Source organism: Microplitis mediator, chromosome 7, assembly GCF_029852145.1.
Source record: "Microplitis mediator isolate UGA2020A chromosome 7, iyMicMedi2.1, whole genome shotgun sequence".
Classification (NCBI taxonomy): domain Eukaryota; kingdom Metazoa; phylum Arthropoda; class Insecta; order Hymenoptera; family Braconidae; genus Microplitis; species Microplitis mediator.
The window spans coordinates 13,120,860-13,372,450 of record NC_079975.1 but is presented as its reverse complement, the minus strand read 5'-3'; the positions used below and the strand labels follow the sequence as shown (position 1 = coordinate 13,372,450).

At 29.6% G+C, this 251,591-nt stretch overlaps 10 protein-coding genes and 1 long non-coding RNA gene across 32 annotated transcripts; 4 read left to right on the top strand and 7 right to left on the bottom strand.

Annotated features, from left to right (window-relative positions):
- The first annotated feature begins 2,707 nt into the window (after positions 1 to 2,707).
- Positions 2,708 to 4,924, top strand: LOC130672280 (uncharacterized). Its single transcript, XM_057476741.1, has 3 exons — positions 2,708 to 3,042; positions 3,140 to 3,333; positions 3,430 to 4,924. Exons 1-3 carry the CDS (start codon positions 2,873 to 2,875, stop codon positions 4,365 to 4,367), a joined length of 1,302 nt encoding a protein of 433 aa, XP_057332724.1. The 5' UTR covers positions 2,708 to 2,872; the 3' UTR covers positions 4,368 to 4,924.
- A 3,989-nt stretch (positions 4,925 to 8,913) lies between these two features.
- On the bottom strand, positions 8,914 to 64,062 carry LOC130672279 (probable phospholipid-transporting ATPase IA). Of its 10 annotated transcripts, none has more exons than XR_008990676.1 (13): positions 39,168 to 39,964; positions 37,246 to 37,594; positions 28,053 to 28,288; positions 27,644 to 27,742; positions 24,269 to 26,773; positions 23,100 to 23,240; positions 22,911 to 23,029; positions 22,703 to 22,837; positions 22,508 to 22,612; positions 19,994 to 20,037; positions 19,737 to 19,787; positions 19,489 to 19,672; positions 8,914 to 9,444 (listed from the first exon to the last, which is right to left on the bottom strand). XR_008990676.1 is itself a non-coding variant. In XM_057476737.1 (12 exons), exons 1-12 carry the CDS (start codon positions 39,207 to 39,209, stop codon positions 19,582 to 19,584), a joined length of 3,831 nt encoding a protein of 1,276 aa, XP_057332720.1. In that variant the 5' UTR covers positions 39,210 to 39,962; the 3' UTR covers positions 19,567 to 19,581. The 10 variants fall into 10 exon arrangements, 8 of the variants coding, with proteins under 8 accessions (XP_057332718.1, XP_057332721.1, XP_057332717.1 ...); XR_008990677.1 differs by having other exon boundaries at positions 19,489 to 19,669; XM_057476737.1 differs by lacking the exon at positions 8,914 to 9,444 and having other exon boundaries at positions 19,567 to 19,586; positions 39,168 to 39,962.
- Positions 64,063 to 76,786: 12,724 nt separating this feature from the next.
- Positions 76,787 to 152,019, bottom strand: LOC130670928 (protein kibra). 6 transcript variants are annotated; one of them, XM_057474564.1, is made up of 13 exons: positions 151,294 to 151,739; positions 150,559 to 150,934; positions 150,009 to 150,149; positions 115,538 to 115,647; positions 114,655 to 114,749; positions 88,908 to 89,016; positions 88,576 to 88,735; positions 87,016 to 88,497; positions 85,799 to 85,885; positions 84,425 to 84,614; positions 83,633 to 84,346; positions 82,988 to 83,463; positions 76,788 to 81,524 (listed from the first exon to the last, which is right to left on the bottom strand). In XM_057474564.1, exons 3-13 carry the CDS (start codon positions 150,134 to 150,136, stop codon positions 81,083 to 81,085), a joined length of 3,993 nt encoding a protein of 1,330 aa, XP_057330547.1. In that variant the 5' UTR covers positions 150,137 to 150,149; positions 150,559 to 150,934; positions 151,294 to 151,739; the 3' UTR covers positions 76,788 to 81,082. The 6 variants fall into 6 exon arrangements, with proteins under 6 accessions (XP_057330545.1, XP_057330547.1, XP_057330550.1 ...); XM_057474567.1 differs by lacking the exons at positions 150,559 to 150,934; positions 151,294 to 151,739 and adding an exon at positions 151,887 to 152,019; XM_057474563.1 differs by having other exon boundaries at positions 150,559 to 151,739.
- Positions 132,096 to 137,559, bottom strand: LOC130670939 (uncharacterized). 2 transcript variants are annotated; one of them, XR_008990458.1, is made up of 5 exons: positions 136,914 to 137,559; positions 133,463 to 133,675; positions 132,635 to 132,701; positions 132,370 to 132,538; positions 132,096 to 132,286 (listed from the first exon to the last, which is right to left on the bottom strand). It is a non-coding gene; the product is annotated as an uncharacterized LOC130670939 (long non-coding RNA). The 2 variants fall into 2 exon arrangements; XR_008990457.1 differs by lacking the exon at positions 136,914 to 137,559 and having other exon boundaries at positions 133,463 to 134,859.
- A 2,958-nt stretch (positions 152,020 to 154,977) lies between the features above and the next one.
- LOC130670929 (protein FAM114A2) lies at positions 154,978 to 159,846 on the top strand. The gene is made up of 5 exons (XM_057474568.1): positions 154,978 to 155,644; positions 155,966 to 157,558; positions 157,649 to 158,238; positions 158,969 to 159,295; positions 159,380 to 159,846. Exons 2-5 carry the CDS (start codon positions 156,400 to 156,402, stop codon positions 159,452 to 159,454), a joined length of 2,151 nt encoding a protein of 716 aa, XP_057330551.1. The 5' UTR covers positions 154,978 to 155,644; positions 155,966 to 156,399; the 3' UTR covers positions 159,455 to 159,846.
- LOC130670933 (nuclear pore complex protein Nup58) lies at positions 159,603 to 167,154 on the bottom strand. 3 transcript variants are annotated; one of them, XR_008990455.1, is made up of 9 exons: positions 166,964 to 167,154; positions 166,524 to 166,867; positions 166,233 to 166,449; positions 165,783 to 166,156; positions 165,473 to 165,697; positions 165,325 to 165,399; positions 165,134 to 165,209; positions 164,950 to 164,982; positions 159,984 to 160,113 (listed from the first exon to the last, which is right to left on the bottom strand). XR_008990455.1 is itself a non-coding variant. In XM_057474573.1 (8 exons), the coding sequence occupies exons 1-7, from the start codon at positions 167,035 to 167,037 to the stop codon at positions 164,975 to 164,977; spliced, it is 1,317 nt and encodes a 438-aa protein (XP_057330556.1). In that variant the 5' UTR covers positions 167,038 to 167,153; the 3' UTR covers positions 159,984 to 160,113; positions 164,950 to 164,974. The 3 variants fall into 3 exon arrangements, 2 of the variants coding, with proteins under 2 accessions (XP_057330555.1, XP_057330556.1); XM_057474573.1 differs by lacking the exon at positions 165,134 to 165,209 and having other exon boundaries at positions 166,964 to 167,153; XM_057474572.1 differs by lacking the exons at positions 164,950 to 164,982; positions 165,134 to 165,209 and having other exon boundaries at positions 159,603 to 160,113; positions 166,964 to 167,153.
- A 1,445-nt stretch (positions 167,155 to 168,599) lies between these two features.
- LOC130670938 (40S ribosomal protein S3a) lies at positions 168,600 to 170,394 on the bottom strand. The gene is made up of 4 exons (XM_057474580.1): positions 170,237 to 170,394; positions 169,849 to 169,952; positions 169,287 to 169,609; positions 168,600 to 168,965 (listed from the first exon to the last, which is right to left on the bottom strand). Exons 1-4 carry the CDS (start codon positions 170,296 to 170,298, stop codon positions 168,654 to 168,656), a joined length of 801 nt encoding a protein of 266 aa, XP_057330563.1. The 5' UTR covers positions 170,299 to 170,394; the 3' UTR covers positions 168,600 to 168,653.
- A 1,767-nt stretch (positions 170,395 to 172,161) lies between these two features.
- LOC130670935 (transmembrane protein 185A) lies at positions 172,162 to 193,185 on the top strand. Of its 3 annotated transcripts, none has more exons than XM_057474577.1 (6): positions 172,162 to 172,312; positions 172,410 to 172,613; positions 173,116 to 173,461; positions 173,551 to 173,850; positions 190,670 to 190,793; positions 192,067 to 193,185. In XM_057474577.1, exons 2-6 carry the CDS (start codon positions 172,576 to 172,578, stop codon positions 192,234 to 192,236), a joined length of 978 nt encoding a protein of 325 aa, XP_057330560.1. In that variant the 5' UTR covers positions 172,162 to 172,312; positions 172,410 to 172,575; the 3' UTR covers positions 192,237 to 193,185. The 3 variants fall into 3 exon arrangements, with proteins under 3 accessions (XP_057330560.1, XP_057330558.1, XP_057330559.1); XM_057474575.1 differs by having other exon boundaries at positions 192,025 to 193,185; XM_057474576.1 differs by lacking the exon at positions 172,162 to 172,312 and having other exon boundaries at positions 172,344 to 172,613; positions 192,025 to 193,185.
- A 5,166-nt stretch (positions 193,186 to 198,351) lies between these two features.
- Positions 198,352 to 203,455, bottom strand: LOC130670936 (F-box/LRR-repeat protein 21-like). 2 transcript variants are annotated; one of them, XM_057474579.1, is made up of 5 exons: positions 202,913 to 203,455; positions 202,028 to 202,250; positions 201,750 to 201,969; positions 200,978 to 201,223; positions 198,352 to 198,626 (listed from the first exon to the last, which is right to left on the bottom strand). In XM_057474579.1, exons 2-5 carry the CDS (start codon positions 202,248 to 202,250, stop codon positions 198,455 to 198,457), a joined length of 861 nt encoding a protein of 286 aa, XP_057330562.1. In that variant the 5' UTR covers positions 202,913 to 203,455; the 3' UTR covers positions 198,352 to 198,454. The 2 variants fall into 2 exon arrangements, with proteins under 2 accessions (XP_057330562.1, XP_057330561.1); XM_057474578.1 differs by lacking the exon at positions 202,913 to 203,455 and adding an exon at positions 202,336 to 202,850.
- Positions 203,456 to 206,238: 2,783 nt separating this feature from the next.
- Positions 206,239 to 211,842, top strand: LOC130670930 (nicastrin). The gene is made up of 7 exons (XM_057474569.1): positions 206,239 to 206,426; positions 206,495 to 206,593; positions 206,780 to 207,117; positions 209,556 to 209,940; positions 210,010 to 210,412; positions 210,485 to 210,912; positions 211,276 to 211,842. The coding sequence occupies exons 1-7, from the start codon at positions 206,246 to 206,248 to the stop codon at positions 211,488 to 211,490; spliced, it is 2,049 nt and encodes a 682-aa protein (XP_057330552.1). The 5' UTR covers positions 206,239 to 206,245; the 3' UTR covers positions 211,491 to 211,842.
- A 332-nt stretch (positions 211,843 to 212,174) lies between these two features.
- On the bottom strand, positions 212,175 to 222,749 carry LOC130670931 (homeobox protein PKNOX2-like). 2 transcript variants are annotated; one of them, XM_057474570.1, is made up of 7 exons: positions 222,339 to 222,749; positions 216,622 to 217,039; positions 216,303 to 216,503; positions 215,663 to 215,954; positions 215,383 to 215,556; positions 215,098 to 215,279; positions 212,175 to 215,004 (listed from the first exon to the last, which is right to left on the bottom strand). In XM_057474570.1, exons 2-7 carry the CDS (start codon positions 216,928 to 216,930, stop codon positions 214,666 to 214,668), a joined length of 1,497 nt encoding a protein of 498 aa, XP_057330553.1. In that variant the 5' UTR covers positions 216,931 to 217,039; positions 222,339 to 222,749; the 3' UTR covers positions 212,175 to 214,665. The 2 variants fall into 2 exon arrangements, with proteins under 2 accessions (XP_057330553.1, XP_057330554.1); XM_057474571.1 differs by lacking the exon at positions 215,383 to 215,556 and having other exon boundaries at positions 222,339 to 222,740.
- Between the last annotated feature and the right edge of the window lie 28,842 nt (positions 222,750 to 251,591).

The window sequence follows — 251,591 nt, the reverse complement described above, 5'->3', positions numbered from 1 at the left end:
TGCAAGTTAACTTCAAGCTACTGCCGTATTCTCAAGCCAACTTAAGGGTCGACAGTACTAAACGAATTTTCGAATTTTACTTTTCTAATTACGTTTTGAATAATTACGTCACTCGAATCATGAAAACTTTCCGAAAAAGTTTGTCATACATTTTTTCGGAAGCTATAAAAATTTCTGTAATAACAATTGATTAATAAATTAAAAGAAAAGTAAAATTCAAAAATTCGTTTAGTACGGCCCAGCCTTAAAAAGTTAAGTATTATCCAACCAAGATTTGCCAGAAACTTGTCAAGTTAGTCGAAAATGTTCCACTGCAGAACTTAGCTGAACAAGGTGTGGCTATCAGGGTCGAGCCAAGCAACCGCCAGAATAAACTAATAAATCATATAGGACTGAATCAGAATTTTCAATTATTTTTTTCCGCAACTTAATATTTTTGTTTAATAATTATTGTCTGTAAATTTAAAATAAATTTTATCGAGCAATTTTCGGTGTCGAATTTTATAAAAATATATTTTCATGGTTTCTCTAGCAAATTGATTAGTCAGAATAAATCTTTATACAACTACAAGAGTGTATCTAGTTGTACTTTTCATCTTAAGGCTGGGCCGCACCTAACGAAATCTCAAATTTAAGAATTCTAATTATTTATTATAGTAGTTTATCTTTTGAGTGCGATCATGTTTAAGACGCGAGGTGTGAAGATTGGTGCCCGAGCCGAAGGCGTTATTGGCAGGGAGTCTAGTATATGGCGGGGACAACTGAATCGATCGCAGCGCTTGCTGTGGGCACAATTTCGTTGAAAATAAACACGTGAAAATTAAGTTTAAAAATAGTTCATAATAGTTATTGTGTCGTTATTGTTTGCCTTTGCTCATCGTTTGAAGTTAAAATAATATTTTATAATTTATTGATTCAAATCCGGTTTGGACAATGATTTTTATCATTGCCTAAAAATTATTTCGTAATTCTTCGTTACTCGCACTATACGGTGATTCCCCGCACAACACTACTCAACCTAATAGAGTTAACGTGAATACGAGTGAGACACTAGAGAAAGCGCGTGTAACGGAATTTTTTGGTCGTTTGCTATCGCACATGTAACCAAAAGATATTTTACTCAACGCAGGCCTGATTTGCGCGCTTTATGACATCTGCGTTGCGAACCCTAAACGGCTGTTTACCGACCGGTGCAAAGAAGTTGAGTAAAATCAAAATAGATGTCCTCGGATTTCACCGGCGTTGTGAAAAGTGAGTGGTGAAATGATATTTGACCACGCGTCTCAAGATTTTTAACTGAGCTCCATCTATTAAACATTGTAAGAACTCGTTGAACGACTTAAAGTTTTTTGTCAAAATCCATGTTGAACGGCTAGTACACTAAATATGGTTACTTCAATTCATCATATGGGGAGTAGGTTATATTGCGTGTTTGTGTTGTATTTATTTGTTAATAAATATTAAAATTAATAATTAAAACATCCGAGTAAATTTAAAATCAATTAAATATACATTCTCAATTTTAAAGCCGATGGTTTGTTGGAATTTTGTTGGTGCACCGTGTCGCTAAACAGCCACAGACTTCGCTTCGCAGATTGTCATTAATCACGTAAATCAGGCAATTGTTGAATAAAATATAGTGCATAGTAGGATACTCAGATAGTCTTTATCCGACAAGCGCAATGATTTCAGCACACGTCTCCGAGTCACGTACACGGGCCTTCGGCGAATCTAATACACTTCTTAAGACAAGGTGATTTGTTGCCTTCATTTGCGGTTCGTACACTGCATTTATACCCTTGTACTTACATGAGATGTAATCTAAGCTGTCAACTAATACCATAACACTCGTTTGTCGGATATTTTAACCTTTTTTTATTTAATAAATTTTGTTTGGCGCTGAAGACTCAATTTCCCAAGGGCCATAATATCCGGAGACACGGTAGTATCTCGCGTCAAGTACACGTTCTAATTAACACACGCATGTGTGTGAGGGTATAGCGCGAGTCTATTGTGTCACGATCGTCTCTATACTGTACTCTGACCCGTATTTTGAGATTGTGTTGATATTTTAAAGTAAAAACAAATAATTTTGTTTAATCATCTCTTATGGTAATTACTTATAACGTGTTAGTTCATATCGTTTGTTATCAATAGACTGTTTTATGATTTACAGTCTAATAATTAAAAACTGTAACAGAAACTATAGTACCCCGATTTTTAGAGATTCTGAACTTTTTTCCGATGTATAGTGTATAGTCGTCCCTACCAAAAAGTCGTCGGCCCACTACCATAACCTAGCATGTATTTTCTATACCCCCACTATCCATTTTAGGACGACGTTTTTGTTGGGACCACTACAAAAGCGGACTGACAGAATTACAGAAATTTAAGAAGAATGCACGCAATGTTGATGGAATAATTTTTTGTAATTAGTATCTATTCCTAAAAATGGTAGGAGAAAAAATGTTTCTTTTGCGGACTCAACTATAGATGTACAGTACACTCTAGTTTTAAGCAATGTTTTTGTCTATACTCTTACTTACAGGAAAAAATGAAATTGACGTGAGAGTGAGTAGAGCGTCCGATGTAACTTATAACTAGAGTCTATTGTAGATCTCGGAAAATTCCCCCACTACCGAATATTTATGAACTGCGCATGCGCACAGAAAAGTGGGAGAACATTTAGGACCTAAAACATCCAGAGTGGGAGTAAAAACCGACGACACCCGAAGTCCAATTTCTTGTTGGGATGACAATACTAAAATATGCTTCTACAGTAGTACAGACAACTTCATAGAATATCAACTTGTTTTTTACATAAATTAAATATTATATATGTATATGAATTATATAAATATTTCTAGCAAAAATGCAGTCAGCAAAAGAAGTTGAAGTATTATTTGAATCTAAGTTTGTTTGTTTGACACCTGAAAATATGCCAAGCATTAGTTCTGAAATGTTTTTGCAATATGTGGTAGAAAATAAGTATGGTTATGACACAATATTGCAACTAGAAAAAAAATTTTCTTCTAAAGTAAAGTAAGTTAATTTTTTTATTTTTTAATGAAGAGTACATGAAATTATACCTTTTTTGTCTTCAATCTTTTATATAATTTTATTATTTATTTTGTTTAAGATTAATGGCTAATTACGACGAAGAGGTTAATTTCGTCGAAATTAAACGTAATGGGAATATATGTATTGTAGAGGCTACAATTCATCCAAAATGTAATGAATATTGTTTAGCAACTGTCAAAATTAATGAAAAAACTAATATAATTATAGCAGCGGAAGGCAATTGTCATGAAAATAGTACTAATCGAAAAACTGGTAATAAATGTGTCGAAAGTTATTTTAGATATTTTATTTTATTTTCTTCTTAAAAGTTAACAAATGATGAATTTTAATTTATTTTATTTCACTTAGGAGCAGGTCAATGTATCCATGTAGCCATTTTGATAAAATGGCTTAATTTTCAGACGGAAATTCGACTTTCTCGCAAATTATCAACTAAAAATATTGGAAGAGTTATAAATCCGTTTTTCAAAATTAATAAACCATCAAAATGTTCATCAAAAAAATTAGATTCTGAAAACAGTGTTTTCAATGAGGATAAAATGAATGATAAAAAATTATTTAAAGAATCAATCATTGGTTCGATATATTTTATGAAAGATCTTTATGATGGTGATAAAAAAAATGCTGTGGAATTTCTGGAGTATGCGTCTGAAAAATTAACTGATGAAATTTGTTATAAAATTCAAGAATATACACGATATGGTCAAATTTATCGATGCTGGAATAAACTACGCTATGGAAGATTTCTCGCATCTGATATTTATTATTCATCTCTATCATTAATGGTTGACAACCACAAAGATTTGTACAAAAGAGTTCTATTTCATCGAGATAATATGAACGAAAATTTATTAATGCGAGAAAAAACATTGAAAGATAAAATTTTAGCAACAATTGAGAGTCGTATTAATAGAAGAATTGAAAAATGTGGCATAGTTTTGAATGGTTCATATCCAGTTTTTATTGCATCTCCAGATGGTATCGGTGATGACTTTGTGGTTGAAGTTAAATGTCCGACCAATGCTACAAATATTATAAATTATTGTAGAGGTCGAAAAATTTTAGAACCTTATAAAACTGAAATCCATTTACAGATGTTATTATCCGGTAAATCTTATGGATATTATTGCATCGCACATCCCCACTACGAGAGTAACGACTTAATTATTATTATTAGAGAAGAGTTTGATGAAAACTTTATCATGTCTACGATTGAAAAATCAATAGTTTTTTGGAAATATATTATTTTTCCAAAAATAATTAATGATGTACATGATTACACATAAATTATCATAAGAAATTTTGTTATTGTTAATGAAGAGCGTTCGCTGGTTTTGTAAATTTTGTGTTGATTGATTCTTATTGATAAAAAACGCCAAAAAGTTTATAAATGATTTTTTTTTTTTATTTAACATATATTAGTATGTTTCAAATTATTACAAAAATTGAAATTAATTCAGGTATTATATATTCAATGATAAAAAAAAAAAATACTTATACATTATCTACACAAAAAAAAAGAAATTCTTGGCGCAAAAAAAATTGTATTTGCCCCAAGAAAATTTTCACTTGTCCCAAGAAATCGATTGCATTATGAATTGAGAACAAGAATTTTCTTGGGGCGAACAAAAATTTCTTGCACAAAGAAATTTTTTCTAGTCCTAAGGCAATTATTGGTTTGAATTCATAATGCAGAATATTTCTTGCGCCAAAAAATTATTTTTTTCTGTATCTTTTTGTTATTAAATGTTTAAGAATGATTTGTGAGAAGTAATATTATTTGCTACCTACTGTAATTTATATTTATTGTTAAAGGTAAAAAAATAAATAAACGAATTTACTACTTTTAGTCTTTTATTTTATGTTAAATTTGAGTCCTGTTAAAGTTTTAGAATATGAAAAAAATATATTTACAATAAATTTTCTGTTACACACATTTTTTAAATACTGAGAAAATTTCGAAGAATTCCAAATCAGACGTATTTTTCATTTTATTCTAAACATTTTCTTTTGTGTTCCGAAGTATAAAACATGAACGTTTTTTTTTTGGATAGGATTAAGTAAATAAATAAGACAAGGAATTTTCAAAATTGAATCAATGTTTATAATTTTTTTTTCTCATTCGAGATGATTCCAATTTAACTGATATTTAGGTGTAGCATTTAAATTCAATTTTTGGTTTATTATATTTATTATAAATTTTTATTTTTAGGAGTATCAATGATGACAATAAAAATATCGATGGTAAAAATATCAATTAAAATAAAATCTATCGTCTAAAGTATGTATTGGCAACAGGAAATTTGATTTTTGTACCTAGAACCTTATCAATGACGTATTAAACATAAGAATAACTCCATTGCGAATTTAATAAGATTAATTTTAACTAAATTAATTATTCTAAATTTTAATAAAATAAGTATTGTAAACTGACACAATTCTTAAATCTAAATTTTTATACTTTAGTTTTAATTCTGAATAGAATCTCCAAAAAAATTAAATTATAAATAAAAATTAAGGATATTTGATGGTAAATTATTATAAAAACATTGGTATTATTCTTACACGGTAACAAGAAAATATATTTTTTACGTTTTTAGTATTTGGTATACATCTTTTTCAAAAATTTATTTAAAGCTGTCTTTAAAAATATAGTCGATTAAAAAGAGATTAAGATTTAATTGCTTCCATGTTCATAAACAGAAAAAAAAATTCAACTTGAATAAAAATTTTTTTTTCTTCAAATTGAACTCTTGTTTTTAGTCATTCTGCGTTTTTAATTTGAAAAAATGGTTGCTTGCATCAAAAACGATCAAATTCTTCATTTAAGCATTTTTATCTCAGTTAAAGAAAATTTATTCTCTAATCAAAAGTTATAATTATTTTAACGAAATTATTTTATTCTTTGACCGATAGCGTGATATTCTTGTCTCAAGTATTTCCAGCCGTGGATTTACACTAGGGGCAGTCGGGGCAAGTGCCCAGGGCGGCAAATTTTTTAGGGCGGTAAAATTTTGAAAAATAAAATATATAAACTATAAGTTTAAGGAAAATTCCAGTATTGGGGCGGATTTTTTTTCCGGTGCCCAGGAGCGGCATTAAGTTTAAATTCGGCCCTGAGTATTTCATTCGCTTGGTTTGAAATACTAGTGATTTGATTTAAGGCGGCACTATATCATAGTAGTACATGTTTTTAAATTAAAAAACAAAGTCGATGTTACTCAATATTTGGGTGTTCTAACTTAATTTTTAAAAAACATTGCCCTCAGGTTAGATCAAATTCACGTCTTTTGAATTCGAAGTCTTGACTGCTATCCTATAGGCTGAAATACGTTCGAGACATTGAATCTTAGGGCCAGTTTTTCAAACCGAAATAAGAAAAAAAAAGTAATTGATTAAGTGAAATTCCCGATGAAAAAAGATTTTATACAATTGTATAAAAGTATATATAAATTGGATAGAAAAAATGGCCCGATCCAATCATATACAATCGTATACAAGTTGTATACATTTGTATCTAATCACATAATGTTTTCGTAAAGATTATATATAATTATATACAATTATATATAATTGTATACAAATATATACATTTGTATATAATTGTATTTAATTATATAAAAATTTTATATAACTATGCATCACCTCTATCCAATTATATATAATTCATATATAACTGTATACAGTTATATAAAATCTTTTTTCATCGGGTTGCTCATTAATAAATACTTTGAACGAGTATATTTAATTTTGAGAATGTGTGTTCTAACAAGTGTATTTTGAAAATAATATAAAATAGAATAACCTAGATTTAAAAAAAAAGTGTAAGTAATTCAAAAATATATTAATAATGAATAAATACAGTTAAATAATTAACAGTGAATTTTTTCACAATAATTTTATTGATGATTTTCTATTTTTTATAGAAAATCAATACAAAAAAATAATGTTAAATATTTTTAATTTTATAATTTTGTCTGATGATGATTCCGATGAGGAAGTTTTTAACAATCCAATAGAGGAGCAGCGACCTATCCAAATTTTCGATCAACGTCAAAATTATTTTAATATTTTAAATGAAGCCCAATTTAAGGATCGCTTTCGATTCAATAAAAAGTACTACTCTTGAATTCTTAAATAGGCTTACCAATCAATATAATTATTAGTCAATGAAGCTAAAATAAGTGTTTATACAAATAAATAACAATAATAATAATTTTACCTTTCAGTAAGTAATTCAAAAAGATTGATAAGCTTATTTAACAATTCAAGAGTAGTACTTTTTATTGAATCAAAAACGATCCTTAAATTGGGCTTCATTTAAAATATTAAAATAATTTTGGCGTTGATCGAAAATTTGGATAGGTCGCTGCTCCTCTATTGGATTGTTAAAAACTTCCTCATCGGAACCACCATCAAATAAAAATATAAAATTTTTCATATTTTCTATTATTTTTTTGTATTGATTTTCTGTAAAAACCGATTTTCTAACAAAAATTATCAATTAAATTATGGTGAAAAAATTCACTATTAATTATATAACTGTATTTATTCATTATTAATATCTTTTTGAATTAATTACACTTTTTTTTTAATTTAGGTTTTTAATTTCAAGAGAAACTTGAACACATACTTTCAAAATTAAATATCCATACTTATAGTATTTATTAATGAGCAATTCACTTCATTATATATTTATTTTTGCACACTTCAAGCGCGAAAGCGCTGAGGGTGCTTTATGGTCGCTCTAATTTTCTTTTGTCGGCTGTTGTTAAACTCAGCTTAAATATAAATATCTCGGTTTGAAAAACTAGCCCCAAACTAGGACAACGATATAGTCTCTATTCTCCATGGTTTGAAAAGTCAAAAAGGGGTATTTAAAAACCAAGAGACTGATTTTTTTGAACTGTGTTTTTACCATTCTTGCTTTCAGTGGGTAATACTTGGAGCAAAAATTTGAAGTTTCGTAAGCAAAAAAAATTTTTTTTCAATATACTAATAAGGTAAAAGACCTAGTACCCGATCCGGGAACTAGTAGGTACTCGATCACTCCATGAATGTGTATATCTATATTTAGTAAATTCAGATATACAAATATATGAGTGATCGGGTACTAGTTCCCTGATCGGGTACTGGGTCTCTTACCGTATTCTTGGGTCAAGTAAATTTTTCTTGATTCAAGTTAGTTTTTTTCAGTGTAGGAATTAAAAGTCGACTTTCACTTATTGAATTAATAATTGTTATTTATTGATAATGCTTCATACTACTTTTTTTTATGCTTAAGTTTTTCCATAAAAAAAAAATTTATGCAGCGAATTGATAATATGTGACGATGTTAAAAAAATTCAACAGCAAACAATAATTTGTAATGACATATAAAAAAATAATGCATCAGACTAGAGGTGTAAAAAGTTAAATGTATGTACAATCATTGACATACTTAAAAAATTATATCTTTAGAACAGTCTGTTGTGTTACTTATTTTGCTTTCATATTTAAAACAATGACTGTATTAATTATCATCACATTTATTTTTTTAAATTTAATCAGTTATTCTGGTTCATTTGAAAATTTAGTAATAAACCTATTTACTGATTTACAAATAAGTGGTTCAGAATAAAATATAGTTTCTTAATATCGTATTATACATTTATATTTTATTATTAATTATCATGTATCATTTTTTTGCCATAAATTAAATGATACTGTTTTTATATTTAGATATTAATACAAATATATGAGAATAAAAATTTTTTTTTATTTTTATATATATTTTGTAATTTAAAAATTAATTTCTATACCTTAGTTTAAACGATCCAAAGTGACATTTATGTAAATAGAAAAATAATTTAATAATTTTACGAAATTTAATTTAATTAAGTCAAGATAACTAGAACCTATATGATTTTTAATTTTATCAACAGTTTTTGAAAATTGGTTTTATCATAAGATCGTAAACTTTTATTCATTGAGTACTGAATAGATATTTTAATTAAAATATATCTATTTTTTTTTCAATCTTCATAACTGTTGTCTTATATTTATTATGCATTCTATCATTTTGACTCAATCTTAGACTAATAATATAAAAATTAAAATATGCCTTACTTGAATCATTGTTGATCAAGTTTAAACTCGAGTAATCATAATATTAAAGTTTTTTTTCCTTGTATAAATTATAATTTTAGATTAAAGAATAATGTATTTAGACGTTCATTGTTTTATATGTATATACATATAACGTGATCGTGATTTTGAAGTAAAATCACATACCACCAGGTTTCGGAAGGTTCGTATCATACGCTCTTATTACATCTGTTTGAGTTACTGAACCACCTTCTTCTTGAGAAAATGCGAATCCATCTGTCAATTAAACACAACAAATTATTTGTATTGTATAAAGTTTACAAAATAAATGATTATAACATGCAACGAAAAAAATTTTAAGTATAACATTCATTTAAATTTTTTTACGCACAAAAATTTCTAAATGAGATAAAATGTGAAAATGTATTAAAAAAAGCTAATTATTAATCATTTTTGACATTAACCAATAATATTTAAATATAAACTATAAGGCAGTTTGACCAATCAATGATACTCAATTAAGTATAATCAGGCGTAAAATAGAGCAAGGAGTTATTTATAATACGGAGTAAACAAGCTGATAGATTAAAAGATATCAATAGCTCAAATATTCATTTTTTTTACACTAAGGAAATATGATTATTTGTTTTCATATGCATTACTTTTTACTGTAATTAAATTGAAACCTTTTTCAATATTAATAAGAGAAAGGCATTTACCATTAACGTCCAAAAAGATAAATCTATTAATAAATATAATGATTAATTAAAATTAAATAAGAAAATACATGAAATTTATTGTATGACTTTACTGTTTATTTTTTGATAGTTGACGCTGTGTGGAATTTTACACCAATATTTTATTAATTTATATTTTATTCAATTTAAGTAATTGTTTTTTTTTAACGCATGATTATCCTGTTTTATCATATAGCTGTAAAGCGAACCCTAAGTGGCCGTTTATCGACCGGTATATTATAATAAATGACAAGGCAATTCACATTTCTAGATTTTCCACCAGCGTGACGTAACAAGCACATTATGATACTATCTTAAAGCCATTATTGAATATAATCGAATTCCATTTTTCCACTCACTCGGAACTTCCCCCTCAATCTTGACCCCTACTACGAGCTAACCTGTCTCCTACCCGATGCCATACATTCCCGATGAAAAAAGATTTTATACAATTGTATAAAATTAAATACAAAAAATGGCCCGATCCAATTGTATACAACTGTATAAAAATTGTATACAATTCTATACAAAATGTATACAAGTCTATATAATTATATACAATTCTATATAATTGCAATATATAGAATTGTATACAATTTCTGTAAAAATTGTATACAATTGGATCGGGCCATTTTTTTGTATCCGATTATATATAGTCTATAGATAATTATGTATAGTCTATATATAATGATATATAGTCTATATATAATTGTATAAAATCTTTTTTCATCGGGTTATGTATGTCTACACGGAGAGAAAAGAATAGATCTGATTCCAATGTAGAATGGTAATCATTCCTATGTTACATAGAAACGAGGATTTTTTAGCGATGAGAGTCAAGTGGCAAAGTAATCCCCCCCATTCTAAATGGTAACGTTGGCTATGCTAGCATAGGAATGATTACCATTCTACATTGACGAGCGGACTATGTAAATGGACGAGATTACATTTTTACCTAGCAATATTTGCTATGTTATTTATGTAAAATTTAGTGAATAAGGTTATGATAGAATCCGTAAATCAGGTTATTTAAAATACACATACATAAATTAAATTAATTCATTGAAATAATTAAATGAGCACTTATAATGAAATATAATTTCCTGATTGAAAATTAATAATAATTCAATTAATTAAAATGCTTTGTAATAAACAATCAAAATGTAATTTATTGGAATTTCAACTTGCTCAATAACTTAGATTAAGGCCATGCTTCGAGGGTGCCCCCCACTTTTTTCCAAAAAATGTGGCGCCGCCTGGTGGCCGCCAGCCGCTCTAAAAAAAGTACTAGAGCTGCAAAACTTTAAAATTAAATTAAAATTATTTAAAGTAATAAAATGCAACATATGTTAATTTTTAAATGCATGAAAAAATTTATATATTTTTTTAAAATCATTAGCTAATACTACAAAAATCTAAAACCCGAGATTGAAAAATAATATATTCATTGACCTTGACCTGTCAATATCACATTTATTTTCTATAAGTAAGTAAAAAAAAATTATAATATTTATCAAAAAAAGGGCTTCGTACAAGCAATTTTATAAACTCGTAGAATATTAAAAAAATTACTTACAGTAATTATAAATACCCAGTCGAGCGTAGTTTCTTTAATAAATTTCAACACAATATTCGCCATTTAGTAACTTTTTATTTTGACAGATGTAAACATCAGGTCTGTATAATTTTTTGGGTGCACGCGAAGGTGCTTGAATATAGTAGCGGGAAAAAATAAATTTAATAAATTTATTCCTTTCAATCAGAGCAATAATAGAGTTCTATATATCATTACTTTATTTAATTTTATTAATAAATAAAAATTTTTTTGATTCAAAGTATTAAATTAAAAAAAAGGTATATATATGTAATCGAATGTGATTACACCTGACTAATTGTCAGACCAGTGACCATACACTGTAAAATATTACGGTGTAAAAATTAGACCCGGAGGACTTTACACGGTCGTGTAGTGTAAAATATCGGTGTAAAACTTCTCTCGGTGTAAATTTTCCATCCGTGTAATCATAACCCGGTGTAATCTACTTCTTTTACACCGTTCCATGTTACTCGGTGTATTTTTGTTGAGTGATCATATACATTTATTTCAATTATACATATACATATATACATAGGGGAGGGGGGGGGGGGCAAAATGGGTCCCCTAAAATTTTGAAGATGAAAAGTATTTGGGTGGGGAGAGGGGCGAAATAAGCCACTGAGCCAAAAAGGGCCACTAAGGCAAAATGGGCCCCCCCCATAATTTTGAAGATGAAATGCGTTTGGGTGGGGGGCGGGGCAAAATGGGACATTGAGGCAAAAAGGACCACTGAGGTAAAATGGGCCACTGAGGCAAAATGGGCCCTACAAAATTTTGAAGACGAAATGTGTTTGGGTGGGGGGATGGGCAAAAATGGACATTGAGGCAAAAAGGGCTATTGAGGCAAAATGGGCTATTGAGGCAAAATGGTCCCCCAAAAATTTTAGCATGAAAAGTTTTGGGGGAAGGGGGGTAAAATGTGCTGACGGGCTTTAAAAACTGCATGGGCAGTTCATTTGAAACATTATATGTTATGGCGCGAAACATAAAACAAGCGAGAAACATACATTGAGTTTTGTTGGGGGCCCGTTTTACCCAACTTTTCAGGATTTTTTAATTTTGATAGACACAGCAAATTAACACCGAAAACTCAGCCGAAGAAAAAAAAGTGAAACAAGCTGAAAAACTCACATTATCAAAACTTTCTGAGGGGGGCCCATTTGCCCCACATTTTACGATTTTTTATTTTTAATAGACAGAACAAATTAAGGTCAAATACTTGGCAATGGAGTAAAAAAAGTAAAACAAGTAAAAAAAAACTGAGGATTTGAAAATTTTTTTCCTAAGGGGCCCATTTTGCCCCTCCTCTTCCCCTATATATATAATTCAAAGTCTTCCGGCCCATTTTACCCCCCGCCCCTAAAATTTTCATGCTAAAAATTTTTGGGGGACCATTTTGCCTCAGTGACCCATTTTGCCCCTACCCACGCCCCGAATACTTCTCATGTTAATAATTTTTTGGGGACCACTTTGCCTCAGTGGCTCATTTTACCTCAGTGTTCCATTTTGCCCCTACCCACGCTCTAAACACTTTTCGTGTTAATAATTTTTGGGGGACCATTTTGCCTCAAGGTCTCATTTTGCCCCGCCCCCCACCCAAACGCATTTCATCTTCAAAATTTTGTAGGGCCCATTTTGCCTCAGTGGCCCATTTTACCTCAGTGGTCCTTTTTGCCTCAATGTCCCATTTTGCCCCGCCCCCCACCCAAACGCATTTCATCTTCAAAATTATGGGGGGGGGGGGGGCATTTTGCCTCAGTGGCCCTTTTTGGCTCAGTGGCTTATTTCGCCCCTCTCCCCACCCAAATACTTTTCATCTTCAAAATTTTAGGGGACCCATTTTGCCCCCCCCCCTCCCCTATGTATATATGTATATGTATAATTGAAATAAATGTATATGATCACTCAACAAAAATACACCGAGTAACATGGAACGGTGTAAAAGAAGTAGATTACACCGGGTTATGATTACACGGATGGAAAATTTACACCGAGAGAAGTTTTACACCGATATTTTACACTACACGACCGTGTAAAGTCCTCCGGGTCTAATTTTTACACCGTAATATTTTACAGTGTATGGTCACTGGTCTGACAATTAGTCAGGTGTAATCACATTCGATTACATATATATACCTTTTTTTTAATTTAATACTTTGAATCAAAAAAATTTTTATTTATTAATAAAATTAAATAAAGTAATGATATATAGAACTCTATTATTGCTCTGATTGAAAGGAATAAATTTATTAAATTTATTTTTTCCCGCTACTATATTCAAGCACCTTCGCGTGCACCCAAAAAATTATACAGACCTGATGTTTACATCTGTCAAAATAAAAAGTTACTAAATGGCGAATATTGTGTTGAAATTTATTAAAGAAACTACGCTCGACTGGGTATTTATAATTACTGTAAGTAATTTTTTTAATATTCTACGAGTTTATAAAATTGCTTGTACGAAGCCCTTTTTTTGATAAATATTATAATTTTTTTTTACTTACTTATAGAAAATAAATGTGATATTGACAGGTCAAGGTCAATGAATATATTATTTTTCAATCTCGGGTTTTAGATTTTTGTAGTATTAGCTAATGATTTTAAAAAAATATATAAATTTTTTCATGCATTTAAAAATTAACATATGTTGCATTTTATTACTTTAAATAATTTTAATTTAATTTTAAAGTTTTGCAGCTCTAGTACTTTTTTTAGAGCGGCTGGCGGCCACCAGGCGGCGCCACATTTTTTGGAAAAAAGTGGGGGGCACCCTCGAAGCATGGCCTTAAAAGCAAATCAGAACATAAAAAACATATTTTTTTTAAAATTAGTAACTTTTAACAATAAAATTAGTTCAGTTTATTATAATAATATAGTACTATAATTAAAATACAAAAGAAATGATTAAAATCAATTTCTTAATTTAGTTTGTAGATTTAATAAATTTTTTACACAAAATAATAAAATTATTAACAAAGGAGATGACGCCAACTTTCGCACATACATAAACACATACACGCATGTTACTGCGCAACCTTTCGCGCATACTATAGCATGTATATTTATTAAACTGTAGGGACAGCTATTCTAGCATGGGACTCATTACCAGTCTACATAGCTCTGATTCCCGTGCAGACTAGCGATATTTACCATTTCACTCGTTTCAATGTAGCATAGTAATCATTACCAGAAAAATGGTAATGTATCCTATTCTACATAGCATCATTTACCATTTTACTGAAAATGAGCATGGTTACCATGTAGAATGGTAATAATTACTATTCTTTTCTCTCCGTGTATATACAATATACATTTGTAAATCTCTCTCTCTCTCTCTCTCTCTCTCTCTCTCTCTCTCTATATATATATATATATATATGCACTGAAAAAAAAAGTATTTTTTTTCAGTGTGCATCATTAATGTAGACGTAAGAGTGCATACGTTTTGTTTACTTTTTGAAGGAGAAGGGGCATTCGATTAGTCAGAATTTCCAGGAAATTTCTGCTACCGCGTAGACTAACTGTCCGAATCCGAATTGCAAACCTCAAGCGTGAAAGCAGCTTGAAAGAAGATTTTCATCATTCGAGTCCCATAAATATTTAAAACCTAATTAAAAATCTGAAATTCGAGAATTTGTTAGACACGGCCCAGCCTTAATGGAACTCGAGTGTCTCTTTCTTACATGTACTTTACGATTACCATTAGGGCCGACAAAGTGTTGACGCCAAATGTCTTAGAATGACATACACTAACTTATTTAATCTGCAATTGGTTGTTCATATTTTATATTAATTTGTAGTTTTCTCAAAATATTTTTACGGTAAAAGTTTTAGTATCTAATAAGCCCAAATTAGCAGCAGTATCGCTAAGCGTCCACTGTGCCTTCGATTTAAAGATGTGATAAATCAGCATAACCAAACACGCTTTGAACAAAGTACAGTGCGTAGCACATAAACCGAACCGCTATCCGTAAAACACAATGTCTTTAGAGCTCGTCTTCAGCGTGCACTTAGGAAAAAAAATATTGACAACGGGGCCAGTCTTGGCACAATACTGGGCTACCGAGGCTCGGCCTCCCAAGGTTGGTCCGAGATCCGACCAACGTTTAAGTGACGAGTCTTGGTTTGCCAGTCTTGGGCCAAGATTCAGCCAATGCTCAAGTGACAAGCCTTGGTTTGCCAGTCTTGGGACAAGGTTCAGCCAATGCTCAAGTGACAAGCCTTGGTTTGCCAGTCTTGGGACAAGGTTCAGCCAATAGTCAAGTGACAAGCATTCGTTTGCCAGTCTTGGGACAAGGTTCAGCCAATGCTCAAGTGACAAGCATTCGTTTGCCAGTCTTGGGACAAGGTTCAGCCAATGCTCAAGTGACAAGACTTGGTTTGCCAGTCTAAATAACAAATGGTACCTAAAAACCCCTGGCTTCTGTGAATAGCGTAACAGCCTAGTGGATAAGACGCTTGCCTAGCAGTCATGAAGGACCAGGTTCGAGACCCAGCAAATGCAAACAAAAAATTAGTTTCATCGATCCACCTGATTTCTCTGTGTACAAATTTATTTCCATATGTTACCATCCCGCACATATCTACTAATATTTTTTTTTTTTTAATTTATTTTTAATAAACATAGGTGCTTATTTAGCAACAGTCTTGGCACAATACTGGCTCTCGATATTGGGCCAATACTTAGATGCAGTCTTGGCACAACACTGTCACTCAAGCTTGGCTGGGTGTTATCATTTCAATGCTTAGACAGATTTGGGCCAAGCTTGGATTTCAAGCTTTCCCCAGAGTTAATAAGTCTTGCGCCAAGCCTCGGCCAAGCTTGGGCCTATTGTTTCTTCCTATAAGGGATAAGCATTTGTTTACGGCTCGTGCGTGGACGCCTCCGACTTCGTAAAGCCATTGTGCTTGACGAATAATAGCTGACTTAGTCTGCTCATTACGCAATGTAATAACAAACTACAAAACATTGTTTACACAGTATACTTTCATGATCATCTGTATCAATCGGTTTGTTTCTTTTCCTGAATTATCTTAATTATTATAAATAAATATTACTAGTTGATGTTTTTTTAATACATAAACTTATATTAGTAAAATAAATTTTATAATTTACTAAAATAATGAATTTAAATTACAAATAGCAGATTCATTTCTACTGAGAAAAATTATTCATGAATTCAAGTTAATTGTTTCATTTGTGTACAATTCTTGATTTAAGAACATATTTTTTAGATCAAATGCAAATTTATTTAATTCAAGTAAATATATTTAAGCAGAGATGGTAATTTACTTGATTTAAAAGAATATATGATTGGCGCTATAACAATAAAATTTTTTTTTAAATCTAGTAATTTTTACTTGCAACTGCGAATTATTTTTTGCAGTGTGTGATTATATTTTCGTAAAATAAAATTAATTTTTTTATCATAATTTTCTTTTTATAAAAGAAATAGGCAACATTTAATTATTTTATTTTTTATTGTTAAAGATACAAGAACAAAAGACCAAAATAAAAAAAAAATATGCTACAATTTAAGTTCAGTCGACTACTCGTCATAAGCTTGGTTCAGGGAACGTATAGTACAGGAGCCTTAGAGAAACGGTGAGGTGCAAAAAATTTAAAAAGTTTTTAAATTTTGTGAAGTTGTGTGAAACAATGTAAACAATGAGAAAAAAAATTCTTACCGGAAAAACCCTATTTGGGTATTTTTTTATAAACAAAAAACACTTTTTTCGTCGCGACCGCGTAAACAAACAGCTCTAAAATAAAAACTATTCATCGGATTAGATTATCCAAACTCTGATTTTGAAGGGGAAAAATCATAGAAACTGTGTACCAAAAATCAAACCAAAATATTTTTGTATGTACATACTTTTGTTCGGAATAAAAATACGCTTCTTTTGAGCTCTGGTCGAGCTCAATATCTCAACTTGCAACAACGTTATTGCCAAAAAAACTCTTTTTTTAACGAATTTTTTACCTAGGGAAAAAATCGTAGCGTAACAAAAAATCGGGCCGTATAGATATTTTATTGGAAAGGAAATTCTTTAGATATAGATATTGCGGCAAGGTACCATCGATTTGTCCTAAAAGCTAGTTACTTTCAGTCTTAAAAAATATCAGACACTTATTGTTTCCTATAGAGTAATAAAGCATGTAATTTTAAAAACGGACGAGTTTAGTTCGAATGATTGATCAAGATAGGTCGATATTCAGTCATTTGAATTTAGATACAGTTTTAATTTAATGCATATGACTGGTGAAACGGTGCAATAATAACACTGATCACTTTAATCTCTTATCAACTTAAAGCCACCTATCTTTGTAACCGGTATGTTATGTTACTATACCATAATGTCTTACGTACATAATGTTACATCAATTTAGATCTATTTCAATAAATAACCAGTTATTTGTAATTACAGAAAGACTTCAATGCAGTATCATAATTTAATGCATCTTTATAACGCCACGTTCATTATGAACGATTCATAGTTGATATCAAATTATAGTACTGTTACATATAGTAGAATATACTTTGCATATAATTTGAAATTACAAATAAAACTAAAGTAAGTTAAAATTTTTTTGTCTGTGGTATACATGCAAAATCAGGAAACATTGGAAATGCAAGTAAACTCTGACGTCGAATAAATAGAATTCATCTTAGATATCAACAACCATTTATGATATCATTGAAATCTAAAACGTTTTTGCAGTCGATTGGTTAGTCGTATCCCGATATCGATAATTTTAATTTTTATAATAACTTAATACAACTCAATGGAAGTAGACAGTAAAAAATACAGATTAAAAAAATTGTTATAAAAAAATTTCAATATTGACTGGATCGTGGCATTCCTTACAACTTTTTATTCTTTTTGAGTGTCCCTAACGCATGAAAAAATTTGTAAAAATATTAAAAATGAGGGTGCTATAGTTTATTCTGATGAATTCTAATTATTTAAATTAGTTCTTATTACTACAATGGGTAAACTTTCATAATTTTAAGCCGAAAAATCAATTACCTTTCGACTGAAATACGAATTTTGTAAAAAAATGTTTTTTTAGAAAAGCTAGAAAAAGTGAAAACTAACTATTACTCTGTCTACGGTAAAGATACACGGTAGGCTCGCGCTATACACACTCAACATATAGACGTGTGTAACGTGTACTTGGCGCGAAATACTACTGTGTCTCCTAATCATTTTTTTTTTTTTTTATTAAAATAATAATTGGAGTATATTATATCATTTGACTGTATAAAAGTAAAACCAAAGTAGTATAACCCGTATAAAAAAAATTGTTGAAAAAAAGTTTAAAAAGTGTTGACTTTTCTAAACATCAAAACGTGACACAACGACGAACTTTTTTTGAACGTTTTTTAAACTTCTGAAAATACACAAAAAAAAAATTGACTTAATACCTCAAATTAACATTTTTCAGTGCAAAGTATGTTGAGAAAAAACTAATTTTGAAGTATGCATAAACGTTTTTCGTATTAGCATATCTTAATAATTCAAGGATACTAATTGATTTTTCTCTTGAATTTTCAAATGTTTGAAAAACGTTCAAAAAAAGTTCGTCGTTGTGTCACGTTTTGAAGTTTAGAATAGTAAACACTTTTTTAATCTTTTTTTAACAATTTTTTTTTACACGGGAAATAATTAAGCAATTTTTCATTTTAACGTGAGTGTTCGAGGAGTGCACGTTTGGATTTTCCAACTTTTTTGATAATTTTAACGTAGGCTTATAACGGGCTGCCTGGTACGAAACTCAAAAGAATTGTTAAGTGGTGGAAACTGTTTGGACCAAATTATTGCTGATTGAGGAGAAGAGGCTTATTACGGGCAGATTTATGACAGGTAGTCGACTGTTTTTAAAAAATATAATTTAAAATTAAAAATAATTTAAATTACTTCTGGATAATACTTAATAATATCCATTAAAAGGTTATAAATTAGGTGCACTTAGCAACTTACGCGATAATTCCACTTCAACATTGACTCGGGTAGCTGCATTTGAACGTCGAGTGAAAACACTTTTAACGTTTTTTAGTAGCCTCGCTGTCTCCGTCAATCTGGAAGCCGTGCATTGTGATACGTTTGAACAATTTTGTGCATAAATATAATAATATATAAATAATTAACGATGTCATCTTCACTGCTGATCCAATAGTTATAAAATAAATAATTTTATACTGATGTAATTCTAACATTACATTACTTACGTTTTATACACTCGAAAAATCGTAACAATAGTTTAATAAAATATTGTGCAGCTATGCAATTCATCGAGCGTAAAACATGCAAAAAACAATTAACATTTATCATTACAATATATATATGATTAAAATAAAAACAAATTAAGCATAGTAAGCTGAATTATTTTTTAAATTAAAATTGTCTTCTACTTTTTTTATTTAAGCAGATGAAAAATTAAATTAAAGTTGATTTTACATCATCTACTTCTAAAAGAAGTACTTACACCTCGCGAGATCAGCGATTGCATGCACAGGCCTGTACGTATTACTGTTTTGAAAAGTATCAAAGAATAAAAATTTATTAAAATTTTGTCACTAATCACTCTGGAATTTTTTAAGCTTATTCAACTGTCTATGATTCTCAAATTTATTAAGCTTTTATCAAGTTATACTTCTTTGTAAAGCTAACTATGTATTTTTTATGATTTTAATCACTGTAATTTTGTTTTTTTGTTTTATGTGATCGTTTGGTATTAATATGACCAAAGTACTACACTAAAAATCGTAATGTGCTCTCTTAATTTGAATCAGAGGAATTCCACTGGTTCGCCAGTGAAACCTCACTGGTTTACTAGTAAAACTCACTGATTCGACCAGTGGTCGGCGGCCATTTAATCCCACTGGTTACTCAGTGAACTTCACTGGTAAACCAGTGAATTTTAATGACGGAGGTAATAGTCACTGATTTATCAGTGAGAATTCCCACTGACTCACTAGTGAGTTTTACTGATTGAACAGTGAACTGATATAACTTTTATCATAAACCAACTTATACATATAGGGCATGATTACTTACGTAAAATAAATGAATTAAAAACATATTTACGCAAATTTACTATATCCAACTTTCATTACATTAACTGTATTAAAATTATTCAAAGCAATGTGGAAGAAAGAAGCTGCACTTCGAACTTTCTTCGAAATTTTACAAATATAATAGTCGATTAAATTATTAAAATTATCAAGGCTTGGAGGATAGCTTAAATTAAAAACATAATATAATTTATGTAAAATAGAAAATGCAATAATAGGGTCACGATTTGGCTTGAAATTTATTAATTCATTTAATTGACATTAATAAACAAACATCAGGTTATGGATAACTTTCTATAACCGGTATAACTAATCTTACTAATCGTAGGTCGCTGTTGACGACGGACACTCGATACTTTAATTTCGCACTGGTTTGAATCAGTGAACCCAATATTCACTGATTCAAATTAGGAGAGTGCGGTGATAAGATCGAATAATTAGTTAATATTAGACAACTAATCTAAGAAATCTTAAAATATTTTATTTCCTATAAAATTATCATCTTTACGGTACTATCCGGCAACTTGAGCTACAAAATACTTGAACTTTTTTGGAATTTGCTTTTTTTTTTATTTTAATAAAAAGAAGTATAACTTCTAACGCGCGTACATAAGTAGATACACGCACTAACTTCTTATTTTTAATTTTTTTATTCCAATACAGTAATGTTCTGTTATTAAAGGTATAGGGTAGAACTGCCGGTTATGGTCATTTTAAAAGTTACAAAAATATATAAAAATAAAATATGAAGTTTTCACAAATGGTGTAGTGTCCAAAACCAGTACTTCTACTTTACTTAAAGTTAATTTCACTAAAAAAACTTTTAACTGAATCATAGACAGCTAGATTAGTAAACATAAAAAATTGATTAAATATTTTAATAATAAAATAATAATTAAATCTTAAATAAAAGTGATTAATAAAATTAATAGTGAAAAATAAACCATTAATTAAATTATTAAACAATGTAAATTTGGAAAAATAATAAATATATTTTTTGAATTATTAATCAAATTCAGATTATACAATACATATTTCGTTTAATTCTAAATTTGTTAAATTAAAAAAAAAACATTTATAGAAGTGAATATAATTTATCTTATAATATAAACTCCTTATTAGTTTAAAAGTAAAACAACCAAAAATTTGTAAAATTATAATAATATACGATAAAGAAAAATTAAATACAAATTTTTTTTCGAAAAATAAAATAAAAACCATCAACTTAATAAATTATGAATAACATATTAATAAAACTTTATTGAATTTTCATTAGCTCATTGTAACAAAGTTTATTCTTAGAAAAAATAAAATAATATTACTAGATTGTTTAAATAAAATATTATAGCAAATTAAAAAAAAAAAAATTTATTAAATTTCCAATTATTTAATTAATCAATCAATTCTTACAACGTAATGTGATCGGCATGCACAAGAGATAATTTTGTAATGAACATCATGTGAACGGGTTGAATAAAAAATGTGTTTAGTATAACAAGTACAAGTTCTTAAAGAGTGTGGGTGTGACTTGAACGAATGTTGAAACCATGAACGAGGTGATGCGACAATTGTAAACGGACAAATCTTCGCTCGTCTTCGTCGAGTTAATCGAAGTATACATAAACACCGATTCATATATCGCACCATCGTTCTTTGCTTCTTGTTGTGATATTTTTTTCTTACATAAATTTATTATAAATTTATTACAAATAAACACCATTTAAATATCGTACTAAATAAAAACTATTTTTATCATGCATTGAAAAAGAAATTATTTTTTTTTTAATTTATGAAAACAAAATCAAGCTTGCTGATAGTCAAAATTTGTTATTACACTAACGTTAAGTAATTTTCATGATAAACTACAGCTTTTTTTTTACTCGCGAAAAAAAAAACAAGAAAGAAGAAAAATCAAATAAACTTACGAGCTTCTGTAATCTTGATTGGTGAATAAATCGCTTGGATCGGATTTTTTAATTTCCTGCTCTCTCGCTGCTTCCGTAAGAGATTTGAACATTGTATTTGTCACACTAAGTTATCAACAAAAATACAGAATAACAAAAATAATTATAATAAAATTTTAAATTATCAATGAAAACAGAAGAAAAAAAAATACTTACGCCTTTACTGTCACATCGACAAGCAAAACTGCTGTAGGTATTAGAATAAGCCCCAGCCAGAAAACAGGCGAAGTAAAAAGCATTTTATCGTTACCTAACATAACAGCACCAACATTTAATACTGGCCAAAAGTTACTATAAATATAAAAAATAACGATATTTAAAAGCATCGTTTATTAATTAAATTATTAAAAATTATAAAATTTACCTGTATATTAAAATAAATAAAAACCATAGAATAATTGATCCCCATGTTGCTAAATGAGTTACCCATGTCCATGAATTCGTAATGAGGCCTGCTTTAACGCAGACCGTAACTACTACATACTAAAAATAAAAAATTACATTACTACTTGATAAGATAAAAAATTATTAATTATGAATATTTAAATCTTACAGTGTATACAAAATTTCCTAGAATAATATAACCACCATCTCGACCATTGGCCCATATGACATCTTGTTCTAAAGCCAAAAGTGATAACCAGTACAGTAGAGATGAATGGATTAAAGCGTTTATTATCCAAACCCAAAAGACCTGTATATTAATTTAAAATGTATGATTTAAAACGTAAATTGAACATCCGATTTTACGAAATTTTCAACCAAAAAAAAAAAAAAAAAAAAAAAAATCAACACACTGTAAAAAGTCGGGAGTGAATACGGATTTTATTTAAATTCGAATTCACTCTGTTACTCGGAGTTCTGGAGTTTAAAAATAAATCACTCGGCATGCGGAGTTAATATTTAATAGAAATACATTTTTTATGAGAAACATAATTATTTTAATAAATAATTGATTCAGGTATTATTATGTTTTTAATTTATAAAATCTTTTAGTAACTTACTAAATTTCAATTTCATATAATATATAGTAAAAACATAAAATTATTTAATAGTTAGTGACATAGTTTTTATGGGAATAATTTATATTTCGGTAAAATATCAAATGTTGTTTCGTGGTATGGTTGATATAATTCATATGACAGTTTGTGACTCAGTAAAATTATATTATTTATAGAAAATGAAAAGTTTATTTCCTTAACTTTATAAGCGTAAATGTTTTTATTATCAGCTGCTTATAATTTTTAAAAATTATTTCACGTGAATATATGTAACGGAATCTTGTAACTATTCCGTACTCAATATAAACGTTTAAATATTAAAGACCAAACCTGATTATGTATAATATAAGTGGTAATTTACTTTACTAGTTTTTACTACGATTTCATTCTACGGAGTTTTGTTATAATTAATATTTTTCAATACTTTCCTTCGAAGTAAATTCCACCACGAGGGGATTAAATGAATAAAAATCGTCTACTCCGCATTCATACCGCAAATTTTTTACAGTGTAATAATTTTATCTTCCAGTTTTTTTTTTTACTTTATTGACAGAAAAAATTTAAAACGATCTTTATCTTGTATACTTAAAGTATATTTTAATATTTGAAATAAAAAATGTTTCATTCCGAATAATTAAAACTGCAATTACAAATGCTGTAATATTCTATAAAATATAACATGCGTTTTTTTTAAATTTATATGAATAGATGGATGTAATACCTTAATATTAAACGTCGATTCGTTAGTATTTTTGGCAGCGTATAGTCTCGGATGCGCGAGATGAGTCTCAGCAGAACAAACTTTGTCAAAGAGGCCCATTGCTAGCGGTGGTGCCGCAGTAAATACAACATTATAAAGACCGATAGACCATCTTTCAAATAAAATTTGACCGGACCATCCCGAATAAATGGCAAACCACAGTTCAATAACATACAGACAAATATTTTTATAGAAAGAATATAAAATCAATTTACACATTCGACTATAATTCCATGATCCATGGACAAATAATAAACGTTTTAGATAACAAAATTGAGCTATTGAGTAGTCTGAAGCACACGCAGCTTGTAGGCCTTCAACGCCGGAAATACCAACACCAATATGAGCTTTTTGTATCATTGCGACATCATTAGCTCCATCACCAATTGCTAAAGTAACAGCTTTTGTATTACTTGTAACTAAGTCGACAACTTCAGCTTTTTGCATTGGTGATACCCGGCAACATATTACGACTTTGCATGAGGTACATAAATCTAAAAAATCTCTTCTCAAGTCACAAGACAACGCATACTTTAAGCTATTGCCATCTATTACAAGGCCAACGTCATTTTGACAACGTAAATCTTGTCCGAAATCAGCGCAATGTTGAATAATAACATCTCGCGTTTTGTCTAAAGAACTTTCGTTGACGATAATTAATGGCATTGATTGAGTTATTAAACGACAAGAGTATCCGATATTAATTGCAGTCTCTTGTTTGTCTCCAGTTAATACCCAGACGTTTATGTCTGCTTGAATAAGTGCTTGTAGTGTTTCTGGTACTTGGTCCTGCAAATGATCTTCTATAGCAGTTGCTCCAAGCAATGTTAATTTTGTTTCAATAAGATTTGCCGCTTCTTCTAATTTACTGTCACGAGTTGACATTGACATTTCTGCTTTGTGATAAATTTCACTCCACCATTCATAACGATTGTCTGGTATGTCTGCTGAAGCAAAACAAAGAGTTCTCAAACCTTCAGTAGCAAATGATTCCAAATGATCCAAAGTAGTTTGACGAAAATCATCGCCCATTTCCAACTCAACAACATCATTTATTTCAGTGGGCTTAGGTGCAAGTCTTTCATAAATAACCGAATCAGCACCTTTACAAAATATTTTTATTTTACCTTCAGGAGTTTTTACTATCACTGACATACGTTTTCGCGTAGAGGTAAATTCAATAACATTTAAAATTTCGTAACGTAGTCGTTCACCTAACGCAACTATTTCGACATACGAAGGAGTTCGTGTATCAAAAACATAACCAAATCTTCTTGCTCCATCAACAAGAGCTCGTTCATCCGGTGATGCAGCGTGATATATTATTTCATCATTTATTTTTTCTGGAATAACTGTATGACAAACTGACAGCATTATCATAAATTCATGTAATATTGCTGATGTAATTGCATTTTTAGTACTAATTACATTAGTAGAATCTGGTTTAATTCGCCATTCAGTAATATTTTTAACTAAATCACAATCATATGAACTACAACCAGGTTCTGTAGAGCTTGGTAAATCATAAATTTTACCAGCTATTGAACAACGTTTAAATTCCATAACATTTTTTGTAAGAGTTCCTGTCTTGTCAGTAAATATATAGTTAACCATACCCAATTCTTCATTTAGATTGCTTGTTCTTGCCATAGCAGGAGTATCAGTTTCTGCGTGATACATTTCAATGTCCATATTTATGAAAGTAGCTTGAACATATCGAACAACTTCAAGTGTTACTTGAAGTGATATTGGTATTAAGTTGTTAAATAAAATAATAAAAGTAAGAAGATTGAATGCAAATTTTTTTACAATTGCTTCATGTTTAAGGTTAAAATCTAAGTACCAAAGACCTTCTTCATTCATTTCTGTCCAGAAAACATTAAATACAGCAGAAAAAAGGCACAATAGTACAAGAATGAAGAAAAGCATAAGCACTTGGGTGTTTGTCAAACGATCTAATGTTGAACGTTTTAATGGTGCTGTTGCTGTATTATTTTGCATCAATTTAGTGTCATGTCCAGTATAAATTACAGCACCAAATACCCATTTAGTATTTCGTAATATAGCACCACGTAACAGCAATTGATCAGGTCCTAATGATACACTTTGTTTGTTTGTTTCTCGAAGTACACCATTAAATTCATATAGATGTCTATTTGGTGGTTCACATTGAATATTTGAACGAAAATTCATCAATTCTACCGTGTCAATAAGCATTGCTGTTTCTGGATGTGCTTGACGAATTTTTAAATTTGTCTCACCATCTAAATTTGCAGTCTCGATAAATGACATCCCTTGTGGCTCTGAAGATGACAGTAGAATCAAATCGGCTGGGAAGAAATTGTTATTGTGCACTTTTACTACATCACCAACAGCTACATTCCGCCACTGTATCCATTGCCATCTTCCATCTCTAAGTACTTCCACTTCTCTCATATTTATTTCATCATCTGCTCTATGTCTTTTCTACAATAACATTAAAATTATTAATAACTTAATAATTAACAAAAATTATTACCACATTGTAAAAAATTTACGGAGTATACGCGGAGTGAATGCGGAGTAGATGATTTTTTACTTATTCACTCTCCTTCGGAATTAAATTTACTCCGAAAGAAAGTTTTGAAAAATATTAATTATAACAAAACTCCGTGGAATGAAATCGTAATAAAAACTAGTGGAGTAAATTATTTATACATAGTGAGGTTTGGTTTTTTATATTTAGACATTTATATTGAGTACATAAATAATTACAAGATTCCGTTACATATGTATATTCACGCGAAATAATTTAAAAAAATTAAAGCAGCTGATAATGAAAACATTCAAGCTTATGAAGTTAAAAAAAAAAGACTTTCCATTTTCCATACATAATATAATTTTACTGAGTCACAAACTGTCATATGACGTACATCAAACATACCACGAAATAACATTTTATATTGTGCCGAAATATAAAATATTCCTATAAAAACTGTCACTATAACTATTAAATAATTTAATGCTTTTACTATGTATTATATGAAATTAAAATTTAGTGAGTTACTAAAAGATTTTATGCATTAAAAACATAATATATTAATACCTGAATCAATTATTCATCAAAATAATTATATTTCTCATAAAAAAGTTATTTAAAGTTAAGATTGAAATAAGATCCGCATCACTCCACTCAAAAAAAAAAATACCTATTCACTCCGCATGCCGAGTGATTTTTGTTTTTAACTCCCGAATTTCAATCGACAGAGTAAATTCGGATATAAATGAAATCCGTATTCACTTCCAATTTTTTACAGTGCATATAATATTAATAATATAAATTATATATAAACTTACAAAATCTTCAACTATTTCTTTTAAAGCAGATACACTCAGGATAAAAATCAATGGCACAAGTGTGGTGTAACGACCAGTAGGGGAAACATCAGGTATTTGCTGAAACATATATGCATATATGTATTATTATAAAAACAATTAAATTTAACTGATAATGATACACGCAGAAAATTTTTGAGTAAAAATTACCCATAAAATTTGGTAATGTAAGGACATCTATCTATAAAACTAAATTTTGACTATGTTGTTAGTAAAAATTGCACTTCATTTACATGCTATCGAGTAGTATATTTTACAATGTGCATGGGAAAAATTTAGATATTTACCACATGTCCTCACAGTATCAAACTTTCTGAGTAATTTTTACTAAAAATTTATCTGCGTGTATTGATACTCAATAATTATTAACCTGCATAAGTGCAATAAATAGGAAGAAACAATTACTATATCGTCGAAATTGTTCGAAGAGAAAGGAAGGTATGAAGGAAAGTAGCGAATATTTCGCTGTGGTTATGTGATTATTTTTATACTTTGCTGGTTGATGAGGGGCATTTACAAATACTATCCTTTCTTCATGATCCTCTTGTACCACAACCGGCCGGTCTTCGCTTGATGAAGTTCCATTTTCCGTTCTATTTCCTCCTACTGTAAAATAAATCAATTCATAAGCTAAATAACTTTTTATTTAACACTAGTTTAATACTATAAACTGCAATCAAATCATTTTTTAATAAAATCAATTTGATGAAATGACTACATCGATTTATTTTATATTATAATTGTCAAGTATTATTAACCAACAAAAAATTAATTCATACTAATTTATATAGTTAAAATAATAAATTTTATAACTAGCATAATTACTTTGTCATAAAAATACGTAATATTAGCAATTGATAATAAATTATTAAAAGTTGTTTTTCTAACGATCCGTGAGAAATTACCAGTTGTATTAGTGACCTATGAGATATTTTTAAACCTTACATTAATATATAATAATTGTATCGATTAATTTAGACCTTTAAAGTTCAATCAATTATAATTTTTAATTTTATTTATCAACATAACGTCAAAATAAATAAAATTTATGAATGAATATTATTTACACTAAATATAGTATATTAATTATTATAAATATTGTAAATTAAGAAAGTAAATTAGGTCTATAAAGCTTATCTACTTAAAATCTTCATTTATATGGAGGATTAAATTTAATATAAAATATAAAATAAAAAAAATTAATTTGTTTTTATAAACTTACAATTTTGTCCATGTAAGTAGAGACTGCATCGTGATCTTATATCATTGAACCAACGTATAAACCGTAGGCTTAATAAATCCATATTTAAAACATTTATTTTATTAATAATATTCAATTATCATAATTAATACATTTTTTAAATTTTAAACTTATTTATTTTTGTTATTAACATAGTAAATTTTCTACGCAAATCACATTAGTTATTTTACTATCAGCATATACTCGATAAACTGATGATAACACGGTTATTAATGTGTGTAGATAAATTTTTCACTTATAAAAAATAATCTGTCACGTATATATATTCTGATACATTCACATTAACACACTTGTATTATTTATTTAATACCACGTGTTTGTTTATAAATAAATTAAAAAATTACTAAAAATTTAACGATATTTGGAAATAATATTTATAAATTTTGAAAGCTTTTGTGTTGAAAAAATTTACGAAACTGAATGTCAATTATATTTCAATGACAACTGGTGTCAAAAATTTATAAAATTATAAATAGAAATTCATGGAGTCGATTTTTTAAAAATCAATATAATCTCAATGCGAAACTTTTCAAGTTAAATAATTATCACTTAGATAACTAATATCAAGAAATCATGAATACATCAATAAATTATAAGTATCAAGTGACATCTGATAACAATTATCAAATACAATATTGGCATTTTTTGGTCTTCAAGTAAAAGGATTTAAATTTATACACTTTAATTGGAAGAAATCTTACTAAATTGTGATTTTACAAAGTAAGTGACATGACTAGGAAGACTTTAATGTAGACGATAACGGAAAAAACTTATTACAATAATAAAATAAAATACTTTTATGTGAGAAAAAAAAAATCTTATTAGTCACACCAATTATTGATAAAATTATTTTAAACTTGTTAATTAAATTATTTAAAACTGTTATTATTTATTTTGATATCTTGGCAATATAAATTTAATTTTAATAAATTATTGAAGGTGATTGACTAATTTAAATAAAATGTTTCAAATAGGTTTATAATATTTAAGTAAAACAGCTGCAGTTTGTTGCGCGTTTTAACTTCACACTATCATGTCAATCAAACTGTTTTGATAACGATCGCTACGAACATAATTTAGCAATCGTCGTCATCATTGTAACCCTGGGAAATTACATCCTACTTTTTAATTTTAGGATGTTCTTGCTGTCTCTGTCGTGTATTGACGCCACACCCCGACTGTTCTGACTTTACTAATGACGTCGTGAAGTTTGTGCACGTGTAACAGAAAATATTGAGACTGCGCACAAAATAATACTTTTATTTTTTATTATACATTTGTTTTTCTAATAGACTGTATTTCTACTATTGTTATGATTGGAGTATAATTGAAGGCACATCAGATACATATCGAATACAATTAATTTATTGGTATTATTTTGCTGGTTCCATGTACCAGCATTTTCAAAGCAAGTTCTACAAGATATTAAAAAATAAACTACATTATATTTTATTAAGATATGTTTTTATTATTCAATTGATATAACCTCTTTGTTTGTTTATTTATGATCTTTAAAATAATTCATTCAATTTTTCATGGGTTGTATTCAAATTTAAATTTAACAAAAACAATGTTTTTATTTAAAATTTTTTTTTTTTATTTTTTCTTTTGAATGAAAAATTGTAAGTAGAGTATCTATAACTGTCAAATTATTTAAACTAATTGCTTTAATACTATTGTTAAAACCGTAATTATGTAAAAAATTGACTTTATATTATATGTATTGTTATGTACTGTATAATTTTGTCATAAAATTCTGGTACATGGAACCAACAAAATATTACCAATAAATTAATTTTTACTCGGTGTGGATTGGATGTGCCTTTAATGAAACTCAAATCATAATTATATTTAAACACATTTTAGATTAATTAAATCACAATACGATGACCATTTTTTAAATAATTTTATTAATTAATAAAACCAATAAAATTTTTGAATGACGTTAAAGATAAATCACTTGATTGAAATTAAATTTTGATTCATAGATCGTATAAATATAAATATTTATAGAGTAAATTTTAATTACATCTGTCAAACACCATTGTAACCGTCACATTGTCAGTGGTTTTACCATTTTCCTCTTTTATTTAACGGCCAAAGTTTGAGAGTGTAAATAATATAAGCGTCTGTATAATAGAGAAAAAGATATAAACTAAAATAAAACAATACATTGTACTGATGTTCTGCGCACGTGCAAAATTTAGTAAAGATTAGTAAGTGTGCAGGAATTAAACTGGATTTATTATCATTCGCATGCGCATCGGCAACAAGTTGGACAGCAAATATGTACTGATGAGCGTGAATGTAACAGATATGAGACAATTTATAAATTTTGAATAAATAAATAAATAAATAAATTGAGTAAAATAATGAAATTAAAATTTAAAAAAATGCGCGTACTGATTTTCCATTGATCTAAATACGCATTTTTTAATTTTATTCTACTTACATTTTATTCATTTATTTAAAAATTTACAATTGTCAGCTACATTCATACTCATAAGGTGCTGAACTCTGTTGAGGTTTTATGATAACGTAATGCAAAAAGCATTGTCGATAACTAAAATAGGTAGTAAATTTCAAATTTTAAATTGCCCTGGTAGCCACACTTTCTTTTCAAAACGCTGATGCTGATCAGTGTTTTCGGTCAGGTTAACGTAAAATTCTGCTGTTACAAGTTTTAACCGTAATATGAGTACAGCATGAACTACAAGTTGACGTACAATATCGGTCATTAATTCTTGCGCGGTAGCATAACATCGGGAAAAAAAAAACTTCTCTAAAGGAAAATATGTATCACTTTTTTATACAAATATTATCTATAAAAAAAAAAAATTGTAAAAAAAAAATACAATATTTAAAAATATATCTATATTAATTAATTGTAAAATTATAAATATGTATTGTAAAATAAGTGAATAAAAAAAAGTCCCTATAAAAAAAATCTCTAGATTTATAAATCACTAAAAAAAAATTACAATAAAAAAAAAATTCCTACAAAGAAACATTTGCATATCTAAACATCTACTTAAAAAAAATATATAAAAATGAAAATCTCTACAAATAAAATATCTATAAAAAATCGGCTGTTTTGGAAAATCTCTATAAATCATCACATGTACAAATAAATATCTGAATAAAGTATAACCTCGAGAACTGGAAGCATTGCCACCACGTGCTCATAATCATGAATAAGTTCGTGTTGTAATATATAAGTATAAATAATAATAATAATAAAAATTATGGTTATTATTATGTTATTAAGAAAAATATAATAAATAATTTTAAACTTATAATAAGTGACTTCGAAAAACGTGAAAGATTCAAATCTGATAACTCCAAAGCACTGAGCCTGTAATAATTCATATAATTTTAATTTTTTTAATTTTATTAGTTAAACTTTATTTGAGAATATCATAAAATTATTATTATTTATTTTATAATTTTTAATTTTGTTTGACTATCAAGCCGTATGCCAGGATTCGATGAACGTCCAAAAATCACTTTTCTTTTTTAACTTCCCGCTAAGAGAATCGACGATTTTCGAAAGTCGAGTTTTCATCAGATGTCGACGTTTTGAGGTCCTAGGAAGCTATTCTAACTATTTTCAGAATGATGTCCGAGTGTATGTATATATATATATATATATATATATATATATATATATATATATATACTAATGCAAAAAATTAAAGGAGCAGAAAAATTTTATAAATTTTTTAGTGATTTTTGGAAGACTGTAACTTGGTGAAAAAAAATCGTATCGAAAATTTAAAAAAAGCATTTTATAGCTTGAAACCTCTAGTTTAGGTGTATTTTTTCAAAATTTTTTAAAAGCTCCGATTATTGCGCAAACATGAGAAATACCGCGAGCCAAAAAATTTCTAAATTTTTTTTTTTTTTCGAAGAGCCCACGGACCGCGGAAAAATTCTTTCAACTAAACGAATGCATACATCGTTTAGCAAATTTATTCAGCTTCAATTTGGTTTTTTTTTTAACCTCGTAGGACGATTTGTCGCAGAGATATCAGCCTTCAAATAGAAAGTGATCCTTTTGGCTTTGATCTTCGATATTTCAGGTACCAATGATCGCACAGAAAGTTGAAGGGCGGCGTTAAAAACTTGAATAAATTCCCTACAAGATCCTGTCATCATTTTTTGAAAAAAAAATTTTTTTTTATTTTTAACATCCATTAGAAGAAAGTACAAAAAAATGACTTTTTTTGGTTTTTTAGTAAATCAACCGCTACTCTGCATATATCGATAAAAAAAATAATGTTGCCAGGGACTTTTTTAGCTTAATGTACCCCCAAGACCCCTGTAAATTTTTGAATTGATCTATCGTACCGTTTTTTGGGAATCATCGATCAACGTTTAGCTAAACAATGAAAGGAGCAAGTTTTGTTCCTTTAATTGTGTAATCATAATCAATTGAAGGCTGATATCTCTGCGACAAATCGTCCTACGAGGTTAAAAAAAAAACCAAATTGAAGCTGAATAAATTTGCTAAACGATGTATGCATTCGTTTAGTTGAAAGAATTTTTCCGCGGTCCGTGGGCTCTTCGAAAAAAAAAAAAAATTTAGAAATTTTTTGGCTCGCGGTATTTCTCATGTTTGCGCAATAATCGGAGCTTTTAAAAAATTTTGAAAAAATACACCTAAACTAGAGGTTTCAAGCTATAAAATGCTTTTTTTAAATTTTCGATACGATTTTTTTTCACCAAGTTACAGTCTTCCAAAAATCACTAAAAAATTTATAAAATTTTTCTGCTCCTTTAATTTTTTGCATTAGTATATATATATATATATATATATATATATATATATATATATATATATACATACACTCGGACATCATTCTGAAAATAGTTAGAATAGCTTCCTAGGACCTCAAAACGTCGACATCTGATGAAAACTCGACTTTCGAAAATCGTCGATTCTCTTAGCGGGAAGTTAAAAAAGAAAAGTGATTTTTGGACGTTCATCGAATCCTGGCATACGGCTTGATAGTCAAACAAAATTAAAAATTATAAAATAAATAATAATAATTTTATGATATTCTCAAATAAAGTTTAACTAATAAAATTAAAAAAATTAAAATTATATGAATTATTACAGGCTCAGTGCTTTGGAGTTATCAGATTTGAATCTTTCACGTTTTTCGAAGTCACTTATTATAAGTTTAAAATTATTTATTATATTTTTCTTAATAACATAATAATAACCATAATTTTTATTATTATTATTATTTATACTTATATATTACAACACGAACTTATTCATGATTATGAGCACGTGGTGGCAATGCTTCCAGTTCTCGAGGTTATACTTTATTCAGATATTTATTTGTACATGTGATGATTTATAGAGATTTTCCGAAACAGCCGATTTTTTATAGATATTTTATTTGTAGAGATTTTCATTTTTATATATTTTTTTTAAGTAGATGTTTAGATATGCAAATGTTTCTTTGTAGGAATTTTTTTTTTTATTGTAATTTTTTTTTAGTGATTTATAAATCTAGAGATTTTTTTTATAGGGACTTTTTTTTATTCACTTATTTTACAATACATATTTATAATTTTACAATTAATTAATATAGATATATTTTTAAATATTGTATTTTTTTTTTACAATTTTTTTTTTTTATAGATAATATTTGTATAAAAAAGTGATACATATTTTCCTTTAGAGAAGTTTTTTTTTTCCCGATGTTATGCTACCGCGCAAGAATTAATGACCGATATTGTAAATCTATAGCTGTAATTGGAATGCAAGTTGAATCAGAGAGTCGGCAGTACTAACCTTCCGAGAAAGTTCGTTTTATGCATTTCTTCGGAAGCTGAAAGAATCGATGTGATGATAATCAATTAATAAAATAATAGAAATCTAAAATTCGAGAATTTGTTGAGTACGGCATATCCTTAAAGTTACGGAAAAAAAGCTTGAAGACTATTCTCAGACAGTGCCCTCCACTTTTTTAAAATTTTCAATGACTCAATTGTCATAAGCGTATCAAAATGTAATCAATTTATTTTTAAAAATTAGAACTTTCATTCAAAAAAGGACAACGTATAAGTAATTTCGCTGAGATATAGAATTTAATAAAAATTACTTACAGCTGTTATCAATTAGTAGTTAAACAAAATTTGTTGAATAAATTTTAGCCTGAAAAATTTGAAAATTCGAATTATAAAATTGACATGAAAATTTTACTGAAATTTAACAAATTTCGTTTAACTCTCAATTTATATCAATTGCAAGTAATTTTTTTTTTAATCTATATCTCGGTAAAATTACTACTACGTTGTTCTTCTTTTCAATTAACCCTTCGTCACACCCGTGTTTTTAGTTTTTACCCGACTTCGTCACACGCACGATGAGTGCCGCGCCGCCCTGTTAAAATTCATGCGGTGTTGCCAAGTACCCAATAAATATTTCATACATTTTATTATTAGAAAATAATTATATTTTTTATTTGATTTTACATTAAAATTAAACATTTAACAAGTTTCGTAAATTTTTTTCATGAAATAAGAGAGTAATAATAATTAAAAGCAAGAAAGTAATATAATTATGAATGATAGCAACAATACTAATTAGTAATGACAGATAAATAATCTCGAGATTAGCCGATATTTAACAATTTTTTAATTTTCTTTACATAATTAATTAAAAAAGGGGAAATTTAGAAAAGATTTGTAAATAATTTTTTTAATTTCTGCGAGTGCAAATTTTTTTTTTAAACTCAATTTTTATACGGAAAAAAAATTCAAAAAATTGTTAAAAGTATCGGATAATTTTAGGATCATAAAGATAATTACGTATTTTATTAATGGTACGAATTGAAAAATATTATTTATTTAACTTGTATAATTATATGACTAAAAAAATATTATTATAATTTAAAAATTGAAAATAATTTTTTTTTAATAATAACCAGTGAGTAACAATTACAGGTTAGGTTACCTTGTTTACAGCTGTATATAAGAGCGGGAACACGACTTGGCAACAGCGCGATTTGAATTGCGATCTGGCGCTTACACGCACTGGACGGCGCGGTGCTGCATTCACGAGATAATCCTCTAAAATATATAATTATTAAATTTCTAAAATAACTGTATAACTATTATCAATATTCATCCCTTTTAGAAGATTCAAAAAGAACATTAAAATTTTTTGGAATGTTTTTTTTTGGTAAAAACAATAAAAAACCATGAAAATGTCAAAAGTGCGGCGCCACGCTCATAGCGCGTGTGACGAAGGGTTAAGGTTTTAATTTTTTTTTTAATCAATTGATAAAATTTTGATACGCTTATGACGATTAAAGGTCATTGAAAATTTTTAAAAAGTGGGGTAGGGGGGCACTGACTGTGAATGGCCTTAAGGATAAAAGTTATTTTTAATCTGACAAAAAGTTGCGAAAAAAAACTTGAATGAGCAAAATTTTCTTTCCAAATTGACTATACAAAAGCCACCGTCAACTATTTAGACCATCAAGTTTTTGCAGTCAACTTGACATCTCATTCCGGTTGTAGATTTCCGTCAACTTGCGATTAAAATGGCTATTAGGGTGAATGTGAACTTTACTTTTTTATAAATATACATACATATAAAGATACTAGCATGTGATAGCAGAAAAGGTAACTTTTATCCGCGGCCAAGGACATTATGTGTTACAAGGTTGACACTTATACACTCAAACAATGACGGAGTATAATATACTTCCGATGATTACATTGTTTTTATTACTGTACGTACAATGAATACAAAAAAGACTTATAATTCATATCTAAACACGGCTATACATGCTCGATCGATTTCAGGCGTTATCGAACTCATTTCTACTTAAATTTAAGTATGTGCTATACTTTACCCAGAAATTATTGCATTCGAACGGTATAAATAATAGTTGATAAACGATTGATTCGTATGATAACTAATTAAGTTGTTTTTAAACATAAATATATAAATAATAAATCGATAAAGTTATTAGCTTTGTTTTTGTTTTTAGAATATAAAGTTTAATCAGGAAATTTAATCTATCGCGTGATTCTGTTGACGCATACAGCAAGAATTACCTCATTCGTTTCTCATCAATAGATCAAAGCTTCGATATAGTCATTACATGTTAAGGTTGATTATACGATGAATAACTTATTGTAGATCGATTTTAAAATGAAACCTTCAAGGTTTATAAAGACGATAAGTGACAAGTACTTTGTTTTTAGTTATTAATTATATATTTTTTAACTTAATTCAGAACCAATCGATAATTTTTAATAGTAATGAACAAACCTGAAACTTCTGATTCCGGTGAACCAGTTTCTTGAAGTTCAATATGTTCACGCGTTCGTCCTCTCCCCCGTCTAATAGAGCCAACTTGAAGACCAATGTTATCGACATTATCGATGTTTCCAAGGTCAATTGGACTCCCGACGATGTAGGGACCGGGGTCTAATGTAGGATCAGTAGAATTGTCTACAGTTGTTGAACTGTGGTTGTTTGTTTGAATTGATGTTGGTGTTGGACTTCCATCCATATGAGGTATTGATGATAAATCCGACGGTGTAAATGGATGCAAAGGGTCTAGATTTGGTACTCGGGGATCACCCCGCAGTGTTGGCTGCATCGGATGCACCGGTAGCTGGAAAATTATTATATTAATAAATGATTTGTCCAATGCTAGAAATTATTTATAGGGTTTCTTCAACAATTACAGTCACACATTACTTTAACTATAGTCGACTATAAATAACATTGCTAAATAATTAGATTTTTGAATAATTAATTCCTATATACATTACACTCCATTATTCTTTGAAATTTCATTTATCTATAACGATTTAAAAGTAATTGTTTAGTTTATTGCATTTATTACATAATTTTTAATAAATACTTGAATGCTAGATCAAAATATACACAGAAAAAAAGGATTTTTTGGCGCAAAAAATTTTTACCCTCTCCAAGAAAAGTTGTACTTGTCCCAAGAAATTTTTTGCATTATAAATTAAAAATTGAAAGTTTTTCGGGGAAAGAAAAAATTTCTTGCGTCAAGGAATTTTTACTTCTAATAAAAAATTTTTTTTTTCTCAAATCATAATACAAAATATTTCTTGGGCCAATAAATCCTTTTTTCTGTGAATAAATATTACAGATTCTAAAAATCATTTGAAAGAAATTGTTTTTAAGATATATTGTTGTTACTCAAGAACAATTAAAAGTTAATGCTTGAAATAATACTCTCTAAACATGAATAAGTGAAATAAGTGAATATTCACTAATTCTGAGTGCCAACCGAACAACTTTTTGAAATTAGTGGTACGGTTTGCACTTGGAAGTGGTGAATATTCACTTATTTTCACTAATTCATGTGTAGAGAGTAATTGAATTATGATAGAAGTAAATAGATACAAAATTATCCTTTAATGGTAAAAATTTTCTAATCATGATTATTAAAACTATCGTTTAATATCATAACAATAATAATGCAACGATAACTTGAGCTAAAACATAATTCACTCAATTCAAACTCTCATGATACTATGCATTATATTAGTTTTACTCTAATAGTTTAAACCTTGTATATCACTTAAACTCAGAAATAATTGAATGAATAATCCGAGGTGTGTCAAAACAAATAACATATTTAATGTTATTGGAAATTTAATTTGCTCATATGTTACAAAACTAAAAATAAATAAAAGATATGAAAGTAATTATTTTTATTTAAATTAAAAAATAAATAATGTCAATATATGATATTTAAAAAAATTAATTTAATTTTTCACAAATCTTTTTACTTCAAAATTAAATAAAAACTTTTTTTATTTTAAAAAATCGTAAAAAACTTTTTCTTTCGAATGAAAAAAAGTATCTATAGCTTCCAAATTATTAAAACTAATTGCTTTTACAATCATTAAAACCGTAATGATGTAAAAAAATAACATTCGTTTTAAAAAATTGACTTTATAGTATGTACTGAAGAATTTGGTCAGAAAATTCTGATTCATGGAACCAGCAAAATATTATCAATAAATTAATTTTTACTCGATATGGATTGAATGTGCCTTTAATGAAACTCAAATCATAAGTACCGAATAAAACAAATATATATGTTTTAACAAACATATATTTTGAAACTATTAACAATTTAATAATAAAAACAAAAATTAATAAATAATATTGAATACATTTTAAACATATTAATTGATACTCACAACGGTCATTCGAACTGGTCGAACAGTATTGTTTTTAAACATTGATTTAATATTCTATCTTATAGTCGAAATTTCGAATGTTGATTTTTTATAAATAATTTTTTCATTTTTACACAATAACAAAAGTTAATAATAATTTTTCAATTACTTTAAACATTTTTAATTTATAATAATTATGTATAAATATAAAAAATACCGTAAGAATTTAACTATAAAATCTGTGTAAAATTTATTTGTATAAAAGTAACAGGTGCGATAAGTTTGAAAACAACTTCAAGAAGACACTTCAGTAAGGCATGTACACAATTTATCAACAACAACAAACTATTCTAAAGTATATATAACGGTTGCTCGCTTTCTGGTACGATACTCATTTCAAACAGAATTCACAACTTCACCATATTATTTTCTCAGTTTATTGTCCTTCCAAGGCTTTTTTAACATTTATCAAATAACATAATAGCATACGTATACTATTCTTCTACTGATATAATTTCTTCCCAACTCAAAAATAAACACTGACGTTATAGTTGATAACAGTAATAGAAAATATTACAGATAAGATAACATTAATTTAAAAATAAGTCTTCACTCGTTTAAAATATTGGTATGTATTTTTTTTTAAATAACGTAATGTTTATAAAAAGTTTACACGTAAAAATTATATTTTTATTATTTTGCTTATGATTTTCGATAAATTTTTACTAGATTTTGTAAAAAAATAATTGTGAAAGTCGTTAGATATGATTATTCAGTAAAGGATATAAGGCCGGCTAGGCAAGACCGCAGTTTGTATTTCATGATCGAACGTACAACGTACCTCTCTAACTCTGCGTCTAGTTTTACGCCTCTTACTGTGTTTTTACTCCCTCTTCTCTCTTATTTTGTCGTTGACATACGCGCACGTTTTTCTAACCTCATATTTTCTCACTTTGTTCTCTCTCTATCTATTTTTCTCTCACTTTCCGTCTCTGTTAAATTTTATTACCCTGAGTAATTTTTTAAATATGTAAATTCTAAAAATATTTTCTAACTGAATGTTTTTTTCTGTTAATTTATATTTGAAATTGTTTTTCGAAATGTGTGTTGTTTCTTATACACTGTGAAAAGAACGGTGTTAAAAATGGACTCATTTTAACTCCGTCCGGTGTTAGAATGAAATTACACCGGTGTAGGAGGCGTAATTCGGCGGTGTTAAAATACAGGTATAAAATCAGGGTAATCGGTGTAAAAGCGAAGTACTATCGGTGTAAAAGTGGGGTAAACTGCGTCCGCTTGGAGTATTAACTTTAAAGATTATAAAACACAAAAAATGTCAGTTCTTTATGAAAATTAATAAAAAATATCATTTATTAACAAGTATAGTGATCGAGTAAGTAAAAATATTCACAAAGTAAAATATTTTAACACCGGTCTAGAATATTTACACCGGCGGTGGCGTTATTTTAACACCGGTGCAGAATATTTACACCGATGGCGGCGTTATTTTCACACCGCTTTCGGTGTTGAAATTTAACACCGCCGATTTTAACACCTTCACCGCTTGGACTTACCCCGGTGATTTTTTACAATGTAATTAATTAATTTATTTATTGATTGCTTCTTCTTTTGCTGCATCCATATAGGGGAGGGAGGGGCAAAAGGGGGTACTTAAAGAAATACCAAGTTTTCGAGGACTCAAATACGCTAAATCTTTTTTTTTTTTTAATGATATTCAAAGTAAATAGAACAAATTTTCAGTTACCGTTGAAAAAAAAAATTTTTCATTTTTGCGGGCAAAATGGGGTACCCCCTAAAAAAGGTAAAAAAAAAAATTCTGGATTTTAAACGAATTTGATTAAGTTGAATTTTTTTTTAAGTAATTTACATGAAGAAAAATTATATTTTACATGTTTATTGGATACAAAAGAAGAAACAAAATTTTTAATAGTTTTTATCATAAAACAAACGTCATTAATATTTTTCTACTGACAATTGATTTTTGAAAAAGTTTACCAAAAAAAATTCAAAATAACGCTTAATTATATTTACAGAAGTGATTTTGGAATGTTTAAAAACCATTTAAAATATTGAATTTTTTTTTTATCAAATTTTGGGGGTACCCCGTTTTGCCTACCCTACCCCCTTTTGCCCCCCCCCCCCTTCCCCTACAAATACATATAACCGAATTGGTTTCGGTTCGACCCCTAGCTTGGACAATTCGAATTATGTTCTCGATTTGCTTTCCATCGAGACAATCCTTTCCTCTCCCTTCTAAGCCCCCTTTTACCCAAATTACCTTTATAAGTATCGGAACAGTTTACGAAGAATTTCCGTTTATCCGTAATAACATATGTTTCAGTAATGGCCAGAGATAAATTACTTTTCTAAAAAAAAATTTTCTATTTAAAACTATATAGGTTCGTAGGTTTCTAAAGAACGTATTCTTCAGAATAGTTGAATCTGCAGCTAGGTCAGATGACAGTAGAAGCTTTTGAAATTTAAAAAGTTAATTTTTTAGAAAATTTTATTTTAGGTTCTATATGATTTAGAGACTTAAATCATTTTTTTTCCAAAAATACTTGTTGTCAAAATAAACTACAGTTCACTGATTTAATTAATTTCTTTTTACCTAAATTTTAGAAATCAGCTACGTTCCTCATGATTTATAATCTTGCAAAATTAACAAATTTTTCAAAAATAACTGTTTTTAAATGATTAACTATTTTGTGCCAACTTTAATTTGCACTGAGAAGAAAAATAACTCTTGTAAAAACGATAATTTCTAAAGTAATAGATCAATAAAAATTATTACATCATTAATTTCATATCTAATTCTAAGAATAATTTTCTTGACAGAAGAAAATCCAAATTAATTTACATATTTTCGAAAAAAAGATCAACATACCATGAAATTAACTCAGATTCTTTTGATTAAGAAAATTATTTTGAATGAAATCTTTTGAACAAAAAATATAATAGATTGAAAATTTTCAAAGTGTCGAAATTTTCTATGATATAAACTACACTCAGAAAATTAAGTAATTGTGTTTATTATCCTAAATTTTTAATTCCAATTATCTAGAATGATTCGAAAGGTTTTAAATGCAAAGATAGTTAGTGTTATAATTTTTTTTAATAGAGATAATAATATCAGGATGGTAACGGTTACTATCAGGATGATAACAGTTACTATCAGGGATTGTAATTAATATTATTACGATCTAGATGATTTATACAATCATCTAGATAATATTCACTATTATAGGATTGATAGGAAAAATTTTATCATTAGATGATAATCATTTAATTTTCTGAGTGTAGAGAAATGTTCTTCTTTAACTTTTATGTGCTAGCATTTTTCCTAGAGACTTCTCTGAATCCTAGAGATACCGGAGTAAATGCGGAGTGAATTCGGATTTAAATTGAATCCGGATTCACTCCCGATTTTTTACAGTGTAACTATTATAATTTCTGATGGTAACTGTTACCATCGAAAATTATAGATATAACTATTTAGAATAATAATATTAATTACCTCTAGTTAACATACATGATCGTAACAATTATCATCCATATTGTAAACATTACGATCTAGATGATTTATACAATCATCTAGATAATATTCACTACTATCGGATTGATAGTTAAAATTTTACCATCACTAGATGATAATTCCTATCATTTAATTTTCTGAGTGTATTATATTTTATAGCTTTTCAAAGAAAGTCAATATTGATCTATATTTAAAAGTAAAAAAAACTCCAATTAACACAGATAAATGCGTATTAAAATAAAATTATAAAAATCGATATGAAGTTATAGGCTGGTAGAGCAGCCTATTCTTGAACTTTTAATAAAAATTAGAATCTAAAAACTGGAAAATCCTTTTCTCTCTACAATTAGTTCCAACCCCTTCAATGATATAAATGTATCATATTTATTAGGTAAAAATTTAATATAAAAATGGCAGGAAAAAAGTTACAATGTTCTCGCTTGTCATATACGCTGGAGTAAGTATATGTAATCTACCGATCCTAGTAAAATATTGAGGGTGTTTGTTATATTAGCTGATTGGTAATTAATGTTTACACTGAGCTATATATAATGATTACATAATACTTTTTATACCCCTTGTAGTACTTTAAGTAATAAAAGATTCTCGACATTAAAATAGTTATTAAATTAATTTGAACATCTTGTATATAAGCAGTCGTTTTATTTAAATATTATCACGAGAATATCGGAAGATTTTTTAATGGACTATTATATGTCAATGACTTCACGAGCTTTGTTTAATTTGATATTTAAAGTTTTTATATAAAGTTAATAACCCTCTGCTACGAGACATAGGCGCACTGTATTTAGAATTAAATATTATGTTGGCTCCTAGCAAAGTGGGCATTATTTTCTCAGAATTTTCAAAATTTTCCTGTTCAACCCCTCCACGGAAAAAAAATAGTAGTAAATAATATTCAGATTCTCATTAACAGCGCGCCTAAACGTAATATTAGTAAATATCATGGAGTAGAACATAAGAAATTAATAACAGATGCATTTTTTTGACAAGTGTCTTGTAGTTTTTTATGGTTCGAGTAGTAATTTTAAATAGTCAAGCAGTATATTTCAAGGATTAACTGTTAATTATAGCAGTTTAAACATTAAAATCATAATTTTACTGATTGAAACGACATTAGTTATTGAACATAACATAAATAATTAGAAGTTGAACTACAATTATTGTCAATCATTTTTTTCCGTGTAAATGGGTGCGTAGCATTTTTCAGACAAATATGAAATTAGTTACTTATTGAGATCATTATAGTGGTGAGACATTAAAAACAACGCGCCCAGTATACTTATAAGGGGTGAAAAGTGATACAACTCTTAATAACATATAATATATTTAAAGGAAACAAAAAAATTTATATCTAAATAAGTACTTTCAGATATTTTTTTAATTATACTTCAAAAGCTGATATTGAAATGAAAATGTACAGTCGGATGAAACATGTATTCAGGTATTTTTACGCTCTTTATTACATACAAGTCTTCCAACTTTCATATTTATTCTTATATTAATTCACTACGTACATTGAAATCGATATTACACGATTGTATGTATCGTTTTTATGTTATTGTAGAAATTGATTCAAGAATATTATTTAATATTTCACTCTTTTGTATTGAAAAAAAAAACTTATTATAGGAATTATACAAATGTTACATGGAATGAATTCATCTGCATAAAAATGATTCTAAAATTTCTAATAATTCATTCTGATACAAAACTAAATACTATAAATTATTATACAAAAATCTAGAAAACAATCGATTCTACGGATCAGCCCCCAAAACTTCCCACTGTTTCCGAGGTCGAATATTTTTTTTTCTCGGCCAAAGCAACTTTTATTTTCACTTAAACAATTGATTTTTCGAAGCAAGAGAATTTTTTTCTTGGCCCATGGAGCTTTTTTTTTTTTTATTTTTTCATTCAAGACGTTTATTTTTTGAAGCAATAAATTTTTTTTTTTGGGGCAAGAAAAAATTTCTTGGCCCGAGTAACCTTCTTTTTTTTAAAACGCTGATTTGGTTTTGTTAAATTCTGTTAAACTAAAATTTATTTGGGACAACTAAATTTTATTACGTCAATATAATCTATTTTGTCGTTTCTAACAAATGAATTAATAGACTTTATTTGGTTGACATTAATATTTCTCTCTCTAAGATAATAAAATCATTTGGTAAAGTTATGAAAATATCTATTTAATGGACAACTAAACTATTTTATAGTGCCAACAAATCCAAAAATTAAAGCAAAATATTATTATATTAACTCTAATAAATATTACTTAGACACAAAAAAATATATTCATTTAGAATAAATATATATATTTGTTCGAGGTTAATAAATATATATTTGAACCTAATGATTATTGGTTTAAAAAGTTATGGCGCTAGGCAGCAGCAGCGGGAGTAGTTCGGTGCTCGCCACTAGATCGTGCCCACCACTTGTGGTGTCCCTGGTAAGAAACTTATTTCAGAGTTATTATATTCCCAACTTGAAGCATTTATGGGATGGGTTACTCGCTGTAAATTAACAGAGTGACGATAACTCTTTTTTGATAGTAATATAGGTGTATCCTGTATTACACTATGACATTAATGATTACTATTAATGTTTTCCTGAACGATTTTTGTCATTGTACAAAAAAAAGTACGTGTCAAGGAAATAAATTATTTTACTAACTATCCATTTATTTAATTGTTAAATAAGAATTCTGTCATTTTAAAATAATATTTAATTATTATTAATAACTCATTCTCTAAGGATCACTCATATATTTCATTATGACTATTTTATAAGCTCTACAGATAATCAATTTGATTTTATGCTTGCTACTAAACGCGTAATTATTTTTACTAAATATTTTATAGTTTCTAATAATTTGTTTCGTTGGTGGATTATAAAATAATGAGTTAAAACAACCAAATATATGATTGGCAATGGGCAATCAAATCATTTTCTTGTCATAACTAAAATTTAGTTGTCAGGAGAAAATTTTTTTTCAGTGTAGCTATGTACTGAAATTTCAAATAAATTAAAAAAAAAGACTTACTCAATGTCTGTATTTTTTATTTTTTTAATTGAGATCGAACAAACTGAAGAGCCTGTGTAAACAGCCGTAAACTCAGGTATGGTCCTTGACTTAGATGAGTGCAAAACTGACATAGACGAGAAAAAGATCTTAAGACCAGCATGCAATGATAGGTTAGCTACTTTAACTAACATATACAGAGGTTTGATTCCACAGATTGGAAAGAGGTCCGATATGCTAACGCCTTGAAAGAGATTACAGCTACCCCGGGTTTCACGGATCTCAAAGTAAAAGAGCTATGCTACTTAGAGAAGGGTAAAGATCCATTACTGTAGACGGAACGCGTCATGGCCGGCTTATCTAATGCTCTGCTTGAGCAAAAGGAAATTTTCAAATGCAATCTACAGGGCTTAGTAGACTGGACTATAGCCAACAAGGAAACTGCAACAGCAGAGGAGATCATAGAGGTAGTTACGTTTAATTTTGGCCAGGGTTCACCAATTTTTAAGATCTCTGAACAGATGTTACCAGTCATCTGCGGTAAACGGGCTGAATGTATCGAGGGAAGAAGAGACCGTATTCTAACAGCGATCCCAAATAAAAATGTTCAAATGTCTCTGAAAAAAAATTCCGCCTAGCTCGGAATATCTATTCGGTAAGGAAAACTTAACTTCTCTTGTTCAGTCTTTAGGGGGAGCACAGTCATGGTTAAACACTCCATCCTATGCAACCTCCAGGAAACCGATACGGGGAAGAGATTCCTCTTAGCGTGGAACATCCACTCAGTTTTTTCAGCTTCCTCCCAGACAGGAACAACAACAACATCAAAAGGGTAACGTTGATCAAAGACAAAATAACAATAATTTCAGATCTAGACCAAAGAAGGATTTTTCAAAGCCAGGAACGTCGTAGTTCCTTAGTCGTAATTCCTTTCGTAGAAGATCCGATAAATGACTATATGGCTCCAGCAGCCTTTTCAGGGAGCCAGCTAGCAGGATTTTTGGAAAGATGGAAAGAGTTGAGGGCCCCGTCAACAATCATAAAAATAATATCAGGTTGTCACATCCCTTTTATAACAAAACCCAAGTTAATGACAAGTTGGCAGTTTTTCAGGTTCAGAACGGGGGAATCTCCTCAGATGACAGAACAGATCGAACTATTAAAGACCCAGGTCATTTTAGAAGCCCCCAAGGACCCAGGACCAAGCTTTATATCAAAGATGTTTCTGGTAAAGAAGAGCGATGGAGGATTAAGACCAATTTTCGATCTCCGGCATCTCATCCGGTATGTAAAGATATCCAAGTTCAGACGAATCTCTCACTTCCATATTACAGACTCCCTTCAGGAAGGAGATTGGTTGGAGAGAGTAGATATGTCTCAGGCATATTTTCATATCCTGATGAAACGATCTCACTGTTGTTTCTATCGCCTCATTTACGAAAAGGAACTATTGCAGATGACATGCATGCCTTTCAGCCTTTCATCTGCCCCATATACATTTGCGACAATAACGAATTAGATTGCGGAAATTCTTCGGTCGTACAGAATCCGGGTTGCTGTATACCTGGACGATTTCCTGTTCGCAGCACAGGACAGAACAAATCTAGTCTCTCAGATAGAGAGGGCGATAAGACTGTTAGAAACCTTGGGTTGGCAGTTAAACTATCGAAAGAGTATCCTGGAACCGTGCCAGGAACTGGATTTTCTGGGGATAGCTTGGAACACACGGGAGAACACAATAGCTCTCCCGAAGAAAAAGACAGACAAGATCAAAGAACTAGCACAATAGATAATCTCAAAGAAAGCTGCACCCTAGAACAGACTCAACGTCTCCTAGGCCATCTAAATTTTGCCAGCTTCGTCACCTTCAGAGGTCGACTTCACTGCCACCATCTCCAGAGGCTGTGCGTTCAATTCAAACAGAATCGCCCTCGCGAGAGGCGATCAATCGATCAGGAAGTAAAAAGCAAGCTGGGTTGGTGGTGCGGAGCAGCAGCAACCACATTACTGCACAAGAACCCAGTCACGAACTTTTTAACAACCGACGCAGCCGATGCAGGTTGGGGAACTCAGCTAGACGGGACTCATATGTCGGGTTCATGGACCAGGAAACAAAAGACTTGGCACTCTAACAAGAAGATGTTTGCAGTGTACGCAGCAATACAGCAACAGACCCATCTCCTTCGGGGTGCTCACATTCTGCTACAAACCGACAATCGCACAGTAGTAGCATATATTCAGAGAGAGGGAAGCACAAAGTCACTCGAACTTGACGACCCAACATACCAACTGCTCGAATTAATCGACAGATTGGAGGTGATTTTGTCAGCATTTTACCTGCCAGGCAGATACAACGGCATTGCGGACCGCCTATCTCGCAGAGGAGCCCTCCCGGAGTGGTACTTTCAACCAGCAGCAACAAAAGAAGTCTTCGAGAAGTGGGGAACACCAGAAATAGACCTCTTCGCTTCAGCCAGGTCAGCCGTTGTCAGGACGTACTTCTCTCGAGACTGCAACGATCGATCAGCTTACTTTATAAACGCTTTCAGTCAACCAAGGTCGTACAACCTGGCCTGGGTGTTTCCACCACCCGATCTTGTACCCAGAGTCTTAGCTCATCTCAACAAGAGCAAGGGGCAGTTTCTTCTTGTAGCTTTCAAGTGGGGACAAACATTCTGGATGGCAGACTTAGCCAGCCGCAGCACGGAGCCTCCAATGAAGATCGCCAATCTGGAGAGAGTGCTTGTAGACCTATCCAGAGGCCAGCCACCTCTTCAGACAGACAAACTTACTCTACAAGTGTGGAGGATTGGGTGTGGGGAAAAGTAATCAGAGACTGGTCACCTCAGGCAAGAAACCTGATCAAAGAGAGTTGGCGGCAATCAACTTCGGAAACGTACAAGGCACCGATTCGTAGATGGCTCAGCTGGTGTCAGAAGACCGGTGTAGATCCAGGATCTCCTAGTAGTCAGGAACTAGCAAGATTCCTAGCTAATCTATTCACGCAAGAAAAGCTAGCATACAGTAGTATCTTAGTACATAAATCAGCGATTGCCACTTTCTGTTTAGGTCGGAACTCTCTAAATCTAGCGTCTGATTTTATGGTAAAACAGGTGCTCAAGGGAATCTCGGTAGCAAGACCGAAGGAAATCAAAATGCCAATATGGGACCCCCAAACCCTGTTCAACTGGTTAACAACAAAGACAGCTAACCTGTCATTTTTTGAGGTCTCAAGAAGAGCGGCATCTCTGCTTTTACTAGCATCAGGCCGTCGCATCCACGATTTAACTTTATTAAAAATCTCAAAAGACCACCTGATCAACCTGGCAGATGAGATCATTCCCTGGCCAGCATTTGGATCAAAGACTGATAGAGTCAGTTTCAGGCAATCAGGTTGGAGGATCTTAAGGCATCCTAACATTTGGGTGTGTCCAGTAACGTGGGTCAGAGCGTTGCTGAAAAAGTCAGAGGAGAGAAGAGCGTCGACTAATTTAGACGAACTGTTCATCACAGTGAATGGTCCGGTCAAGGCTGCGTCCAGGACAGTAATTGCTGGATGGGTAAGATCTGCTTTAAAAAAAAGCAGAATTAGGCGCCTCTCCGGGTAGCGTTCGAGCAGCAGTTGCCTCACGAGGTTGGTTAGACAATCTACCTGTACAGGACATCCTGGAGCGTGGAAATTAGAAGTGCGCAGAGGCATTTAGGAACCATTACTGTAGACAGGTAAATGCTACGAACAAGGACACTGCAAACATACTATTTAATAATTTCAAACCTGTATTATTAATGAACTTTATATTTAAAACCTTTTAGATGTAGCTAAAATTTAAGGGTTTAATGAATAAAAAAACAAAAAAAATGTATATATATATATATACGTCATTAATAACCTAGAAGACAATCCTGTAATAAGAATTTCATTTCAGCATCACATAGCGTTGAGAGATCACCAGTAGAAAACAAACACGGCATCCCGGTGAATTTCTTACTGGATGAGAGCCGCTATGATGAGAGACGCGGCTGTTGCCGCGCTTCAGGTGATCTCGCAGTTTATATGAACATGCCCGGAGGTAAATTTACCCTCAAGGGAGACAAGATGGCAGTAAATTCAGGCGAGATAAGAATGATACTCAATAGCTTCTCTCATAGGGACGCCGTGTATCGGCTCCGGAACATAATACGTGTTTTGTTGTAATTCAAAACACTTGCATTATGTTCAATAAAATAAATGTATTGAGACAGAAAACAATGTCAGTGATCAAAATAAAGATTTAAATGAGTTTTGACTATCTAGACTATAATCCACTACTGTTCGAGATAGTAATATCCAGAGAGTAGTGGATACAGTCTAGATAGCATATAGAACTGTCTAAAATTTTTTTTTTTACAGAAAGTACTCAGTATTATCTCAGAGAGTTGTTACTACTATATTGTTTTTTCTGTGTACGTATTATGTATTTTGTAAGTTACGGCCCTTAGAGAGCTTTGGCTCCAGGTTCCAATACAATTTATTGAATAAATAAATATATATACTATTACAGACATAACATATTAGAAATATTTTTATCGTTGGGTGTGAAACTTCGATACATAAAACCAATTCTAATACCAACTGGAGATAGAAATCTCATATATAAATTCAATACATACATCTATGTGAGAATCATTCTTTTAAAAATGACAGTCATTCGTTAAAATTTATTACCATGTATATTCCGTCTTCCACTATCAATATTGTTGATAAGACACTTTTTACAAAACGAAACGTATGTCCATTAGTAATGATTAAAATAAGTTAAAAATAGAAGAAATAGGAAACGAAAATCAGTAATTTAATTAGATTTTTATCTCACGCTATATGAATAAAAAAAAACAGGAGAGCTAGATTTATTATGTGTGCTGAATATATGTGGCTTTATTACTTACTTTTAAACCAGATCGCTAGTCCACGCCTTATTATGGTAACATATATTGCCAAGATGTTGCGGCTCGTCTATATATTTATTCTTAGCCGTTTTTCGTCATGCTGATTCCCATAATCTAGCAAATAATCTAAATACTTTTCATTTACGTTTAAACCTAATTTTCTAGCCACTACATGATAATATGAAAAAATACCTCAACTGAACGTAAGATAAAGTAACGTAATATATATTAATTGATATCATTTATCTTAGTTCATTCATTCATGTTTTATTATAATTGTGGATGATTAAATTTATTCTAAATATAAACATATATTGAAACTAATAGACAGTGGAGTTTATTATTTTCGATTCATATCCATATTAATATTACACGGAGAGATATTTACGGTAGCAATAACAATATATTATGGAAATAATTCCCATGTCGTATAGTAACAAATTTTTTTTATTATCGATTATAGGACTGATACCCATACAAATTATGGTAACCATTCTCATTTATGTGGGCTTAATTCCTATACGATATCGGCATAGTTCCTAGAAAATTGTGGTAATAATTTCAATGTCATTATAATAATCATTCCCATATTACTACGGAAATGATTTCCATAACTTATGGTAAAAAGTTACATTGTAAATTTTAGTCGGTAAGTTTTAGAGTTTGAAAAGTTTACTTTTCAATATTTAAGATTTCGCTTTTTGGTATCTCACTCACGCTAAGGTAGTGACCATAATAAGTCGAATAGCGTCAGAGAGGCATCTTACCCATCAAGTAACAAACGGCTACAAATAAGTTTGAACTTGTGCTTTGTGCTTCAGTTTTATAGACAGTTCTTTATTAGACGTGATTGCGTCAAGTCATAAATTTTATGTGATTATTTGAATTATTAAATAAAAGTTTATATCGTTAAAATTGATTTTTAATTGGTGGTTTTGTGGTACTATTCATCTACAATAGTTGATATTGCTTATTAATATATAGATGAAGAAGCTCAATGTAAGAGGAAACTAAAAATCAAAGTCTAAAAGCTCTTGCAAACTTATATTATAGTAAGAAAAATTTGCCTTATATTGTAGCTTTGCAACATGAAGTACGCCAATATTAATATTTTTCGTCATATTCGGACAATATTTATGAACCGGACATGAGATTAACTGATTCTGTCACAACTTTTATTGAAATTATTATACTACAGATATAAGAATTTTTACTGCACACGGAAAGAAATTTTCTTTAAAAATTACCGTTAAATTTACTGTAATCGTGGGACATCATGCAGTGCTTTTATTTATTACCATTTTTGAAATAAAAATTACGAAAAAATTTATTTACTTTGTGGTATACTTCATAAAATTTACCGAAAACCGAATAAAATTTACAGTAGACTACGGTAAACTATGTTGAAAAAAAGTTTCACTTACCGACATATGATTAGATCGTGCCATTCGTCCCACGATTACAGTGAATTTAACGGTAATTTTAAAAAAAAATTTCTTTTCGTGTATATAGATTCAAGAGAAAAAAATAAATATTACTTTATGAAACTGTAAAGATTGGAGCTTATATTATATTTCATATGTTAGCATTTCCGGAGTATAGGTTGAAGCAAAAGAAATAATTTTTACTGTATGAAGTGTAATAATAAAATTTTTTTGTCTCAGGAAATAAAATTTGAAGAATTTGTAGAAAAAATTACAGTGTAAGATTGTAATTTTTAAAATAAAATTAAAAATTATAAAATCTGTTTACTATAGAGAGATGGATAATATCGAGTTTGAAACTGAAATATTTATTATACTTGGATAAAAATTTATTTTTTACAGTTTCAAAGTCGCAGAGCTTTACTACTATACGAAACTGTAATAAATACTCAGATATGAGTTCAATTTTTCAACTGCTCTTTTTTCCGTGTTGGACGTTTGATTTTCTATGAGCCTTTTTATTTCAAATATTAGTATACTGATTTCAAGTATGACACTTCAATATATTACAATCAATTTTAATCTCAGATTATTTTATTGGTAGATTTCATTGAAAGCAAACTATTGCATTTGTCCTTATGGTAGAATTATCAAGGGATAATACCATAATCTATCATAATTCATCGAATAGATTCTAAAAATACCATTGGTTCAAAAGTTTATGTATATGTATATTAGGGTATCCGTTATTTCCTAAATTAGATTTTTTTACTTGGTCATAATATAAATCATTTATTTGGGATCCAAAAATAAAAAAAAACAATAAAAAAGTTTATTAAAATGCCGTGTAACCCTGCCTAAGTAATGATACTTTCCCATTTTAATACAATGAGAAAAATTTTATTACTCGCTCGTAGGAAATTGACCGCTCTTCAAAAAAGGACTCTTATGTTTTTTTCGTGAATCTAACCATTTGAGAGATATTGAAGGTCAAAGTTTGATTTGGTTAAAAAAAATTGGCATTTTCGTTTGAAATTTTATTTCTCTCTAACGCATAGACATAGAATTAAGCGCTATGAACTTTCTTCTAGGAAATTTATCGCTCTTCAAAAAAGGTTTTATACACTTTTTTCGTAAATCCAGCCATTCAAGTGATATCGAAGCTCAAAGTTGATAAATTTAAAAAATAATGTCTTTCGAATAAAATTCTATAACTCTTCAGTAAACAGATATATACTTAGGTTCCTAACAGTTTGTTGTCGAAAATTTACCGCTCTACGAAGAAAGTCGCTTAGATTTTTTTGATAAACTCAACCGTTTAAGAGATATTTAAGCTCGAAGTGTCTTTAAATAACTTTTAAAACCAAAACTCATAGTGCATTATCATGAAAAAATCTCTTGAAGCTCGTTCAGTTAGCTTCAATTTTTGGCATTCATCTTAAAATTTTGACCATTTTTTTGTCGTATAGCCTTAAGAATTTTTAAAAATGTCGAAAAACTTTCATTTTGTAATTAATTTTTATTTGAAAGGTTGAAATAATTAAATAATGAGATAGAGGCGGCTGAGGCAGCCGTTCGGCACGCGCGTGGCTCGGGCGATCACCGAAGTTAAGTAGCATTGAGCATGGCGAGTTTGCATCTGACAGCGGACCGATGCGCATCAGAACCATAACCTCAATTCAAGAAAATCGCATAAAATAATTACATAAAACAATCCTGAAAATATTAATAATAATATAAAGTAAATACAGTGAATCAATTAATTTTTTTTGGTGCAAAAACAAATCGTACCAAATAAAAATAGCACCGCAAAACACCAATAAAGGCGAAAAGGCCGTCATGGCCTCGAACGCCAAAAGAAAATTGGATGTCCAAAACACATCCGGACTGCAAAATAAAATCACGCGAACAAATGTGGGAAAAAAAACGTCATTGACCACTGAAGCCCTAGAAAAAAGCTTTAAACAAATGCTTAAAGAGTACGGAGGACAAGCAGTCAAATATAAAGATACAAAACACAATATAACACCTAACCTTAAAACGAGCAGAATAAGAGGCAGCCAAGCGACAACAAGCCAAGACATACCGCCAGCATCCAGCTCAAAAAATGATGGCGACTGGGAAATCCCAAAAAACCCAAGAAAAATTCGTAAAACCATGGAAACAATTAACACCAACACGGCCAATTGCTTTGGAGCACTAACTGATGACAAAGATGACAACGAGATGGACTTGGAAACACCAGCAAAAATCGAGGAAGTAAAAGACGACAACAAAGACACCAACAACCAGGAGAATGACAACAACATGAGTAAAATAAGACCTCCACCTATACACGTAGTGAACACAACAATCAAAGAAATGATTATCATATGTACCGACTCTCAACTAAAAAAAGGTGAGTTTAAATTAAAACAGACTGGCGACACTGAACCCGCCACGATAACAATCTTTGCATTCAACTTAATAGCATACGAGAAAATTAGGGAAAATTTACTATTAAAAAATTTAAACTATTACACATACACCCCGAAAACAAAAAAACCAAAATCCATAATACTGAAGGGAGTTTTTGGTGGATACACGGCAAAAATGGTCGAAGATGAAATAATATCCCTAAATCTTGAAAATATAAAATTGGAGAAAGTGACTGAGATAGTCTTCAACAAAAATAAGCAAAAGAAAACGACACACTTTTTAATACAGGTATCGTACGACAGTATTTTATCTGAACTAACAAAAATAAAACTCTTCCTACACCAAATTGTTAAGTGGGAATTCCTAAGGCGGGAAAAAATTTTCCAATGCAAAAGATGCCAACGACTAGGACACGCCAGCTCTAACTGTCACTTGACATACAGATGTGTGAAATGCGGTGGGGACCATGGCCCCAAAACCTGTCTAATAACGGCTGATCAGCCAAAGGAAAAACTGAAATGTGCAAACTGCGGACAATCTGGACACCCAGCCAACTATCGTGGATGTATATATTATAAACACGCACTGAGCATCATCAACAAAAACAACGCAATAAATAAGCAGGATAGACAGGCAAAACTAAACAGAATCACACGAACAGTCAACCCGAATATATCATACGCGAACATGACACAACCTCCAATTCAACTTGATACTCAAAGTCAGTACAGACCCGAAGCAGCAACACATTATAACACACAAGAGATACCAACAGCACACAATAGTGGCTCACAATCACACAACACACCACCCACATGGCTTAACGAACTAAAAAATGAATTCAAGGTACTCACCAATAGAATCTTATCTCTAGAAAGCATCATAGCAAATAATGCAAGCAGAATAGACCAATTATTCGAACTAATTGGGACTCAGATAGACTACGAATAATGGATCCACGCAGCCACCAAAGAGCTGATCAGAAAAATCCACACAGCATGGAACCAAAGACAATAGACAAAATAAAAATTGGAGCTATCAACACAATCTCCATAGTCACCTACCAGCGCAGACTGGACTTAGAACAATTCATAAAAAAAAATAAACTAGACATAACTCTGGTGTCCGAAACCAAACTAATAGAGAGACACAAACTCACCTTTGAAGGATACAAAGTAATCCGCACTGACAGACCCAACGCAAAAAAAGGAGGAGGGACAGCGATAATAATTAAAACGGAAATACCATTCATCAAAATCAACCATCCGAACTCTAACAAAAATAAAATACTAGAATACACCATAATAAAACTCAAAATCAACAGGAATCAAACACTCTTCGTCGTTAGTGTATACGCAACCAGCAAAATAGAAATTAAAAAGGACCTACTTGACGAAATTAATGACTTATTCAATAAACTTAAACTGCAAGATGATAATAACTACTACATAATGGCCGGGGACTTTAACGCCAGACACACTGATTTCGGGGACAGAGCTAACAACATGAGAGGCAGACACCTGACTAAATGGGAAAGAGATAATACGCAACAGTTTAAAACCAGACTATACGCACCTGACGAACCAACATACATCCCATCGCAAACAATTCTGGACATAGCGATAGTTGATGCCAGAATCCAATTGATCAACTTAAACAACGGGAAACTCACCACTGCAGAGTACGACAGCGATCACAGGGCAATCCTACTGGAAGCAAAAGTACAAATCACACCTGCAACTCCAACCAACACAACACGCAGACATCTATACAAATCCACTAACTGGAAGATGTTTACCAGACATTTAAACAACAATTACAAAATCAATATTCCAGATGACAAAAATTTAAACAAAGCGGAAATCGACGGATATATTGATGAGTTGACCAAAACCATCTTAAAAACAATAGACGAAAAAGTACCGAAGTCAACCAACAAAACAAAAGCAAACCATTACATCACCAACAAAATAAAAAAATTACACATGCACAAATCAAACCTGTTAACCAAACTTCATGCTGCAAAAAAGTCCAACCAACCAGCAGCAAGGGCTTTAATCCCGTACATTAAAGAACTTCTTAAAAATGTCAAAGATAAAATAAACAACGAAATCAAAAAAAATATTGAAGAGCACTGGGAAAAAACACTCAAAAGTATAGATTATAAAAATTCGGACAAATTTTTCCCAATAGTAAACAGAATTTTCAGACCAACGCCCAAACAAGATATGCCCCATATGCACATTAAAAAAACAGAAACAACCATACCACAGAGAAGCCAATGTAATATTACAAACGCAGTGGAAGAAACAGATGAGTACATCATAGAAGATCAAACGGATAAACTGAACATTGTGGGTGCTTACTTTGAATCAATCAACTCCCCCTGATACTTGAACACCAACACACGCCTAAAACAGATAGTAGACCAGACAGTGAGCACTTTCATCGACCAATACATAACAGAGAGAGCAGAAAACAAAACGACCACAATTTTTGCACCAGACAATAGAGCCCACGCACCCATCATAGAACCCAACGCAAATAAATACTTCTGTTCGGTGTCCGAGGTGAGCTTGGTACTACGGAAGCTACCAAACAAGACATCAACTGGAATCGATAACATCCCGGCCATTGTACTAAGACATCTGCCAGTCAGAATTATAAAAGATTACACAGTCCTGTTCAATAACTTGCTCAACATGCAATATTTCCCCGACGCATGGAAAACTGCGAAAATTTTACCTATACATAAAAAAGGGAAACCAACCAATCAACCTTCCAGCTACAGGCCAATCAGCCTAACCCCGAACATCAGTAAAGTCTATGAGGCAATAATTAATAACTCCATCCTAGAACATTGTAAAAAAGACAAAATCATACCAGACAATCAATTCGGATTTAGACATCAGCACTCGACAGTCCACGCCATCCATAAATTGCTTTCAGACATCAACACCCACCTGCCCTGTGGAAAAGCTCTCATAAATTCTGATAAGATATTGAATATTTTTTATGAGAATCTATGAGCTTCGAAAATATCTATGAGATTTAAAAAAATTCTCATATGAATTTTTATGAGAATCTATGAGTCAAAGCTTTTGATGTGTTCCTATCATGATTTCCGTACTAGATTTTTAAAAGAATGAGTAAGATTTTTTAATTTATGAGATTTTGTGACTCGAATTCCGCCAACGATTATGAGATTGATTAAGTACTTTCACTTCTATAAGATTGTTACAGTTTATTCTAATCTATTTTCAATAAGAATTGATCAGGCGAATTCCGATGTTATAATACTTACAAAATCTCAATAAGATTATTTTTTTATATGAAATTTCCAGAATTTATAAGTTTTAGTAAGAGTTATCCTAGGAGATAATATCTTATTGAATATCATAAAATATTTGTCATATTTTATGAGAAAATATTTAACATGTATTTCTTCGAAAATTTATGAGACTGAATCAGGAATCACATGGACAAATGCAGACCTTTTTCTCATAAAAATTTTATGAGAATTAGTAAGAAAATCTATAATCGAATTAACTTGTAAAAACTTAAAAGATTTAATTTTAATTTAAAAGCTATGTGATTTATGAGTTTTTGTAAGTTTTAGTTAGAAGGCTATTACTTATAAAATATTATGGAGTACTTATGAGATTTTATAAATAATTTCCATTCACATAAAATATTAATTTTATCAGATTCATTCAAAAATAATTGCTTAACTTCATTTTTTTTTTATAAGAATTTACACCAAAAATATTAACATTATCACTATTTCTTGTACTTTAAATATTTTAACTGTTCGGAGATGAGTGAAAATAAAAGTTTTTATGTGATTTTTTACAAACCCAGTAATGTATCTTGCCCCATTCTTTTTTTTTTTGGTGCAAGATACATTATTTTTTTGTAGCAATGTTGCATTTTTTTGGTTAAACAAATTAAAATTTCTCGGAACAAGTACTATTCTTTTCACGCAAGTTTTTTTGTATTCTCCGACCAAAATAACAAAAGTTGCTTAAGCCAAGAGAAAAAATTTCTCGGGAGAAAAGATCGATATGGAGAAGGGGAAAGTCACCGGTGCTAGGTAGCAGCAGCGGGAGTAGTTCGGTGCTCGCCACGAGATCGCGCCTACGATTTGTAGTGTCCCTGGTAAGACATTTATTTCAGAAGTGTTATATTCCAAATTTCAATACGATTTATTCGAGTACTCCTGCGTCATATATCAGACCAACAAGTACCTGTTTGGGTTGTACTATAGTATATCCCATAATACATCATGACTTTAATATTTAATATTAATGTTTACTTGAGTAATTTTTGATGAATAAATAAACGGATTCAATTTCATAGATTGTTCGTGAATAGATTGCTAAATATTTTCCGCGTAAATACTTATACAAATATTCTTGAGTATACATAATAGAAACTTTTTGAATTCATGCTAAAAAATTCAATCATTTAGCATATAAACTATATGGAAAATAACTGTACTCACATTAATTAATCAGTATCAAATCTCGTATGATTACTTCAGAAATCGTCTCATACAATCTTATTCATTTCCAAAATCTACTCAATTGTAAACTTTACATTTTTCGAAAACTTATAAATACTTATACTCACAATATTACAGCTTCTGTTTCTTATAGATTCTGATAATTTATATGAGAATTTTAAGAAAAAAATTTTTTGGATGCACCATCTATGAGAAAATAATTGTATCAGAATTTTTGAGATTTTTCGTGGACAAATACTGATCGTTTTCTCATAGCCAATTTTTTTTATGAGATTTTATAAGACCTTTTCCACAGGGTGGCCAATAACGAAATAGTCGGTGCAACCCTTATCGATCTAGAAAAATGCTTTTGACTCAGTATGGATTTTTGGCCTAATCTACATACTGATCCAAAAAAAATTTAGAATAGAACTCATTGGCCTGATATGGAACATGATCACCGACAGGTCATTTATCATATGGGACGGCAACAAGGTATCGACACAAACCTTTCATATCCTGGAGGGCCTGATGCAAGGATTAGTTAACTCACCAGTCTTGTTCAATATCTATACCTGTGGCATACTCAATATATTTCATCTAAACCAGAACAACAACACCTACTCGATAGCGTACGCAGATGACACAATATTCTACGTAGCTGGAGTAACCTCAAAAGAAATACAAATAAAACTAGAAGAAATAGTCAACAAAATTAATAAATTTTATATAAAATGGAATCTTCGAATAAATCCGTCCAAATGCGAGTCAATAGTCTTCAGAAAACCATCCAATTCAATAGCACCACGTAAAAGAAAACAAGCCGAAGAATTCACAGTAACAACTTTCAAACCAGACACCAAAGAACCAGCGATCATACCAACAAAAAAAAACCGTCAAATACCTTGGAGTAAACATAGACTACCTGGTAAGATACACAGGTCACGTGGACATTCAGTTAACAAAAGCACGAAACAGCTATAGAGCCCTCTCTAGACTATTTCACAATAGCATGATAAGCAAAAGAGCCAGAGTAATCTGCTACCTCCTGCTGATCAGACCAATATTAACGTATGCGGTACCAGTTTGGTGGAACCTGGGAGCAGCCCAAATGGAAAAGCTAAGGCGGTTCGAAAGAGCATGCCTAAGAGCCGCACTTGGACTATACAGGAAAGAAGAGACAAATTACGTGGAAAGGATCAGCAACAAAACACTGTACGACGCAGCAAATATCCCCAGAATAGACAATTTCATAATTAAACTCACACGAGACTACTACAGCCAACTCAAAAACATAGACAACGCCATAATCCAAAAGCTGACGACAACGAACATCAACCTCGACGACGCAACTGACAAAGGATACATACAACCACGAACATTCACACAATTAGACAGACTCGGAATAATACAAAACGAAAAAAACATACCCACAATCTACCATAGGAGCAGACATAAAGCCAACAAGCGTATACCCATCGATGCATACCTAGCAAACGAAAATGACCTAAAGTACTCCACGGTGGTCCCCAAAAGGGACGAAGACGATTTCCACCGCCTACACCCAAAATACTGGTGGTTGGACAAAAACGCAGCTCACATGAACAACCTAGAAAGAAGGAGAAAAGAACGAGAAGCTGAACAAAAGCAACGTCATACTGTGCCAACTACGCCAGGAAGAATATAATTTAAAAACATTAACTGTATATTTGTATATATGTACATAGTCACACCCTCTTATTTTTATTTAATTATTTATTAAGTTAGCTGTAAGCATGAATATATGAGTGGTTTTTATACAAAATTTTTTTTTCCACATCCAATAACGTAAAAGAGAACCAGACTAGAGAAATATATCTATCGAACTAATAATAAGAATAAATACAAATGACAGAGATTGATAAAGTACGAGATGCTGATAACACCAGCCTGATACTTTCCAAAAATACGAATGTATAAAAAATATTATGGTTTTATGTTTTTTGTTTATTTTATCCAATTATGTATGACTGTTTTTCATAAATAAATAAACATTCTTTAAAAAAAAAAAAAAAAAGCATTGAGCATGGCCACTACTTGGCTGGATGACCGTTTAGCCACGCGTTGGGTTCGTACGAAGGTCTCTGACCGTTAGGCGCGGGATGAAGATCCAGTGATCGGTAAAATGGGAATTTTATCGATCACTGGAGCTTCACCCAAACCGAAACTGTACTGGCTAGGTTTTCTCTGTGGTTTCCCTAGGCCACTACACCTCCATTGCACAAGGGAGGTTGTAGGGCATCACCGTAATGATGCAGTACAGTATAAGCACAAGTCGGCCCACAGCCGCACAATGAAGGCAGAAAGAGAAGTAAAGCAGTTGCGATATAAAGGCAAAAAGTGTAAAAGGCCGTTACTACGGCTATATACTAGAAAACAATTAAAATAAAAAAAAATTAAAATTAAATAATGAGAAATTTACTTCCATTCCGGCTGCTGAATGTCCTTTTGTTTAAATTAATCTCATTATGAATCAACTAATTATTATATTGAAAAATATCCGTTAATAAATTTCTTTCAAATGATATATACTTTTAACAACTTTGCTGTACTATAAAGAAGGTAGAGAGAATTTAAAGCCCGTGAAAAGGCTGAGAAAGAAAGAGTGACAGTAAAACACACTCAACGCTTTCGCGATTGAGGTGCGCAAAAACGTTAAGTTTTTTTTTAAATTACTTAATAAAATATTTTTACACAAAACTTCTAATTAAGAATACAGATTTAACACAATTATTGGTAAGCTTGTATGTTTGCTACTCCATGACCTAACTTTCGTATTTCTCCGTGAAATTTATGATTAATATTACATAACTTTGTTCGTTTACTTGCTAATAATAAATAGCAATCGTCAATCGTGATTTAGTTGGAGTATTTTTAACTTAAGCTATCAAATGGATGTTAGGTATTCCAATAGAGCAACTCCCACAATATGCAAGATAGCTCATTATATGTTGACAGCAACATGGCCTAGTTTAGTTAATTGCCGGAGTCACTACTAACTATTGCAATCGGTCATCAACATGATGAATCTCGTAGAGATTAACCGTGTACGTGTGTACGTGATTGGGTGTGGTGATCCGCCGTAGAAGCTAACTTCTAATTGGCAAACGTCTCTTTTTTTTAATCCTAAAGACATCAATGTTGAATAAATGTTATATTAAATGGCAACATAGATTAAAACAAAAATAAATGTTGTAATTAGAAATATTGGTCATAGGAATAGAATTCTATAAACATTTAAAATGTCGTAGAAAACAGTATACGAAGTAAGTTGGTAAATAATTAGAGTAAATGTATAGAACACAGGGAATGTAGACACTGCACATGAGCTATATTTAACTTAGAAATATGTCTGATTGTATGAGTATATAAGTTAGTCGTCTAGAAGCTATACGTACACATATAATATGTCAACTGCGAAATGTTAGACGATAAATTTGCTTAGCACAATTCAACTGATTGAATTTCCGTAATTAATGGTAACAACGAAAAACAACGCAACATAAACTTCATATTTAATACCATAAGATTGACGGTGATGATAAAACAGGTCCAACATGTAAAAATGTTATACGAACGGTTATTACACTAAAAAATACATATATCATTAAAAAATTATTATTGTTATGAATATTAATAATAATAATAATGTATTTTTTTATTTGTATTTTTCTTTATTTATATTACCGGAGTTTCATTGGTTTAACGAGGAAATTATTTCTTTATTACGTCATTTTTTTTCTACTAGTAAAAATTTCGAGGTTTATAGTAGAGATGAGTAAAATATAACAATTAAATTATATAAAATTTGAAATTTATTAATGTGTAGATGAACAAGCTAATTTTCCCTGATTAAAAGAAACGATTTGCAATGTTAAAAGCCCATAAGAAGGGCAATTCAAAAGTATTCAAAGTATTCAAAAGCATTAAAAAGTAAATTTTTTTTTTTCTTATCGTTTTAAATCATTTCTTTTAATAAGGGTTTATTAACTAAATTAAAATATTTGAAAGATTACATTATTTTTATTTATTACTTATTTGCCTTGCACAAATTTTATGTACAATATTTAATTAAATAATATCTATAAAAAATTCATGTTATCTGTAATTATTTGATATCATAAATATATAACATGAGATTAATTTGTCAACAAAATCCTAGAACCAAAATAATATATTTTAATCTTTAATTTAAAAAAAAAAAATAAAAAAAAACAATTTAATCTTTTTAAATTCAATATTTCATATCGATTTAAAATAAATGAAGTTTTAAAAAAATATACTAACCGAAAAGTGTATTAGTGTATACCAATGAGGAATGTTATCAGTAATAATCATTCAATGTAAAACTCTCGTTGACATAATAATAATAATAATAATAATAATAATAATAATAATAATAATAATAATAATAATAATAATAATAATAAAATTAATTATTTTAGTGGATAAAGTTTAATAATACTTACTATTTTATAAATTTTCCCAAAGATTACAACTTAACTTTTTGTCAATCGTAACATTGTTGGATGTTTTCGCCGCGTCTTTTTAAATATTGTTACGCTGATTGTCACCATTTAAAAATTACTTTTTTAATAAAAATGACATACATATTATAATAATAGTAATAAAATAAAATATATTGAACGTCACTTAAATATTATTTCTAAGCCAAATAACCAAACTGTATAAAATACTCTACATACTTTCAATAAATCAAACTCGACCTCATTTTTCTCGCGGGGGTTGCAATTGTAATAATCGTCGCGTCGTCGCATCGTGTACTCAATGACAACATAACCTCAAGTAGATAACTTTACCACACATTATAAATATTATCACATCATAAAATAACAAGGTCTATTGTATGTACACGCATTAAAAAAAAACACAAAATTTTTAACTTGTTAAGTTTTTTAATACAACTAGTAACATTTTTATAATTATTATGACTATTATTATTATGTCTGCATTTATAAAAAATAACTTGTTAACATTTCAGTGGTGGAAAAATGTAAGGAATAGAATACTATATAGTAATGTCAATGCATAGAACTATAGTAACTGACTACTGAGAAAGACTAATGTATTACAGCAACAAGAAATGCCACATATACACACGTGACACACAAATACACATTAGTTGTAAATAAAGGGCGGATGCCTGGGCTCGAATCTGCCGCTGCGTTTTCGACTCCTGTTTAAACTAAAACCAAGTGAGAACTAGAGCGCACACAGCCAACAAATTCTACACCACTGATCATGTTATGTGTAAAACTATGTACTATATTTACCTTACATTGTATTTTATATAACTACTGTAAAGCTATAGAAAAAACTTGATAAAATCAAATATGTTTCCAAACGATGAGAATATAAGTATTTATAATAAATCTTAGTATAATATTAATGCCAATATTATCACGACTTTTGGTATATCATTTACAATCAATTCTCTGTATCAATAATTTTATTGTTTAGCAAACTTACATAACGGAAAAAACGAGTCTCGAAAATATAATATTTAATAAGTATATTTCAGAAAGAAATACTAATGAAAATCATTAAATGCATTACTTTTACTATTTATTATTAAATGCATAGTAAAAATAAAAGAATGCTATTAATAATTACTATATGTTTATCTGAAAAATGTCTATATTATTACTTTTATTACTAATTCATTCACATTCTCTATTAATAGAACAGCAATTTTTATAAAGAGTTTATCAAATTATTACTAAACGTTGAGTAATACATCTCATTATACGATTTAACGGTTTTTATTCTGTAAACATATCGCGTCCCTAATACCAAAAAGGCATATAATTTTTTTTTAATTCACCTATCGCTTCAGAGTGACGAAATTGATCAAAAAACAAAAATTAAAATATTAATGCCAAAATGGCCTATAACAGCAAGCATATGCCTTTTTGGCATTAATTTTATTTTTAATTTTTTAGCTAATGCCAAAAAGGCGTATAAATAAAAAATCAACGAATCGGTTCAATTATTCAAATATTTATTAACAAAAAATGAATAAATTTAATATTTTAATGATTTTTTATTTATGCGCCTTTTTAGCATTAACTTAAAAATGAAAAATAAAATTAATGCCAAGAAGACATCATATGCTTGCTGTTGTGGGCCATTTTGGCATTAATATTTAAAATTTTGTTTTTTGATCAATTTCGTGATTCTAAAGCGATAACTGGCTCCAAAAAGTTTTCACCAAAAATCTGAAAATTAGAATCGGCGAGCTTCAAATTTTTTTTTTTTTTTTTTAATTCACGATACGACCATTATCCACATAAATACAGCTATTCAAAACTCACTGAAAAATTTCGAAATTTTTTTTGACTTTAGTTTTTTTCCTTATGTACGCTTTATAACTGGTCTCGTCATCACGATAGCGTCTACAATTGTTATCGGATCCTGATGAAATTTTCTACATTTATTCTATCGGCGATTATCTTGATCAATTTCGAAGATGGGCTAAACCGGTCTATTAGTTTACAAGTTATGGCTGTTCGAAATTTTTACGATTTTTTGAATAAATTAGTTTTTATTCACTGTTAAAGTTTATATAACTTTAAAACTAAAATTGATAATCAATTTTCGTAAAAAGTATCTTAAAGCTTATTTAATAAGCTTTAGTTTTTGACCATCAACTTTATTTTTCGATTATTTCTTCCAATAATTTGATAGCCTTGAAAGTTTGTACATCATCGAGAAAATTATAAAATATGCACTACTAGAAGTATTTATTTGAGCCAAATAAATATTTGTTAATAGTTAATAAATGATTTATTAAATGAGATTTATTTGGGCCAAATAAGCCATTTCTTAATAGTTAATAAATGGCTTATTTGAATAGAAAGAAATGACACGTGATGTTAATTAAGTAAGCCCTGATTAAAAAAGTGAATTGAAAAGTATTGAAAATGATGAGTAATGAATCCTTTCGAATACTTTCTATACCCCAAAGTATTCATTTTGACATAAAATGAATACTTTTCAATCCCAAAATAATAAAAGAATTTCTGAACTTCCGAGGAATTGAAAAAGATTCAAATGAATTGATATTTTTAATCTTTCTGAATCCTTCTCAATACCTAAATAATCCGACATTTCGGATCAAGTGTGGGATTGAAAAAGATTGAAATGAATTGAAATTTTTGAATCTTTCTGAATCCTTCTCAATACCTAAATAGTCCGATATTTCGGATCAAGTGTGGGATTGAAAAAGATTGAAATGAATTGAAATTTTTGAATCTTTCCGAATCCTTCTCAATACCTAAATAATCCGATATTTCGATCAAGTGTGGGATTGAAAAAGATTGAAATGAATTAAAATTTTTGAATCTTTCTGAATCCTTCTCAATACCTAAATAGTCCGATATTTCGGATCAAGTGTGGGATTGAAAAAGATTGAAATGAATTGAAATTTTTGAATCTTTCCGAATCCTTCTCAATACCTAAATAATCCGATATTTCGATCAAGTGTGGGATTGAAAAAGATTGAAATGAATTGAAATTTTTGAATCTTTCTGAATCCTTCTCAATACCTAAATAGTCCGATATTTCGGATCAAGTGTGGGATTGAAAAAGATTGAAATGAATTGAAATTTTTGAATCTTTCTGAATCCTTCTCAATACCTAAATAATATCACATTTCGGGTCATGTGTGGAATTGAAAAAGATTGAAATGAATTGAAATTTTTGAATCTTTCCGAATCCTTCTCAATACCTAAATAATCCGATATTTCGATCAAGTGTGGGATTGAAAAAGATTGAAATGAATTAAAATTTTTGAATCTTTCTGAATCCTTCTCAATACCTAAATAGTCCGATATTTCGGATCAAGTGTGGGATTGAAAAAGATTGAAATGAATTGAAATTTTTGAATCTTTCTGAATCCTTCTCAATACCTAAATAGTCCGATATTTCGGATCAAGTGTGGGATTGAAAAAGATTGAAATGAATTGAAATTTTTGAATCTTTCTAAATCCTTCTCAATACCTAAATAATTTCACATTTCGGGTCATGAGTGGGATTGAAAAAGATTGAAATGAATTGAAATTTTTGAATCTTTCCGAATCCTTCTCAATACCTAAATTGAAATGATGAAAGATTGAATTCCATTCAATACTTTCCAAAACCGCCAAGGGATTGAAAAGAATTGAGATAATTTTCAATACTTTTCAATTCACTTTTTTAATCAGGGAGGTTATGACAAATATTTTATAGGACTGTTTAATTTTATTTTTTTAAAGAAAATAATACACACAATTAATGTTAATTGAAGATAAAAATTATTATACAAAAGATATAAAAAAAATGAAATATTATAATAAATTTTTACTAACAATCACACTCATTCCATTCAAAGTTATAATCTGAACTACATGTGTCATTTCTTTCTATTCGAATAAGCCGTTTATTAACTATTAAAAAATGGCTTATTTGGCTCAAATAAATCTCATTTAATAAATCATTTATTAACTATTAATAAATCTTATTTGGCTCAAATAAATACTTTTAACAGTGTGGTTTTGATTCCGGATAATTTATGTATTTCCCATTATAATCTAATTTCATCATTTCTATTTCATTGTGAACAAAGTAATCTGTAAACTTTACAGTCTTAGAGTCTAGACTCCAAGGCTTGTCAATTAAATGTCTGTTGAATCTTGGCTCAAGTCTGGCAAGCCAAGGCTTGTTAATTAAATGTCTGTTGAATCTTGGCCCAAGACTGGCGAACCAAGGCTCGTCACTTGAACGTTGGTCGGATCTCGGACCAACCTTTGGAGGCTGAGCCTGGGTAGCCCAGTGTTGTGCCAAAACCGGCCCCGTTGTCATTTTTTTTCCTACAAGGGTTTACTAATGTAGTTTCTATTTATTGGCATACTTAAATAATGGAAATTACTAAATATAAAGAAAACTTTAATTTTCAAGATAGCAACAATTAAACAATTTCAATAACGTTTTAAGTTGACGATATGAATTTAGGAATTTTAACTGATTTTTAAGTAAGTTCGTTCTATATTTTTTTTTCCGTGTAAACATCCCTGTTCAGAAAATCTCATAAAATCCATTAGATTTTCATAAATTCCTATAGAAATTTTATAAGAATGAATGAGTTCTATGAGAAGTGCTATAGCTAAGTATAGGGCCTTATACATACAGCTATAAGAATCTATCGGATTTTTAAGCAGGGATAAGAGTATGTCAATTATTCGCATCGAATCGAATAATTCGAATTATTAAAAGTTTTTGAATTGTTAGAAAATTTAAAATTATTATTAGATTTAACAAAAATGCAAAATTTTATTAAATATCTCCGATTTTTATTAAAATCAAATAGGGTAGAAAAATCATATATGACCACTGTCTGTTTAATACTTTATTTCAATTAATGAAAAAGTATGAAAAACAATTAAACTCCCATTGTAATAGTGTGATAAAAGTATCATCCCAGATAACAAAATGACGTCTTGATGAGTTCTGAATGAATTCCTATTTATGATTTGGACGTCTCATCAACATCTTAAAGAAGTCTTTAAGAAGTTCTCAAGATCTCGAATGAGCCACCTAGCGAACTCAGTAAGACGTCTTTAAAAAGAGTTCTCAAGGAGTTCTTTTTTCTGAATTCGCAAATAAGACTTCAGTATGAATTTACCATGACGGGAGCTCCTAATTTTGACTTCATAAGGAAGTTTGAAAAAGAATACATTTAGTCGTCACAAAACTGACGTCTTATTTATGGAGTCTTCAAGAACTCTTAATTAAGAGTTCTTAAAAATGACACCTTTAAGAAGTTATTACAATAAGACTTCTTGAGGACACCTTCAAGAAGACGTCGTAAAGCAGTCATTTCGACTTGAATGCTGTCTGGGTTTGTACACATTTTAAAAATTAATTATGTAATTGTATCTTTTACAAATTGTTTTATCTAAATCTTTAATGTGTCCAAAACTGTGGCCAAAAAAGTTACGTCTACCCTAAAACTCAGACACAAATATACAAGATGATTATACTTATGGCTAGTCCAGTGTACATTCGCCATTAATGCCTGGATCTCCAAAGTGTGAAATCTAAGCCAGACATTAATGAAGAGTGTAATAAGTTGAGCTTAATTAAAAATTTAATGTTAAAAATCCAAAAACTGAATGCTCGACATTCGAATCGGACAACTTGAAAACTTGGGATAATTTAAAATTTCATCGAATAGTTCCAAGTTCTGAACTATTCGATTCGAACATTATCTGCACATCTTTTACATATATCCTAGAAAATTTGAACAATCAGTTAAAATCATATTGAAATTGTAATTTGCATAGCGTTAAACTTTCTCTTTTCAATCGATTCATTGAACTATTAAAAAATTGAATGTGGAAGAAAAAATATTAGAATGATATTAACGTTTTTATGACAATATTAGATCTTTTACTTTTATTTGTTTATTTATTTATTTAACGCGAATCGATTTTGCACTATTGAATCACACAAAGTAATTCAATGATAAAAAGATATCAGTAATGAAAAAAATGGTATAAAACAAATTTAAATAAAAATAAATAATCTTTAAAAAAAAATCTGAGCAGTGGCGATTGAATATAGTCTTGCTATTTTATTAAGTGAACTATAAGCTACATAATTTTTGGAACGAAGTTCCTTATGGGGCGTTGCGGAGGGGTACCCTAGCCGGCAAAAAACGTCCGTAACATTAACAATAAACTTGAGTACTTTCTCGTTGTAAATTAGTGATCGCGTTGATAACAAAAAAATGTTGGAAAATCCAAAATTGCACACCTCAATCGCTCATTTTATTTTTAATCATTACTTTTATTTTTTTTTTTTTATTTAAATTTTTTCGAAATATCCCGCATTTTTGTTGTAGATGTCGCTCTTTTTTTTCAATCCTACTGTTTTACGCTAGTGCTGCTGCCAGTAGTTGATGGGGAGAAAAAAAGAAAAAAAAAATTTACTTTTGTAATATAATAACAATAGTAAAAATAAAAATGGCCGCTAAACTTTTCGTGAATAATCAGTCTTATTATTTTATTTAATTACAATTAAACTAAAAGGATTTAGACAGTAATTTTCAATAGGGTTCTTGTGATCAAAAATACAAAGATAATAAAAAAAAAGTTAGGCCGATCAATTGTGTCTATCGAGAGTTATTTGGTTTACTAAGTTTCATACAGGACAATTGACAACTCGTGTCACTGGGATTAAAATAATTTATATTTAATTAATGGAATAATTAATCGACTTAATATTGGGTTGAAGTTATTCTTTAATAAATTGTCTTTGTGTTGGTATAAAATTTGACCCATTTTAGTGTAACCGAAAAAATCTAGAGATAATTTAATGTGAATGAATGAGTCAAAAAATTTACAGCGATCATAAAGCACACCAGCGCTTTCGCGCTTGAGGTGTGCCAAAAAGCGTAAGATTTTTATGTATAGTCTATGTATAATGGCTATACAGTGTCTAATGTGTAGTCTACGGGATGACTGTTAGTCTAGTTGAGAAGATGAAAACCTGCGAAAAATAGTTACAGGTCTCCTAAAAATATGGTTGATGGCTTAAACGATCCAGAATGGCGTCTGGAAAAAAACGTTTTTTGGATTTTTTTTTGAAAAAAAAATTACAATTGTTATTAACAAAAAACCGTTAAAAAAATTAGCCGTCCAGCTTTTTGGTAAAATCTCAAAAAGTATAAGTGATAGCTCAAATATTAAAAAAGTTTCTGAATGAGCAGAAAATTTTAGTAAAAAAGTTCTCGACATCCCGAATTGTAGCTCTAATATTTATAATTTTAATTTAACGTTGAAAATCGGTTTTTGCGCGGCAGTTTCGGCATGCGCGCGCCGCCACTCTAGCGAGCGTAGTCGTTAAATAATTTTTTTATGCAATTAAATATTAATTAAAAAATTTGAAAAAATTCTGGTGTCATCTAGACACTTCAAAGAATATGATTCCGCGGTAATAAAAGTTGTATCACCATTTTTCAAAAAGTTATTCAATTGTTAATCAACATTTTTTATTACGGGTTTGTGTTGTCATAAAAGGTGGTATAAAAGTTTAAATAATTAATCTATAAATTTTTTGCTTCTTGAAGCCCTTTTTATTAACATACTCAACAAGATGACGTCATGAAAGTTTGTAAAGACTTTTATTTCATTAATTATTACGTAGTGTCTAAAGATTCAGAAAAAAACCTGTGTTTGGAATAGCCTATCGTGCCGCACGCTTATCCCTTATTCTATCCCACCTATTTCTGTACACTTATCCACGTCGTAATTATTAATTTTTGAAGTAACTAAAAATTAAAATTCTAAATAATGTATATTAAATAATTTTTTGCTTAATTTTAAGCTATTACTGATTTCATATACTTGTTAGGCATTATATGATTACTTTTCAAATTTTTTCATGCCATTTGTTTATGAATGTTTATAAACAAATGGATTAATTAAATATTTTTGAAAAATTTTTTTTCACCATATTGTTAGCGTAAGAAAATAATGATTTAAAAAAAAAAAAATTTTTTTTTAAAAACAATATCTTCTTGTTTATAATCGTTTTTTTCATATTTTGATGATTTGCATAAATAATTAAGGAATCTTTTTTTTTTTTAAATCATAATTTGCATTTCTATAAATATAATGGCAAAAAAAAAGTTTTTTTTTGTCAACAATTTATTCATTTATTTATTTAATTATTTGTTATAAACAATTTTTTTTCTTTAGTTTAATTTGTTTCTAGAACATAAAAAAATTACAAAAACAGCAACCTAAACAAAATGGCAAAAAAAAATTTTTTTAATTTATTAAAAACCATTCTGATTTTGAAGCTTACTTATAAATTTTTAACCTAACGTTTATCTGTTATAGTTCTCTAACTACACGCATTTGTTTATAAGAATTAGCATATTTTCTATTTCTTACAATGCTTATATCTCATGAACAAATAATGTTATAGCAAATATGCTTCCGGACTTTTTGTTACCCGATTATTAAACTATTCAAATGTATTTTTAACTTCCCGCTAAGAAAATCGACGATTTTCGAAAAATTGGGAAGTTATTGTTTTCACTCCGATTTGCGAAAATCGAAATTTCATCAGATGTCGCCGTATTGAGGTCCTAGGAAGCTATTCTGACTATTTTCAGAATGATGTCCGAGTGTCTGTATGTATGTATGTATGTGTGTATGTATGTGTGTGACCGGTCTATAACTTTTTAACTAATGAACCGATTTGGATGGTTAAGGCGGCAATCGAAAGAGCTTGGTGGTCATCAACTTTTCTGAAAATTTCAGATCATTTAATCGAGTAGACTCGATAAAATTGGCGAATTACGAAAAAAAAAATTTTTTTTTTTTAGTTTTTTATTGATTTCTCAGAAACGACTTATATGATCAACTTCAAAATCTAATCAGCTCTAGAACTTAATAAAAAGCGTCGATTGCCGCCTTAGCCATCTCAATCGGAGTATTCGTTCGAGTATTCGTTCGAGAGTTCTCGCGGGAGAAAGAAATGGTAAAAAACGGTTTTTTGCGAATATCTTCGAAACAACTGAACCAAACAATTTCAAAATCTTATCAGCTCTAGAACCCAATAAAATACGCCGATTGCCACCTCAACCATCAAAATCGGTCAATTCGTTCCTGAGATGTGATGGGAGAAAGAAATGCTAAAATCGGTTTTTTTCGATAACAATGACACACAAAAGTATTTTCGAGCTCGAAGAGGGAAGTTTTGGGGCTGGCCCGCAGGGTCAACCGATAGACAGATTTTTTTTATATTTTTAACCTTATTTGTTTCTGTAATTTTGGAATAAAAAATGAATACCCGAAGAATTATTTCCTTTATACCTCGAATAGAACTTGAAATTAATATTTTTATAATAAGGAACCTCGTTCCTATCTTGTGTCCCACGACACCACACGATTTTTTTTTTGTTATTTATTTGTATTTAATTTAATAAAAAAGAATAATAACAATAAAAATTAGAAAAACCAAATAAAATATCTAATAATAAAGTAAATATATTAATAACAATAAAAATAATTATTTAAATTATTTATAGACAAATGAAAATACCCTCGCAGATTTGAATCACGATGGAAACACCGTGGAAGTGTAAACACCGTGGATCCACCGTGGTTACACGGTGGGTTTGTTCCATTTCACCACCGGGTATACACAGCGTATCCACTGTGATTACGCGGTGTATCCACCGTGATTCCACGGTGGCTTGACCACTGTGTATACACGGTGTTTCCACTGTGATTACGCGGTGCATCCACTGTGATTCCACGGTGGCTTTGTGCTATTTCACCACCGTGGTTCCACGGTGTATCCACCACGTAATCACAGTGGAAACACCGTGTATACACAGAGGTCAAGCCACCGTGGTATCACGGTGGATACACCGCGTAATCACAGTGGTAAAATGGAACAAACCCACCGTGTTTCCACCGTGATTCAAATTTGCGAGGGTACAGATGTAAATTTATATAAATAAAAAAAAAGTTTACTTCACCGATTCGACATAAACCTCAGCGCGTTTCAATAACAAATATTATTTTTTACATAAATTAAATGTAAAAATATTAATTATAACAAATACATAATTTTTACGTATAACCCTCCCTATCGCGATCCCGTCGAAATACGTACATCATTTTAAAGTAAAATTTCTTACATAAATGTGGGGCGGCTGAGGCAGCCGTTCGGCACGCGCGTGGCTCGGGCGATCACCAATGTTAAGTAGCATCGAGCATGGTTACTACTTGGATGGGTGACCGCTTAGCCACGCGTCGAGTTCGAACGGAGGTCTCTGAACGTTAGGCGCGGGGTGAAGATCCAGTGATCGGTAAAATGGGAATTTTATCGATCACTGGAGCTTCACTCAAACCGAAACTGTACTGGCTAGGTTTTCTCTGTGGTTTTCCTACGCCACTACACCTCCATCGCACAAGGGAGGTAGTAGGACATCACCGTAATGATGCAGTACAGTACGAGCACAAGTCGGGCCACACGAAAATAAAAAAATAATTCTTACATAAATGTGATGAAATGTTTCGATGTAAAAGAAATATAACTATTTTTTATGTAAGAGTGCTGTAATAGTATGAACATATCCGAAACATTACATTGTGATGTAAATTTGACGATAAAATAGAATCAGCAAGATTATGTCACTTATAAGTCGATTTTGTTACGTAATTTTGAGGTAATATCTAGAATGTAAAGATATCGTTAGTATGTGATATAAATATAACTTCACATAAAGGTCACCAATGTGATATCACTCGGTCAGTAACATGCATGTAATCTTAATGTCACATTTACGTCACAAATTTAACGTACCATTTACATTACAATTTATATCATCAGAATGTAAAATTTACGTTGAATTTGTTACGTTACATGTTCTCTAGATGTGATATCACTGTTACGTTGGTGTGTTCACTGGGAAATCTCTTTCGATATAAAAATAAAAAAGTTTTAAATAAAAACAAATTCGGTTACAAAAAAAAAATCTGTCTATCGGTTAACCCTGCGGGCCAGCCCCAAAGTTTCCCGGTGTTTTCGAGCTCTTTGAGCTCGAAAACATTGTTGTGAATACATTTTCGAGCTCGAAGAGCTCAAAAATACTTTTGTATCCCATTGTTTTCGAAAAAAAACCGTTTTTTAGCATTTCTTTCTCCCACGATAACTCTCGAACGAATTATCCGATTGAGATGGCTAGGGCGGCAATCGACGCGTTTTGTTAAGTTGTAGAGCTGATTAAATTTTAAAGTCGGTCGTTCAAGTCGTTTCTGAGAAATCAATAAAAAACTAAAAAAAAAAAAAATTTTTTTTTCCGTAATTTGCCAATATTTTCGAGTCTACTTGATCAAATGATCTGAAATTTTCAGAAAAGTTGATGGCCAACAAGCTTTTTCGATTGCCGCCTTAACTATCCAAATCGGTTCATTAGTTAAAAAGTTATAGACCGGTCACACACACACACACCCACCCACACACACACACACACACACACACACACACACACACACACACACACACACACACACACACACACACACACACACACACACACACACACTCGGACACACACACACACACACACACTCGGACATCATACTAAAAATAGGTAGAAAAGCTTCGTAGGACCTCAAAACGTCGACATCTGATGAAATTTCGATTTTCGCAAATCGGGGTGAAAACAATAACTTCCCAATTTTTCGAAAATCACCGATTTTCTTAGCGGGAAGTTAAAAATTAAGAAGTTATTCAGTATTATTAAATTACGTTAATTAATTAATTTATTATAATAATAAAATTTATTTAAAATAAAAATGTGGACTCAGTACATATTTACTGTGCTAGTGCGAGAAAGAGAGAGTAAGTAATAAGATTCATTCCGTAGAATGTGAAGGAGAGAACACCTGTGATTGAATCCAAGACAACCAACTACCTTTATTTTTAATTCAAGTTCGTACCGTTTAATGTTTCAAAACGTCATAGTTCTTTAATTAAGTGTACAACTTTCTTAAACAAAATATGTTTATTTCTTGGTTCAAGTACGCAACATACTTAAGTAATATTATCCCATATAACAATTTTTTTAAATTGTTGAGCAAGTCTGCTCTCAAGATCGATAGGTGCTAGTGTCTTTTTCTACGTATGTGTCTTTCTCCAGATACTTGTGACCAGATTTAAATTGCAAGCCTAGTGCAAGACTTACACAAGAAATTCGTGACAGATTATAACTCAATTCTAGAGGAAGACTATAATTGAAAATAGTTGCGCATGGCTTGCTCAAGGCTCAAAATTGATCTCGAGCCTTGAGCAGATTTTGAGCAAGCCATGCGTAAGTACCTACTGTAAAGTTTCTTGATACACGATCTTGCGAAAGACACATACGTAGAAAAAAACACTCGCACTACTTGCTAAAGGTTTGATCAAGTCTTGCATAAAATTCTTCTTAAATACTTATGGAAATCTGCAAAAACAGTCTGCAGCAATTCTGAACAAATATACATACTATATAACAATTTTAGGTCAAAGCTGCTGCAGAACTGCTTCAAATGTCAGGTTTCTTTATCTCGAGTCAATCCAAGCTCAAACTTATAACAATCCAGTAGTCCTCATTTAACCCTTAAATTCATGATGTTTTTATTTATATTTAAAAGAATATGTATGTGATGTCTCAGGTATAGGGATTACCGTAAAAATAATTTAAAAAATATTTGTGAAATTTCAGGCAGAATTTAATAATAAGTCTGTTCTCGATGCACAGGTGAGATGTTTATTAAGGGTTAAATTTTAAGTGCTACAAGCTGATAATATTATCACTCGATAAAATTATATCAGACATTAAGTGAGCGCTACTGAATTTACTATACTAATGCTGGATAGACGGCTCGCGATGAGACAAAGAGGATAGCCATGTCCAGGTATCTTAAGCAATTCTGCAGCAAGTCTGAGCTAATGGATCTTAACAGATTTACTCAACGCACCTTACGGAAATATCTTGCCTCAGCCGTGTCCAAGACTGATGATGCAGACTTGCTGAAGATTTAAGGTATAGATTTACGTAAGACTTCCTTAAGAATGCTACTAAGGTGTATCATTTATGATGGAGAAGGTTGGGGTTGGGAGGTAATGATATAATAATTATGAATAGTACGATTGATGTAAAAAATAAAAACATGTTTTTGTATTATTGTTTAATATTGAAATACTTACAAAGCAACTAGTAACTAGTATAGAAGGGAGGTTTATACTTTTTTATGCTTCCATATAACATAAGTTAAGTAAATTAACTGTGACTGTTTTAAACTATATTGTAACATTAATAATACAATTCGTGTCGTTCGGTAATTGGAAATGAAAACAGTTGATATTAACAAAACTGTATAAACAAAACGTAGGCACATTTAAATTGTGACGCTTTTTCAATAGAGGCATTTTTATTTTTTTATTTACATTCTACATCAGCTAATAATTGAGATTTAATTATTCATCTGTCGTGATTGCTCTACAATTAACTATTAATACATTTATTTTTATAATGCTATTAATTATTCAACAATCGATCGATTTCATAAAAATATTTAATTTAAAACATATATATATATATATATATATATATATATATAGTTTATTTTTACTTATAATGATCGTATTTACAATCATATGTACAAATTAGTTTCTATTTAAATCCAATTTAAAAAATTTTAAAAGGCACTCGATAATTATTATTATTTGCTTTCTTACATATGATTTTGCGGTTACGTTTCTATTATTCTTATTCAATACAATTATCTTATTGTAATTTAAGATACTAACATATCCATACATTTTTCAATATAATTAATTTTCCTATCTCATCATTTGTATTTTATTTAAATCTACTGTGCCAATCTTAGTGACTGTATAGTATCAAAAGTCTACAAAGAAAAAAAGGGCTTCTTAGTGCAAGAAATATTTTTCATTATGAATTGGAAACAAAAATTTACTCAGAACGAGAAAAAATTTGTTGCTGTAAGAAACTTTTTCGCGCCCCAAAAAAATTAATTTTTCAATTCATAATATAAAAAATTTCTTGGGGCAAGTCAAAATTTTCTGGCGCTAAGAAATCTTTTTTTTGTCAGTATAGTAATAGTAAATTTTATTAATTCTTCAATAAACTTTAATGATTTTGTATATTTTATAATTTAAATTTTAGATTGACATTGAGTATTTTATATTCAATATAACCAGTATATTTATATATATCAGTTGCATTGGACTTTTCATAAATATAACTAGTAGTGTAAGTTTTCTAAAAATTAAATTTTTAATTTTCTTTATCGAAGTAATTAATCACAATTCCATCAGAATGTATTTTAAGGCAATAATGTATATTGAGGCATAAATTATATTGCTCATATCACTCAATTCAAAGCTTAAATCACTGGTTTTTTTTTTTTTTTGTTTCTTTGACAATAACACAACACTAATATCTATGTATCTATCAAAGAAATTAGGGCGTTACAATAATAAAAATACGACAATTGGCTGACACTATAGATCAGTTTTAAAACTTTTCCCTGTATTTACATGCTCATCGCATTTAACAAAAAACAAAATTTCTATAGAACATTTCAGGATCTCAAACGAAAATTACGTCAAAACAATAATGTTTTATAACTCAATTACGATTTTAATTGTTCTTATCGAAATCATGGTAATCGAATGTAATATTTTGTAAAATTTTACTAAATTTATTTTATTAATTTTAATCAATAAATCATATGGTTAATTTGCCAGAAAAAAATTTAATAATATGTAAATCTTGATAAACTATTCAGAGTGCCTCAAGTTTTTGTGGCAAATGAAATAGTTATCAAAGCTCGATCTAATAAGATTGACCGGAAACGTATTTTTGTTTTACTATTTATTGACAATAAAATTCCTTTTGAATCGTAATTTCTAAATCATTCAGATATTGCTTAAAGAATCAATTCTAAAAATTAATGAGACTTTCTTTTTCAACTCTTATAGAGGGAAGTTTAAATACCAAAAAAAAAAATTGAAGCATTGTATCTGTTGAATTAAATATAAACAATTTGAGAAAATTAAAAAAATTCTTTAATAGCAATAATACAGCAGAAAATAATTTGAATTATAACTTTGATAGAATGTTTTATCTATAACATACCACTAAATAATAATGATACAGTAGGACCTTGTTATAAGACTATCTCGGGGCTGTAGGGGAAAAAATTCTTGGAATTGAGATACCCCCACTATTGTGCTTAACATCGTTTACGCCTAAACCTCGCTATAAGACTATCGCCGTTTTGCGTTTTATTTATGTATTCGGTTAAACTCTACTCTATTATACAGTGAATCTTTTTTATGTATAATTATAAATAAACAGAATTTTGTCGTTTTTTTCTGTTAATTAATTATGTGATACCACGAAACTTTAAGTATTGTTTATGAAAATAAATGATTTAATCTACAATCTTTATGCGTGTGTATTTTATCTCGATTTTAGTAGTACTGGTCGTTAGTCTTATAGCGAGGTTTCGGCACAAAACTTTTATTGAGTCATTGGTAGGGGAAGCGTTCCGAGCGAGTTATTACTACAGTATCCTACTGTATTAATTTCGAAATGATATAGATTTAATGAACGAAAATGTACAGTTATGTTATAATATTTTTATCTCGATTAAAAAATTTCGTTTATTTATATATTAGAATTGATTATATTTAAATCTTAACAGTTTCATCTTAGTATTTACTTTTGAATGTGACTGTTTTCTCTACAATTTCATAAAATAATTTTTGATTCAAACTTGATAAAAATAAAATTTAAGTTTTAAAAACTATGAGCAATACGTGATCAAGAGCTAACCAGGGTACAGGGTTTATTTAATTTTAATTGAATTGCAGGCCAGCTGCTCGGTGGGTCGTGCGCCCTCAAAGTACCTTTTTATGTGTCGCTTATCGCTGAAAATTTCGATTCGCAAACGAGATCTTTACAATTTTTTTTCAACTAGTAACAGTAAACAATTTTAAATTTAATTTAATTCACTGATGATCTTCAAAAACCTAAAATGGAGAGTCTTTTTACGTTTTCTGGAACCTCGTCTCCGAGAAAAATTGTTTATAAATTATCATTTACTCTACGAGTATAATAAAGATAATTCTATTGATTTCTCTGAGTGTGAGAAAAGAGTCGGATACTGTTTCACCTTAACAAAATCTCGAATTTTAGATTTCTATTAATTTATTAATTGATTATCATTATAGCGATTTTTCCAGCTTCCGAAAAAGTACATAAGACAAACTTCCCCGGAAGATTTTCATCGTTCGAACCCTATAAATATTTAAAACGTAATTAGAAATCTAAAATCAGGAAATTCGGTTAGTACTGCCGACCTTTAAATTGACAGATTAGAGTGACATACATAATGCAATTACTGCTTTTCCTTTTTTCTATTATTATCAAACAAACATTTTATGAATCACAATATTATGATTCATGTAAAAAAAATTTTATTTTATAATGAAATTGGAATTGTTAAATTTATCATTAAACAGTAATGCCTAATGTTGTGAAATGACTGTCATTTTTTTGTTCAGTCAGATCATGAGAAATTTACTGTCAATTGCTTGTCAATGGACGTCTAAAATGATTTGGTCAACTTTCCAGTCATTTTTTTTATAAAATAATTTACTGGACAATATTAAATGTACGAGCACATGTAATTGTAAGTAAACTGCAAGTTGTATCACTCAGCATAATGACCGATTTGTTTATTTAAAAAAATTTATCTTTACTTCTATTTAGATGCCAAATGACGGAAAAAAAAATTTGATCAATTTTTTGTAAAATAATTGTCTGGGAAAAATCGGATTGGCACGAAAACCGGTATTAAATCCAAAAAATGTCCGCTAGTCACAATTTACGTCAATTATCAGACCATTTCTCTGTCTAACAACACTAGTAATGTCACATGATAATTATAGTTTAATTATACAGCTTTATAGTATTGCAAAAATCTACTTAACGGTTCGAAATCTTCAGAGAAACATTAAAGGCACTTTGATATTTACGATAAAATGAAAGAAAAAAATTAAAAAAAAAAAAAAAAAAACGAGAGCGAAAAGGTTATTCTAAAACCAATCGGACCATTAAATAGTTTTAACTGACGTTACCGGTGAAAATTAAATAATTTATATACTGATATTTACATTTTTTTATACTTAGTACATAAAATTTAAAGATCATTGCAATCATAATGCTATTGATAATTTTAAAAATTGTACAAATGAAAATTTAAAATAAATAATTGTTATATGATCTACGTACAATTATATAAAATTGAATCTAAAAAATACTTTTTTAAAATTTACAATTTAAAAAATAATATTAACTACTTCTATATTTTAAATATCATAACAATTTTAAAAAGATTGCCTTTTCTTTCATTTTTTTAAAAATCAAACTTCAACACCTAGTACTCTATCAACAACATACTCGTATCTCGTTGAGTTACTGTCTGTATCTTCTGAACTCTTATCATTTTCGGTTTCTTTTAACAGTTTATTAGATTTATCAACTATTTTTGTCGAACCGCTAGCAAGATTCGTAACAGCATTTTTTTCTTCATGTAATCCATTTGATGCAGACACAACAGTTCTGGCATTGTTTGATTTAATCATGCTACTATTTGTTCGTGCATTTATCAATGCTGTATTTATTGCAGCATTTTCTTTCAAAATTTTACTAGCTCCAATTTGAGATTGTACTGAAAAATCTCCACTATTTGCTGAATCTGATATATGTTTTCTGTATTGTATTGTTGATAATTCCGAATTTGTATCATCAGGTGGTAATACTGGAACGCTTAAGTTAACGCGAGTGAAGAAAGCCATCTTTTCTCTGAAAATAAAATCATCATATTAATTTTATTAACATAACTTCTGACAGTCGACTACCCATCATAACCCTGTCTGTAATAAGCTTCTCCCCCTCAATTGGCAGTTACTGAGTCTAAACAGCTTATCCCATTTTACCATTTCTTTAAGTTTCGCAGTAGACAGTCCGTTATAAGCCTCCGTAAAAATTATTTAAGTTATAAACGGACAATAGAAAAAAATAAAAAAATTAATAATGAAAATTGACTATGTTTCGCGAACAATAATTGAATCAATATTAAGTAAAATATTACTTATTGTGCACATTTGTAATCATTAATTACATTCATTACATTCAAAGCGTCTATTATAATTGAATGAGCATTAGGTTCATTTATAACATTATTATTATTATTTTTACTGTAATTAACAACGTTATCATTATTATAATAACACTGTAAAAAATTTGCGAAGTACAATTTACTCCGAGGGAGAGTTTTCGCAGTGGATGATTTTTTATTTATTTAATCTCCTCAGAGTGAATTTTATCCCGAAGGGGAGTTTTAGAAAATATTAATTATAAAAAACTCCGAAGAATGAAATCGTAGTAAAAACTCGCGAAGTAAATTACTTATACATAGCAAGGTTTGGTTTTTTATACTCAGACATTTATGTTGAATACATAAATAATTACAAGCTGCCTTTAGATATATTCACGCGAAATAATTTAAAAAAATTATAAGCATCTGATAATGAAAACTTTCACGCTTATGAAGTTTAAGAAATAGACTTTTCATTTTCCATAATTAATATAATATCACTGACTCACAAACTGTTATATGAATTACATCAACCATACCGCGAAACACCATTTGATATTGTACCGAATCATAAAATATTGCCATAAAAACTATGTCACTATAACTATTAAGTAATTTAATATTTTTACTATGTATTATATGAAATTATAATTTAGTGAGTTACTGAAAGATTTTATGAATTAAAAACATAATATATTATGTTTAAATCTTAATACCTGAATAAATTATTTATTAAAATAATTATACTTCTCATAAAAAAGTTATTTCTAATAAATATAAATTTATCTAAGTGTTAAAACTCCGTTTTGGAGTGAATGCGGGATGAAATAAAATCCACATCACTTCGAAATCACTCCGCTCAAAAATAAATCTCTACTCACTCCACATGCCGGGTGATTTTTTTTTTTAAACCCCAGTACTCCGAGTGACAGAGAGAATTCGGATTTAAATGAAATCCGGATTCACTCCCGATTTTTTACAGTGTATTGGTGTAAAAATATAAGCATTTATTTTAGCACTGTAAGCACTAGAAAAATCGGGATAGTGGCGTATGTAACAAAATATAAATTTGTAGAACGTTTAAAATCATATAAAATAAAACTGGTTTATAACAGGTAGTCAATCGTATATAAAAAAAATAAATAAATAAAATATCAGAAACACTCACTTAAACGAGATAATATCTGGCTTGCCTTTTCCTACTTTGGTTTTTCTGAGTTTATATATTTCTTTAGAAGTTTTTCTTAACATTTTTTCGACTTTTTTATCTTCAACGCTTTTGCCATTTTTACTACTTTCAGCTTGTGCTATAAGTGCTTGAAATTTATGATCTTCAAGTACCCATGAAGCAAGATCAGCGTCACCTTTTTCACGTGCCTGTTCCAGTCTTTGTTTCAATTCGCGTAACCTACTTAATTCATCATGAAGATTATTGAGCTTAGCGTGTTGAGCTTGAAGATCAAGTTCAAGATCAAGAGATGTTCTAGCGGTTGGTAAATGCGTTGATTTCTTCGAAGCTGTTTTACAACTTAAAGCAGAAGATGGACGTCGCCACCGAAGTGATCGCCTTTCCACAGAATTACGTTGGAATGGACCACCTCTACGGTAAAGTGGCATACTACTGTCACTGTCACTGCGATTCAACTGTTAGTTCCGAAAACAAAAAAATAAGTAAATAATGATGTATATATATATATATATATATATACACATGTATATATATATATATATATATATATATATATATATATATATATATATATATACATGTGTGTGTGTGGTTATTTAATAAAGTATATTGTAACTGACTTACTCGACAAATATAATGATTCCTGCTAACAGCAGCACTCGGTGAGAATGTTTGGCTTCGTTTAATAACAATTGAATTCTTATCATCATGTACCGCACCAAGAACAATTCCTGCAGCTGATAGTTTTCTTTGTTTACCCTGTTCTGGAATAAAAATACACTCAGTGTTTGTTTCTTTATCTTGAGTTTGATTAGACTCTTCTGTCAGTCTTTCTTCTTCTTCATCGTCATCGTCATCGTCATCGTCATCTTCTTCTTCTTCATGTTCGAGAACATCCTCTAATATGTTGTCCTCCATCGTAAATTCACCTAGTAAATCTTCTTCATCACTATCTTCACTCACACTATCACTATCTCTCTCTTCATCTTCTTCCTCAGGACTGCCTAAGCAATTAGCAAGCTCTTCTAATCGCAAAGAGACAGCCGTTTGTAATTCATCGCAGCCCTGATTCCGTGTAAGAGTAGATGTCTGTGAACTGATTATAGTACTTTCGTCACTGCTCTCTTCTTTCGTATTTTGTAACTGAACTCCACTTCTATAAACAGAAATATCTGACTCTTGTTTGTCATGTTTAGTGAGTTTAGAAGAGATTGAGCTCGTGCTCGTGCTTGAATTATCAGACGTTGATGGTTGCATAAAACGAAAAGATAAAATATTGTACCACTTTATGCTAGGTGATTCGGGGCTAAAGTCTGCAAGTGAGACTTGGGCTGAACCCTAGATAAGTCAACAAAATAACTAATTAATAAAATTTATATTTCAAATTATTATAATTTAATAAAAACTATAAATTACCAAGCACTCCTCAGGCTCACCGCTTGCACACCATACATTAACTTGTAACGTCTTGGTGTAAAGTTTGTTAAGTGGCACAGAGATGGGAAAGCTCTCACCAAATGTAGGCTTACGAAGATCCACAATTGGTTTTGTACACCACATATGGTTGATTGGTGGTTGCATGGGCAATAGAGCCGCCTTAATGTACCTATAAAAATGTTTAATTGATTTAATGTTTATTTATTTATTAGTATTATGTTTTCGATCATGAGATCAAAAATTCTTATGACTGTCCAAAAAAATATTACATTAAATTAATATGTAAATTTAGATTATAAAATATAGTAATAATAATTTTTGTGCTAAAGGAATAACGGCTTTACTGATCTGCTTAATTGACAAATTATTTTTTAGAATCGAAACTACGTGTAAGTTATTACATGTGGATTAATAATGCTAAAATGCATTATTTTAAATGCGCACTGTAATACCATACATTAATTGAATATACTCTAATTATTTAATTATCAAAGATGTCAATTAAGCAGATCAGAAAAGCCATTATTCCTTTAACACAAGAATAAAAAAGTCTGATAGTTAAGTAGAGCCACCTTAAAAAATAATAATAATGTTTTTAGTTTAATCCAGCCGTTTACAATAATATGGTGTAATGTGCTCGAATCTACTAACTTTTACATAGAAATGGGCACAAGCATTAAGCTTTCGTTGTAATTTATATTGTTGACTTTGAGTAATATTAGTGTAGATTGCAGCACAATAATCGAATATAGGGAAAATCAGTGTAGTTATAAATTTAATTATAATGTCTTCACTAATAGTATATTGTACAACTACTGCGGTAAGTTGTCGATTGCCCACGAGAGCAAAGTTGAGCGCACGAACGAAGTGAGTACGCTCATTTGCTCGTGTGGGTAATCGGCAACACCGCACGAATTGAACATACTTTTTTTTATTATTAATGCGTATGAGTACAATTTTAGTGCTCGCTGTTTTGTTCGCCAAGTAGCTTTTTGCGGATTCAACTGTTGCCGCAACATTTTTTGTGGGTTATCCGATAATCTGCATGTGACAAGTAAATTTACTTGTCGTGCGCAGATAATCGTATAAAGCACACAAATGGCGCGGCAACAGTTGAATGGGCAAACAGCTATTTGGCGAACAAAAGAGCGTGCGCTAAGATAGCACTTATATCGCATGAATGATAAAAAAACTTGTTTGTGTATTTTCAACAACGCTAGAGTTCTCATACTGCGCTTACAAACATCAATTATATGTTCATTCCACGATAAAGTATCGTTTATTATTTTCATTGTTAATTTAAATTTGCTTCAATGAATTCTAACATTTCAAGTTTAAAAAAATTATACTTACACTTTACTATTTTCTGGTATAAATAGAGCTGCTAAATTTCTCGCTCTTTCAATACCAATATGAAGAAGTCCATCACTGATAGAATATCTGAAATTTATTTTTCAATGAATACATAAATAAATAAATATTTATATACATATATATATATATATATTAGGGTGGGCCAAAAAAAAAAATATAATAATTTTTTTTTCTTTAGTTACTGTGAAAATATTGTTCAAGATGATAACAAAAAATCCTGGTAAAGTTTGAGCTCTTTATATTAATATAAAGAGGTGCCTCTTCGTGATTTTTGATTTTCTATATTTAAATAACGTGAGAAAAACAATTTTAAAGTTTGGAATTTTGTACCTCTTCAATGTCTCATTGTACAGATAAACTGAGGTTATAATTTCGTAGTTAATTAAACGCTCACAAAAAATTCTCTTATCGTTTTTTGATAAATTCATCTGTTAAAAAGTTTTTGGAGCTCGAAGTCAAATTTATAGTAAATTTCGAAATATTTTTACTTTTCGGGCGAAACTATCACTTATCACAAAACGTCATAGGATCTTTTTTTTCGACAATTTAATTCCAAACAAATTATCTCTAACAAAGTTTTTTTAAATTCCGCATTGATTTCTAGTTATTTTCATTTCAATGTCAAGCTCTAAGAATCAATCAGAACACTACTCTTTTTTAAGAGCTTGACATTCAAATGGAAATAACTAGAAAGTTATGCGGAATTCGAAAAAATTCTATTTAAAATAATTTGTAGGGAATAAAATTGTTCACAAAAAAAATTCCATGGCATTTTGTGATAAGTAATAGTTTCGCTGCAAAAATAAAAAGATCTCGAAATTTACTATAAATTTGATTTCAAGCTCCAATAACTTTTTAACAGATAAATTTATCAAAAAACGATAAGAGACTTTTTTGTGAGCGTTTAATTACCTACGAAATTATGTCCTGAGCTTATCTGTACAATGAGCCATTGCCGAGATACGAAATTCCAAACTTAAACATTTTTTTTCTCATGTTATTTAAATATAGGAAATCCAAAATCACGAAGAGGCATTTCTTTAATATTAATGTAAAGAGCTCAAAATTTACCAGGATTTATTTGTTATCATCTTGAACGACATTTTTACGGTAACTAAAGAAAAAAAAATTACTCTATTTTTTTTTAGCCCACCCTAATATATACATATTTTAAAAATATAATAAAGTTTATTTACCTAAGTTTAATTTGCACTTGTGCAGTTTCTAGATTCATATCTCCAAAGGCAAGAGTATTAAAGTTTTGTAACCTTGATGGTTTTCTTCTATTAGAAGCTTCAAAGACTCCAGAATCTCCAGCTACACTTTCATCAGATACGGCAGCAGATACAGATCTGGTATTAGTTCCCGAACTGCTCGCTCTGGACCTACTGCCCATAGGAGGTGGTGTCTCACTAATAGGTGAAAGTGGAGGTTCTTGGGGTAATGAGTGAGCAGGCCTTCCTAATCCACTACCTTGAGACATATTTCCAGATTGGATTTCAAGAGGTGGTTGTGAACTGGCTTTGAGACGTTCAGTTTTCTGTTCTTGAATAGCTTGCTGACTGATTTTAAGTTCAGCTAATTTGTCCTCTAATTGACAGCGATCTATGTGAGTAGTAGTAGTGGTTCCAAAGAGTCTTTGTTGTTGTCTTCTTTGCATTTCAACTTGTTCATACGCTGGTGGTGGTCCTACAGGAGCATTTTCATATAATGGAGAAACTGGAGGACTAACACTAGATAAGCTAGATCTTGGTGAAAGACTTGGTTGTGATCGACCTGATGATGGTGTTCCGGTACTTCCAAGATTCTGTTCAGATCCTCGAAGAAGTCTCTCAACGCGTCTATGGAGGTCAACCATATCTACTGGACGTTCTTGTTGAACTGGACCAAGACACTGGGGACTTCCATAAATATCTGTGAAGCTGAGACCCGAACTAAGACTTCCTTTGCTGCTAGTCGTACTGAGACTTCCTAAACTTGAACTGCTACTAACAGATAATGTGCTTGCACTTAATGTTTTTAATTGACTCTCTAACATTGTCATTGATCTCAGTGCATCTCGTAACTGCTGTAAAAGCAATTGTCTTTCTTCATGAAGACGGACACGATCTGTTATAGTTTTATTGGATAGCTCTAAGGCATTGGTAAGATCTTGCTCTAATTTACGAATTTCGCACTGAATTTTTTTCATATCTTGCTGAGTTCTTGTATGAGGCGTAATGCTTTTTAGTTCTCGAAGAAGCTGTTCTTTCTCTTGAAACAATAAAAGTTTATCTTTGTCACTTTCCGTCTGACCCGGTGTTACTTTTTCCTCTAAATCAGCCAACTGCTGTTGAATATGTTGGACTCGCTTACGAGCTTCGTCATACTCTAACCTCATACGTGCCATCTCAGCTAATCTTGTTCCGATAGATCCTAATTCACCAGATAAATCTGTTTGAGATGCAGTACTTAATTTATCTTGTGGTAAACTTAGTGTACTGGCATCTGGACTACTTTCACACAATTGTAATCTTGTTAGTTCGTCTTTAAGCTGCGCTAAAGATTGCATTAATTCAGCCTTCTCTTTTTCACCTGAGCTTAAAGACTTTTGAATATTTCTTAATTCTGTCATTATAGCTTGGGCTTCTGTTATATTGTAACAGCCACCTTGATGAGCACTGAGTTTTAGTTCCACACTGAAAGAAAAAAAAAATCATTAATTATTTTTTTTATTATTAATAAATTTAAAAACAATGATATAGTATCGTTTTTACCTTGCTAACGTGTCGACTCCGCGTTGTGTACAATTCATTTCAGCTCTTATCTGTTCCAATTCTCTCTTGAGCCTTGATACACGACTCCTTGCCAGAGCTACGTCAGACTTAAGAAGATCAGGATCATACTTTGTACTGAGAGAACTTGAGCTTGAGCACACTGTAAATCAAATTTTTTTTCTTATTAATATTAAAAATTTAATCAATTAAATTTTAAAAGATATTTCGTAAAATATTTATTTAGTAAATTTATTAAATATATTTTGAAAATAAGTAACATTAATTTTTTGAATAATGTAAAATAAAAGATTTAGAAAAATTTAAACACTTACAACTTGTGCGTGAAGCTCCAAGGGTTGTCAAAGCATTATTAAGGTGGTCATATTCATCTTGAGCTAAACATAGCCTTTGTTGTTTAACATCGTAAATTTCTTTCTTTGCCTAAAACACAAAATAAAATTTATCTTTTAGATAATCGGAATAAAAATACATTAAAAAGTTTAAGTTACTTGACATAAAAAAATTTATAAAAAATGTGACTTATTATCATATTACAATAAATTGTTCTATAAGTATTTTTATCTTTAATACTTTCGCTCTTATATCTGATGATAAGAGTAAGCTTATCAAAAATCAATTATTACTTAAATTATTATTAATCAGTTATTAATTGAATTACTATATGCAACGGAACATGTACAACATATTCTGACCTTCTTTTTAACGACAATTATCTTTATACGCACGCACATACAAATCGTATGTTTAAGCTTATTTAAATTAACAGAATAGAATCACAATTATTTTATTACGGCTATTTTTTATACATATTAATGTAAATATTATACATATGAAAAGACATTCTTTATGAGCCTAATTGTTGAACTGTAACGTTTGAAATAGTATATTACACATCAAGGGAGGAAAGTAAGACATTTAGGCAAACATGTGGATCGGAACGTCTAATAGTATATTATACACCATGGAGGAAGGCAGGACGTCCCAATCCGATAGTTTGCCACCCTCACTTTCAGTTCGAGTAGGTAAATACACATGCGGCTTGAAATGTGCTATTTTCCTTCCTCGGTGTGTAATATACTAATAAATTTTGTAATTATGGCCTTTAGGGAACTAAAGTTTCAGGGTCAAAATAGTATCTTATACATCATGTAGATTAGGTATTATATTCGATGTCACTAGATGTATACAGTAGTCTATGTAATGAATGCACGAAGAAAAACGCCGTTAAATGTCTAACGTTCGCGTCATGCAGTCAGAGTTATGAAAATAATTAACTTTATTATTATTAAAAAAGATTTATACTTCATGAAATTGAATACTTTGTTTAATACTATTCACTTAAAAAAACTTAACTCAATAAAAAAAAGTCATCTTTAGTGTTATGTTGTATCAATTAATAGATACATGTAAGGTTATAAAATTCAGCTGACCTTGCCGTGATCTACATATACGTATGCTGATTAATTAAATGCGCATGTGCAGTCTAGAGATTTTGGTCATGTTAAAAGGTAGCTAAATTCAAAGTGACCAGTAGCCAAATTCAATGGTTTAATATAAAAATAAGTGTCTTAATATATATTTATTTAGCCGCATTATGTCGGTCGTAAAAGTTAGATATAACTTCAATTTTTCTATAATAACGTTCATTGGGTCAAGTTTGAGTAACTTTTTATCAAAATTTTAATATAAATAATTACTCAACATTACATTACTAAAGTTTTTTAAATTGTGTAAAAAAAATTGAAGTATCAATTTTTTAGAGGATCGCATGATCTAAATAAAATTTCTAACTGCACAAATTGATAAATGGAAAAATTTAATTATTTTCGAAAAGTTGTAACTTTTATATCCTACACAACTATGTTATTAATTAGGCCAGAAAAATATTTTTAGTTAACGAAAAATAACAAAAGATAAAAAAAAATGTGTTTTATTTTCTAAATAGTAAATGTTATAGAATTTCGAGCGAGTTTTTAAAATTTAGATAAAGAATTGTAATTCGAAGAAATTTTTTTGAAAATGTCTACTGTAATACTTTCAGCAATGAACACAAAAAAAAACCTTCTTGCAAAATGATAGTCATAAATATATACGTAAAGAGTAAAAAAAAAAATTCTAGAAACACCGCTTACGTATTCGCAGTAGTAGTACGCGGTGGCGTCACTATCATTTTGCCTGTAGCATTGCTCCCAGTAGAATCTCTGAATCTGCTCATCATTCTCATAATCATTGTGATAACACACTCTCATTCGATAATTCGACACAATATTTTCGTATATTTGTTCTTCTTGATGCTGGTGATGATATTTTTGTGGTTGTTGTTGATAATGTTTAGATTGTTGCCTATGCTTTAAATATTGTTGGACCTGATGTTGCGGTTGGTACTGCAATTGATGATAATTTCTCTGGTACTGGCGTTGATAATAGCGTTGATGTCTTTTGTTGTTAATCGCGGAGTGGCCCGAGTTGTAATTATCCACATATGTACGGTACTGTTGGGCCGGTACAAGTACGCACAATGTATACTGTGGGTCCATGCTGCTACGTGACTTTTGAATTAGTACACTTCACGCAGTTGTTCGCAATGTGAATCCGCGTCGTGCGGATCACCTCATCTTCGCGAAGGCTTCCTCTAGACTGTTCGGTTGTAGGCCCAAAATTCCAATCCCCACTTTTGGGTTTCAATTTTTAAGGGATCCCCTTTTTCTCTCTCGCTCTCTCTCTCTTCCCTTCTCTTTACTCGTTATATCCTTCGATGGACAACAACCGAGAATGCCTTCTCTCCGTCCAGACTCCTTCTCCATTTACTCCTTCTTACTGATCTGTGTTTCTTCTCTCGTCCTTCTATTCCTCAAATCCCTTCCTACCTTTTACTCTGTAGCAACGCTATCGTTTCTTCTCTTTTACTCCAACATTTCGCATTCGTCTTCACTCTAACTAGTACAACCGATCTGGGTCCGCGTGTGCGCAAGCGTCTTTCTTGCTCGATGTAAAAAGATAAACCTCATCTTAAGTTTTCAGGATCGTACGCAAGTATTTTAAAATACCTTGGGCAACTGCACGCCAAATAAATTATTTTTTAAATTTACATTTATTTTAATCTATAAATAATTTTATTAACAAACTATTATATAATCATTTTATAAATATTATGTATACGGAGAATGGCTGATTTTAGTAATAAATTTAATGTAGTTAATTTATAGAAAGTCAGAAGGGGTCCATCGATGTAAAGTATATATTTATTGGTGCGTTGGAGGACCCATCACCTCTAAAGAATGTGGATTGACGGGTAAAAGAGAAGCATTATTACCCTCGCTGGAAAAAAGCAGACATAGGGCCCGGCTAGGTTCGACCCTGCGCTTGGTCAGCAATATTTGCGTCGTAGTAGAGTGTAGTAGTAGAATCGACCTTGAAGTTGCGGGCATCATGGCACCGACCACGATGGAATTTCTGGATATGTCCGCGTGTTTTCCTCTTTTCTTCTCTTTTATCTCTCACGTTTGCATGTCTCTAATCTAATCTTATAATCATGCCTTTGATAGAATTTGACTATCTTGTTTTAATCATTATATATTCTTTTATTATTTTTATATTTTTATTTTTAAAAATCCCTGACAATCCTTTTAATCCATAACTGTTCTCCTTTCATGGCCGTATTTCTAGATACACTATTATCTTTGGACTAAATATTGAACTTGTTGTATCTTTTAACTTGCTTAGTTTGCGGAAAAACAATACTTTTTATTGCGAACCGTTTGGGTGTGCTTTATTGTCAACATTATTTTTATTATCTTTTCTCTTGAACCAATGGATTAGTTTTCCTTTATACATCCATAAAATATTATATAATATATCTTTAAAAGTTGTAATTATTATATAAAAAATAAATAATAATTAATATTCAACGGTCTGAACGTCCTTATCATATTTACCGAGTACTCCAAAAAGGCAATAAAATTCCAAGGATTCTCGATAAGTTAGGAATGTTAACCTACTACAATATATATATGTATTAATACAGAATTCAAAAAAATTCAAAGAGCATAAATTATTAGTTCATCAGTAGATTTATACAAATAAAAGTGTAGAACGACACAGAAGAACTTAGGATTGGTGAACTCCCAAAAGAATTTAAAGAACCTTTATGATATTATCTTTCCTGTCTTTTATAGTAATGTCTATTTCACTTTCTGTGATAGACGCATTCCAACCTATCCAACGAGACTACCTTGGCAAGAATAATAATGAATAAAAAAAAAAAAAATTAAAAAAACAGAAGCAAAATATGGAGACAGCGGAAAGAGTTAAGAATACTGGGTATTCTTGTATAAACGACAGCAATTTATGAATTCCGAGCTATTTATACATGTACTGCTCTCTCACGCACGATGTACGGGGTCCACGAACAACCTGAATGTTCGTTCGATTCCTGAATTCCAGAGCAATCTCTTTACCACTCCATCTCAAAGAATCCTCACGACCAAGAAAAGAAAACATTTAAAGAATGTTTTTTGTCTTTAAAGTAAATCTTCTTGTTCTTGTTTTACTACCAGATTGTTGTTATACTTTTCGATATTTTTGTATTTTCTTTGAGACTATAAAAACTAAAAACTATAGAAGGGTTTTAAACCATTGTATCACTGTTTCTGTTACCATATTATTAATAAAAAATTATAGTTAAAATCAAAAAGTTGTATTTGCTATGAGATTTGGAAGAAAGGAAATAATTAAGTTGGAGTATAAGTACTCATAAAATATATAAGAATAACTATACAATAACTATACATTATTACAGATGCATATTCACTAAAATTAAATAAAAAGCTTCTATGATGAAAAATGTTTATTTTTTAAAAATTAAATAAATTAAAAAGAATACGATCACTTTTTTAAAGAAGACTGACTCGGTTTAAGAGATTCAAGATATCACGCGAGGAAAAGATAAAGTATGAAAGTAAAAAGAAAAAGATGCAGAAAGAGAGAGAGAGAGAGCAGGTGGGAGGAGGGAGAGAGATTTGAGATTAAAAGTGAGAAAGAGAAAGAGAAGCAGAATGTGAGAGATATCGTATTATAGGAAGGAGGTTGGTTCCAACCGGGAGAAAAAAGGAGTCTTGGAATGCAGCCGAGTGAGGAATTCCGGCCCCTCCCGCATATTTATCTGCGCGCGGCTCTCGGGGGGCTTTAGGCCCAGCCAAGTAAGACTCCTTTTATAATGCGCAGATGCTGAGGTGGGACAACGGTCTACGGATATACGCCGGACATCAGGCAATGCTAGTGAGAAGCATTCCAAGAAGTGGGGATGTAAGCGATGCTAGCACTTAGAACAGTAATATAAAGATACACTAAATCTAAGGAATGTCTGCTTATCATTCAGAAGACTTTAATTTAGTTTGCTCGAACTTACACTCATGCGAATAATCCTCATCTTTTATAAAACAATAGTAGTAAGTTTTACATGTACTTCATCATGAGATTGCCATATAAGAACAAACAGAATTTTGGTATTTTTCAATTTCATAGGATAGAATAGGATACGATATATATATATATACACGACTCGCAAAAATTAAAGGATAAAAATATTCTTAAATTTTTAGGTAATTTTCAATAAGCTCTATCTTCGCGAAAAATCATCGTAGAGTAAAAAGGAAGAAGCGAATTGATACCGCAAGAGTCTACCCAGGTAGGAATCGCCAAGGCTGACTATAGGCCGAGCCTTGGCCCTATTGTCACTTGCCAAGCTTCGGCAGCTGATCATTGGCCAATGCCTCAGCCTAGGTTAAATTTTTATTTAATATTAAAATTAGCAACTTTACATGTATCTATATATATGTATATAGAGGACCAGGGCATGACGGTCAACCGAGTATACGATTAATATCAAGAGTTGAAATTTTCTAAAAAGTAAAATTATTTGTTTTGAGACAATTTTAAGTTCATTAAATAAAACTACATTTCACCTCATCTTTACGATCTAATATTTCTGAATTAAATTGTTTTTAAATAATTAGGAAGCAAAAAAATCATGATTATCTGAACATCAGATTTAGCACAGTGGATAGCGTCCCTGCCTAGTAATCAAAAGGATCTCAGTTCGAACCCCGGTAGCCTCCAAATAATTTTATTCGTTATTTCCCATTAATTCAGTAATTAGTTAATTACACTCCAATGTAATGTCGATAAAAGTGTGACGAAACGTTTTTTTTAATTATTTCTATTAATTTAAATAATAATATTTTAGATCGAGCATTGGGTGAGCCTTAGATTTTTTGCTGTCTGAGGTTTGGCCGAGGCTTGATTTTTCGTTTTCCAAGGCTCGGCCGAGGCTTGATATTTTGTTTCCCAAGGGTTGGAACATGGCTACCATCCAAGACTTGAACCATAGCTCGCCCAATGGTCAGCCAAAGCTCGACCCAAGCCTTGCGTTAAGCCGAGAAGCATTGGCTGACGACGGGCCAAGGCTTGGTCCAAGCTTTGGCCAATGGTTCCTTCCAATCAGGGATAATTTAAAAATCTTGAAGTCAAAAATTTTTATTATTAGCGGGTTTTAAGTAATCATAAAAAAAGAAATAAAACAAAATTTTTAAAAATTGTAATTGCTTGTCAAACGATCCACGGGCTTCAATCAATTTTTTTCAGTAATTTCACATTAATTTTTTTTTAGTTTTTATTTTCCTCTTTATTTTGAAAGCTTCAGAACCTCTGTAAGATGGTTTCCGCTGAGTTATCGCCGTTAAAAAAAAAAAAAAAAAAATGCATGTGTTGGAAGAATAGTAATATAAAAAAATGCACAAAATTGCTTATCTATGGATATTTCCTTCACTTGTTATAACTTTACAAATAACGGATAGTTATAACAGTGATAACAATGTATCCTTAATAAACCCACAAAAGACCAAACAACTGCGACTTTTTTTCATTATGTTTTGCAACTTCAAAAATTACGTTTTTTTTTTTAACTTAAATGAAAGGATTGGTTTTCTTTGTTTTTGTTGATTTTTGAACGATTTATTTTCAATTTGTTTCTTTTTTTTTTAATTTTTCAAAAAACGTATTTTGATTTCAAGTAATCTCAACATATTAGAAATTTTGCAAGATTCGCATGCCATTATCCTCATGAATGGCGACATCTGTCGTTTTAAGGAGGATGAAAGTTAATAAGGAATCAAAAGAAGACTGGCATCTAGCGTGATTTCCTTGAACGAGGCCTTTCGTGGAATTTCTCTGGCCCCCAGGGGGTTAAAATGAAGGTAAAGGCAAGCAGGTGATAAGAAGAAAAAGAATTTTAGGCAATAAGTAAAGGGCCTTTTGCTTTATTATCATTATTTTTATTTTATTTTTACTCCATACTGTAGACGTTTTAAATGGAAATGACAACAAGATTCCTTTTCATTTTTTTCCTTTTGCTTTTTTGAACTTTTTACCATTTTTTTTTTTTTTTTTGACACAGAAGATTGAAATTATTAGATTTTGGGGTTAGAGCACTACTCACGGCGCTCACGGCTCACGTGATCACCCTTCGGCTACTGAATTCCGTGTAAAATTGGTCTTAAAGGGGCTCAATCTGAAACTGGACGGTAGAATGAAGAAAAAAGACCAGATTTCTGTTGACCAGCTTTAAAAATGAAACGAAACAAGCAGAATAATGCAAAAAATAAAAGATATAAGAAAAAATAAGTTTAGCCCGGAAATATGTATAGTTGAATTTTGGTTGTTATTCCTTAAAAAATAATGTCCAGTTTTAAAGTTATTCGATAACAACTATATTTTCGAAATAATTCAAAATCTACTTTACCAATTGATTTGACATTTTCACAAAACAGAAGTTTTGATAAACCATTTCGAATGCCGCAAAGTGTGTTTGAGTCATTCGCGATATTTATCAGTTCCAGACTTTTACCATTTCTCATTCGATTGTTTAGTTGTGACGTAATTTTATTACTTCAACAACTTTGAGTTATCTATACTAAGAGAATTTAATTGATATGTTTATTTATGTTTTTTTTTTTTTGAAACTGACAGTATATGCGCATCAAAAACCTTTCTATTTTAAGTAACTAAAAGATTTATAAACATTAGAAAATCATATATTTCATATAAGGTAAATGCCCCAATACCGGAACGACGAAGGGTATACGACTGATTTTTATCGGTTTAAAAATTTTCAAATAGATTATAATCCGAAATAATTTATTACATCATATAGAATAGACATTCACCTATTCAAAAATAATCAAATTAATTCATTTTTCTTAAATTTAATATAAAAAAATTTTTTTCTATGACATCCAAAAGACCTAATACCGGAACGCTGAAATAGCCTTGTCCCAATACGGGAATTTGGTTGTCCTAATACCGGAACAGTAAATAAAATGAGTTATTTTTTGTATTTATTCATAGTGAAAATATCAACAATTATTAAATAATATTAATGTAAAACGAGTGTGAATGTAGCAGACATCAGACAACTTTAAAATTATAAATAAATAAGATGAATAATTTAAAAAATAATATTTATAAAAAAAGGATTATTAATTTCAAAATTTTTTGAATGCGCATTTTTTGAAATTTTATTCCATTAATTATTTACTCGATTTATTAATAATTTTAAATTTGTCTGATTTCGGCTATGTCACACTCATAATGTAAAATGTATTTAAAATTTTTGAATTATTAAATATTCAATGAAAATAAATATTTTGAACTGAAGAATAGAAATAAAATAAATCATTTGAGGTTATACTATAAAGTTAATTAAAAAAAAAAAAAAAAAAAAAAAAGTATTTTTTATGATTTAAATTAGAGTTTATCTATATTGAATGCATTTTTTATAACAATTATACATACTGCATTAAATATTAGGGTTCCAGTAATATTTAATATTGCACTTGATTTAGCCAATCAATAAAACTCACTGTTAATGTCTCTCGATAACATTAATAACATTAATATGACTGGCTGTTTCGGTACTGGGCCAGGTTCATTTTGGTGTACCAATAGACGAACAGTAAAATTAATATAATAATACAATTTTTTCATATTGTTAAAATGTTTTCTTGAATTTTATGTCATTCAAGATGCATATATAAAAAAAAAATTAACAAAAAGTAATTCTATACATTTTCTATAAGCTTAAGACCGTTGGCTGATTTCTTAGCAAAACCATTAACAGACATGAAAAAGTCATGAATCCGAGGCTATTGCTATAATTAACATTTTTTTTTTTATGTTTCGGATATATTCTAAAATCTATTTTATATCCTATTTTGTAACTAAAAGATTAAGGTTTTAAATAAAGAAAGTTTTATTTAATTTCATCGCGTATGAGTTAAAATATAATATAATGCTTATCAAATCGTTCCGGTATTGGGTCTTGTTCCGGTATTGGGACATTTACCTTATAAAAAATCTACTTGAAAGTAGACCAAATCTACTGTTTGTTACACTAAAAAAAATTTCTAACGTTAAACCAGATTCGTTTGGCTCAAGTACTTTGTGCGTTTGGATACAGCCAAATGCGTGATTCACGCATCGTGAAGCGATCGAGTCTACCGCCCTCTAAGTATGACAATGATGTTTGCTCCATGTGAGAGTTTCTTGAGTGAAGGTACCGAGTCGTTTAAATTAACTCTGTAGTTTTTGATATCTGAATAAGTTTTTTCATATAAAAAAAAGAAGGAATTAGTTTAAGTAATTATTGACTAGTTTTTATTGTGATAGTTATTAAAAACAGGGTATTTAAGACTGTAACCTTGATGCATAACTTAAATGCATATCATACAAAATTATTATCATCCAAAATATTTAAATTAAAAAAAAAAAGCAATTTTTAAATGCTTATTTACGATTATTCTTGATAATACGAACAGATTCAGGCAGAAATTAATGGAAGTTATTCTGAAGAAAGGTTAAATAAGTTGTGAATTAGATCAGACTGTTAAAATATGAAATATCTGAGAAAAATGTAAACAACGGTGATTTTTCAAATAGCTTATCCGGATTTTCGAATTCAAATCGAATAGTTCGGAAATTTACAAATAATTCGAAAATTGACGAGTTATTCAAAAACTTTTGAAGAATTCACAAATTAGAATTATTTGATTCGAATAGTTATATTTAATTTGAACACGATTCGCACATCCCTAATAAATTATTGCACACCTCAAGCGCTGAGGGTACTTTATGAACAGTTTTTTTCTAACTATTTTACTCACATAAAAATATTTCTACACTCTTTTAATATATATGAGTCGTGTGCGCATATCACTCAGTCAGGTTCCACACAGTCATCAGTGTGGTACTACCCCACAATCGAGCATTTTCTTCCAGCACCGTACTGAGTCGGGTGCAGAACAGTAACTAGTCGGGTTCCAATCTTTCCGTGTGTCAATTGTTACGTATGAAACTTCGTAAACACGATAACTTTCGATAGACACAATTAATCGGCCTAACTTTTCAACTTCCCGCTAAGAAAATCGACGATTTTCGGAAAATTCGGGAAGTTATTGGTTTCACCCCGATTTTCAAAAATCGAATTTCCACCAGATGTCTATGTTTTAAGGTCCTAGGAAGCTATTCCGACTAATTTCAAAATGATGTGTATGTGTGCAAGTGCAAAGCTCTCATATCTTTTTAATGAATGAACCGATCTAGATGGTACTTTCGGCATTTGAAAGAGTTCTTCTAAACTTATAGATTTACAGCAAAATTTAAATCATTGAGTCAAATAGATAAAGAGATATTTAAGAAATACAAAAAAAAAAGTTTTTTTTTTTATCGTTTTTTTTTTATATTTCAAAAACTGTTTAATCGATTGATTCTAAAATCTACTCAGCTCTATAACTTGATAAAAGCTTTCGATTACCGCCAAGAACGTTCGAGAGACATCTTCGACGAAAGAATGAAATATAAAATCGTTTTTTTTTTTTTTTTCGTTTTCCGTGAATATTTTGGAGACTATCGAATCGATTAATTCCAAAATCTAATCAGCTCTAGAACTCGATGGAAGCTTTATTAATAAATGTTATTAGGTGAAAGCAATGATTAAAAATAAAATGAGTAATTGAGGTGTTCATTTTTGGATTTTCCAACATTTTTTATTTTTCTCGCTGATTTAGTTTGCAAAGAGACGTGAACCATAAAAATCTGATTCCTACATTTTATACAATAATATTAACATCCCACGTTGGACAAGTATTCTTTTAATTTATCTACAGATGAAGTAGTATGTCTGTTGTATCATTAATTTTTGAAACAATAAACTTTTTTTTTATATCTTAAATACAATTCGACTTTTGATACTAGTAAAATAAACTACTATTTATTTTAACACCGCTATTGGTATTTTTTAAATACCGTTTTGGGGGTTGAATTTATAACACCGATAATCTAACGCCGGGATAGGGTTGACTTGTTTGTCCAATTTGTTTTTGAAGTGTAGTTTTTTGACTCTACAACGTAAGACCTCCCCCCTTTTTCTTAAGCTGGCATACAGCACACACATTTTACGTTTTAAACATGAAAAAATTATTCATTCTATTTCGAAGTTAATTCGATTCAGAATATACAAAAATTTCTCTTTAATAATATAGGGATAATTTATTTTTCTTAAACTTTCAATTCGTTTTTTCACTTTTCAAAAGTTACACAAAATTACTAATAAGTATCTGTCGAAATTATTACATGATGTGAATGATTTATAAGAAAAGTTAAGCATCGATAGACCGCAGCTTGTAAGTGAAATGCAAGAAAGGTGAGAAAGACGTGGCGCCTTGGTTGGTTATGAGCAGAAATACATGAGTAGCACCGTTACTCCGGCCAAGATTCAATGAGATTTTATAAATTCCATCAGGGGAAAGTTCTCCAGTGTCAAGAAATATTGTTGAGACAAGGTATTGTGATCATCAATGTAAATATATCTACGTGTTGTAAATGAATACAAGTATTCAGAACATTCCTAGATATATTAAATTGTTGGGAGTCGAAAATTTAATTTTAATGAGTAAAACATTGTTATTCGAGAAAATGTATTTCACCACTAACCGTGTTATACAATATTAAGTAAAATGTTATATCTATAAGAACCTTAATTTATTCAAAAGCTTCGTTGTACTAATGGTAGCGGCGTTTTTAATTATTTGTAAATCGAGATTAGTCGTAGATTAGTTCGCAATGGCTGGACTATAATAAATAGTATATTGTGTGGCATAACATAAAATAGAGCCCCTCGGGTAATGAGCTTTACACTATGTCAGAAATTGCATTTTGTCCAAAGACATACACATAGTAATAGTTTTTAAATTAACATCATGAATCGAAGATTTAAATTCCAGTTTCTAGGCAATTATATAATAATAAAGTATACATAATCATAACTATTAATGTCATTGGTTTGATGTAAGGCTAATATAATCTATTTTCGTATAGGGGAGAAGTATCTAATAAACTTTACTCGTTAATTGTGAGCAAAAAACCCAATTTCGTATCATTTTTAAATAAAAAATCTGTCTATCGGTTAACCCTGCGGGCCAGCCCCAAAACTTCCCGCTGTTTTCGAGCTCCTTAAGCTCAAGGAGCTAGAAAACATTGTTGTAGAGCTCTTCGAGCTCTAAAATACTTTTGTATACCTTTGTTTTCGAAGAAACCGTTTTTTAGCATTTCTTTATCCCATGATATCTCACGAACGAATTGACCGATTTTGATGGTTGAGGCGACAATTGAGGTATCCTATTGAGTTCTAGAGCTGATTAAATTTTGAAATTGTTTGGTTGAGTCGTTTCAAAGATATTCGCAAAAAACCATTTTTTATCATTTCTTTCTCCTACGATAACTCTCGAACGAATTATCCGATTGAGATGGCTAGGGCGGCAATCGACGCGTTTTATTAAGTTCTAGAGTTGATTAGATTTTGAAGTCGATCGTTCAAGTCGTTTCTGAGAAATCAATAAAAAACTAAAAAAAAAAAACATTTTTTTTTCGTAATTCGCCAATATTATCGAGTCTACTTGATCAAATGATCTGAAATTTTCAGAAAAGTTGATGGCTAACAAGCTCTTTCGATTGCCGCCTCAACCATCCAAATCGGTTCATTAGTTGAAAAGTTATAGACCGGTCACACACATACACACACATACACACACACACACACACACACACACACACACACACACACACACACACACACACACACACACACACACACACACACACACACACACACACACACACACACACACACACACACACACACACACACATACAAACACTCGGACATCATTCTGAAAATAGTCAGAATAGCTTCCTAGGACCTCAAAACGTCGACATCTGATGAAATTTCGATTTTCGTAAATCGGGGTGAAAACAATAACTTCCCGAATTTTTCGAAAATCGTCGATTTTCTTAGCGGGAAGTTAAAAGAGTAAAAAATAAAATAAAAGGAATCTGTTTTTATTCTTTCCGTATTTATTTTGTTTTAAGCCCAGATTTACTTTAAATTGTAGGGTAAATTCTGTCAAAAAATCTTTCCGTGTAAATCTTTCAGATTATATATGGCTTTATCAGGACATAGATAACCATTAAAGTAGTAATATTTTTTGGACGTATTTTAAAGTTCGAAGCTCACATGAAAATGTGCTAGTTTAAAGTTTTAAAAGAATCTTCTCCAAGTTTCAACTCAGCCAAAAAATTAAGTATGAAATAATAATCGTTCGAGTGTTGGATTCGAACACGAGACCTGTCGAGTGTGAGTTGACCGACGCCTTGGACCACTCGGCCATAAAAGAGCCCACAAGTCTCGGTGAGTTTTAAGATCCATATAAACAACATAAATAAACAGTCATAAGTCATGAGAACGTCTCTTACGGTAGACACAGTTACTATTCAAAAATTACTCAGAGAGAAGTCTTCTCTCTGAATTACTATATAACATCGTATTATAACATACCTCGTATAGTAACAGAGGCAGCACTGCAATAAATATTTTATTCAAAAGTAAATACAGTAGAACGTCGATATAAGACTACGCGCTATAAGACTCTTCCCCTCAATTTGTTAAAACTCGCTCGGAACGCTTCCCCCACCAACAACTCAATAAAAGTTTTGCGCCGAAACCTCGCTATAAGACTAATGACCAGTACGACTAAAATCGAGATAAAATGTAGAGACATAAAGATTGTAGATTAAATAATTCATTTTCATAAAGAATACTTAAAGTTTCGTGGTATCACATAATTAATTAACAGAAAAGAACGACAAAATTCTGTTTATTTATGATTATATATAAAATAGATTCACTCTGTATAATGAAGTAGAGTTTAACCGAATACATAAATAAAACGCAAAACGGCGATAGTCTTGTACCGAGGTTCGGGCGCAAACGCTGTTAAGCACAATAGTTAGTCAATTGTACAATTGATGCTCATTAATAAAGCTATAAATACTCTAAGTTCTAATTTGGACCTAAATATTCTGCAGAATATTTGTACACACATGTGTACAAAGAATTTTCAACTCCTAACTTACACTAAGAAAAAATTTCTCTTCGGACAATTAAATTGGTTTTGTTAAATTCTGTTAAACTAAAATTTATTTGGGACAACTAAATTTTATTACGTCAACATAATCTATTTTATCATTTTTATTAAATGACAAAATAGACTCTATTTGGTTGACATTAATATTTCTCTCTATAAAATAATAAAATCATTTGGTAAAGTTGAGAAAATATTTAATTAATAGGCAATTAAATTATTTTATAGTGCCAATAAATCCAAATATTCAAGCAAAATATTGTTATATTAACTCTAAGAAATATTATTTAGACACAAAAAAATATATTCATTTAGAATAAATATATATTTGTTCGAGGTTAATAAAAATATATTCAAACCTAATGATTATTGATTTAAAAAAATGAGAAATTCATTTAATTGAAATAAATAACAGAGTGCTATTGTCATTCATTAGTAATGAATAATGTGAATTAAATAAATTTTTTGTTGTAAATAGATATCAATTAAAAATAAAAATGATTTGAATCATTTTAAAGTAAACTAAATGAGAAAATAATATATATAAGTATGAAATAAAAAAATTTTTTTTTTTTTATCTAAAATGTGCTTTTTAGTTTTTTATATCGAGAATAAGTATTCAAGAAAACATTAATGCCTTAATGTAATATAAGATATATTATCATCAAGAAAGACAGTTGTCACTCTATTGAATAACAGAGGTGTACCCGTCCTATAAAGTTTCAAATCATGTTTATTAATTTTTTTTAAATGTTACATTATGGTTTTACAATGTATTACAATTTTGAGTATTTACTAGTTCCCGTTCAAAGAACTTTTATCTAGTAAAAATTTATTTTATAGTTTACACATCAGAACTTTTTTTTTTTTTTTAAATAATCGATCTGTATTAAATATGAGAAAATAAAAATACAAAAATCCATAGTACGTATAAAAAAAAATATACATAAAATATAAATAACAAGTTAAAAGCTTTTGTATATAAATAACACGTAAAAAATTTTTTGTACGTTTTCATCCGGTAAAATTACGAAAAAAAAATTTTTCTGTATTTTCCATCAATCATTCTTGTAGGAAATTTAATTCTCTACAAAAAAAGTATTGGAATAGTTTTTTCGTAATTCTAACGGTTAAAAAGTTATTGAGCTTTAAGTACTCATTACTACATAGAAAAACAAATTGACTTGATTCAAGTGAATTGTTCTTCGCACTAATATATTTCATTATGATTACTTTATAAGCTTTACAGGTAATCAATTTGATTTTATGCTTGCTACTTAACGCGTAATTATCTTTACTAAATATTTTATATAGTTTCTAATAATTTGTTTTGTCGGTGGATGATAAAATATTTAGTTAAAACAACCAAATACATGATTATTGGCGATGGGCAATCAAATCATTTTGCCAATCATATATTTGGTTGTTTTAACTAAATTTTTTATAATCCACCAACAAAACGAGTGATTAGAAACTATGAAATATTTAGTAAAGATAATTACGCGTTTAGTAGCAAGCATAAAATCAAATTGATTACCTGTAGTGTTTATAAAGTAGTCATAATGAAATGTATGAGTGATCATTATAGAGAATGAATTATTGATAATAATTAAATATTATTTTGAAATGACAGAATTTATTCAACTGTTCAATAAATGCATATTTAGAAAAATAATTTATTTCCTTCACAAGTACTTCTTTTCGTACTGACAAAAATTGTACAGGTAACATATTAATATTAAACATTAATGTCATAGTGTAATACAGTGTACCCACATATTACCGTCAAAAATTTTCAGCGGGTAACTCCCGTATATTTTTTTTTTTTTTTTTTTTTTTTCAGTTTTAAAATATCTTTATTAATAAATCCTTACAAATGGTTTACATATGTTTTATAATTTGTAACTTTATATAAATTGTTCCTGTTCCTGTGGAACTCTACCAATTGTTTTTGTATTCACTTTATATTTTTCTATTATAGTTATTTTAGATATGCAGTGTGTAACTCCCGTATATGCTTCAAGCTGGCGAATATAGAAACTCTGAAATAAGTATCTTACCAGGGACACCACAAATGGTGGGCGCGATCTAGTGGCGAGCACCGAACTACTCCCGCTGCTGCTGCCTAACACCATAACTTTTAAATCAATAATCATTAGGTTAAAATATATATTTATTAACCTCGAACAAATATATATATTTATTCTAAATGAATACATTTTTTTGTGTCTAAGTAATATTTGTTAGAGTTAATATAATAATATTTTGCTTTAATATTTGGATTTGTTGGCACTATAAAATAGTTTAATTGTCCATTAAATAAATATTTTTTTAACTGTACCAAATGATTTTATTATCTTAAAGAGAGAAATATTAATGTCAACCAAATAGGGTCTATTAAATCATTTGTTATAAATGATAAAATAGATTATATTGACGTAATAAAATTTAGTTGTCCCGAATAAATTTTAGTTCAACAGAATTTAACAAAACCAATTTGATTGTCCGAAGATAAATTTTTTCTCAGTTCATGTTAAAAATAAAAACTCTATTGACACACGGAAAAAAATTAACTATATAAATTGAGAATGACAAGTAATATAATGATAAAGTGATCAGTTAATACCATCATTCTAAATAGTAATTTTTTCGTTTATGATTCAAACGTGAATAATTACAAGATAAGTATGAAAATTTATTGTCTCTGCAAGAAAAATTACTATTTGAACTTTAAAAATCGCAACTGATACTTAGAAAATAGACGACACGTATTATAAAATTTACTGTTTGAATGTTAAAATTCCCCATATTGACAACCGGGTGCCGGGTTATAATTTTTAAAGTTTATTTTTTTCCATGCAGTCACGAGGAGCGCCACTTGCATTTTTTAAGATGAGTTGTGTCTTGATAGTTTTAGGTTATGTTCCAGTGCTTTTTTAGCACTAAACCCTATAAAAAATGATTTTATATGATTATATATGAGTATATATGATTATATATGAGATCATATATAATTACATATAATCATATATGGAATTATATATGATTCTACATGGTTATACATGGAAGTATATATAATTATATATGAACCTACATACAATTAGATCTGATCAGACTTGGCTGATGAAGACTAGATATAATCATATATAAGCCTATATATAGTCAGGTCTAAGTATATATATAAGCCTATATATGATCAGATCTAAGTATATATAAGTCTATATAGAATTAAATCTGATTGGATTTAACTGATGAAAGCTAGATATAATCATATATAAGCCTATATATGATCAGGTCTAATTATATATAGGTCTATATATAATTAGATCTGATCAGACCTGGCTGATGAAGGCCAGGTATAATCATATATGTCTATATATGATCAGGTCTAATTATATATAAGTCTATATTAGAGTGGTCATTAAAAATTAAATTTTCTCAGGTGCCCAATAGAAAGATTCTTTTTAATAAAAAAATACGTGGGGAATTCGGTTTTTTCTTTTTAAGTAAAAAGAACACGTGCCGCAGGACGATCAAAGTTCATTTTTCGATACAATCGCGATTTTTTTAAATATCTCATGAAATATGCGGATTAAAGGAAAAAATCATAAGAACAATTTTGTAGGAAATTAAATTCTTGACAAAAAAGGTCATGTTCATTTTTTTTATAAAATGTGTATTTATAAAGATATTTTGAAAAAACTTTTTTTAGATCTGATGAATTGAGCGTTTTAAGGATTACAAATTTTGAAAATAACATTTCTCTAAGTACATAGAAACTACCACAAGCATTAATGATTGATATGTCACGAGTTACGAAGTTGTCTATATTTAAGAAAAAACGATATTTTTGACATTCATAATCTTTAAAATTCTCAATTGATAAGATCTAAAAATGTTTTTTTAAAATATCTTCATAAATACACATTTTATAAAAAAAATGAACAAGACCTTTTTTGTCAAGAATTTAATTTCCTACAAAATTGTTCCAATGATTTTTTCCTATAATCTGCATATTTCATGAGATATTTAAAAAAAACCGCGATGGTATCGAAAAATGAACTTTAATCGTTCTGCGGCACGTGTTCTTTTTACTTAAACCGGAAAACCAAATTCCCTCCGTACTTTTTCACTTAAGAGAAGCTTTTTATGGGGCGCCTGAAAAAATTTAATTTTTAACGACCACCCTAGTCTATATATAATTAGATCTGATTAGATCTAACTGATGAAGGCTAGATATAATCATATTTAAGCCTATATATAATCAGATCTAACTATATTTGAGTCTATATATAATTAGATCTGATCAGACATGACTGATGTATATAGGTCCAATATACATATACACATGTATATATAACATAATGTGACAATTGTAATATTAATGTTATTAAATTTTTATTTTGTCAACTATTAATCAAACTTAAATTCCCATTACTTAAAAAATATTCAAAGGTTTCGGTAGAAATTTAAAAGTATAAATCGATTTATGTATGGATATTTATAAGTTTATAGATAAAAAGATTTGATTATATCTATCTAATGAATTCTATTGTAATTTATATACAAAACCAAATTCATTATTAGGTGCATTATTTACGTAGGATGTATCAATTTGATTATTTGAGTTAAGTAATGCCATGGATTTTTCTTTATTATAAGTGTATAGCAGACTGGAAGATCAAACTATCATTAAGCGATTACCAGAGTTAAGCAGCATAGACGTGGGTCATTAATTGGACGGGTGACCCCTTAGTATAATAATAGTTAACCGCTAGTAACTTTTTTTTTTTTTTTCAATTTAAATTTAACCGACCTTTACATTAATGAAGACAATAAATCCTAATTAATTTACTTGATTAATAATTTACAGATCTTTTAAATAGTTTTAACTACTAAGTCCGTGGTTTGGCAGAGTGATACAAGCCTTAGTCGATATGTGGAGTGATCCAGGTTCGAGCCTATTTCGTTTGAGTAATATTTAAATATTATTTTCTTAGTTCAAATAATTTTTTTTAACCTATATGCATATCATACATGAGTACATTAAGTCATATATGTTTATTTGTGATCATGTGTGATAATATCTAAGTATATATGGTCAGGCATGAACTTTTTTTTCCAGGGTGATCTAATTCTTTGGTTAACAAGAGTAATTCTTTATTTTTGTTGAATACCTTGAAATATTGATCAATTATCTTGATTAATTCTTAAAAATATCACCAAAATTGTTTGGATCTATTGATACTCCTATAAGAAGCGAATAGTTTGAAATAATTGATTTATTTTCACTTAATTTTGACTATACTTCGGAATCACTACATGTGAAACTATAAGTCTTGAGCTCGGAGAGTATTTTTTATTTCGAAGGGCCTAAATTGTACATTTACTAATGTTTTCTAGCTCACTGGATTAGAAAACAGCCGAAAATTTTGAAATCCGCCCGCAGGTCTAACAATTTTATTTATTTGTTTCTATAATACATCTTATATTTTACTAAATATTTGTTTAAGCACACGAAATAGATAGCATAAAATCACCAATGTATAGAAATCAGAGTATAAAGGGCTACTGATTTGAGCGTTCATGTCGAAGCCGACCAATCGCGTGCGTTGACCCTAAGCTAGCAAGGTCACGGTGTCATTGTACCACAACCATTCACTTCGCATTTTTTCCTTCTCAAGATCTCATACATATCCTCATCATTTTTCAACGTTGAACATCCCCTTTACGTACTATGTAATTCTTTTCTTATGCTTTTTCATACTTATTGAAAAACAAAATATCAAAGTAAATCGTTATAATATTAAACGTGTAATATAATTCAATAATATTCGTTATTAATTTTTCTTCTATTCAAACAAAGACTTAAACTAGTTGAAAATCAAGTAAAAGTGGATTCATGAATAGTTAATAGAAGAAAAAAAAATCTAAATCAAAGAATGCTCTTTAAAATTGAACGTCTTATCGTTTGTATTGATGTCAAAAACACGCATCATAGGCATACCGGCAAAGTGTCTGTAGAGGATGGTTATTTTTGTTCGTAAAGCGATTTACGGTATCCTGATGGCAAGGGAAGGTTTTATTATACTTGTAGAAGGAAGTTGCATGATGAATATAGAAAACCTGAAGTAAAAAGTCGCTCATAATACTTGTTCTCTGTGAGCAATGGTCTCTTCTTAATTCTCGCCTTCGGGTATCTTCGGCGTTTTCCGGCGACTGTGAATCCTTACGAGTGTAATACCAGGAGCCACTACGTCAAAAGTCTTGGCATGATATAAAATATATATATATATACTTTAATATATTCAAAAGACGAAGATCGAGCCGGACTACGGAAGATAAAGGGGAAAGGAATGGTAAGGGGAGAAGAGGAATGATGGTGGACGGGAAACATTCCAATCTCTCGTGCAAGCTTGCTCGCTTTTGCCAAGTCACCGTAGCTGTTCACTGTTTAAACACATACTATACTTACACATTGTAAGTCATATGTATGTAAGACATACATACATTGAAACAGAAAATGATAGCATTACCACCATGGAATCCGACAGACCTTCAAACCTCTGGACTTTACTATGCATATACATAAATTCAAAGTATTTAATATTAATTGTTGATAATTAAATCATTTTTATGGTAGGTATTAAACGAAAACAAAAACAAAGTTTGTCCCCTGAGATATTTACACACGTAACTTGTTATACTATTGGTAATTTTTTGGTGTTTTATTCGTTATAAATATTATGTACACGTGTATCCACAGTATGACTACAATATAATATAGTATTCCTTACTATAGTGCTATAGCAGTACCTACATAGGGTAAAAGTACCATTTGTGGTCACTGCTCCATTTTCGGACATTTAATACTTTATTTTAATTAATGAAAACATATTTTTAAAAAAATTCCATTGTAATAGTGTGATGAAAGTATCGTCGAACACATTTAAACAATTCATAATGTCATTGCATATTTTACAAATTGTTTTATTTAAAATTTCTAAATGGCTAAAACTGGCCTTAAAGTGGCCAAAAACTGTACTGCTACCCTATATTATTTTTGAGAGAAGATAGCTCTGTAAGAAGATATTTATAAACGGTTGCAAGAGCAACGAATGTATTTACAGAACTTTAGGAATTTCGACAATCTTCTATAATGATAGCATCATTCCTAAATTTTAATCCAGAATCACGTGAATTAAAAACAAAAGTGGAAATTTAAAGTAAAGCAAGCCAAAGAGTTTATGAATACATAGACGAAAGTTTGCATTGGGAACATTTAGCTGGCTCTGAAATAACGAACTACCAGCCAAGAATTCTTTGAATTTTGTGAGCAAACGGAATCCTTGGCCCAACTGTACCATTTTCAAGATAAACTATAAAAGAATACAAAATTATAATTATAATTAAAGTATTTTCAAAATAACCAAGTGACTATAAAGAGAATTCGGCAATGTGAAATTATTATTTTCTAATATCAACGTTGGGTGGATATAAATTAATTACATTTTATAACAAGTTTTTTTCGACGCTGACTATTTTCGAAAAACGACTTGCCCAATAAAAATTTAGACAAGTTGTATTCTTATCTTTACAAAATTTAATGAGTGAAATAAAAGAATTAAACAAATAAATTGTATATATTTAAGCCGCTTAATCTGATGATAAAGAGGCCACTACGTAGTTACTGACCAACCTCAATGAGATTGAGACGAAGGAACCAAATGAAACGGGAAACATTAGCAACGTCAACGACGACGATGAAACTCAACTTTTATAGATAGGAAAAATACCCGTGAGCTATTCCATCCTCGTTTCATTTCCGATCTTTTTGCTTCCCAAAACATTTTTTTCGACATGAGTTTATCGTAACAGGTATGAAAAACTTCAATTTTTTATCTTCCTAATCACAAATTAAAGTGTATCTCACTTTACGTACGTAAGAACGTCTAAAACTTTGATAAGAAAAAAAGTGTGAAAATAATCCACCAAAATATTAGTATTAATGCACACTTCGAACGTGAAGTGGAGAGGTAGTACTCTTCCGTTACATAACTTGAAGCTGAGTTTTTTTTTCTTAAGTACATTAACGTTATAAAATACAATTGCAACCTCAAAGCCTATAATATAGATATAAAATCTTAACAAAATTTTTCTATTATATTTTTGATGCTGATTTGATTCTCTGTTAAAACTAAATTTTTGCTGTGAAGATTTTGTACCAGCCATTTTGCGTTTTTCACAGCACAGAAAATGATCGTAAGAGCTGGCTCTCTCTCTCTTTCTCTCTTTTTTTTTCTTCTTTCTCTACACGTCTACTCGTTCGTTCGTGTATCCCTTTTTCTCACAGCCAGCAACTCGGGTCAACGATTCCATATTAGAGTAAAACGCACTAGCGACAACATGATTGAAAAAGTTTATAACTCTTATGTTACTGGAGTTACTGTGTGACTGAAGATAAAGAAACCGATAGACTCATCGAAAAAAATTAACAGAAAAAATAAATAAATAATAAATATCCTATATTTGATACTAATAAATCACGAAGAAAAAAAATACATCAATCATTATTGTATATTACAAGAGATTTTAATTGTTTTTGTGAGGGTTAAATCTATTGAGATCACGTTGAATGAATTGGATGTAAGTATTACTGAGTGATTGGAATATTGATAAATTTGAATCTCAATTAAAATTGTAAAAAGAGTTGATCCAAGTACAAATACTGCTAATAAGTATATGGGGTATTCCATTACAAATCGACTACTTTTGACAGTATGACAAAATAAGCCTAGATGGGAAAAAATTTTTTTTTCAATTGATAAAAAAAAAATAGAAGGAAAAGTCGACCGACTCTGGGATCGGCGGGAATAATCGCCGAACCAAATGAAGTTTTTTTTGAGAAAATACAAAAATAGAAAAAAAATGGCGAGCTTTGAGAAAATAACGGTTTTTCTCAAAAAAAAATCTCGAGTGGGCCTGACCCTGCCGTGATTTGTCTTAAAAAATTATGGCGCTCGAAATAGCTCGCAGATTAAAGATCACTTAGTGATGGATGAGGGCAAGTGTGTATAATGGCATGTCTGAAATCTTTGTGATTATAAGTGGATGAAACCCTTCCTAGGATATTGAGGTGAAATTGCGTCTCACCACTAATCTATGCAACACGTCGACCAATACCGAGAATTGGTAGCACGGGGGGCCATTCCAAACCTACTTCGACCAGAGTCTCTTTATTTCCTGGGGTGGTAGTAGTGATTGGCTCAGGAGAGGTAGGACTCGTGGTAGTTTGTTGGTGATGCACCCACACGCAAGAGGATCTTTGGTCTAATCATCGATCCCAGGGTGTCAGCTAATATGAGTTATGCTGATATTTCGCTATTATTCTCAAAGAAGACGAAAATTTCATGGAGTTTAGTATCTTGAAATTTTTTTGTATTTTTTTCTGAAAAGTATTTCCTTAGTATTAAATTCAAAGACAAAAATTTAAAAAAAAAAAACGTCCCAATTAGTCAATTTTTGAAGAAGTTATAGCTATTTGAAAAAATAAAAGCCTTTTCTTTGAAGTATGAAAATTTCCTAAAAAATGATTTTAATGGGGTAGAAAAGGAAAAAAAATTTTCAGCCAAATCGAAAGCGGTCGGGGTCAAAAGTGGTCGATTTGGCATGAAATACTCCATATGTACTTATTTTTTAGTCCTTATAGTTTCATCCTCTATTGATGTTACTGCTACAGTATATCCACTACAGTACAGTGGAAGCCCATTTGCATTGGAATGCAAGCATTCTTGGCATGCCACACGCCTCAACTTTACTTGGCGTCCGATATTTATACTGCATTAGTTATGTGTACACTTTAACTCTCAGACAAATATAACTTTTTTATGCCAATACCACATACTCTTAAAATGATATCTAAGTGTTGGGTTAAACTAAAATATTTCACTAGTCGAGATAAAAAGAATATATTAATATTATCCAGTAGAATTTAAATGATATACGAATGAATTATAATTTAATAATTATTAAACAAAGATAAATTATTTATACAAAGAATAATATAATTTAGTCAGCAAGTGGTTTCAACTGTTTTAAGAAAACTATGGGTAGAATATGAAGAATTAATAAATACAAAATTGCTTGACTTTGACATGTTGAGAGTAATGCTCTACCCCAAACGCTTCGCGTTATGAGGCGTGCAATTATAAGGATAAAAAAAATCATATCGGATTCAAAATAATAAACTATTCAAACGCTTCTTTCAGAATTTAATTTTCAATGTCCCGTTCAGAAAATTGATCATTTTCAACAAAAGATATTTTGTTGACCTAAGTTAAATTTTTGGAACTCGACAAATATTCAACAAATTTTGGCCAAGTATATTTCAAGTTATTCAAGAAATGAAGTAACATAAGTTGTTTCAATAATTTTAAAACTACTTACTTTATTGATTCCAGCATGTTAAGTACTTTGAAGATCAATAAACTTTTTAATTAACGCAAGATTTATCTAAATTGCCTAATTTTTAGATAGTATGTTGTGCGGAAAGACATGAAATAGGTCGATTCGCTAGATCTAAAGATCAATTGAACCATCGATCTTAGGATCAACTGAACCATCAAAAGCATTTGGGATTTGCGCGCGTATCTCATCAGCCTCAGACTAAAAAGACAAGTATAGATGTAAAAATATTCTCGACAATAATTTATTTATTAAAGATTTTTATGATTATTACATAATTGTGGTAAGTAAAAAAAGATAATAAATTTATTTTTATTAACCTACCGTTACAACCTGACAAATCTGACAATCAAAGCAGTAGACGTCTGGCGAATTTTCAATTTTTAAAATAAACGTATAAAATGATAACAAATAAATTCGTTTAAAATGCCTAATGTTCGTATTAAAATGTAAAAAACAATAAATTATTTGTTACAAGTGTTTGTGTTTGTTTCCGATACATTTGGTTTAATCGACCCCAACTAGTGGTTCGATTGTCCCTTCGCTGGGGTCGGTTGAATCACTCGACGCGGTTGAATAATTATGTTTTTTTCTTAAATTACATTCATTTTGTGAGCAATTAACCTATAGGAAATCATTATATAAATAATGAGCTACTGTTTTAAAAAAGAAAAAAAAATAATTCTAATTGTTTTCAAATTCTAGTTTAAAAAAATCATTTAAGAATTTTTAATTCAATTGACCTCCCTTTCTCCTGCAAAAATTGTTTAAATAGATTGATAGATAATAAGATTCATTTGGTCATAAAGTCGAAGCTTCTTGCGGCCATCAAAAGCCAAAATTCAAAAAATACAAAATATAGTATATATTTCGTTAAACGTTTCTATTACATCGGTCCTTGATAATATAATCAATATAATAGTAATAATAAAATTAATGATAGCAACAATATTGGTGAATATCCTGTGTATTAAATTGTATTAAATGAAACCGAAAAATAAAAAAAAAATTGTGAGCTTTGCTAGTGTGTTAAGTAATATGCAGATAAAATTAAAAAACTAACCTCAAGTACGTCCTGTGCAGTTTGCAAATATTCTCTAAGCATAGCTTCTTGGATAGCTCTCCATTCTTGTCTTGGGTCCTCAAGCTGGGTAGTCTCTAGTAATGTATTAAAATTAAGATTAAGGAAAAATATTGACAAACTAAATTAAACAACATGGAATAGTATATTAACGAATTGAATAGATAAGTGCTTTCGACAACAAATGTAATTGCTTCACAAGCCGTTAAGCGAGTGTCGAAAGCCCTTCCTACTCAATACGTTACAATATTTTTTGTATTGAATATGATAATAAAGAATGTCTTTTATTGGTAAAAAAGGACACTACAATTAAATTTAATTTTTTAATTAGCAAATTTGTAACCAATCAAAGACGTGCTTTCTTACCATGAGTTGCAAAAAATAAATTATGATTCTTCCAACTGGTACGAATAATAAATTTTACTTTACAAATGTGAATAAACTGGTGCCAGGACAAGTAATTACTCTATTGTTTTCAAATATTATTTAGTTACAATAGAAAAAATAAATTTCAAAGAATTTTTAAACAAAACGAAATAAAATATGAAAAAATAGTATTAGTATCATTTCTTTTGTTCTTGACCAAAATTAATTATCAATTGTAGAGTAAGTTTCTTTAAAAATATTCTCTTGATGTATAATTTTTATTGACGTTACTACAAATTGATGCTGGGACTTCTTTACTCCGATTTGTGGTAACCTTGACTCTAGCTGTTATTTTTACCAGCCACAAAATTTTTTCCGTAAAAGAAAAATTTTACTCAATTTACAAAAGATTCGACAATAATTGATAGTTGCATTCAAAGTGACCATTTATGACGAATTGTCATGAAAATTTATAGAAAAATAAGAAAAGAGTACGTACGATTGACATGATTGATGTAATAAGCACCCACATGTTTATCGCAAGCTTCTTCCCAACCAAGGGGTAATTCATTTCCAATGCAGTCGGCGAATGTCTGAGGTTTCGTGAATCTGCAAAGAAAGTAAATTCAAATTTAGACTAAGCATTTATTTGATTAAATATCGTATGTAATATGGATACGGTTTCTATAATCAGCATAACCGAGATTTGAAATTATCGGAAAAGCAAAGATAGATCGACTTGTAAGGTTATAACAACTGCAATATTGCATCATCATTAGAATTTAATTGATTTTAAACAGCATAAAAATATCGAAAATTCAAACTATAAAGTTTATTGGAAAACTTATACAAAAAACTTATACAAAGACACGCACGCGGATAACGACTTTAAAATAGTATAATGGTGTATAATAGTCATGACTATCGGTTAATTCTAGTATCTACAAAGTAGTGATGAATATTGCTCTCACTTGAGTCAATCAATTTATTCATTTACAGATCAAATTTAGGACATATATTTTACTATGTATAAACTTATGCAATGAAACATGTGAAATTATTGCAGACAAAGTTAAGTCGAAACAAGCTTTTATAAGTGATATATCCTTTCAATTTATGATAAAACATCGATCTATTGAATTATTTAGAAAAATTCTTAATTTTTAACTTCCCGCTAAGAAAATCGACGAGTTTCGAAAAATTCGGGAAGTTATTGTTTTCACCCCGATTTGTGAAAATCGAAATTTCATCAGATGTCGAGGTTTTGAGGTCCTAGGAAGCTATTCTGACTATTTTCAGAATGATGTCTGTATATATATATATATATATATATATGTGTGTGTGTGTGTGTGTGTGTGTGTGTGTGTGTATGCATGTATGTAAACTCTTTTTAACTTTTTAACTAATGAACCGATCTGGATGGTTAAGGCGACAATCGAAAGAGCTTGTTGGCCATCAACTTTTCTGTAAATTTTAGATCATTTGATCGAGTAGACTCGAAAATATTGGCGAATTACGGAAAAAAAATGTTTTTTTTTTTTTAGTTTTTTTATTGATTTCTCAGAAACGACTTGAACGAGCGACTTCAAAATCTAATCAACTCTAGAACTTAATAAAACGCGTCGATTGCCGCCCTAGCCATCTCAATCGGATAATTCGTTCGAGAGTTATCGTAGGAGAAAGAAATGATAAAAAATGGTTTTTTGCGAATATCTTTGAAACGACTCAACCAAACAATTTCAAAATTTAATCAGCTCTAGAACTCAATAAAACACGTCAATTGCGACTCTAAACATAAAAATCAGATCATTTGTCAAAGAAATATCGTGGGAAAAAAAATGGTAACAAACGGTGTTTTCCAAATATCTTTGAAACGACTAAACCAATCGATTTCAAATTTCAATCAGCTCTAGAATTCAATAAAACGTGTTGATTGCAACATTAAACGTTAGAATCGGTTGATTAGTTCAAAAGACATCGGCGTCAAAATGTTTAAAAAATAACATTTTATGTTATTTTTTCCGGATAAGTCATAATACAATGTACTAAAATATGTCCAAAATCATAACAACTCTTCTTCTTTATGGTCTCTTTCGATCCCCATATAATTTCAACTGACTCGTTCTTTAGTTTGAATCATATTATCAACAAAAAAATTTAACAAACAGTTTTTAATATTTTTCACGAATATTTGATATATTAATGCTCTGATTTAAGTCAAAATTTATTTAAATCTTTATTTTTATTACTGACATTGACTTCTACCTCAATTTATTTATTTTATTGAACGTAATCAGGACTAAAAATTTAAAAACCGCGTGTTCACTAATGATTTTCGATTCTTAAATTTTCAAACTTTAACATAAAACGTAACTTGTTAGAGCTCAAAAGGCTCATAAAAAAACAATTGCATGTGGAAGCATTTTCGAGCTCGAAGAGTGAAAATGTATTCACACTAATGTTTTCGAGCTTTTTGAGCTCGAAAACAGCGGAAAGTTTTGGGGCTGGCCCGCAGGGCCAACCGACGCCCGGATTTTTTTATTCATTTTTATGCACATCGATGCACTACGATCTAATCTACTAAAGTGTGCTTTAATTTTTAATAATATTCGTTTGTTCAAGAGGAAATCTCAGCCAAAGTTCCTGATTACTGTATCAGTACAAAAAAGATGATACCGCTCACCTACTTGGGTGCGAGAGAAAAAAACGTAGAACTCCTATTATACTAAAAAAAGTGTGATATCAATTGACCATCCAGTCGAGTCATGGCTTTATGTTCGTATACAGAGAACGATTGTCAGATAATCGACGTCAATTTATCAACAAAAAATTTACCAACAGTCATTTTTTTAATTCAATTGCGGTTCCCGCGCCAACTTGATTTTGACTAGAAGATTATTTTATAAAAAATTGACCGAAAAATTTTTTACCGTCATTTCGCATCTACAAGCAAAAAAATAAATGATAAATTTTACTCGGTTTTTCGATTCATTTTTGTTCTTTGAACAATAAACCTGCATAAAAGAAGGTAATTCATAAATAAAATAATATTGAAAGCGAAAAAGTATAAGAATGATTCTCTAAAATATATTAATATGAAAAAAAAAATATTCACTCATGGTCTTTAAAATTTATTGTTTGAAATTATAAAATACGTCATCTTGCCATATAGATATAGCCGCGCATCAGTAATACTTTAGGTTAATTCTTTCACATACATTAAAAGCTTACAAACACAAGTAAAATTTTATTGTTTCAAACTATAAAAACTGATGCGCTTAAGATATACTTTTTGACAATTTGAAGAAAGCAATAATTATATACCGTTGTACATAAAATCAATTGTTCAACATTGAAAATTTTATTTATCATACTGAATGGTTTTTTACTTTTTTACTATAAACTTAAATGTTCCAAACATCGAATTTTGAAGCTGAAACGTTAAATTATTATAATTTCGTTTTTTTATCTACCAAACAGTAATTTCTATTACTTGTAACATGATTTATTTACAAATAAACTTTAAATTTAAATATTTAAATTACTGTTTGAAATGATATTAACTTGTGACCACATTCTAAATTTTTAGTTATCAATTACTAATTTTTATAATTCATTTTTTTGCGTGTAAATAGAAATGAAGATAAATTTTTTACGCATTTTTTCATATAAACAAATCAGTTGTTTATTTTACACTTAAAGTTAGTATATTTGTATAGTAATTTCAAACCAGGATCATAATATTTTACAAAATGGTTATCATTTATTTTAAAATTTGATACATACGGTATACTAAAATGAATACAAAAAAGAATCGATAAATTGGTATTTGCAAATATATAATTTGCATGCAATTATTAAACATTTCAAATAAACAGAAAAAATTAAAAAATAAGTAACCGTACATATTAATATATAATGATGTATATCATATACGTAAAGAAAAGTCCATTAAAATTTGCGATGTTGACATCGTAATCGTGGGCTATACTTTCATAAACGTCAATTTTCAAATCTCATATTTTAAAATTTACGATGTAGATTACATTTTTCACTCTTTAACATCGTAAACAAAACAAAAAGAAAAAATCACAATTCAAAAACTATAATTATTCCTATATTTACCTATATATTTACTTTTGGACAAAATAAATACTACAGTGCTGCCTCCATTGTTTGTTTATTGCTCATAACTTCTTCGATAATGGTCCAAATTGAAACTTTTTTTTTTTTTGCAATTTTTATTTTTTCATTTGCTTTACAAAAAAAAATACGAACAAGTTTTTCAAAATATTGTTGTTTGTGATTTTCAATTCTTTTGAGTAGTTATTACAATTCTTTATTGTAAACAGTTGTTTAAAATTAATAATTAGTCGTTATGTCTTTATTTTTTTGTACACATTGGTTATGGATAGAGTTTACGACTAATTAAATTTTATTAATTTTAAACACCTGTTTACACATTAAAGAGTTGTAAAAACTACTCAAGGGAAATTGGCAATGATATATAGTGGCAAAAATTGGAACTCATAATGATGAATAGAGAAAACAAAATTTTTCAAATTTTCAAAAATAAAAAAAAAATTATAGCTATGATCCCCAGGTAGGAATCGCCAAGGCTGACCATAGGCCGAGCCTTGACCCTATTGTCACTCGCCAAGCTCCGGCAGCTGACCATTGGCCCAAGCCTCGGCCAGGGCTTGGCCCAATGGTTTGATTACGTTAAGCCAAGTCTTGGCAGCTAACCATTGGCCCAAGTCTAGGCCGAGGCTTGGTCCAATGGTTTCGTTTAATTAAGCCGAGCCTTGGGTGGTGACCATTGGCCCGAGCCTCGGCCAGGGCCAGGCCCTATGTTTTAATTTTGGTTAAATCGAGCCTTGGCCGCTGACCATTGGCCCAAGGATTGGCCGAGGCTGGGTCCGATAGTTTAATTTTTGTCAAGCCGAGCCTTGGCAGCTGACCATTGGTCAATGCCTCAGTATGGGTTAAATTTTTATTTAATATTAAAATTATCAACTTTACATGTATCTATATATATGTATATAGAGAAGACCAGGGCATAACGGTCTACCGAGTATACGATTAATATCAAGAGTTGAAATTTTCAAAAAAGTAAAATTGTTTGATATACAATAATTTTCATTTAATTAGTTATTGCTATGTACAAAACTTTAGTTAACATGAAATTTTTATTTTCGGCGAGCGAAATGGGGTATCCTTTAAAAAAGTTGAAAAAAAAAATTTCTGAAAGTTGATCAAATTTCATTAAATTCAAATTTTTTATATGTAATATACATAAAGAAAAATTACATTTCACATCATTGGTGGATACAAAGGCAAAAAAAAAATTTTTTTGTGGGGCAGAGAGGCCCCCCTCCAATAAATGATAATTTTTTTTTTTATTAAATTGTTTTCATCATTAAGAATGTATTTCTTTCTCTTGACAATTATTTTTGGTTTTACAATACTCTAAAAAAATTTTTTTAGGTGTAATAAATCGTTTCCCCTCGATTAGCTTAATTACTAATTGTTATGTAATAAAAAAAAACAATTCTATATTTTTTATTTGTCATTATTGTGAACCCAAAAAACGTGTTTTTTGATTTTTTAGACTACAGATTATTTTGCATTATTTCAAAAATTTTATCAATAAAAAAATAAAATATTATTTTCGAATATTTTTAGTGGCCGAATTTGTCACAGCTATAGAGAATCAGCCGAAAAATGAATTAATATGTTAAATTTTTTTTAATTTGACGATAAAAATATGAAAGAATCATTTATTCAGAATTTTTGGATGGTCCATTTTGCCCCAGGTGTCATGCGTAGTGATAAAAATGCGCAAATATATCGGATTTATAGCAATTAGACGAAAAAAAACATTTTTTTTTTTTTTAAATATTTTGGGGGTACTCCGTTTTGCCTACCCGACCCCCTTTTGCCCCCTCCCCCCTTCCCTAGGTGTGCTAATAAAAATATGTCATTACTCATCAGACAATTTTGTTCATTAAATAAAACTACAGTTCACCTCATCTTTACGATTTAATATTTTTGAATTAAATTGTATTTAAATAATTAACAAGCAAAAAAATCATGATTATTTGGACATCAGATTTAGCACAGTGGATAGCGTCCCGGCCTAGTAATCAGAAGGATCTCAGTTCGAACCCCGGTAGCCCCCAAATAATTTTATTCGTTATTTCCCACTAATTCAGTAATTAGTTAATTACACTCCAATGTAATGTCGATAAAAGTGTGATCAAACTTTTTTTTAATTATATTTATTAATTTAAATAATAATATTTTAGATCGAGCATTGGGTGAGCCTTAGATTTTTTGCTTCCCGAGGTTTGGCCGAGGCTTGATTTTTTGTTTCCCAAGCCTTGGCCAAGACTCAATTTTTTGTTTCCCAAGACTCGGCCGAGGCTTGATATTTCGTTCCCCAAGGCTGGGGACATGGCTATCATCCAAGGCTTGGACCAATCCTTGGCCCAATGCTCAGCCAAGGCACGTGCCAAGCCTTGCATAATCCTAGTGACGCTTGGCCAAAGCTTGGTCCAAACCTTGCCCAGTTGTTCTTTCCTACCTGGGGAAGGTCCCACGATCAAACCGGGCTTTAAAATTGTGAAATAAATTGTGGTTTGTTATAAAAAATTGTCAAAAAATTAAAATATACATGAACTTTAGAACCAAAAGATTCAAAGTTTAAAACTTGAAAATCACATGGAAAAATATTTTGAAAAACTTGTTCGTATTTTTTCTGAATAGTGCATGAAAAACCAAAAATTTCATAAAAAAAAACATTTCCAATTTGGACCATTAGCAAAGAACCAAAAAAAGAGCGATTTCCGAATGGGTCATCGAAAAAAAATAAAAACTTTTTCAGAACGAGTTTTTTTTGTGGATACTACAAAATATCAAAAAATGAAGGATATCAAATGAAGGAAATCAAAAATTAAAATTTTTCAAACTGTCGGATTTGGCATAGAATGCCCCATGTTGGGAACTCTGGCGCTCAGATACGGAATCTGATGGCAAAATTCAACATCTGAGGGAGTAGTTCGAATTTATAACAGCTCTTGTTTTAACTATATGCTTATTTATATGGAAAAATTAATATAGCTTAATTCAAATTAATAGAATTATTATTTGTTTATTATTTTAATAAATTATCACTAATCAAAAATTAAATAGTCGATACAAAACTTTTTTAGCATCTACATTTTTTTTTCGTTGATGAAAAACACTCGTGTTGGTCCAAAGGCTTGCCTGCATATTTTTCTAATAAAGATTTATGAGGCTCATTCCATACCCACTTTTAATCTGTACAAGTGATCATTGTTTAACTCTCTAAATCATTGCTGTGAAAATAAAAATTGGTTGTAATAAATTAATTATTGAAATAATAAAATAACTAGTAAAAGTTATAAATGTAGTAAAATATGTTACCGGTTACAATGGAGTAACACTGCAAAAACATCTTTACAAATACCATTTAGACCAGCTTTGCAGGAATAACTCATGCCAATTATTCGACCATTGTTTATCATTTAACCAGTTATTTCATGCGAGGTATCTTCGATATGAGGTGTTTGAAAACAAAAAGCTAAAAAATCTATAATAGGATAATCACGGTTTATTACTTGTCCACATTTTATCACATGTCCAGCATTTAAAACGCTTTCACTACCAATAAAATTTTTATTGCCTGACTGTGTGCAAACAAATTTGCAAATCTCTTGGAATGAAAATTTCATTTTATAATTCAAAATCACGCAAAAAAAAAAATATTTTCACAACATATTTCTGATTGACTTATCAACATTTGGTTATAGTTATGTATTCAAATTAATGTGGTGTATATATTGAACAAAAAATTTTTACCATTTATGAAGGTTAATTTTAAACAATCTTTATATAAACAAAAAAGTTCCAAGTACCTGATTATTATTATTATTGTTAAAAACAAGCGAAGATCGATAATCTTTTGAACATTTTTTAAATAAAATGCATCAGACTGGTTCGTAATAACTTTATCTATTTTATCTTCATTTTTTAAAAATCATAAAGACTGTAAGTTGGCCGCTACTTGCGTACAACAGATAACAGAAATAAACTCATTACAAAAAGTTGCTTAACAATTTAGTAGAAATTGTTTCTCTTAAAAATAAAAAAAAAATAAAAATCCGAAGTGTACGATAAAAGCCGGAAAAAGTTTTCATCAATTGTACAAATGAAATAAAGATAGTACCGCTCGTGAATAAGAGTAATAGCGAAAACAGAGTTTATCTCAACATTCTTTTGTTCGAATGATTCAGTTTTTTGATAATTTTTACATATAACATTGATTTCAATGACTTCTTGCGGCTGATCAAATTTAAAATAATTATCAAAGATGATTGAAGTATGTTTTATAATAATGTTTTTTTTTCTGTTGTTTAGCTTATTTCAGCAAATACTACATAAGACGAATTCTTTTTTGTTAATTTTTTTGGAAGGTATACAACTCAGTCATAAGTGAGCCTACCAAAAATAATAAAAAATTCCCTCTCCAATAAAATATCTTAACATTTTATTGGAGAGAACAACTCTGTAAAACAATTAATGAGTGATTAGCATTTGGGATGCTAAAGCTAAAACAATTTATTACTTTCTTCCCAAATAGTTTATCAGCTAACGTACAAACCGTGTTTTTATTTTCTCACATGCTTACTATACGCTCAAAAAAGATTAATTAATTACTCATTAATTAATTAGTTCGTAATAATAATAAAATTATTTTCCTTAATCTTCTCAAATGACTCCCAATTAATTAGAAATAGTTTCAATTTAAAAAAATTTTTTGTCTGTTAAATATACAGCCGTAAGTTAATGGTAGGGATTTCAAATGGTAGAATTTGTTCATAAATGCAACTTGGTAGTGTAATTAAATAAGAAAATAAGTGATAAAAAAATAACTTACCTTCAAAATTATTAAAGAGATGTAATAAATTCCATGATTGTAGTATTTTAAATTATTTTCCGGATCCATATTTCATTACTTCCTTAAAACCATAAAACACAGACAAAGGTCGACCGCAGTTTACACCCTGACGCTTCTATGTGACGTTGATCTCGGATTGGCATCGTTTAGATACTTACTTGTTTATAGACCGCTATCCGTATGAACTAACCGATCTTCAAGTGAAGATCGCATTCATGAAATACAGGTCCCGTGGCGTTAAAGAAAAATCAGTATCTAGTATACTAATTTTTCATCTTGCTATATTTACCACTTATTCGATTGATGTATATTACTAATTAATCTCTAATGATGAATAGATGATATTTTGTACTAATAATTGATCAATGAAATAAAATTTATGAAATAAAAGTTATCAGTTTTTGTAATTTTTCTGAGGCAAAAATCAGTATCTAGGATACCAATTCTTCACTTCACTAAGTATTACTTTTTTGATAGATGCATGCCATAAATCAAAAAACTTTCACTAATTAGTCGTGAATTTATGCCAAAAAGTAATAATGTTTAGGTAGTTTGTGAAATCATTAAAAGTATACTTTTGGGATTTTATTGGGTTGGCCTAAAGTTTCGGTAGGGTGTACCTAATTGGAACCCTATAGGGTATGCCTAATTGGGAAACAGTTGGGCATACCAAACTGGGACCCAATAGGGATTACCCGATTGGGATCATCTTGAGCTATGCGTTACATCCCAACGTTGGGTTCGTTATTAGGAACCCAATTGGATACCAATAGGTCTTACAACTTTTTTTCTAGTCGGGGTAGTTTTTAGGAATCTATAAAAATTAGCAAACTACTTTGCATTAAATACATTGTAATACTAATTATTGTTAATAGATTCCACTTTTTACTATTATTTATAAATTTTTTATATTTTGTTTTTCTGTGTATTGAGTAATACGACTTTCAGTTTACTTACAATTACAAGTGCTTGTATATTTAATTTATCCAAGAAATTATTTAATAGAAAATTGACTAAAAATTCGATCAAATCATTTTTGACGACAATTGACGAGAAATCATCAGTAAATTTTTCGTGATCTGACTCAACATGAAAATGATAGACATTACACGCCATTAATTTTAACTGTGTATTTGAACTTTTCGAATTCAAACTATTCGTTAGATCATTGATCTTTCTAGCTGTTCGAGCTCAAAAGTAATTGTTTTATACTAAACACTTTGTAACACACAAACGAAGGGTTGACCGTACAATATCTTACGAAGTTACCGATTGTTTGTTTTTTGTTGTCATCAAGAGAGTTTGTTACAAGTTAGATATGATTGAATTTTAAGATTGTCGCAAGGCACATTTAAATCAGTTAATCGGTCCAAGAGATAACAAACCACGAAGTAATCTACTCATACACATTCACGAGCACGATCGTCAATTTTTTACTCTCGCCCACCGGATAATAATAGAATTGTTAATTCATTATTCCGACTGACATAGAATAGTAAAAAGGTGATTATTAGTTTTAGAGTACTTGCCTCTGCCAAATCATCCGATTCACTGTCTGACTCACTACTCTCTATTAGATACATATTGATAAGAGGACATATATTTGCATCTCAGGTGTCTATGAGAAAGTAGATACGGTCCGAGTCCCAGGCTTTGTTTGCAGTGTCAACGAAAGTTTATAACTGGGAACGGAAATGCGTCGACGTTCGTTAATTTCAGTCATATTTTATTTTTAATCTACGTTCGTTTCGATACGATCAAAATGAAATGCATAGTGGTCTCAATATATATTTAGAAAATTGTATGCTTATGTTAACATCATGTAACGAAAGATTTTACCCCGACCCTTGCTGTGACACTTTTATGGCCCTTCTCCCCATCCTCGAGAATTTCACCTTTTTTATGAATGACTCCTCAAAATAATATAATAATTTCGAAATTTACAATCAACAAAAGCGATTATGACAGTGCTTTAATCAAATAAGAAACTGATGCAGGGAGCAGAAAAAAAAAGTTCATTTCATCCTTAGAGCCGAAACTGATTCGTACTAACCCACTTATTTGCATCAGTCAAATAAACTGATTTATACAATAATACCATGGATAAAATGCGTACTAATTACTATTTCTTTTGCGATGTTTTTTCCTAAATGAGAATTTCCCTCTAGCTCTTGAAACATATTTATATTAGAGTAGTCCGTTTAGAACGATTTTTCTATTCCACTCCCACTTCAACATATTGTTGTAGACATTAAAGAAAAAATTCCCTGAAAGTTTCAGCTCTTAAATTTAAATTTGAGTACTTTGAATTTAATTTTGAAGTTTTCCCATTTAAAATGCATAGAAAAGTTGGGTTTTTTTTTAAATTCGCTACAGCACAGCCGCAATTCAAGTTGTCGGATCGCCATTTGCAGCATTTTGTACACGGTGAAAATTATATATTACTTTTTACTTTCGCTGCACATTGAGTTTTACTATAGAACAGATTACCAGTTAACTATATTTACTCACTACTGGATTCTACGACAGACCATAGTAAATTAAGTTGGGAGTGAAGTTAACTATAGAACACTACAAAAACTATAATGCACCATAGTAAAATAAACTGTATCACCTTTTTCATTATTACAATAGAAATTGTAATTTTTCTTAAACTGGGTTTATTTTTAATCCGGGATTTCATTATTATTGCTAGTATATCTATTAATAATATACTATCAATATTAATTTAAACCCGGATAAAAATAAACTTGGTTTGAAAAACTGCCCCTAAGTGTAAATAATGTTGGGATCCTAGTCAAGTTGATTCACTAGTCTATAGCCTCCTATAGGTAAAGTATAATTTTATTTAAATAAATTTTGTTACTAACGTTTTATATAATAATTAAACAATTCTTTGAACATTTAAGAAGAATACATTTATTGCTGAGACAATTTTTTATATATGTCCACAAAATTTTATGCCACATTCACTCGCGTCGCTATCCATAACTCGTATGGGACTCTTTTAAAATTTGCTAGCTGCCATAGTAATTTGAGGTTAGATACATAAAAAAATCTGTCTATCGGTTGACCCTGCGGGCCAGCCCTAAAACTTCCCGCTGTTTTCGAGCTCGAAGAGCTCAAAAATACTTTTGTATGCCATTGTTTTCGAAAAAAACTGTTTTTTAGCATTTCTTTATCCCGCGATATCTCGAGAACGAATTAACCGATTTTGATGGTTGAGGCGGCAATCGACGTATTTTATTGAGTTCTAGAGCTGATAAGATTTTGAAATTGATCGGTTGAGTCACTTCAAAGATAATCGAAAAAAAAACCGTTTTTTACCATTTCTTTCTCCAACGATATCTCTCGAACACAGAAAAAAAGGAAATCTTGAAACAAGAAATAAAATGTCTTCGAAATTTTTTTCTTGAACCAAGCGAAATTTCTTACTTTATTGAAGTAAAAAAATTATTTGGATCAAGAAATTATTTCCTTCGCGGAAGACATAATTTTCTTAGTCTAAAACATAAATTCTTTAAACCAAGAAAAAACTTTCTTGGTCCCAAAAATTTGGTTTTTGGTTCGAGAAGATTTTTTTTTCAATTCAACAAATTTTTTTTTTGGCTGAAAATTGTTACGTTTTTAAGTCAAGAAAAAATATCTTGAGCTGAAACGAAAAAGTTTTTGAACCATGAAAAATAATGTTTTAAACCAAGAACAAACTTTCTTGGCCCAAGAAAGTTTGTTCTTGGTTTAAAGCATTATTTTCTCGGGCCAAGAAAGTTTGTTTTTAACTCGAGAAATTTGTTTCTTGTCTAAAGACTGTTACCTTATCGAGTCAAGAAACAATGTCTTGAGCTAAAAAAAAAAGTTTTTGTACTAAGAAAAAAAATTTTTTAAACCAAGAAGAAACTTTCTTGGGCCAAGAATTTTTTTATTTGTCGCAAACAAAAAAAAAATTTTCAGCCAAGAAATTAATTTCTTTAATTAAGCAAATAAATCTATCGAGCTAAAAAATTTTATTTTTTTTTGTTTCATTTATTTAATGAACAATTTTTTTTTTTGTTTAAATATTACAAACAATGCTGTGAAGCAAATAAATACTGTATCAGAAGCATTTATAAAGGATGGGTAAGTTTCGCAATAAGTTAAATATTTAAACAAATTGAGAAAAAACAATTATCGCTTAACCGAGGAATCGAACCCAGATCGATTCGGCGTCACGCGAGAGCTTTACCAACTAAGCCATCCCAGCCTTTGCTAGGCTACGTTCACTTTGCCCACATATACTAAACCACACTGGCTTATGGTCAGTCACATTTTTAAATCCTAAACCTAGAATTAATTTTACAAATGTTATCGCCAATAATTTAGAAAAATGTTAGTTTTGACATTTTACCAAAATACTGAACGGATTGTATGAATCGTTCATAAATGAATTTCGACATAAATATAAAAAAGTTAAAAAAAAAAAACAAATTTAATTACAAAAAAAATTGAGAAATTATTCAATATTATTGAATTACATTAATCAATTAATTTATTATAATAATATAATTTGGTTATTTAATTTTTAATTTATTTAAAATGAAAAGGTAAACTCAAAATCCATTTGCTGCGCTAGTGTGAGAAAGAGATATAGTGGGGAGTATTCATTCCTTCGGGTGCGAAGGAGGGAGCACCTATGAGTGAGAATCCAAGAGAAAACTTTCTTGGCTTGAGACTCTAGTAATCTTGGTTTGAGATTTTTCGTGTGATTGGTCAGAGAAAGTACACTATACTCAAACCAAGAGTTTAAATTTCTTGAATCAACTCCCTTTATTTTTAGTTCGAGTTCGTACCGTTTATTGTCTCAAAACATCATAGTTCTTTGATTAAGTGTATAACTTTCTCGAACTAAATATTTTTATTTCTTGGTTTAAGTAAGTAACATACTCAGGTTAAGAAAAATTATTATTAAACTAAAAACTGCAAGTTTTTAAAACAAGTAATTCTATTATTGGACCAAGTATGAAATATGTATTGGCTTAAGAATTTCTTTTCTTAATTGAAGATTTAAAATTCAAGAAATTATTTCAATTCGTTCAAGAAATTTCCGGTTTTCATTCCACTCGCTGAAAAATTTCTTGGTTGAAGAAAAATTTTCTTGAGTCAAGATTTTTTTTTTTCTGTGAACAAATCAACTGATTGTGATGGTTGAGGTCGCATTCGATGCGGCTTATAAAGTTCTAGAGCTGATCAGATTTTGAAATCGATCGTTTAACTTGTTTCTGAGAAATCAATAAAAAACTAAAAAAAAAAAAATTTTTTTTTTCGTAATTTGCCAACATTTTCGAGTCTACGTGATCAATCTGATGAAATTTCGATTTTCGCAAATCGGGGTGAAAACAATAACTTCCCGAAATTTTGAAAATCATCGATTTTCTTAGCGGGAAGTTAAAAATATAGAATTGCTGTAGGAATCTTCCGTATTTATTGTTGCATCAATTTCTTCTATCAGAATGTATTTCAATTCACTATGGGATATTGCGAAAGAAAGTAAATTCTCAAATTAAAATGTAATGAACCATCAAGTTTACTATGGTTCTGTAGTAAAAATCACTAGAAATACTAATCATTTTCAATTTTTATTTATAGCAAAATTTTATTTTTTATTTATTAATAGATGAGATTTCTAAATTTACTGGGTCATTACAAATAATCACTAGTACAATACGACTTTAGTTTTTTTCCACTGTAAATTTCTACAAAGTATCAGTATAGTTCACGGATTATATGCGCCCATAGTAAATTTACCTATAAATTTTTCACCGTGTAGGTAATCTAATACTCTTTAAAAACCTCCTTAGTAATTTTACTGAGAATCTGATTTTTTTTTCTGTATTTGTTCTGAAAATCATTTATTTAATAATAATTTAGGGTTTTAGTTAATATTGACTAAAAATAACGAAATTTACAGTAAAAATGCAAACAACGATTTTTTAGGGAAATTGATTTTCTACAAAAAAAGGTCCTCTTAGTTAAGTGGCTCAAGTTCTTCGTTCACGTGATATACGGATTTCATTAATTTTGTAAATTAAATATTTGTCAGAAATTTTTCCGAAACTTATCACATCTAATTCTTCGTATTTTCATTTGGGTTAAATTAATAAAAAGAAAATTATTTACTTATTTAAAATTAAAATTAAAAGGCATGGGGTCAAATTTTTTAGATTTTTATTCATAACTAACTATATTTAACATTGATACACTAACCATCAAACGGTAGCATACTTTATAATGAATTATTTGCATACATTGAATAATTGTAATAAAGACAAGTTACAAAAAAAATACATCAGATGTTATCGCTTTATTACTTTTTTTGATTTGGTTGAGTTCATTACTATTCAAGATGTATAATATTGATATCGATCGAAAAGAGCGTATAAACTGTACACTTAATAAATATTTTTATCTTCCCGCTAAAAAAATCGTCGATTTTCGAAAAATTCGGCAAGTTAATGTTTTCACCCCGATTTTCGAAAATCGAAATTCCATCAGATATCGACGTTTTGATGGTTTTTGCGGCAATCGAAATATTTCTTTAACCATTAACTTTTCGGTAAATTTCAGACCATTCGATCTCATAGACTCGGACTTAATTAAGAAATACGAAAAGAAAAATTTTTTTTTAGTTTTCCTGAACTTTCTCAAAAACAACTGGATCAATTGATTTCAAAATCTAATGAGCTCTAGAAATCAATAGAACGTGTCGATTGCCGCGAGAACTATATTAATCGATCAATTTGTTCGAGAGATACTGTTGAGGAAAGAAACGGTGAAAAACGATTTTTTTCAATTATCTTCGAAGTGCCTTATCCGATCGATTTCTAAATCTAGTCAGTTTTAGAACTCAATAAAACGCGTCGATTGTCACATTGAAAGTCATAATCGGTTGATTAGTTCAAAAGATATTAATGTTGAAAAATTAAAAAAATAACCATTTACCTCGTTGTTTCCCGGATAACTCAGAATAAAATGTACCAAATAGTCCAAAAATCGTACTAGCTTTTTGTCTTCATAGTTTCCTTCGATCACTACGTAATGAAATGCAACTTGTTGTTTAGTTTGAATAATATTGTCATAGAAAAATTGAAAAAAACCCTTTTTAACATTTTTCTCGGATATTTTATATACACTGTTAAAAATTTCTAGTGGAATTTTACCAAACAATTATAGGAAGTTAAAACTCAGAACTGTATGGTATTTTTGGAGTACCAGTATAATAATTTTACAATATATTTTGTAGTCTACAAGTTGGAGATATTACAACGAATTTTTTGTAATTTTACTAAACTTTTTCCGGTGATCGACTCAGTACATTTACAATATGTGTATTGTAATTACACTGAACTTTTGTGAACTATAAGTATAGTAAAATTACAATATGCGTATTGTAAATTTACTAAACTAATTACCACTAAAAGTTTTGTAAAATTACAATATGAGTATTCTAATTTTACTAAACTAATTACCAATAAAAGTTTAGTAAAATTACAATATGCGTATTGTAAATTTACTAAACTAATTACCACTAATAGTTTTGTAAAATTACAATATGAGTATTCTAATTTTACTAAACTAATTACCTATAAAAGTTTAGTAAAATTACAATATGCGTATTGTAATTTTACTACACTAATTACGAATAAAAGTTTTGTAAAATTACAACATGAATATTGTAGTTTTACTAAACTAATTACCAATAAAAGTTTTGTGAAATTACAATATGCGTATTGTAATTTTACTACGCGAGTTACCAATAAAAATTTTGTAAAATTACAATTTCTATCTTGTAAAATTGTCAAGATTATGTGTGAAAATTCTTTAGTACAGTTACAATAAATTCAATAGATATTACTAAAATTATATTGAGGGAAAGTTTAGTGAAATTACAATACGCATATAGTAAATAGCTCGAATTCTTTTTAAAAAGTGTATAGTAACATTACTATACGCATATCGAAATTTCACTAAGCTGAGAACTGAGTAAAGCTTAGCAAAATTAGTAATTAATTGTAATTTATTTATCTAAATTTTTGTCTGAATACATTTGATTTTTTTTTTAAATTTTCGAATTATATTTTATATAAAAGGTTTTAATTTTTATTAATTATTTATATAATAATTTATTTCTTTCATAAATGAAGCTACTTTCGGATAAATGACAGTATAGCTTTTCGTTTTTTTCCATCTCGCTTATTACCCTTCCCTGGTGGAGAAATTTTAAGAAACAATCTGAAAAATAAATAATAAAAATGATGCATCATTTGTATTTTACAATAAAACTTGATAAATTAATGTAATAGTATGAAACTTACTTTTGAATAGCTTCCATTGTCTTTTCTAATTTGTTTGGATAAGCAAATCCAAAGACATAGTACGATAAAAATGTAACTAAAATTCCTTCAAGGAATGAATCTACTCCAATCAGACATTGTTTTTCGAGTACTACATTGTATCGTTTGTTATCATCGTGTAATTCTTTTCCTATTAACAGAAAAAACAGCATACATACATATATAATTATGGCATTGAATTCTCTTGAAATTAGAAACTAATTTTATGATATTTATTATGTAATACCTCGGATAATTAATATCGGATTTGTTACTGGCGTCACTGCAAACAGCTCATTCTCCTCCAATTCTTTCTGAAATCGAAATTTTAAATTTGAATAATTCAACTTATTTACAACTTAAAAACAAAAAAATAGGTAACTTGCACTGACAAAATAATAAAGAAATGTTAAATCTTCTTTCATAAATCTTACAATGAAATCAAAAATCATCTCGCTATAAGTATTTTCGTTATTCGAAATGGCAAAATGTTTTTTAGCTTTTTTATCATATTACGAACGAACAGAGTGTCTGTAGACTCTATATCATTTTTTTGGTGATGTTGGTGATTAGTGACACTAACATACTTGTTGCAAAAAATTTATATAATATAATGAACAAAAAATAAATAAAAACTATCGATAAAATAGTATTAACTGATTGGTACTTTTAATGCCTAAAATAAATAAATTCATTTTATATAAAAATTTTTTTAATCTCCACAAGGAACGTAATATTAGTTTTTAAGCATAAATTGTATCGATATTAAATAATTTCATGTTACCAAATAAAGTAATTTTTAAACAACTAAAAAAGAGATTAATAAAAGGTATAAATTTTTAATAAAGTTAAGTTGAAATATGAAAAATCCGTGTTTAATACTAAATTATTTCTAAATTGAAAAGTATTATAATCTCATAGACAATTTAATTCAGAAAAGCTGATGACTCAAAAATTATTTAAATTTGTATAAAAATAGATAGCAATAATTCACATATTTTTCTTTAGCAGTGACACAAAATGCTTAGCTTTAAAGAAAGAGTTAATATAAGGTTGATGCGTATGGGATGCTTACCTTTTATAAGACCAAATTTATAATGCTTCTTTGTTGGATCTGTATCACTAGTTATTTATTTAATGAGTTTATTATACTTCACTAAAATTGTTTATAAAATGAATTACTAAAAAACTTGCACAATTAAAAATTCACTAATTTCACACTGATTATTTTTATTAATATTTATTGTTTTTTTTTATTGTAATTGTCGCTAACGTGTTCACTTTGTGCCTAAAAGAATACGTATGTTCCCCCCGGAGACGAAGGGCTATGTGTTCTAGTTGTATCGGCTAAGAGTTGTTTGTTTCTTAAATAAAACTAAGACCTTTGTCCTGGGACCTTTGACGTCACAAGTCACATGTTGGTCCCGGCTCGTGTATGAGAGAGGTTTTTATGACCAGAGAAAAAGTAAACTCGATGGTAGATCGAGAAAATTTAAAAAAAAAGAGAAAATTTTCTACAATTCTCAGTTTCCTATTATTATCACAATTTAACATAACTACGAATAATTACATAGAATTCTGAATAATTTTAATCAAATGAATTAAAAAAATTGTAACGACAATTTTTAATTTAATAGTTCTTCCGTCAAAAATGTGGTCTATGTCTTGACTGCTTTGTTTTAACATCGAAGGTTTCAAACCGTTTATTTTTTGGTCCATATATTGGTATATGAAGAAGCAAAAGAATTTGGTTGTTTTTAAACATCTACAAACACACAGTCGTATATTTTAATAACTTAGTCCCGTATATGTTTTTGAATATCTCTTAAATAACATGAAAAATAACGATACTATACATTGCTACAATTAACGCGTATATGTCGTTTCATGTATAAGATTATGATTATACATCTTTTCCGAGTTATTTTTATACATGTATATAGTCTTTATTCTTTGATACCAAATTCACTCATAAACAAATGTTTATCTGTATAGCAAACAAGAAATTTTAAATAATTAAAAATTTTTTAATTTTCTAATAATAAAAGCACGCACACAGTATGTTAAAATGTAATATTAGTAAAAACTGTAGAAATCAAGATTTAATTAATTAATAATTAAATTATGGGTAGCTGTCAATTTATTCTGCCTCAACGAATTTTATGTAGACTGTGTAAAATATCTTTTTCATTTCAATACTGATAATTGATTTGTTATGAAATTGAAGATAAATACTTTACAGTAATTTTATTATGGGTTAATTATTTATTTTAACGTTGCAGTATATCAAGTATTGTAATTGTTATAAATAAACTTTATTATTTGAAAACGTCGCTATAACATGGTAGCGTCAGAAAAATATTTAAACAATAAAAAGAGTTGGAGAAAAAAAAAAGTACAAAAAAAAAATTCTGAGGGCATGTTTGAAGCGTTCCGGTAGATCGTAAAATAAGGCAACGGTCGAAAGACTTACTTCCGATCCTTTTTTTTTAAATGAGACGTGATAAAAAAAAAAAAAGAAAACTTCGAGAAAGTATAAAAATTCATAGAGGATATGAAAATATGTATTTCAGATGCAGAACCTTAAGGTTAAAATGTAACTTGGTAATAAAAACCGAAAATTATAATTTCAACTTACAGATTGTAAGTCTAGCTTATGTCGATAATCTCATTATAATTTGAAATAATGCCAGGACACAAAAGACTAATGCTCAAAAAATTATTAAAAAAATTTTTCATCTTATAATTCATTTTGGCTCATTTTTAATTACTGTACATGTTTTCTGTTCAGTATGAATTTTGCAGTTATTGAGAATATTATTTTGTTTTTAATGTTACTAATAATTGCAGTAAACTAAATAACTAATATTCATAATAAATCCTTTTTTCCACCTCTAGTCTATCGTAAGATCAAAATTCTGATTTATTTAATGCGAAAAATTCAGAAATCAAAACTAAAATATCCATTTAATATTTCCCAATAGAATATGTAAATTTGAATAAATATTAGATTGATAGCTCAATGTTTTGATATATTTTTAAAAACCAATTTGTTATGGTAGTTTTACTTACAATTGCAGCCAGTTAAATCACAAATATTTATGATAAATTTACCGGATTTTACTTGAAATGTCCACTGTAGTGTCTTAAAATTACAATTTGTATTAGATCAATACAAAAAAAACGTAAAATCACAATAACGATTTTTTATTTCTTAATGAAATATGTAAATTTGAATAATTTTTTGCAAAAATTAAAAAATTTTGTTGTAATTTCAAAAACAAATCTTTTATTGTAATTTTACCAATAATAACAGTAAATTAAATCTTAAATATTTATGACAAATTTACCGTATTTGACTTGAAATGTACACTTTAGTGTCTTGAAATTACAATTTGTATTAGATCAATTCAAAAGAAATGTAAATTTACAATATCGATTTTTTATTTCCGAATGAAATTTGTAAATTTAAATAATTTTATTGTAAAAATTAAAAACTTTTATTGTAATTTCAAAAACAAATCTTATGTTGTAGTTTTACCAATAATAACAGTAAAGTAAATCACAAATATTTATGATAAATTTACCATCTCATAGTTGAAATGTACACTATAGTATCGTAAAATTACAATTTGTACGAGATAAATGTAAAGGAAATGGAAAATTACAATATCCATCTCTTATTTCCTTAGAAAATAAGTAAATTTAAATTGGTGTTTGGTAAATATTCAAGAATTTAGTAGTAATTTGAAAATCAAATTTTTGTCCCTAATTTTACTAACAATTATAGTAAATTTAATTACATGAATTTATAATAAATTTACCATATCGATGTTAAAATTTTAACTATAATATTGTAAAATTACTATACGTATCTGATTCATACAAAAATAATGTAAAATAACAATTTTTTTTTGTGATTGTACAATTTGAATATCATTTTTACAGAAAGACATTGTAATTTTACAAATATTGTTTACTGTTTAGTTTTACAATACGCTAATTTGTAAATTTCCATAACATATGTTTGGTAAACATATTGGAAATTTACTATTTTTTTTAACAGTGTATTAACGCTCTGATCTGAGTCAAAACTCATTTTAAACTTTATTTGGGTCACCCTCATTGATTTCGGCCATTCAGGCCGAATGTATTCAACATTTATTTTATTCAACATAATCGTGAATTAAAATTGAAGAAACGCTTGTTCATTAATTATTTTCGATTTTTATATTTTCAAACTTAAATATATAACGTAACTTGTTTAAGCATAAAAATTTTATAAGAAACAATTGCATCCAAAAGTGTTTTGAGCTCGAAAATGTATTCACAACAATGTTTTCGAGCTCAAAAAGCTCGAAAACAGTGGGAAGTTTTGGGGCTGGCTCGCAGGGCCAACCGTTGCCCAGATTTTTTCTCTATTTGTTCTAGCACTATTTTTTTGTTCCTATGTATAGATTATCAACTTCTGTATTACTTATTAGTATTTGTCACGGAGTTGCTACAAATCACACACATTAACTTACGTCATGCTTTTGGAATGTTGGGGTCATTGGTGAGTAAAGTGTGTTAAGTTCCAAGTGAGACGATATGACAATAAAAAATTTTTGAACGTATAAAAATATATGCGTATTTTGTAAAATAGTTTTATTACACAAACTGTACTCAAACGAATTTTTAGTTCACATATGAAGAATAAATTAAAGTTTTACACTACACGGAGAGAATATTCGTTTAGAATTACAGAGATTCTTCGTTTCTTTAAGAAAGGTTATGGAAATAAATATTGTTATATATTAAAGAAATGACAATAAACCCATTTATCGATAATACTTGATGATAGGATGAAAAATTCCACTCGGTCAATTTATTTTTCACCCAGGAATCCATAATGATTATTTTTAATTCCAATTATGTAAATAATCTGTTTAACGCTCTTAAGAACGATGTAGAGGTTAAAGGTATAATATAAACTCGGGGAAAAAAGATGCAAAATACGCGCTGAGTCTTACGCGGGAACTTTTTTTACTATACTCTCTGGACTTGCTATAGTATCGTACGGAAAATATAAGTCACTCACTTAAACAGAGTATTGCGATAATACTTAAACTTTTTTATATCATATTCGCAATACCAATTCATTAAAAAAGTGTATACCAATAGGACTTAAACTTTTTTTTCAGTGTACTAATAATTTGGAAATACTGAATTTACTAAATTAACATAAATATATGCACACTTAGAAAAAATTTCTCTTTGGACAATTAAATTGGTTTTTTTAAATCCTGTTAAACTAAAATTTATTTGGGACAACTAAATTTTATTACGTCAATATAATCTATTTTATCATTTTTAACAAATGAATCAATAGACTCTATTTGGTTGACATTAATATTTCTCTCTCTAAGATAATAAAATCATTTAGTAAAGTTAAGAAAATATTTATTTAATGGACAACTAAACTATTTTGCCAACAAATCTAAATATTTAAAGCAAAATATTATTATGTTAACTCTAATAAATATTACTTAGACACAAAAAAATATATTCATTTAGAATTAATACATATATATTTGTTCGAGGTTGATAAATATATATTTGAATCAAATGATCATTGATTTAAAAGTTATGATGCTAGGCAGCAGCAGCGCGAGTAGTTCGGTGCTTGGCACTAGATCGCGCCCACCATTTGTGGTGTCCCTGGTAAGATACTTATTTCAGAGTTATTATATTCCCTTTTTGATAGTAATATAGGAGTATACTGTATTACACTATGACATTAGTGTTTAATATTAATGTTTTTCCTGAACAATTTTTGTCATAGTACGAAAAAAAAAGTACGTGTCAAGGAACGAAATTGTTTTTCTAAATATGCATTTATTTAACTCTAAAATAAATATTCTGTCATTTTAAAATAATATTCAATTATTATTAATAGATCATTCTCTAAAGAACACTCATATATTTCATTATGACTACTTTTTAAATTCTACAGGTAATCAATTTGATTTTATGCTTTCTACTAAACGCGTAATTATTTTTACTAAATATTTTATAGTTTCTGATAATTTGTTTCGTTGATGGATTATAAAATATTTAGTTAAAACAACCAAATATATGATTGGCAATGGGCAATCAAATTATTTTATTGTCATAACTAAAATTTAGTTGACAGGAGAAAATATTTTTCTCAGTGCAAGAAATTAATATAAATTAATTAAATAAATCAATAACTATTAATTTAAGAAATTTATGGTAATCAATTTACTAAATTAATATAATCAAACTACAAATTTTTAATTGAATTATTTATTTATTTTTTATTACAAAATTAACTATTTTTAATAAAGGTAATTAAATACTTCAAGCAATTGAAATAGTTTTAAATTTTAATAATAACCATTTTTTTTTCTCTTATAGCTTAGTATTCTCACTAATTAATTATTATCATTAATTAATTTGATATAATTCAATTAATTATTCCTTATTAAAAAATTAACAATAAAAGTAATAAATTCTTTTCAATTATTTAAAAAGTTTTAAATTTAAATGACAACTATTCTCTTTTTACTTATAGCTACTACTTACACAGTAAAAAATATTGTGTAAAATCAACACAGTTTGTGTGTTAAAAACGGTTGACACAAAATTTGTGTTGAAATTTCGACACAAACTTTGTGTAACCCCTTTTTAACACAAAGATAATGTTGAAATATCGCCACAAGAGGGCGCAAAGTATTCCAGAGTAACACACAAAATGTGTTAATAAAGAGTGTATAACACATTTTTTATGTTAAAAAAAAAGTGACACAAACTTTGTGTTAGTTTAACACACTACGATTTTTAACACAAACCGTTTTCGACACAAATACACATTATTTTTTACTGTGTATAATTATCACTTATTAATTATCACCTTCAATTAATTAAATTTTCTATTATCTATGGGATGACTATAGCAATGTTTATTATCGAATTTGAGGTTATGCAGTGTATCATGTAAACATAACTACACATTAACGTAGACAGGGAATATAAGCGTACACAGAAAAAAAAGTTAACTTGATTCAAGTAAGATATTCTTGGACCAAGAATACTAGTTTGAAGAATGCCATTTTTAGGTAGATTTTTTAAAAATCTAACTATTGTATGTGTCCTCATGGTCGATTTTCCAAGGAATTTTTTCATAACCTACACGGAAAGAATATTCGTATGAATATTGCCATGTCGTTTATTCTAAAAATAACTCTAAATCGAGTAATCTTGGGCCATTACGACTTTTTACTTTTGAATTACGAAATTTTACTCTTTCAGTGAGTAAAAATCAATCAGATTAATTTTTACTCACAATTAGGAGTAAAAATTACCCCTAGCGGCTGTCTAAATAAATTCTCTTAAATTCAATTCTTGCTTGTAAGGTATTATAAAAAGTTGATGATTCATTTTATAAAATTTATATTGAATTAAAATAAAAATTACAATTAATAGGTTGAAATTTCTATGAAAAATCTAAAACCATCTAATTGTATTAGAATATGACTTAAAATAAATACAATATGATTCAATTCTCCTCTTTATTGAATAGAATTTTTCTCGATGTTTATTAAAACTTTGTACAAAGTTTCGTCAGTTTCCTGACTTCTTCAAGTACTCATTTATAAAAACATCGAATTGTTAAATCCATGAGTTATAAAGCAAGCAATTAATACGACTGTTACTAATAATATTTAGTTTATTCATTATACATATTGTGAAATTATACTTGAAAATATTAACTAATAATATTGTTAATTTATTAAATTATTAAAAATTCAATTGCTAGTGTCAAAAAAAAAACTATTATAACATAAACTTATTCGCGTCTAACCATTCTAGATCATCGTTTGTACCTATAAATATTATTAGTAACAGTCGTATCAATTTCCTAATTTATAACTCATGGATTTAACAATTCGATGTTTTTATAAATGAGTACTTGAGGAAGTCAGGAAACTGACGAAACGTTGTACAAAGTTTTAATAAACATCGGGAAAAATTCTATTCAATAAAGAGGAGAATTAAATCATATTGTATAAAAAATGGATAAAAACCTTAATAATATTAAAATAAATATTTTGAAGAAGAAAAAAAAAATTACTCGTATAGTGTTGAAAAAGAAAAGATAATAAATTTTTTTTATTTTTAAAATAAATATTAAGTTATAGAGAGATAAAGAGATCGTCTTCTTTTCCAAGCATACGTTTGTGTGCGTAACATGTAAGTTGTCGCGAGCGAAATAAAAGAAATTGAATCGAAGTCGATATTAACCGAAGATTAACGAAGACTACTGAAATATTACTCGGCAGTTGAGAGTACAAAATACTTCAATGGATTCGAAATTTTGTTCGAAGTTCAAGTAATTTTTCGTCATAACATCAATAGGTTTAAAGAAATACTACTCTCTTAAAATGAATCAGTGAAAAGTGCTGCAAATCAGTGAATATTCACTGCATAAACAGTCCCAAGTATACCACGGATTGATTAAGTGGTATACTTGAGACTGTTTATGCAGTGAATATTCACTGATTTGCAGCACTTTTCACTGATTCATTTTAAGAGAGTATATTGGGGAGTAAAAATTAATACACGTAGAATACAAATTGGTAGATTCAGATAAAATATTCATAATAACCGATTAAATATGGGATCCCAACAGCGTCTAAAATCATATAATTATACCAATTTATCTGCTGTTAAAAATTACTCACTAGTAGAGTAAAATATAGTGTAGTGATATTAAAATTTTAACGAAAAATATTAAAAGTTGCAATAAAAAATACTAATTTTTTGGAATGGCCCAGGATTACTCGAAATTGCAGAGTGATTTTCATCAAAAAATTCTTTCCGTGTACTTAAACCAAAAATTAAAAATTCTTAAAACAATAATACGTCATTTTGAGTTGAAGACAAGTGGTCTTGCTTGAAGAATTCTATTGAAGATAATATAGTTTTGGGTCAAAACACGAAAGTTATTCATCGAAGATATAAAATCGTTAGAGCCAAGAAAATCTAAATCAAGACAAGAATTTCTTGAAACAAGATAATTGGCTCTTTTCAGAAATAAATTCTTGGATCAAATAATTTTTTTACTTCAATAAAGTAAGAAATTTCGCTTGGTTTAAGAATAGTATATTGTACAACTAGTGCGGTAAGTTGTCGACTGCCCACGAGAGCAAAGTTGAGCGCACGAACGAAGTGAGCAATACCGCACAAATTGAAGATACTTTTTTTTATTATTAATGCGATACGAGTACTATTTTAATGCTCGCTGTTTTGTTCCCCAAGTAGCTTTTTGTTGATTCAACTGTTACCGCGACATTTTTGTGGATTATACGATAATCTGCATTCGGCAAGTAAATTTGAGTGCGACAAGTAAACTTACCGCAGGTAATCGTATAACGCACACAAATGACGTGGAAACAGTTGAATGGGCAAACAGCTATTTGGCGAACAAAAGAGCGTGCGCTAAGATAGCACTTATATCGCATGAATGATAAAAAAAAATTTCGAAGACATTTTATTTCTTGGTTCAAGATTTCATTTTTTTCTGTGTAGTTAAAAAATGCATGATGTAACAGATTTAAAAATAAAAATCTACATTTATTTAATAACAAAAATTTGATTTTTGTACTCAAAATCTATACCATTACATACTTCCTATCAGAACTATCATTTCGAATTTTTGTTATTGGTCGTGGCTCAATGATATTATCTTGTGATATCGGACAAAAATATACGATCTCAATTAATAATCATACAAAAACTTATCTAGAATATTAAGATTTTATCAAATACTTCAGTTACAAATACGTTAGATATAAATAGATAAAATTGAGGGCAATTATATAAAAATAAATTCACAAATGATAATATATTTATGCATACATATTTCTTCGTTGAAATTTGGATCTAATCCAGATCGACCAATTATCTCATGTTTTAAAGAGTCTTTTTTATTAATCTCGAATACACATTTAAGTTGGATCATCGTTCATAGAAATGCGAGAAAATTTTTACACATAACGTTGTGTAACTAGACATCTTGAAAAGAAAATTATCTTTGCATGCACATCACAAGCACTTTATAAAGAAGCCAAAATATTCAATCACAAATATGCAAATATCCAAGAAACAAAAAATTTATAGATTAATTATTTAAACTTTTATACTGCCTTTTATGACAACACAAACCCGTAAAAAAAATCGGTCTATCGGTTGACCCTGCGGGCCAGCCCCAAAACTTCCCGCTATTTTCAAGCTCCTTCAGCTTTCTTTTTAATTTAAAAATACAGAAAGAAAAAAAAAAAAATTCTTAACAAAAATATTTTTCTTTCGAAATTTATACGGAAAACATGTAAGATCTCAAAAATCTTTTTAAAACACCTTACTGATTATACATAGTATATAGATTCAGTGTATAAACATGTACACGTAATAAAATCCGGAAATTATCTTTACGTTAAGTTTTTCATTTCACTATTGTTCCAAGCTTCATAACTTTTTTTCTGTGAGTTGTACGAAGAAAACACTGATGGGCATAATTAGCGATTCTTTGGTTTCCAATGATTTCTTTAATGTCAAAAATTTTTTTTTAGCGACAAACTTCATTTTTTTAATCAAAAACTGTAATTCTTGAAAAAAATTTTTTCAAAAAAAATTTTTTTTTTTTTCAAGAAAATTGATTTTTTCAAATTTTTTTTTTTCGATATGTTTTTCCCATGTTATTTGAACGGGATATAATGAAGAAAAAAAAAATAGTCGATTTTTTCGAATCAGTCTATTATATACATATATAAGTATCAGTCGTCATCCATGACTATAGTAGTTATCATAAGGAAAAAAAGGACCAGCATAACAAGGAGTAGTTTAGCTGCTCGTACAATAACTACCTAAGATTACATACAGCCTTTGTATTCTATTTTTTGTTTATTTATTGCAGTGTCCAGCCCCTGTAGAGACTATTAACACTTTTGCCTTTAATCACAACTGCTGCACTTTCTCCTACTTCTTGCCTCTATCGTGCGGTTGTGGACCGACTTGTGCCTACTGTACTGCATCATTACGTGTTGCCCTATACCCAACCTTTGTTGTGGGAGTATAGCGGCAAGGGGAAACCACAGAGAAAACCCATTGCCAATACAGTCGGATGAGGCGAAGTTCCAGCGATCGATAAAATTCTCATTATACCGATCATTGGATCTTCAACCCGCGTCTAGCGCACAGACCTCCACTCAAGCTCAATGCGTGGCAAAGCGGTCACCCAGTCAAGTAGCAACCATGCTCGATGCTGCTTAACTTTGGTGATCGCCCAAGCCACACGCAAACCGAACGGCTGCCTCTGCCCCTCTTTGTATTCTATTTTTCAAATAAAAAATTGATGGTTTATTCAATTAGTATCTTTGTTATTAATCAACTTCTTCTAAACCTAATTCCTGACTTAGTAAACTAATATTAAGCAGCGAAATTTTTATTGCATTCAATACGTACTCGTGATATTGATAAATACGAGTAATCAATTTAATTTCAAATTTTATGGTAAGAAGTAATTTTGAGTTAAATGTTACAACGTTTCGAGGTCTCAGAACCCTTGTGGGAAAAAGTTTTTACGACGGGGCCTGTCTTGGCAGAATATAGGGCTGCTGAAAATCGGTTTGTCAGTCTTGACCCAAGAGCCAAACAATCTTTGACTACCGAGCCTCGGTTGACCAGTCTTAGCCCAAGAGTTTGCCAAGCTTCGACTAGAAAAAAAAAAATTAGTGTGACGGGACTGAAGTCCACCTCCGTTTCACAGGAGGCCGTTTCCTCGCCCTTTTGGGTATCCACGCGCTGCATGCCCCTACTTTCTCTCCAGACGACACTCTTAATTGAAAAATATGATCAAGTGACTAAGGGTGGACATTAATCGAAGGTATGATCAAAAATCTTGATTGCGCGTGGTACTTAACCACAGCCACTCGGGTCTACACCTGTGCGGACCACACACTCTGGACATCTCAGGAAATAAAGAGACTCTAGTCAAAGAGGGCTTGGAGAGGCCCACCGTTGCACCAGTTCCCTGTACTGGTAAACAGGTTGCATCGAGACAAAATAGAAAGACGCAACCTCGCCTTAGTTGCAAATTATGCAGTAATATTTACAGTTTGAAAATGTAAATCGATCACAATGAAATGTAAAATAATTATTACTTTTTGCTCACAGAAAATTTGTTTCTTTAAAAATCATTTATTCCTCTTTAAAACTGTAAAAATTACAGTTTAGCCGTTGTGTAAAAATTAAAGTATCAAACTAGAAAATTTGTTGATTGGTTCGAGAAGATTTACAGTGTGGGCATTCGATTATGAATCTTAATGTAGAAAATGGAACTATTACATCTCACACTGTAATTTTTAAAATTTCTATACCAAATATCATCAATGCCTTAGCAATCATGAACTTTTACTATTTAAAATGTAAAAATAGTAAAACTACATTTTAAAATATCGTTGAAGCTGTAAAAATTTGAACTTCATCGGTAGGGTGCGTTCGAAAATATTTAAAAAATGTTTTATTTGGATAACTTTTAATTTGCTCGATGGATTGATTCCAAAATCTAATCAGCTCTAAAACTTTATAAGCCGCGTCGAATGCCACCTCAACCATCAAAATCGGTTTATTCGTTCAAGAGAAACCGTTGTCGAAAGAATTAAAAAAAAAATTTTTTTTTTATTTTTTTTGAAATATCTCAAAAATGACTGAATAAATCAATTTCAAAATTTGATCGGCTTTAGAACTTGATAAAACACGCCGATTTCCGCCTCAACCATCAAAATCGGTTCATTCGTTCGCGAGATATCGTGGGAGAAAGAAATGCTAAAAAATGGTTTTTTACAAAACAATGCCATACAAAAGTATTTGCGAGCTCAACGAGCTCGAAAACAGCGGGTAGTTTTGGGGCTGGCCCGCAGAGTTAACCGATAGACCGATTTTTTTTGTTATGTTTAAGGATTTTGTGCTTCTTATATCTATCTCATTTTATCTATCCTAAAACTTATCACAATGGACAATAATTATCGTGATGATATCTTCGGCAATACGAACCAAGCGTATCTATTTTCTCAATTGAAATTAATTATCAAGGGTGATGTTGAATCGCGTCATTGGGTTACTTACAAGGGTGATAAATATATTCGTTCTGGCGTTATTACAATTAATACTATGGAAAAATCTAATTTTTTTTTAATACAAGAGATTTTACTTAATAAAAATACTAATGAAATATTATCTATAACAAATAAAATTGATTCTCAGTTTTATGTCCATTTTCAGGCTTATGAAATATGTGAGAATTATTCAAATCTTTGGCAGATAATTAATCTGAGTGAAACAGATGGTACTTGCTCGCTGTCATCTCAATCAAATGGCAAAAAATACATTTGCCAAAAAACATAAATTTAAATCATTTGTATATATTATAAGTTTCTTCTTTATTTAAATACTACGATATTGTATCATGTGATTGCATTTGTAAGTTGTGATAATTAATAATAAAAAATAGGAACATTAAAACCTGTACTTTTTCATTTTTTAAACTATTTTACTTAAATTAAATTAATATTTAATCTTTATCATTTATTTGTCTTCTAATGAAAATTTTAATTTGTTTTAGTTTTCCTTCTGTTTATTATATTTTACTAGTAGTACTACAGTATGAGTATTAATTAAATAAATAAAGAAAATTAAATACTTATTAAATTTAGGAAAATAAAATTTTTAAATTTACCATTGATAAGTGACAAATTAATATTTATGCAACGTTAATTCAATTTAAAAAATCACATTTACTTTAATTGAGCTGTGAAATTTATGTATTTTACTATTAAAATTGCTGAATGAATAGCATTAATTTTTAAAAATAACTGAAAATTTACATGTTGAAACTTTAAAATTTACATTTCGTAGTGGGTTCTACCACTATTCAAACTAGATTATTGAAAAGAATAACCACAAATATTACTAACTGAAAATGTAAAATTTACAGTTTATAGTGGCAATAACGTTATTTCGAGAAACAAGTTTTAAAAATTTTAACTGAGAAAAACTGTAAATTTTAAAGCATATATATTAATACATTTTCAAACTGTAATATTTCATACTTAAAATGTAAAACTTGCTGCGCAGCGCCAAACTGTAACTTTTGCAGTTTCGTTTATGAAGCGCTGCGTTACTATTTGAAAATGTAATAAATGCTCGCTCAAACAGCAATTATTCCTGTTTTCTTTTTTCCGTATACAGAGCAACTCGCCAAAGTTCGACTATGAAGCTTCGGGTCACCAGTCTTGGCTCAAGAGTTTACCAATCTTAACTACCAACCTTCGGTTTACCTGCAGTCTTGGTGCAAGACTTAATATTCAAATAAATTTGTTCAAGTTCGCTAAAAAAATTTCAGATTGCAAGCATGCTATAAATAGCTTTTTATTTAGAAAACTTTCTATTTAAATATAATAATTTCATTTTCATTCAAGTTCAAATAACTTCAAGTAGTAGGTATTATGATTTTAGATTATTACACGACTCATGATGCGAAGCATAAGAGTGTGCTTTACGATCGAAAAATTTTAAATTTCACATATCTTATGATTATAAGATAGCTTGATAACAAATGGTACTTTAAAACCTCTGGCTTCTTTGTATAGCCTATAGACTGTAATCGCCTAGTGAACAAGACACTTGTCTAGCAGCCATGAAGGACCATATTCGAGACCCAGCAAATGCAAAGGAAATTATTTCCATCGGTCTACTCGATTTCTCTATATCCAAATTCATCTCTATATGTTACTATGACGCACATGTTTACCGATATAAGTTTTTTTTAATTTGTTCTTAGTAAGTATAGATGCTTAATTATTTAGCTACAGTCTTGGCACAATGGGATGTCATTTAAACAAATTTACCAATCTAGATCAGTCTTGGAACATTTTATTAAGTTGATTGGAAGTTGATTTCGGTCCGATTTTCGAAAACCGAGTTTTGAACAGATTTTGACGTTTTTAGGTCCTAGGAAGCTATCCTGACTATTTACACATGTACGTAAGCACGTACATACACACATACACGGAGAAAAATGGAGACAAAATATATACGAATTTTTATTGAGCTGTCGATCAAACTTGAAACAGGAAGTTGAAGCGCCAAAAAATTATCATGCTACTCTACAAAAAATATTATACACATAAAACTAATTTATATACTGTAATAAATATTATTTATCTAAATAAGGAATTGTAGTAAAAAATAAAAAATTTCTAGAGGCTCACAATAATAATTATAGTGCAGGATAATAATTTTCTGAAGACTCAACTTATTGCTCCAAGTTTGGTCGACAGCATAATAAAAATTCGTATATTTTTTGTCTCCATTTTTCTCCGTGTATGAGTTTGTGTATGTACGTACTTACGTGAGTACGTATGTAAATACCCTATAACTTTTTAACGGGTGAACCGATTTAGATCTTTTAGACGGAATTTGAAGCGGCTGTTTAATTCCTAGGTGCTGTAAGAAATTGGACTTGCTCGGTAACATGCGCTTCGAGTTATTCCAAAATGAAATTTTTTGAAAAATGTTTTTTTTTTTTATAACTTTTAGTATACTTGATGGATTGATTCCAAAATCTAACCAGCTCTAATACTTTATAAGCCACGTCGAATGCTGCTTAACCATCAAAATCGGATTAATTGCTTAAGAGATATCTTTGTCGAAAGAATTTCAAAAATAGTATATAACACACCAAGGGAAGAAAGTAGGACATTCCAGCCCGTGTGTAGGATAGTCTACTCGAGCTAAAGGCGAGGGTGGCAAACACGGATTGGGAAGTCCTACCTTTCTCCGTGGTGCGTATGCAATTTTTCACCAGATTTGTACCTGAAAGTTTAAATTTCTGCTTCTGTTGGTGGAAAGAATGGAGCATACGCTAATGTTTATCATTTGTTTTCTCATAAAAGAAAAGAACGATTTTCTTCCCTCAAAACAGAGTAGGAATTTAAACTTCCGGTACAGGTATGGTGAAAAGTGTTTTTATCTAATAAACTCAAAACTTACAAAACTGATTGATTGTAATAATGTTTTAGCGTCAAAGGCTGAAAAATTGCGTCGAAAGCCGCCTCAAACATCAAAATCGGTTAATTAATTCGAAAGATATCGACGATGAAAAATTAAAAAAATAATAATTTACTTTTTTTCAAATAACGCATATTGTAATTCCTCATATGTACCAAAACTCATACTGGCCCTTTAGCTTCATAGTGTTTGATAATAGCTACATAAATTATTGCAATCGGTTCGTTATTTTAAATAATATCATCATCAAAATTTTTGAAAAATCACTGTTTCTAACATTTTTTCCGGATATTTCATATATTAACTCGGTGGTTTTATTCAAAGTACATGTAACTCTTTATCTTGGTCATTTCTATTAATTTCTGTCTAAAAACATTGAATTTATCAAGCACAATCGGGAGCAAAACTTTAAAAAACGATCCTTATTGATTATTTTCAATTTCTCGAATTCTCGGAGATTAATACGAAACGTCACTTTTTTCGGGCTCGAAAATACCAATGTATTTAAGTCATTTTCGACCTCAAAGAGCTCAAACATGTGTCGGCAACAATGTTTTCGAGCTCAAAGAGCTCGAGAACAGCGGGAAGTTTCGTGGCTGGCCCGCAGGGTCAATCGTTTTTAAGATTTTTTGTTTTTTTTTTTGTTTATACTCGTCAACTACCGACAAGGTCGATTTCAAATCTTAATTAGTGAAATGATGTGTTTTTTGCCACAATCGAAAGAGTTGATTAAATTTATAAATTGTTTAAACAATAAATTTACTCATGATTAAAATGAAAAATAAACTCAATTCTTTCATTAGTAATTGTGCATGAAAAGTGAAAAAAAATTATTATTTCCACTGATTTTTGATGATTACTAACTGTAAGATTCGTTTTAAAAGAAATCCATGTATAAATAAAATATATCTTGTTAAGTTCAGAGAGATCGAAATATTGTTCAGAAACATATGTCAAATAATGTATGAGAGGTTTATGAACAACAGTAAATTCTAAAGATGACCCAAGAGATTATTTGATTGTTGAACATTTATTTTGTGCTTTTTATCGTATTTTTAATTGCATAAACTTTTTCGTGTACATAAGTATAGATAAAAACAAATTGTGTGAAGAATTTTTAATGCCAGAGGCACAGAGAAATCGAAAGACCGGCCCTGGCGGTTGGAATGCGGGCGCGGCGTACAATCGCCTGGCAGCATGTGTGTGTAATAGCAATCAACGACACATTGCCACTTACATACACATAATATAGCAAGTAAAGGAATGAAGATGATACATACTCCACACATTTAAACCGTTTTGATATTTATTCGAGATCTACTTGCACAAATCCTCAAATGCCGGTGCATAAAATTTAAAATCTCCCTACATCATTATATGTTTTTTTAATGTTAATATATGATTTCTTAGCAAATGTAATCCTAATACGCACTTTAAAATGGATTAAAATATATGTAGGGTTGAATAAAATAAAATGGCATTAAGATTACCTATCCCTCGGATCGATCCAAGTTGTTTTTCTTGTATTATGATCGATGAAGTACACTTTTCCATCGAAGTCTTGAGCAACGTCCCACCCTTCCGGAAGCGGTATCTCCCCATTTCGTCTCCTTGGCATATTTTACTGCACTCTAAATTCATTAAAAAAAAAAGTATGAATAAATAAATCGAAAAAAGAACAGCTACCATTAACCGGTTTCCCAGCAAAATATACGGAATTTAACGAGTGAGACAGAGAGCAAGAGAGAAAGGTAAAGGTGGTGGGAGATTGACTCGCGCATTTGTAACCACACATTTATCTACATTACAAGTGTATACGCGATTTTATTCACGTACACACAATCACATTACATTACATTACATACTCTTATGAAGGGCTGTGACAAGTTTTATAAAGGCACGGAAGACGGGTAGATAGATAAGAGATATATTGAGAAAAAGAAGGAAAAGGATGAGATGAGGTGAAGGAGGAGGAGGAAACAACACATCACTGAGAGGGATACTCTCTATACACTCTTACTACTCCGCCATCATGAATACCTCATTATCATGAGCGGAGTGACGTCAGAGTCCCCGCCTTCAGATTCTTCCAGAGCGGAATTCCACCATTAACATTGCCGGGATATACACAGAGTAGATAAAGAATTCGAATGAGTTAGAAAGAGAAAGAAAGAGATATAGAGAAAGAGGAAGAGATAGATAGAAAAAAGAGCGTGGATCTCACAAAACGACCCAACGCACCGATGCAAAAACCCCGGAGGACACTTGTCTTACTTGCTCAAGTCTTCCTGCACTTTCAGTTCCCGCGTTGCACTTTTATTTCTTTTAATTCTATATCGTGCACTTTATCACTTCCCGGGGAATTTTTTAAAAATTACACTCACTTCACCACACTTATACACTGCATTCTCCTCTCCTATTATATTTTTTTTTTTTTTTCCATGAATTATATCATTTTAAATTCTTTTTTTTTTTATTATTCATTTTACATATCTACCCGACGTTTTTTATTTTATTATTTTTTAATAATCTTTCACATAAAAAATTTAATAATTCTATAATGTCATTGACAAGTGAATTATACGGTAGTGTTCATGACAAGTAAAAGCCATTTTATTTTAAAGTTTAAATTTAAAACAAATAAGTTAAAATTACACGTCCTCGTCATTGATATCAAATTGTATTTTCAATTTTTTTTTTTTTTTATATCTTTATTTTTTAGTTTCCAATTGAAGCAGCGCACTTGGTAGTATCAAAAGCTTCACATCAACTAACCTCTATCTCATTCGATTCCATTATATTTTAAAGTAAGAAAAAGGAAGATAAATATATATGTAGTATATACAGACATATACTTTTTACAAAATCCACGCACTGTCACTTGAAAAACTCGTTCGAGTAATTCTTGTTTCCACAAGTGTCTCTCAAGGAGACTCTCTTTCACTGTCAAATGTAAACCATCTAGATACAATATCAACCACTTAACAAATAACATTCACAATAAACTTTCTGGACAATAATACAATATAAACGATAATAATACTATATTTATATTTAAAATTTATTAACTTATTGACACTAGCTGAAGACGCGTTGAGAGGATGATAAAACTGAGAACATACTACACAATATTCCTATCAGTCAGCAACAACGGGCATGCCAGGAGTTCGAGACATGCCTGAACGTTTCATGCGGTACCAACCAAGTATCTCTCTCTTTTCCACCACCTTTCTCTCTACGCCCTTCTCACTCACTCTATTCTACTTGATTCCAGTTCTATAAACATCTCTCTCTCTCTCTCTCTCTCTCTCTCTCTCTCTCTCTCTCTCTCTCTTACTTTAGAATTTATCTTACATTTTCTCACTTACTCTCGGCTTTTACGCTCAGCCCCACTGTTTTTCTTGTCTCTCGTGTCTCTGACCGCTGCGCACGAACATTAGCGAATATACGCGACATGATACGAACAACCAGCTCGATGTCCTTTCTTTAACTTGCCCAGAGTTTCGCATATTTTCCACAACCTAAAAATACCGGCGCCACTGTATATTCAATTTGATACTTGATAGCCAAGTCGCAGGTGCTTAGGGAATGTTTCAATGTAATGTGCATTGAACGAAAACTTACGGCTTACGGCAGCAAAAGAAAAAAGAAAGAGAGAGAAAGAAAATGTCTAAACGGGGATAATGAAAAGAACGACATCTCGAATGCGATTCTCAAAACTTTTCTGGCATGCGGCGCGTGTCAGTACTTTTTTTTTTATCCTCAAATCTCCAGCTGCCCTTGAACCACGTACATTCTATTAAAATCGAAGGAAATGTAAAATCGACACAATCAGAAGGTCGTTTTTGATTAAATAGTGGGGATAAAGGAATATAAGATTAAGTAACAGTTTTTTTTTGCTTACTTTAATTTATATAATAGTATATAAGAACACTTGGAGGACCGTTTGCTAAAATAAAAAAATATTATAACCGGTTAACTCTACAGGCTATCCCTAGAACTTACATCAGTTTGATGCAAGCTCGAAGAACTCAAGACATCAATGAATTTATAAAACTCCGATTGTCAAGTTTGTGAGCTTGGAAAATTTTTATGATCTTGAAATTAGTAGATAATTAGCAATTTTTTTTTTTTTTTTTTTTTTTTTTTCAACAAATCAATTACAAAAAAATAACAAATAAAAATATGCACATGTAGAAAATTAGAAAAGCCACAGGTGCAATTTTTTGAATTATTTTTGTTTTTATAATTTATCGTTTCTAAAAAAATCCAAAAATTATTAGGCATCGGCAAATTTCAGTAACGTAAATTTTTCAATGTTGAGCTTTATAGAATATGTCAGAAATTAGAATAGAGAAAAAAAATACTGTTTTTTATTTTTTTAACGTTACTAACGATATCGTTCAAATAAATTAATCAATTTTATAGCAATTAAAAGGATTCATCGAAGGAAGATTCAATCAAATTTCCAGATATTAAAAAAAATATATATTTTATTGTTAATATTGTTTGAATATTTCGTCATTATTAGTTTAATAGGTCTTGCAAATTAAAAACAAAAAGAAAACCGGCTAACTTTTTCCTCAAAATTCATTTGAATCAGTTTATTCATCGAAAAAAAAATTTTGGATTATAACAACTTTTCCTAATTCTAGTCGAAAAACTTCAATTTAAATCAACTAAACCAATAGCAAGTCAAAAATGAATGAAAAACACATTTGATTTTAACTTGCTTTCGGCAAAAATTCGACCTATACTTATTATCCATTCGTCAAATTCACATTATTTTTTCGACCTGAGAAACCATTAAGTGATTCATGAATCTTATGCACGCAGAGAATTTTCGAGTAAAAATTAGCCATAAAGTTTGGTACTGTATGGAATCCAGCCAGTAACTAAATTTATGATACTGAAGTTAGCAGACGTCTAATAATTTTAGGATTTTTTTTTAGACGATAAACCATAAAAAAAAAATATTTGAAAAAATTACACCTATAGTTTTTTAAATTTTCTACATGTGCATATTTTTATTTTATTTTTTTGCAATTAATTTGATGAGAAATAAAAATTCAAAAATTTTTAAATGTCTGCTAACTTCAGGATCATACTAAATTTTTACTATGCTGTTAGTAGAAATCTCACTTCATTTACATGCTATCGAGTAGTATATCTTACAATGTGCAAGGGAAAATTAAAATATTTACCACATGCCCTCACAGTATCAAACTTTTTGGGTAGTTTTTACTAAAAATTGATTGATTATTGAGACTTAGATCTGATTATTTATTTTGAAATTCATCGACCTCGCCATTTACGAATTATTCACAAAAAAATTTTGAATTCTTTAATTTTCTTCTTTTAACATGACGTAAACCATTTGTTAATTAATTTTAAAATTAAATAAAAAATAAAAATGTAATTTAAAAAAAAAAAAACTTTTTTTTTTTTTCATTTTTCCAATAATTTCCAATTAAGTTTCCAATTGGAAACTATAAGACCGATCGATCAAAAATACTATTCAGGCCAAAGTTTCGAAAAATACCATTGTTTATCGGAAAAACAAATTTTGTCCCCATGAAACACACAATTTTAGATATCTGTGATATGTCTCATTTAATTTTACTAAATAATCCGTTTCTTCTTTTTAGAAGCCAATACTGCTACGAGGGCTCGACAAGATGCGAAAACATTCAACGCAATAAATATCAATAACTGTTAAATAATAAATTGTACACCAAGGGTGGAAAGTGACATTGTAATCTGCGTGTGTAATTACCTACTTGAGTCTAAGGCGAAGGTGGTAAACACGCGGATTGGGATATCCTAAATATACCGGTGTTAAAAATGCAATGGGTTCTTTCCTCAGATCATAACTAAAAAAGGCAAGGGAATTTCCTATCATAAATTTTAAGCTCACGGAATTCCCTGTCATAAAATCTAGATTTAAAAAAAAAAAACTCAAGATCTGTCTGGCCACCAAACAGAATTTTCTATCCTTAAGTTTTCTGATACTCCTTTGTAACTGCCTTTCCGTCTGCTTGCCTATTGTACCGAAAAATTTTAAACTGCACTGTATTGCTTTTCTAGCTCTCATCGGTCCCCGAACATTTTTCCTCCATTAATCCCTTGTGAGTTATCTAACAGCCAGACTTCTCCGGCCTTCGATCTTCGTACCTTTACTATCCGTCCTTTTTTTGCCCCTCACCTTTCCCAAATGACGTATATTGACCCTTAACCAATTACTATCCTTCGATCACCTATCTTTCCTACTTTCTTTTAGGAAACAAACAGAATGGGCGGTTTATTTTCCCTTTCTTGACATTTTCTCAACATGTCACGCCTACTCATCCTCACTCCAAAGGCCTTGCAAAATTAGAAAGACACTTAAATATTAATTTTACTAAGCAACATCTCGTGAATCTCTGCGTACATAAATTGTTTTTTTCAAAACATTGGATCTTTGAAGTAGTTTACTAAAACACGACAGTTCTCAATTCACCAGTTATCAATTGTTGTTTCGAGTGACGTTGCTAGTAGCTTGCATATTTTCACAACTGAATATAATTACGAAATATAAGGGATATTTATGTAGTTTTATACATTTTCAACGCCTGTTGAACTCAACTTGACTGTTGTACAGTTTTCTATCCATTGTCTTTTACGAGCTTCGCTACCCGCCGTATACAGTAAGTTAGGAGCCTCGCTGCCTATTTACATATCAGAGTGTTCGAATCTATCTGCTCATCGCTTAGTAACCCTGAGTCGAAATTTCAAGCCTGTTTTAATTGTATTCTTTTCCCGTACATTTGAGACAAAAATTCGACGATAAAAGTGGATCTCTATATAGTAATAGTACGCCTGGTTTCGTTGTAACTATAGTGGAGTTTTGTGCATTTTAGCCTGCTTTATTAATAATTTTCTGTCTAATAAGAACTGGCTCGTCTTTTGGCGTGATGTAGATACACCTTTTTTCACCAGATCTGCAACAAAAAATTAAATTTTTTCCATTGTTTACAAGAATGTTGGCACGTGTGTAAATTTATTTAATTTGTTTTGATTCCTACAAGAGAAAAGTCTAACTTCCTTTCCTCTAAGGGCAGAAATTTAAACTTTAGGTGCAAATATGGTGAGAAAAAAAGGTTTTTTATTTGTATCTTAATTTATTTCGACTTTGGTAATTCTTAAGGCTGGGCCGTACTAACTGAGTTATGAATTTTACGTTTCTTTTAAATTATTAACTAATTGTTATTACAGCAATTTTCACAGCTTCCGAAAAAATGGGTAAGACAAAGACTTTTTCGGAAGATTTTCGTCATTCGATTGATATAGTTATTTAAGACGTAATTAGAAAAGTAAAATTGTAAAGTTCAGTTAGTTCTGCCCACCTTTAACATCTGTTAAATATCAATTGTGCTAAAAAATTATCCCATTTGTGTAACTTAATCAGAATTCTACATCCTCTGTGATCATACCTACGGCCCTGAATTTAAATTCCAATATAAATAAAATAGACATGCGCACTTGAATGCAACAAATACTTAACGCCATACGGCAAGGCACAGACGTTTTTATTTTCACGTATGTTTATACATACGTGTACATATATACATATATATATATATATATATACGCTTGATCAGCTTGATCATCCTTAATCACGTGATCTTCCATTTACTACATACATATTTATATATTGCATTTAAATATTTTATTAAAATGTACAATATAAAGAAAGTAATCTACAGTTAATGACAAATCAGTTATACAAAAGTGATAGGTTATTTGATGATGTATAGAATTTAAAATAATTATTATAATAAATGTTATATATAAAATATTGTTATTAATACTTATTGTTAATCTGAAAAATACAAAACAATAATGGCAACCTCTGACAGTGATGACTTTGAAAGCGCAGATGAAGAAATAGAATTTCGTGATGCATTGCCTAAAAAATCATCACCACGTTGGGCACCTAATTCAACTATTGGTTCTGACTCTGATGATGATGTTTGTGCCACATCAGTTAAACAAAACTCATGGAGTTCTAAAATAAACAATAAAAAATATGATAATTCAACAGCTGCTAATGACACGTCAACCGTTTACAATTTTACATCCAATAATCTTGCTCAAGAATCAAAACAACAAACTGATTCAGATAAATTGCAGTCAAAGTTTTTGACAGAAGACAAGCAGCCGGTATGCAAACCAGAAATAAATATACAACAAAAAGAATCAATTTTGAATAATAAAACAAATTTTACTGAAAATGTTGAAACTAAAAAAGTAATCGAAGAATTAAATGAGACTGTCAAAAATAAATGTGATAACACAGATTTATTATTAGAAAAAAAAAAAAAAATAGCTTTAGCCCAAGTTGAAACACTAGATGATTCAAATAAAAAAGAAGGAGCACCGACACAACAGAAATCAAAGGGATCATCAAAATTTTCAAGTTCTGGTGTTAAAAAATTGGGATCTAAAATAGTATTACCTAATATTAAACAAACAACTGAAGAAATAAAATCGTTTCAAGTAAAAAATAAAACTTGTGAAGGAGAGAAAAAAGTTTATTTAAATAAAGAATGTTTGGAATTAGATGATGATGGAGCAATTAAAATATTAGAACGTGAAAGTTATTGGCATAAATCACTTGGTAAATCTTCATCTATCGATGAATTTGACAAAGATCAAATACCAGAGGAATTAAAGTCTAATAAAAAATTTAAAGAAGTATTTGGCATTGGTGATTGGGAAGATTTAAGTAATCAAAATAAAATCACAACTGAATTCGATACTGATAATTCACAGTCAGTTGCAAACAAGCCAGCAACAAGTGAAGAGAAAATAAATTCAAGTGCTGTAGGTTGGGGAAGTTGGGGTACTTGGGGTGTTACTTCTTTATTAAATACAGCTAGTGCAGGAGTTTCAAATTTGACTAGTCAAGTATCATATGGATTATCCGTTCTTGAGGACAGTATTAGTACTCCAACTTCAGACCTTGAGCAAAAACAAACATTTGATGAAAAATCTATTGGTAAAATATTCATAATAATTCTTAATGTATAATTCATAGAATAGATTTGATATTTTTATATAATTTTTTTTTAATTTAAAAATTTTACAGAAAATACAGAAGAGTCAATGCAACTGATGTCATTCGGGTTAAGTGATTTAATATCAGGGGTTTCTTCAATAACAAAATTAGTTGAAAATACAGGAACTAAAGTAATTAATGGTGGTCTTGGTACTTTAGAAACAATTGGCAAAAAAACAATGGAAGTACTTCAAGAAGGTGATCCTGGTTTAAAAAAAAAAAGAGCATTTTTTATGAATGAAAAGGATAAACCTATTTTATCACACATGTTGAGGGAAGCTAAAGAAAAAGCTGAAGCTGAACAAAAAACATATCAAGAGAAAGAACAAGCTCGAAAAGTTCATTTTGAAAGTTTATTTGATGATTTTCAAGGCCTCGTTCATCTTGAAGCACTGGAGATGTTGTCTAAACAGAGTACTATGAAAATTCAACAACGGTTGGTAACTCTAAATACAGATGAGGCTAAATCTATTCAAGAAACTTTGGATGAAGTCAAAGAACTTTGTGATCTTGGAGATGAAAATGACGACGACGAAAGTAATAATGATAACTTGGAAGAAAGATTGAAATCCCTTTGTGCAGATCTTGGTGTTATTATTTCATTTGATAAACTGTATCAGGTATAATTTTTAGAAATGATAAAATAATTTTTACGAATGATAACAAAACAGCACTAGCTCCATTCTTCCCACAAACAGAGGCAAACATTTAAACTTTCAGGTGCAGATCTAGTGAAAAATAGTATACACACCATGGAGGAAGGTAGGACGTCCCAATTCGATTGTTTGCCACCCTTGCTTTCAGCTCGGGTAGCCAAATACACACGCGGGTTGGGATATCCTATTTTCCTCCTTTGGTGTGTAATATACTATTTCATGATAGCAGCATCGAAACTTCGTTTCAGTGTATCTAGAGTTAGTCAAAAAAAGCTAATTTATTATCAGTCCAATGCCGCGAACGAATATTAACAAACGCGTAAATTGTGAATGCCTTCAGGCAGCGAACAGAAACAAATGTTTCTGCCCGCTGACTGAAGGCACTCGTAATTTCAATTCTGATACTTGTCATTTGTTTAATAGTATGTACAATATGTTGACACTAAAACTTTAAATCCCAATGCAAGTAGTCATGAAAAATATATTGTGTGTCAAGGGATGGAACGAAACGATTTCAGATTGCGGGTGATGTCATCCCTCGCCTACGGCTCGGGCAGCAAACTTTACCGTGGTCTGATATCGTTTTTTTTTTCATCTCTTGTCACACAATATACTATTTGGTTTTTTATTTTTTAATTTCAATTTTAAATAAGAATTTTAAGAATAAACTAATTGAATGTGTAAATTTTTATAGCTTTGGGAAGAAAAAAAAAAATATATTACCAACGTATCACAGTCCGAATCATCAGTGTCTGATCGAGAAGTTTTTGAAAATTCAATTTCATCGTTGGCACAATTTACAGCATATTGCGTCGAAAGGTTTCATAAAACTGCTGAACTTATTCTTATCAAAGATCGTCGAAGTACAGTCAATGAAGCAGATGCACTTGTACAATTAACCAAAATTTTATCACTTCAAATTGGAGTAATTGCAAATTTATTCTGCAAGTGTCTTAATGAACGTATGCAAGGCTCCGATAAATCAAATGATTCTGTAGACATAACAACAATATTTCTAGAGGTTAGTTTATATGTAATTAATTAATAAATAAATTTATTAATTAATATATTTACATAAAATATTAATGTTGTTTTTTTAATATAGGCGACAAATGCAAGCTCATATGTTCAAGAAGCATTTCAACTTTTAATTCCCATTCTTCAAGTCGGCGCTATTTGATGAAAATGAAATTTTTATTATCGTTAAATATAGAAAATCATTAAATAATTTCACTATAAATAATACATTTTTCTTATTAAATTTTACACTAACAAAGACGATCGTTTTTACTTTCGTAATATAAATTACAAAAATATTCAAACCCAACTTATTAAAAATTATAAAAAGTTTTTTATTTTTTATTATTATTGAAGGAATTATAACGATTAAATCTCACAACATTGTCATACTTCCTTTACAAAAACACATTCACAAGTTATTGTCATTAACATTCTAATTTTCAGTTCAACTCATGATGTAAAAATGAAAAAAAAAAAAAAAAAAACAATAAACATGAGAATATTGTTATATAAAAAATTTCAACAATATTTTTATCTAAATATGGTTTTAATCCATCAAAGATATTTATTAATGCGCATAATTTGATTATGAATAATTAAAATTAATAAAATCGAATATGCGCAGTTATTTATATCAGTGTTTCCCACGCTTATTTCCAATCGGTGGTTTTTGTAGTTGGAAACATGAAGTTGATTCACTCGTAGACAATGGTGCGGTTAAATTCAAAGGTGGATTGAAATTTAAGCCCGTCGTAGGTGGTTTCATTGAAGTATTTAATGAAATATTGCTCGCTGATGGCAATGTTGGATTTCCCCAAACTGAAAAATAATAATTATTAGTATAACTATATGTTGCAACTAATACTATTATCGAAATTATATTTTATCAATAGTGCACGGAAAAAAAGAACTTTAGAAATTGAGAAACGACAAGTGATATAATGATAAAATGATCCGCAAATACTATCATTCTACATAGTAATTATTTTATTTATAATTAAAACGTGAATAATTATAGAATAAGTATTAAAATTTATTGTTTATGCAAAAAAAATTAGTATTTGAACTTTAAAAATCAAAACTGAAACTTAAAAAATTTATGACACTGATTATAAATTTTATCGTTTGGAATGTTAAAATTCCCTATATTGACACCCATGTTCCGGGTTATAATTTCAAACACTAATTTTTAAAGATTTTTTTATTCCCTGATTAAATAACTGAATTCGACCGAATTAAAAATTTTAATTCTGTTATATTCTGTCGAATTCTGCAAAACAGAATTCAACTGAATTGAAAATTTGAATTTGAATTAAACAGAATAAAACCGATTTAAAAATTTCAAATTCGTTTTAATTCAGTTTAATACGGATTCAGAACCAGAAATTGGAGAATTACTTTCGAATTAATCAGAATTAAACCGAATAGAATTATTTAAATTCGTTTTAATTTGGACGAATTCTGGTTTTCCTGCCGAATTAGACAGAATTAATTTTTAAGTTAGGTACCGAATTAACAGAATGTATTTGAATTAAATAGAATAAAAAATTGAATTCTGTTTGATTCGATCGAATTCAGTTGTTTAATCAGGGTTTCTGTGTGCATACGAACTAATATAAAGTTTTGACTTTTTTTTTTTTAACTATAAGATCTATGTTTAAAAATTTATCGTTATTTTATAATAAAAATATAGTTAGCTTGTTTATCGACTATTCTATGAAATTCGTAAGAATAATAATAAGAAATAATTAATATATGATGTTGTTATTTATATTAAAAAAAAACTTTGACGTTGATTAAATTTTTTTTAATTTGCACAATTTAATAAATAATCATAAAAATCAAAGCATTTTAAATCAAATCTAATCGAATTTATCACTGAAATCAATGAAATATATAGATATATATATAATAGGGTGCGTCATTTCGGAGCAACATTTTTTTTTTTAAGTGCATGTGGAAAAAATCATAGTTCAACACAAAAAAAAAATTGTCGCGCAAGAAAAAAAGTTCTATGTCAACACGGGAAAATTTTTTTTTTTAACTTTGAGTATTTTCAACTCGTTAACAAATCAATAGATCAAATACATATTTTTGTAGGAAATTAAACGCTCTACAAAAAAGGTCTTTTATTATTTTTTGATAAATCCATCTGTTCAAAAGTTATTAGAGTTCGAAGTAAAGTTGGAGATTTTTTACTTTTTCGGCGAAACTATCAGACTTATCACAAAATGTTATAGAGTCTTTTTTGTTGACAATTTTATTCTCTATAAATTATTATAAATAAATATATATATATATATATATATGGGGCATTCCACGCCAAATCAACCACTTTTGAATTCGACCTCTTTAATTTGGCTGAAAATTTTTTCTCTTTTTCTACCCTATCAAAAACGTTTCTCATAATTTTTTCAAATTTTTTCACCCAACCGAAAAAAAGTTATAAATTTTTGAAAAAAATGGCTTTTTTTATTTTAAATAGCTATAACTTTTTCAAAATTCGACTGATTGGAACGTTTTTTTTTTCAAAATTTTTGTTTTTAAATGTACTTTTTGAAAAAAAAATACAAAAAAATTATTGCAACCTATTTTCATTTTTTTTTTGTAGATTTTTAGAAAAAATCAAAAATTTTTCGATGTTTACCATTTTTGATTTTTGATTTTTTTGTTTTATATAAAACTTTGACATTTTCTGCAGATCCTCAAATTTTTTCAGAGTGATGTTTTTTCAATTTATATTTTTTTTTTCCAATTGAAAAAAAAAATTATTTACAACTAGCCTTATTTCTCAAAACACCATGCTTAAAATTTTTGAGAGTGCTCAGAAAATTTTCAAATTTGAAAAAAAAAATGAAAACAATAAATTTAAATGGTAATGTTCGAAATAATTTGAATTTTGTTCGAAAAATCAAGTTTAAAAATAGAAGGACCTTCTGAATAATTTTTTTGTATTTTTTTCTGAAAACTACATTTAAATACGAAGAAAATGAAAAAAAAAAGTTTTCGTTTGGGCCATTTTTGGACAGATGCTGGCAATTCAACAAAAAATTCTTTTAACCATAAAACAATGAGTGTAGAAGGAATTTTTTTGAATTGCCAGCATCTGTCCAAAATTTTCAGCCAAATTAAAGAGGTCGAATTCAAAAGTGGTTGATTTGGCGTGGAATGCCCCATATATATATTCATAAATTTATATTTTTTTTTTTTTTTGAATAGTGCAATGCTATTTATGTTTAACAGCATTCTCAGATAATAGTCCCTACTTTTTAAAAATATTTAATAACTTTCAACTGTGATAACCGTATGAAAATCTTATTTATTAATAAAGAGAAAAAAATTAAAGCATTAATTGAAAAAAAGACAACGTAGTTACAACTCTCGCCAAAATATAGATTTCAAAAGAAATTACTTACAGTTGTTATTAATTTGGAGTTTAACGAAATTTGTTAAATAAATTTCAGTAAAATGTTCCATGTCAATATTATTGTACAAAATGTCAAATCTTGAAGGCTGAAATTTATTTAACAAATTTCGTTAAACTCCTGATTGATAACAATTGTTAGGATTTTTTTTTAAATCTATATCTCAGCGAAATTGTAACTACGATGTCTTTTTATCAATTAATACTTAAATTTTTTTTTCAAATGATTAATAAAACTTTAATACGGTTAGGACCATTGAAAATCATTAAATATTTAAAAAAAGTGGGGAGCAATGTTTGAGAACGCCCTTAACTCGAATAATAGAATAAATCGACCAATAAATTAATGATCGAGCTATGTTTTGTAGTTTTTTTTTTTTAAATAATTTAAAAAAACAATAAAGTTTTAAAAGTTATATTTAGATAAAAATTCATACGGAATTAAAAAAAAATTATAAAAGTATGGAAAAAAAATGATACATACTAATAAATGGATTAAATATTTCAGTAGACGCCCGATTCAAACATTACGATAAATTCTTATAAAAGTTTGTTTATCAGAACTAATTAGAAATTCAGTATTTGAGCTAAAATTTTAAAAAGTGAATGTTTGATGATTAATTGTGCATATAAAAGCGTTGTAACTATTTAACTTGGTAATTATATAGAGGCGAGGCAAGCGGCTGAGGCAGCCGTTCAGCACGCGCGTGGCTCGGGCGATCACCAAAGTTAAGTAGCATCGAGCAGGATTACTACTTGGCTGGGTGACCGCTTAGCCAAGCGTCGGGTCCGAACGAAAGTCTCTGACCGTTAGGCGCGGGATGAGGAGCTAGTGATCGGTAAAATTCCCATTTTACCGATGACTAGAGAATCACCCAAACCGAAAACTGTACTGGCTCTAAGTTTTCTCTGTGGTTTTCCTACGCCACTGCACCTCCATTGCACTAGGAAGGTATAGTAGGGCATTACCGTAATGTTGCAGTACAAGCATAAATCGGGCTACAGCCGCACAATAAAGGAGGTAAAAGAGAAATAGGATGGTTAACAAATAAAAGTATTGAAGCTAGATTGTAATAACCGCAAGGTGAATCAATAAACAATAAATCAAAATAAAAAATATAGAGGCGAAGCTGCTTACACTTAATAAGCAAAAATCCAATTTTATACATTTTGCTTCGAACCGAGGTTTTTTAGTAAGTATATGTCGGCGGATTGAAGATATTTTTGCTTAATTAGATCTTTCTTAAGCATTAATAATTTATAAATTTATACATAAAGTATAAAATTAATTTCAATATTATCTTGGAAATTTTTAAGTTCCGTGCAACCATACATTATTTTACATAATTTTCTTATTTTTCTATGTACTGACTCTTAAATCAATCTCTAAAACTTAACTAATATGTATATAATCGGTAGCAGTTTCGTTTTGAGTACGTTAACGGACTCGTCAACAAGGCTATGCTAACATACTTTTACCTACATCTTATGGCTTTATATAAAAATTATTGTTATATATTTAAAAATTTATTTTGGCAAATTTGTAATATTTCATGATATTTTTATGAATTTTTTTTTACCCTTTTGGTGCAAGGTTTGAATTAGGTATCATGTGTTATAGACAAAACTAAGGCCAGAAAATTTAATCCGCCGTGTAACTAAACATGTGGAAAAAGTTTATTTATAGAAATTTAAAATGTAAGCCAAGGAACTTTGAAAAATGTGTGGAGCCCCGCTTCTAGACCATTACCGAAAAGTGAAATAAAAATAATAATAACAATTATGATTAGCCGCAACCAAAAACAGATTAATAAATTCAATCGTACACACCTCGAACAAATTTTATAACAATTGATTTTGAAGTTTATTTATTGAGTTTCAAGTATTAATTATAGTTTTTATTTTTTTTTTTTTTACTTGATTCAATTTAACTGTTAATTTATAGCAGTAGTAAATTTTTGCATTCGAAGTGTGCAAAAGCAAGTGCAGATGATGTTTATTTTTATTTGCTAGTTAGAATTTTTTTTTTTTTAATAATAATCATAATAATTTGAGCTTTTTTAAAAATAAAATATATTAATACACTTATGGTTATAAACCCAAATATTTAGGAATGAATTTTATGAAATAATTTACAAATGGACATTTAATATTTTATAAAAAATAATCTCAAGCCTTTAGTTTGTTTAGCTACAATGACATAAATAAAATAGTGGCAAAAAATTCAGTACCTCAGTAACTAAAATACAGCATTTTTTAATTTCCTGGAAATGCAAAATCATAATAAAATAAAAGTTAATAAAATTTTAAAAATTGCATTACTAAAGAAAACATCAGCTGGATATAATTTTTTGAAAATCGACTAATATTGAGTAAATAAAATAATGAAGAAAAAAATTTGTAATTCTAACATACTTTCAGTATTGAGTTAAAATATCGTGGAGCTTGTTGGCGGAATCAAAATTTTACTGCTCTTTACTTCACGTAAAACCTGAACGGAGGAAACTCATATTGACACTTACAATAATATATCAAGAAAAAAATAGACTCCATATATCACTTTTGCTAATTATTTTTTATTTTTAATTATTAATTTATTAACTTACCCATAGAATTGGCAGATCCATAACTTGGTTGTCTATTCGTATTTAATGTTGTCGATGATAAAAAACTTTTATTTCCTACAATAAATATAAAATTAAATATAAAAAAAAAAGTTTACAGTCCGTATGTCATTTGTTTATTATTTATTACCTGGACCAAAAGGCGTAGGACCTATGGTAATTTTGCCTACGCTATGCCGATTACTTTTACCATTTGATTTAATTTCTTCGAATACGTTTGTACTATCTTTCAAAATATATTTTCTTAAATTAAGGTACTGTTCTTTTTGCTGTTGTACTTTACTATGAACACTTTGTAGTCTACCGGCAACAGCTATTAATGATTCATGAATTTTACTCATTGCCATTGTTAATTCTATAATTAAAATATATAAAAGTTAAAAAAAAAATATTGAACAATAAAATAATAATTTTAAAAAATAAAATAGTAATTTACAGACCTTGGGGTGTTAATGCCCTTGGAGTCATCATAGTTTGAATATGTTTTTCTGTAGTCTCAATTTGTGATCTAAATAACATCAAATCTTGTTCAAAATTTTCAGCTAATTCGATGAAAAACATTAGCGGAGCTGTATTTTCATATTGTAAGCCAGCAGGTGTATCATGAGTTCTTTGTGCGATTTCAGCATTTTGTAATGCTTTAGCAGTGTCTTGTTTAAGTTTATCAGCTAATGCACGATCTCGTTGAACAGATCCACCTAAAGTCGTTAGCATTTCCATCAACGATGCAGTATCTTCAGCGCACCGATTTAGTGGTCGTGCTGAACCTCTTGCTATATCAGAGCTTAAGCTTTTTTGAGTTTTAACATATTCTCTAAAAAATAAATATTAACACTTATTGATAATAAATAAATTTAAGTCGATGAAAAATAAAAAAATATAAATATTACTTAAAGCTTTCAATAGTCTGCGTAAGTTCATTCGGAATAAGATTTTCTTTTGCTATTGTCGGACCATTACCACCATGTGAAAAACCTTTACTACTTAATGAAACATCTAAACCACCGAGTCCTTTATTAATGCTTGTTGTTGATGATGCTTGAACAGTTGATGTTCCTGATGGTTTGGCGCCGAATAAACTTACACTAGGAGTACCACCGAGTAATGCTACAAAAATATATTTTTTATTTATACAAAGAATGATACATAATAAATTTTCAAAATAATTATTGTGTACTAACATGAGGAAGTAGTAGTTGTTCCAAAATTCAAACCAGTTGTTGGAGCACTTGTAGTAGCCCCAAAACCTACAGAACTCGATGGAGCAAGAGCTCCAAAATTAAGACCTGTTAGAGAGGTTGCTGAAGTTGTTGGAGTACCAAATAAACTAGGAGGTGCTGTAGTTGTTCCAGTATTTGACAAGAGATTGCCAGCAGGAGTAGCCGTTGAAGATGTTAAACCAAAATTAAAATTCGACGTTGGTGCACTCGTTACTGGAGTTGCAGCAGCAGTTCCAAATGTTAAACTACCAGTTACTGGTGTTGACCCAAATGCCGGAGTTGATAATCCAAATCCTGTTGTGGACCTATAAAAATAATATTAATTATTACAATAATTAACTTACAAATAAGATTCATGTTTATTATTTATAAAAACAAGGTTATTTAAATGTCATTATTACTTTGGGGTACCAAATGTTCCAAAACCAGTGGCAGCTGCTGTAGTGGTTGGTGTACCAAAGCTAAAATTAGCCATTTGTATAACTATTTACGACAGTTTATAATTAATTATCTTTATTTTTTAATCAGCTACTTCATTGACATTTACAAGACAGAACATGAATAATGACCAAGTAGGTTAGGAAACTATTTTTTTCAGCATAAGTGGCGCTGGCGACTTCATCAGAAAAAAAATTTAGATTTAGACCAATCAGCAGACAAGTGACTTGAGCATGGAGGGTAGGGATGGACAATGTTGGTAAAAAATATCGACATCGGACTATCGATTGTTTCAATTTCTTGTCTGTTCTTTCCATCGGAACATCGATTGTTAATATCGATGGTAAGAATAAGCGCGAAAATTTGAAAAATTATTGCTTCAACCGATGTAAAACGAAAAATCGAAATCAGTGTTTTTAATTTTGAATTATTATTGTTAAAAATTAATGATATTGAGTGTAACAGACATTAAAAATTTTATTTTTTGATAGATAAATTACTGTAATAAAAATATTTACGTGCGCAAATTTTTTTATTTCTGTTAAAGTAATTTAGTTGTTAAGAAAAAAAAAAAAAAAAAAACATTTCGATGTCTGTTAATTTCAGTATGATAATTTTAATCAGTAACGTTCAAAAATAATTTTTACAACATTTTTTTTCCTAGATGATAATTCTGCCGCTTATAATTTTATTTTGGAGTTAATATCTACGGGATAGTATCCTCTGCAGCATGCAGAGTGGAAAGTCCTATATCGAAGTTTCGACGGGGTTGATTTTGTCCCAATAAATTAATATTCAAATGCGTTAGATTCTTCATTAATGAAAAAAAAAATTTAATAAAAATAAATTAATTACAAGACTTTTCTTTTGCATTTTATTTACTTTCAAATTCGGTACCAAATGAGCTGTATGAGATGAATGAAATGCAACGGAATTGTAAGAAGTTTGGATGAAATTAAAAGACAACAATTGAGACGTAAATATCTGGATCTCTATTGCTTTCAAAAAATAATCATGGTGGGATCGACTCACCTAAAAAATTAGCACAGGTGTGTCTTAATATACCGAACAAAACTCTAAGAGAGAACAGGTTACTATGGATACCACAGAATCTTTAAGCTAGTCTATGAAGTTTCTACAGAAATCAATGTTTTCAGTAGTTCATACGAAAAATTTAAATCGGAAGTAATGAAGTATTTACACAAATATATGTAAGCAATAATATATATGTTAACAATTTACAATTTAAGAAAGCATTGAGATTTAATTATAAGCAATATGTAAAAATTGTAAAATGCAGATAGCGCTAAATAAATTAATAAATAATTTTTGCACTGGACATTTTAAATGGATCCTTAATAAAAAATATTTTTCATTAATTTTGTAAATCTCATCTTAACGTTCTGATAAATTATTTGTGAAATTTCATTTCCATGCTTAATTTTTTGAACTATATTGAACTAAAATAATTTGTCAACGATGATTCAATGATTTAATTAATAATTGTGATAATTATTCTTGACAGTGAATAATTAAAAAAAAAAAAAAATTAAATATAAAATAAAAATAATGAGAATTATATTAAAATTATCAAATGTATAAATTAATTTTTGATCTTTTATTGAAACGACATGTTATGTTTACAAAGATCTTTTAAACTGATTCTTGAACTGGAGGTTCGTAACCTTCGGGTCTATCCACTTTTGATCCAGCTTCACCAGGTTCGCTGGTCTTACTTCCACCATCCCCATGTAACTCAAGTAATTTGCTGAGTTCAAATCTAGGCTTTTTCAAAACTTTAACTTTACGAATGTAAACATCGTGTAGGGGATAAATTCCTTGACATGCCTTTTCAATATCTTTAGCGATGGCATCCGGAAGTAACTTGCTGACAACACCTTTTAAGTCACTCTTTGTAATGTCTTCTGTAATTGTAGATACCATTTTCCGTCTTATGTTCCTGACCTGAAATTAGAAAAGAAATAAATAAATATTTATTTCGAAATTAAACTTTTAAATTGCACTAATTCTGGTGACTAAGTAAATTAACTTAGTGATATTAAAAATATTACTAATAAATTGACATAAATCAGACTATTCCAACCAACTGATTTGTTATATAGTAATTGTTGCTACACAATATTAACGCCTTTCATATGATAAAAATAAAGGCGGGGTAAGAGTGTTCTTTATTGTACGCAATAAAAAAATTTCCATTAAAATTATAATAATAATAATGGAGTCTCTATTGCGAATTGATTAAAATTATAATTATTTAATATTTACCTGGGCATGTTGAGCGTAACACGTTTTTCTCTGGCTAAGTTGATCTTTGTTGGTGAAACCAATGCAGAATACTCTTAATAAATAACCATCAGTTGTTTTTACGTCAACGTTGGCTTCAATCAACGTTTGCCACTTTTTTACCATAGATCGGAGCTTATCGGTTGTTAAATCCATACCGTGGAAATTAGTGAGGACACTTCTTCCTTGAACATCTTCCGCAATTAAACGGAATTTACGGAAAGATCTCTCAGCATCTTGATCATTTTGAAGATCCGCAAGCGAAACTTCGAAAACACGCGATTTGAGTCCTTCGGAAGCTATTTCTGTAAAAAAGAACATTGATGATTTAATTTAAGACCAAATAAATTTTAATTATAAGTTAATACACTAATTCACACATCCAAGTTCTGTAACGTGATACTAGAATTGCTTAAATAAAAATTTCCAATAGTTAAGTTCAATTTCATGTCAAACAATAAATATTACGTACTGCTTAAGAATTAATTACAACTTCGAATAGTTATTGAATAAAAAATTGAGAAAAAATGAAAAGACAGCTTACTTGTTCCTTGGGTTCTGTTAACCAAAGTTTTGCCGACCTGGCGAGTTGTAAACATGGACGGTGCCTTGACATCATACCAATCCTTACGAGTGAATGGATCTACACTGCAGCATAATTTAAGATACCCATTATTATTAATGTACATATAAATTAAATCATAGCATTAAAAATAGATTTAAAAATTAATTTTATAAGTGTAGAATAACTTATTAAATAAATTAACGCGATGAATAAATAGTAAAACACCAATACACATGTAGAGTTGTATAAACCAAACAAACGAAATCTATCAATATTATAAACATCGCAAACTACCGGGATAAAATAAAAAATAAATAATTTAAATAAAACATAACTGAACAATAAATACAATATATTGATTACTTACATCTTCTTTTTAATTCCTTTTTTTCCACCTTTGGACAAACCCTTATTTTTACCAACCGCCATTGCTGAGAGCACAGGCTAAAAAGAAACCAGCATGGTTTAGATTGTTAAGCCGGAAGCGCCGAAAGTCATTGGTTGGTTCGAGTTATGTCACCAGTGATGTTACGCTGCTGTTCTATCCCTAACATCAAACGCCATCTGTAGCCATATCTGGTTCGTCAAAAAATTTAAATGTCAATTTTATACTGAAATATAAAATAACTCATTTCATCATTTTACCTACAAGACGAAAGATATTTGAACAAGCATGATAATTGAAGCAGGAGACAACTGGAAATTCTTTTATTTTTAAGTAAACAGATAGAATTATAGTAAAAACAAATTTTTAATTTGCATATAAAGGATTTGCTAGAAGAAATTAAAACTAGAAATTTCAAGCTTCAGATTGCTTTTTTTAATTTTTTGATATGTCTTGATGTGTTTTTTTATTCCCTTAATTTTTTGGAAAAGTGTATATAATTTTGTTTACAAGAAATGATGCTGAAGGTAGTCTACACTTGAGAATTTTAGCGTTTTTAATTACCAAGTTAAATGACATCAGAAAATTTTTGAAAAATATATACACAATCAAATTATTTATAATTTTTAAGATGCATTTTTTTTTAATTTTTGCTTATCAGTATTTACTTAGTTTATTGAAAATAAATAAATTTTTTTAATGACTGCTACTTTCAGCATCATTGTAAAAAAAAAAAATCCGATCTTTGCTGTATTCCCTGTTATAAATTCTTGACAGATTTATTTATAGATATTTAATATAAATGTGCAAGTTCAACAATATAAAAATCAATCGATATCAGATATTAAACAAAATAGCTGAATTTTTTCATTGTATGGAAATGCAACTTCAAGTTTAACAAACATTGAATGTCGCGACTACTATCACATTAACGAAATCAAGATTTAAACATAAAAAAAAAATACACATATCATTTATAACATTGTCAGTATTAGGAACTCAATAATGTTGGACTCTGTTAGAAGTTTTTTTAAAGACTTCTTGCAGTAGGCTTTCTGACTTGGATGCTATCTGGGTTTGCAGAAAGAAATGATAAAAAACGTATTTTTTCGAATATCTTTGAAAAAATTGAATCGATCGATTTCCAATTCTAATGATTTAGAACTTAATAAAACGCGCCGATTGCCGCAAGAACTATAATTATATCTGAGATATATCTTAATTGGTTAATTAGTTTAAAAGATATCGACGACGAAAAATTTAAAAAATAACATTTTATAACATTACTCCTGGATAAATCATAATATAGTGTACTAAAATGTATTCAAAATCATACCAACTCTTCGTTTTTATGGTGTCTCTTGATTATCACATAACGTAATGCAACTCGTTCTATAGTTATTACCAACAAAATTATTGAAAAAACACCGTTTTTAATATTTTATTCGGATATTTTATATATTATTGCTCTAATCTAAGTCAAAACTCATTAAATCTTTATAATCGTGAATTAAAATTTAAAAAACGCTTGTTCCTCATGATTATTTTCGATTCTTAAATGTTCGAACTTTAACATAAACCGTAACTTCTTGTGTTCGAAAAGCTCATAAAAAACAATTGCATTTAAGACTATTTTCGATCATCCTTATGATAATCATTTCATTTTATATAGCCAATCCTTCTACTGCTATATTATTTATATAATTTATAATTATTTTAAAAAGTGCAATCTTATCATTTAACATCTTAAATATTTTTAACTTTAATAGACTGTTTTACCAACAACTGTTTCACACGAATTGTATTGTAGATTTACAAGAGTAAGGCGCTGTAATAGTTTCAAGAATTAGTATCGGCTGGGTGGGTTGTCCACATGCCTAATGAATAACCAACTGTCATCGGCAAAAGACTTAGCTTCGGGTTTATTCGGTTATCATTTTCTTCTCACTCTTAAGTACTTACACTTGTGTGTACTGTAGTGAAACACGCTAGGAGCTCATGATACTGCCATACCATATTAAAAATTGGAAAAAACAGGGTCTCTTATTAGTTTGTATGGTTTGTATATATTCATATATATAATAAGTTCCAAGAAGTTCATTCAAGGTAAATTTTTTTTTTACTGTGATGCATATAACCAAAATTTATTTTTTAGTGTGATTTAAATGCATGGGCGCTGTTGCTCAAAAATTTTTTTGATAAACTTGATTACAATCTTTTTGATTACAATAGTGTTATCACATCATGAATAAACAATAAGTTAAATTTTTTAACTTCTCAATCTAAAGTTATTTGGCCTATAATCAGTGACCCCATTAATCATGAATCTGCAAACGCTTTTTCAAGACTTCAATCCGAGGTAAAATAAATTTTATAATAATAATAATAATAATAATAATAATAATAATAATAATAATAATAACAATAAAATTGATACATTAAAAAAATAAATAGAAAACAATTTTTTTTAACAAATCAAAATTAACTAGTTATAATTATCGCAGTTATATATGTACATTTATCCATAAATAATGTTTTTAAATTTTTACTAATGAATTATATAGAATATTCATAAGTTCAAATTTAAAACATTTAAGTATATGTGTTACATATTATATTTTATTGTAATAGTATTCGTTTTAATTATAATTAAAATGAATCATAGTTTAATAAGATATAATATGTAACACTTATATTGATGAAGCCATACATAAATGCATAAATATATAGTATATACATTAATAATAAATTAAAAGTATAATTAAAAGATTAATATTAAATAATAATGTAAGTAATTATAAATTAAAATATGATATGGCTTGAAAAGAGATAATAATTATTTTTTTAAACTTTTGTTACAGTAAATTTTTAGTCCATTCATGTTTGATGATATTTACTGCATTATTTGCATTGAGACTAGATGAATTTATAGAATGGAGCTACTGGTCGATATTCAGTCCTATTTGGTTGTGGAAGGGTATGGTAATTTTAGGAGCTACAGTGGGTAGTTATGTTTGGTGGAGACATCCTCATGCAAGACTTGAAGGCGATGCTTATGTTCATTACAAGGCTATGTTGATAACTCTTGCCTTACATTTAATTTTATTAATGTTCGAATTATTAGTTTGTGATAAATTAGAATCAGATAGACATTTATGGATATTAGTATTTATTCCATTAATTTTTATTTCAATTGTCTCTATAGCTGTAAGTATTCTTAGACATTTTATTTAATAAGTTTTTTATTCAAATTCGTAGTTTGAATATTTAATAATAGTTGAATTATTTAATTACAGGTTTGTATTTGGGCGGTAAAACACGATCGATCGTTCGAATTGGAGTTATTTTGCGCTGTCAATGTACTACAATTTATTTTCTTGGCTTTGAAACTTGATCGATTTATAGCGTGGAGTTGGGAAGTCGTTTTTGTTCCTCTTTGGGCACTTTTATGTTTATCATTAGTTGCTGTACTATATACCATAGTATTTGCAGCTGTATTATTAAGAGCACCACAAGTAAATGCTCGTGTTAGAAGAACGTCGTTGAATTCGGCTTTAGCGTATACTTTCCTCGTCGTGCCAATATTAGTATTTCAAGTAAGTTAAATCACATTTTTTTATTATCAAATCCTAAAATAATTTATCTTTTTATTGTTTTATTTGGATTTCATTTTTCGTTGGAATTATTTAATAAGTTTATTTCTATCACTTTATTAAATCAGTTGCGGTTCAATGGTTTACTTACGAACTGATTATTTATTAATCTAATTTTTTTTTTTTATTAAAAATTTATGAAAATAAAATTATTTATAAATCTAAAGATTCAAACTCAACTACGTTACTTTAATTCGTAACATTAAATAGTTAAAAATACAAATAAATTAGTAATTTTTAAAAATATAAGATATAATTCTTTTTAAGAAATCTATCCTCTCATCCGGCTGCTGGATTGTATTTTTTTTTTAATTTTTATCATCACAAAAGCTTAATACGATAAATTGTTTTCATCTATTAATTTAATATAAATTTGGTACAATTCATAATTTAAAAAAAAAAGTGGTTGACTCTACAAGCCAGGCGTAAAAAACTTTCTGTTGTTTCCGAGGTCGAAAACACGATCACTTATACGCTTTCGAGCTGTTCAAGCTCAAAAAAAGTTTTGTTTATATCAATATAATTGAATAACAGTTGATCCTGCTAAACAAATCATTAATTTTTCTGTGTTTAGGAATTTAAAAAATTAACGATTTCTTTTTTCAAAAAGATTTTTTTTTATATTGAAAAGTGATTAAATTAAATTTATGTTCAAGATACTTATTTAGATAAATTATTTTTTATTTAAAATCATATTACATGTTTTGGTTGACTTTTTCTATTTAAACTTGAGAAAAATATTGCTCTTAATACTTTTTATTAATTAGAAACAAATATTTTCGACATAAAAATTGCTTTTATTGAATATTTGAATTTTACAAATCTTTCTATTAAAAAAGAGTAAATTTGAGTTCTGTAGCTAAGATGATCTATAATGTGTTAACTGTAACTCGAAATAATCTAACATTTGAAGAGAATATAACAAAAGTAACAAGTATTATGTGGATGCAATTTTCACTAGTGATGTTTTTTTGAACCTTTGCTGTGTTCGAACTTCTTTTTTTTATGATCACCAGCTTTTTTACCATGCTCACTATGATGTTTATGATGTTCTTCATGACCTTTTTCACCAGAATGTCCTTTATGATGTTTATCTATATGACCTTTAGAAGAGTGACCTTTCTTCTCGTCATGTTTATCATGATAACCTGAATGATGATGACCACCTTTCTTATGTTCTCCATGTGCTTTCTTATGGTGTCCTTTGTGATTTCCATGTTTGTGATGATGACCGCCTTTATGATGATCGTCATAAAATTTATGTTCCTTATGATACTCATCTTTTTGAAATTTATTATGATATCCTTTCATTTTATGACCTTTTTTATGTCCTTTTTTTTCACCAAATTTTCCAGCTTTGTGACCTTTCTCGTGTTTATGACCTTCTTCATAATCTTCTTCCTCATCGTGATGTTTTTTTTTATGTCCACCATGTTCTTTATGAAAATCATCATAATGTTCTTTTTTGTGGTGACCATCCTCACCTTCACCGTGATGATGATGCTTATGAAATTCTTGGCTATCTTTTTCCCCATGTTCATCATGATGATCTGAATGATGTTCATGACCTTTTTTACTTGAAGAACTATGCTCGTGATGAGACGCTGATGGTATTAGATCTTGATTTTCATTTTTATCAAGTATTTCTTCTTGATAGTCAACCCATGAGAATGGTATTTCACGTGAAAAACAAAATAACTGATAAAAACAAGACAATAACAAAACCGATAAAAATAATTTTTCAAACTTAGCCATATTTATTAAAATATTTTTTAACCCATATCTTAATATAAATTTATTTTAATTGTGATCGTTACTTTCTGTACGACGCACTTAAATAATCTTTGAAATTTCCAGGTTCACAATATTCAGTTATACCCACAACATTTATACTTATTATCTCACTCACTTTCTTAATTGTGGTCAATGATCAATAAAATAAAAAAAAATTACATCAATAAAAAGCCTAAAAGTTAGGTAATGATTTTTTGTTAAATCAATTGATAAATATTTGTATTTTTTTTTTTTTGTGAATTTCTCTATTATATAAATATCATGACTATTTCACAGTAATAAACTGGTAAAAAATTTTCTTAAATAATTCAACTTTCTAATAATTTTTTTATTTCATTTATATAAAAACTATTATAACAAGTTATGAAATTTTAAATACTATTGAACAATATATGGTGAATTTCACACCAAATCGATAACTTTTTTATCGATCAATTTCGATATGTTATTATAAGTGTTGAAAGAATTCGGCAAGATTTCCATTTACTGTAAAAGCTGTTCAAGTTAGAGTAGTAGAGAAAAAAATGATGAAATCCCTTTTAGTGCAATCGGTTTGACTTAAAAAAAAAAATTTACTAAATTATAGATTATAATATTATAATTTTTGAGTAATTTCGGCGACAAAATTTTAATATTACACTGATAAAAATCGTGTTTTCTTCCGAAATATGCTGTGTACTTGGCCTATCCGCACTTGAGTCAACTGAATTTCAATTGAGTCAAAAACATGGAAATTGAAACAAGTTTATTAGGGAGGTTTGAATAAAAGACTACACGGTTTTAGGATTACTATAGAAATATTTCTGTCAAAAACGATGTATTTGATGAAATGAAATGCGAGATTACAGTAAAAAAAAGAGATGGAGTGGAAGTCGTCTATGTATGTGATAAGAACAACTATGAATTTGAAAAAAATACTGTTTTGAGTTGATGAAAATTATTGGTTTATTTCAATCAATTTTGCAAATGTTGTTGATGAAAAGTTTTATGCAATGATCCTAACTTTCTTTTTATTTTCCACAATATATTATAGTGGTAAGTAAATCATATGATTCACTCAATAAAAATACAAATGACTTTGAAATAATTGGATACCTTCTGGTCACAATGAACTAGTACCGCTGATTAAATTTTATTTCATTTTCATATGACTACTTATTTATTACCTGCAATGTACTTTTGTAATTGAAGAAGTTAAATATTTCATTGAATGAGTGTATCCAGAGTAAATGAATACATTGAAAAAAAAAAAAATTTACCGAAATTCATTATTTTTAGAATATTCAGAAGCATTAATGGAATACAAAAATCACTTTTTCTATTAGCTGAAACGTCCCCCGTGAAAAACATTTATAAAAAAAATATATGTTAAAACAAAAAATATATATTTATAGTATGAAAAAAATATACTAAAAATACATCAAAAACATATATATATTAGACTGTGCCAAATGAAATCGATATTTTTTTTTCGGTCCCATACGAAAATTAGGCTGTCTCACTAAAAAAAAAAATCCTGAAAAAATTTCAACTCGATATGGCTATTTTTCAGTTAGCGCTCGCGTAAATAAGAATTTTCTAATAAAATTGATTTTTATCCCGACTTAATATTTTACAACTCATTAAATATAACTGATTAAAAAATGGCCAAGGTGCCATTTTGTAGGGAATTCAATTCTCTACAAAAGGAACTTTTGATCGAATGAAAAACATCAGCCAATTTTTTTCTGCAGCCATTTGAACCTAATTTTTTTTCAAAATTTACATTTATATTTACTATTAAACGCTTAGAAAACTATATTGCTATGGATGAAACTTATTGAATTCGATTTCTCTAGGAACCTTTATGATCCCAAGGAATAGTTTTCATACCCTGTGGAAAAGGTCTTATAAAATCTCATAAAAAAAATTGGCTATGAGAAAACGATCAGTATTTGTCCACGAAAAATCTCAAAAATTCTGATACAATTATTTTCTCATAGATGGTGCATCCAAAAAATTTTTTTCTTAAAATTCTCATATAAAATATCAGAATCTATAAGAAACAGAAGCTGTAATATTGTGAGTATAAGTATTTATAAGTTTTCGAAAAATGTAAAGTTTACAATTGAGTAGATTTTGGAAATGAATAAGATTGTATGAGACGATTTCTGAAGTAATCATACAAGATTTGATACTGATTAATCAATGTGAGTACAGTTATTTTCCATATAGTTTATATGCTAAATGATTGAATTTTTTAGTTAGAATTTTTTAGATAGAATATGACAAATATTTTATGATATTCAATAAGATATTATCTCCTAGGATAACTCTTACTAAAACTTATAAATTCTGGAAATTTCATATAAAAAAAATAATCTTATTGAGATTTTGTAAGTATTATAACATCGGAATTCGCCTGATCAATTCTTATTGAAAATAGATTAGAATAAACTGTAACAATCTTATAGAAGTTAAAGTACTTATTCAATCTCATAATCGTTGGCGGAATTCGAGTCACAAAATCTCATAAATTAAAAAATCTTACTCATTCTTTTAAAAATCTAGTACGGAAATCATGATAGGAACACATCAAAAGCTTTGACTCATAGATTCTCATAAAAATTCATATGAGAATTTTTTTAAATCTCATAGATATTTTCGAAGCTCATAGATTCTCATAAAAAATATTCAATATCTTATCAGAATTTATGAGAGCTTTTCCACAGGGTACTTAAAGTTATAAAACTAACATTAAACTATTGATATTATCGATATTTCTAACAAGACTTTTTCTTCGTTTTGATATTTTTCGCATTTAATCTTTCTAGTGATTTTTTTCTGCATTAGAATATCGTTCGTAATTGTGATTTTGAGATTCTCATACTGCTTATCAAAAATTATTACTTTATTGATAAAAATATACATTGTTTATAATAATAAAATACCCATAAAAATTCAATTAAAGAAAAAATTGATGTTCTAATGTGCAGAAAATTTTCTTTCAATTCTGTTACTAGTTTTTAAGAGTTTATGATATGTCAGGAGACCCTATTGCGAATATAAACTGTACTTGCTCCAAACTAATTAATTAATCAATAAATAGATAAATTAAATAATTTCTACTACAAGTTGTTGCTGCTCACTGTAGGCAACTTTCAGATTGTTTGCAATAGGTTCTCCTGACAAATCATAAGCTCTTAAAAACTAGTAACAGAATCGATAAAAACTTTTCTGCACAATTAGAACATCACTTTTTCCTTTATTTAAATTTTTATGGGTATTTTATTATTATAAACAATGTATGTTTTTATCAATAAAGTAATAATTTTTTATAAGCAGTATGAGAATCTCAAAATCACAATTACGAACGATATTCTAATGCAGAAAAAAATCACTAGAAAGATTAAATGCGAAAAATGTCAAAACGAAGAAAAAGTCTTGTTAGAAATATCGATAATATCAATAGATTAATGTTAGTTTTATTACTTTAAGTATGAAAACTATTCCTTGGGATCATAAAGATTCCTAGAGAAATTGAATTCGATAAATTTCATACATAGCAACATAGTTTTCTAAACGTTTAATAGTAAATATAAATGTAAATTTTGAAAAAAAAATTAGGTTCAAATGGCTGCAGAAAAAAATTGGCTGATGTTTTTCATTCGATCAAAAGTTCCTTTTGTAGAGAATTGAATTCCCTACAAAATGGCACCTTGGCCATTTTTTAATCAGTTATATTTAATGAGTTGTAAAATATTAAGTTGGGATAAAAAACAATTTTATTAGAAAATTCTTATTTACGCGAGCGCTAACTGAAAAATAGCCATATCGAGTTGAAATTTTTTCAGGATTTTTTTTTTTTAGTGAGACAGCCTAATTTTCGTATGGGACCGAAAAAAAATATCGATTTCATTTGGCACAGTCTAATATATATATATATATATATATATATATATATATATATATATATATATATATATATATATTAGGTGTACAAATAAGTTTTAGGACACTTAGATTTTGTATCATAACAGCTATTCTAAATTAATTTAAAGGTCCCGCTCACTTATCATAGATGGCGCTTGATATGTAGTATCGAAACCTAAAGGAGTCATAAACATAACCTATAAATTCTGTAAATTAATCATGCAGACCGATAAGCTATTTATTAGACACTGCATTCGCTATGAATTCCATCAAGGAAAAAGTGTTAGGAAAGCGTGTGAATCGATATGTTCTGTTCTTGGAGACAACATTATATCTAAAAGTACATGTGAGTATTGGTATAAGCGATTCAAAGAAGGTGATTTCGACGTTAGTGACCGTGAACGCACCGGGCCTCCTGTAAAGGTGGACGATCAGGAACTGCAAGCGTTGCTGGATGAAAACTCTTGTCAGACGGAGAAACAACTTTCGGAACAGCTTGGAGTAACTCAACAAACTGTTTCTTATCGTTTAAAAGCAATGGGTAAGATTCGAAAAGGAACAAAGTGGGTACCACACTTTCTAACTCAAGAAAATAAAAACAGCCGTCTTAACATTTGTGTGAGTCTTTACAACAAGCAACATAAAAAGTCTTTCTTGTGGAAAATTGTGACTGGCGATGAAAAGTGGATTTATTTTGATAATCCGAAACGCAAATATCATTGGGTTGACCCCGGCGAGCCGACAACATCCACGCCAAAGCGCAATGTTCATTGTAATAAAGTCATGCTGTGCATATGGTGGGATATGAAAGGCGTACTGTATTATGAACTTCTCAAACCTGGTCAAACAGTTACTGCCGATCGCTATTGTCATCAATTGATGCAAGTGAATCAAGAAATTGAGAAGAAACGTCCATTTTCTGGTAAAGGAAAACGTCCAGTAAAACTGCTCCATGACAACGCGCGGCCTCATGTGGGTAAACCGGTCAAGGATACGTTACTAGCGCTTGGATGGGAACCTGTACCACACCCGGCGTATTCACCAGACTTAGCCCCATCCGATTATCATTTATTCCGGAAAATGCAGAACGATTTGTCTGACGTGCGATTCAAAACATTTGAAGAAGTGGAAAAATGGGTCGCTAAATTTCTCACCTCACAAGACGAAAGTTTCTTTGCGAAAGGCATCCGCGAATTACCTGAGAGATGGCTGAAGGTCATTCAATGCGATGGAGATTACTTCGATGAATAACTGTGTTTTACTTCTTTTTTAATAAATCTTGAATTTTTTGAAAACTGTCCTAAAACTTATTTGTACACCTATATATATATATATATGTACACCCATAATATATATATATAATATGTGTAAAACATATATTTCTAATAGCTAACTTTTAGCCGATTTTCGTATATATTTTAAATGTAACTTAAATACATATTAAAAAAAGGGTGGGAAGAGCAAAACGGGGTACTTAAGAAAATACTAAGTTTTTGAAGAATCAAATACAGAAAATCTTTTTTTTTTTTAATGATATCCAAAGTGAATAAAGAAAATTTTTAGAGGCCATTAAAAAAAAAAAATTTTCATTTTTGTGGGCAAAATACGGTACCCCCTAAAAAAGGTAAAAAAAAAAAATTTCTAGATATTAATTAATAAAATTCGATTAAATTCAATTTTCTTGTAAGTAATTTACATAAAGAAAAATTACATTTCACATAATTGTTGGATTCATCAAAGGAAGAAAAAAATTTTTTTAATGGTTTTTATCATAAAACAAAAGTCATTAACAGTTTTCGACTGACACTTTCAATTTTTGAAAAAGTTTAACAAAAAAAATTCGAAGCAATCCTCATTTATATTTACAAAAGTGATTTTGGAACGTTTAAAAAACATTTAAAAAAAAATTTTTTTTTTTATAAAATTTTGGGGGTACCTCATTTTGCCGCCCCTTCCCCTTAATCTTAAAATATATAAAAAATACATGTATGTAAATAAAAAAAAATATATTCCAAATACATGAAAACTATATAATTTTATTATATTTTTTTTTCTTGTGTTGTTGGTTAAATTAAAAATATATTTTTTATATTTTGATGATTATACTTGAAATATATTGCTTATAGGGTAAGAGCACCAGTACCCAGCCCCTAACCAGTAGCTAGCCGGTCATATATAACATTGGCTAAAAATATATATAGGTATAATTTAACATGAGGTGGCTGGCTACTGGTTTGGGGCTGGGTACTGGCGCTCTTACCCTATAATTTTTATATATTTTTAAACATGTATTTCTTGTAGACCCTAAGGTACATTTTTAATATATTTAAATTACATCTAAAATATACACAAAAATCGGCCAAAAGTTAACTATTAAAACTTGATTTTTTATACATATTTTATATATATTTATGTACTTTTTACGTATTTTTAATATAATTTTTTTGTAAATGTTTTTTGTGGGGGGTATTTTATGTTTCTGGATTACAAAATAATTTATCCAAGGAAACAAAATATATTAGACATTGTTGTCACAATGTAATATATGTATAAATATATATGAATATGTATGTTTATAAATTTATTTCAATGATAAAAACAGTATTTTTAATCGCTCCCTGCCAAAGAAAAAATCGCTTCCAGCAAGCGATTTTTAATCGCTAGCTGCTAAAGAAAAAATCGCTAGCAGCTAGCGAAATAATCGCTTGCAGCTAACGATTAAAAATCGCTAACTGCTAAAGAAAAAATCGCTAGCCGCTAGCGAAATAATCACTTGCAGCTAACGATTAAAAATCGCTAGCTGCTAAAGAAAAAATTCGCTAGCAGCTAGCGATTATTTTTTTCAGTGTACTATCAAAAGAGGCACTTGTCACTTTGTCGGATGACAGAGGAGTAGCTGTGCCAGAGTTGTCCCCGAGTTCGGAATATATTAGTTCGAAATAAATTCATTGTCAGAGACACCACAAAAGGCTGAATGCGATCTAGCGGCGAGCACCGAACTCGAAGAAGCAGTGGCAGGAATAGATCGGCCCTCGCCGCTAGATCGCATCCAGCCTTTTGTGGTGTATATATCCTATATTACAAGTTGTCACAGTGTAGTATATCCTATATTACATTGTGACCACAATGTCTAATATTTTTGTTTCCTTAGATAATTTTTTTTTATAACCCAGAAACATGAAGTACGCTTCATGTAATAAAAAAAAATTATTTTTGTATTCATTAAATGTTCTTAAATAATCTAAAAATAATAAATTTCGGTAATTTTTTTTTTTTTCAGTATTCATTTACTCTGGATACACTCTGGTTCCACCCTATTCTGCAAGTATTATTTTGATGCAAGATCGATCATTTATGACTCGACAACTTGAATAAATTGCAGTAACGTTGTATGAATTTCGTCCAATTTACGGTGTTTTTTTGAAGAAAGATATAAAGCAATCGAGTTGAAAAAATATTATATTCTTACAACTACATGTAAGTTTACTCAATTTGAAAAAAAATAGATGGAATATCATCATTTTTTGCATCAAATTCAAGTATTGTAGAAACAAAAGCAAAAGTAGGCAAGATAAGGTCTCTAGTATGTTGACTTAACTACGTATATTTTAGGTAGATTTTTTTAAAAATCTAGGTATTGTCCTTATTGTATTTGCCCTTATGGTGGATTTTTCAAGGAATTTTGTCACAACCTATCATAATTAGTTGAGTAGAGTTCGAAAATACCATTCGTTGAAAAATTTATGAATGTATGTATATATCCATATATTTATATATATGTAATAGAACCAAGTTTTGAAGACACGATTGCGTCTACAATTCTTACCCGATCTTAATGAAATTTTCTACACTTATTCTATGGGCGATTATCACGGCTAAGTTCGAAGATGGGCTGAATCGGTCAATTAGTTTAGAAGTTATGGCTTTTTGAAATTTCCACGATTTTTCGAAAAAATCAGTTTTTATCCACTTTCAAGTTCATAGAACATTAAAACTAAAACTGATCGACAATTTCCGTAAAAAGTATCTGAAAGCTTGTCTAATAAGCTTTAATTGATGACCTTAAACTTTATGTTTTGAACATTTCTTCCAATAATTTGATAGCCTTGAAAATTTTAATGGAATCAAAAAATGTTGAAAATATGGTTTTTATTCCACATAACTGATGCATTTCTCATTATAATCCAATTTCATCAGTTGTATTTTATTGTGCACAAAATAAACTTAAAATTTCACAGTTATTTTATATTTTAAAAGTAATTCTTTTATTACTTATGATGTTTCAAATGTACCTGTACGTCCAATGATTATTACTGATCTTGTCATTACGATAGCACCCGCAGTTTTTATCGGATTTTAATGAAATTTTTTACACTTATCCTAAAGGCAATTATCTTGATCAAATTCGAAGATGAGCTAAATCGGTTGATTAGTTCTGAAGTAATGGCTGTTTGAAATTTTCACGATTTTTCGAAAAAATCAGTTTTTATTCACTGTTGAAGCTTATATGTGTCACAATATATGTATGTATGAAATTTTTTATATAGATTAATTGAAAAATCTACCTTCCATTTCGGCTGCCGAATGGCCTTTTTTTTTTTTTTTTTAATCATTTTATTTGAACTTTGAACTTTAATGAATACAATAATGAATATGGGGCATTCCACGCCGAATCGACTACTTTGAAACTGGCCTTTTCGTGCAGGAAAAATTCGAATAAAGTGATATAAAAAGGAAGTAAAAATTCGGGAAAGCGCTGAAAAACTGCAGAAATTAGCAAGAGTTGTGCAGAGTGATAAGCTGAAGAAATTCTTGAGTGATAAAGTAAGTTTTGAGCGAAGGAAGAGACAATGGCGGGCGGTAAGGTTAAGGATGATGGTGGCGGGGAGGGGTCAGAGGTGACAAAAAGAAAAAGAGGGCGCCCAGTTAAGGTGATAATAGAAGACCCGAACGAGAAGCAGGAGAGCATGCTACAGTTCTTATCGACGAATGGTAGCAAAGTGATACATTCGCCGATAAGTAATAACATGCAAGATGAAAGGAAGTCGGCAGGGGGCAGCAGCGTTGAGAAACAGAATAATACTGATGAAAACGATGAAAGCGGCAAGAAAGGTGACGGAGACGAAGATTTAAAAGATTTACAGCCTAAAAATAATGATGAGGAGGAAGGCCAAGATAGTGTAGAGATGTCAGCAGCTAAAGAGGAAATTGACAGGCTGAAACAAATTATAAACAATCTAAAAATGGAGATTGCAGCACAAAATGAGACATGGCTCCTGAAGAACAGAGCTCTGATAGAAGAGAACGTGGAACTGTTGGAGAGGGTAAAAGTACTTGAGAATGGAAATGTGAGTGAACAGAGAAATAGAAAAGAGACGACCAGAAGTGGCAGCGCCGGGGGATTCGCGGCAACGTCAAACCCCCACGAGCATGCGCAGAGGAGTACACAGAAGGAGTTCGACGGAAACCTGGCTAATCTCCTAAGAAATGATAGAGGCAAAGAAATAAAGAAACCGCTGGCTATTGCAAACGATCATCTAAAGTATGAACTAAAAGAGAGGAGGGAAAGGAGGAGAAACGTAGTTTTCAGAGTGAAGAGCGCAAGTAAGAACCTGCAGAAAGAGGAAATCCTTAATGAGGCAGGCAGAAAGATGAATATCTCAAAGGATAAGTACAAAATCAATTTCACGAGCGATAATGTTGTATGTATCACTTTCGAGACGCTAGAGGAGAAAAAGAAGGTCCTAGAGAAAAGGGGATTGTGAAAAACTCCGAAATATGGATGGATGACGACCACACCAGAAGAGAAATAGAGATACAAAAGTGGCTGAGAGTAAAGGCAAGGGAAAAGCAACAAAGAGGAGAAGAGGTAAGAGTCGGTTACCTATCATTGATATCAGATAAAGGCATTGAGAAATTTGATGAGGTAACTGCGGAGCTGGTAAACCATAGAAGAGAGGGTGGTGTAAACGAGCTGAGAGGGGGGAATTTTCGTGGTAGAAGAAACAGAGCGAATGAAAGAAGGCAAGAAGGCAGGTTGTAATGTGCTGGTGTGGAACACACACGGAGCAAAAAAATATAGTGAATTGCAGGAGTTTTTGGGAAATTTTGATATCATAATACTACAAGAAACATGGTTAGAAAGACTGTGTGTAGTGCCGAGAACCGAATCAGATCACTTGCCAGTGACCTTTGTCCTCAGTGATGTCAGGGGTGAGCGGAAATACGACGCTAAGGATGGAAGTGAGGCAGGTGCAGAAAGAATTAAATGGAGCAAGGATAAGGAGATGGAGTTCAGAGAGACAGCACTAGGAAAAATTATGGACAGCTGGGAAGAGAGATCTGCAGAGATAGATTGGGAAAAAGTGAATCGAATAATATATGAAAGTGCGGGGGAAGTTGGAATGATAAAAAAATCAGGGGACAACAAAAAATGTAGCAGAAGTGGCATCAAATTCTCAGAAAAATGGAGACAAACAAAAAATGAGATGTGGGGTCGATTAAATGCCTGGTTGAATAATAAATGCAGAGAGTTAAAAGTGGAGTTAGTGGAGTGTAGGAAAAGACTCAAAGCAATAGAGAAAGAGGAGATAGAGAAAAATAATGAAGAAAAGTGGGCTGAAATCGACAAAGCTAAGGGAGTATCGGAGTGGTGGAGAGCAATAAATAAATTCCGTCCCAGGAGAGTCAACAAAATTACAGAAGAAATAAGCGAGGATGAGTGGGTCGATCATTTCCAAAAACTACTAAATACAGCGAAGGAATTGGAAGCGGAGGAAACAGTGAATGGGAGAAGGAACGAGCAACCGTGGGGAGGGCAGGGAGAGGAGGAGACAGACGACAGTAGTTTGGATGAAGACTTTGGGGAGAAAAAAATTCAAAATGCCCTAAACAGGATGTCAAATGGCAAGGCTACTGGTGAGGATGGGATCCCTATAGAGTGCCTGAAAGCAATTAGTAAAGAGGATATTCAATGGCTGTGCGCGGCTCTAAATAATATTTGGAAGGAAGTCAAGCTGCCGGAGGGATGGGAAAAAGCTAGAATTGTGCCTATACACAAAGGAGGAATGGAGAATGCTGCAGAAAATTACAGAGGAATTTCTTTGCTGGACGTTGGATATAAAGTGCTGACGAACATCTTAGCAGACAGGATAGGGAAGTGGGTTGAAAAGGAAGATGTGTTGAAAGAGAGCCAAGCCGGATTCAGGAGGAAAAGAGGGGCTAGAGACCATGCTTTTGTGCTGAACTCAATTATAAATGGAAGGCTAAAAAACAAGAGAGGAAAGCTATATGTGGGTTTTATTGACTTGAAGGCGGCATTTGATACTGTTGACCGGGAGTTGCTACTAAAGAAGCTGTGGAAAGTAGGCATAAAAGGAAGGATGCATGCGTTGATCAGGGAAATCTATAAGAAGACGACGGCAGAGGTCATAGTGAACGGGAAAATGACAAGGGAGTTTGGAACCAACGTTGGGGTCAGACAGGGATGCGCACTAAGTGCCATCCTGTTTGACATCTTCATTGATGACATCGACGAAGAGTGGAGCAGAAAAGAAGAAGGAGGTACGGTAATTGGTAAAATAAAAGTGAGAGCCCTAAAATACGCAGATGACATCGCGATTGTTGCTGAAAATGCCAGTGAGCTGCAAAAGATGCTAGAAACGCTAGAGAAATATACTAAGAAAAACAAGCTGACGGTAAACACAAAGAAGACGAAAGTGATGGTGTTTAGAAACGGAGGAAAAGCCAGGGAAGGTGAGAAGTGGAGTTATAAAGGTGAAATCATTGAGGTGGTTAACCATTTTAAATATCTAGGATATACTTTCTCCACGAAAAATAGCACAAGCAGGCATGTTGATGAAATGGTAGGGAAAGCGCAGAAAGCGGCGAATGCGGCCTGGGGAGTAATGAAGAGAGCGGGAAGGGACATGAGAGACGACAGAATATATATTATGAACTCATTAGTGAGATCAGTGGCTTTGTATGGGGTAGAGACATGGGGCTGGGAAAATGTATGTGCAATGAAGAAGATGCAGGGTAGATATGCAAAAATGATTTTAGGGGTTGCGAGAAATACGCCAATGTATATTTGGAGACCGGAGTTGGGTATAGAGAGCATCGAATACACATGCAGAAAAAGAGCTATAAAATACTGGGAGGACATATTAGCAATGAAGGAGGGAAGATGGCCCAAAGTGTGCTTGATTGAGGAGATGAGAGCCATAATTAATAATAAGCCGACAAAGTGGGGTGAAAAAGTGGTGGAGAAATTGAAAGAGATGGAAGTAGTAGAGATTTGCCGGTGGATCTAAGATGGAGGCAAAGAGGCTGAGGTGATAGCAAAGCTGAAAGAAGGCCTAGAGAGATGGTGGAGAAAAGAACTAGAAAAAGAGTGGGGGAGGATAGTAGATTCGGAATATACCACAGTGTACAGAGAAATCCTGCCGGATTCAGGAGGGGCCAAGTACCTAAATGAGAGAAATGTAAACAAAATGGATAAAGAAACATGGGCTAGATTAAGATGTGGGAATGTGGGGAGAGCGAGAAAAGGATTTAAGGATTGGAGTTGCAGGCTATGTGGAGGAGACACAGAAAATCTTGAACATATCTTTAGCTGCGGGAAAGTCACGAGGTTGCAAGAAGGTCACATACAAGAGTTTATAGAAAAATGGAAGGATGGGAAGCAGGACGGGGATATACACTGGCTACTAGTCAAAACGATGAGAGGAGCTCTAGTCAAAGAGATTTGCGAATTTGTCAGGGTGATAGAGAACAAGTGGAGAGAGAAATAGAAGAGCTATCTGGGTGATAGAAGTTTCTGAAGCCAAAGTAGTTGATAAATAAAAATGCGCGGAGAGTATCGGTTGACGTTAGATAATAAGGGAAAATGTGTGACAAGAAATAAATAAAAAAAAGTGTTATGTTGCTTATATTAAGAGATTTTATGTAATACAAGTTGTATTGGAAATTGCAAATGCTCCTAGAGCATGTAATGAAAATAAAAATTATTATTAATAGTTATTGATTAAGTAGTTAAAGATGTTCAATGATCATTTGTTGCTCGTTAATCAAAATTAACGAGTAATACGGAATGGTGTAAAAACAGAAGATTACACCGTGTTAAAATTTCATGGATGGAAAATTTACACCGAGAGAATTTTACACCATTATTTCACACTACATGGCCGTGTAAAGTTCTCCGGGTCCATTTTTACACCGAAATTTTTTACAGTGTATTGGCAAGGTGCGCGACCAAAACGACATCTGTCGACCGCATTAAATCATCCTCAAAAAGCACAGAGAGAATACGGAAAGTTTTTATAAACAAATAATTAAAATTTTTAAAGATTGCGAAATATATGTGTGATACCACATTTGAAAGGTGGAAAAATATAGAGTAGATTGTACTGAAAAAAATAAGTATAAAAAATTTTAATAAATACAAAATGAATAATATTTTGAACGACATAAGGTTAGCTTGTAATAATAATAATAACAACAATAATAGTCATAATAACAAATGAGTTAAAATAATTATAATTATAATTTTTTCAAAGTTAAAATTATTAATTTGCATTAAGTAAAGAAATTGAAGTGATTTAAATTATTCGTAATTTTAAATTTTAAAACTCAACAATTAAAAATACTTTGGGTTAAAAATTTGTAATTTAAAAAATTCCCCGTAATAATTTTTAGCCAAAGATGAATATCATGGATGAAAATGTATAAAACTTGCAATTACTATTTCTGTCAGTATTTTTGCAATTAACAACACAACAACTACTTGTCCTTATTTTTTAACACTGCTTTCATTTAACTATTCACAAGACAAGTGCGATTTAACGCGTATTTCGTCCACTGCAGGCGCTACAATCGATTCGATTGTCCCCACCCTATACTCCACACCCTGCCAATAAGTCTAGTCATAATATCAGATTGTAATATTCACGATTCAGTTGCTGTTTATGTTTTTTCTTCGAGCTCGAAAATACTTTTGTGTGCCATTGTTTTCGAAAAAAACCGATATTAGCATTTCTTTCGCCCACGATATCTCAGGAACGAATTGACCGATTTTGATGGTTGAGGCGGCAGTCGGTGTATTTTATTGAGTTCTAGAGCTGATAAAATTTTGAAATTGTTTGATTCAGTTGTTTCGAAGATATTCGCAAAAAACCGTTTTTTACTATTTCTTTTGCCTGCGATAACTCTCGAACGAATTATCCGATTGAGATGGCTAAGGCGGCAATCGACGCATTTTATCAAGTTCTAGAGCTGATTAGATTTTGGAGTTGATCGTATAAGTCGTTTCTGAGAAATCAATAAAAAACTAAAAAAAAAAAAATTTTTTTTTTTCGTAATTCGCACACACACACACACACACACACACACACACACACACACACACACACACACACACACAAAATCGTCGATTTTCTTAGCGGGAAGTTAAAAAAAAAAGAAGAACAAAGAGAAAAAAGATTGCATTCAATGTACAGCTTAAATTTTGACCCAGGACAATGCAACATTAATTAGATTTCGTATTCGTTTGTTTTTCTATATGGTATAAATTTTTATATTTAATTTAAAAATAACTTCTTGATGAGTTGTATTCTTGAATATAGCTCACAACTGGATGACAGATAAGCAAGCAGAATAAGTGATTTTTTAAATTAGTTTTTAACAGATTATTGAATAATTATGTTAAATTGAAGAAATCGTGATGACAGATAAAATAAATTTTTTTTAAAAAGGCGAATCAAAATTTTTTTAAATTGAATATATTACACATGCTTTTAATAATTAATATTAGAATCTATAAACTGGGAAAAAATTAAAATGGTCCCATTATAAAAAAAAATTATAATTTTGGTCACAAAACTTCTTTAATCTGAAAATTACGATTTTTCATATTAATGAAATCTCACAATAACTTAAAAGCATTACATACACTATTTTTAGATGTATTTGTGCAATTAAGGCAGCACATTAATTACTTTAAGTTTCATATGTAATAAAGTAAACAATATTTATTTAATAGTAAATTTTTTATTTTTAGGTATTATTAGCAAATAAATTAGATGGAGTTTTGACGTTAAATTACACAACCATTGCTGCACCACTATTACTTTCTCATATGACACTTATATTTATGTCTTTTGGTGCTAAAGGTGGAAATAGATGTAAGTAAATTAAATAATAACAAACAGTTTTTAACAATTACTCGAAATTAGTAACAAATTACATTAAAGAAAAAAGAAGCTGTTAAATTTATTTATTTATTTTTAAATTTATTTTTTTTTTAAATAGATATTGATTGATTATTTTTTATAATTGGATTAGCGAGAAAATGCAAATAGCGTATTTTAATTTGATATCAACACAGATATAAAGTGTAAAAATAAAAAAATTTTTCACAAAAATTGAAGTTTTTGTTGGGCTTAAAAATATTTGAAAAATCTGAATTATTTGTAAATTACTGTAAAAAAAGAAGTTTAGAATTTATATCCTCTATGTGAGTTAAAAATTTTTAATTTGAAATTCGAACCAAACATTTGAATAAGAATCGGATAGTTTAAAAATTTATATGGTGTGTTTGGCTGCTTGCTCTGGGCTGCTCGAAGTAAGCCCGAAAAATTTTGAACGCGAACGAGACTTATCCGTAAACTATATATTTTTATAATTTAGACAGTTGCCGTTCGAATAATAAGCCGATTGATATATTTTTATTAAAATCATAAATTATTTATAGTTAAACATAGGATATTTATTAGTAAATTAATTAAAAAAAAAAAAAAAATTATCGATAAGGACGACTAGATCATCGTGAAAAATGATAATATTTTTTCGACCGTTACATATGAAGATTTGGAAAAATAACCTTATTCGTCAATTAATTTTCAGAGTAAAATAATATTTAATTTTTAAATTGACAATCGGATTCTTTCAGTTTTAATCGGCTCTGCTCCGAGCAATCCAGAGCAAGCAGCAGAATACGCCTATAAATAACTTGAATTATTAAATTATAGTTACCACTAGTAATATTTAATTTCATTCGAATTGAAGACTATTTGCACATTCATACAAATTTAATGATAGTTATATTTATAAAAAGAAACTTTTACTGCAAATGATAGATAAATATTCGAGCAATATTCTATTACGAAACACTGAAAACTAATACATAGGATTTAAAAAAATAATTAAAATAAAGCTAGACCCACGGTAACTTTGTGGATTAAAGTACCTGTACCTGCAAAGAATAATATAGTAAATATTTTTGAAAATATATAAATAAAATAAAAATTACTAGAAATCAATATAAATTTATATTTCGATAGCCAAAAAATACAATAATTTATATGAAATCAAATCAAAAAAATTTTTCCTTAGATAATCAAAATTGTTTTTTAGGGTGGTTTGGAATACGAAAAGACTTTTGTCATTTTCTTTTAGGCCTCTGCCCACTTCTCCAAGAGTATGGCAATATTTCTTATCAACCAAGAAATGATCAGGATCAACCACCGTCAGAGCCAATGGTCTCGGAAAAAAACGAAAAACATATTAAAAAAATCGACCTAATGAAACCTGTTGTGCCTATAGTTTCTATAGATATGCCTGATTGATGGCTAAAATACTTATTGATTATTGCATAAATCTTTTAATTAATAGGCTAAATTCGAGATGAATACAGTAAAAATGCTCAGTGAAATATTATCATTATTATGAATAAATTTTGTGGTCAGCTGTAAAAATTCAAAAAGAAAATAACCAATACAATGTGAACAGTTGTGGAAAAAAATTTAACATTAAGTTTATAATTTCAGTTGCAACATTGAGTTAATTTTTAATTACGTTAAATTAATTTTTATCTTCGTTACGAAAATGTTTAAAATGTTGTTTCTATTAGCCAATTGACCCGTCCATTTAGTTATATTGATCTTTATGCTTATTGGATCTAGTTGATTATTGATTGACGGATAAATATTATAGAATATTAATACCGTTTTTGTTATAACATTGAGCGTAGTAAAAACTTGATAATCATAAATTTAACTACGCTGGTGCTATATCATAGGTTGTGAAATTCTTCCAATGTTATCTTTTTTAATAATTTAATTATTTATTAAGATAATCGACTGTCATGACAACTATAAAGTCTTATCAACGAAAAATAATACATGACGTCAAATTCTCCATTTTTTTTTTATCACTAATTATTAGATTAATTAAATTTTAATTAATCAACTCAAGAGATAAACGTTAAAACCATATCCCTTATATTTTAATTCGGCGAAATTTTTATTTGATTAAATGATTCATTAAATGAACATTTAAATTATTTAAAAATAAATAATATTCAAATGATTGTGTCATATTTTACTTAAACAAAGATATTAAATGTCAACCATATAACCTGGAGCTAATGATCAAAGTTTAAGATTTTTTTAAGTTTACGTTATCAAAATTCAACGATATATATATAAAATTAGATATAATCATACACGTGTGTATATATCTACGTATATGTGTGTATGTAACATAAAATATAGGTTATGCAATTACATAGAATTACACAGAGAAATTATTCATGTTCAAAATGCTATGGTATAATAGTAAAGCCGGAGCACGTTGGCCATCTGATAGAAATTTAAATAAACACATGAAAAAATTACTATGGCCATAGTAAAATTTACAATACTTTCAGCAACTTATGATATCGGGTAGAAGTACCGTTTTTTATTTTGCCATTTTACGGCCACCTTTTTATACTTAACGAATTAAAATGAAATAGTTTGTAAAAGACGAAATGAGGCAATTAAATTTTAAAAAGTGTATAAAGATACTTTTATTATACTGTTACAATGGAAATTTTATTTTCTACTTTTTCATTATTTAAAATAAAGAAAAATTTCCGAAAATAGCGTACTGCCCACAAATGGTATTTTCACCCTAATCATTGTCAATATTACTATGGCCATAGTAATATTTTCTGTGTGTTTATTTCAATTTCTGCCAGTGGCCAACATGGACCGGCTTTACTGTGGCACCATAGCATGTCAAATGAGAATAATTTCTATAACTTTAAAAAATTTAATTTACAAATTAACATCAATCTGGGTTAAAATAGTATTTCAACTAAAGCACAAGACTGACACATTTGATGTATAGATTAGTATTTGTATTAGTAACAAATAGTTCAAATAAATCATAATACATAATATATGCGAAAAAAATTTAAAAACTTTATATCGAGAAATAGTAATTGTAAATTCTCGCTTTGAATGTTATTGTGGCAAGTGACTAAATGTTCATTAAATGAAGTAAAATACTATTTACTTGTATATAATATAGTGTTCTTCATACCCATGTATATATATAATTTGAAAATTTATACATATCGATTAAGGATGATTGAGTGATATATTGATTTCATTTTATAATTATATCTTAAGTGGATACTATAATAACCCAATAAAGTTTATATTTTTTTGTAATAACTATAATATGAATAGTTTATTTATTTCCATTATTTATTATTGTTATATATATGTATATATTATACACCTAGGGAGAACAGTAGGATATTCCGACCTGTGTGTGTAATAGCAAACGAGGATTGATACGGCTTACACGGAGAAAAAAGTATAGTAAAAATTACAATACTATAGTAACATTTACTAACAGATATGAAAAAATACATTCTGTATTGTAATTATTACTAAACGTTTAGTAAAATTTACTAGTTAGCAATAATTACATAATAAGATATTAAAAATTACTATGCGTAATGTATTTTTTGCTAAGACGATTATATTTTTTACTATTTGTATAGTAAATTTTACCATAAGTATTATTAATAAATACAAATTTAAGAAAGTAAATTTTCTAATACAATATAGGAATTGTTACTATACAAAATATTAAAAATTACTATACGCAATGTATTTTTTGCTAACACAATTATATTTTTTTACTATCTGTATAGTAAATTCTACTATGTATAGATAAAATTAAAAGTTGGTGGGGATAGCATATACAAATATGTATTACAAGTTCTGAAACTTTTGTTCAAAGGAGACATTAGGCCGTCAGACATAGGAAAGGACTCGCGCACGGGAGATCAGGGTTTGAATCTCGGTTGAAACAAGTGTTATTTTTAAAAAATAAAAATCGACACCAACACCAACACAGATGACATAAATAACAATAATAATCAAAATGATAGTAATAATAATAAAAAGTTAAAAGCTAATAAAAATTTTATTTTATTTTTTTCCATTCTAATATAGTAAAATTTACTAAACGGGATAGTCAAATTTACTAAACAGGGATAGTCAAATTTATTAAATATAAGGTACCCGCGGGTAATAAAGCCTGTCGGGTAAGAAGGCCTAAGTGACAGAAATGATATTTAAAATAACCGCCTCCGCTAAAGGCTACTCTAGTAGAAGGGTTTTGCGTAGAGATGTTACGACAAGTTTATAGAGTCCCAACACCAAGTTCCCTGTCTTCTATATTTCATCATCTGTCATATGATGTCGTAGCGCTAGGGTTTCACACGAGACGAAACCAGGCGAGAATTTCAAACTCTCGTCTCGATCTCGTAAATTGAAAAAAATCAGATACTCGTCTCGATCTCGGTCTCGTCTCGTTACAGCCTGTCTCGTATCGTCTCGTCAAATCTCGTTATTTGGTGTTATGTACACAGAAAAAACAGATATCTTGAGTCAAGAAAATATTTTTGAAGACAAACGTTTTCGGGAACCAAGTCAAGACTTTCTTGAGCCAAGAGAATTCGTCTTGGTTGGAGAAGATTTCTACTTTATCTGAGAAAATTTAGGTCTCCAAAAAAATTTTCTTGAATCAAGAATATTTACCTTTAGTCGAGAATTTTTTTTTTGTGTGTACGGAAAAAAATAAAAAATGTCAAATTGCAATATAATGTTACGCTTATAAAATGAGTTATTTGGAGAGGAGAGGGTGGGGCAAGAAGGCCCCCTGGGACAAGTAGGCCCCCCTGAAACTTTGATCAAAAAAAATTTTTTTTTTCTTCTTATTACTATAACTCGACATATGTGCGCATTTTTAGCCCTACACATGATACCTGGGGCAAAATGAACCAGTCGACAATTCTGAAAAAATGATTTTTTCATATTTTTATCACCAAGTTATAAAAAATTTAATATACTTATCCATTTTTCGGCTGATTCTATATACCTGGGATGAAGATATTCGAAAATAATAATCTCGGTCTCTTATTGGGATTTTCACTGCTAGCATCCACACTCAACGACATTTTTGCTTGAACTAAATTTGAAAATATTTTAAAGCTAATATTTGTGTAGTTTGTTGTAAAAAAAAAAAAAAAATTACTCTCACGGAAAGACTTATAGGTAGTAACAGCAAAAAAAAAAAAGACAAAATGTGGCGATATTTTCCAAAGGGTTTTCTGAGGACGATTGGAAGACAAGAATGATGTGTAGAAAGAAAAGGAAGAAAAAATTGTTCTATGGTATGTCAATTTTTTTTTAAATTGACATGTGTTTACATCACGTACTTTTTTGTTTTTGAATGAATTTGAAAAAATAATTATTTTCAATCTTAGAAAAATGTTAAGCCTACATCATATGATTTTTCTTCTCCGTATTATTCGAATTTATATAATTTATATATTAATATATATGTATACGTATTAGAATGGCAAAAAAAAAAACCAACTATTTTTTTTTTTTTTTAGTATCGTATATAAGATTTTGTAGTTTATCATATTCTAAGAACCATTTCCAAAAAATCAATCAGCCTGATAAAAAATTTTCAAGACGTCGCTCACGAAATTAGAAAATTCGAAAAACGATCGATATTGGGATATTTCTCTAATTTTTTTTTCTTGTAGCATCGATAATTTCTATCCTCAAAACCAATACTATACTAAAAGTTTCAGCTCGAAAAATAAATTTTTGAATGTTGCTTATGAATTTCGAATGTTAATTCATAATATGTAACTACTCCATTGAATTAATTTTTTGAGTTTTTTATAATTCAATTATTATCATTGCACCGAAATACAACGTCCTGTATTAAAAAAAAAGAAATATGCAAATAATATATACTTTTTTTTCATATCTCGAGTTTTATTTTTGTTTATCACGATACCAACGTGTAATGATGAAAATAATGAAAAAATAGAGGAGCTTTGATATTCGTATTTAAAAGTCGCTTACAAACATAAACTATTGCTGTCACAAGAAAGAAAATTACAAAAAAATAAAAATCTGTATTTTGAAATTATGTTTTTGAAATTTCCGAAATTCGTGAGCGACTTTTAAAAATTTTTTATCAATCTAATTTTTCGAGAGGATTCTTAAAATGTGTTAAGTCAAGAAATTCTTATTCGAGACTAGAAAAAAAAAAAAAAAAAAAAAAAAAAAAAATAGTCCGTTTTTCGCCACCCTATATATTCAAAAATTCTTTATTTCAAAAATCGACGTGAAAAAATAGGTAAGAGAACATTGTATTGAGGTTCATTTTCACTTGAGATTTTATTTTTTTCAAGTAAGTTAATTACTGAAAACGCAAAATTATAACATTGGATATTTTACAGATGGTCACCATATTTTAAGTTTCATAAGTGTATAGTTACCTACAAAGACTTTTTTTTGTTTAAGAAAAAAATTAACCGTTGATATTTCTTGTCTATTTATTTCCCGGCTGAAAAAATTTCGACGAGACAAAAAACGAGACTCTCGGGTCTCGCAGTATGTGGTCTCGGTATCGTCAAAATAATTTTGGAAGTGTATCGTCTCGGTCTCGTCTCGTAAAATCGAGACGAGACGAGACGAGACGAGAAAAATCTCGATCTCGTGTGAAACCCTACGTAGCGCAGAAGAAATTATAAAAAACAATCTAGTCTTCTGACTCTTAAAAAGGATACTGATAGTTTTAAGTGCTGTTGAGCGAAGCAATCTAGTCTTCTGTCTTTAAAAAAGTATTGTTGCTAAATTTAAGTGATGATTCATCTCTAATACCAATTTTATTAAGTATAATTAAACTATTCCAGTCAGTTTAACCCATAGGTCTTATTACCCTACCGTAGTAAAATAAGGCCTATTCGTATGGTTTTTGTAAAAGTTTAATTTTTTGTTTGCTTGTAGTATAAATTACCATTACTTCATTATATTTTATGGCTAATGTATTGAAATAAAGATCTATGATACATTTCGATAATTAAATGCAATATTTTCGATTCTATTCAAAATCTCCCTTAGCTAGGCCTTATTACCCGCCGGTACCTTAACTAAAAATTAATATGCAATATAGGAGATTTTCCATAACCAGTATATGAGAAATTACTAAACGACTTGTAAAATATGCTTATCTGTTTATGAATTTTTCATATAAATAATAAGCGTTTCAAGATTACTATCCAAATTTAGTAATTATTCTCATATTTTTTAGTAAAATTTACTATATTTTTTTCTCCGTGTACCTTCCTTCGTGGTGTGTATACAATGTTTCTACAGATCTGCACCTGAAAGTTTAAATTTTGGCCTCTGTTTAAGGATAGAATGGCGCATGCGCTAATTTTTATCATTCGTTTTCTCATATAAGAAAAGAACAACTATCTTCCTCTAAACAACAATACAGGCTGGCCAACCGTTTTCAGATTTTTTTTGTTTGCGTTGCAAAAAAGATCTTGTATTATAGTAAATTTGAAGGTTTATTGAATTTGTAGAATATTTTACATACTTATATATATTAGAATAAATTTATTAATTTTGAATAATTGTAAACAATATAAAATATATACAAATTTTTGTTTTCGTACATTTAATTTTAATTACTACCAAGGTGGAATACACTCTGGTGTCCATGATCGGCCTAGAAGACTTGAAACTCTTAATGTTGCTTCATTTACGTCAAAATTGGTATCTTCTACGAGAGATGTTTCCCATATGAAAAGTAATTGAAGGCGATCTTTGCAAATTTCAACGAATTCTATGAGACCAGAACATCTAAATTCAAATCAATAAATTTAAAGTTAATATTTATTTCAAATAATTTTATTGTGAATAAAGCAATGTGTCTAATTGAAGGGTTAATCAAATTTTACATTTCAGCGATCATGCATAAAAAATTTCACGGTTTTAATTTCATTTCAAAATAAAAAAAAAAATTATTTCTCTTTTGAGAAAGATTTAATCGGAATTTGTATAGTGACCAATAAAATTTGATTAGAACTTTTAATTAGCGTTGAAAAATCCATCATGAGACATATGCATTAACAAATCATTTCCATTTATAATCACAAAAATTTTTTGTTTCTATATATTGATGGTAGGGGAGACCGGGGCAAGAAGGCCCACCTCAAAAATTAATCAAAAATTTTTTTTTCTTGTTTTCTTTTGATTATCACAAATTTAGATTATTTACTCATTTTTAGCCCGATACGTGAAACTTGGGGCAAAATGATCCACTCAAAAATTCTAAAAGAAAATGTATTTCATAGTATTATAACCTAGTCATGATTAATTTAATAGAAATATCATTTTTTGGTTAATTATATGGATTTGGATTAAAATAGAGCATTTCAAAAAGTTAAAAAAACCAATAATCAATTTTCTACAGAAGTGAAAAAATGACTCGTATTATATCAAAAAAGGTTATTTCGAGTAATATTAAAGTAAATACAGTTGTTAAAGAGAAAAATATAAACATTTGTTACGCGGGAAATTTTTTTACAATTAAAAAAAAAAATTTTTTTTTTCATTTTTTTCCGAGGGGGCCGTCTTGCCCCAGAAAAAAAATTTTTTTTTCAGGAGCTTCACCAAAATTTTGGTGAATTGAGTTCAAGTTGGACAAGAGTAAATCGACTTGATGGTTAAAAGCCACAAATAATAATAACCGGCTTAGGTGGGCCGTCTTGCCCCAGTCTCCCCTAATAATAATAATAACAACGACAACATTAATGATAATAATAATAATAATACAGTCGAATCGCGTTATGAGTCCGCCGACTTATATTTCTTGAAAGACATTCCCCCTCTATGACTACAAAAATAATCATGTACAGTCGACTCTGTTTAAAGGTTCTCTGCCTAAAGGTTCCCGCTGTCTATAGGTTCCAGGATACATTGCTTAAAGGTTCCTGGATATTCCCCCACCCGCTTTTCGAGTGACGAATCACAATTCAGTTTTCGAGCGCTGACTTTAAATGCACGTTTTTTTGAGGTTATGTTTACTGCGCAATGTGTTCGTTTTAGCGTGCGCCTCGGCGCTCGAGGGGAATACATTGTAGGGGAAGTGCTGATGGTGGGGAGGGAACCTTTAGGCAATGGTCCTGTCCCGACGTGGAACCTTTAGACAGAGTCGACTGTACACACTCACACGCTTGCAAAGTAGGGGAAGTGTGAGTTACAGCGTTCGACTGCTAAGCAGAAGTGGGGGTAGGTACAGGAATTCTTAGAATTATATTCCCCTACACCTTTGTAGGCGGACTCATAACGCGATTCGACTGTAATAATAATAATAATAATACTATTTTTTTTCGGTTTTTTCTATTATTTTTTTTCAATCACCTCTTTGAGTCAAATTGATTAAAATAAAAAATACAAAATTTTAATCTTTGAGTAAATTTCAAACGTTCAAAAGTTAGAAATAATTTGATCATCAATCGTATAGCGTTACTTTGAAATCTTGACGAATATCGTATCATACATATATTTTTTTGTCATTCAATTTACCGAATTAAATAAGCTGTTTAAAAAAATTAATCTCTAAATCTATAGATTTTCTGTATACAGGAAAGTTTTTCACCAGTCAAAATAGATGAAGCCTTACTTTTGCTTATTTTTTATCATTTTATTAAATAACTCGATAGTAATAATACACGGAAAAAAATGAACTATATAAATTGAGAATGGCAAGTAATGTAATGATAAAGTGATCAGTAAATGCTATCATTTTAAATAGTAATTTTTTCATTTATGATTAAAACGTGAATAATTACAGGATAAGTTGGAAAATTTATTGTCTATTTAAGAAAAATTACTTTTTGAATTTTAAAAATCGTAACTGATACTTAGAAAATTGACGACACGTATTATAAAATTTATTATTTGGAATGTTAAAATTCTCCATGTTGACTTCCGGGTTCCGGGTTATAATTTCAAACACTAATTTTTGTAGTTTATTTTTTTCTGTGTAAAAATACTAAAAAAACAAATTTTAATAGTATCATCGAATTCTTATAATAAATATTTATCGATTTAAATTATAGTGTCCTTACTTGAATTGAAATTTAATAAATATTTATTGACATTACAAGAGTGAACTTTCAAGATAATTTATTTACAATTAAACTCACGTGAGCTCACAGTCGCCAAGGCTTATAGATGTTAATTTTGTACATCCATTAGCAGTGGAAATTAATGGTTGGTCAATTGTACCAAAATTATATGAACTGAGAATAAGTTCTACAAGTCGCGGACAATTTTTACCAATCCGGCAAATAGTTATTTCAGAAGGAGATCCACTAAAAAATAAATGTGTCACAGGCATTGATGTAGTTAGTAAAATATCATAATCATCTTCGTCTGATAAATATGACGTCCTGCAATCATACAATTATTTTAATTTATTTCATACATATTAAATTGTTCATTCTATTATTGACTTTTATTTAAAACGTCTCAGCACTTCAAGCAATTTTAATGTCTTCATTATTTACATTTTTATAAAATTTGAGTTTATTGCACGGAGAGAAATGTCAAGTAAATATGCCTATGCAGCATAGTAATAATTACATTACTCTATAGTTTGTGTCACGCCACTCTTATGTGACTGCGTATACAAACTATAGAATAATGTGATTATTACTATGCTGTCATAGGCATATTTACTTGACATTTCTCTCCGTGTGGAATAGTTAATATTATAAAAATTATAAAGTATCTAAATATGAAAATTTATATCTAGATAACTTTTTAATGATACAGAAAAAAAGGATTTCTTGGCGCAAAAAGTTTTTATTCTCCATAAAAAAAGTTTTACTTGTCAAGAAATTTTTTGAATTATGAATTGAAAATAAAAATTTCTTGCGCCAAGTAAAAAATTTTTTAAGTATTATTAAAACTTACAGAACAAGATTAAGATTAGGTGATCGATTTTCTAGTGTAAACCAAGTATCGTCACTAATACGTGGTAATGGTTTTATATCAGGATAAGCTTCAATTTTTATGGTTTTAAGATTTATTCGATCATCACAAGATATTGTTGTAAGAAGATCATCACTTAATACAGAATATGACAGAGAAAGTTCTTGAAGCAACTGATATTGGCTCATAGTTTTTATAATATCTGAAAATATAAACGAAAGTTAATAATTTAAACATATTCAATATAAATTTTTAATCACCTTTTAATGACAACTCTGTTGAATCATCAATATGTAATTTTTCAAGCTTTGATTCATTCTCATACGTTTTGATTGATTGTGAATTACAATCAGTCGATATGTCTGATTCTGTCCTCAAAGATTCAGAAAATAATTTATCTGTCGATTCAATTTTCGTAAAAGTCGTTGAATCCAAATAACAAAAGTTTTCAGACGTTAATATTGAATTTGTTAAAGAGAGCATCTATAAAAAAAAAAAATTATCTATATATTTTCTTAAATGATGATAATTACTATTTTATAATAAACAATATTTTTACAACTCTGACCGTAGTATAAAATTCAGTCAATATATTTTTTTGTCTATTTTTTTTGTTTCACAAATGAAGATAATTGCGATGAAGTAAAGTTCTATTCATTATATGATAGAGTGAACAAATGTATACTGAGACTTGATAGAAAAACTTAGTAACTAAGGATCTCAATCGCTTAAGTTGTTGATGAAATAAATTTATAAAGTATTTGGGGTAGGGAGATAGAATTGGAAAGGATTAAATTTAAAAATTCAGCAAATGATAATTCCCCAGGTAAATCGAAAGCACGTGAGTCTTTATTCCGTTGCAGTACATTCTCTCTTTCTATGTACTATAACAAGTTTTAAATTTCGATATTTTACCAATGTACAACTTATTAAGATTAACCGGTAAAAGGCAATTGTAAACTAGTAGGCCGTTCACGTGAATGGCCCTGACACCTTTGGAGAACATACATATTGAATCACGTGTGCATAAAATAAAAATATTAATAGAAAGGTATAACGAATAATTTCAAATTGTCACAATGGATAAGATTGATCTTATTGATAATTTTGGAATGGGAAAAATTGTTATTTTTATTTAAACTAACTTTTAATAATAATATAAACAACTTTTTTAATTTTTACAATTTCGAAATATTGTACTGGTAAGGTAAGAGACCTCGTACCTGATCACTCATGTATTTGCATATCTATATATACTAAATTTGACTAAATATAGATATACAAATACATGGAGTGATCGGGTACTAGGTCTCTTAACTTAGTTGATATGAACTATTTAATACGTCACATAAACGTGCGACTTTTTCATATTGCGTCAAAGTCTGCACGTGTTTGTTGATCACGCGATCGATGATAATGCACGTGATTTAAATCCTCGGTTAAATAAAGAAATATATATTTTACCTACACGGAGAGAATTTTATGGTATAAGTTTATCATCGAGTTATAGTAGAATCTTTAAACTGAATTTTATGATAGAAAATATACTTTAAATTATTAAATAAACAATCTGAATTGTAGTATCTACCAACTTTATGGTAAAATTTACGATTATTTATGATAATTAGAAATTATAACTTTTATTATCTTAAATAATTACTACTATTATCAACATCGTAATTCTTAATAACCTGATGGTAATACTTATTATCAGTCTAAATAATGATCACCATCGAAGCTAATAAAAAATTTAAATATCAGCGTTACAGTCTGACGCTTCTCTATGTGTAATTCGTTTAACTGTGGAAGTGATCAATTTCGCGCACACATTCGCACACACGCACGCATACATGCACACACACATCCACACATACACACACACCCACACACATACACATATGCATATTATGAATATTAAGAATATAAATAAAGGATTTAAATTTATATCAATTTATCCTATTTCTTGTTTACACAGAAAAAAAAAAGAAATCTTGAACCAAGAAATAAAATGTCTTCGAAATTTTTTTCTTGAACCAAGCGAAATTTCTTACTTTATTGAAGTAAAAAATTATTTGGATCAAGCAATTATTTCCTTCGCGGAAGACATCATTTTTTTAATCTGAAACATAAATTCTTTAAATCAAGAACAAACTTTCTTGGGCCAAGAAATTTTTTTTTGTCGCAATACTTTCTTTAAATTGTCAAAAAGTATATCTTAAGCGCAACAGTTTTTATAGTTTGAAACAGTAAAATTTAACTTGTGTTTGTTAGCTTTTTAATGTACGTGAAAGAATTAACCTAAAGTATTACTGATGCGCAGCTATATCTATATGGCAAGATGACGTATTTTATCATTTCAAACAATAAAATTTAAAGACTAAGAGTGACTGTTTTTTTGTTGATATCAATATATTTTAGAGAATCATTCTTATATTTATTTTTTTGTGTGCATTTTTTGAACATTGAAAAATTTAGAAGTGTGAAAAATTTTAACAACGGCGTATTTTTCTTGCAGCCTTTTTATATTTTTTGAGCGAAAATAATTTGGATTGACAATTTTATGGTTTTAAAAAACTTAAAAAGAAATATACTTACTTGAGGATTATCAAGATTATAATGTCAATATATTGATTCATACCGGAATTTTTCAGGGCTGAGGCTAAAAAATTTTCGTTTTTGTATTTTTTTAGTTGTTTTAAAATTAAACATTTGAGAGTTATTACGATCGAAATTTTATCAGAATAAAATCCGTTCGAGATATTCTGTCTTGTTGAAAAATAGTTCAAAAAATTAGTGATTGGAACCAATAATGAACATTTTTTGGCTCTTATTAGAACTTTTTGGGAAATTTAGGGTTTTGTATCATCTTGCTATACTGCACAGGAGTTGTTCAAAAAAAAATTTATTGGAAATAAATTATGAACATTTTTTGGCTCTAATAAGAAAAGGTTTTCGATTTCAGGTTTCTATATAATTTTTAGTTAATGTTTTTAATACGTCCCAATCACTATTTTTTCGGAGCAGTTTCTGAACTGTTCAAAATATGATAAAAACTCTAATTTTCCAGAAAAGTTCTAATAAGAGTGAAAAAATGTTCATAATTGGTTCCAAAACTTTTTTTTTTTAACAATTTCTGAACAAGTAGCAAGATTACACAAAACCCCAAATTTTTCAAAAAGTTCTTATAAGAATCAGAAAATATTCATAATTGGTTCTAAAAACTTTTTTTCTGAACAAATAGCAAGATGATACAAAGCCCTAAATTTCCCAAAAAGTTCTAATAAGAGTAAAAAAATGTTCATAATTAGTTCCAATTACTAATTTTTTGAACTATTTTTCAACAAGACAAAATATCTCGAACGGATTTTATTCTGATAAAATTTCGATCGTAGTAATTCTCAAATGTTTAATTTTATAACAACTAAAAAAATACAAAAACGAAAATTTTTTAGCCTCAGACCTGAAAAATTCTGGTATGAATCAATATATTGAAATTATAATCTTCAAGTAAGTATATTTTTTATAAGTATTATAAAACCATGAAATTGTCAATCTAAAGTATTTTCGCTCAAAAAATATATAAATCCTGCAAGAAAAATACGCCGTTGTTTAAAATTTCTTACACTTCTAATTTTTTCAATGTTCGAAAATACTTCTTAAATATTCTGTCGTTAATAAAAAGCATCGTATGGAAAAATTTTTCTTACTTGTGCTTAAAAATGTAAAATTTTTTATATTCTAAATTATAATAACAAAGAAAACAGTGAAATTCAATTCTTTAATTCAAAAAAACCTTTAGTTATTTAATCAAAACAAATTCCTACATAAGTACATGCTCGATGTTTCAAAACTTTTTCAATTTTATTATCTCTTTCACAAATATTATCAATAGTTTTTTATCATTTGAATTTTTGTACCTTGTAACTTATACATCTAATGATCTCGCCGCAGTTTGTGAAAAAATAAATTTATAATGATTCTCTTGTTAAAAGAAACGATTCAAAACGATTTGCAATGTTAAATGTCCATAAGAAGGGCGATTTCAAAGTATTCAAAGTATTCAAAAGCATTAAAAAGTATTTAAAATTTTTTTTTTCGAATCGTTTTAAGTCGTTTCTTTTAATAAGAGTTTTCATGTAACCGCAATAAGTACAAATTCGTGTCGCATCACATGCTATTAGATGTCTTTATGCGTTTATCATTACTAATCCATTATTCTTAACTTATTCAGTATCATCAAGAATTTTTTATGCAATTTAGTTATTTTTCAATCAATATCAGTAACACATGTTGTTTAAAATAATCAAGAAATATTTTACAGTTTTCGGATTACATAATCAGGTTTCAAAGAATTTTAAATGTGCGCGCGTAAATTTCTATTCGATGATATAGTATGTTTTCATATTTGTAGATAATAATGTATACTTTCATACAAAATAATTGCATGCAAACACAACTTACACATGTAAACTGAATTTATGCCTGTGCACTGCAACCTGGACTCCTGGACATTCAGATACAGACACAGTAAACCAGCCTATATTGTTAGTTTTGATGGTTTTGATTATTTGTTTATTCAAAATACAGAAAAAATTGTTAAAATGTCATATAATTTTTATTTTACGTTAATTATTACATTAACAATCACAATAAATAGTTGTAAGTAAAATAAATTTATATTTTAATCATTTAGTAGCGATAATTTTTTATATATTTATTATTTTTAGTGTCAGCTGAACGAATAAAAGATATGATTTACATGTCAATTGATGGTGCGGCTGCCTGTTTTCGTAGACACAATGGTACCCATCAGTTTGGATGCTCCTGTAAGTATTGTTTAGGTTTTTCTCATTTCAGTAAAGGATACTAAAAAATTAAATTACTGATTTTATTAATTTACTAATTTTCAATATCATTGACAATTTTGTCTACTATAATGAAAAAAAAAAAAAAAAAAAAAAAAAATGATTTTATTGTAATAATTAACATAAATAAATAAATATTTTTTTTAGCTACAAGAAGTGGAAGTGTTGGAGTAATACAATTAGTAGAAACATTTGAAGATGTGAATTGGATTGAGTCTAATGCAACAGCTGGACCTTACACGGTTATCTTACCTTTTACTATGTTCACAAAAAATGTAATAACTCGTCTTGATGCGACAAATAATATCAATGGAATTTTAATAACTAAAAATAGTAGCCAAGCATTTCCGTCCAGTTACTCCCCAGAGGATACATGTCCAAATAAATACTCTGGTATACAAACATGTGATGATAACAAAATTTGGAATCCGTGGGGAAATGGCTTTCTTCTAAAAGATTGGAAGTTTCCAATCTTTTATGTTGAGGTATTCATTAATTATTTATATTATTTGTTTATTTATTTTTTCAAAGCCAATCGGCTTCATACTACAAAATTAAAAAAGATATAACAAATCACATATATTAGATAGCGTAAAATTAGGATAAAATATTAATGAAGTTAAATGAGTGAAATCTAACAAGAAAAATAAAATGAAAGGATAAAAACACCGATAGCACTTTTATTGCACATTTTAAACGCAGATAGCTTTCTTCACATTCTTCACAAACGATAGATACCTACCGTCAAAAATGTTTATTTTGAGCAGCTTTCATTGATTAGACCAGCAATTCGGTCAATTGGCTCATTGCGGAAGTAACTTTTCGTGGATTTTGTAAAGATAAGTAGCTTGTTGAGTCTAAGACAAAGGTATGTCAAATAGAACTACTCTAGATGCTCGGGGGAATTAATTAGGCTATTAACTACTTCGAAGAAAGAGCTCAGGTCGATTACTTGTCTGTGAGCAATAAGATTTTTGATACCAAGTTGTTCGTAGACTTCATCTGTACTTTTGCCCGGATAACTCGTTATTTTACATTCATTATTTGTATTTATTTATTAATATTAATATTATAATTAATTTAATTGTAGATAGTTCAAAAATTTCATTTAACCTTTCGTTACACGCGTTTCTCTAGTGTCTCACTCGTATTCACGCCAACTCTATTAGTTTGAGTAGTGTTGTGCGGGGAATCGCCGTATAGCGCATATAACGAAGGGTTAAAAAGAGCTTTTAAGATTTACTTAATATTATTTTTACAATTTTTAACATTAATTATGTATGATTATTAATGGAATCCATTTAAAAAAGCTTTTCAATGGAATTGTCAAAAAAAAATTATTCTGATAAATTTTAATAACAGTTTTTTTATCAGAATTAATAAGTAGTTATCAGAAATTAGTGTCAGAATAGCAGCATGTTTTATAAGAATTTATCAAATATTCTCAGTGAAATTTATAAAAATATATTTCGTTTAATTATTGGGAGTAATCTATGTATTGCTCGATTTACCTTAGGTCAAATAAAAAATACCAAATTCATGGATTTAAATAAAATTATGAAATAGTTGATAAATTAATTAATTATAATACCAAACTATAAACTTTCATCACACCAAATAATATCATTGGTTTTCTATAATTATACTTAATTATAATATTTCAAAAAATATGATTCTTAAGTTTGTATATTTAAAAAAAATTTTTTTTTTAATCATTTGATTATTAGTATTAAGAATAATCTTATTTATCCATCAAAAACATTATATCTTACGAAAAGTCATCAGTTAATATCATATCCACCCACTAAACCACATATATTTTTGTTTCAAACGTATCAAATTAATGATGTTTGTAAGCGCAATATGAGCACTTTAGCGCAATTGAAAATGAACAATGAAATTTTTAGTGAAGACATTAAAATTAAACTTGTAACTACACCGATTTCCCCAATATTCGATTATTGTGCTGCAATCTATACTAGTATTACTCAAAGTCAACAATATAAATTACAATGAAAGATTAATGCTTGTTTTCATTACCATTTAAAAGTTAGTACATTTGAGCACATTTTACCAAATTATCGTAGACTAGGCTGGATCACGTTAAAAACTCGGAGCTATTTTTTCTTTCGAATCAGGGTCAATTGTTAAAAAATGAATTAATTTTTCTATAGCTTATGCTGCGTAAGGGAGATGTAAGTTAGGACTATTTACGTTTACCTTCTAGTCATCTAGCATTCTATGTTAAATCATTTATTGTATCTGCAATTTGTATGTGGAATATGCTACCTCCGAGCCTCATATGTCTTCCTACATTTGGGGAATTTCACAGTGCTGCGTACAATTGTTTTTTAGATTTAGAAAGTTCTAATTTAAAAGTACTTGTCGGATGAGCTTATTTTTCATTATTATTATTATTATATTTTATAATCTAAACAGGGAGAGAACTTTTTTGCTAAAATTTACCGTACAATTTAGAGTAAACCTGGGTCAAAAACAAAATAAATACGGAAAGAATAAAAACTGATTCTTTTTGTTATTTTTATTACTCTCTTTTATTTAAAAATTACTCGAAATTGGGTTTTTTCACCCCATACTTGAACACTATCTAGAAACGAAAGAGTAATTATTCATCCAGGCCAAGTTTTACTGACAACTAACAAGTAAAATTTATTAGATAATTCTCCCAGTGAAGTTATATGTTAGTTTAATTTTAATGTAATATTTTTTTGGACGGCAACAAGAGATTTTGATCTCATAATCGAATAAAATCTGTTATCTATATATATATCATATCAACCCATTAAATCGTAAATAATTTTCGTTTTTAACTATCACTTGTTTCAAACGTATTTTTTTTATTTTTTAAATCACTATGAATCATATTTAATTTTATAATACATGAACATATTTATAATTTCAGAATGATGATTTATTGGAAAAAATAAAAAATTGCTACTTTAAACACAATGCTCATAATCTCGATAAACAAAAAGAACGTCCTCTCTGCGCTCTGGAAATGCAATCATTTATGACAGCAGCAGTGGATTCAGAAACATGTATCAGACGTAGTAAAAAGTTATACATGAATCCAATGGCATTTTGTGATCCACTGAGTGGTTTAAATATTCATTGGCCTCTTTCACCTTTAAATAATAAAACAGAATCAATGATTTTAGTTATCGCTCGTCTAGATGCTAGTTCTATGTTTGATAACATATCACCAGGTGCCAATAGTGCAGTTACAGGATTAGTTACTCTTCTTGCTACCGCATATTACCTAAATTTACTCAACGCTACTGTAGAGCGTAAGTTGTCTTGGCATTTATTATTATTATTTTGTTTTTCTTTATATTAATAATTAAATAATATTTCAGATATAAATGTTTTATTTTCTTTACTAAATGGAGAGTCATTTGATTATATCGGATCTAGTCGTTTTGTTTATGATCTCAAAGAGGGTAACTTTAATGCACTTGGAGGTGAAAATCTTAAACTAAATCAAATTAAAACAGTTATTGAATTAGGACAACTTGGAAATGATAAACTTTATCTTCATGCAAATAATTATGAAAATAATGACGTGATTATAAATCTTCAAAAAATATTAAATCTGCAAAATACGACACTTCCAAATAGTGTACCACCTGCATCTATACAAAGTTTTCTTGCTGTAAATCGTAATTTAACTGCAGTTATATTAGCAAGTCACGGTGAACAGTTTACAAATAAATATTATGGTGGAATTCTAGATAATACTGAAACACTTGGAAATGAAAAGTATAATTAATTTTTAAAATGAAATTTTTTTTAATTTTGTGGACATTTTAAATTATTCATTTATAATTTCAGAAAAGAAATAAACACAACATTAGCCCGAGTTGCGATGAAACTTGGTGATGTATTGTATGAAAAAATAACAGGAAAAAAGTCACCTAGTAGTAATGTAACAATAATTGAAGAACTTATTAGTGAAATGTTATTTTGTTATCTTAAAAGTGCTAAGTGTAATCTATTTCAAGCTGCTTCACCACCAGGATCTAAGTTACCAAACCATACATATCCTCTATATGTTGGTGTAAATTCATCTCCAAACCATGCAACAAGCCTTACAGGACAACTTCTTGCATTACTTACCGGAGAAAAATTACCAAATATGACAGCGAACAAGTGCAATCAACTTAGACTCGCTTGGATGGGCGGATATAATTTTACAGGAATTTGTATTAATTCAACGGTTAATTATACAGCTGCTATAAGCCCAGCGTTCACTATTGAAGGTAATTATTAACATAAATAAACTATTTACACTAAAAAATTTTTGGAGTGAACGCGGAGTAGATGATTATTTATTTAGTTAATTTCCTCGGAGTGAATTTCATTCCGCAGGGGAGTTTTAGAAAATATTAATTTAACTAATAATATTAATCAATTAATAAGATATTTAAAAAATGGTTCATTAAAATAATTATATTTCTCATAAAAAAGTTATTTCTATTAAATATAAATTTTTTTAAATGTTAAAACTCCGGATCGAAGTAAATGCGGATTGCAATAAAATCCGTGTTACTCCGAATTCACTCCTAATTTTTTATAATGTATATAAATAGATAAATAAAAATAATGAATAAATATTTTGCCAGGATACGAAATGAAATCTGGAAAATATTCAACGTGGACAGAATCACGTTGGCATATACTTGGTGTTCGTATGTTTATCAAACCTTCAGCAGCAGTAGAACAATTGACAATAACTTTAGGAAGTGTTACAGCAATTATGTCTTTAATTATTGTTTGGTTTATCAATTCTCGCGCGGATATATTATTTGGTTATAGTGTTACAGTACAGGATTGCTAGGAAAACGCCGCGGACCACATATTAATGACGAGATTTAATCATCAGCAAGACGAATCCATTCCAGTGACTAGTCTTTGACCAAGAACAAAAAAAAAACATATTTATGACACGTGTGTGGTACGCCCTCGGAGATAAATTAATACTTATTATTATTAAGTTGACGCGTAGTGCCTCTGGTTGCTCTCAATGCAATCTAGAAGTTCTATTGTGTAAATCTGTGAGTGAAATATCAAAAGACAATAAAATTAAATTGTCTTTCACGTTGCATTTGCCCAATTTTTAAGTATAATTGTTTTAATTATTTAAGTTTAAAATAATATTGATTGATGCTCATTAAATAATTTTATGTATAGCCAGGGTTAAATGATTAAAATTATTTATAATATGTATTATAAATAATACGTTTGTATTAATCAATTAACACAAGTATGCATTGAGTTTATGTGTACAGTAGAAATTGTTTTTTCATAATACCAACAATTATAACTCGTAACAAAACTGTACATTTAACTATTACGTTATTTATTATTATTATTGATAATTAAATTGATCAAAACTATTAGATATTATAAATAAATTTTAATATTTCCCTTGAATATCGATAGATTCGTAGCAAGTCCTGTCTGTACTTCTGAAGATGAAAATTGTTTACGCAAGATAAAGAAAAATTCGAGACAAAAAAAGTTATTGCAAGCTTTATGGCATTTATTATTAATAATCTTAATTAACAGGGCTTTTGATGTACACAAAACATAACTATTCAATTCACTCACGCATATTTTTTAAAATTAATTTATTTCAATATACGCAATGCATGTATCATAGCTATGTATTATTTTTAATAACTTATTTCTATTTTTTTTTTTTTTTTTTTTTTTTTTTTTTTAAATCAAAGTAGAAAGATCTAAATACTTAAATTTCAAAATTGTTTCAATTCAACTGGAATAATAAAAAATATATTTTTTTTTCCAATCACATGACCTCATTTTGATAACAAAACAATGTAACTATAGATAAACAATAATTAAGTAAACGCAATACAAATGAGTCATATATTTATAATAATAATTCGTCTATGTAAAAACAAAAGAAAAATAAAATGAACAATTGTGATAAGAATAAAATTATTAATTGAGCGAATAAATGATCACTCCTACTTTGATTATTACAATTGAACTTCCTTGCATAAATTTATGACAATAATAATTTACGCACCCGTTTACATTTGACAAGTTTATGCTAAGATAATACACTTTTATATTTTATTATCTCACATTGTTTATTGTTTTATTTTATTAAATTAAATTTGTTTTCTTTTTCAGTTTTTCAAATTTAAAAAATGTAAATTTTTTTTTTTTTATAAGTACGCTAATGGATACAATTTTTTTTTTGTAACAACAGTTTTTCACATTATCATCATCAGTCAACGCTGTGCATTCATCAACGTAAATTTATTTTATTGGGGTATTTTGATCGTGAATTAAGTAGTAAGAATTAGGAGGCCGGGCACCGCCCACCGAGTTATCACAGTCGTCTGGTGCCGCAGCACATACGTATACGTGATTCAGCCTTAAAAACTATATTTTTTTTTTTATATCAAACATTCGTCATTAAATTTAAAATTTAATTTGAGCACGTACATACACGCCACAGGTATATTTTTAAATAGACGAGATCATTTATTTTAGATCAATTCGTTGTCATACAATTTTTTTTTAATTGTATTCGATATTATGTGCATTTGCACAATCAGCTGTCTCTTATCGGCAATACTATTTTTTTTAAATTAATATTTTACAGCCGGGTGGCATTTATTTTTTTTTTTTTTTTAGATAGGAAATAAAAGTATTGCACGTACATTACTAATTAATACATTTTGGAAGATATAATTACATAGAGATTTACATAATTTGCTCTCGAACGTTCTTTAATGTTATTTATTAAATAATATTTAAAACGAGCAATTGTCATTATTGTTATTATTATACATTGCTAAGAACATTTTAAATAATATTTAAGTTTTTTAGTGAATAAAAAAAAATAATAATTTCATTAAAAAAAAAATAGCGCGTAACTGAAAGATAATTTTTAAAATATTTGTTTTAATGAACGTTCGGATTTAGAAGTATATAATAAATATAATAATAATAAATTAAAATAAAAAATATTGAAATTGAGGAGTAGTGGAAGTTAAGCCGCAATGGACGGAACTATTATGCGAAGACAAAATAAATATAAATAATTAATGTGGAAGCGTTAGTGAATTAAATTACTCAAGTGTCTTCGTTCTGTTTTAAAATGTACAATATATAAGTTATTTTAATGATAATGGATTATTATCATAATATTTAATGAAGATATTTAGACAATTAATTCTTATAAACTACAAGTGGCGTGTGCGTATGTCATGTCAAAAATGTTATAAGAATTACAAGAAAAAAGTATTATTTTATCAATATAACGTTTATGCAATTATTTAAAATTTCATTACCATTATTTTATATCTTAAAAATTTATCATTATTAAGTAATTTATAATTTTAATAACTGCTCAGTATGGTATATGTACAGCAGTACCGAGGCTTATTGATTGCGGTACATGCACAGAGACGAACCTTAGAGTTTAAAAATATAATTGTAATATATTTTTATTTAAGAAGTGTTATATTAATATTATTATTATTATTATTATCTTGGAGGGACAGCACTTTGCTAAGTCACGACGATGCAGAGCTGATCAGACTACGCGTGAAAGTTATCACGCTCTCTGACGATGGCACATTATTTAAATTTAAAAAAATTTATTTTATTATTAATTTTATCAATTGATTAATTGATCTTTAATAATAAAAACAATCCGGCTATTGTTTTTTTTTAAACTAAAGTATTTATTATTATAAAAATTATATTTAATCTAAATAATTATTATAAATATCATATGAGTTAATTGAATAAATAAATTGATTGATGAAAGAGATTATTATTATTATTATTATTAATAATAGCCGGTACAAGAGCGTGATAATTTCTAGCGACGTATCTCTGATATTTACGTGATTAATTACGTATTTGATAGTTAAAGCGTTATCTAACCTCGAATACCTTAATACTGTAGTGAGCAACTTGGTTCGAAGGTACCATAGAGAGGTTGACGACATATTTATTAAAGACGGAGGTCAGTGAAGATCATCCTCATCGGTATCATTGCCGTCTTTAAATCTATCGGCACCTCCATCACCATCGCTAGAACCTGAGTCACTTCCCGAATCCTCTGATTGCCAACCACCCAGTTGCTGTTGCTGCTGCTGTTGCTGTAGCTGGTGTTGCGGTTGTACAACATGTTTCATAACTTTGTGCCGTTTACCAGAACGTGGAAGAGCTTCAGCACCTGCTCCATCTAACATTGGTTGGAGAATTCGTCGTCGCGCGTTTATGAACCAATTATTCACTTGAAGTAACGTTAAATTTGTTTGACTTGCTATTTGACGTTTTTCATCTTCCGTAGGATACGGATGCTAAATTTAATTGATTTACTTATTTATTATTTATCACTTGGAGTAAATAAACAAGAAACAAATAAATATTTTTTTTTTTTCTATTTTACTTACGACTAAATGTTGAAATAGCCAAGCACGCATGATGCTAGTGGCTTGTTTAGGCAGTACGCCACGTTTTTGTCTACCCTTTCGATTACTTCCACTACCACCAGTATGATTTGAGGGTGTAGATCCACATCCCTCATCTTCATCGTCACTTGGCACAGAAGAAGGCGATCCTGGAACGGTAATATCTAAACAAAAATATATTTATTAGTAAACTATAAAATAATTTATTTTTATTAATTAATTACAAAAATTATTTTCATAAAAATAATAGATCAAAATTAATCTAACCGAAATATTTTTTATGATTTGAATGTTTTATATCTCCGTATCCATTTTCACGATCTTGCATTGGTAAAAGTCCCCAATACCCAACTTCTTCGACATACATTCGATCATTAAGATATACATCTTTGTCAATTAAAGGATGCGCAAGTGGATCTGTCAAAGGATCTGGAAGGATATCTGAACGATGGAATTTTTTATTTGGATATGACAGGATTATAGAAGAATTAAAAAAACGGAAAAAGGGGAGTTGTTTTTTATTTTTTTTCATTTTTTACAGACTTACCTTGACCAAGATAAATATCGTTAACAGAAGCGCAAGGATGTGCTCCAATTTGAGAGAGAGGTGTACTACCATGTACGGTAGAGGGTGACAGTGGATCATCCTGGTCCTGACTGTCAGATCTGATAGAACGTTGAGCAACGGATGAAGATCGGGCGGATGAAGGCCTCTCGATGGTGCCCTCGACCTGGACGATTTCCTGGCTCGTGCTGCCGTTCTCCGACAGCATGTCTCCTCTGCTCACTCCGAGTCCGTTAGTTCCCGGCTCAACATCATTGCCTGTAGATGACAGCACCTGGCAAATATATGTCGCATCTAGCCGTCAGAGAGCAAGGGGTGGGATTCTATTGTACCTTAAGAGGTGTACAAGTACCTACACTATATAATTTTATTACCGTAATCCTATTTTAATACTAAAAAGATATGTAAATTAATGTAATTAATGTTAATTAATGTAACAGAGAATTAAAAATACCGAATAAAATTTGTTAGTGGTTAAATTGATTTATAGATATGTAGATAAAGATTTTACTAAAAAAAGTTTAGTAATGGCTATCATACACCTCTTTACTAGAGGGATGTCTAAATAGGTTTGGGATTAATAGGGTCATAATTCTCGAACGGTCGAGGTAAAACAGCTAACCTGCAGTGGACTGCTGCCGTTGCTGCCACTTGATGGACCGATGTCGTGTCCGTGATGACTGTAATCGCTTCGTAATAAATTCTCGCTTTGCATTTTGCTCTTGAGACAACCAATATACCTGTTGCAAAAGTCCTTGCACAATTCTTGAACCTTTTCCAATTCTAACAGATGAATCCGCAAGACCTGGATGGCTTTGATCATCTGCAGTTGTAAAATAAAACAAATTTGTTTAACCGTTATTCATTTATTTTATTCTCGATTGTTTATATATATATATAAATAGTAATAATAATGTAAAAAAAAACAAAAAATTACCCACCAAACCGTCAATCTCTGGGTCATTGATTAAAAAAGGCTTTCGGTCTCTTTCTTGGTGCTGGACAAAAGCCTGTATGTCCATGTTGAAACTTTCGGACGTTGAGTTGTCCGAACTCTGTGTTGCTTGTTCGCATCTTTCGAAAAGTAACGCCAGTAGTGGGAATAAAGGATGTTTATATACAGCTCTTTTATCAGCTTCAAATTGAGCTTGATCTTGGTGCGTTGTATAATCGGCAACCCCACTTGCAGGGTCCTGATCGTAACCAGGAGTCACCATTGCTAGCGCCACGGCGGTGCTACCCTCTTGCATCCTATCATTCCTCTCTTACAAACTCCATATCGTTATGTGATGATTTTAAAGTCAACCCTCGAGATTTGATTTTTACACTCTCTTTGATCTCTTATGTTCTATACCTTCTCTGAAAAATATTTAAAAATTTATTTGCTACATTATTTATGTTATATAAATATTTCAATATTTTTTTAGTGGCATATATATTATAAAATGCATTTTTAACAAGGAACTTTGACTATTATATTTTTTCCCACTAGAATTTTGGTCATGAAGTAGCCTTAGCTTTTGGGATGAGGTTCGGCACATCGCGAAGCATCGAACAAGCGCCACTGCATTTAAATGTTATCATTAGACGGCCTTCACCACTACAACATTACTTTGGCGTCGCGTCGTCTTTGACTTCGTTTTTTCTCTCTTCTTCTTCTTCTTTTTCTCCTTTTTCATCACTTGTTTTCTCTTCTATCTTATTCGTTCTCTCTACTCACGTTACGTCTACGTCGCAATACTTTTACTCAGTATAATGACACTATACACGTTGGCCAATTTCTCGTGTCGTCTCTTCGAATTTCCGAACCCTCGGAAGTACAACCAACAAAGTTGGCGTCACCGTCGCCACCTCACTTAGGATCTAAACCCAAGCGATTTAACATGAATAAATGAAACACTGGTGGTACATTGAACAATTATTACAAAATCAAAATAAATATATAATGAAAATTTTAAAATAATAAATTTATGTATATTCTTAAAACATGTTTTTAATTATCTATACGGTTAATTTGTATGTACGTTAAGAAATGTGTTGGTCATTATTTTTCGTTGCATAATCATTCCCGAAACGGAGCGGAACCTTGCGATTTACTTAATCGTTTCCTCAACGTGTTTCATTAACATTTCAAAGCTCTCTCGAACATGGTTATTATTATAGTTTACGGGGGATGATCGGTATGATCCTGCTCTCTTGATTCAACTAAAGGTAGATTGTTTTTGACAAAAAAAAAATAAGTAAAAAATTAAACGGTTTCCCAGATTGGCTAATCTCATTAATCGGACCACTTATATTCTAAACTCATGGGAATATTGAACACGAAAATTATAACGCATACCGGCAACAAACTTGATACTAATCAATTATTTTTGATACCTACAAATCATATACAGAAAAAAAGGATTTCTTGGTGCAAAAAATTTTTTGCACGATGAATTGAAAAAAAAAAAAAAATTTTCTTAGGACTAGAAAAAAATTTGTTGCCCTTATAAACTTTTTTTTGCTCCAAGAAAATATTTTCTTATGAAAATTTTTGTTTTCAATTCATAATACAAAAAATTTCTTGGAGCACGTAAAAATTTTTTGCGACAAGTAATATATTTTTTCTGTCTATATATTACAAATATTTAATCATTCTTTACAACAACAACAAATCAAAGACTTATCGTGATTAGTCTTTGACATTTTATCTATTTTTGTGTCATGACGTTAAAATCCATCTGATCTATTTTTATAAACAAAATTACAAATGTGAATTTTTTAAAAATAAATAACACAGGAGTGTTTACTTGAAATTTTTCTCCGTGTAATATTAATACTTAATGAATCATTAAATTTTGATGATTTCCTCATGGCAAATCGATCTCTATAAAAATTTGCCATCCAATGTTGCCATATATATAATCATAATCGTCAACATAAAATCTTCGAAAATTTTTAATTAATTTTAGCAACATTGCAAAAAAAAAAAGCAGTCAAGATTGAGGCAATTTCGCGCGACGGGATCAACGACGTTTGGCAACGAGTGGGCGATCAACGAAAGGTTAATTTTGTCGGCGGGAACTAAGAGTTTCAGCAATAGCTTATTTACTAAGAAACAGATTATTTAATTTCGCGATGTGGCACTATAAAAAATTCCTTGCATTAAAAGTAAAGCATAAAAGAACTTTTATACTCCTATATTTATATATCAAGTGATATTATTTTATAATATAAATAAATTGTACCCGTTGCTACTTGACGCACTATAATTCGCACTAATGAAAAACCTGGCGCGCGATGTGATTACATTCAACGATTAATTTATTCTATTCTAGTGATTAAAGTCACTTAAGTATCTTTAAAAATACAATGTTTTGTTTAAATAAGATAATAAATTATTATTAGTGAATGTACATTTAAAAATACGTTTAAATTAAAAGACAAAAAAAAACTCAAATAGAAATTGTAACTGAACGAATGAAAAAAGAATGTTATGAAATTACGAAAACCTAAGAGAGAAAGAGATAGAAAATAAAAAATGAAAAAAAAGGGTGGACGCCATTACTCGCAAGTGGCGCTTGCTGAGCACATCTTTCCGACGAACCCGATATTTATCGTCGCAACGTCGCATGCCGACTTGGCGTTTTATTTAAAAATATTAACGCTAACGGCAAGAATACTTTGCCCAGTTTCTTCTTATATTATATATCCGCTTTTACTTTAATTTGCTGCTTTTTTCCATACAACTACTCATACGTATAGTATAAAAAAAAAACGTACTTAAAGAAAAGTTTACGGTTTAATTTTTTTTTTTCAGACTTTCTAGTCTGTTCTTTTGGCAGTTCGTTCTATTATATAAGGTAAGAGACCCAGTACCTGGTCAGGGAACTAGTACCTGATCACTCCGTGAATTTTTATATCTATATCTACCAAATTTGACTAAATATAGATATAAAAATTCACGGAGTGATCAGGTACTAGTTCCCTGACCAGGTACTGGGTCTCTTACCTTATATAATAGAATGAACTGCCAAAAGAACGGAATAGAAAGTCTGAAAAAAAAAATTAAACCGTAAACTTTCCTTTAAGTACCTGATCACTCCGTGTATTTGTATATCTATATCCACCAAATTTGACTAAATATAGATATACAAATACACGGAGTGATCAGGTACTAGTTCCCTGATCAGGTACTGGGTTTTTTACTTCACGCACTTGGCTTTTTCTTTTTTGGCTCAAACTGTTCGGTCATAGACCATGCCACGTAACCCACCCATTTTGTTACATATAATATTATTACTTTTAGACTATTCGAGGCCGCGGCATTTTGACGCAGATGTTACCGGAAGTTGACTATGCTTATAACAAAATTCAGTTTTTTTCTCACGATTATTGCATTCGATATTTTTTATAGTAAAAATAAATTTTTTTTATGATAAATTTACAAGAAATAAATAAAAATATAATTATTATTTTATTACTACAGTTCTATTCAATAATTTTTCAGGCTTTGTTGTTCACATCACACGATAAAGTGTAATGAGAATCAATGGAGTAAAAACACGCAAGTTAAACGTCAATACTCATAATAATTATTTATACTTACGATTAAATATAAGTTAGACGTATTGTGACAAAAAAAATATATAATTACTCGACAATAAGTACGTTAATGGAACGGTTGTCTATTACATAAAGATGATAAGAAAATTAACTAGTAATTCAAAATTTACTAGACATAGACCATGAAAAATTTTTGTTATTGATCTTCGACTCACAGCTATAATTAAAATATAATTTAAATTAGTCACACAATTAGTTTTTATAATTCATCAAAAATTAAATTAAATTGATTTATCAAAGATCGAGAGAAATAGTGACTTATGAATAATGAAAATATTTGATATATAACGGTGATAAAAAGACCGATCCATAAAATGAAATAGCCACGTGCTGTAATGCAGACAAGATATATACACAACTAAACACATAACAGTCAAGAACGTGAACAATGGTGTGTACGATCTGTCAGACTGATCCAACTTGCCGGATCTTTCCCCCCAAATTCCACCATTATATCCATCAAATAAAACACCTATAGTAGAACACACATAAAATACATACACTAACATCGTATTGAATGTATGTACATGATAAGAAATGTGTCGAGTGTCAACACTTGATCACGAATGGCCGTTGATTTTTTACGTTTGTGTTGGGTTGTCCTGTCACTCGGACGTTAATAAAATTCATGCGTCTTGTCGCGGTAGTGCTATTAATATATGTTTTATTCTGCTTGTCTAATTGCCGATACTTAATTCTTTATCTAAAGGTTTTGAGTTAAATCAGAATAATAATTTTTACAGGGCTATGGATAGGTGCCGAAATACTAGATATAATCACACATTAAAATTTATTTTTCGTTTTATTCATTCCATCTCTTTCAACTCGACGTTGATGCTGATACTTTTGCCTTTCACTAATACAACTTAAATTCAAACTACTGACACCACCAAACATTTTTCGTGTACTTGCGTACCATACGATATGCGCAGCCGCTTACAAATGTTTATTTCATTTTAACCCAACAAGTCTAATTTTTATTACTTTATTTCAAGTACAAGATTATTTAAAAAATTAACATAAATATCGATACATATTTTGACATTAAAAAAAAAAAAAAAAAACTTTTATGAAATAAATGGTAATACATCAATAATATTACTTGTTAGCTTAATTTTAACAGTGCATAGTGTTCTAGTTTAAAAATCTTAGTGAGAAATCTGTCAATAGTGGGCGTGCGTTTAATTAAATATCTAATTGACTAAATGTATAAAACCATTAATATAAATATATATACATATAGTTGATGCGCAACGAGTCGCGCAATCGTCGCCTCAATTTTCCCCGGTCCGAATTGCATTATCGATTGCGAATCACAGAGTTTATCTCAAAAGTATTTTTATTTTATTTTTCGCTTACACGAATGTCGGTGTCAATTACAATTTATGTATTGTTTGAAGATCTGCCGAATATTTAATTATATATATATATATATATATATATATATATATATATATATATATAAAATTAAATAAAGTAATATGCTGCATTAAATAAATTTAAACAAATATTATTTATAAAAATGAATTTAATAAAATTTATCTAATCTTTTTGGCGTTGACTAGTGAATATAATCTTTTAATTAAGCACGTCAGCATATACAATGATAGACAACATATTATGTTACCAATATCGTACATAAAACGTTTAATATTAAGTTGACAGTGTGAAATTCGTATGACTTTTAGATCTACGATATCGAAATTTTAATTTTAATAAGATTTTTTATTTAAACTTTTGTACAAAATTTAAAAACATTAAGTACATATCATTTTTTTATCATTGGTTTGAATAAAAATTGATTTTTTTAAAACAGACGCTTATTGTAAGATAAAAAATATTAATAAAAGCACTGAAGAATAAAAATTCATTTTTTAAAATTTTACAAAAAATTTGAGTAACTAATTTCCTTCTTTTTTTTGTTTTAAATTTGCTTACGCGAAAAAATATAAAACCTAACCTGTACGATGTGATATCAATTGCTTAAATACTTTCTGGCTAAATTAATTATATTTACTATACCGGTATGAATAAAACTTTTTTTTTTTACCTTTGTTTATTTTCAATAAAACCAAGAAATGGCTTGAGTACTTTTTAAATTTATTGATTGATTTGATTTTTTTTTCTGCAAACACTTATTCTTTAATTTTGTGGTTACTTATATTTTTTTTTTTTTATAATTTCTCTTTCACTTAATTTTATTAAGATCTTGATTCTCTATACACTCGCCTCCCAAATATGTACGCAATCCTTTTAAAGTCCAAACTACACTACTGCTTATATTATTTTCAATATGAAAAAGCCACGTGTAGACAAGTGTGATAACAAGACAAGTGATAAACATTAAGCGTGTCACGAGATCAGTAACTGAATCACGTTCACGTCTTGACGACTTATCTTTAATTTAACCGACGATAAATTAATACAATTGCAACATTTTTCAACGCGCGGCCTCCGTACAACCCGAGCCACCTCTCCTTTTACTGTCTCGTCTTTTGTGACGTCATCGATTCAATACTTTTCGTGCCTGTGCTGTGCTTATACACAGTCCACTACACAAAATATTCTACCTCCACAAAATAATAAAAAGATGGCACCACACATACTCAAATACAAATACTTGATAATAATAATAATCTACAAAAAATGTGATAATACCGATTGAGCTTGTAAAAGATGCGCGCGAAATTTCGAATCTAAACATCGATTTCAAATGATACTGAAATTAGCTTACTTCTAATAATTTCTTCATTTTTTTTAAAAACCATAAATTATTAAAAAAAAAAATTATTTCAAAGTTGCACTTATAGTTTTTTTTAACTTTCTACATGTGCATATTTTTATATTTTTGTAATTGATTTGTTTAAAAAAAAAATCTGTGTATCGTTTGACCCTGCGGGCCAGCCCCAAAACGTTACGCTGTCTAGTCTTCGAGCTCGAAAATACTTTTGTATGCCATTGTTTTCGAAAAAAAAACGTTTTTTACCGATTTTTCTTCAACGATATCTCTCGAACGAATTGACCGATTGAGACGATTAAGGCAGCAATCGACGCGTTTTATTGAGATCTAGAGCTGATTACATTTTGGAATTGATTAATTCTAGTCGTTTTTGAGAAATTTCGAAAAAACTAACAAAAATTTTTTTTTTAATTCTTTCGGTTTCTCTTAGATAAATGAACCAATTTTAAAGGTTGGCGAGGCTGAATGGATATCTCTGAACGCACAGTACCGATCAAGCTCAATTTTTCATAGCCTGTAGATATTAACAAACCGCGTCGAATGCCACCCCGGGAACAAATGATCAGACCTGACCATGCCTGTTCATGTATGATCAGGCCTGAAATTAGACCTGATCATGCCTGTTCATGTATGATTCGGCCTGAAATTAGACATGATCAGGCCTGATCAAACCTGTCCATGCCTGTTCATGTCTGTTCATGTCTGAAGCGTTGAATACACTCAGGCCTGATCATGCCTGTTCATATCTGTCCATGCCTGTTCATGCCTGGCCATGTCTGAAGCGTTAAATACGCTCATGCCTGATCATACCTGTCCATGCCTGGTCATGTCTGTTCATGTCTGAAGCGTTAAATACGCTCAGGCCTGATCATACCTGTCCATGCCTGTTCATGCCTGGTCATATATGTTCATGTCTGTTCATGGCTGTTCATGTCTGCTCATAGATCTAAAATTTTGTTGACCAAGAATCTATCACGTATAAGATTTTTATTACCTGAAGTTCATACGAAACGTACATTTCAACTAAATCTCTTAGGTCAGTGGGTAGCGAGTTACACTTTCGAGCGCAAGGTCCACGGTTCAAATCCTGCACACGCCCGAATTTTTTATTTTTTTAATTTTTATAGCAATAATTATATACATGTATAATTGAATATAGTTATACATAATTATATATAATTATATAGGACCATTTTTTATATATAATTTTTTTACCCGGATGGGCATGGACAGACATGAACATACCTGATCAGACCTGAACATGCCTGATCAGGCCTGACCAGGCATGGTCATTTTTAATGTCTGATCAGGCCTGAAGACTCATGCCTGTTCATGTCTGATCAGGTCTGATCATTTTTTCCCGGGACCTTGAAAGGCAAAATCGGTTTATCCGTTCAATAGTTATGAATATTTACATACATACATCCGTACGTACGTGCATACACACTAGGTCGTCCGTTATTTCCTAAATTGATTTTTATTTACCGATCGCTTCCTGAATCTTTAGTTTATGACCTAAAAAAAATATCCAACACAAACAGGTTCTTAATTTTCACATTAAACTGTGCCGAAATCATTTTATATTTCCAATTTAAATAACATGGGATTTTTAGACTTTTGACTTTTAATTTTTTTTCTCAGAAACAAATGGGAGTAAAAATTTGATCGAAGTAATTCTGATAAGAAATTGAACGCTCTACAAAAAAGTTTTCTTATGAATTTTCGATAAAATAACTCCTTCAAAAGTTATTCAACGTTAAACTTGTGTTTATTGTCAATTCTATAACATTTTCAATTCTATTTGCACTTTTACCCTTTTTGGGGTAAATCGTTGAAATTAAAGATAATTATTATTATCACTAGAGTACCAAGAATAATTTATGTCGATATCATGGCCTAAACAGATAATCAAGGGAAAAAAATTAATTTTTGAGAAATAAAAGCGACAACAAAACTTTGGATTTGATATGAACATGAAATTAAGTTTATCTAGTATAAATTCAAGTATTTAAATCGGTATTTTGTGGTTACTTAGTGAATTCAATCCTAATTAATTAGAGAATATAGACATAATTGCAATTCAAATTCAATTTTTCACTATTCCTTATTACAATTTTTTGAAAGATTTAACATTGATAAAAATTTTTTGAAATTAGGTGTTGAAACGTGAGCGGGCAATAACGACTATTTAAAAGGCTTACGAATTGTTAACAATTTACAATTAATGATGTCGCTGAAAGAGCAATTATAGTTGCCGAAGTGAGGCGAAAAAAATTTTTCGATCGTAAAGTACACTCTGATGCTTCGCATCATGAGTCGTGCAAAATTAACTCAAGAGTATATTAACATTTTAACAACACGAGAAGACCAAAAACAATATTTGATACAAGTTGTAAGTGAGTAAAAAACAAAATATCCTAATGCGACCAAAGCTTGCTTAACAAAAAAATTATAAAGAAAGTCAAAATGATAATAAATCGGCTGATAATATTATAGACAAAGATATTTTTACATTTTCATTTCACTATTTTCCATTAATTAATTTTAAAGTTCGTCTGTATGAGGAAAGGTATGTTATTTCTTTTATTTCTCATAAAACAATTTTTTTCCTTGATTTTCTGTTTAGGCCATGAAATCTACATAAATGATCATCGGTACTCTAATGATAATAATAATTATCTTTTATTTCAACGATTTCATAGCCAAAAACGGTAAAAATGAAAACAGAATTGAAAAAATTATAGAATTGATAACAAACACAAGTTTAACGTTAAACAACTTTTGAAGGAGTTATTTTATAGAAAATTCATTATAGAACTTTTTTGTAGAGCGTTCAATTTCCTATCAGAACATGCTTCGATCAAATTTTTACTCTCATTTGTTTCTGAGAAAAGAAACTAAAAGTCAACAGTCTAAAAATCTCATGTTATTTAAATGGGAGATATAAAATGATTTCGGCACGGTTTAATGTGAAAATTAAGAGCCTGTTTGTGTTGGATATTTTTTTTTAGGTCATAAACTAAAGATTCAGGAGGCGATCGGTAAATAAAAATCAATTTGAGAAATAACGGACATCCTAATACGGAAGCCTGGTTGGCTCACCGTCAACATATAAAAAAGTGGCGCTTCTCTCGCCCACAGGTTAACTAGTGCACGAGTCCACAAGTGGACTTGTGGGGCCGTGGTAGCGACGCGACATATTATCGGAAACGCACTTTTTGGAGATATCGCCATTTCGGCATGCGCAGATTAAAAGATAACGTTGTATTGTTTGTGTTATGTGACTACAACAACGTGGTCATTAGTATAAAAAGTTAAATTTTATATTAATTTATTAATTACTATCGTGGTAAAATTACATGGGGGGAAGGAGGGGGGCAAAATAGGCCCCTTAAGAAAAAATGGCTTATATCCTCATTGTTTCTTGCTTAAGTATATTAATAAAATATTCTCATCTAGTATATAAAATATTCAAGTTCACTAATCAAACATTTTTATTTTGTATCTAAACATAATCCGTATGGATGCTTCTTCGAATTACTCTGCGCTGGTTGTTATGACTGTAAAGCATTCAAAAAATCTACTCACAAGTATTTTCCCCGAGGGTACGTATACTTTTCTACTAGGATATTCTCCTGTAGTGAGTAGCTCCCTGGTTAAAAAAGTGAATTAAAAAGGATTAAAAAAGCACACATACTTAATACTCCTTAATACTCTTTAATACTCTTAATTCTCCGGAGAATTCAGATCGGACATAAAATGAATCCTTTTTAATTCTCCATCATCTAGCGACAAAATTATTATCGTTTTAGGATTAAAAAGAATAAAAAAGGATTAAATATTTTTAATCCTAACTTATCCTTTTTAATTCTAAAATAATATTGCAATTTCTGATCGCGCGGAGGATTCAAAAGTATAAAAGAGGATTCAAAAAATTTTAATTCTAACTAATTCTTTTTAATTCTAAAACAATATTCAATTTCTGTTCCCGTGGAGGATTCAAAAGAATAAAAGAGGATTGGAAAAAGTTTAATTCTAACTAATCCTTTTTAATTCTAAAATAATATTGCAATTTCTGATCGCGCGGAGGATTCAAAAAATTTTAATTCTAACTAATTCTTTTTAATTCTAAAACAATATTCAATTTCTGTTCCCGTGGAGGATTCAAGAGAATAAAAGAGGATTAAAAAAAGTTTAATCCTAACTAATTCTTTTTAATTCTAAAATAACTTTGAATTTCTGTCCTCGCGGAGGATTCGAGAGAATAAAAGAGGATTCATAATAGTTTAATCCTAACTTATTCTTTTTAATTCTAAAATCATATTTAATTTCTGTTCCCGTGGAGGATTCAAGAGAAAAAAAGAGGATTCTAAAAAGTTTAATCCTAACTAATTCTCTTTAATTCTAAAATAACTTTGAATTTCTGTTCTCGCGGAGGATTCAAGAGAATAAAAAAGGATTCAAAAAAGTTTAATCCTAACTAATTCTTTTTAATTCTAAAATGATATTTAATTTCTGTTCCCGTGGAGGATTCAAGAGAATAATAGAGCATTCTAAAAAGTTTAATCCTAAGTAATTCTTTTTAATTCTAAAATAATATTTAATTTCTGTTCCCGTGGAGGATTCAAGAGAATAAAAGAGGATTGGAAAAAGTTTAATGCTAACTAATCCTTTTTAATTCTAAAATAATTTTAAATTTCTGTTCCCGAGAAGGATTCAAGAGAATAAAAGAGAATTCTAAAAAGTTTAATCCTAACTAATTCTTTCAATTCTAAATTAATATTTAATTTCTGTTCTCGCGGAGGATTCAAAAGAATAAAAGACAATTCAAAAAAGTTTAATTCTAACTAATTCTTTTTAATTCTAAAATAACTTTGAATTTCTGTTCTCGCGGAGGATTCAAGAGAATGAAAGAGGATTCATAATAGTTTAATCCTAACTAATTCTTTTTAATTCTAAAATCATATTTAATTTCTGTTCCCGTGGAGGACTAAGAGAATAAAAGAGGATTCTAAAAAGTTTAATCCTAACTAATTCTTTTTAATTCTAAAATAACTTTGAATTTCTGTTCTCGCGGAGGATTCAAGAGAATAAAAAAGGATTCAAAAAAGTTTAATCCTAACTAATTCTTTTTAATTCTAAAATAATATTGCAATTTCTGATCGCGCGGAGGATTCAAAAGTATAAAAGAGGATTCAAAAAATTTTAATTCTAACTAATTCTTTTTAATTCTAAAACAATATTCAATTTCTGTTCCCGTGGAGGATTCAAAAGAATAAAAGAGGATTGGAAAAAGTTTAATTCTAACTAATCTTTTTTAATTCTAAATTAATATTAATTTTCTGTTTCCGAGGAGGATTCAAGAGAATAAAAGAGGATTCAACAAAGTTTAATCCTAACTGATTCTTTTTAATTCTAAATTAATATTTAATTTCTGTTCCCGTGGAGGATTCAAGAGAATAAAAGAGGATTCGGAAAAATTCAATTCTAACTAATTCTTTTTAATTCTAAAATAATGTTGCAATTTCTGTTCTTCCCGTGAATTCGAGAGAATAAAACAGGATCCGAAAAAGTTATATTCCATCTTATTTTTTTTTAATTTCAAAGTCATGTTGCAATTCCTGTTCTCGCTGAGAATTCGAGAGAATTGTCACCATAACAAAAAAAATTATTTTTCTTTTAAGGGCATTCTCAGACAGTGCCCCCCACTTTTTAAAAATATGCAATGACTTTCAACTATCATAACCGTATTAAAATTTTATTAATCAATTAAAAAAAAATCAAAATTTTAATTGAAAAAAGGACAACGTAGTCGTAATTTCGTTGCGATATAGAATTTAGAAAAAATTACTTACCCAACAAAATTAAAAAATTCTAATTATAAAATTGACAGGACGATTTCACGAAAATTTATTTAACGAATTTTGTTTAACTTCGAATTGATATCAAGTGTAAATAATTTTTTTTTTATATCTATATATCGGCGAAATTACAACTACGTTGTCCTTTTTTCAATTAATGCTTCAATTTTTTTTTAATTAATTGCTAAAAATTTGATACGCTTATAACAGTTGAAAGTCATTCAAAATTTTAAAAAAGTGGGGGGCACTGTCTGAGAATGGCCTTAAACTTTGAAAAAACAAAATAATAATGATTAGTAATTATTTATATATTAAAATTTTATTCTGGGAAAGAAAAGAAATAATAATTTTATACGTGAAATTTTATTTTTTTTTATGGAGAAATTTGTGGAAAAAAAAAGTAATTAAAAAAGAAAAAGGCAACGGGAAAAAAATGTAAGAGTGATCGTGAGACGCTCGCCGACCGACAATCTGGCGGGAGAAAGTAAGTGAGCGAAAGTTAGTTCCGCGCTCACCGCTAGAGCGTGCGGGCTTCTTGGATATGGACACTTATAGTAGAAGTGTTAAAAGCAAATGCAGTGGACGTTAATCGTCAGTCTTCACTCTACTGCTACCAAGTGAACTCTGCGTAGCAGAGTGGACAGTACCTACTGGTAGTGGCGCAGTATACCCTGCACCACGTCCTATATATATATATCTGGTATAGATAATATATTATTTTTGGTATAACCAGTGGTCTTCCCCATGGACAATTCGGGATATCCATCCCAGTTCGGGCTCTCTATATTTTTCTTGAGAATAGTTCTTTATTCTTTTCGATTAATATGAAGAGAATTAAAAAGCATTACAAATTTCAAAATATGAATTCTCCTCAATTCGATTTAATTCTCTGAAGAGAATTAAAAAGTATTAAAAATTTTAAAATATGAATTCTCCTCAATTCTATTTAATTCTCTGAAGAGAATTTAAAAGAATTAAAAATTTCAAAATATGAATTCTCCTCAATTCGATTGAATTCTCTGAAGAGAATTAAAAAGTATTAAAAGTTTCAAAATATGAATTCTCCTCAATTCTATTTAATTCTCTGAAGAGAATTTAAAAGTATTAAAAATTTCAAAATATGAATTCTCCTCAATTCTATTTAATTCTCTGAAGAGAATTTAAAAGTATTAAAAATTTCAAAATATGAATTCTCCTCAATTCTATTCAATTCTCTGAAGAGAATTTAAAAGTATTAAAAATTTTAAAATATGAATTCTCCTCAATTCTATTTAATTCTCTGAAGAGAATTTAAAAGTATTGAAAATTTCTAAATATGAATTCTCCTTAATTTTGCACGACTCGTTCGTGCTTTACGATCGAAAAATTTTTTTTCGCCTCACTTTGGTAACTATTTCATTCTCTGAAGAGAATTAAAAAGGATTCAATTCATTTTTAATCCTCTTTAATTCTCTTTTTTAACCAGGGAGTTGCCAGATTGGCTTTTCCACTCCTTTGAGCGGAAGTTATTACTTATATTCTAACTGTTCAACTAGGAAAATGTTGCAGCGCTCTTCTGCGCCTAGCGGTGACTCCTGGTACTAATTTTTTCTTTTGCACTTTGTGTCTGCACACTTTCTTATTTTCACTCGCTTTATTTTTTCTCTCTCTCTTTATTCATTTAAATTTATTAATTTATTTATGTTTTTTTACACGCATTATTTTTTTTCGTTTATTTGTTTTTCTTTTAATAATTTTTTTTTTTTATATATGCAAATGTTGTGACTCGTCACACCATGAAAAAAAATTCTTTAAGTTTAGAAAAAAATACTCTCGAACTGAAAAAAAATATCTTGGGCTGAGAAATTTTTTTACTTAGCTTAAAATTTTTGGAGTTTACTCCTTAAGAATCGATTTTCATATAAGGAGCCCAGTATGAAAAAAATTTGAGGTGTAAAATCTACTCAACGAATGACCTCGTTACGACTTTTACTTTTCAGGGGTGAGTGTATAGGGTATCCTACGGGGCACCGTACGAATGCATTGTATGTATACAATATACCTGTATATATATATATATATTAGGGTGCTTCATTTCGGAGCCAGATTTTTTTTTCAAGTGCCTGTGGAAAAAACTATAGTTCAACACAAAAAAAAAATTTCGCTCATGAAAAAAAATTCTGTCGACTACAGACCTAGCTCATTGGAAAATTCGATTTTCTCATTTAAATAACATGGGAAAATTTGTTTTTTTAGCTTTAAGTATTTTCAACCTCGTTAACAAATCAATAGATCAAATAGACTAATACATATTTTTGTAGGAAATTGAACGCTCTACGAAAAAGGTATCTTATCATTTTTCGATAAATCTATCTGTTTCAAAGTTATTAGAGCTCGAAGTAAAGTTGGAGATCGTTTTACTTTACCGGCGAAACTATCAGACTTATCACAAAGTGTTGTAGGATTTTTTTTGTTGACAGTTCTATTCTCTACAAATTATTATCAGTAAAATTTTTTCAAATTCCGCATCGTTTTCTAGTTATTTCCATTTTAATGTCGAGCTCTTGAAGTCGAGGAGAACCACTTTTTTAAGAGCTTGAAATAAGAATAAAAATAACTAGACAACAATGCGGAATTTAAAAAAATTTTACTGATAACAATTTGTTGAGAATTGAATTGTCAACAAAAAAGATCCCACAACATTTTGTGATAAGTCTGATAGTTTCGTCGGAAAAGTAAAGAGATCTCCAACTTTACTTCGAGCTCCAATAACTTTTGAACATATGGATTTATCAAAAAATGATAAGAGACCTTTTTTGTAGAGCGTTCAATTTCCTACAAAAATGTGTATTAGTCTATTTGATCTATTGGTTTGTCAACGAGGCTAAAAATACTTAAAGCTAAAAAAAAAATTTTTCCCATATTATTTAAATGGGAAAATCGAATTTTTCAATGAGCTAGGTCTGTAATCGACATAGAATTTATTTTCTTGTACGAAATTTTTTTTTTGTGTTGAATTATGGTTTTTTCCACATGCACTTGAAAAAAAAAAATCTGGCTACGAAATGAAGCACCCTAATATCTATATATATATATATATATATATATATATATATATATATATATATATATATATGTCGAATTAACAGTGGAGGTATTAATGAGACTCGGCTCTACGTTGTTATCTTTGCCACTCATCTTATTTATTAAACAAATTAACGAATGCACACAGGTAATTACTACTCACAAATATCGTACACACTGAACAATAAGATTACAAGCAATAATATCAGTATTTGACAGCTACACAATATCAAAATATCCAAGAGAATATTAAAGATTACAAAAATATCAAATAATACACAATATTAAATACACAAATTATTACAAGCGATTAGTTTACTAGAGAATAACAACTATTGACAATATTCTAGTTACTGTTGTAAAATGTGCGCGGCGGTAAAGTTAAAATCGAAACGAATACACGATCGGTCGGATATCAATGTCGTCCGTTCCTTTGCTCAATTAGAACTAACTCTCTGTACCCAATATTCTTGAGTCCCTGAATCGACCAAAACTATATCTCAGGTAATTTTACAAACTCGTACAATTACTTCCATATGTTTAAAAACTCATTATACCGAAAATATTGCTATCTCTCGATCGTGTCTACGTTGGATGCCCAGACGGGCTCCTTCGACTTAAGTCTACCGTCATAAACGTAAATATGAAAATCAACAAAATCTTAAGCGGATTAAATTGTAAAATATTTTTACTAAGTTTTTATTGTCTAAAAACGAACTCAATATAGTTGGGACTTTCCCAAGTCTCAGGAAAAACCCAAGTATTATTTTATCTCCGACATATATATATATATATTAGGGTGGCTCATTTGAAACGACTATTTTTTTTTTTTTGGTCCATTGACGGAATATTGTTCTAGACATAAAAAAAAAATTTTCCACAAAATTTGAGCCCTTAATTTTAATTTTAAAAACTCGCTAATTGAATTTGAAATTTTCCCATTCATTTAGCATGTAAAGTGGAGGTTTTTTTTTTTAATTATCTATAGCTCTGCTGCATTTCACGTTTTTTTACCGTCCATAGGCAGAAGTTGTAGGCAAACCTTTATACTTCAAAAGTTCCTGCAGTAAAATTTATGTGACAGGAACGGGGTCAGAGTTAAAAAATGTAAAAGTCGATTTTTATCGATTTTTGCGTATTTTTTGAGTTTTTCGTAGAAAATATTGTAGTTACCGAAAAAAGGTAAATGACAAAATTGTAGGAAATCAAATTTGCTACAAAAAAGGTCCTGTAAGCCAAGGCTGTAAAATCTGTTGTTTCTGAAATAAATTGAATTATACATATGAAAATTCAAGATATCTTTGCTGTATATGGTTTGTTAAATTAATAATTTAATTTTCATTTATTAAATGTTTTTTTTGAACATCATATTACTTTTTCATGAAAATATAACTTAAAAAAAATTTATCTGTATGGGGCATTCCACGCCAAATCGGACGGTTTCAAAAATTGATTTTTCCGATTTTCTTCGATTTTTGGTATTTTTTAGTACCCCTCAAAAGAGGCTTCCCGGTAAATTTTGAGATCTTTTTGATTAATGGTTCAAAAAATATCGAATTTTCAAAAAAAACCGCTCTTTTTATGGTTTTTTGATCATAACTTTCGTAATAATGATCGAAATTCAATGTTTTTTTATTCAAAATTTTCGTTTTGAGTTGGCCTTTTCAGACAAAAATGCATAACAAATATACAAAATGTTTTTGATCGAGATTTTTGAATTTTAAGTTTTCAACCGTGTTTTTAAAAAAGGGTGTATCCTTCGATTTTCTTGAAAATTTCCTATCTTAAACTTCTATCCATTCTGCAACTTTTAAGCCCGGTCCAGTAGTGGGCCTTCCATAATTACTATTTTTTTTCGATTTTTCGAAATTAAAAAAAATTTTTTTTTTGCTATAAATTATTATTAGTACCGATTTTTGACATTGTACACTTGTTTTTCTTGAATATTATAAATTGATTCCGATATTTTTTCGTTCTGAGTAGGGATTTAAAAGCAGTAAGTAAAAGTTAATGCTATTTATAAGCTGTTATAATAAATACTTTTATTTTTTAAAAAGCAACAATTTCGAAGCAAAAGAAACATTAGATTTGCTATACAATACAGCTAAGATCATTACAGGAGCTCCAAAATTTCATATAATTATTCGGAAAAGCGACAAAACTGTATCACAAACGTTTTTAATTATTTCCGTGTTCTTTCGAAAATTTTACACTAACGATTGTTTTATGAACTAGAGGACTCCTTAGTGAATATAGCTTCGTCGCTTTTTCGAATAATTATATAAAATTTTGAAACACGGTTGAAAACTTAAAATTCAAAAATCTCGATCAAAAACATTTTGTATATTTGTTATGCATTTTTGTCTGAAAAGGCCAACTCAAAACGAAAATTTTGAATAAAAAAACATTGAATTTCGATCATTATTACGAAAGTTATGATCAAAAAACCATAAAAAGAGCGGTTTTTTTTGAAAATTCGATATTTTTTGAACCATTAATCAAAAAGATCTCAAAATTTACCGGGAAGCCTCTTTTGAGGGGTACTAAAAAATACCAAAAATCGAAGAAAATCGGAAAAATCAATTTTTGAAACCGTCCGATTTGGCGTGGAATGCCCCATATAGATAAATTTTTTTTAAGTTATATTTTCATGAAAAAGTAATATGATGTTCAAAAAAAACATTTAATAAATGAAAATTAAATTATTAATTTAACAAACCATATACAGCAAAGATATCTTGAATTTTCATATGTATAATTCAATTTATTTCAGAAACAACAGATTTTACAGCCTTGGCTTACAGGACCTTTTTTGTAGCAAATTTGATTTCCTACAATTTTGTCATTTACCTTTTTTCGGTAACTACAATATTTTCTACGAAAAACTCAAAAAATACGCAAAAATCGATAAAAATCGACTTTTACATTTTTTAACTCTGACCCCGTTCCTGTCACATAAATTTTACTGCAGGAACTTTTGAAGTATAAAGGTTTGCCTACAACTTCTGCCTATGGACGGTAAAAAAACGTGAAATGCAGCAGAGCTATAGATAATTAAAAAAAAAAACCTCCACTTTACATGCTAAATGAATGAGAAAATTTCAAATTCAATTAGCGAGTTTTTAAAATTAAAATTAAGGGCTCAAATTTTGTGGAAAATTTTTTTTTTTATGTCTAGAACAATATTCCGTCAATGGACCAAAAAAAAAAAAATAGTCGTTTCAAATGAGCCACCCTAATATATATATATATATATATATATATATATATATATATATATATATATATATATATATATATATATTATATACTCTACGGCTTCTTTAAATGATAAATATATATATATCGTATATCAGTCGTACTCTAATGATACGTACAATGAGCATTATTATTTTGTATTTTCAAGTGTTTTTTTTTATTTTAAGCTATTACTGATTTCATATTCTTGTTAGGCATGATATGATTACTTTTCAAATTTTTTCATGCGATTTTATAAACTTTATAATCTTTCTATAAACGAATGGATTAATAAAATATTTTTGAAAAATTTTTTTTCACTATATTGTTAGCGTAGGGGAATAATAATTTAAAAAAAGAAATTTTTCTTAAAAAGGCATTTATAATTTATATATATAAATGCGTGTTGTTAGAGAACTATAACAGATAAACGTTAGGTTTAAAATTTATAAGAAAGCTTAACTCATACTGTATAAAAACGACTTAAAGGTCGAAAACTGTATCTGCAATAGTTGCAAAGTTACAGCAATTTCTTTGTTGGCAAATTGAGTCAGTGCTTGAACTTTGTCGTACTCCAAAATCCAGATTTTTTTTAAAAAATTGAAAAAATTTTTATTTATTTGCCATATTGCTGCAGATTGCTGTTTTTGTAATTTTTTTATGTTCTAGAAAAAAATTAAAATAAAAAACAAAATTGTTTATAACAAATTTTTAAGCAAATAAATGAATAAATTGTTGACAGAAAAATTTTTTTTTTGCCGTTATATTTAGAAACCCAATTTATGATTAAAAAAAAAACAATTTCTTAATTGTTTATTTAAATAATCAAAATATGAAAAAACGATTATAAACAATAAGATATTGTTTTTAAGAAATTTTTTTAACTTCCCGCTAAGAAAATCGACGATTTTCGAAAAATTGGGAAGTTATTGTTTTCACCCCGATTTGCGAAAATCGAAATTTCATCAGATGTTGACGTTTTGAGGTCCTAGGAAGCTATTCTGACTATTTTCAGAATGATGTCCGAGTGTGTGTGTGTGTGTGTGTGTGTGTGCGTGCGTGTGTGTGTGCGTGTGTGCGCGCGCGTGTGTGTGTGTGTGTGTGACCGGTCTATAACTTTTTAACTAATGAACCGATTTGGATGGTTAAGGCGGCAATCGAAAGAGCTTGTTGGCCATCAACTTTTCTGAAAATTTAAGATCATTTGATCAAGTAGACTCGAAAATATTGGCGAATTACGGAAAAAATTTTTTTTTTTTAGTTTTTTATTGATTTCTCACATACGACTTGAACGATCGACTTCAAAATCTAATCAGCTTTAGAACTCAATAAAACACGTCGATTTCCGCCTCAACCATCAAAATCGGTTGATTCGTTCGTGAGATATCGCGGGTGAAAGAAATGCCAAAAAAAGGTTTTTTGCGAATTTCTTTGAAACGACTACACCAATCATTCACAAAATCTAATCAGCTCTAGAACGTGATAGAACGCGTCGATTGTCGCCTTACCCATAAAAATCGGTCAATTCGTTCGTGAGATATCGTGAGAAAAAGAAATGATAAAAACGGTTTTTTTCGAAAACAATGGGATACAGAAGTATTTTTGAGCTCGAAGAGCTCGAAAATGTATTCACAACAATGTTTTCGAGCTCAAGGAGCTAATATGAGTACACGTATATCAAGAAAAGACTTGAGAAAACTTAATTTATGTTTTTTAAAGAACATTGGTTTTGCTACTTTAAAGAAAAAACGAGTTTGTAAAAAATTTTACTTGGACGTCCGGATGTCTGTATGTATCCACTCTTTTGGGATGTAGTCAGAATAACTGCCGAAAAAATTATCGTATCGAGAGCGGTTTTCTTTTATTTTGTTCAGAATTTTCTCAAGATGAACCCTTTCGATATTCACTATCGTAGTTTCTATCGTTTTTTTAATATTAAATTAAAAGTGATGACTGATAGCATTTTTGTATGCAAAATCTCGTGTATATTTTTTTCCACTGATGCTACCTCCGACGGATATTTTTGCAAGCCTCATATATATAGATATTCTGTTATGAGCCTTTTACCGGTGCTGCATCCAGGCGGCTTTTTTTTTGCACAACTCTTTTTTACTTTCTATTTTTTTGACGTCAAATGTTGCAAAAACAGTAGCGTGATAGTAGCAAAAACATTTTCTTTTGTTTTATTTTCCAAACTTTTTTAATTTTTAATTTCTTTGTTAGTTCAAAAATTAATAATTAATGAAATCAAAATATTGTATAAACTTTCATACCGTCATCTTGTTGAGTATACTTATAAAAAGGGCTCCAAGAAACAAAAAATTTATAGATTAATTATTTAAACTTTTATACCGCCTTTTATGACAACACAAACCCGTAAAAAAAATGTTGATTAAGAACTGAATAACTTTTTGAAAAATGCTGATGCAACTTTTATTACCGCGAAATCATATTCTTTGAAGTGTCTAGATGACACCAGAATGTTTTCCAATTTTTTAATTGATATTTAATTGCAAAAAAAAATTATTTAAAAACTACGATCACCAGAGTGGTGGCGCGCGCATGCCGATTTTTAATGTTAAATTAAAATTATAAATATTGGAGCTATAATTCGGGGAGTCGAGAACTGTTTTACTAAAATTTTCTGCTCTTTCAGAAACTTTTTTAATATTTGTGCTATCACTTATTCTTTTTGAGGTTTTGCCAAAAAGCTGGTCGGCTAATTTTTTTAACGGTTTTTTGTTCATAACAATTGTAATTTTATTTTTCCAAAAAAAATCCGAAAAATGTCTTTTTCTAGACGCCATTCCGGATCGTTTAAGCAATCAACTATATTTTTAGGAGACCTGTAACTATTTTTCGCAGGAACTCAACTTCTCGACTAGACTAAAGTAGAATAAAAATACATTATTTAAGTATCTTCATTGGTTCGTTTACTTCCCATTTGATATGGTATTAATCTTTTTCATAGGCTAGTAAGCCTTTATTTCTGTGCCTATTTAGACATCAGTCGATCTGAAGGAGTAAACTCCAATCGTGCGTCGGAGCTGACACACACACTTTTTTTTTGTTTTAGGTCAAGAACTTTTTTTTTTTGACTTAATACAAAAAATGTCTTTAGCCAAGAATAAAGTTTCTTGACTTGAGAAAAAAATATTCTCGAAATTGGAAATAATTGCTTGTTACAAGCAACTCATGTATCTAGAAATATATTACAAGATCGAAGCAATAGTTGCTAAAAGAAAGATATATTATACTTCAATTTAGGAAAAATTTCTTGTTCTAAGTATTCACAGAAATAAGTAAAAAAAATCAGATTTTTGAAAATCGGGGTAAAACCAATAACTTCCCGAATTTTTGAAAATCGTCAATTTTCTCAGCGGGAAGTTAAAAATACTTGAAAAAAATTTTTTTTTCTCTCAGTGTATCATCTCCACAATCACTAAAACTATTCTCATCACTTTCATTATTACTATTAAATACACCATAATTAATTTCTTTATTTACAACATTAACATTATTAACACTGAGGGTGTATTAGGCGGTTGAGATCTATTATCCATGTATTTCTATAATGCCCGATGTTTTCTTACACGGTCAGACATGATTTTATAAATTACAAAATTTTTTTTAATCACAACGATAAATTTATTTTCTGTTATATTCAGTAAGAATTGCTTCGGTCTAATGAAAAGTATGAACAGGTAAATAAGACTTAAAAATAGCTGATGTGATATTTAGTGCGCATGCGCAAAAGAAAATTTATCATAATTGACCGAGAATCGGCTAATGATCGGATTTCATTTTTATTACTATAGTTCGATTATCGATGGTGTCACGGCCATAGGCTGATAATAGAGCACCGACGCTCGACCGAGCATTGGTAGCCGAGCGTTGGTCGATCGTACATTTTTTTCGAGCATCGGCGACTCCGTATGGGACATTGATTTGTTTTTTAAATTCTTTGTTTCTATTTTTGATTTTTGTAACTATTAGAAATATTAAAATTTTTTTTGTCAAGATACATATTCTCAAAGAAAATTTAATGCTCTACAAAAAAGGTCTCCTAACATTTTTTGCTAAATTCACTCCTTCGAAAGTTATTCGAGGTTGGAGTTGAGTCAAAACGAGTTCAATAAGACAATTTATAGATAAATTGAGAAAAATATAGATAGCCCGAACTGGGAATCGAACCCAGACCAATTCGGTATCGCGCCGAGTGCTCTACCAGTTGAGCTATCCGGCACTTTACTATATTCCGTTCAATTTGATCTATAACTTATTGAGCCACACCGTCCATCGTACGGTAATACACCATTTAAATATAGTGGAAACCTAAACACGCAAACTATACAGCGTATAGCCGGAATAGCGATACGTATACGTAATCTGGCGATATTTTTCTCTCCTTATAAGGAATAAAGAGAAGGACGATCTGCACTCTAAAATAAATTCATAGTTCTAATATCTTTTAATAAATGAAAAATAATTATTTCGTATCTGTTCAAGTGAATTTATTTTTTGTGAAACATTTCACTTTTCTTTGATTCTAACATTCAAAATTAAATCTATTTTTTTTTATTTCTCAGCTAGGGGAAATTTCTAAGCCTACTTCATTTTGAAAAATGACAAAGTTGTCATTTTTCGGTACGAGAGAAGAAAACGGTCATAAAGTGAAAAAAAATGATTTTCCCTTGCTTTTTTGAAAAAAAAAAAAAAAACACAATTTTTTGGACAATAACCACTTAAAATTTTTCAATAAAATTTTATTTTTCAACTTCTGAAGTTTCACGAGGAAGCCAATAAAATTTCATAATAAAGTCACATAAAATAAACCAAATTCAAAAAAACTTTTTCTTTAATTAAAAAAAAAAAAAAAAAGGCCATTCGGCAGCCGAAATGGAAGTAGATTTTTCATTATTTGATTTTTTTCACCTTTCATAAATCAAATAAAAGTTAATAACGAAATGAAATTTTTTTTGACATTTTCTTAAAAATTCTCAAGATGATAAAACAAAAAAATCAAAAAATTATAAATATAATGCCAAAAATTGAAGCTAACTAAATGAGCTTCAGAAGAATTTTTGATGATAATGCACTATATGTTTTGATTTGACGTTATTTAAAGATACCTATGCATATATTAAAACCATCGGACCAATGGTATTTCGGATCCTATTCGAAGAATTGTGATAGATTATGGTTTTATTCCTCGAAAATTCTACCATAAGGACAAAGGCAATAATTTGCTTTCAATGAAATCCAATAATAAAATAATCTAAGATTTAAATTTGATTGTGATATATCAAAGTGTCATACTTGAAATTAGTACTAATATTTGAAATAAAAAGCCTATAAGAATATCAAACGACGAGTGGATATAGAGAAAATTATCATCATAACTAATGTTAATCTTGTTATTGATATATCATATCATTTATACACTGTCGATAAAACAAAATTGTATATACCCACTGAATTAAGATGTTTGGATTTTATAAGTGTCACACTGCAATAATATAAATTGAAGTAGCTCCATGAATTTACTAAGAAGTAGGAGAACTAATGCAATAGCAAAATTTCATTAACCCTTCGTCACTCGCTCACCCCCATGGAAATTAAATATATTTTAAATATAAAAAAAATATATTTATGAATATATTAAAAATATCTTTAAAATAGATGAGAAATATATGAAAAATACATAAATATGTATGGAAAATGTATTTAAAATATATGAAAGATATATTTTGATTATATCACTTTTGGCCGTTTTTCGTACATTTAGAATACATCTGAAATATATGTGGAATGTATGCGTACATATATAAAAAGTATATGAAAAATATATTCGAAATAAATCTCTAAAAATACCTATAAAATACAAAAAAAATACATTTTTAATATATTTTGGTTGTATGCGCTGACATAGGTTCCAAAAGTAGGGCGTCGTAAAGTACGACCGGCGAATATCAGCTTCACGTTGCTTGTGGATGTCCTAACAGCCTGAAAGCTCCATTATTTGCCAACCGAATAGTAGTTCCACTAGGGAGCAAAGCACTCCAGGTGATAAAGTTCTCCAAGATGATCAGGACACTCTGGGTTTTCTTTTAAAGGACTATCGAAGGGAGTGGAAAGAAAACATTTTCAGCCAACCAGAAAGTCCCACTGGAGCACCAAGTGATCCAGGTGTCAAAGTAGTCCTAAGTGCCAGAACCCTCTGGATTTTCTTATGAAAAAATATCGGGAGGAGTAAAAAAAAAAATTTTTAACCAACCAGGATGTCCCCCTAGAGCACCTAGTGATCCAGGTGTTTGAGTGGTCCAAGGTGCCAGAACCTTCTAGATTTTATTATGAAAAACTATCGAAAGGAGTGAAGGAAATCATTTTCAGTGAATCAAGAAGTCCCACTGGAGCACCAAGCGATCCAGGTGTCAAAAAAGGTCCAAAGTGCCAGGACCCTCTGGATTTTCTTATGAAAAACTATCGGAGGGAGTAAAAAAAAAAATTTTTAACCAACCAGGATGTCCCCCTAGAGCACCAAGTGATCCAGGTGTCAAAGTAGTCCTAAGTGCCAGAACCCTCTGGATTTTCTTATGAAAAAATATCGGGAGGAGTAAAAAAAAAAATTTTTAACCAACCAGGATGTCCCCCTAGAGCACCTAGTGATCCAGGTGTTTGAGTGGTCCAAGGTGCCAGAACCTTCTAGATTTTATTATGAAAAACTATCGAAAGGAGTGAAGGAAATCATTTTCAGTGAATCAAGAAGTCCCACTGGAGCACCAAGCGATCCGGGTGTTTGAGTGGTCCAAAGTGCCAGAACCTTCTGGATTTTCTTATGAAAAACTATCGAAGGGAGTGAAAGAAATCATTTTCAGCCAATCAAAAAGTCCCACTGGGGCACCAAGCGATCCAGGTGTCAAACTGGTTCAAAGTGCCAGGATCCTCTGGATTTTCTTATAAAAAACTATCGGGGGGAGTAAAAAAAATCATTTTCAACCAACCAGGAAGTCCCCCTGGAGCACCAAGTGATCCGGGTGTTTGAGTGGTCCAAAGTGCCAGAACCTTCTGGATTTTCTTATGAAAAACTATCGAAGGGAGTGAAAGAAATCATTTTCAGCCAATCAAAAAGTCCCACTGGGGCACCAAGCGATCCAGGTGTCAAACTGGTTCAAAGTGCCAGGATCCTCTGGATTTTCTTATAAAAAACTATCGGGGGGAGTAAAAAAAATTATTTTCAACCAACCAGGAAGTCCCCCTGGAGCGCCAAGTGATCCAGGTCTTTGAGTGGTCCAAGGTGCCAGAACCTTCTGGATTTTCTTATGAAAAACTATCAAAGGGAGTGAAAGAAATCATTTTCAGCCAATCAAAAAGTCCCACTGGAGCACCAAGTGATCCAGGTGTCAAAGTAGTCCTAACTGCCAGGACCCTCTGGATTTTCTTATGAAAAACCATCGGAGGGAGTAAAAAAAAAAATTTTCAACCAACCAGGAAGTCCCCCTGGAGCACCAAGCGATCCAGGTGTTTCAGTGGTCCAATGTGCCAGAACTCTCTGGATTTTCTCATGAAAAACTATCGAAAGGAGTGAAAAAAATAATTTTTAGCTAACTAGGAAGTTCCACTGGGGCACCAAGCGATCCAGGTGTCAAGCTGGTTCAAAGTGCCAGAACCCTCTGGATTTTCTTATGAAAAACTATCAAAGAGAGTAAAAAAAATCATTTTTAGCCAACCAGAAAATCCCACTGGATTTGGAGGGTTCAAAATGACCAGGACTCTCGGGATTTTTTTTGTACATAAATTAATGGCAAAAAAACAATTTATTTTTGGTTAAAAAGACTTTTCCACTGAAGCACCAAGCACTTGGTTCTTTAGTGGAAGTGTCAGGTTGGCTAAAACGATTTTTTTATTGCCTTTGATATTTTATTAAATTAAATCCGAAGAATCCTGGTCATCTTAAAATACTTCGACTCCCAAGGCACTTGGTGCTCCAGGGGGACTTCCTGGTTGGTTGAAAAATTTTTTTTTACTCCCTCCGATAGTTTTTTATAAGAAAATCCAGAGGGTCCTGGCACTTAGGACTACTTTGACACCTGGATCACTTGGTGCTCCAGTGGGACTTTCTGGTTGGCTGAAAATGTTTTTTTTCCACTCCCTTCGATAGTTTTTTATAAGAAAATCTATAGGGTCCTGGCACTTCGAACCAGTTTGACACCTGGATCGCTTGGTGCTCCAGTGGGACTTCTTGATTCGCTGAAAATGATTTCCCTCACTCCTTTCGATAGTTTTTCATAAGAAAATCCAGAAGGTTCTGGCACCTTGGACCACTCAAAGACCCGGATCACTTGGCGCTCTAGAGGGACATCCTGGTTGGTTGAAAATTTTTTTTTTTACGCTCTCCGATATTTTTTCATAAGAAAATCCAAAGGGTCCTGGCACTTTAGACCTTCTTTGACACCTGGATCGCTTGGTGCTCCAGTGGGACTTCTTGATTGGCTGAAAATGATTTCTTTCACGCCCTTCGATAGTTTTTCATAAGAAAATCCAGAAGGTTCTGGCACCTTGGACCACTCAAAGACCCGGATCACTTGGCGCTCTAGAGGGACATCCTGGTTGGTTGAAAATTTTTTTTTTTACGCTCTCCGATATTTTTTCATAAGAAAATCCAGAGGGTCCTGGCACTTAGGACTACTTTGACACCTGGATCACTTGGTGCTCCAGTGGGACTTTCTGGTTTTCTGAAAATGATTTTTTTTACTCCCTCCGATAGTTTTTCATAAGAAAATCCAGAGGGTCCTGGCACTTTGGACCTTTTTTGACACCTGGATCGCTTGGTGCTCCAGTGGGACTTCTTGATTCACTGAAAATGATTTCCTTCACTCCTTTCGATAGTTTTTCATAATAAAATCTAGAAGGTTCTGGCACCTTGGACCACTCAAACACCTGGATCACTAGGTGCTCTAGGGGGACATCCTGGTTGGTTAAAAATTTTTTTTTTTACTCCTCCCGATATTTTTTCATAAGAAAATCCAGAGGGTTCTGGCACTTAGGACTACTTTGACACCTGGATCACTTGGTGCTCCAGTGGGACTTCTTGATTCACTGAAAATGATTACCTTCACTCCTTTCGATAGTTTTTCATAATAAAATCCAGAAGGTTCTGGCACCTTGGACCACTCAAACACCTGGATCACTTGGTGCTCTAGGGGGACATCCTGGTTGGTTGAAAATTTTTTTTTTTACTCTCTCCGATATTTTTTCATAAGAAAATCCAGAGGGTCCTGGCACTTAGGACTACTTTGACACCTGGATCACTTGGTGCTCCAGTGGGACTTTCTGGTTTTCTGAAAATGTTTTTTTCCACTCCCTTCGATAGTCCTTTAAAAGAAAACCCAGAGTGTCCTGATCATCTTGGAGAACTTTAACACCTGGAGTGCTTTGCGCCCTAGTGGAACTACTATTCGGTTGGCAAATAATGGAGCTTTCAGGCTGTTAGGACATCCACAAGCAACGTGAAGCTGATATTCGCCGGTCGTACTCTACGACGCCCTACTTTTGGAACCTATGTCAGCGCATACAATCAAAATATATTAAAAATGTATTTTTTTTGTATTTTATAGGTATTTTTAGAGATGTATTTCGAATATATATTTCATATATTTTTTATATATGTACGCATACATTCCACATATATTTCAGATGTATTCTAAATGTACGAAAAACGGCCAAAAGTGATATAATCAAAATATATCTTTCATATATTTTAAATACATTTTCCATACATATTTATGTATTTTTTATATATTTCTCATCTATTTTAAATATATTTTTAATATATTCATAAATATATTTTTTTTATATTTAAAATATATTTTGTTTCCATGGGGGCAATGAGCGCGGCGCCGCCTTTTTTACAATTATGCAATTTTCTCATAATTACGGTGACGGATGACGTCGAAAAAATTAGAATGCTTGAATTAGACATTCTAACAGAATTTCTAGCATTAGCCGCTCCTAAGAAATAAATTATTTTGTTAAAAAAAAATATTTTCATGCGAAAGAAATTGAAAAGCGGCGGGATGCCGCCCAGTGCGAGTTAGTAACCGGTAAATGTCCGCCGCGCGCTGCTGCCAACTTGTGTGTGGTAATATTCTCTTGTACGATATAGATATATAAATATTTAGGTTTGACATTTAGGTATTCTCTTTTAATAGAGATACATTTTTTATTAATAATTAAGAATAATTCTACGCGTAATAAGTATTTTGTCACAAACAAAAATATGTTATTTAAATATTAATTATTATATTTACAAATATATATTTTATATTATATGTAATTTGTGTATAATATTCAAGAAGAATTTCGAGGTTATAACCACAACAGGTAATTGAATTTTATTTTGTTTTTAATTAATTTTGAGTTAAAATAATGAAAAAATTCTAGTAACAATAGAAGCATTATTAATAATTATAGAATTAATAATATTAACAATATTAATAATAATAATATCAACAATAAATAATTTATTAAAATACATTTGAGTAATAATTTTATGAGCAAGCGATTTTTTAAATAAAATTTTTGTTAAAAAAAATTTAATTTTAATTGAAACGGAGTAATTCCTAATAAAAAAAATTAAAAACAAAATGGAAAATCTATCCTTTATTTTTTAATTTCGATAAATTAATTATTAAAAAAAATTTCATTTAGATTATTTTTTATATAGATTTAGCAATCTGAAAAATGTGGCAACAGCGAGCTTGATTTAACACAGCCGCGCAGCGCTCACTGCGCGAGTGACGAAGGATGAAAAAGTGATGCGGGTGACGAAGGGTTAAATGAATGGTAAAATAAGTAATTTCATTGGTCTAGGCACATATAGGCATGGAAATTAAAGCTTATTTGAAGAGCTTTAAGATTAATTTTATAGAAAGTCGATAAGTTATCACATTCAAAAGATATTGAAGAAAGAATAAGTAAAAATATGAATTTTGGACATTTTAAAATTTTTGAATTGCTATAACTTCTAAACTAATCGACCGATTGAGCTCATTTTCAAACTCGAACAACGTAGTCACCCACAAAATACGTATACTGTTTTAGGGTGATCGGTTTAAAATTGTGGCTATAATCAAAGTGAAAACCTGCATAAAATTAGTTTTTATAATATTTTGTAAATGTTCAAAACCATTTATCTATTAGAAAAAATGGTAAAATCAATGAGCTGTATAGTCAAAATTGTAGGCAATCGAACGAGCTTTCACATAGAACGAACAAAAATAAGCTATCTCTTTCCGTTGGAAAGTGACATCCAGTTAAATAAGTAACCAAATTTTTTTTTGAAATTTTACAAGAATTTAATTGACCATAACTTCTAAACTTATTGGCCGAATTGGCTCATCTTCGATCTCATCCAAGGTAATCGTCCATAGAAAAAATATACTAAGTTTCATTAAGATCGGTGTAGAATTGCGGACGCTATCGTTAGAGAACGGCGCGTTATATTGTATATATATATATATATATAATTATATATATATATATAATTATATATATATATATATATATATATATATATATATATATATATATATATATATATATATATATATATATATATATATATATATATATATATATATATATATATATATATAAATACATATATAAACTTTTGAACCAAATGTATTTCCTGAATCAGCTCGTCGAGCTGAGTTTAGAGGTAGCAAAATTTTCCGAAAATTCCATCATGAGGACAAATACAATAGTTAGATTTTTATGAAATCTACTAAAAATTAGAAGCAACCCGGGAAAAAATGTTTTTATAAAATTTTATAAAATAATGTAAAATTTTATACAATTTTATAAAATTTTGTAAGATTTTATAAGATTTTACAGCAAAACTTTATAAAAATTCATACAATTTTATAAAATTTTATAATATTTTATACAATTTTATAAAATCTTATAAAATTTTATGAAATTCAATAAAATTTTATAAAGTAAGCTCTGAGTAAGGAACGTAATAGATGAATGTAATTTTATAAAATTGTATGACATTTTATAAAATTGTATAAAATTATATAAAATTTTATACAATTTTATAAGACTGTACAGCGAAATTTTATAGAATTTCATATGATTTTATATAATTTTATCAAATTTCATAGAATTTTATAAATATTTATAAAATTTTATATGGCAAGATCTTAAAAAGGAAGTAATAATTAGATGAAATTTTATATAATTGTACGAAATTTTATAAGATTTTATAAAATTGTATAAACTTTTATATAATTTCATAAAATTATATAAATTTTTATACAATCTTATACAATTTTATAAAGTAATTTCTTAGTGAGGGAAGTAATAATTAAATGAAATTTGATATAATTGTATGAAATTTTATAAAGTTTTATACGATTTCATAAAATTATATAAAATTTTATACAATTTTATAAAGTAATTCCTTAGAAGGGAAGTAATATTTAGATGAAATTTTATAAAATTTTATAATGTTTTATACAATTTCATAAAATAATATGCAATCTTATAAAATCTTATACAAATTTATACAATTTTATAAAGTAAGATCTCAAAAGGGGAGTAATAATTAGATAAAATTTTATATAATTGTATGAAATTTTATAAAATAATATAAAATTTTATAATATTTCATAAAACTTTAGAGAATTTGATGTCACTATTGCATCTAGTGTGGGGTAGCATTTTGTAAAATTTGATAAAATTTCACACAATTTTATAAAGTTTATTACAATTGATTATAAAAATTGTTAGAAATTCAAAGTAAATAGACAAAATTTTCAATGGCCATAAAAAAAAATTTCATTTTTGCGGGCAAATTATGGTGATAAACAAATATGAAAATTACATTATCAAAAATATAATTGATTACCTAAATATATACAGGGTACCCCCAGAAAAATGCAGAAAAAAACAAATTCTGAATATTGAATAAGTTTGATTTTATTAAAATTTTTTGTAAGTTATTTACATTAAAAAAAAATATATTTTACACAATTATTGGATTCAAAGGAAGATAAAAAAGTTTTTAATAGTTTTTATCATAATACAAAATTCTTTAACGTTTTTCGACCGGCACTCGATTCTTAAAAAAGTTTAACGAAAAAAAATTCAAAATAATGCTCAATTATATCTACAAAAGTAATTTTGGGATGGTTATAATAGATTTAAAAAAAAAAATTTTTTTTTCATAAAATTTTAGAAGTACCTCGTTTTGCCTACCCCCGCCGCCCCTTTCTCTTACATATTTATATATATATATATTACAAAATGTGATAATTTTGAATTTAATGTTTTTAAACTTTTATTTTGTCAACTATCAATTAAAATTAATTCTTCATTACTCAAGGAAAAATTCAAAGGTTTCGCCATTAATTCACAAATATAAATCATTAAAAATCAATAAATTTAATTAATTTTAAATTTTTATGTCCATTAAACAATCGATAGTTGAATTATTCAAATCTTTTTTTTATATATAATTATAAATTAATACTATAAAATATGGCTGATAAGAATTCATGAGTAATCATGAATACAGCCACGAATATTTCTAAGCTACAAGTGACCAATAGACGAGCGTAGCAGACAACGATTCTTCAATAACAAAAGTTAAACAGCATCGAGGGTGGCCATAAATTGGATGGGTGACCCGTCCCGGAAAAATAAAATCATTTTATAAAATTTTACAAAATTTTATAAAATTTTATACTGAAAATGGCCTGGTAAAATTTTATGAAATTTTACAAAGTTTCATAAAATTTTATAAATTCTTATAAAACTTCATAAAATTTTATAAAACTTTATAAAATTTGATAAAATTTTACCAGGCCATTTTCAGTATAAAATTTTATAAAATTTTATAAAATGTTAGTACTAAAATTTTGTAAAATTTTATAAAATTTTATAAAAACATTTTTTCCCGGGAATCGTCGGCACATCTTGAAACTAGCGCAGGTTTTTGCAGAATTAGTTGGTTTTTTTTGAGTAAAAAATAAAAAAATAAAAGGGGTCGGACTTCGCGGAAATGACGGTTATTTCGAAAAAACCCAAATGTTTCATAGATCCAGACTTCTGGAATTTTTTTCGTATTTTTTTTTAAAACTACATTAAAAAACAAAAATTTTCAATTTGGTGTGGTCCCAATGGGTCAATTTTTGAAAAAGTTTTAGCGATTTAAAAAGAAAAGAGCGGTTTTTTTTTCAAAAAATCGTAACATTCTTTGGGTTGGGTAAAAAAATCTGAAATAATTCCTAAAAATCGATTTTAGGGGGTAGAAAAAGATAGAAAACTTTGAGCAAAATCTAAGGGGCTCGGGTAAAAAATTTGTCGATTTGACATGGAATGACCCATATATAAATAAAAGTAATTATACGTATAATTAAAAATCGATGCGTGCAATAATAATATATATACTTGAACATAATAATATATGTAATTAAAAATGAGTCCCTGTTGAAACAAACTCATAGATTCTCATAAAAAAAAACATATTTTTCTATGAGACTATATGAGCTACAAAATTTTCTATGAGAAACGAAAAATTTGCTCATAAAACTCTTTATGAGAATTTATGGGTTTTTATTTTGTTCATGATCTTAAGCGATATATCTTATACAATTTTCACGGGAATAAATGAGGATTTTTATGTTATGCGATACTATAAGTTAAATCGTCAGAAACTTCTATAAGATTGAATATAGATATTTTCTTTATGAGTTTTTATAAGTATTTACTACTTTACTCTTAATGAGAGTTTATACACAATATCCTGATACGTAAAAGTCTCTCAAATTCTCATCAATTCTATTTATGTAAAAACACCTACGAGTTTTATGAGTTTGAATGGGACTTTATCTAAAGTTGAATTCTCTTAAAAAATTTTAGAGTATTTGAAAGATTTTATAAGACATTTCCGCAGAGTAATGAATGCAAAAATTTTAAAAGATTTAATGAGTAATTTCAGTGCCAAATACACATCAATTTCTCATAAAAATATATTTATGTGGTTACTTGATTTATGAGTTTCTAAGAGACTTATCTAACAAGAAATTTCTCTTAAATTACTATTCAAATGTTCAAGTAAATAAAAAGTTTCTACATGATTATTAACTTTATTATTTCTCAGTCTTGTGCTGACACTCGTGGGTGAAGGGAGTGCCTAGCGTCTGACGAGTTCAAAGCATAGATATTAAACATATACCATAGTGTATACCATAATTACTCCCAGTTAGTGCAACAAAAAAAATAAACAGTGTAATTAGTGAATAAACAGCAATCTAGTTAAGTAAATTCTGAGGAGATCTCCTGGATACAGGGAGCTCCAAAGTCAACATGTATCAAGTTAACAGGAAATATGCATCAGTAGCAGAAGCCGACATTTTTCCAAGCAAGGAACAGGCAATCGTTATTGAAGCAATCGACAAAGTTAAAATCGAGGAATATGCAAGAGCTATTGGTGACATTATAGGTGCCAAGGAAGTTCGTTTCATCTCCAGAATTCATAATGGTCGTGTATGTATCTATGTGTCAAGTAAAGTTCTAGCGGATAAATTAATCGAACAACAAAAACAAAGTCTCAGAGGTAATGTTAGCTATTAAACCGTTATTTACACGCAGCAAGAGAATAATTATCTCAAATGCTCATCCATTCATCCCTCACCAAGTGATTGAGTCTGTGCTCACAAGTGAATATAAAATCAAGCCTGTGTCCAAAATCTCGTTTCTAAAAGCAGGCATAGATAAATCTACCTATGCACACTGTTACAGTCTACGTCGGCACATGTACATCAAGCCAGAGGATGTCGAGTCACTACCAGGTTCCCTGCAAGTTAGCTATGATGGAGTGACCAACTGGATATATCTATCAAGTGATTCAATTAAATGTTTTATCTGTAAGGAAGAGGGACATCAAGCAAAAAACTGCCCTCAGGCAAACAACGACCACAGCTTTAAGCTACCGGAAGTTCCTCATGTGCCAGAGAAACCGACAGTCACAGCCGAAATCCACAGCTCCGGCCAGGCCGCCTCTTCACAAACAGTTGAGTTTCCAGAGCTCCCTTACAAGCGTACGCATTCCGAAATGACGACGTCAGGATCAGAGTCGAAGACTACGGCTAATCCCCCTGACAACAATATCGTTAGTACTGATAAGCTGACCATGGAAAAAAAGAAGAGAATTATAAGTTATATTTACAGCTTGTTAACTTCGTGGAAAGAGCATATAAATGCCCCAATATTGTAGGCTTGGTAAAAGAATTTGGTGTCGAAACTAAAAAAATAGTTAACATGTTACATCAGATGCATTTGTTGATTTCCGACCAAGGAGCGAAAAATCGGCTCACTAGATTAAAGAAAA

What these genes read in the sequence shown, in the direction of transcription:
- LOC130672280 (XM_057476741.1), top strand. Translation starts at nt 2,873, where the DNA reads ATGCAGTCAGCAAAAGAAGTTGAAGTATTATTTGAATCTAAGTTTGTT. An exon ending in AAATTTTCTTCTAAAGTAAA is followed by an intron (nt 3,043 to 3,139) that starts GTAAGTTAATTT and finishes ATTTTGTTTAAG; the next exon opens with ATTAATGGCTAATTACGACG. An exon ending in TAGTACTAATCGAAAAACTG is followed by an intron (nt 3,334 to 3,429) that starts GTAATAAATGTG and finishes TATTTCACTTAG; the next exon opens with GAGCAGGTCAATGTATCCAT.
- LOC130672279 (XM_057476733.1), bottom strand. Translation starts at nt 39,209, where the DNA reads ATGTTTAAAAACAATACTGTTCGACCAGTTCGAATGACCGTT. An exon ending in TATTTATTGCACTTATGCAG is followed by an intron (nt 27,743 to 28,052) that starts GTTAATAATTAT and finishes TATATGTTTCAG; the next exon opens with CAAATACCTGATGTTTCCCC. An exon ending in TTATTTATTTTAATATACAG is followed by an intron (nt 22,838 to 22,910) that starts GTAAATTTTATA and finishes TTATATTTATAG; the next exon opens with TAACTTTTGGCCAGTATTAA.
- LOC130670928 (XM_057474562.1), bottom strand. Translation starts at nt 91,133, where the DNA reads ATGGACCCACAGTATACATTGTGCGTACTTGTACCGGCCCAACAGTAC. An exon ending in CGTACTACTACTGCGAATAC is followed by an intron (nt 89,017 to 90,728) that starts GTAAGCGGTGTT and finishes TTTGTGTTTTAG; the next exon opens with GCAAAGAAAGAAATTTACGA. An exon ending in CAAGTGCAAATTAAACTTAG is followed by an intron (nt 85,886 to 87,015) that starts GTAAATAAACTT and finishes AATAAATTTCAG; the next exon opens with ATATTCTATCAGTGATGGAC.
- LOC130670929 (XM_057474568.1), top strand. Translation starts at nt 156,400, where the DNA reads ATGGCAACCTCTGACAGTGATGACTTTGAAAGCGCAGATGAAGAAATA. An exon ending in ATTTGATGAAAAATCTATTG is followed by an intron (nt 157,559 to 157,648) that starts GTAAAATATTCA and finishes AAAATTTTACAG; the next exon opens with AAAATACAGAAGAGTCAATG. An exon ending in TAACAACAATATTTCTAGAG is followed by an intron (nt 159,296 to 159,379) that starts GTTAGTTTATAT and finishes TTTTTAATATAG; the next exon opens with GCGACAAATGCAAGCTCATA.
- LOC130670933 (XM_057474572.1), bottom strand. Translation starts at nt 167,037, where the DNA reads ATGGCTAATTTTAGCTTTGGTACACCAACCACTACAGCAGCTGCCACT. An exon ending in GGAACATTTGGTACCCCAAA is followed by an intron (nt 166,868 to 166,963) that starts GTAATAATGACA and finishes TTATTTTTATAG; the next exon opens with GTCCACAACAGGATTTGGAT. An exon ending in TCCTACGCCTTTTGGTCCAG is followed by an intron (nt 165,400 to 165,472) that starts GTAATAAATAAT and finishes TATTTATTGTAG; the next exon opens with GAAATAAAAGTTTTTTATCA.
- LOC130670938 (XM_057474580.1), bottom strand. Translation starts at nt 170,298, where the DNA reads ATGGCGGTTGGTAAAAATAAGGGTTTGTCCAAAGGTGGAAAAAAAGGA. An exon ending in AAAGGAATTAAAAAGAAGAT is followed by an intron (nt 169,953 to 170,236) that starts GTAAGTAATCAA and finishes ATTATGCTGCAG; the next exon opens with TGTAGATCCATTCACTCGTA. An exon ending in TAACAGAACCCAAGGAACAA is followed by an intron (nt 169,610 to 169,848) that starts GTAAGCTGTCTT and finishes TCTTTTTTACAG; the next exon opens with AAATAGCTTCCGAAGGACTC.
- LOC130670935 (XM_057474575.1), top strand. Translation starts at nt 172,576, where the DNA reads ATGAATCTGCAAACGCTTTTTCAAGACTTCAATCCGAG. An exon ending in TTTCAAGACTTCAATCCGAG is followed by an intron (nt 172,614 to 173,115) that starts GTAAAATAAATT and finishes CTTTTGTTACAG; the next exon opens with TAAATTTTTAGTCCATTCAT. An exon ending in TTTCAATTGTCTCTATAGCT is followed by an intron (nt 173,462 to 173,550) that starts GTAAGTATTCTT and finishes ATTTAATTACAG; the next exon opens with GTTTGTATTTGGGCGGTAAA.
- LOC130670936 (XM_057474579.1), bottom strand. Translation starts at nt 202,250, where the DNA reads ATGCTCTCTTTAACAAATTCAATATTAACGTCTGAAAACTTTTGTTAT. An exon ending in AACAGAGTTGTCATTAAAAG is followed by an intron (nt 201,970 to 202,027) that starts GTGATTAAAAAT and finishes TTATATTTTCAG; the next exon opens with ATATTATAAAAACTATGAGC. An exon ending in CTTGGCGACTGTGAGCTCAC is followed by an intron (nt 198,627 to 200,977) that starts GTGAGTTTAATT and finishes ATTTGAATTTAG; the next exon opens with ATGTTCTGGTCTCATAGAAT.
- LOC130670930 (XM_057474569.1), top strand. Translation starts at nt 206,246, where the DNA reads ATGCCTGTGCACTGCAACCTGGACTCCTGGACATTCAGATACAGACAC. An exon ending in AACAATCACAATAAATAGTT is followed by an intron (nt 206,427 to 206,494) that starts GTAAGTAAAATA and finishes TATTATTTTTAG; the next exon opens with TGTCAGCTGAACGAATAAAA. An exon ending in ACTCAACGCTACTGTAGAGC is followed by an intron (nt 209,941 to 210,009) that starts GTAAGTTGTCTT and finishes ATAATATTTCAG; the next exon opens with ATATAAATGTTTTATTTTCT.
- LOC130670931 (XM_057474570.1), bottom strand. Translation starts at nt 216,930, where the DNA reads ATGCAAGAGGGTAGCACCGCCGTGGCGCTAGCAATGGTGACTCCTGGT. An exon ending in ACCCAGAGATTGACGGTTTG is followed by an intron (nt 216,504 to 216,621) that starts GTGGGTAATTTT and finishes TTACAACTGCAG; the next exon opens with ATGATCAAAGCCATCCAGGT. An exon ending in GGCTATTTCAACATTTAGTC is followed by an intron (nt 215,005 to 215,097) that starts GTAAGTAAAATA and finishes AATTAAATTTAG; the next exon opens with CATCCGTATCCTACGGAAGA.